General features: G+C 43.2%; 4 protein-coding genes, 1 long non-coding RNA gene and 2 pseudogenes across 7 annotated transcripts in view; 3 read left to right on the plus strand and 4 right to left on the minus strand.

Annotated features, from left to right (window-relative positions):
• Nucleotides 1–4057, plus strand: part of DUSP12 (dual specificity phosphatase 12) — a 6488-nt gene extending 2431 nt beyond the window's left edge. The window contains exons 3-6 of the mRNA XM_027613834.2: nt 1–47; nt 440–536; nt 1045–1231; nt 3655–4057. The exon at nt 1–47 is cut by the window's left edge and continues 72 nt beyond it. Coding sequence (XP_027469635.1) covers nt 1–47; nt 440–536; nt 1045–1231; nt 3655–3816 — 493 coding nt within the window. The 3' untranslated portion in view covers nt 3817–4057. The remainder of the gene's footprint in view (nt 48–439; nt 537–1044; nt 1232–3654) is intronic.
• A 7048-nt stretch (nt 4058–11105) lies between these two features.
• ATF6 (activating transcription factor 6) lies at nt 11106–215920 on the plus strand (the record flags this gene model as incomplete). Its single annotated transcript, XM_035722023.1, has 16 exons — nt 11106–11343; nt 24530–24606; nt 27639–27726; nt 29623–29729; nt 36866–36995; nt 37830–38033; nt 45058–45278; nt 61259–61444; nt 61692–61783; nt 83413–83544; nt 89212–89325; nt 90630–90729; nt 100883–100950; nt 105215–105330; nt 159889–159971; nt 212687–215920. Coding segments are annotated over 16 exons (2166 nt in total), but the record flags the coding sequence as incomplete, so codon positions are not given.
• On the minus strand, nt 52984–55239 carry LOC113932013 (annotated as a pseudogene).
• Nucleotides 55652–56103, minus strand: LOC113932294 (annotated as a pseudogene).
• LOC113932295 lies at nt 125256–131124 on the minus strand. Its single transcript, XR_003523028.2, has 3 exons — nt 130848–131124; nt 126906–127055; nt 125256–125747 (listed from the first exon to the last, which is right to left on the minus strand). It is a non-coding gene; the product is annotated as an uncharacterized LOC113932295 (long non-coding RNA).
• Nucleotides 131295–132645, plus strand: LOC113932293 (proteasome activator complex subunit 3-like). The gene has a single exon (XM_035722164.1). It carries the CDS (start codon nt 131385–131387, stop codon nt 132123–132125), a length of 741 nt encoding a protein of 246 aa, XP_035578057.1. The 5' UTR covers nt 131295–131384; the 3' UTR covers nt 132126–132645.
• A 17992-nt stretch (nt 215921–233912) lies between the features above and the next one.
• Nucleotides 233913–269598, minus strand: OLFML2B (olfactomedin like 2B). Of its 3 annotated transcripts, none has more exons than XM_027613500.2 (8): nt 269153–269598; nt 266267–266530; nt 264328–264435; nt 252922–253098; nt 247178–247403; nt 245017–245535; nt 235466–235642; nt 233913–234967 (listed from the first exon to the last, which is right to left on the minus strand). In XM_027613500.2, the coding sequence occupies exons 1-8, from the start codon at nt 269327–269329 to the stop codon at nt 234366–234368; spliced, it is 2250 nt and encodes a 749-aa protein (XP_027469301.2). In that variant the 5' UTR covers nt 269330–269598; the 3' UTR covers nt 233913–234365. The 3 variants fall into 3 exon arrangements, with proteins under 3 accessions (XP_027469301.2, XP_027469300.2, XP_027469299.2); XM_027613499.2 differs by having other exon boundaries at nt 247178–247406; XM_027613498.2 differs by having other exon boundaries at nt 247178–247409.
• Between the last annotated feature and the right edge of the window lie 18760 nt (nt 269599–288358).

A 288358-nucleotide genomic window follows, 5' to 3' on the forward strand; every position in this document is an offset into this window, starting at 1 on the left:
AATTTATAAGCAATATCGTTTACAAAAAGTTACAGAAAAGTATCCAGGTAAGTAATAATTGCTAGTACTTATTGGGCCCTTTTTAGATGCTCTTTACTCTGATGCTAAAGGCTTCAGGTGCTTTATCTCACTTTTCCACTAATCCCTTGAGACAGGTACAATTTTTTTTTTTTCCCCTCTGAACCGGTGCTTTAGCAAGAAATAACTTGTTCAAGGTCACATGGTTCGTAAGTGGTGGGCTGGGATTTGAACTCAGGCAGTCTGTGCTCAGAACCGCAGGGCTGCTTCACTATGCTGTCTGACCTCACCCTGATTTCTCAACACTGGAGATTTTTTTTCCCCTGAGGTTAGCACTTCTTGCCTCAATTTGACATTTGCTGAATTTTGTCTGAAAATGCAGAGTTGATTTCAACAGTTACATTTTAATTATCTCATGTAGAATTACAGAACTTACCTCAAGAACTCTTTGCTGTTGACCCAACCACCATTTCACAAGGACTGAAAGATGGCATTCTCTACAAGTGTAGAAAGTGCAGGTAAAATATTTTCTATCCTCTGGAGATTTTATCTTGTCTCAGTAGCCAAAATGTACTAAAAGTTTCATTTTCTTAAAATCTGTAGAAGAATTTGTTTAATTGAACAAAATAAAAATTTCAAATTCAAAGCTGCTTTTAAGAAGAATGTAAGTTCTTTTTTTTTAAGATTTTATTTATTTTTTGACGAGATAGAGCGCGAGAGAGGGAACACCAAGCAGGGGGAGTGGGAGAGGGAGAAGCAGGCTTCCCGCTGAGCAGGGAGCCTGATGTGGGGCTCGATCCCAGGACCCTGGGATAGTGACCTGAGCCGAAGGCAGACGCTAACGACTGAGCCACCATTTATGTAAGAATATAAATTCTTAAGAGTGAAAGTAAATCAGGTTACTTGTAGAGGTTATTGAAAATTAAAGTAGCATAATCCATTTTTATTTTGCTAAGAAACACTGCACATTTCGTCTTTTTTTTCATCCTTTTGGAAGTCATTAATGTTTTTGTTTGGGGGTTGCAGGCGATCTTTATTTCGAAGTTCGAGCATTTTGGATCATAATGAAGGAAGTGGTCCCATAGCCTTTGCCCACAAGAGAGTGACACCATCTTTCACACTCACCACAGGGAGTCCGGCTCAATGTACATCGTATTTCATTGAACCTGTACAGTGGATGGAATCTGCTTTGTTGGGCGTGATGGATGGACAGGTAAGAACACATTTTATTTTCTGCAGTTTCATTATGTCATCTATAGTTTGTTGTTTCTTGCCCTCTAGACCATATTTTAACTGGTGTTTCACTCTATCATAAGTACTTTCCTTATGAAGATTGTATCTTTCTAGGGCAGATAAGAGTCTATCAAATTAAGTAAGTAAGTAAAAATCCAGCCTATCTAAAGTAGTGAACCACTTTTGGTTGAGAGCTGTTGGTCTAAGTTAATTCCTTTTAAGGCTGTTTATATTTTTTCAAATAGACTAATGTAAGCCGATTAGAATATATTTAACAAATTCAAACTTGGTAACAAGTAGGGCAAATCAAGGATTTTAAAATTATATTTAAAGTTTCTTTCTCTTCTTCTCTTCCTTTTTCTCTTTTGGCTCTTCTCTCTTTTTTCCTGATATTTCGGTTCAGTATGTTTGCTAAGAGATTCATTTTCATTTTCCTATTCTTAAGAATGCAGCTCATGAGAGCATCCTGGGATGGCCACATTTCTCCTTTAGGTTTACTTAATATTAATTTAAAGATATTCTTAATCTAAGATACAGTTAGTCTTAATGATTGTAAAGGTTTTTATGGTTTGTATAATAAAAATTTTATGAAACTCACTATATTTCACTTGAAGAATACAATAATGTACAAAATAGGTAGAACGTATATAGTTATATGTGAGGAAACAGTTTATGTTAGCATCTTGCCTAAAAAGAGGTACTTTATATTCAAACCCATGTTTTCAGACAATTCTGCTTATTGAGATGTAAGTCACATACTATATAATTTACCCATTTAAAGTGTACAGTTCAGTGGTTTTTAGAATATTCACAGAATTTTTGCAACATCATTGTTTTCATCATTCCCAGAATAAACGCTATACCCGTTAGCAGTCACTTCCCGTTCTTGGTGGTATCATTTGCAGCAGTAGGGTTTTTAATTTTGAAATATACTTTATCTGTTTTTTTCTTTCTTGCTTGCTTTCTTTTGTGGCTTGTGCTTTTGGCTTGCTGCTCTTATTTAGCCTGGAAAACATATAAGATGAAGGCATTTTTATGGAAGATTCTATGTCACGTTTGTGCATACTTCTCTGTACACTTATTTGAATGTTCCTATAGACCTAAAAGTGGAATCCCTGTCCTGTGGAGGGATGTGTATGTCTTAAATGCTGCTAATATTCCACCCTGACAATAAAAATCCTTATACAAATTTGCTTTTCGCTAACATTGAATGCATGTATCCATTTCTCCATACCCTTGGCGTAATGGGTATTATAAAACGTAAAGTTTTGTCAATCGGGGACATGAAAAATGTTTTTCTTAAAATGTTTTAATTTGAATTTCCATTTCTACTGCTGAGGACCAATATTGTTATGTATTTATCAGCTATTTATAGCTTCTTTTTCTATAAATTTCCTTTACATCCTTGGTCCATTTTTCTATGGATTTTGCCTTTTTCTTATTGAATTATAGGATCTCTTTATATAGTCTAGATGTTAATGATTTTTCTAATGTATTGCAAATATCTTCTGTCTGTTGCTTATTTCAGCTTTGTGGTATATTTTGTCATATTAAAATTTAAGATACTTCTGTCATCAAATTTGGTTTCTGAGTTTTATGTCCAGAGTTTATATCATCTAAGATTAAAAATAAGACTCCCTGCCTCATGTCATGCACAGAATAACAGGCTAAACTTAAAAAATAATGCTCTGAACACATCAGAATACAATATAATAGGCATGTTCAGGTTTTTTTTTTTATTTATCTATTTTACTGGAGTATCAGTTTGTTTTTAAATAGCCATGAATCTGAGGCCTAGCCTACATGCTACCAATATCAGTACTGATCTGACATGAGGCTCCTAACATGCTTTCCTAGTCTTCGGCCTTGATGATCTTAGTTTGAGATATTAAGCTGCAGACTGATTTAAAAGGCAACACATAACCTTTCACATCCTGAAATCTTGCATCATATCTCAACCTTTACCTTCCCCCCCATACTGGGATTAATCTGGTCCTTCTCCAAACTCCCAGCATACAACGTGCTTCTTACACAATTATCATAGTCCACCATCTGTTATGGTAAATTGCCGTTGTATTTTATCTTGTTGATCCGATCATAAAACTCCTTGAAGGTAGGAGCCATGTCTTACCTGGTTTTTATTTTGTTTTGTTTTGTTTGTGTTTTTAGAGAGGGAGAGAAGGGGAGGGGCAGAGGGAAAGGGAGGAGAGATGCAGACTCCCCACTGCGTAAGGAACCCAAGGTGGGGCTCAATCTCATGACCCTGAGATCATGACCTGAGCCTGAATCAAGAGTCCAATGCTTAACTGAGTCTTACCTGTTTTTATATCCTATATTGCCGGTGATAATTATTTGTCTTGTATAAAAGTGAGTGAATGAAGTAACACAGTTCCTTTATTTCAGCTTCTTTGCCCCAAATGCAATGCCAAGTTGGGTTCTTTCAATTGGTATGGTGAACAGTGCTCATGTGGTCGATGGATAACACCTGCCTTTCAAATACATAAGAACAGAGTGGATGAAATGAAGATGCTGCCGGTTTTGGGATCACAAACAAGAAAAATATGAACTTGACATTTTTTGATAGCTTGGAAAGAAACTTGCTGATATGTGCTTCCCTCGCTTGTTGTCATTCATGGCAGATTGTCTAGTTTATAGGCCATCAGCATTTCATTTGATGTGACATGGAAACTTTGCTTTGTTATTTGTTAGTCTCTTACACCATTTAAGTAGAATACTTTATATGGAAATCAGAACTTTTAATCATGTAAATTGTACTTTATTTGATATTAAAATTTTCTGTAACCCATATTCTTTGTTTCATATATTTTCAAGAGTTCTGATTTTTGGAATGTTTAGTTATGTGATATTAAGGTCTGGATAGACAAAATTATTTATAAAAGTTGGAAATTATCATGTTTAAGTAGATTTTTTTATTTCTAGGTATGTAAAGCAGATTTGTTTGGACGTATTTTGAAACTTATTTCTCTTTAACGGACATTAGTAAATCTGCATATGTCTGGATTTTTCTTGGAAATGTAGAAGGAAAGGCTATTAGTAAAACTGACTAAAATAAGCTTTTCCTGTTACTCTTTAGGAATCCCAATTATGTAAATTTTTAGAAAAGTATGTTTAAGATACGTTTTGAAGTAATCTACTTAAAGAAATGTATTAATGTTAGGTGTGTTTCTAAAGATGAGAAAAATACATGTGGAATAACTACATATCAATTACTTTTTTAGCCTGATAGGTTAGAGTACTGGAAAAGGTACTGTGTCCAGATTAGCTTTTTAACATGATCTCTGGAAACTGGAGTTTATCTTACTCATTACTAATAATTAGAATTGGACCTAATTAGATATTTGACCATTTACATGAAATCAGAATTAGCTAATAAAGAGAAATACAGTCCATGTTCCTAAGACACTTTGCATATTTACAGGTATGTATATAAACACCAAAAGGGGAATAGTTTTAAATGGAAAAAGTGAAAATGAACCTCTTAAAAAATACCTAGTTTAATTTAATTAATTAATTTATTTTTACAGAGAGAGCGTGCGGGAGCCGAGCCAGCGGGGAGCTGCAATTTATTGGGGGAGGGGGGAGAGGGAGAGAGAATCCTAAGTAGGCTCCATGCCCAGCGCAGAGCCCAATGCCCAGATGGATCTTATGACCTTAAGATCATGACCTGAGATTAACCAACTGAGCCACCCAGGCGCCCCTACATAGTTTAATTTTTGAAATGTTGGGAGTGTTATAGGTGATTCTTGAGAACATCTTAACATAGGACCTTTGGTAACTTTCATAAAATAAGTTTTCCTATGAGAAAAAATTTCTCCATTTCTATCTAAGCTTTTGTAATATCTGTTCACTTTGCTTCATAATATACTCTAGAAAGCTTTTTGAAAACAATCAGGCTGAACCAAATGAACTGTGCCTTTTGTAGGTAAAAAGTTGAGTAGCGAGAGTTTTGTATGGCTATCACACTGTAGCATCTAGCGCAGAGAAAATTACATAGATTTTATCTGAATTTGCGATTGTCAATTCAGGAAATATTTACTGAGCACCTATTATGTGCACAATTCTAGGTGACACAGTGAACAAACTAGATAAAACCCCTCTCTTTTTTTTTTTTTAAGATTTTATTTATTCATGAGAGACAGGCAGATGCAGATGGAGAAGCAGGCTCCCTGAGGAGCAGGAAGGCCAGTGCAGGACTTGATCCCAGGACCCTGGGATCACAACCTGAGCCAAAGGCAGACGCTTAGTCGACTAAGCCACCCAGGTGCCCCAAAACCCGTCTTGCAATATTTATATTCTAGCTGAGAGAGAGACAAGATACTCTTTTTTAAGATTTTTTTTATTAGCACACACGAGCGGGGGGTGGGGGTGGGGGGGTGGCGGGGGGAGGGGCAGAGGGAGAGAGAGAAGAAGACTCCACTGAGCAGGGAGCCCCAGGTGGGCTCCATCCTAAGACTCTGGGATCACGACCTGAGCCAAAGGCAGATGCTTAACTAAGCCACCCAGGCGCCCTGACAAGATACCTTTTTTGAAAGATAATTGGTATTTGCCAGTGGAAAAAGAGTTTGGGGAGATTGACTTTTCTTTAGGTAAATTTTGAAATTTTGTGAAACATCCACTAAGCAAAAATTCCCAATTTAAAGTCCATTAATGTTTCTCGGTAAATAGTAAATAGAAATGATAAATAGAAAATCCATTATGCCTTTATTCTCAAGAAGAAACTAACAAGTGGAACCCTTTTTAATATTTAAGAACATCAACTTAGAACATGTAGTTTTACATATTTGTCCAAAATAGCGATATGAACTTTATTTCATAGGTGATGGTTCACATGCAGTTAAAATAGTACTGAGGTAGAAGTCAGACTGGGATCTGATCATTTTGGCTCCCCCTGTTTCTAGCTGCCCGGGTCTTTTGAAAGTTGAGGGTCAGGTTTCTCCTTCATGAAATGGGATTAATACATGTTCTACTGCTCTGCCCTACTAATAGGGTTGTTTTAAAGGTCATTTGCATAAGCCTTAATTCCTTGTATAAAAGGGAGATAATAACTATCCAATCCGGGTGGTTGTGGGGATTTTAGTGATACAATGCAGTGATAGAAACTAATACAGTGCCTAGCTAGTAGCATTCAACACTGTTCTTTAAAATAGCTGCAATTTATTGAGAATTTACCATGTGCTAGTCACTATGCTAAGCATTTAATGTGTATTATATAATTTAATACTCCCCAAAATCCTATGAGATAGATTCCCATTTTATAGGTGAAACTGAGGCTTAGATTAAGTCACCTCATCAACGTTATATTGCTAGCAAGTGGTTGAACCTAGATTAGAATCAAGATTTGGCGTATTCCAAAATCTGAGCTTTTAATTCTGTATTCTAGTGTTTGAGTTCACTGTTTAGGGTGATAGAGAAGATGTCATACTGAAAATGTTAGATTGTAAAACATAATAGCACTGATGAAATGCAATTTTTAACCAAGTTGTAAATTCACTGGTCAGGTACCCCACCAACACTTGCAGATTTCTGTGAGTGCAAATTGAGGCCCAGATACTATTTGTCTTAGTATTTGAAATTTATAAATCAAGCTACCAAACCATTAAATAAATTGTGTTATTCTCTTTTCTTGATAAACATACCCTCATAAAGACCTGGGAGACAAGGTTTGAGTTTAAAATTCTCTGACTTTATGGAGTTCTCTGACAAAACATGGCAATGCGGGGAGAGTTGGCCTCTGACCTACAGAGCAACCTACAGAGTTGGCCCCTTTCTTCACCCCTGGGTTTGTTCATATGCCTGGAGTACATGTATACATGAACTTCCCACCTTGCATTTCTAAGCTATTTGGGCATAAGAAGCATGTCTAGAAGAGGCATGTCTTCTGGTTGGGCATATCCCCTTGGCACCATGGATTCTCACCCTGTGGGAAGAGACACTGCCAGATGCCAGAGTAGAGTCCTCTGAAGTGTGGATCTAGGCAAGGGCCTCCTTTATGTCTAGGCAAAACTCTCCAATTTCATTTCTCTTCCGAGGGTTTAAGTTGAAAGCAATGAATAAATTAAAGAAGATTCATTAACATTCGACATTTATCATTTAAAAAAAAGCACCATAACTAGAATGGAAGGAGTGTGCATAAAAACTATAAGATGACCAGAGTGTGCATAAAAACTATAATAACCACAGCAAATTTCTTGATAAAAAATGAAATTTTCCTTGCATTAAAAAACTACAGGAAAAACCTTATCAATAGTAACTTTTTAAAACTTTCACATTAAAATTGGGAACAAGTTAAAAGGTGTATACTCGTGCATTTACCTTCAGTGTGGTACTAGAGGTCCTGGCTATTGCAATAAAATAAGAAGGGGAAAAGGTTTAAGACTTAGGAAAAAAACAGAATTCACAGATAAATCTCGACATCTATAAAAGTGGGGTATTTAGAAATTATGTGCCTCCTCGTACAATGCAAGGAAGTTCCTAAGAAGTATTCCTGCAAAAACAAATGAAACAAAAACCGTCTAATCAAGTTTACATTTAACTGGCAGTTTACAGGAACAAATCACCATGAAGACACAAATAGCAGAATCACAAAGTGGGAAATTCTACAGGACAAATGACAGATTCTTTAACAAACGGCATGGGGTGACAAGTGGAAGAGGGGACTGTCCCATGAACCAAATGCAACCCGATGATCCTGATTTGAGCAAACCAACTGTAGAAAGGCATTTTTGGGAGAAAATTGAATGTGGAATGGGTATTAGATGATATTAAGGAATTATTTTTGGTGGGTATCATAATGGTATTGTAGTTAAGTTTTTTTTAAAAATGGAAAAAAGCTTTGTCAGGATATATATTGAAGTATTTATAGGTGAAATAACATGATATCTGGAATTTGCTTTAAAACAAGGGATGGGGTGCCTAGGTGGCTCAGTTGGTTAAGTGTCTGACTCGACTTAGCTCAGGTCAAGATCTCAGAGTCATGGGATCCAACCCTGCATCAGGCTCCACCCACAGTGCAGAGTCGGCTGGAGATTCTCTCTCCCTCTGCCCCTCCCTCTGCTGATGTGCTCTCTCTCTCTCTCTCTCTCTCTCGATAAGTAAATAAATAAAATCTTAAAAAAAATTTTTTTTAAAAACACTCCAGGGGAAAAAAAACAAACCAAAACAAAAAATAAAATTGTTGTGGGTGAGAGGGTAGATAAAACAAGAATGGCAAATTGTTGAAGTTGGGTGATAAGACAAAAGGACTGATTAGCTTGTCTTTTGTGTTTGTTTGAAATTTTCCACATTAAAGGTTAATTTTAAAAAGGTTACAAAATGTTAGTGTTTGCATGCAAGTTTTTCTACGTAGAAAATCCTAGAGAATTCAGACAAAATATTATAGTCACATAATTCAGCAAGATTTTTGGATACAAGATTGCTGTATAAAAATCAATAGTGTTACTACACCCCAGCAATAACCAGATTGGGGGGGGGAGAATGTGAAAAGCAAAACTATAAAATATGGAAGGAAAATAAAAAAGAAAATATGACCTCAGGAGAGGGAAGGATTTCTTAAGCAAGTTACAAATAGCATAGATCATAAACAGAAGATTGGTAAATTTGACTACATTGAAATTAAAACCTAAAAGACAAAACCCCACAAACAAAAGACAATTGCAATTTGGGAGAAGGTATTTGCAACATATATATCTGTTAAATGAATAGAGTAGGCTAGCTAAAGATGTAGGTATCATTGAGAGAAAGAAAATGCAATAGCAAATTTTGTAAAAATAGGCAACTCACAGAAGAGTAAGTAAGGTTTAATAAACACGAAAAGATGCACCATCTCTTTAATTGTCAGGGAAATGTAAATTATGGTCATACCCTTCACAGGGGCAAAAAATGTGAAAGTGACCAAATCTAGTGTTGGTGAGAATGTGGAGCAAAGAACTCATCACTGCTAGCAAGGATGTAAAATGGTATAATTTGGCAAATTTAACATTCCTACTCTATGACCCAGTATATATCTTAAAGACATTCTTGCTTGTATGCACAGAGACTCATACAAGGCTATTAACAGTAAAAATTTTAAACAACCCAAATGTCCATTAGTAGGGAAATAAAAGAAGAAATTGTGAGATATATATGTAAATATATATATATATGTATTTTCAAGGAAATACCATGTAACAGTTAAAGCATGAGTAGATCCTCAAAAAGTAACGTTGAATAAGAGAACAAGTGATTTGGGGGCGCCTGGGTGGCTCAGTCGGTTAAGCGGCTGCCTTCGGCTCAGGTCATGATCACAGGGTTCTGGGATCGAGCCCCACATCGGTCTCCTTGCTCCGCGGGAAGCCTGCTTCTCCCTCTCCCACTCCCCCTGCTTGTGTTCCTGCTCTCGCTGTGTCTCTCTATCAAATAAATAAATAAAATCTTAAAAAAAAGAAAAAAGTGATTAAAAAAATAAAAGTGATTTGGAGAACGAGTATGACATGTTTATGTAAATTTAAAAACTCAACACTAGATGTATGTAATAGAAGTCTATGTGGAGGGATGGGAATGAAGCAGAGGGAAAAGCAGACTTCGGTATTATCTGTAATGTTTAATTTCTTATATTATGTAAAATCTGAAACAAAAATGGAAAATGTTAATATTTGTTAATCTTTGGTGATAGGTATGCAAATGGTTTTTCATTATCTGCACTTTGGGGATAAAAATAAAAATTTCAAAAATTAAAAAAATAAAAACTGGCAGGAGTTCAGTCATGATGATTTAAAAAAAAAGTATCTCGTGGATGCGGAATAAAAGACTCTTGCTGGTTTTATTTGAGTTTGTCAGTTTTGAATTTGCAGTTGAATAAGAATAGAGGTGATATATATTTCACTGTACATGAAAAGTGGTTAGTTATCTGATGACAAAAGGAATCATGTCGTTTTTTTTGTTTTCTTCTGGTTTTGGGTCCAGGGCTGGCTGTGTTGACTACTGTGGATTACGCAATCTGTAGTAACCCTCCCGCCACGAGGAGTTGGGTGGATTCTGGGAAGCATTTGTTTGGTTTAGTAACCATGGGAAAGATTCCACTTGGTCCTAAAGGGATACGTGTTCTTAGGGTACTTAACACCCTCGCCGCTGAAATGCCGTAAAAAGAAATTCTCTTAAGCAGCGGTCTTGAAACTGTTCTATCACACTCAGTTCAGATTTTCAGTTGGAGTTCGTGATGTGAATTTCTTCTAAACAAAACGGAATCTTAAGTTTTAGTAATAAAAAGATTGGGAATTTATTGTAGGTTGTATAGGGTAAACTCGCTGGGATTTCCACTACTAAGTGCTATGATTTAGAAACGCATTATCTAGGAGATACGTTTGAGCACGGGGAGTTCATTTTTTATATTTGCCTTGTTTAAATTTGTTTAAATAAAAGTAGGCTTTCTAGAAGTACGATTCACAGTACTGGTGTTCACCTCAGGTACGGTGCCTGCGAAGACGTGGGTCTAACGAACGTGGAACAATAGTTGAGTTTTTCTTTCACACACTTGTGTCTACGGAAGATTTTTACATTGATAGCAAGTGATTCTGAAAATTAAATCGAATTTACTTTATTGGTCTCTGATTTTGTTCTGAGATAGTTACGCTGTGCTATTAAGAAAGATATTCAAGGAACAAGCCAGTATGTTCAGAAAGGGCTTTTACTTTTCTTTTCTTTCCTTCCTCCCCTTTTTTTTAATATTATCAATACAGTTTACTTAGCCAAAGTAGTGTTTATTTATTTATTTTTCTTAAAGCAGCGGGACAGAATGCCGAAAAGTCCCACAGGGAAATAGTCACTCGCCGATTTATTTAAACGAGCTCAGTCTCTGACACTCCTCTTTTCTGATTTGCGCAAGTTCCCCGGGCGGTGGAAGCACTTTGTCTTCACTCGGCCACCGTCCGCAGGGCGGTGGGGAGTATTTTGTCCTCCTGCCGCCGCCGTCCGGGTTATTAGTCACCGAGTTCCAGGCCGCCGGAACGTGGGGCTTGCGGGAGCCGGCTGCCGTTGCCGGCACCATGGAGTCACCTCTTAGCCCGGGCTTCTCTCACCGAGCCGATGAGGATTGGGGTGAGTGGCAGCTGAGAACGTGCCGGTGCCGGCCGTGGGGTTCTTCTTCCTTCGCGCACTTGCGGAGACAGGTGTGGGCGAACTCTGCCCCGGGAGCCAGGGCCAGCCTGTCGCTTGCGTCCGCGGTCCTCCCTGGAAGAGTCTAGCCGAACCGGTCGGTTTCTGCCCTGGCAACAGCGAGCGTAAAATGTGGCGTGGCTGGAATTATTATCATTTTTCAGCGTTTCCGCTGGGAAGGTACTAGGTGATCATTGTGTGGGAGTGAAAAGGGCGTCGGTAAGAAGTAGAGGGGGGATGGCTGTGACCACCCAAAAGGCCGTAAGCTGTTTTCTCAGTGTGGGATGTGGGCGGTGATTGCCGTGGAGTGTGTCTGTCCGTGTTTGTGTCAGAGAATGAGAGTGTACACAGAGATCTTCATGTCGCAGCTGCCACTATTGATCTAGGCTGATGTCCATCTTGGCAGAGAACCGAAGCACCTGACCTTGGGCCCCTGACTACCTAGACCTAACTCTTAAAAACTGATGTAATCCTGACTGCCCTCCAGAAACACCTCTAATTTTTTTCTTTTCTTTTCTTTTTTTTTTTTTGCTTCGGATGTTTTTGTTTGGTTTTGTGGTCAGGAAGAGTGGAATGGAATGCAGTGGGAATCAGAGTGGGGAAATTTCGTTATCTAGGTGTTTAGAGGAACCTTTTATTCTTCTCTTTGTTCTGGGACTAATACTAATGCTGGTCTTGGGCTTCAGTGAGAATTTGGGATTGCATAGGTCGAGTGGGCCCTATAGTTGAGCCTACGCCATTCACCCACTTTGGAACGGGGGTGGGGGGAGGAACCCAGACTGATGCTCATCTTTCCCCCTTGGAGACTATCATTCTGAGTAGCAAAGTGCAATCTCAATTCCGTTTACTGAACGGAAATTCTCATTTGACTTTTCAAGGACAGAACTTCTCTAAAATTATGACATGGGAGATTTATTTCAGCCCTTGGTGGATTTCCTAACCGTTGCTGGAAAAACTGTAGACTGTCAATTTCAAGTTTGTTATCCTGAGCCAAATGTAGTGGTAATAGTAATTACCATTTACCTAGCACTTCATTTGTGTCAGGTGTCCTGCAAGCTTTTACATGCATTATCTTCTTAATCTTCCAACATCACAAGAAATTATTGTTAATTTACAGATGAGAAAACTGAGGCTGAGGGAGAGTGAATGTTCAATCTTCTAGCTAGTGAGTGGCATGAGGGGGATCAGAACCAGGTTTGTCTACCTCCAGAGCCTCTGCTCTTAGTCATTATTCTATAATGCTTTCCTTTTTTTAAAAAAGATTTTATTTATTTAGAGAGAGAGAAGGAGAGAGAGCATGAGAGGGGGGAGGGTCAGAGGGAGAAGCAGGCTCCCCACCGAACATGGAGCCTGATGCGGGACTCCATCCCAGGACTCCAGGATCATGACCTGAGCGGAAGGCTGTCGCTTAACCACCTGAGCCACCCAGGTGCCCCTATAATGCTTTCCTTAATTATTTCTGCAGATTGATTCTTCCCAAGATCCACCCCCTCCCAGTTATTAAAAAATCTACTTTAGAGTGTCAGGTAGTTACGGTTTTTTCTCAGCTAGTCGGCTGTTACATTTTCATGATATTTCTTAAACTGCAACTGTGGGGCACTTCCTCAAAGCATTATTTTGTCTTCTGATACTCAGGCTGCATTTTCCTGATTAATCTGATAAATTGAGACGTTGAGACGTAGTCCTGATGTTCTTTAACAGAGCATTAGGTTCTTTGTAGTTGTTTCACTGACCTAACTCCGGTATCCTGCCCCGCCCCTCCCTGAATGTGCCCATTTCCTATTGTTTTCCAGGCTTCTCTTTTCATACTGTTAACAATCAGTTTTGCTTTCTTCTCTTAGTTGCTCACTTTAATTCTGATTTGTTAGGTGTTCAGTAAGTAGGATAGATTTTGCAGGCGCTAAAGTGAAACACTACTTTTTTGCTACTGTTTTTCAGTAGAATATGGCTTCTTTTTCTGGGAGTTGCCATTTTGAGTATCCAAAGACTTCACTGATTTATTTGATTTTTTTTTTTTTTTTAATATTAGAAGGTGGCTAGTGATACTTAAAAATTCAGATTATGTAATTAGTACTTGTCACTCTAACAACATTGAATAATTAAATAAAGTGATTAGCTCAGAACAGCCTATGGTGGGATGTGCTTTTCCCCTTTATGGGTAATGAAATTTAGAGCTGTGGTCTACAGACATTTTCTGTGAAGGTCCAGATAGTAAGTATTTTAGGCTTTGTGGTCCTGTGGTCTCTGTTGCAACTACTCAACTCTGCTCTTATAGTGCAGAAGCAGCTATAGGCAATGTAAACTGAACATGTAAATGAGTATGGCTGTGTTCCCATACAACTTTGTTTATGGACACTGAAATCTGAATTTCACATAATTAATTTTATTTTGTTTTAAGATTTTTTAGTTATTTTTAAGTAATCTCTACACCCAACGTGGAGCTCGAACTCACAACCCTGAGGTCAAGAGTCGCATGCTCTGCTGACTGAGCCAGCCAGGAGCCCCCTGGATTTCACATAATTATTTTTAATATTTAATAGGCTTTCTTTTTAGTACAGTTTTAGATTTACAGAATAATTGAGCAGATAGTACATAGAGTTCTATTTACCCCCCCCCCCTTTCCATATTGGTAACATTTTGCATTAATGTAGTGAATTTGTTACAGTTGATGAGCCAGTATTGATCCAGTATGATTAACTAAAGTCCATAGTTTACATTAAGATTCCTCCGTGTTGTACATTTTGTGGGTTTTGACGAATATCTAATATCATGTACGTACAGTATCCGACAGAATAGTTTCATGTATCTAAAAAATCCCCTGTGCTCCACCTGGTCATCTCTCCCTCTCTCCTCCTGGGCTCTGAGCAACCACTGATCTTTTCACTATCTATCTAGTTTTGCCTTTTTCAGAATGTCATGTAGTTGGAATTGTTCAGTAGGTAGCTTTTTCCACTTAACAACATGAATTTAAGATCTGTCTATGATTTTTCATGGCTTGGTAGCTCTTTTTTTTTTTTTTTTTTTTTTAAGCACTGAATAATATTCCATTATATGGATGTACTGCAGTGTATTGGTCTCTCAGCCTGCCATAACAAAATACCATAGACTGGGTGGTTTAAACAACAGAAATTGACTTTCTGACAGTTTTGAAGGCTGGAAGTCTGAGATCAGGTGCCAGCATGGTCAAGTTCTGGTGAAGGCTCTCTTCCTGACTTGTGGATGGCTGCCTTTTCACTGTGTCTTCACAAGGCATAGGCAGGAGAGGGGAAAGGGAGAGGGAGAGGGAGAGGAGTGAAGGGAGAGAGAGGAGAGGAGAAGGGGGTGGGGAAGGGTATCTCTCTCCCTCTGCCTATAAGGCCACAGTCCTATCAGATTAGGGCCCCACTCTTAAATTGTCATTTAATCTTGATTACCTCCTAAAGACCACCCTGTTTCTGGCTACAGTCACACTGGGGGGTATGGCTTCAACATATAAATTTGGGGGGACATAATTCAGTCCATAGCACAGTTTCTTTATCCATTTACATATCAAAGGATATCTTGGTTGCCTTAAAATATTGGCAGTTGTATATAAAGCTGCTGTGTTCATGTGCAGCTTTTTGTATGGACATGTTTTCAGATCATTTGGGTAAATAGCAAGAAGCATAATTGCTGCATCATATGGTAAGAACATATTTAGTTTTGAAAGAAAGTTTCAAACTGTTTTCCAAAATGGCTGTACTGTTTTGCTTTCCCATTAGCAATGAATGAATGTTCTTTTTTGTTGCCCCATATCCTCACCAGCATTTGATGTTGCCAGTGTTTGGATTTTAGCCATTCTAATAAGTGTGTGTGGTAGCTTGTTGTTGTTGTTTTTTTTTTTTTCTTAAAGATTTTATTTATTTATTTGAGAGAGAGAGAATGAGAGATAGAAAGCACGAGAGGGAAGAGGGTCAGAGGGAGAAGCAGACTCCCTGCTGAGCAGGAAGCCCGATGTGGGACTCGATCCCGGGACTCCAGGATCATGACCTGAGCTGAAGGCAGTCGTTTAACCAACTGAGCCACCCAGGCGCCCGCTTGTTGTTGGTTTTTTGTTTTGTTATTTAGATTTGTTTATTTGGGAGAGAGAGCGTGCACGTGAGTGGGGGTGGGGTGGGGAGAGAGAGAGAGAATCTTCAGCCGACTCCCCACTGAGCCCAGAGCCTGTCATGGAACTCAATCTCATGACCTGGAGATCATGACTGAAATCAAGAGTCAGTTGCCCAACCGACTGAGCCACCCAGGCACCCCACCTTGTTGGGTTTTTTTGTTTGTTTGTTTTAAGATTTTATTTATTTGACAGAAAGAGCGCACAGGTAGGCAGAGTGGCAGGCAGAGGGAGAGGGAGAAGCAGGCTCCCCAGTGAGCAGAGAGCCCAATGGGAGGCTTGGTCCCAGGACCCTGGGATCATGACCTGAGCTGAAGGCAGATGCTTAACTGACTGAGCCACCCAGGTGCCCCCCTCATTGTTGTTTAATTTGCAGTTCCCTGATAACCTATGATGTGGAGCATGTGTTCATATGCTTATTTGTCACCTGCATGTCTTTCCGCTCCTTGTCTTCTTTCCCTCCCTTCCTCCCTGTCTTGACTTTGTACAGAAACAATCTTTTACCACATGTAAGGTATATGTACCAATATCAGAAGCTTCTGTCTGCTTCTGTGGTTTCTTTTTTTGTTTGTTTAAACACATTTCTTTCTTTTTTTTTTTTTTTAAAGATTTTATTTATTTATTTGACAGAGAGACACAACGAAAGAGGGAACACAAGCTGGGGGAGTGGGAGAGGGAGAAGCAGGCTTCCCGCCCAGCAGGGAGCCCGATGCGGGGCTCAGTCCCAGGACCCCGGGATCATGACCTGAGCCGAAGGCAGATGCTCAAGGACTGAGCCACCCAGGCGCCCCTGTGGTTTCTTTTGTATATCCTCAGTCTCTTCTGTGAATTGGCCTTCCAGCACTGACCGCAGCCTGACTCCCCCCCAGTGGCTGCTGCTTCCTCTGAAGGCTTGGTGAATGGCGGCCTTTTTGATTCTTGAATCCTTTTTGCCATTTGGGCCTCTAAAGATGGGATAGTCAACTTTCTTGTTTTTCACTGCTACGTTCAGCTCATTCTCCTTTCATCCTCCCTAAGAAACATCCAGTTTGAATTTCACATTGTCACAACATGCTGTGCTCTACCCATCCCTGTTACGTCTGTCACTTTTCTCCAACATTCGTTCCTTGGATGATTTCAGATACTCGGAAGTACTTTAAATACCCTGACCTCTCATTTCCTCGGCCTCCTCTCCTCCAGTGATCTGGCCTCTCACCCTGTCTCACCCATTTCCTCCCCTGATCATAAGCTGAAACGTTGTCGGTGCTGATCACAGTCTCCGTTTCAACAGCCCCACCTGGCCCACCACCTCCTGTCTTACCAGCTCACTCTCTTTTGAGTTCCATCAGTCCCTGTGGTCCTGCTGGGACCCTGCCATGTTTTCACTGCTCCCCATTTCCTCTGTGTGATCACTTCCCCCTTACCCAGTTCAGTTCCAGGGGCACTCATTATAACTTCCCTCGCTCACAGACTCAGCACCTTGTTTCTCTGTTTTGTAGTTCTCTCTTGGATGAACCACAAGCTTGGTTAAATCTAACTGATTTATGATAGTAACCTGAAACAGGCCTTTAGGTGTGGCCTGGCTGATCATATTTGCCTGGTCCTCTCATTCTCCCGCTTCGATGGTTGTTTTTATGAAGTTTCTTCTCTCTTTAAACCTCTGTCACCTCCTACCCCTTCCTTTGAATCAGAAGAGAACTTCCGCAATCTCCCATTCATCTACCCACCTACCAGCATATTTACCTTCTCTTGTTGGGAACAAATGGCTTCTCGCTGGAGCCACATGTGCTGTAGATCCCTCCTCTTTAGTCAAGAGTGTTGCTCGAGACTTCTTCCTTCTGTTCCCCGTATATCATTTCCCTCTATACTAGGTCTTCTCTACTAGTCAGTAAACATGTAGTTGTTGCTCCTATTCAGAGTAAAGAAAAAACCCTCCAAACCCTCTTTAGATGTTACTTCTCCTCTAGCTGCTACTGCGTTTCTCTTTATTTTACAGCAGAATTCTTAAGGAAAAAAATAAAAAGAAACCATGTTCACTGACTACAGTTTCTCCTTTCTTATTGTCTCACCACAGCCAGGCTCCACCACTCCACCAAAGCTGCTGTAAGGTCACCCCTGATTTCCATTTTGTTAAACCTGGTGGCCATTCCTCATCTTACTAAACTGACAAGAAGTAAATGAATAAATAAATGGTCAGGTCAAGGTCAGGTGGGAAAGCTTGCTGACCAAGTTAAAAATAATAGCTACTATAGTTTACTACTGTGAAGGCACATCTAAATATTAGTTATGTGAGATTGGTGAAGAGGATGTTGGAATAGGCAATAGATTTTAGAGATACTTTAGAGGTTACCAGCACCACCACTTTCTTATGGATGCTTTGGGGATATTTGGTAGATACACATTTATTAACCTACTTTCAGTTGTTTTTAAACCACAGAGAGGTTTTTGTTTAAAAACCGCAGAAAATTAAAAGATCACTATGGTGATACCCTTTTTTCCCTCGTCTAGATTTACCAACTGTTAACATTCTGCCACATTGAATATTACCCATACTTCCCTCCTCTTTCATCATCTGAAAGTAGGCTACAGATAATATGAAACTCCTAAACATTTCATCAGGTACCTCCTGAGAACAAGGAAATAGGTATTTTTTTTTAAAAGATTTTTATTTATTTATTGAGAGAGAGAGAGAATGGTAGAGAGCATGAGAGGGAGGAAGGTCAGAGGGAGAAGCAGACTCCCCACTGAGCAGGGAGCCTGATGCGGGACTCGATCCTGGGACTCCAGGATCATGACCTGAGTCTAACCAATTGAGCTTAACCAATTGAGCCACCCAGGCACCCAGAAATAGGTATTTTTACAAGCATGAATTCATACTAATACCTACAGGTCAAAGCCGGTAACACAGGGATCTTTCTCACCTTCTTACATTATATGCTTACATTTTTTTTTTCTTTCTGAGATACAGGTTTATTGGGAGAACTTATGTACAGGGAGTCCAGGGGCCCGACTGGACAAAGCATTCCCTGCTGGGTTACATTTTTTTTTTCTGTGAAAATTCTGATTCCCAATAATACCCTGTGTTTTTACAGTCTCACTTTAGCTGCTCTGTTGAAAATAGACTGAAGGACGGGCAAGGGCAGAAGCAGGGAGAATATTTGGAGGCTACTGTAGTGATCCGAGTGAATTGCAGTGGTGGCAGTGGAGGTAATGGGAGTGGTTGGATTATGGATATATACAAATACATCCAAATATACAAATGTATACACACATAGATTTTTATTTTATTTTTTTAGAGAGAGAGAGAGAGAGAGAGAGAGCGCGTGTGAGTGGAGAGGGGCAGAGGGAGGAGAGAGAATCTCCAGGAGACTCCCCACTGAGCAAAAAGTGGATAAACCTATGTTCAGTAATTAATGTTTCAGTATTTTATTTTATTTGGAAATGATCTAGGTAGTCAACAAATAACCATCATTTAACTTATTTTAGTAAACATTAAAATTTCAAGTTACCAGAAGGATTTTGGAGACTTTTTTTTTTTAAAGATTTTACTTAGTTATTTGAGAGAGAGTGAGAGCACGTGCATGAGTGCAAGGCTGGGGGAGGGAGAGGGACAAGCAGACTCCCCGCTGAGCAGGGAGCCTGATGCGGGGCTCGATGAGGGGCTCGACCTCACCACCCTGAGATCACAATCTGAGCTGAAATCAAGAGCTGGACATTTATTTATTTATTTATTTATTTTTAAAGATTTTATTTATTTGACAGAGAGAGAGCACAAGTAGGCAGAGCAGCAGGCAGAGGGAGAGGGAGAAGCAGGCTCCCCAGTGAGCAGAGAGCCCAGTGCAGGGTTCCGTTCCAGGGCCCTGGCATCATGACCTGAGCTGAAGGCAGACGCTTAACCACTGAGCCACCCAGGTGCCCCACACATATTTTTAATTTAGATATTTAAATTTTGAAATAGTTACAAAACTAAAGTAAGAATAGTTGCATGCCCTTCACACAGATTCCCTGTTAAATTTTTTTGCATTTACCTGATTTCTTTTTCATTAGAGAGAGAGAGAGAGATGTGTTGACCCATTATCTTTAAATACTACAGTATGTATCCCCTCCTTGCAAAGCAAGGATACTCCTGTATTACTACCATGTTCTCCTTCCAGTCAGGAAATAAACATTGACACGTTACCATCCGTCTCACAGCTGCCATTCACATTTTGCCATCTGTCTTTTTTTTTTTTTAAGATTTTATTTATTTATTTGACAGAGAGACAGCAAGAGAGAGAACACAAGCAGGGGGAGTGGGAGAGGGAGAAGCAGGCTTTCTGCCGAGCAGGGAGCCCGATGCGGGGCTCGATCCCAGGACCCTGGGATCATTAGCTGAGCCGAAGGCAGGTGCTTAATGACTGAGCCACCCAGGCACCCATCATCTGTCTTAATAATGGCTCTTTTTCTTTTCTCGACCAGAATCCTACCCCCAAACACACATCACTTTTACTTGTCAGGTCTCCTTAATGTCCTTCAGTCTGGAATGGTTTCTTGGTCTTTTTCTGTCTCTTGTGTCCTTGACAGTCTTAAAGAATACAGGTCTTTTAGTCTCCAAGATGACCCTAAATCTGGGTCTGTCCACGGTTTCCTCATGTCCAGAATCAGGCCATGCATCCGTGGCTGGAATGCCAGAGAAATCACACTGTGCTCTTCTCAGCGAATCACACTATGTTGATCTGTCCCAAGGTGAGGTTCATCTTGATCGCATGCTCCAGTTGGTATCTGTCAGGTTTCACCACTGTAAAATCACTATTTCCACTTTTGTATTTGATTGCTGTTTTGGGGGAGATAATCTGACATCACACCAATATCCTGTTCCTTGTTAAACCTCCACCCGCCAGCCCTAGCCTCCACTGATAGTTTCTGCCTATATCAACTACCACTCTAATGCCAAATGGTGATAATCTCTGCTGTCATTCTGTCTGCATTTGTCAATTGACATTGTACTGTAAGAAAGAGCTTTCTCTATGTATCTGTGTGTATGTGTGTGTTTATTTCATTATGGACCCACTGACTCCTGTTTGATTCAGTGGGTTAAAATCTGGTACTCCCATTTTATTCCGATGCCCAGATTTTTCCCCGTTTGACCAGTGGGAATCCATTCATATCAGCTCCTTTTTTTTCTTTTGACATATTCCACTCATTCTTGGAGAATTTCCTTATTTTCTGTCACAACAAGATTTTCCATTCTTATCTTGTGCTTTCCCTGCTTCAGCTCTGGAATCAGCCATTTCTCCAAAGAGCTCTTTAATGGACTTTCATTTAGTGAAGGATGGCAGTTAGTATCCAAGATTTGACCACACAGTATTTTCATTGCTACTGGTATATCACATTCTAGGACCTTTCAGCCCCCGGAACTAGGACATGTATGTGTGTGTATAGATACACACATGTATACAAACATCTATAACTCTTCTGTGTGCATACATTTTTTAGAAATGGGCTCATACCAATACTTCCAATGCCAGTCCAACATCTTAGGTTTCTCTTAGGCTCTTTCCTTTCCATGTTTGTGCATCCTTTCTTAGACAGTGAGAAACCTGGCTCCAAGTATTTTAGATATATTTGATTATTTGCTCAGTTGATTAAGGCATTTGTTCAGTGTCATCATTCTCATAAACATTCAGGCTGCCTCTTCCATTTGCCACTTTGTTCTCCCTCCTACTGCCCCATTTCCTTGGCAGCCTGGGCGTGCTGCCACCGACACTGGACAGCCCCCTCTCTCACACATCATCCCATTTCCTTGGATACCAGGCACATTGCTACAGATGATGACACAGAGCCCCATATCCTCATTGCCCTGCTTCCTCAGAAGCTGACATCTCAGTCATGGGAAACGTAAGGAAGAAAAGGAAAGATGGGAGGGGAAGGAAAGGTAAAAACCAGATTATGTGGATATATAGTTTGAAGACAGAACTGATGGGATTTGCTGGTAGTTTGAATATGGAGAGTGAAGAGAAGTAAACAATGACTCCAACCAGGGTTTTTGGCTTGAGTTACTGGGGGGGAATTGAATTGTGATTTACTGATATGAGGACAGAGCAATAGGGGTTTGCTGGGAAAGATCAGGAGCTCAGTTTGGGATGTGGTACGTCTGAGACCTCCAAGAAGGAGGTGTCTTAAGAGAGGTACTCAGTATGTACGTGCATCCTGAGGTACGGGCTGGAGATGTGTATTTGGGAATTCTTGGCATATAGATGCTATTAAAGCCAGGAACTCAGCTGAGATCACAAAGGGAGTAGAGTAGATAGAAAGTTTATGCTGATCCCAGGGACTGTTTCATGCCAGGAGATGAGGAGGAACCAGCAAGATAGGGTCAGCAGTGAGGTGGAAGGAAAACCAGGTGAGTGTGGTAATTTGGTAGCCAAGTGAAGCACATGTTTCAATTAATATGAAAGGATCAACTCCGTCCAGTGCTGCTGATAGGTCAAGTAAGACGAGCACCTTGAATCTACCATTGAATTTAGCAACGTAGAGGTCGTTGGTGACGTTAATAACTATTTGTGTGTGGGAGAGGAGCTTGGTGAAAACAGGCTCCAGAAAGAATGGGAGAGGAGAAATGAGAGGCAGCAAAAGAACTCTTTCAAGGGTTCCAGCCTCTGTGTGGGGCACGTAGCCAGTTATCTACTTAGTGTTTTTGGCTCTGCACCCGAGTTTTAGGTCATCCTTTTGTGAGAGTTGTATGAATAACCTTCCATTACTACTACACAAAATTTTTTGCTAAGTATTATTATTTTAAAGATTTTATTTATTTATTTGACGTGAGAGACACAGAGAGGGAACACAAGCAGGGGGGAGTGGGAGAGGGGGAAGCAGGCTTCCTGCAGAGCAGGGAGCCTGATGCAGGGCTCGATCCCGAGACCCTGGGATCATGACCTGAGCCGAAAGCACACACTTAGCAACTGAGCCACCCAGGCGCCCCTTTGCTAGGTATTATTTTGCTGTAGGTTGGTGAAATGATTCTGGTACTGGCTGAGTTATGATAGGTTGGTGGTGTAGCTCCTATATGTTACACGAAGAAATCAGCAGAGCAGTTTCAGTGGCATGATACTGGGGAGTACAAAAGCAAACTTAGATTTGGAAAAACTCTTTGAAGTTCTTGAGATTCTGAACATTTTAGAGAAAATGGACACTTCACAGGTTGTATGGTAATCAACTGCCTTTGGCCTTTTCAGCATCTTGACTTATCTCTACAGGAAGTTTCAGCCTCGTTTATTAAAGAGTATTTTCTGTGTCCATAAACTTCTTGGTTTATAATGAAATCCTTTTTTTTTTTTTTAAGATTTTGTTTATTTATTTGACAGAGAGAGACGTAGTGAGAGAGGGAACACAAGCAGGGGGAGTGGGAGAGGGGGAAGCAGGCTTCCTGCGGAGCAGGGAGCCTGATGCGGGGCTCAATCCCAGGACCCTGGGATCATGACCTGAGCTGAAGGCAGACGCTTAACGACTGAGCCACCCAGGCGCCCCTATAATGAAATCTTATCCAGAAACTGGAATTAGTTAGATTTGCTGAAATAAATTTAATGGTTTAGGTAAGTGAGTCCTTTATTGTTTAGATAGAAAGTTGGTTGTACCCTTAACTGAGGCTTGGATGGCAAACACGAGGTCCGTGGGCTGCCATATTCCTCTTCTATCATCACGGCTGATCAGCTATGGTACATTTCCCCTCCCCTCCCCTCCCCTCCCTTCCCTCCCTCCCTCCCTCCCTCCCTCCCTCCCTCCGTCGTTCCCTTCCTTCCTTCCTTCCTTTCTCTCTCTTCTTTCTTTTTTCTTTTTCCTTCCTTCCTTCCTTCCTTCCTCCCTTCCTCAGTTTCAGAGGTAGAATTTAGTGATTCATCAGTTGCATAAAACCTCCAGTGCTCATTACATCAGGTGCCTTCCTTAATGCACATCATCCAGTGATCCCTTCCCCTCACCCACGTCCCCTCCAGCAACCCTCAGTTTGCTTCCTAGAGTTCAGTGCCTCTTATGATTTGCCTCCCTCTCAATTTTCATCTTATTTTATTTTTCCTTCCCTTCCCCTATGTTCATTTGTTTTGTTTCTTAAATTCCACATAGGAGTGAAATCGTATGGTATTTGTCTTTCTCTGACTGACTTATTTTGCTTAGCATAATACTGTCTAGTTCCATTTATGTCGTTGCAACTGGCAAGATTTCATTCTTTTTGATGGCTGAGTAATATTCCATTGTATATGTACACCACGTCTTCTTTATCCATTCATTTGTTGTTGGACATCTGGCCCCTTTCCGTAGTTTGGCTGTCGTGGACATTGCTCCTATAAACATTGGGGTGCATGTGCCCCTTCTGATCACTATGTTTGTATCCTTTGGGTAAATACCTAGTAGTGCAATTGCTGGGTCATAGGGTAGCTCTAGAGTGGCTGCACCAGTTTGCATTCCCACCAACAGCATAAGAGGGTCCCCCCCTTTTTTAAAGATTTTATTTATTTGAGGGAGAGTGAGTCAGAGAGAGAGAGCATGGGGGGGGAGGGCCAAGGTGAGAAGCAGACTCCCCACTGAGCGGGGAGCCCGATGCGGGGCTTGATCCCAGGACTCCGGGATCATGACCTGAGCCAAAGGCAGATACTTAACCGACTGAGCCACCCAGGCGCCCCAGGGTTCCCCTTTCTAACCATGGTACATTTTCATGTTGAGCCCAGATGTAGCCTCAGAATTCCTGTTAGTAATGTTCCAGGAAGTCACTATCATTTAGTCCAATGTGACCTGATATAAAACTTGTTTGTTAATCCCTGGTGTAAGGATTTAGATCACAAGATAAAAATTATGTGGAAAACAATACATGAGTTAGAAATAGCTTTGAATTGGTTGTCATTCACACTGCTGGAGTTTATCAATAATAGTAAGGGCTAAGGAGAACCCCTAATAGAGCTGGCATAGGGGTACAGTGCTTATTCTTCTCGTGAAATACTGAATTGACAATTAATCTCTATTCTTTTTTTTAAATCTCTACCCTTTTGTGCCAAGATTCTACACTGTTTGCTGAACTTGGCTATTTCACAGACACTGATGATCTGCAATTGGATGCAGCAAAGGAAACTTATGTAAGTATTTACTAGGGGAGAATTACTGAATAATGTGATATTTAATCTTCTATTTATTGCAAGATGGTTTCAGGATAACAGGTTTAGGCTAGTGATTTCAGTTTAAATAATTTTTAGTATTAAGTGTGAAAGTTAGCAGCCATTTTTTACTCAGTAAATTTAGGATTGTAGAAACTGCACTGGTCTTGGTGGGAGAAGACTTGTATTCTAAGTTTACCTTTGACCAAGAGTTGGGTGACTTTGGAAAAGTCACTTAATTGCCTGCTTTTTGGCTTTTATAGATACTTTGCTGCATAAGGGAAATGATGATGTTAAAGGGTATATGTGAGTCATGGATCCAGTCAAGCAGAACTTACTAACTTCCTTTTTAAAAGTTATGTATCCTTAGTATAGAAAGCTCTGAAACTTAGACATGTCCTTACTTTTTGCCTGTGAATGGTTAGAAGTCTGTGTATAAGCTATTATTATAGCACTTTGAGGCCTCAAAAGTATCTTTGTCTTTTTTGTTTTAGTACATAGTACATTGGCCTATAGAACTCTTTTATTTTGTCTTACTCTTTAATGGATGAGGTGCTGTTTCACTTGGGGAGTAATTCAAGCGAACAGTGATTTTATATGTACATCAATCAGATTGGATATTTGTTACTTATTTTTTAAGCCTTTATTAACCTGCGTACAAAAATATGTAATGCTTGCTTAGTGAGTTTCTCAGACATTTCTCAAAGAAGAATTTGGCAGTTGTTTTCCTATCCATCAATAGAAGAGAGTAAGAATACATGATATACTTTTTTATTTTATTTTTATTTTTTTTTAAAGATTTTATTTATTTATTTGACAGAGACAGAGGCAGCGAGAGCAGTAACACAAGCCAGGGGGAGGGGGAGAGGGAGCAGGAGGCTCCCCACTGAGCAGGAAGCCCGATGTGGGGCTCGATCCCAGGACTCTGCGGTCATGACCTGAGCTGAAGGCAGACGCTTAACGACTGAGCCACCCAGGCACCCCATGATATACTTTTTAATCAGTACATGAAATTTTAATAGTTTTTGTTTACCTTATGAGATGTTTGAGAATGCGCTCTAGTGATTAAATTGGCTTTTTTTAAAGATTTTATTTATTAGAGAGAGAGAGAGCAAGAGAGAGCACGAGTGGGGAGGAGAGGGAGAAGCAGGCTCCCTGCTGAGCAGGGAGCCCAGTGTGGGGCTTGATCCTAGGACCCCGGGATCATGACCAGAGCCAAAGGCGGTCGCTTAACTGACTGAGCCACCCAGATGCCCCAGATGAGCTTTAAATATTGGGAGGTTGCCTAAGCAACTGACATTCATTTACAACCTCTGTGGCTTAAACTACCAAGTTACCATACTGTAGTTAGTTTGAAAGGTTCAGGGAAATATGATCCTCATTTTATAACTAACATTCTTATCTTACACAAGGCATTCAGTCTTTCAGTTCCTTAGTTTTTCTAGTATAAAGTTAAGGGATTGGACTAGATGGTGTCTGAGGGCCCTTGCTAGCTTTAAAATTGTGTCATTCTCTTCAACACGTTAGTAGTTTCCCATGAGAAGTCATAGAAGAGCCAGAATATAGAAGCACAGATATGTTCACTTTACATAAAACGGGCCTGTTAAGTTCCGTACAGATAAAATTCTTATGCTGTAAAAGGTCTTTGTCCGTTTTGGCTGAATACTGAGTAAGAAGCATCCTGGAGTAGGTCATGTCCACTGTTGTGCATGTTAAAAAGTATTGCTAGCACTCAAGCAGGCTTCATTGTTTAGTTTACTTAGGCTAGGAAAACTGAAGGATATTTTTGGTTGCTGAAGGTACAAGGCTGCTTAATTTCTTGATGTGTAGATTCAAGTAAGAGAAAAAAGCAAAGGGGGTTGACTTAAAAAGGGGTTCTTTCATGGTTTCAGTAGTATTTTTTTTTTCTCACGTGAATGTCCACACATTCTCTTTCTCTAACTTGCACCAATATTTACTTGGTTAAGGGCAGTGAGATCAAACTCTTTCCTTCTTTCCTTTTGTTCTCAATAAAAATAAACCACAAAAGAGACATTTTGAAATAATACTTTAGAAATTATTACCAAATGGTTGTTAATAATTAAGAGACCAATCTTTACTTTTGGCCTGAGGCTTATTTTCTCTACTGTTGCTGTTTTATTATCTGCCATATTAAGTTAATACTGACTGCCTTTGTGGTACTATGTGTATATTGTATACATCTGTTCTTGTCTCCATAACCCTGGACACTTAAGATAATAGGACTATCTTGATCTCAAACTCACGTGTGGCTGTACTTTGTTTATGTATATAGTATAAGATGACTATTCAGATGACCCAGAATATGCTTACATTTAAGTAAAAAAAATTGTCATCTAATTGAAGAAACTAAGAGTTCCTCTAAGAAGTGTGTTGACTTATGTTTGAGAAACTTAGTTTTATCTTCTAGTTTTAAAAAAAATTAGAAATTTTATTTTAGAAATTTGAAAACTTGTACAGTACTGTATAGTAGAAAAAGAAGAAAATTACCCATCCTTCTATGGATCTCCTCTTTCTTAGATAACCATTTTAATATTTGGTACAATAGTTTCAATTCTTGCATATCTTTTGGCTAAAATCTATATTCTTTCCATTGCTATATAGAGATGATGTTTTAAGTGGGCATTTGCTTTGACTTGTTTTCATTAATGGCAATGGGAAAATTTACTTCGCTGGATCTCCCTTATGACAAAAGACATGTTTTGTGACATGTAAAGGTGGATTCCCATAGAAAAGAATGACACTAACTGAATCCTTTAGATGTTGAATCCATTACCTCCCTAATTGTTCCTGCTGTGTTTCAGATAACTGAATTGGTTTATCTTTAGGCCATGCAAGATGTATTCTCAAGATGAACTGATTGACTTAGAAAATTATTTTAACTAAGTTGGGTAATAGCAATTATATTATTTATGGCAAATTATGTCTGATAGTTTGATTTCTAGATCTGTATGTTTTATTCTCCTAATATCCTTTTGCTGATTTGAAACCTACAGGAACACAATTTTGATAATCTTGATTTTGACTTGGATTTGATGCCTTGGGAAACAGGCATTTGGGACATCAACAACCAGCTCTGTACAGGTAATGATGTATTTCATTGGTAAAAATTTTAAACAGATCCATTTTATTTTGTAGTTTGGTAATCATCAAAATTAGGTGGGGTTATTGGGCTACTTTGATGGGTTAAAAAATTCCAGGGATAGATATTCTACTTTTGATGTGGTAGTGCACACATAAGTTTCTTGCCCAGGTGGATATAAAGAATTTTATAGTTATGTTTTAGTCACATAATGATAAAGAATTCATAACAGAAATCCTGATTTTGAGTTCTGTATATCTTTATAAGAGGTTAACCTGAGAACCAGGCAGAACTTAGGGAATCAAAGAAAGCGTGGGGTTATCAGAACTTAGGAAGTTGGTGTAGGGGTCCCTTGCATTTGATGTAGATATTTCTCTGGAGGGGGCACCACCTGGCTGATGCTAGTATCTTTAAGGGGCCCTGATGAAGTAGGTTTTGGATGTGCTGAGCGAAGTTGGGCCCTGGAACCAACTGTCACTTGTGGGATGAAGCTGATGGGAGGAAGAAACCCCTTTGTCCCCTGTCTTCACTTCAGCATCTTTCCAGTATCCCCCACTGATAGGACCTAAAAGGGAGCCAGCTGGGACATGTCTTAATAACGTGCATCACAGACTATATATAGGAGGTAGACTTAAGAACTGAAGACGGTGGTAAGTCACCAGCATACCCTCCCACCCAAATTGCAGTCCTCCCCACCCCTGCATGTCCCAGGCCCCTATTTTATGTATTTATGTGTCTTGCTTCATGCCTGTCTTCCCTCATAGAATATGGGCTACCCAAGGCCAGTGTTCTGGTTACTATTATCATGTAACAGACTACTCTAAAACTCAGTGGCTTAAAACAACAACCATTTTATTATGCTCCCAGAATCTGTGAGTCAGGAATTTGGGCAGGGTACACCAAAGAATGGCTTATCCCTGTTTTGTGATGTCCAGACCTCAACTGGGAAGATGGTAAGGCTGGAGGAGCTTGAAAGTTGGGGGCTAGCATTACCTTAAGATTTCTTCACTCACCTATCTCTTGCCCGGCCTGAGTGGCTTGATGGCTAGGACTGTCGGCTAGAGCACCAACACATGGCCTTTCTGTGTGGCTTGGCTTCCTTCCAGCTTGGTGGTCTCATGGTAGTCAGGCCTCAGAGGCTCAGGTGTGAGTGTTCCAGCGCACAGAGTGGAGACTACATTACCTCATGTAACCCAGCCTTGGAATTCCTGTAGCATTACTTCCATACTGTGTTGATTGAAGGAGTCTTAAGCCCACCTTGATTCAAACAGAGGGGAAATATGTGCTACTTCTTGATGGGGAAGGGTAAGATCATATTATAGATTATGAGGGATGGTGGATATTTTGCAGCTAATTTGGCAAAACGTTGCCTGGGCTGTAGTTGCTCAATAAATTTTTATAAATGAAGTTTAGCAAAAGATATGAACATTTTTGTGAGTTTTAATGGTATTGTAAAAAATGTTTTCCAAAATAATTATTTCTGATTTCTTACGTTTTTAAAAGTTATTTTTGGAGGGATCTATAATTTTTTGCATATGGTATAATATTAAAAAAGTACAAAAAGTCTATAGGGTAGAAAAATGTCTCCTTCAGCTGTTGGTCCTCAGCCAACACATTCTCCCCAGAGACAACCACAGTTACCAATTTGTTATGTTTATCCTTCCAGAGAATTAGCGCAGATGGGAGTAGATATATACATATACACATGTATAATTTATTGCACAAATGGTAGCATACTAGATATACTGTTTTCTGCATCTTGAATTTTCATTTGATGATGCATTTTGGTGACCTTAGCTTCAATATGATTGAATTTTAAGAGTAGATTTTACCCTCTTTCTTATTTTATTTTGAGATTATAGTGTCCAGTGGGAAAATTTTTACTCCATGTTTTTCAGTTAAAGATGTTAAGGCAGAACCTCAGCCACTTTCTCCAGCCTCCTCAAGTTGTTCAGTCTCCTCTCCTCAGTCAATGGACTCTTACTCTTCAACTCAGCATGTTCCTGTAAGTAGCCAGTCTTCTACCATGATTTTGGTCATAATGCTATCTGGGAAATATGCATATGGAGGATGCACTTATCATTTATGAAATGCTAATGTGAGCCCTACGATCTCATTTAATCCCGAGGAACCTGAGTTTCCAGGAAGGGCCTTGGGAGAGCTAGCAAGTTCTTCGTCTCTGGTTTTGCCCTCCTTCCCGTGTTCCTGCCTTCATGATTTCATTGTTTCAGTGGTTTCTTCGCACTTTACCAGTAACCAGTATTTTTTGTTTATTGGCTTACTGTCTTTTCTCCCTGCTGTCCTCTCTCCTGCCTGTCAGAATATACATTCTTTTTTTTTTTAATTTTTTATTATTAGAATATACATTCTTTGAGGACAGGGAAGACTCTAAGATGGCTTGATTTGTAACTCCTGGGCCATAGAACCTAGAATGGATTCCTTAATTCACGAAGGCTAAGTACTACCTTTGAATGGGCTAAAGTTTTTATAAAAATCTGCTAACTTCTTAAAAATGCTTCTATTCTCCATCCAGACAAAAGCTCTGAGCGTGGGAAAAGGAAATACTAAAGTATTGAGGTACTTTTTTGAATGGGGGAAGGGAAAATTTAAGGAGAAAAATTCAAATTAATATTTCAGTACATTATATCTGCTGTAAATTGAGATATCTTCATTCTGGCCGACTCAGCATCTAGTCAGCTCTGAAATCCGGACAGTTCAATTCAGTTAATGTCTCTATGATTCATCTTCTTTGCCCCTGCCAGGCCATCATCATCTCTCTGGGATTAAGTCAATAGGATTTTAACTGGCCTCTCTGCCTCCTGACTCCTCCAACTTTTCTTAGCAGAGGAATCTTCAAAGAGAAATCTTTCAGAATTATAAATTTGATCGTGTCAGTCTTTTGCTTAAACCTTATAATGACTTCCCAGGATGAAATTCAAGATGAAACTCAAACTCCCGGAGTACTAGGCCCTTCACGACCCGGCTCCTGCTTATCTTCCCGGCGCATTCTCCCTTGCTACCTTCACTTTCCCCTTCTAACCCTGTGGGATCCTACCTCAGAGCTCCCACACTCCGTACTCACTCAGCAACTATGCCAGGCTCTGGTCAAAGCCTGGTAGTGAATGAGAGCAGCGAGAGCTCTGCTTTCACACTTGTATATTTTTGTACATGCTCTTCTGCCTCGAATAGCCCTGTTTTTTTTCTTCCCTTGTAAAACTCCTATTCATCCTGTTTTAGTCCCAGTTCAAAAACAACTTCCTTTCTGAAGTTTTTCTCTGATTGCTACCATTGGAGGTTCTTTGTGGTCCCACAATTTCTCCAAATGATTTAATTAAAACATTTTTTTTAAATCCCCCTTTAAAAAATTAAAAAAAAATGTGTGTGTGTGTGTGTGTGTGTGTGTGTGTGTGTGTGTGTGAGAGAGAGAGAGAGCTGGGGAGGAGCAGAGGGAGATGCAGACTTCCTGCTGAGCGGGGAGCCTGACGTGAGAGAGAGAGAGAGGGAGAGAGCTGGGGAGGAGCAGAGGGAGATGCAGACTCCCCGCTGAGCAGGGAGCCTGATGTGGGACTCGATCCTAGGACCCTGGGATCACGACCTGAGCTGAAGGCAAGACACTTAACCGACTGAGCCACCCAAAAGTATATAACAAGGTATATTTACAGAAGCCTGATTTCTATCCTTCCCTTCCCATCCATCCTTACACGAAAGGTAGCATACTCTATACCTTGTTCAGCACTTCGCTTATTTAACTTAGTGGTATATCTTGGAGGTAAGTCCAGTTTCAGGATATAGGATCTTTCTCATTCCTTTTTATGGCTGCATGCTGTTCCGTGATAGATCCATTGTGTGGATATATCATGCTTTCTTCAGTGATTTGTGTTCTCAGTCCTTTCCAGTCTCAAATAATGCTGTAGTGAATAACATGTTACACAAGTCACGTCATATTTTTGCCAGGATGTCTTTGGGATGTAATCCTAGACATGAGATTGTGGAGATCAAGGTGAATACATTTGTAATGTTGTGGATTATAGCCAGGTTCCCCTCTGTAGGGTTGTGCAGTTGTGTGGTCTGATCAGCAGTGTGTGAGGGGCTGGTATTCACATTGTTGCTCCACACGTGCTTTGTTCTCTATTTGTTTTATTCTAAGTGTGGTTGAACATCTTTTCAAATATTTCATATGTATAAGGCCCTATTTGTGTTTCTTTTTAAATGAACTATCCATTCAAATTTTGGTTCACTTTTCTGTTGGATTATGTTGGTCTTTTTCTCCTCAAATTTTAGGTTGTTTTATTACATATTAGGATTATTAGCCCTCAGTTTGTGAAATAAGTTAAGTATTTTTTTCCCCAATTTGTCATTTGTCTTGATGCTTTGTGTCTGGTGGTTATTTTCTCCAGGCATACTTTTTTCCATAGCCAAATTACGGATCTTCTATTGCCTTTTTTTGGTCATTTAGAAGAGGGTTTTCACCACTCAGGTTATAGTATTTTTACTCTTGTTTATATCAACTTTTTGTTTGGAATAATCTCAGACTTAGAGAAATGTTACAAGGATATTTCAAATAACTTTTTTTTCCTGAACCATTGGAGAGTAAGTTGCCAACCTGATGTTTATCACCCCCAGATACTTCACTGTCTACTTTCTACAAGCAAGGATGTGCCCTCTGTAGCCACAATACAATCACTAAAATCAGGAAATAAACGTTGATACATTACCTTCATCTAGTCCTCAACTCCCACTTAGCTTAAGCCAGTTGTCTCAGAGATATCCCTTAGACTAGCAACAGAATCTAGTGTAGAATCCAGCATCGTATTTGGTTGGCTTGTCTTTTTCATTTCCTCCAGGTGAAATGATTTATTCTTCCTCAGCTTTCATGACCTTGTCACTGGTGGAGATTAAAGACTAGTTATTATGTAGAATGTTCCCTCAGTTGGGTTTGTCTGATGTTTCCTAGGGATTAGATTCAGGTTTTGTATCCATGGCAGGAATATCACCGAGGTGATGCCGTGTGTCTGTCTCATTTACTTTTGATGAGATGGCACACAATTTCAATTTGTCATTACTGATGAGGTTCACTTTGTTCACTTAGTTAAGGTAATGTCTGCCAGGCTTTTCCACTGTGAAGTTGTTTTGTCTTTGCTATAAATAAGTATTTTGTGAGGCAGTACTTTAAAATGATGTAAAAAAAAAGTCCAGTTTCTCAGCAAAGCTTAAGTTTATCTGTTTATTTCTTTATATCAGTATGGACTTATGGTTTCTTATTTTATTCAACAGGTTGTAATCCATTATTGTAATTATTCTGATTCTTATGTTGCCCTGGATTTGGCCAGTGCAACTCCCTTCACACAGACTTCTGTGTTCTTTTAATAAGTCTTCATTGGGCTTTTTGATAAATCAGGCTGACCCAGTTTTGATGCCCTTATCACCCGGTTCTGACTCCCAGTGCTGGAGTGTTCTCCCCATCCCCATGTGAACACTCTCCCTACCTAACTCAGTTTGGACTCTTACACTCTACCAGCTCGCCTCTCTGCATGGATGCTGGTCTTGCTCTGTCCCATCTAGTGGCTTTAGGGTCAAATTACTCAGCAAGGAATATTTTTGTTTGCTTGTTTGTTTATTCATTTGTTTCTTAGATAACCACAAGTGAGTGAACTCCTATGGTCTTTGTCTTTCTCAGTCCGACTGATTTCTCTTAGCCTAATGCCCTCTATGTCCATTCCTGAGCAAGAAATATTTTCTCAGTGACTGTTAATACATATTTTTATAAGGTTTTATTTTTATTTATTTTTAAAGATGTATTTATTAGCACACTCGAGGGGAAGGAGGGTGGGGCAAAGGGAGAGGGGGAGGGAGAGAATCTCAAGCAGACTCCCTTTTGAGCTTGGAGCCCAATGCTCCTGACCTGAGTCAAAATCAAGAGTTGGATGCTCAACTAACTGAGCCACCCAGGTGCCCCATGAGGTTTTATTTTTAATTTAGATCTCTGATCCGTTTGAAATTTTCCTGGTGTACGATGTGAGACCAAATCTAAATTTATCTTTTCTCAAATGACTATCAAAAGAATGGTTCCAGTACAAAAAGTTCATCTTGTTCTCAGTGACTTCAATTCTGTGTACTTAAAATAGTTTATGTAAATGATGTTACTGTGTTAGATCTCTTTGTATTTCTTTTAAAAATCAACACAGTGTTTTTAAGATCAATTCATATTGTTCGGTATTGCATCTAACTGCACAACACTTCACAGATATGTTCACTCTATTTTACCTCCATCACAGTGAGCATTGACAAAAACGACCTTTTATGGGTCCATGTGAGTATCCCTTCGGGATGTACACCCAGGAGTGGAATTGCTGAGAGGTAGAGTGCAGGTACTTCACTTGACAAGTGCTGCCATCTTGCTCTCTGGACACCTGTGGTAGTCTGCAGTCCCAGCAAAAGTGCTGGAGGATCCTTGTAGCTTCTCTTCACCGCTAATGCTCAGCGTTGCCTGGCTTTCTAATTTTTGCCAGATGGTATAAATTTTTTATTGTTTTGTTTTGTTTTAATTCGTATTTCTTTGATTACTGATTGTTTTCAACATTTCTTTACATGGCCTTTTGGATTTGGGTATTTTTTCTTTTATAAATTGTTTATTCCTGTCTTTTGCCAGTTTTTCTATTGAGTTGTCTTTTTCTTACTCACTTGCAAGAATTCCTTCTATATTTGAGATAGTAACTTCGTTGGGTTTAAACCTTACATATATCTTTTTACTTTCTATTATCTATTAGCTTTGCAGTCTTTATTGAGTAGGAATTTCTAATTTTGAATACTCAGATTCATCTTTTTTTCCGTTTGCCTCTTTGGTTTATTTTTTGAAGTTTTTTTTAAAGAAGTCTTTCTCTGCTTGTAGGCCACAAAGGTATTTTCCAATATTTTTTTCTATTAACTACATGGCTTACCTTTCACATTTAGGTTTCTTAATACCTTTATTTATTATTTTTTAAAGATTTTATTTATTTATTTGAGAGACAGACTGAGAGAGAGTGGGGTGAGGGGCAGAGGGAGAAGCAGACTCCCTGCTGAGTAGGGAGCCTGATGTGGGCCTCGATCCCAGGATGCCGGGATCATGACCTGAGCTGAAGGCAGAGGCTTGACTGACTGAGCCACCCTGGGGCCCCAAGATTTCTTAATACCTTTTTAAAAAAAATTTAATTTTTAATTTTTTTTTGAAGATTTTATTTATTTATTTGACACAGAGAACGAGAGCGAGCGAGAGAGAGAGCACAAGTCGGCAGAGAGGCAGGCAGAGGGAGAGGGAGAAGCAGGCTCCCCTCTGAACAGAGAGCCCAACATGGGACTCGATCCCAGGACCCTGGGATCATGACCCGAGTTGAAGGCAGATGCTTAACTGACTGAGCCACCCAGGCGCCCCTTCTTAATACTTTAGAGTCTACCTTACTGTGTCGTGTTAGTTAGGGATCTAGTTTTAATTTTCTCTAAGTGAGCCAGTTTCCCCAGTTGTATCACCTTTATAATCATTCTGTTAAAGAATATCTTATGTCTCTCTGTTTAGTCAAGTTACTTTTATGTAACTCAATTAAGTTTTGAAATTTTCTTTACATAGGTTCTGTACATTCCTTAGAAAATTAACTCCTAGGTATTTTATATCTGTTATAGCTCTTGTGGGTGAGATCTTTTTTATTATATTTTTAAGTGATTATTCATACAATATTTTCAGAGTGAAACGTTTTTTAATTGGTTTTTATATGTGTTCCAAGTAGATAGCATGTCATCTTACAAAGGTACTTCTTCTGTCTCTTCTATTTTAATATTTATTCCTTTTATTTCATTTTCTAGTATAATTATGTTTGCTAGAATTATAGAAAAAGCAGTTACGTTTCTTATCCTGACTTAAATGGTACTGCATTTAGTATTTCACCATTAAGTATGACATTGGCTATGCAATTATACATAGCTTTTTTTTTTTTTTAATGTTAAGAAAGTATCCCTCTAATCCTTGTTTTCTAGGACTTTTGTAAGGAGTACTTGCTGAATGTTAAGAAATACCTTTTAAGCATCTAAGGCCATGAAGAGAATCATATCCTCCTATGTTGTTACCTTGTACTCTCTGGTTTATTCCAAATATCATCTGAAATACTCTGTAAGGTTCACAGAGCGCAGCTTATGGCTATGTGCTGAGTAGGTGTTGAGGATGAATGAATGAAGCAGTTGCCATTGTTACCAGCATGACTGGGAGTGACCATATTCTCTCTAGGTCATTTTGATTTTTTTTTCTTATCTGATCCCCCCCCCCCAAAAAAAAAATTTGCCTTTGTGGGGCACCTGGGTGGCTCAGTCAGTTAAGCGTTTGCCTTCAGCTCAGGTCATGATCTCAGGGTCCTGGTATTGAGCTCTGCATCCACATCCAGCTTCCTACTCAGTGGGGAGTCTGCTTCTCACTCTCTCTGCCCCTCCCCTAGCTCATGCTCTCTCAAATAAATAAAATCTTTAATTTTCCTCTCAGAATAGAAGTGCTACTTTTATCCTATGTTAAGTTTCCTTATGGCAACAAAATGAGACAGATCCACTGAATGCTAAAAGACTTGGAAAATGTTATCTTTATACATCTCTGTATTAATAAGTCACCCATTAAATAAAAGAAAATAGCCTTGTTCCTTTCAGTGTTTGTCTTTCTTTCAAAACATTTGGGACAAAGGCAGCATTAATAAATGAAAAACAATAGTAAGAATTATTTGTTTTGAGTTTCTTGTAAGACTACTGAATAAGAGATTGGGGGAAAGGATATTGGCATTTTAACCATAGTCTTATACCAAATGTTTGTATGGCTAGGAACCAAGTAAATATCAAGTGTGCGGGAGGAAATGTAGGAACAGATCAGTGATTCCCATCTTTAATACAAGAGGATGATGTAAATGTCCTCTGCAATTTGAATTATTTTTCCTCTTGTATCGATGGATAATGTTACTTTCTTTATCCATAGTCTCTTAGTACTTAGTACCTAAAGTTTCTAATATATCATACCTTTGCCTTGAAGTTGTCCTAGAATGTTCGTTTATGTATGGATTTTGCCTCTCTAAGCCATTTTCTGTTCAAGAATTATATTCTTCTCCGTGAATTTGTTTGTATTTTATTTTGCTACAGGAGGAGTTGGATTTGTCGTCTGCTTCCCAGATGTCTCCCCTTTCCTTATATGGTGAAAGCTCTCATAGTCCCTCCTCAGCAGAGGCACTGAAAGAAGATAAGCCCATCATTGGTCCTAGGAGCAAAACTGGTATGACTCCCATCTCCTAACTTCTGTTCTTTCTAAGTTGGACTGAACTTAGGTTCCATTTTTAAAAAGAAAATGTTGGATTAAGTGCATGTTTATTAAGCTGGCTTTTTGTTTTTAAAATAGAGGACCTGTCTTCCTTGGTTGTCTTGTCTTTACAGGTGAAAAATGCGTCAAAGTAGATGTAGGCCTCATCGTCTTCAGGAGAGAATTCAAAGATTCAGTTAAAAATACTGAATGTGAGGGACATTTGGGTGTGACATTTATTACCTCTTAATCTTCAGGCCTTATTTAGTGATTTTTAGCTATTCTCCTTTACCAGTTCATATATCCCCTTCCCAAAGCTGCAGTGTGGTCATTCCAGTGAAAACCATCATTTTGACCATCAGTGTGGTCAGAAAGGAAGATCTCATTTGACTTCTAAAATAAGTCCTGGGGGTGTCGTGTACAGCGTTAGTAATACTGTGTTGTATATTTGAAAGTTGCTAGGAGAGTAGATCTTCTAAGTTTCATCACAAGGAAAAAAACTTGTAACTGTGTGTGGTAGCAGATGTTAACTAGACTTCTTGTGGTAATCCTTTTGTGATACAAATATCAAATCATGTTGTACCCCTGAAATCAATATAATGTTATATGTCAACTATACCTCAAAAAAGGGGGGTAGACCTCAGATTAAGGACTTTTTTTAGTCCATTAAGTATAGATAGCTATGCTTAAACTCCAGGTAAGGATAGTTACTCAGAGGTCAAGGTAATGTGTAGAAAAAGGTGTATAATAGAACCTATTTTCTAGGGATTGCTTTCACATTGATTTGTGGTTTGTTTGGATTTTCTCCAGAAAATGGACTGACTCCAAAGAAAAAAATTCAGATGAATTCAAAACCTTCAATTCAGCCCAAGCCATTATTACTTCCAGCAGCACCCAAGACTCAGACAAATTCTGGCGTTCCAGCGAAAACCATCATTATCCAGACACTACCCACACTTATGCCATTGGCAAAGCAGCAGCCAATTATCAGCATACATCCTGCACCCACTAAAGGTACCTGAGTGGCACTTGAGGCTGCGTATGTTTAATTGATGGGTACTAAGGCTTGCCTCATGTCATTTGTTTTAGCTCAGGTTATAATTTCTGAGCACATGCTGTGTGCCAGGAATTGTCCTTGGTTTTGAGGATGTTGCAGAGATGACTAACATGTGGTTCCTGTCCTAACAAGGTAGATGGCTATCCAGATTAATTATATCTGATACTTCTTTTTTCTTACAGTTTTAATTATGAAAACACCTGTCAGGCTTGTGGTTTTATATAACCACTTGTAATGAAGAAGAAAATCCAGGAAACTTTCTTGGTACCATTCTGTCCTGAGATTTTTGTGTCCATGAACTCTTGTGTTTTTTTTGTTTTTTGTTTTTTTTTTTCATGAACTCTTGTTTTTAAGGAGTGGTCAGTATGTAAATAACATCACGGGTCTAATAGGTGAGTTTCAGCAATAGGATCAGGCTCTTCCTCTCTGCAGAGGCAGCATGCTTTAGTAAACATGATCTTGAGTGAGGGCATTAGGAAGAGATCTCAACTCTTGTCTTCACATAGTTAAGAATGTGTGTGTTTCTATATTTTATCCACCAGGTGGCCTCATATACTTGATTCTGCACGAATTGTAGTATTGAAAGAACGTGTTTGAGGATTTGGTAGTGTGCAGATACAGGAATCATTTGCACATGAAGATGTCTTAGGCAGGTTATCTGTCATTCTCATACTGATGCGTGTACACAGGAGTAAAGGAAAACCTGTTTAACGTTCTTTCCCTGGATTTAGAAAGGACTAGGTCTCAATGGTCTATGGATTGTAAACAAATGTTTCTTTTATGGCTATGTTTCCAGCTCTAGATTGTTAATTCATTTCTTTGGATCAAGAAGATCAAGTTTTAATGAGAGCAAGGTCATAAATTTGATTTCTAGTTACTCTGTTAGTTTTGTTTTATTCCACGGTCACGGACAGTATGACATTGATAAAGAGAAGAGCTAGGTGGGAGACTGGACAATTCAGTGAAAATCCATCAAAGTCTACCAAAACCCTAGACCTGAAATACCTGCCCTTTCAGTACAGGGTCAGAACTGCTGCCTTTTTCATGTGAAAAATAGCAGTCCTGTAGAAGGGGTGTTCTTGTGGTCTGTGAATGGATGTTAAGTGTTCATGAACTTGAAATAAAATGTAAGATTTATTGTGTCTGTGGATTTTTCTAAGGTGAGTCTCCAAAACTTTCATCAGGATCTCAACGGGGTCTATGTCTTCCCAAAAGTTAAGAATTTAAACTTGTGAAGAACCTCATTTTGGTTCCCATAAGCTCTTAAAACACAAGTATAAAAAGCAAAAGCCAGACATTAATATGACTAGTGTGTGAAGCAAGGGGTATTCCTAAGAATTTGCTCTTAGCAGACCATGTTCAATTGATAGAAGACAAACCATTCTTTTCTGAGCAGTTTATCAGGTTCAGAAACCTGAATCATACATTATTCAGAATGTCAGTGCCTGCCCATTATCTGAATATAGTATTTATGTTTGCTAATATAAGGCACTTGTGTGTTTTTATAGTACAGTCCAGAGAGTTGGTGTTGTTGTAACATACAGATATAAGTGTATGTCTTCCATTTATTTGAAATAAAGAGGTAGAGGGGAAATATAGGAGAGGCATTTTATAATTAATGTGAGTATCAATAGTAAATATTTTATCATTAAAAAAGAAGTAATTTTTACAGGATTAAGTTCAAATTCTCTAATTTGGAAGTAAAGCCCACCGTGGTTTGGCTCCAGTTTAGTTTCTAACTTTACATTATAATCACTCCTTTTTATAATCCCAACTTCCTCTTCTAGCCCAACCAGTCTGACCACTGTCCCTTGAATTCTCTCCTTTTTCCTAGTTTCTTGGCTCAGACCATTCTGTCTGCCTGAAACAACTTCTGTAACTAAGTCCTATACATCCATTAAGACTGTTAGGAGGAGTGCAGGTGAGAGATGATGAAAGCCTGGTATGTCCGTGAAAATGGAGAGCCAGGATAGAGGGTGCAGAGGTTAAAGCATGCAGAATCTCGGGCTTGGTTATTGGATGGTTTGGAAAGGGGAGGAAGGATGGAGGGGGACGTATCCTACGTCTTGGGCTTGTTGAGTAGATGATAGTGCAAAATCATTGAAATGGAAGATAGAGATAACATAACTTACCCCAGGTCATTCTGCTCCTGAGAAGTAGAAGCAGAACTGGAGCCCAGGTGGTCTGGCTCAGAGTCTGTTTAATTAGTCATGATACTAGATTGCCTCTAAAGGAATGGGGAGATGTGCTCCTTGATCTCCAGAATTCTGTCTAATTGGGGAGTTAACATATTTACATAAACAAATAAGAGTGACTATGAGAACTAATGAATTAATAATATATGCAGTGCCCTTATGGAAGCTGTTATTATATAGAAATGGAAATTAATAATAATATATAAAAGCTAACATTAAAGTTCTTACTGTGTGGTAGACACTTGTGTTTAAGTGCATTATCTTACTTAATCGTTACATCGGCTCTGTGAAGATGGGTGCTATTACTGTCCTCGTTTTATAGATGAGAAAATTAAGACAGAAGAATCATTTACCCAAGTCACATAGCTATATTATTTTAGACAAAGTAGGCATTCAATAAATGTTTGATACATAGTTTGAAATCTTTGAAGAAAATTGAAAAGGAAAAATACCTGTCACAATCGGTGAGTCATACATAGAAGTATTTAGCATTGAATCTAGCCGTGTTCTGGTGGTTCCCTTAAGGGAGATTTGTATGTAATGTCAAGGAGGATTTTGAGCATGCTGAAATGGATAAACAGTCTTATGGTTGTCCTTTTTGACTGTCTTCACACTAGGGACAGTAGTTACTATGTTCAGCTACTAACTACTTAAGGCCCAAAACAGTCCTTTGCATTGCATTCTATGATCCAGGAGCATCTAGCAGGTCATTGTTTAGCAAGTCACCATGAGAGTTTTTCGTTTTCTTGAACATGTTGTAATAGAAGTTTCTCCCCATTCTGTCTTGAACCCAAGCATGCCTAGAATATTTAGAGGATCCTTGATTTGGATGCTAGGTAATTTGAGGATAGTTGGGCACCATAGGATGTTCATTATAGAAAACGGGAGGCAGCAGTGGCCTGGTAGGACTGGGAGCTGCATTGGGAACACAGACCCTCCCTCTGTGTTGCCCCCTCTCCTTTACTCCATGAGGCAGTTCTCTCAGCAGGGAAATGGTGATAACTAGGCAATGGACGGTACAGACTTGGGTTATTTTTCTAAATTAGTTTTAAGAAATACCACAAAGCCATTCGCATGTGTTAACTGCAGCTAGAAGTATGGTCCTTTCTTTGAAATGTTTAATTCTTTACATTTACCACCTCCTCTGCTCTTTGGAATAATCCCAAAGTTCACCAAACAGTGTTTCGTTCTGGGATCTTTTTATTATAATTTTTTTTTAAATCATACTTTTTTTTTAAAGATTATTTGACAGAGAGAGACACAGAGAGAGGGGGAACACAAGTGGAGGAGTGGGAGAGGGAGAAGCAGGCTTCCCGCAGAGCAGGGAGCCTGATGCGGGGCTTGATCCCAGGACCCCGGGATCATGACCTGAGCCGAAGACAGATGCTTAACGACTGAGCCACCCAGGCACCCCTTTATTGTAATTTTTAAACTGAGAAGATGTGGAGCACTGCTTCCAATAATGCTCTTCTCAAAGTATTGGTTTAACTCAATGGTTTCCACCCTACAGACGTGGACCCCAGGGTATGGGTGGCGGGAGTAGTAGCCTTTGGCATATTTTGCAAGGCATCTGCAAACCCGTATATCTGGCAGGTATTTTCTGTAGACTGAATAGTTTGTTTTATACTCCTGTTTTTCAAATTTTTGTGGCTATAGTTCGGATTAATAAACTATGAATTTATTTTAAATTGTTACTAAGTTTTGTTGTTGTTTAAAGTAGGCTTCATGCCTGGCATGGAGCCCAGCATGGGGCTTGAACTCATGACACTGAGATCAAGAGTCGGGTGCCCAACTGACTGAGCCACCTAGGTGCCCCTATTACTAAGTTCTAAATAGCCTTTTCTCATCATATATTTTATCAATCCTGCAACTGAAAGGACAGCCATGATCATCTTGGGTGACCATGATACTTTTTGATATCAAAGAAAAGTAATTCTATTCAGGGTGCGAGCACTTGGTTTAAGTTTTACATAATAAGGAGTATGTCTTCTCATAGTACTAGATTGTACTTTCTTTTTTTTTTTTTTAAGATTTTGTTTATTTGAGAGAGAGAGAGAGAGTGTGTGCGTGTGTGCACAAGCGAGCAGGGTGAGGAGCAGAGCATGGGAGAATCTCAAGCAGACTCCCTGCTGAGCTTGGTGCCCTACATGGGTCTCTCAGTCTCATGACCCTGAGATCATGACCTGAGCGAAAACCAAGAGTTGGATGCTTAATCAACTGAGCCATCCAGGCAGCCCCCCAGACTGTAATTTCTTTTTCTTTTTTTTTAAAGGATTTTATTCATTCATTTGAGACACAGAGATACAGAGAGAGAGAGAAGAGAAAGCATGAGCAGAGGGAGAGGGAGAAGCAGGCTCCCCGCTGAGCCAGGAGCCCGATGCGGGGCTCAGTCCCAGGACCCTGGGATCATGACCTGAGCCGAAGGCAGATGCTTAACCATCTGAGCCACCCAGGCGCCCCCAGACTGTAATTTCTTAATAAGTGTAATTAAAAAACCTGACACTTGGTCATGAGCTTATTTTATTTTATTTATATTTTTATTTGTATATTTGGCCTAAGCATATTTATATCTGGTTATGAGTCATTTCCTCATTTAAATGTTTTTATTTCATAAAAGAAGTTTTTCCAAGGGAAAAGGAGATAAAAATGTTTAGAGATCATTTTTGTCCGAGTAAATTGTACATATTACAAATCTGTGAAATTACTTTTAGATCTTTCTTGCTAATTTACTAGTTTATCTGGGATAAAATGCTATTAACTAAATTCTAGTTTTAGTGTGCTTTTTGAGGCCATCTGAAACATAAAGACTTTGATTTTAAGTGATTTTTTTTAAGTTAAGACAGGTGTTCTTAACAAACAGGTGTTCTGAAGTATTATTTAGATTTTTAGTTTTTCTTGATCCTTTGAAATACCAAGCTGAATTTTACATGGGTCATGTTTCACTGGCTGGAAGTATAATGCTTTTTTTTTTCCTTGAAGAAGAATTATAAATATTTATGTAATTTTAGTTGCTGGTTACTGTAGTGCCTTTCTTTTGCTGGATAGGCTCAAGCAGCTGTGGGTATTGGGGAGGCTTTCAGCACCTTATAAAATTGGCCAGATCTGAAAGGAAGCATTCAGCAGGCAAGTGAGATTTCTAATAGAGCAGAGTTATGAGTTACGGGAGTCTTCTTTAGGTTAATGATACTAAGTCTCCTCAGATTAGCATAATTTAAAAAATAATGTTAAATCTGAAGATTAAGAAAAGATTTGGAAGCCATTTTGTGTGTGTAGGGGGAGTTGGTATTATCTACAGACTATTTTAAGTTACAGATTTGTTTCCTGTGCTTGTTCACTGTGAACTCATCTCAAATGGTTTTAACATTTTTTTTAACAAGGATATTGTCAACAATTTTATAAAAATATGTATATTTTTATTTTTTATTTTATTTTTTTTAAAGATTTTATTTATTTATTCATGAGAGACAGAGAGAGAGAGAGAGAGGCAGAGGGAGAAGCAGGCTCCCAAGGAGCAGGGAACCCGATGTGGGACTCGATCCCAGGAATCTGGGATCATGACCTGAGCCGAAGGCAGACACTTAACCATCTGAGCCACCCAGGCGCCCAAAAAATATGTATATTTTTAATTGAAGTATAATTAACATACAGTGTTACTAGTCTCAGGCATACAATGTAATGACTGAACAATTCTGTACGTGACTCTGTGCTCATGACAATAAGTGCACTCTTCATCCCCTTTGTTTCACCCATCCCCCACCCACCTTCCTGACGGCAACCACCAGTTCTCTTTATTTAAGAGCCTGTTTTTTTTTTTTAAATGTTTGTTTCTGTCTTTTTTAGAGACAGTATGACCGGGCAGTGGGGCAGGGGCAGCAGAGGGAGAGGGAGAGAGAGACTCTCGAGCAGGCCCCATGCCCAGCTTGGAGCCTGACACAGCGCTCATTCTCACGGCCCTGAGATCATGACTCGAACTGAAATTGAGAGTCTGATGCTTAATTGACTGAGCCACCCAGGTGCCCCTAGAGTCAGTTTTTGTTGTTGTCTCTTTTCTCTCTTCGTTTGTTTTGTTTCTTAAATTCCACATATGAGTGAAATCATACGATATTTGTCTTTCTTTGACTTATTTCACTTAGCATAATGCTCTCTAGATCTATCCATGTTTTTGCAAATGGCAAGATCTCATTATTTTTTATGGCTGAGTAATACTCCATTGCATGTATACACCATATGTTCTTTATCCATTAATCAATTAATGGATACTTGGATTGCATCCATATCTTGGCTTTGGGAAATATTGCTGCAAGTTTTAACATTTTCGATATTTGTAGCCCCTGTCCTTGCACATATTGAGTTACTGAATCTCCGTTTATATATTTTTGGTGCTGTATTTCTAAATCCTATTAATTTAAAATACGTGGCTCTCAGTATTCAGTATAAAAGATTCATATTTATAATATGAAAAATACTTTTTAGCACTCATAAATTTCAGTGGTTAATAGAGAAATCTATGTATAACTTAGCAAGTTTGGATATAGTTGAGAAAAAAATGTGGAAATACATTGTTCATGATAACTTCATAAGGAACAAATTTAGTTGGTTTCATTAAAAACAAAACAACAAAAATCACTGTGCATGTGCGCTGCTGTTGATGTTTTACTTGGTGGTTTTAACTCCCCTCAGTGTCCCCCTCCTATTGTATCTGCAGAAGAGACCTAAATTTTAAACACCGTCCTTTGCCACAATGGTTGTGCACACTCTGACTCCTTTCCTTTTTCCTCCACTGCAGGTCCGACCGTCATGCTTTCTCAGCCTGCCGTTGTACAACTTCAGGCTCCTGGAGCTCTGCCCTCTTCTGCCCCAGTCCTTGCTGTCGCAGGGGGAGCCACACAACTACCTAATCACATGGTGAATGTGGTACCGGCCCCTGTGGCAAACAGCCCGGTGAATGGAAAACTTTCAGTGACTAAACCTGTCCTACAAAGTACCATGAGAAGCGTGGGCTCGGATGTAAGTGTTGAAACTTTGTGCTTTTTATCATACCTGATCTAAAAAAACAACCAAGCCAAAGCACACCATTTTGTTTTTGTTGCCTTGTTTTTGCTTTTTAAAGTTTGTTATATTGCCTTGGCAAATTATTATGTTAGAGTCGAAGTGAAAAGGTTTTAAAAAGTCTGAAGTTGTTTGATGAAAAGGGATGTATGCATACTTTCCTCTGTAACTCCTTCTTTCAAACCCTCTCCTCACATTCTTCAAGGCCCTCCCTCAACCCAGTCAGACAGTAGTATTTTCCAAGACTCTTTCATGTCTCTTGATTGAAATGTTTTTGGCAATTCCCAGATAAGAGTCTGTAGACTATTTTTTGGTCAGGGTTTATATTTACCTTCTCTCTTATTGACGGGTTTTCACCACTGCATAATGATGACTTGCTACTGTTAGGAGTTCTGTCTCTTAATGATTAGTTGGTATTTTCCCATCTTTGCAAATCCTCAGATTTTTCTAGCATGTCTTAGGGTTTTTTTGTTTTGTTTTGTTTTTAATAATTTATAAATCACAGAAAGTTTCCTAAGACCTGTCTTCCTTAAAGCCAATTATAGCATTTGCCAGCTAATTTTTGCTTTCTTTAAAAGTGATACAGAAATATCTCATGTTATGTATTAAGTAGTGATTGAATATTATGGGCCTAAAGTTTAGTGAAATTAAAGTCAAATAATCATTTTGACAGTAGATTCTCTTAAATTGTTACTGGGAAGCAAACCCGTGTGTGTTTTCTTTAAAATAAAAGTAGATATTATGGGTGGTTAATCTTGCTACTCTACCTTTTCTTTAGGTACTGCAAAATACTTTCAAAATTTTGTGAGTTATTAAGGTTATTGCAGTATTATCTGATGTACCATAATTTATTAACTAGCATGTTAGTAGCCCAGTAGTGAAATTGTTCCACCGTTGAATAAACACAACTAAGTAATTTCAGTCAGCAATATTTTAAAGACCCATAACAAAGGAATATTATCTGATGAAAGGAGAACTTTGAAGATCTACAGTAATTCTCATAGTTTATATAGGTTTTGAAAACAGTGTTTATCCAGACATAGAAGAAAATTAGAGCCGAACGAGAACAGACATGGATAGTACAGGATTACCCTTGACTGTTAATGTTCATTTATTTTGAGGACTAGAGAAGGTTAAGCGTAGCGCTTATGGCATAATAGGCACTGATACACAGTATGTGCTTCAGTTGAGGATGAAATGATACGATGCTGGAATTTGCTTAAAATACTCTGGGGCAGGGGGCGAGGAGCACAGGATGGAGGAAACAAGATCGACAAAGTGTTGATAATCATCAAAATTGTTGGTAATCTTTCTCTCCTTTTGGTGTGTGGGAAAATTTCCACAATAAGTAAGTAACAACAAAAGTGCAAAAATATCCTGTGCTATTTTCAATTAAAAAGTTATACAGCCAGGGCGCCTGGGTGGCTCAGTTGGTTAAGCGACTGCCTTCGGCTCAGGTCATGATCCTGGAGTCCCGGGATCGAGTCCCACATCGGGCTCCCTGCTCGGTGGGGAGTCTGCTTCTCCCTCTGACCCTTTCCCCTCTCATGTGCTCTCTCTCTATCTCATTCTCTCTCTCAAATAAATAAATAAAATCTTTAAAAAAAAAAAAAGTTATACAGCCAGTAAAAGAAAGGGTATGTGTTTCATAGGAGACTGAGACAGCTCAGAATGATGAGAGTATTTTTAAAATGATCCTTTAAAATTTCCTTTTAATTCTCCTTAAATTATGAATTGGAATGTTTCTTCTGTGATACTCCCAAACAGAACTAGCAATAGAAAATATTCAGGGTCGTCTTTTTTATGGGGTAGGGGCAGAGAGAGAGGGAGAGAGAGACTATCAAGCAGACTCCCCACCAAGCACAGAGCCCGATGCGGGGCTCAGTCCCACCATCCTGAGATCATGACCCAAGCCGAAATCAAGAGTCGGATGCTCGACTGAGCCACCCAGGTGCCCCTCAGAGTTGTCTTTATATCATGTTAGGACATTTAAAATATTTATTATGAAATATCTTAGACATGAAAAAAGGTAAAGACTAATTAGAACTTAAAAAAATACAGATCAACAGTATGTCACAGTTGTTAAATTATTCGCATAGTGTTAGTCTGTATTCTTGGCCTTCTAATATCCTATCGTGGGACAGTCCAGAGGCGTGTGGCAAGGATAGGGAAGATGTCTTGAAACTATGTCCTAGGTAGAGGAATGGTTTAAGGGTTGGAATGACTATAAACTGAAGAGAACACTGAACATAGGTCTGGGAGCTGATTCCAGGACACAAAGGTTGATGTGTGGAAAACAGAATGATTGTTCTGGGTTATTCCAGAGGACTCAGCTAGAATAGGTGCAGGTGGGGCACCTGGGTGGCTCAGTCGGTTAGGCGTCTGCCTTTGGCTCAGGTCATGATCCCAGGGTCCTGGGATCGAGCCCCACATCGGGCTCCCTGCTCAGCGGGGAGCCTGCTTCTCCCTCTGCCTCTGCCTGCCTGCCTGCCTACTTGTGCTCTCTCTCTCTCGCTCTCTCTCTCTCTCTCTCTCTGTCAAATAAATAAATAAAATCTTAAAAAAAAAAAAAAGAATAGGTGCAGGTACATTATAGAAAGGTTTCTTCTCGTCCTAAAGTTCTTTAAAAACAGGAGGAAGGGGATGCCTGGGTGGCTCAGTTGGTTAAGCGTCTGCCTTCAGCTCAGGTCATGATCCCACCCTGGGATCGAGTCCCGCATCGGGCTCCCTGCTCAGCGGGCAGCCTGCTTCTCCCTCTGCTTCCCACTCCCCCTGCTTGTGCTCTCTCTCTCTCTCTCTCTCTCTCTGACAAATAAATAAAATCTTAACAAACAAACAAACAAAAACCAAAAAGCAGGAGGAAGCCTTTTTTTCTTTTTTCTTCTAGGCTAATATCTGAATAATGAGCATCTTAATGTTGGCACTCATCATTGTATTCTGCCGACCCATTTTGTAATCTCTAAACATTTCAATTAATTATTTGTTGACCAGTTAGTCAGACATTCACTATAACTTCTTTGGTGTGAAAGACCATGTTTGTTCTGCTCTTGCATCCTTAAGAGTGCTCTGTAAATTTGGTGAATAATTTACTGATGAAGTCCCAGTCACCACTGAACTGGGAGATATGTGAGATGCAAAAGTATAGGACCAAGAGGTATTTTTTTTCTTTCAGCAATGTTTATTGGCTAGTGTTGTTACTGCTTTCCAGAATTTAGAGTTGACAGTATTATAGAAGAAAGATTTCACGTACTGTGTCTAGTGCAAGAGACCTAAAGGTGATTGGAATAAATTTTCTAGTCAAACTGCATTGAGGTTTTGTGCTTATTTTTCCTTGGCCAGCACATCAGGAAGTGAGCCAGGCCTTTTCAGTATGAGTTTTCTGGTAGAAATTTTGACTTAATGTTTATTTCAAGTAAAGAAACATCAGTCTGTCCTATCAGCTGGCCAAGACGCTCAGGAACCCAAAGTAAATTTGTTCCAGAAAGAGCTGCAGGAAACTTTGATCTGCTGGTATAGTCTCCTGCGTTAGTAACTTGGTTGACCCTAATAGTGCATGTGTTTGTTAGACTCAAGTCCTATTAAATTATGATAAATTTGAAGTAGTATAAATTTCTGATTCAAAATGGCCAAAAAGAGAGATTTTTCATTATGTGCTTTTTGTGCTTTTAAACCAAAAGCCTGTAATTCAGCGGAAGAAAGCGTATCAGTCTTTTGTGGCTTTATAATGCTGACATGGCTTCTTTTTTCCTACCTTTTTTGTTCTTTTAGAGTTTGGCTAGTTTCACCCTCTAGAGGCCTGCTACTGCCCTAAGTAGCGTTTTTTGCATACCATATTCTGCAAACTGCATTAAGTGCCACATTTTCTGTTCTGAAACAGTTTGCCTGGTTCAAATTATAATCTCACTCTTCCTGCCTTTTGCTGGTAAATCTGTTCTGTTTAACTCTTGGAAACCTCACCTAAGTTTTCAAGAAATATGGTTGGTTTTTGGCTCTGATCGTGATGGAAAAAATGAACATGGTCTCTCATTTCAGTGTAGAAATTCTCTTATGCAGTTTCTTAGTAAAAGGCAATGTTGGAACTGCAAAGTTGCCTTCATAGGAGAGGGTGCTGATCTTTCTTTAAAGGCCTATTGAATGTTGCCAGACATCAAACCAAGGACTTGAAAGCTGTAACTACTCCTCCGTACCCATTGTAATTCCATAAAGTTCATGAAACATTATGGCCCCAGTTTCAGGGCTGTGGAGTTAATATTGTTGTGGTTATTTTGTTTGGGATAAAAGACCAGGAAAAAAAAGTGGTGAAATTATATTCTGCGTCCTCCGCAGTGGACCAAGGTGGAGCAAAAACCCTTCATGGAAGTCAGTAGGTGGTGACAATGGAAAGAAAATGATCAGGAGCTAGGTCAGAATTAGAAATATCAAATGGGAGGCTGATCAAGGGTACAGGCTCTGCTGACAGGAGGCCTCAGGCCTTCCTCTCAGCCCATTCACCCCATTAAGCATCTTATAAACCCTTTATTCTTGCACTCTTTTTCATTCTTGACTTGGAGACCTTGATTCCTCCCAACCTGGTCCCTAGCCTTTGGGAGTCTGTCCTGGTCACTAAAGCCATCATGAGAAGCTGGGTGCCAGGGGATATCCCTTTCCATCTGCCTGCAGGTATTAGAAATAGTGTGAAGGGGATTCCTCTGGCATACCGAACTGCAACTTTGTTACTTCTCTTCTCTGGAGACAGCCTTATACAATTAGGTTCAAGATTTCAGGTATTGTTAGTACTGTGAGCATGGAGTGATGTGATCTGAGCCCAAACGGGGCCAGTGCACACAGTCTTCTTTTATGGCAGTGCAGGAAGGCTGAACTTTGGGAGTCTAGCACTTTTACAGCAAGCAGTGAGCAAGTTTCCTCATTGTCCAGAGGAAGACATTACCTCATCTCTCAAGGTTTTTTGCTGGAAACACAGCCCTGAGAAAGGGGCCTGGGTAAAGAGTGGTTAGGGCCTTGTATTTTTGGCACGACCAGGAAGACGTATAGTAGCAGGACTCCCAAGAGACCCCTAGAGAAGTATCTTTCAAGAAAAATATGCATCTAAAATAATTCGTTTACAGTGCAAAGCAATGCAGAGAAACTCTTAGAAAAATGGAGAGTGCCTGCATTCTATTTCAGGAAAAAAAAAAAAAAAGCGTTGTTTCTAATGACACTTAAGCTGCTTATTTTATCTGTAACACCCAACAATAGGTCCTCTGTTAGGTCCAAGTGTGAGCTGCATATCCATCCTTAAATAATGTGGCCAGCCTAGATCTAAGAAGATAAAGAATGAATAGATACTTTTTAGTGACTAAATTCTTTAACAACAAAGACATTGAGATCATGATATTTCTTTAGGCTTTAAAATAGAGGAATCCATCAGAACAAATTCAACAGGAAGGATTTGGAGACCTGAAAAGCTATCCAGATTTTAGTAAAATATTACTTCTGTGCTGATTACTTTTCTGGCTTTGCTGCTACCACGGACTCTGCAAATCAAAGAAAAATGTGCTTTGTTCAAATACTTGCAGTTTCTCTAAAAAAAAAAATTTATCTTGAATAAGGACTTTGGCAAGTAATGTCATTTGTGGTTACAGTAGCTTTGGAAAGGGAAGTGAACAGAAGGTGGTTTTATCCCCCCCCCGCCCCCGCCCCGGTTGTATTGTATTAGGTTAGATTTATGTCCCGACAACTGGAGCATTCTTTGTTCTGTTATTTTCAGTTTGGCATCTTGATAACGTTAATAAATAATTATTTTTAAAGGGATGCTGATTTCCCTTCCTGCCACCTGTCCCTGGATACAGTCCTTCCATGCCCCAAATACTTTATAGCCACTCGGTCCCCCTGCCCAGAAGTAGTCATTGTCACTCGTTTTTTGTGTATCTTTCCTGAGACCGTTCCTTAATATATTAGTATTTATAGTTTTACCCATTTACCTGTTCTACAGAAATGGTAACGAGCATGTCCATTCTGTCCTGCACCTTGCTTTTCTCCTTTGGTGTATCTTAGGGAACTCTCCATAGCAGTACATAAAAAATTTTCTTATTCCTTTAATAGCTGCATGGTAGTCTGTTTCATAAGGGTGTCATAATTACTTAAGATTTTTGCAGTTTTTTTCTTTGTAAGCATTCCTCCATCAAATAACTTGGTACTTATTTAATTTTGTTTATGTGCAAGTATATCTGTAGGAGAAATTCCTAGAACTGAAATGAGAGAGGCAGAAGGTGTAGGTAGTTTTTCGATATTGATAAATATTGTCAAATGGCCCGCCATTGGAGTAGTAGTTCTAATTCATCCTTCCACTTTGAGCGTGTGAGAGTGCCAGTCACGGGGCTTCTTGGAGGAGTCTGTGGACAGTGTCTCCACAAACAGTTCCCATTTTCCTCGCGTCACCCCTTTCCTTGCATAATTGTTTATAACACTGGGTATGTGCATTTGTCTGGAGAGAGAGTCTATAGCTTCTTATGTAATTTTTTTTTAATAGCTTGTTGAGATAAAATTCAGACCCCATAAAGTTCACTCTTATAAATGTAAAATTTAGTGGTTTTCAGTATATTCACAGAGTTGTGCTGCCATCACTGCTATCTAATTCCAGAATGTTCTCATCACCCTAAAAAGAAGCTCTGTACACATTAGCAGTCGTTCCTATTCTGATCTTCTCCCCATCCCCTGGCAGCCACTAATCTGCTTTCTGTTTTTTGGAATTGCCTATTCTGGACATCTCATGTTAATAGAATTATACACAGTGTGGCCTTTTGTGTATGACTTCTTTTACTTACCATAATGTTTTTCAAGGTCCATTCAAATCATAACATGTATCAGTACTTATTCCTTATTATTGCCAAATAATTTTCCATTGTTTGGCTAGGTGGTATTTTGGATTATCCATTTATCAGTTAATGGAGATTTGGGTGGTTTCCACTTTTTGGCTCTTATGAATAATACTGCTTTGAACATTCATGTATAAGTTTTTATAGTCTTTTTGAAACCCTTTTTAATATAGAGAGTTATTTACAAATCATTGAGAAAAATGCAAGTTAACCCAACATCAAATGGATAAAGTATGTGAACAGATAATTCACAGAAGAGAATGGCAAGTGTTTCAATGAAAGTATCAACGGCCATATAGGGGTATGCCCTCGGAAGGATTACTATTTTAAAATATGTGAAAGCATATTAATTATTAATAGAAGAGAGCTTTTGACTGTTTAAAGAATGATATTCAGGGATTAAAAGTGTTATGGTTAATATTTTCTGCTTCTGCAGCGATTAAATGTGACTTCCAGATTTTGTCTGTTTTTGTTTTTGTTTTTTAAGTCATTTTTAAAATTTCAAATCTGTGAAAATAGGAGCTGGAATGTGGGCAGACAATTTCAATATTGCTTTAGTTGCACAGTTGATCTGAGCAGCTGCGGGGCACGTTGGTGATGGAGTTAAGAATCACTCAATTTATTCATAGCTGCAGGGTATCTCTTTTTACTGACACTTACCTGTGTATGGTACATTATAGTTTACAGAGACCCTCACGTCGGTGAGTTGTGTAATCCTCACCTCAGTCATTTGACCTGCTCCAGTTGAGTTGGGATTCAGGCCCAGGCCTTGTCTTGGTCCAGTGCTTCTGTCACTACTCTGCGCTCCGTTAACGGGGCTTCACTTTCACGGCAGCCCTGGTGCAGTACACACATCAAATTGCCTACGTCTTGAAACTTGCTTCTCCCTTTTCTCTCCCTCTACAAATGTATTGTCTTAATTTTTAAAATTTTCAGCAGTTGGTTTTAAGTCTTGAGAGACAAAGTATAAGGGCCGAGCTTATACGAACAATTTGGTGATCTCAAGTAAAATTTACAGCAAAGTTAATCTCATCCGTATCTTGTGAATGCAATAGTCATTACTGGGATATGTGGCAAACCAGTATACTTGTTTAGCATCAGTACTAGAACCATTTTGGTTTTGGAGGGAATGAGACCTTCAGAGGATTAATGGAATGGGTCTCAAGTTTTTGCCCACGATCCACAGTAAGAAATGTTTTACATCTTTCTTAACACACACAGTCTAGTGAAACAGTAAGCTCTCACTACATAGAAAGTATTCTGTTTTCTTTTATTCTATCCTGTGCTTTTCTGTCAGTTTTTGTAAGGCTCTTGTGAGCCACTAAATTTATCATACTACTTGATATTTGGGTTATAATAGTTTCAAAAACACCATTCTGGTCTAACTCCCTGTATTACTATGTAAATAGGCCCCGGGAGAAGAAATGACTCTTCTAAGATCTTTCAGTTAATTCATTGCTATGCTGAAATAAGAATTAAGGACACCCAACTTCAGTGTTGTTTTGTCTTCTAATGACTTAAATTGTTTAAAAAAATTTTTTTAAGGATTTTATTTATTCATTTGAGACACAGAGATACAGAGAGAGAGAAAGAGAAAGCATGAGCAGGGAGAGAGGCAGAGGCAGAGGGAGAAGCAGGCTCCTTGCTGAGCCAGGAGCCCGATGTGGGGCTTGATCCCAGGACCCTGGGATCATGACCTGAGCCGAAGGCAGGTGCTTAACCATCTGAGCCTCACAGGTGCCCTTAAATTGTTTAATGACTTAAATTGTTATTACCTTTTTTTTAAAGTAGGCTCCACACCCATGTGATCAAGACCTGAGCCGAGATCCAGAGTCAGATGCTTAACTGACCCAGCCACCCAGGAATCCTTAAATTACTATTACTCTTAAGTAGCTACACCAGGTATTTCTAGGGGCATAGGAAGCAGAGGAATCATTAACTGAAGGCACAGGAAACTGCTCTGAGGGTCCTTTGATGATCCCTGTGCATAGGACTTTCTCCATTCTTTTTTTTTTTTAACTGTACCTTCTCACTTTTATTTTCCTTTTTTTAAAAAAAGGTTTTATTTATTCATTTATTTAGAGAAAGAGCATGCAAGCAGGGGGAGGGGCAGAGGGAGGGAGAAAGAATCCCAAGCAGACTCTGCGGTGAGCGGAGAGCCTGATGTGGGGTTCAACTCCATGATCCTGAGATACTGAGATCCTGACTTGAGCTCCACTCTTTCTGCAACCCATTCAAAATTTTTCTTCACCATCTGGAGCCCTTCAGGAGTTACTTCCTTGAGGTCACGATAGGACTGTTTATCTTTCTGTTGGCTTTGATCTCCTGATGACCAGAGTCTCCAGGAATCATTATCAATAAGATAGCAAGAACAATTTCTTTGGTGGTTACATCACCAAATTCAATCTTCGTATCAACTGGCGTACAGTGCTGGGGCAAGCAGGATTTCTCCAGTATTTCAGAAATAGCCTGTGTAGCATGACTCATGATATCCACTTCAGTCTGGCCTGTAACAAGTCCAGCAAAGCAAAATTTTGCAGCAATTAGCTGTTCCTCAGACCACTGTGGATGGTTATTGGCATCGTCCTTGAAAAACAGCTCCACTTTAGGTGGGTAAAACTTAATCCTTCTTTGACACCAGGATTCCTTTTGAGAAAAGAACCAGTTGCTATTCTTCTACAAACACATTCAGTTGGAATTATTTCGCACTTAGGTGTGATGAAAGCTGTCTCCCCACATTTTCTGGTGAAAGCAATTTTGATACCTGCTTCCTTTAACAACTGAAAAATACAACTGGTAGTTTTATTTGAGATTGCAGCTTTTCCTTCCAGGTGATTCTTTCTGGCTGCATTTCCTGCTGTTATCTGGTCCTTGGACTGCAGGAGAACTTTTCCTGGACTATCTGGCAATTCATAGACTTCATTTGTTTTACCCTCATAGAGTTTTTTACCAGTATTCAGTACCTCAGCTGTCACCATTATCCTGCGTGGGCTGGGGGCAGCGGCCGACTTTCTCCATTCTTCAGGAGGCTAATGCCCCCCACAGTGTGGCTTTCCTAAGAGCATCTGGTGGATACTCCTGCCTTTGCCTCTCTACGGGTTGTTTCTCTTCACTCAGAACATGAGGTTGGATAAGGCAGCCTGGACGTACCGTCTAGTAGGGATTTTGTCTATTCTTTTTTTGGGGGGGGAGAAAATCACTTTATTCTAATTAATTCACAAATGAGAACATCACAAAAGGTGATTTAAGGAGTCACACAAACATCTGCCCAACCCCAGATTCAAACCATCTCATGAACTTCTATACAGTAAGAACAACCTTTTTCATTCCAATTCTGAAGAAAGCCGTATTTAACGATGAAGGAGAAGCTTAACTGGTGGTTTTACACTTTATATATTCACCATCAATTATATTTTTATGCTAAATTAACTTGGTCATTGGAGATGATTTTCCATATCTTTAGTTTGAACTTCTTGATTAGGCTAATCCATTTGCAAATCTGCACTGTTTCAGCACCTCGCTGAAACCTTCACAAAGCTTCAGGTCACCCTGGTTCTGGGCACACTCCAGAAACTGTTTCATCTCCTAGTGGCATGGGCCAGGCTGCTGCTGTTGCTGGTGTGCTGGCTGCATTCCCTGAGGCTCCTGGTAAGTGATGTCAGGCCTTGAAGGCTCAGCATTGCCTCCTCCACAGAAGCCCCCAGTGATGGCATGACCTATTGTGTGCCGGACAGCAGAGCCCACAGCCACGCCATCTGGGCCATGAGACCTGGCTTCTGGGGCGCAGCAGCAGGTGAGCCGACAGCAGCTGGTGGAGCCGCTGCCGGAGGCTGAGCTGCTGGTGCTGGTCTAGGCGCCGCTCTCATCTGAGGTGCCCGGCTGGCTGGAGGGGCCGTCCGGGAGGTGCGGCTCCGGCTTCCACGTGCCATGGTTACTTGCAGAGCAGCTCGGCGTCTAGCGATTTTGTCTATTATTCTTTCTCACTCGGGAAATCACACTGCATGCCCAAAGGCATTCTTCATTTAAAAAAAAAAAAAAGATACTTTGCAGGGTGAAGATTATTTCCTTGACTCTGCCAGTTAAATGGCTCAGGTTGCCAGTAATGAAGCTTCTTTATTTAATTTTTGATGACTAGGAACTGGGTATAACAAACACACACCCACACAACTTAATAGAAAGAATAAAATAAAATTTTGGCTTTCTGTCATGAGATTTGAGAAGAGTATAGGTAGTATAAGTGGAGATTCACCCCCCTTCCTCTTTTAAAGATTTTATTTATTTATTTGACAGAGAGGGAACACAAGCAGGGGGAGTGGGAGAGGGAGAAGCAGGCTTCCCGCAGAGCAGGGAGCCCGATGCGGGGCTCCATCCCAGGACCCTGAGATCATGACCTGAGCCCAAGGCAGATGCTTAGTGACTAAGCCACCCAGGCGCCCTTCCCCTTTTCTGTTTTAAACAATTTTCTGAGAAAAAGGGAGTATTCTTTTTTTTTAATGATTTTCTTTAGTTTTAAGTAATCTCTATACCCAACATGGGGCTCAGACTCAAAACCCTGAGATCAAGAGTTGCTTGCTCCACTGACGGAGCCAGCCCAGTGCTCCCCAAAAAGGAGTATTCTTAAGATTTGTAGTAGAAATCAAACTAAAATACTTAATTTATTTGAATATTTGAAATAAGATTGCCACACATTAAATTTGCTAATGATTTTAACTGTACACATTTTTTAGAGTGTATTTGTAAATATATTTACTATGTTATGCAATAATATATGTTATGTAAATTAGAAATGTGTAAGAGAATTTACTTCTTTCGCGTTTAAATCCATTTCAAATAGACAAAGCTTCTTTTTGTGTGTAATGGAAAAATTGGTTCGATATGAAGAAGTTAATCAGTGACAGTTTGTATATTAGTTTATTTTATTTTATTTTTTTTTAAAGATTTTATTTATTTATTCATGAGAGACAGAGAGAGAGAGAGAGAGGCAGAGGGAGAAGCAGGCTCCCAAGGAGCGGGGAGCCTGATGCGGGACTCGATCCCAGGACCCTGGGATCATGACCTGAGCCGAAGGCAGACGCCTAACCATCTGAGCCACCCAGGCGCCCTGTATATTAGTTTAGAGATTCAGTGAAATAAGACTTAGAACTGAGAATGATGTGTAGTAAACCAGTGATTCATCCATAGGTATCAGTACTTGATCTGGCTTGAGTTCATGTGAGATGTTGGAATGTATTTCTTAGCATTAAAATATCCTATTTTAGTATCTTTGATTTATAGTCATACAGGACTTTGAAGCTCATTTCCTAGCAACATCACAGAATCAGGGATCTAAATAGTCTATTTTATTTATAAGAAGAACATAATACAGTGTTTATTGATTTATAACTTTTACAAAGTAAAAAACAAAATGCAAGCAGACTTGGAATTTTGACTCTTAAATTGGTTGAGCCTTCAAAAAGTAAAAAGTACTTACTCATTTGTGAAAGTTCTCTTTTTACACGAGTCTTTTTTACAGTCAAACAAATGTTTAATAATGCAACACCATATGACAGTATAGTGGCACTAAACGGAGAGAATATTTTACAGCTGTGAAGTTTTTCTTTTTTCTTTTTCCAAGGCACAATGCTTGAAGGGAGAGTTGTCTGAAGGCAGGGTGATCAGAAGCAGGGACTGACCAGCTGTTCACTCATTTTAGTCATGTTAAATCATCTGATATGCCCGTAAGAGAGAAATGTCAATTGATTAATGAGCCAGAGTATTGATTTTATGTTTTCAGACTGCTAGAGGAGATTAAGCTTCCAGATACAAGCGTTTCCATAAGCCTTCCTTTTGACCAAGTGCATAATGAAAGTAAACACAGAGTTCACTGAGGTTAGAGTTCCATGCTGGGATCCAGGACTTCGATTTGGTATTAAAAACAGTGTGGTGCTGTTGTGTACTGGGCTTGTGTGTGTTGGGCTTAGAGTCAACTAACCTGAGTTCTGGCTATGGCATTTCTCCCCTCTTAACAGTGGATCAACTGATGAGGCTTATTTTAAAGAATCTTGAAAACTATAATAATTTCAGCAAGAGGAGATTAAATCTAGAACATCAAAATAATTGAAATACTATGCTGCCATTCTCATTGCATGTCAAAGATGATCATAACACATTGCATGCAAAAATCAGTTTACAAAACAGTAATTACAGTCTAATTTTTTTTCTTGTAAAATATACCCCCCGACCAAAAAAACAAGCACCACAGGTGTGTGTGTGTGTAGTCTGAAAAATCATAATTTTTTTGTCTAGGAAATATAGAATAACTTAAATATTATATATTCAGATAGCCGAAGATAGTTTGCTGAACTGTAAAGCTGAAACTCTTGTGTTTGGTGATTGTGTGGGTTTCATTTATTTTTATTCTCTATCCTTTGTGTTTATTGGTAGTATTGAATATTTATTTTCAGAACTATAGTATCTTTTTCCATGGAAGAAATGGATGGCCACAGGTGGTTTTCATTTTTTTTGCATGAGGCATGTGCATTGACAGCCTTTGAAACTTAAATGCTTTGTAATATGCAGGTGCTTTTATTGTTTATAGAAATTCCTAATCCTTGTTTGAAATTTATTAAATGGTGTTCCATCTGTAAGCCTCCCTAAATTCCATAGATTAATTAGCCTTTAAAGTAAGGTTGCCTTTTATCTAACTTTAGTATAAACTCTTCCATCTGGGAACCTTCTCTTTCCTGTGCTTGTTCAGTGTTCTGTGTACTTCAGCACTCTGGTATTAAGTATTAATTATGGACATTGACGTTCTCAGGAACCATGAAGAACACTAAGAATAACAGTAGATTGAACAAAGTGGCATTGTCCAGAGAATAGTTTGACGTGGTAAATGATCCATCCATCATGGCTTTGCCACTACTGTGTGCGTGGCATTATTGAAAAGTGGGATAGTTACTCTATAGGGAAATTTTACAGATGATGGTTCTATAAGTTAGCATTCTTAAGACATTTCAGTTAAAGGAAAAAAGAGAAAAACACCCTCTATTGACATCTCATGTGGCTTTTTTCCTGGTAGGTTCTGACTGAAAATTTGTTGACAGTATTTACTGCAGAGAGATTGGCTTTGGCTCTTTTGAGGAAATGTAGTATGGGGTTAGAATTGTGTTGTTATTTTTAAAGAAATCAATATATTTTTTTAAAGATTTTATTTATTTTGAGAGAGAGAATGAGATAGAGCCTGAGGGGGGGAGGGTCAGAGGGAGAAGCAGACTCCCTGCTGAGCAGGTCAGATCATGACCTGAGCCGAAGGCAGTCGCTTAACCAACTGAGCCACCCAGGCGCCCCTAAAGAAATCAATATTAAATGATTTAATTCTATTTACTAGTCTCAGAATTATTGAATACCACAGAGTGGAATGTTTATTTTTTAAAAACATAAAAGGTCAGTAATAATTCAGTCATCTGTGTGCTTAAATTAATCAACTTAATATTATTTGGTGCTTTTTATGGACTTAATTTTGCTACCTCACCCTCTGCCTCAAATAAATTAGACTAATGCTATAACAAATAGGTTCCATGAGTTGTTTAGGAAACATGACAAAGATAATTTTACTCAGTTCAGTTTTGATTATGGTAGATAATTGAGGGTAGGAAACCAAAATGTAGTTATTACATGGTTTTCGCTTCCAAGGTATAACATCTAGGTTGAGAGAGAGAGTTAATAGTCATGAAACAGTTGAGACCATTAAGTGTTCAGGTGTATTTTCCAAATTAGAAGAGAGTAAGACATTCAGGGAAGATGGTTTAGCATAATCAGAATGTAGAAGGTCCTTAGAATTAAGTTAATGGAGGAGACAGCATTCTAAATTGGAGTAAATACCGTGACTAAAGGAATGACTTTAGGCACATGTGGAGATCTTGGAGTAGCCTTAAATGATAGGAATCTGGCTGTGGATTGAATAGTTGTCGGGTTAGGGCAGAAGGTATGGTTGTTTAGAGGGGTGGTCACATTATGGGAAGGCTTTGAAAGCAAAGGTGGCCAGCGAGGATGCATGAATAGCTTGTTTTTGCAGTAGAGTAGCAAGATAAACAATTTCTCCCAGGTGAGTTATTTTACAAATGGTAGGTAGGAAGAGATTGGAGACCAGTGAAAATTTTTATTTAGGAGATTATTGTAGTAGTCTGGGGATGAGTTAATGAGTGCCTACTTTGGGAGGGTGACGGCAGGAATAGATGGGAATAACTGAGGCACACTGGCACTGGAAGAAACTTGGTCATTAGCGTAACTTCAGTGCATATTGAGTGAGTGAACCAGAGGTTGAGAGAGGGGAATAAATATGGAGAATGAAGGAAAAAAATAAGTTACTAGTGACTTCTTCCTAGATATCTTGAGAGTGAGTTACCACTGATAGAAGACGGGTAGGATAAACAAATCTAGTAGAGGGACATGATGAGTTCAGTTTGTACATACGGAATTTGAAGTGGTGGTAACTTCGCAAGTGGAAGTGGCTTTATAAGTAGCTGGATATGTGGTTCTGGAAAATGGTCAATTCAGGGCCTGAGACCTAGAGTGAGGTGTATGGATATGTACATATATGGATATGTAAGGGCACTTTCTGAGAGAGTTTTTTTTTCCCCCTGAGGGAGTTTCTAAAGGGAAAATTGGAAGATCAATAAAGAAGCCTTAGAAAACACCAGAAAAAAATCATTCAAGGGGCGCCTAGGTGGCTCAGTCGTTAAGCGTCTGCCTTCGGCTCAGGTCATGATCCCAGGGTCCTGGGATCGAGCCCCACATCGGGCTCCTTGCTCGGCGGGAAGCCTGCTTCTCCCTCTCCCACTCTCCCTGCTTGTGTACCTTCTCTCGCTGTGTCTCTCTCTGTCAAATAAATAAACAGAACCTTTAAAAAAAAAAATCATTCAACATTTAGGTTTTAGAGGGCCATTTTTAATAATTTGATTTGTTTGCTTAATTTGAGTAATATTTTTTAAAACAACGAGTAACCTGTGTTTTAAACAGTTTAGTTTAAAAATGATGGTAAAAATCAGTATATTCTGTTCTGATTCTAAAATCAGAATATTTCTGATTTATTATAACTTTTCCTAGATTGCCGTGCTAAGGAGACAGCAACGTATGATAAAAAATCGAGAGTCTGCTTGTCAGTCCCGCAAGAAGAAGAAAGAATATATGCTTGGCTTAGAGGCCAGGTTAAAGGCTGCGCTTTCAGAGAATGAGAAGCTGAAGAAAGAGAATGGATCACTGAAGCGACAGCTGGATGAAGTCGTGTCAGAAGTGAGTGATGCACTGCAAGGGAGTGGCCCTCATGTTTCTCTTCTGCACCTTTCCTTTTCTCTCTCTGCTACAACAGGGAACCTAGAAGGCTCTGCTCTAGTCTTGTGAAAAGTACTGTTTCCTCATCTTTGAGTTTTTTTTTTTTTTAACTATTAAATTGGTGAAGAGGAGTGTGCTTATCTTAGATGCTGCTTTTTGTGAGATTGATACATAGTTTAACCGTATTTAACATGGTTATTTCTTTTAGAACCAGAGGCTTAAAGTTCCTAATCCGAAGCGAAGAGCTATCTGTGTGATGGTAGTGTTGGCATTTATAGTACTCAACTATGGACCCATGAGGTAAGCCGATAGCCATCTGTTTAGGTACTAATGCTAAAAATTTCAATTCCCATTCTTTTCAGCTCTAGTCGTAAGCTAGAGAAAAACAGATTTGTTTTGTTCTCTTCAGAGACAATAATTAGGTAAGAAGAGGGGAAAAAGAAAGATTGGTTCCTCTTTCTTGTTCTTCATCTAGGTCTGGCAGAAAATTCATGATGTTTAATGAAGAAAGCCTTCAGTTACCAAACAGATCAGTGGTGTGCCTTGAAATCAGACTGCCCAAGTTCAAATGCTAGCTCCTCCACTTGGTAACTTTGTTGTCTTAGGCAAGTTACTTAACCTCTGTGCTTCAGTTCCTTACCTTTAAAATGGTTAAGCCTTGGGGCACCTGGGTGGTTCAGTTGGTTGAGCGACTGCCTTCGGCCCGGGTCATGATCCTGGAGTCCCGGGATCGAGTCCCACATCGGGCTCCCTGTCTGCTTCTCCCTCTGCACCTCTTCCCTCTCATGCTCTCTATCTCTCATTCTCTCTCTCTCAAACAAATAAATAAAATCTTTAAAAAAAAATGGCTAAGCCTTTATAATAATACTGTTACCTACCTGCCTCAGTACTGTGATGCTTGAGCAGCTTCAGTGATTATAAGACACTAGGGTGGCTTCCTCCCTAGCTGGAAAGGAAGCAGCTAGAGCGGTAATTAGCAGTTTCTGACTTAGTAGGTTTGGAATGGGAATCAAGAATCTAAATATTTTATAGTGTTCTAGTTGATTTTGGTACAGGTTTCTAGCTAATCACGACTTGAGAAACACTGCTTTTAGGTTAGCGTCGTAGAATACTAGAGTCATAGGTTAGAGTCATAGAATACTAGAATTCAGAGGGACCCTAGAGACCTCTTTTTCAGACTCGCACTCACTGTGGCACATTTGATAAATGAATGAAATCAGCATCCTAGGTGCCGGGGAGTCAAAGAGTGATTAGACTGGGGCCATACCTTCAAAGATCTCCTGGTCTAGCTGAGAAGACAGACAAGTCAAAGGATGACTCGAGTGTAATGTGATGAATATAATAATAGCAATATGAACAAATTACTAAAAAAATATAAATGAGAGTAAGAATTCCTTGAGAAGGTTCATGTCATATTGATAGATGCTCAGAACATGTTTTGATGAATGGGAGTGGGTAAGGGAAATCCCCACAGAGGAAGCTGAATCTTGAAGTGTGATAGCAGTTTGTCAGTTGGAGAGTATGGAAAGAGATGCCAAGTAGAGGGACCACAATAGTTAAAAGGCACAATTAGGGAATGGCTTGATGTTTTCAGGAAAAAGTGAAAAATTCATGTAGATCTTATACATGTGGGAATGTGTATGAGGGAAATGGGGCTACAGGTATAAAGTGGGGGCCAGATACTGAAGAGCCTAGTATGCTACTGTACACAATGAGGCACCCCTGGGTTTTTTAGGCAGAGGGTAGCATAATCAGTTTTGATGTTAGGAAGGTGATTGAGGATGGTAGCGAGAATGGACCAGACTGAGCAGATGCTATTGGCAGAGACAGCACTGGGAGGTTGTTGGTGTATTTAAGGTGATATATGTGAGTCTGGACTTGGACTGTGGTGATGGAAAGGACAGGCTATCTCAGGGTGTACCTCTGACGTAGACTCTGGGGTTTGATGACTGATGCAGAGTGGGACATGAAGAAGAAAAGAGAGAAGCTAAAGATAATTCACATTTCTATCTTGAGGGACAGAACAGCGATGCTCTTATTTAAGGCAGGAGTTAGGAAGATGAATCATTTTATGATGGCGGATAATGGTTTTTATTAGTGTGGAAAGTTTGTGATACTGACTAGATATTGGGAATTACCATGATGGATAGATAGACAGACAGATGGGAGTGGAGCAGGTGAGATTATCCAAGGAGAACAAGTAGGGGAAGACGAGTAATGAGAATCTGGGGAAACCAGCATGACAGACTCAGGAAAAGAAACTCAAGAGTGAGTAGTGTTAGGGACAGAACCAGAAGAATGTGATTTTCTGAAGCCCAGAGTGAAAGAGTTTCAAAAAGAGGCTTGTGGGGGCAGAAACCTGAGGTGAGAACATTGAATTTGGCAACTAGCAGCTTGATGGTAATCTTGGAGCTGCTCTGTGTTCCACACTTTGTGGTTGACACTCTTAATCAGTGTTCATTTTGGAAGGTGATGTCCAGAGCCAGCACATTTCCTTAGATATTATCTTCTGACCTGTGTAGACTGTAGTGAAATCCTCACTTCCTAAGAGCTTATTTTTTCATGCAGCCTGAGATTGTGGTAGCTATTTCAAAGAGATGTATTATTAACTAAATCCCCATATCTTTTTCACATGTTTGATGGTCAAGCTAGGTCATTCCCATTTTATTTCTATACAGTTTCTAAAAAGTAAAATGTAGGTCTTGTATTCAACTTTCATTATCATTTGGTATTAGCACAACTCTCTAGAGCATTTGATATCCCATCGTGGAACCTCAGACACCCATGTACTTTTTACTAAAATGATTCAGTGGAAAGAGGTCATATTTCTGAGTTGACCTATTTTTGAAAGTTTATACTGTATTAGACATGTTACACAGAATATGTAGAAGAGATACCTGGAGCAAGCATTTAAATTATTAAAAAGAAGTTTTTTACTACCTGTTGGTATTTTACCCATATTCTTCATATTAAAATTATTTTTTCATTTAACTCTGATAATGGCAGTCTCAGAGGCTTTATGCAGCAGCGTTCGGTGGACAGTAAAGAAGATGGGGTTGTGCTGTAGGAAGTGAGGATGGGGTTAGGGATACACTTTGTTGTGGAAGCCCTCATAAGTCAATAGAGATTTGGGGGAAAAAAAGACAATTTTTAAATGGATTAATGATGTTTATAGCTACTGAGGGTAGAGGGGGTGTGTGGGAATGGATCTCATTTCTATGAGCTGATGTGTTGATTCATTTTGGAAGGAGGAGACTCTGGTCCTATTTTATCACAAAAGTTTTGTGTCCAAAAAATTAGATGGATAGTACAAACAGCAGAATGAAGAATGGGAGAAAGCTTAAATATTTGAAAGTCCAGAGGAACAGCCAGAGGAGATCTGTGTCTGTCTCTTTGTGAAGGCTTGAGGAACAGAAAGTGAAGAAGTAGTGGGAAGATTTCGGAAGTGTGCAGATTTTTAAAAACATGTTAAAAGGCTTAGATTGAAGAAAAGCAACAAAGAGCTGGAAGGAGTGAAGAAATATTGAAGTATCTTAACAGGTTGGAATATCTCCAGACACCAAGAAGGAAATAGAACAGAAACTGGCTATGGAGCTCATAAAAACCAGGAACTATTTCTTCTCGACAAAATTGGGCACGAATGGTGGAATACCAAAGCTGAGAGAGCAACAGGGTCTGAAAGACTGATACCTGCCCCCGAACCAAATGTTGGCGGGGGAGACGTACCATCACGCATGTTCTTCAGAAACATTCTTGATTGACCCCATCCTTTGCAGCCTCTTCACTGCAACACTGAAGATCTTCTCAGGGCTGGGAATCTGCCAGAGGAGCAGAAACTCCCCACTTGAACCTTACTAAGAACCTGGAATGTATTTATTGAATAACTTCCACACCCATGGCCGTGCATATCTCTAAACCTTAAGCAAGCATTATTGTGTTTTAATTGGTATAGAAAAAAACTGATTGTGAGTTCTAACTGAACTTTTCTCAAGTACCACAAAACTAAGTCTGGCCAGACAAGCAGACGTTTTAATGAGAGATTTCCAAAGCATTTTAAATTTAGGAAACTAAACTCTTTCAGAACAGATCACATTACCATAATAAAGTTGTCAGTGTTATTTCAGATATTCAGTGTAGAATTGAACTTGAATATGGCACAGAAATATTGGTATGGGTCCAAGTGAAAAACTATCTAACACACAAGTTTGCTGCCTATAGGTATGCCTTAAGAAACATTTCCTGAAGGCACTTGTGGTGATGAAATATAAATACATCTTACATCTAAGGTAGGAGTTTTGTGCAGCAACACTGACTAGTTTGAAGAGTTTTAGGTTACTGAATAGTCATCACACAGAAAAAGAAAATAAGCCGAACAGACTTAAAAGCATTAATTTTTCTGACCTTATTGATGTTACGTGGATGGTAAAGACAGCATCTAGCTTTTTCTGGCACAAGATTCAAAGAGCTGGCCCACTCTGGGTGGTCTATAAAAATAGTAACTGGGCAGCAGGGAATGGCTAAACTGGACAAATGTGAATTGGTAGGAAACCCTCTTCTTACTGTTCATTAGGGTTGATTCTATGATTATTAGTCCTATTTCATAAAGAACTGGAAATTTAACCAAGGTCTCTTTTTAAAATTATTGAAAACTCTGCCTTCTCTACTATACCATAAAGTAGTTTTTTTCTACCATTGTCCAAGAAACCTTAAGGACTTCTGTTTTTGGCAATATGGTGGGCTAGAGGTATGGAGAACCTCTTTGCAGTTCTATACACCAAAAAATGCTGGATTAAAAAACACATCAAAACTCTTTTATGTAATGGCTGAACTGAAGACAGAGTAAGGACTTCTTAGAAGCCAGAAATATAAAGATAACGTGAATCCATTATAAGCTAGCATTGGAAGTGATGCTATTTCCTGATCCGTTAGCCTAGAGTCTGGTGACAAGAACGCTCTGGGGTTCTGAACAAGGTAGGAAGTCACAACTGAGTCCCATCCCCCCTTCCCAAACCCAAATAAAGCTGGAACTTCCAAAGAATGACATTTTCAGTTGCTAAAAAGAGGGGGGAAAAGTAGGTTGTCAAACTACATAGGGAGAGTATTGATAAGTACCTGTCTTGGTATTGGCTTTGAGTAGGATGGACATAAAGAAAAAGTCTCCCTGAGAACTCATCATCACAAGCCTTAACTCATGTAGGTTTGAGCCTGAATTTATACTACTGTTGTGACTCCTCAAAAAACCAAACCAAAAATTTAGTTTAAGTGGCCCTCTGTTGGTACTGCTAGGCTCCTGGCAGAAACAAATGCAAACTCTTCTCAGAGGAAAGTGCTATAAACATCCATCCTGAAAAACCGCTGCAGATCAGTTCCAACTGAACATGAGCCAACATCATCTCCCCCAAAATCATTAATCACACTAAGAAACAAGCCACCATGAACAAGAGTTGGAAGGAAATAACAAACTACAGAATCATACTCTGAAGACTACAGATATTTGAATCAACAGATACTAAGGTGTAAAATATGTGAAATAGAAGAGGGCATTAAAGAATGACAGAGGAACAAAACACTATCAGAAATGAACCAGACATTTTGAAAATAATCTAGAAATGTGATAATAAGTTAAAATTAGAAGAACAATGCCCAGGTTAAAACAACAAAATAGGTGTATGTGAAGAAAGAAATCGTGAATAGGAAAATAGGGCTGAAGAAATACAGCGTGTAACAGAGACAAGATGGAAAACACAGATTTAAGAGAGGAGGTCACACTACCATCGCCGAGTAACCAAAGTAGTATTCGTCAGGAAACATTCTGACATCTTGTACCTCCTGATGAGATGCACTGAAAAGGACACAATATCACTTATGTGTTATTCTAGCCAAAAATGAATAACCTAAATTTTATAATGAAAAAAATACCAGATAAATCCGCACAGAGGGGACAATGTATAAAATAATTAGCCTGTGATCTTAAAAAGTGTCAGGGTATTCAGGAAGAAGGAAAATAACTTCAAGGGAAGGTTTGAGATGCAGAAATGAATGGCCAACAATGACAAAAATAATAGTTGTAGGTGAAGCTTTTTAAAAAAAAGTTGATGATCTAAAACATTAAGAATGTCTAGTTTGTAAGGTTAGAACAAATGAAGGTGGAAGTATTTTCTGTACAATAATACCTGATAAATTGGGAAGGGTGTGATGGAAGTGAAAATATTCAAAGTTCTTATTCTTGTTTAGGAAGTAGGTAAAAATATTAATTATTTAGACTTGTTAAGTTATATTAGCATTTTAAAGTTTTGGGTTAACTCCTAACAAAATATAATTGGAGTGTATCATTTCGAAATCTAGTGGAAGAAATATCACTGAGATGGACAGAACAACCCAAAAGAAGGCATGAAAAGAGGGAAAGAGACTATGAGAATATGAATGCACAAACTGTGATAGTAGAAATGAATCTAGAATATTATCCATAATCACAATATGTGGAAATGGACTGAACTCTGCATTTAGAAGGCAAAGATTGTCAGACTGGGGCCGGGGGGCGTGGGCGGGTAGTGGTGGTAGGGAGGCAGAATTCGACTTTATGCCTTTTACAGGAGAAACGCCTAAAAGTGTCAAGCTACAGAAAGTCAAAGTTGAAAAGTCAACGGATAGAAAAAGCAAGTAGTAGTGAAAAGAAAGCTGGAGTTTATTAATATCAGACACATATACTTTAAGGAGAAAGCATTATTAGACATAATTACTTACCTGTTGATTAAAAAGTTAGTTTACCAGGAAGATACATAATTCTAAATTAGTATAAAGCTAATAATAGAGTTTGGAAACAATCGTTAATAGAACTACAGGGGAAACTGGCATTTCACTGCCATAGTGGGATATGTGAGTGTGCCTCTCTTGATAGAGCACACTGGCAAAATCTGCAAGGATAGAGAAGATTGGAATGTTATCATTATGAAACCTGATCTCATGGCCATTTAGATAAACACTACATTTATCAACATGTTTTTCAACTGATCTGTGCTAGATCATAAAGGAAGTCTCAACAGATTTTAGACTAACATGTAGACTACATTCACTGTCAGTGTAATTAAACTAGAAATCAATAACAAAAAGATAAGACCTTCTATTCTACTAAAACTTAAAAAGCACAGTTCCAAATAACTCATAGATCAAAGAAGAAATCATAATGAAATTATTAATGATATTAAAAATACTATTTATCAGACCTCGTAGGAAGTATCATGTTACATGGAAAAAGCGAATTGCAGAAGAGTATAGTATGATTACATTTATATCAAGTTCAGACCAAAAGAACTGTACCATGTGTAATGTATGTACGTATGTGTGAAAGCTATAAAGGAAAGCAAGAGAACTGTTGTTATAAAATTCAAAAGTCACACATTGAGCAGGTTTAACTCACACGTAGGCCAGGCTAAGTATTTCTGCATGGTGCTCCCAAATCATCCTGTTTACATATCATAGAACTTGTCGCACCGGCCAGTTATTTGTTGGTCTGTCTGTCTTCACTGCTATAGCTCTTGTGTTGTTTTCTTTTTCTTTATTTTTGAGAAACTCTGCCGCAGTCCATTTTTTTATTATATCCTCAGCATCTAGCATAATATGTACAGTACATGGCAGACACACACACAAAAATGCTGCACTGAATTACCAAGAAGGATTTTGTCAGGCCGACAAGGAGAGATGGGCATTCCAGGCAGAGTTAGGGAGGATGGCTTTTTACCTGCAGTTAAGAAGCAGTCAGAGATGGCCAGTGCTCACTTGACTCTTAGATCATGCTTGACATAGTGGAGCTACTTAACAAATCTTTGTTGGATGTGGTTGAGCGACTGAACAGATTAACAAGGGACTGCCAGAATGGGAATAAGTGTAGACTATCTGATGGGGAGTGGAAAGCAGTAGGGCCGAGAGGGTAGGCTGTGGCCAGTCCCCTACAGGGCATCATGTTCCCTGCGGAGGAGAAGACCCCAAACAGTGACCATTGCACGGTATCATTCTAGTGAGTACCTAGTAACATGGTGTGTGTTGTGAGTGTCATACTGGGAAGAGGAGGAGGTAAGTGGAGATGGTGATTATAAGAAAGGTTTCACCCAGGAGAATGAAATTAAAGATTTTTAAGGAGAGGAGAGACAGAGGTTCCATGGGAGGTGTAGGTTGCACGACACTAATCAGGGTATGATACAGAGATGGAGAAGAAGTTATTCACCCCTGTCTACCCTTGTTGCCTTAAAAAAAACAACACATAAGGCAAAAAAAAAGTCCTCACTTCCTGGGCCTCTTATGACTGATTAAATTTTCCTATTTTTTTTCTAGTTTTATGTTTTTTAAGATACCTTAATTTTCATAACCTATTCTCTTTATCTCATTACTACTACTTTCTGCCTTATAGTTTCTTCTCATTTTTCATATACTTGGTCTTCTGGGGATGTTGGAATTGGATTGGACACAGTATAAGTGGTTATCAAGTTTAAATATTTATGAGGTGGAGGAAGAGATTTTCACTGTAGGGAGGGGGCTTAATTTTTAGAATTTCCTCTTCTTGGGTTCCTGATCTCTTTTTTTTTTTTTTTTAAAGATTTTATTTATTTATTTGAGAGAGAGGATGAGATAGAGCATGAGAGGGGAGAGGGGGGAGGGGAGAGGGTCAGAGGGAGAAGCAGACTCCCTGCTGAGCAGGGAGCCCGATGTGGGACTCGATCCTGGGACTCCAGGATCATGACCTGAGCTGAAGGCAGCCGCTTAACCAACTGAGCCACCCAGGCTCCATGGTTCCTGATTTCTTAAAGCAGTGTTCACATACTCGATGTTGGTCATACCAGAGGCATGGTTTTCATTGCTACTCTGTGCTGATGTGTTTCTGTTTTGTTGTTACTTTCAGTTTGTACGTTAAGACCATTTTGACATTAGGGAAGTTTAGCTCTCCCCCATACCTTCAGGATTGATGTAAATTTCAGACTTGTACAGATAGCAAGGAAATAGGGTATGGTGGAGGGAATGAGCAGTGTTCCTTTTAGACATGTGTAAAAATATTTCTTGGTGGAGGGAAGTGGAATTAATTTAAGAAAAGCGGGGGGAAATAAGGGAAGAAAAAGGGAACATAGATTAATCTTGATGGAAGAAAAGACTTTCCAAAAGGTTCTGTTGGCAACATAAAGTTTAACCAGCGATAAATTGTGTTAAAAATACTTCCGTCTTTATAAAACCGGATGGTTAAGAGCTAGTTGGAGAAACGTCGGTCTGAACCCTACTTGCAGCCTGTCGTTTATTGTTCCGAGTTTGGTGAACTGTTGAGTAATTAAAGGGACTACAGTTTTCACCGCAGAAGTTTGAGGTTTTGCAAATTCTCCTTGCCTCCTTAAAAGTTTGGATGAAAAAAAAATTTGGATGATTTTTTGTTACATTTTCTCATAGGGGTTCTCGACCATGGCTATACATTAATAATCACTAGGAAATCTTCAAAAGGGAGGAGCCCTTCCCAAAACTTGTGGAATCTGGTAGGATGGGTCTAATTCAGTTGTTTTTATTTTTTATTTTTTTAAAGATTTTATTTATTTGACAGAGACACAGTGAGAGAGGGAACACAAGCAGAGGGAGAGGGAGAAGCAGGCTTCCCGCCGAGCGGGGAGGCCGATGTGGGGCTCAATCTCAGGACCCTGGGATCATGACCTGAGCCGAAGGCAGATGCTGAACGACTGAGCCACCCAGGCGCCCCTGATTCAGTTGTTTTATTTTATTTTATTTTTTTTAAAGATTTTATTTATTCATAAGAGACAGAGAGAGAGAGAGAGAGAGAGGCAGAGGGAGAAGCAGGCTCCCAAGGAGCAGGGAGCCCGATGCGGGACCCGATCCCAGGACACTGGGATCATGACTTGAGCCGAAGGCAGACGCCCAACCATCCCAGCCACCCAGGCGCCCTGATTCAGTTGTTTTTAAACAAAATGTTTCCCCCCGGTGATTCTGAAGTATGTCTAGAGTTGAAAACTGTGTAGTGTTTCCTTCCTTCCTTCCTTCCTTCCTTCCTTCCTTCCTTCCTTCCTTCCTTCCTTCCTCCCTCCCTCCCTCCCTCCCTCCCTTCTTTCCTTCCTTCCTCCCTCCCTTCCTCCTCCCTTCCCCCTTTACCTTGGCCTCTGTGGAAATTGTAAGAGCACTTATCCATTGGATTAGAAGATAATGTATATACGAGAAGTTTTATTAAATCTGTAGACACCTCTATACTCAAAGGTTTGTCTTACATAATTGAGGAAATGTATGGACCTCTGTTTTGTACTAAAGAAGAGCCACAGCATAACCTTGTGAGGGGAACTTCTTCCTGGCACATAGGACTGCAGTTCATAGATTCCTTTGTTAGGTTTCCCCTTTCTATTTTAAAAGTCACTGTCATCATCCTCCTTTTCTGAAAATACAAAGCAGTATCTAAGGAGGTTTTGAGTATGCTAGGTCTTAAAAAAATAACAGGTGTTTGAAATTGACAGTGCTTTTTCCTTGTTTGGTCTGGGTTAGGTGCTGTCCCCTCACTAGAATGGAATCTTTATAGTTTGAGACATTAGACTTGGATGAAGAAGGGTAAATCATACTATTTAAGGGCCAGCTACTCTGTGGTTTGCTTATGAGACTGTGTTAAGGAAAAGCTGACCACAGAAAATATGGCATTGAATTTGAGTTGTCTGGAACTGGTTAGAAATAAAATGTCTTTATTCTAGCATTCTCTAAGTTTGTCAGCTTTTCATAATTTTTACAGGAAAAACTCTAGCTTCTTATCCTGAGATGAGCCTGTCCCCAAATCTGGCTCTAATTCCTGTTCAATTGCTGAGCACATTTTGCTGTATGAAATCATTATTGGCTGTAGGTTAAAAGTTACTGTATAACTTAAATGTCAGAATTCAAACCACCAAGTATACATGGTTTTGTTCAGCCAGATTTTAAAATGAAAGCTAATTCAAGTTCTTGGCTAAAAGTACTTTCCACATTTATCAAAGTGACACATAAACTGAAGAAATAGAATACATCTAAATAGCAGGTGTTACTGAATCTGGGCTTGCATAGAGGTAATAGAGCTAAGGGCAGTCCGTTCCCCAAATCGTCTCATTTATTCATGTTCTTCAAAAAAGTATCCGTGCAGAGTAATTGGTTCTCTTTTTCTTCCAGCCTCTGTAGATTTCATCCTTTGTTTAAAAAAATGGCTTAGAGTCTGTCAAGTGCAGAGCTGAGTTTTGAGGGCATGGAAAAATCTGTTGATATTCTTTAGTTTTGGACTTCAGGTGAGTTGTATATTGGGAGATTTATAGAGAGTACCAGTGGCCTTAGCATTCATTGCTTGGCTACCTTTTGTCCCAGACTTGAGTTGTTACAGTAAGGGGAAGGGCATTTGAAATCAGAAACCTACATCCTTTGCCAGTTGCCTTCTTTACCTTGAGTAAGTCACTATGTCACTTTCAAGATAAAAGGAGGTAATGTAACTTCTGCTGCTTTCTATCTTTTGAGATGGGGTCACTGAGAAACCAGGGCAGATGAGAAAACTGTCAAACTTTAAGTTGGGTACTTTGATGTTTTCTTCAGGCCCCAAATCTTAGTCAACCCGTATGGTGTGTCTGAAGCAGCTTTCTCAACCGCCATTTCCAGTACTTAGTATATTCAGGTGGAATCCTGCTATAGAAGTTGATCAAAATGGGGGGGCCTGGGTGGGTCAGTTGTTAAGCATCGGCCTTCGGCTCAGGTCATGATCCCAGGGTCCTGGGATTGAGTCCCACATAAGGCTCCCTGCTCCGCGGGAAGCTGCTTATCCCTCTCCCACTCCCCCTGCTTGTGTTTCCTCTCTCACTGTCTCTCTTCTCTGTCAAATGAAGAAATAAAATCTTAAAAAAAAAATTTGATCAAAACGTAAATGATAAAGGAATACACAACTTTACTTGTAGTAAGGGAAGGTCTAGCCTAGTATTAAGGTAGTGTAGGATAACTGAAACTTCTGATTTTAAGAAAGTGTATGTGTACTTATCATATATCATTTAAGCTTCTAGGCAGTTTGATATTAATGCCTTATTTTCTCCAGATCTGAGCTGTTTTGTCATTTCAGGAAGCATTTGAAACGTAAGTATTTTAAGGGCCATTATACAGATTGTTTTTTTTTGTTTGGTTGTTTTTAAAAAGATTTTATTTATTTGACAGAGAGAGACAGCAAGAGAGGAAACACAAGCAGGGGGAGTGGGAGAGGGAGAAGCAGGCTACCTGAGGAGCAGGGAGCCCGATGTGGGACTCAATCCCAGGACCCTTGGGATCGTGACCTGAGCTGAAGGCAGACGTTTAATGACTGAGCCACTCAGGTGCCCCTGTACAGATTGTTTTTAACTGAGTTACGGCCAATGTAGCATGCATAAACCATGAGTGTGTGGTGTACATTTAGACTTCATGTTGTCTGTGTGTTCTGAACAAAAACTGGCATTAATATATTCTGTCCACAGTCAATTTATCACAGTCCATGACCTCTGAGGAGCTAGAATTAGGGAATCACAGAGAGTCCATATGCCTTATATGGTTTTCTCTCTCAGCCCTTCTCGGTAAAGCAGCATTACTTGCTTTCATTTTTCCTTCCTATGTGGGTTTGTTGTTACTGTTGTGAATTTGAAAATGGGAGATAGATGGAAATAAGACTGTTGGAAGAAAAGAAGATGAATGAAAAAGAGAAGAGAATTAGTTCTAGAATAATCTAGGTTGGCTGTATGTTGATATCATCCGTGCTTGGTTGGTAAAGGTAGTGGTTTTTGTATTTGTTGTGTTAAACTATTTTTTATCAAATACCTTGTACCAAGCAAATGAGCCTAAGCAATTTTGTAAATTAATTCTCCCAGAACTATGAGGGAAGGTGTTACTATCTCTTGTTTTACAGATAAGGAGACTAAAATCACAGCTAATAATGTTGCAAAGCTAGGATTCAAAGTCTGCCTTTGGAGCCTTTGTCTTAATCACTAATAGAGCCACTCGGGCAGGGGAGAAAGAAGTAGTTGGTATTTATAGATAGAGGAGTTAGGACTCGATCCAGTAACTTTACCCATCCCTTGAAAGCTTAGGATTGGCTGTGAAAGGAAGAGAATATACTCATAAGTTGACTAGATTGATTTAAATATAACAGAGAAGTGATTGTACTCAAATTTACAGGCATCTTTTTGACATTTAGAATGATCAGAGGGTGCCTTTCTCAAGTGAGAAGATACCAAAGAGTTGTTTATGCACAAACTTTATATTAAACATTGAGTCACTGACTTCAGCAATTAAGTATAGTGTATTAGTTATCTGTTGCTGTGTAACAAATCACTCTAGAACTGAAAGGCTTAAGACAACTTTACTTTGCTAAGCTCTACGATTTGGGCAGGGCTCAGTAGAGACAGCTCTTTGCTCCCATGGAGTGTTAATTGGGGTGGCTTGGGTTTGTGGACCACTTTCAAGATGACTCACGCATCATGGTCAGGAAGTTGGTGCTGGCTTCAGCTGAGACTGCCAGGGCTATGGGCCAGGGTTCTCTGTTCTTCATTTAGGCCTCTCCACAAGCTGCTTGGTTTTCCTCTTAGTTTAGTGGTGGGGTTCCAAGAATGAGCATCACCTATTAGAAGAGTGCTTACTTTATAATTGTTCATTGAATGAGTGAAAGGATCTCATGCTGTTTTCTTGCTCATGTTGGCTCACTTGGCAAACTGCCACCGTAAAGTACATGTTTCTTCTCAGGGTCTGGTAATCCCTGGTTCTGAGAACTGCTATTTAGAAGGTTTTTAAAATCTTGATTTAAAGATTTATTTCTTTATTCAGTCACATTTCTGTTTCTAGTAAATTACCCCCAGTTACTACTAGCCTGCAAAAATCATTTGTAAACCGTTCAATAAACAGAAAAAACTTCTTTAAGATTTGGAGAACTCCCTTAGGGAACTTTTTGTCTTTAGCCTCGGTTGCAATGAAAATTAACATAATTTCCTGTTCCTGGATCTGGAGATGGTGTAATAATGAGTTCACCACCTGCCATTCTTGAGTTGTGAGTTAGTGTCCCTAAAATGAAGATCTAGATTTTTCTCTTGACAGGAGGCAGAATGCTACATACATTTCATCTGTTTGTTATTAAAAAAAAAAAAAAGGTGAGGGAATATCTTCTCTGAACTAGGCATTGTCCTAGAACAAAACAGAGGTCCCTGTGCTCCTTAACTTACATTCTAGTGAGGACAGACTGACAGTAAACATAGTAAGCAAATACAATGATAGAGTTGTAGTTTCTTTGAACAAAGGGGGTAAACTATAGTAGAGTGAATTGTTTTACAAGTCTGAGGGTGGTTGTTTTATTTAAATAATGATTTAAATAATGATCATTGTAAAGTAGACATTTGCACCAAGGCTTAAAGAGAGGGCCAGCCATATAGATATGTGGGGGAAGAGCATTCCTGGCAGAGGAAACAGCCATTGCAAGGGCCCTAGGGTGGAGGCATGCCTTGCACGTTCAAGGAAAAGCAAGGAGGTCAGGGTGACTGGACTGAAGTGAGCAAGGGGGAGACTAGTTGGTGATGAGGCCAGAGAGGTAAGATGGATGGGTTGAGTTTAGTGGGGCCTTGGTCATTTTAAGATTTGGGGCTTTTGCATGGTAGAAACGGGGAGCTGTCTGAAGGTCTGAACAGAGAAGTGACGACATAATCTGACCCAGATTTTAAAACAGTCACTCCAGTTGCTGTGCTGAGAAAGGGCAGAACCTGGTGAGCTGTGCCACCAATTGCTCGGTGTCATCCTTGGGACACATAGCACTTTTTGATTTATAAAAGTATGTTCACATCTGTCATTTCACTTGAATCTTTGGAAAACTGTGAAATATTTGTTATTTTTCCTCTTGTACACGTGAGGAATTGGAGGCTCAAGAGAAAGTCTCCTCAAGTGAGGAGTCTCAGAGCCACACCTTGCACCCAGATCTCTTGACTCCAAATTTTGTGCTCTTGCCACCATCCTGCATTAAAGCTGGAAGAACTCCATGCTCTTTTCAGCTTCAAGTGATTTCAGATTTTCATGGATGGTTCTCCGATCAACAGCAGCAGCATGTGGGTTTCTTTGGGAGATGAAAACCAGTAGGATTCTTACGTGCTGAGATGGCTTGAATTTAAAATTGATCTGCTTGTATGTACTGTAAGAAAGCAGGTTTGCAAAGGGTAGAATGGATTTGGAACTGTATTGTTTTTTGTTCAGCCACTTGGTATGAAAATTGGTTATCTGAGATCATTTCTTTTTTTTTTTTTTTTTAAAGATTTATTTATTTATTTATTTGAGAGAGAGAATGAGATAGAGAGAGAGAACATGAGAGGGGGAAGGGTCAGAGGGAGAAGCAGACTCCCTGCTGAGCAGGGAGCCCGATGCGGGACTCGATCCTGGGACTCCAGGATCATGGCCTGAGCCGAAGGCAGTCGCTTAACCGACTGAGCCACCCAGGCGCCCCTGAGATCATTTCTTAACAATTAAGTGGCTTCACAGATAATCTAAAACAGTTGTTGGCTTTTAGAATTTTTGTAAATGAAAAAGTAAGGTAACAATTATTATAGTACTTTTTCCAGACTTTTGGGGAAATTGAAATTATTTGTGTTTTTATCAGTCTGTGCTTTCAGGCCTGTTGGCCCGTGACATGAGCAAGGTTTACTGGTGTAATGATTATTTTGTGGCTTAAAACTCTTGTCACTCTTGTGGAATAACATGTTTCTGATCACAGAGAGGTGGGGACTTTCATTTCCTTAATATTTATTAGTTTATTTAAAAATACAGAATAGAACCTAATTTAAGCTAATCATGAAAAGAGTTTGATTAGACTGTTTTATTAATGTTGTGAACTATAAATAGTCATTGCCCTTACTACACTCACCCTTCCTGTGATTCTGAGCCATCTCTTTGTATTATTAGAAATCTAATTCTTCCAGACGAACCATGAGAGGCGATGGACTCTGAAAAACAAACTGAGGGTTCTGGGGGCGGTGGGGGGTGGGAGGATGGGTTAGCCTGGTGATGGGTATTAAAGAGGGCACGTTCTGCATGGAGCACTGGGTGTTATGCACAAACAGTGAATCATGGAACACTACATCAAAAATTAATGATGTAACATGGCGATTAACATAACAATAAAAATTAAAAAAAAGAAATCTAATTCTTCCAAAATTAACATAAATAGTCATGCCAAGAATCTAAAAGTTCACATCCACAATTTTCCCCTCCTCTTTCGTACATTTGGCTACTGTCAGATTCCTTGTTAATATTTGTGGTGTCACACTTGGACCTAAGACAGTCTTGAATTCTGGCAGTGAAATAAAGCTCTTTCATGTCTTTCAAATATTAATAAAAACAAGGGAAATATAATTCTGCCGTTACTCAAATGGTTAAAATTAGTTTCTGTAGATCATTTCATAGGGTTTAAGCATTTATAGTTTTTTTGAGCTGAGTTGGACAGTCGGTTTGTCTGTAATTTAGCTTAAGAGAAATTTCATTTTAAGACTTAAAAAAATCTGCAAGGAATGGAGGCCAAATGGACAACAACAACCAAAAACAAATAAGTGAAAAACTTTAACAGATTCTTTTCAAAATTTTTTTATTTATTACTTATTTGATAGAGACAGCGAGAGAGGGAACATAAGCAGGGGTAGTGGGAGAGGGAGAAGCAGACTTCCCACGATGGAGCAGGGAGCCCAATATGGGGCTTGATCCCAGGACCCTGGGATCATGACCTGAGCCGAAGGCAGACATTTAATGACTGAGCCACCCAGGCGCCCCTCTTTTCAAAATTTACTATATTTTTCAAAATACATTCTGGGCCAATGAGTAGATGATAAAGTTGAGGTAATAAAGGGTAGAAGTTACTAGAGTATCTAAGGCTAAGGTTAAATTGCCATTACACTGTGATAGTCATTACCTGTGTGGGCAGCAGTGAAAAATAGTGATCACTTAGGAGCCAAACCAGTCAACATCAAAAATGATTTCCGGCAAGTGCGGCTGCCGAGTGACTGTAGTGCATCTCAGCTACAGATGGAATAAACTAAACTGATGGTTGAACTCAGGGCATTTGCTTGGAACAGCCATAAATCGTGAATTGAAATGCCTGTCTTCATAGTCGTATTAACATCATCAAAAGAACAATGATCAGTAGAAAGGCTCTTTTAAAACTTCAAGTATTAATAATGCTGAACAGATTTACTTTATAAATCATGCATAAACCATACAGATGTCCACTTTTGATTATACCCTTCCACATACCTCCTGTCTGACCCCCCCGCCCCCCCCACCGTCCTTCCCCCCTAGGTTGTCCACTTCTGTTGGATTCACTGTGAAAAATGTGTAATTTTTAGGGAATGAGATAGGAAAGATGTGTAAAACAAGATTATTTAAAATGGTAGTTCTCAGACATTTGAGTGTGTCAGAGTCACCTAGATGGCTAGTTAAAACAGAGAGTTGTTGGGCATCATTCCTAGAGTTCCTGGGTGAGTACGAATGGGGTGGGGCCTGAGAATTTGCATTTCTAACCAGCTGTCACGTGATGCTAATGCTGCTGGTCCAAGTACCACACTTTGAGAATCACCGTTGAGAGGAAGGTGCTTTCTGAACAAGAGTGTTAATTGCTAGTTGACGGTGGAATTCAAGGAAACACAGTGAAGTTACTTGCTGAAACCATAGGAGCACTTTGGCTTGGCAGTTATCAAGGGAGCCTCCTTTTAAGAAGCTTATTTATACCCCTTAGCCAGGACGTAGGAAAGCAGGGGAACTGTTCTAGTAATCTGTTGTTTTTCAAGTCGTCGAGATAACGAGGAGATCATTGTAATACCAGTTTTTAAAAGAAGGAATGTAGATTCCCCCATTTGACCAGGGAATTTAACAATCATAGGGAAGATTCTGATACAGAAAGGGATATGATAGGGGCGGCTGGCTGGCTCAGTCAGTAGAGCATGTGACTCTTGATCTTGGGGTTGTAAGTTTGAGCCCCATGTTGGGTGTAGAGATTTTTTATAAAATGAAATCTTTAAAAATAATAAGAAAGGGATATGTTACTGAGAGCCAAAATTAAAACAGGAAAAAAACATGCTTGGTTTGTTTTTTGTTACTTGATTAAATTTCTAGGCTTAGTGATACTGTGGCAGGCAAGGCCATCCATAATCTAGCCTTGCATTATCGTTCTGGTCCCCTTTCTCTTCTCTCTCTGAAATGATCCCCTTCTCGCTATGTCCACCCACACACCCTCTCCTGCTTTACTTGGGATTCTCTGAGCAAAACATGCTCTCTTATACCTATGTGCTTTTTTTCATATACTATTCCATCTGTATGGAATGCCTTCCCTCACTCTTCTTTTTCCACCTGTTTATTTACTGCTTTTCATTTAAGATAACTTTGTGATCCTCTTAGTAGAGATCAGGTGCTTTAGCTGTATGCTTCCGCAGCATTCATCATTAACTTTATGATGACATTAATCACTCTATTATCTTTTATCTGTATCAACACCCCCCACACATATACTGTAATTTGATTTTTCCTTTTTTTAAATCTTTTTTTTAACATGCTTTTTATTTATTTATTTATTTATTTTTAAGAGGGAGAGGGAGTGAGAGAATCCCAAGCAGGCTCTACACCCAGCAATTTGGGGCTTGATCCCACAGCCCTGAGATCATGACCTGAGCCAAAATCAAGAGTCAGATGCTCAGTAAACTGAACCACCCAGGCACCCCTACCTTTTTTTAATCTTTGAGTCTTTAGCATTATATATGGTTCCAGGAACATAAGAGGTATTTTAATGCATGTTGAATAATCAGTCCTTCTGAAAAATGTCAACATAATGCAGTAATGGAGTTCCAGTCTTAGGTCCAAATCTCTGCTTCTTTAACTACTTAGAGCATGACCTTGGGCAAGTTGTTTAAACTCTTTGAGCCTCAACTTGTACTAAGTATTCATTCCCTAATACATGGTAGGTGCTCAAATGGCAGTTACTGTTTTACTATATTTGCATCTTAGACTATTTAACAGTCTTGCAATATCTATATGGTCAAGATGGGAAATTTTGGACTATGTGATATAATTAATTCAGAAGTGGTGAAACTTACATTTTTGTAAGGCTTTCTCTAGGGGCATGCTCCAAGGCTCGATTTCGTTGTCCTGAGCTTTTCAATATTTTAACAACAGCTCAGCTGAGGATGTTGATGGCATGGTGATCCTTACTTAGAAGGAGAATTTCTTTTGCTAATTAGGATCCTAGAAGTTCTTGACTGATTGGTAGACAAAGTGATATTTTTGAAGGAATTGATGTAAATTATTCAGCTGGGATCAAAACGTTCAATTATATAAATTCAAATTGGAAGTGGGAGAGGAATGGAAAAGAAGGTAATGGGTCAAAATCAGTGTGTGAGGGGAGTTGGGATTTTGATTAAACCAGGCCCAATATAAATAACGTGTGATGTAACTGCCAACAGAGCCTGTGTGATATTAGATTGCATCAGAGGGAGAGTAGTAGCTAGAACGTGGGAAGGAATTAATCTATTCCATCCTGGCTCGTCATACTGTCTGAGAAGTACTGTAGCCCATTCTGGACACCACTTCTGAGAGGCATATTGATAGGAGGGAGGCCAGATAGACTGAAGACTGAGACTGTGCTTCAAAGAAGAATGTGTGGAAAAAACCATAGCCTTGAGAAAGCAAGCCTGCGGGGCGGGGGTAGGAGGTGTATTAGATATCTTTGGACATTGGAAGGAGGCTTGCTTAGACTTCGTCTGAACAGCTGCAAAGCCCAGAACTAGAACCAAAGGGTGGAAGTCATAAAGAAGCACATTTCTAGTTAAAACAAGGGGAAACACTGTTCATAGGGTGGTGGAGCCCCTCTTAGTCATTGGAGGGGTTGAGGGAGTACTTGTACCAACGGGGATGTTATTACATGGGTGTGTCACTAATAGAGTGTAGGTGTTGAATTAACAGAGATTCTGTAAACCAAGGAGAAAGTTCTGAACTTTGTTTTGTTTACACTATACATTCCTAAGTAGAATGTTTAGCACCATACCTGAAAGATTTAGAAGTACAACCTTTTTCAGAGAAGTAAGTTGCAAAAAGAAAAAAATTCTGCAGTTATCATCACACTCTCTGTTTGTCTTCCCTACAAAGTTATTATCTACAGCTTTTCCCCTATTTTCTTAAATACGCACCAAGCTAAGTTTTCCTAAGTTTGGCTAGAGACTCCACTAGGCCTTTTCCCTTATTTGCAGCAGGGTTCGTGTTGTGTATGATCACTCAAACATTGTGTCTGAAAGATTGAGTGGTAACAGAATGTATCCTCAGTTGTAGCAAAATGAAATGTCCCACAAGGCTGGTGATTTGGTGGTACACCTTTGAAGCTTTACAGGATGTCTTAAGTGCTACAGCGTACTGTGTATGGACCACCAGACAGCAATGATTCTTGTGGGGGAAAGAACCGAGGAGAATGGGAAATAAACTAAGAGATTAGAAGATGATTCTAGAGAGATGTACCTGCTTCCTATTTTCCCTAACACTGCTTTCCCCAGATGTGGAGACAAACTGCCCTACTCTGAGGAACTCCTTTCCTCTTAGAACGATAGGGCTCTTAAATGTGACCTGCTTTCATTAGCCTCTCTTTCCTCTACCTCTTCATCCCTCTCAGTGGAATCCAGTATCCCTTTTGTGTTTCCCTAAGGCAATTCCCTTTGGGTTTAATTTCAAGATTAGAACTAGTGTAAATTGTGTGCGTGGCATTATAAAATAAAGCATACACACACAAAATACCTTATTGGTGAGCCAAATTTCTAAGCCCATGATTAGTGAGTTAAAAGTGTTAAATAACTATTGCAGTATTTGCTTTATATGTGTGTGTATATATATATTTGTTTGCCGCAAATACTTAGGCCCACCATGAGGACACACATCGATAAATGAAGGTATGGGGGAAGATGGGGAGAAAGAAGGAAATAGGAAACTTTTACATGTAAATAAAAAGAAGTATTTTTTAAAATAATTTTTTGTGGGGTGGCTGGGTGGCTCAGTCAGTTAAGCATCTGACTTGATTTCGGCTCAGGTCATGATTTCAGGGTCATGAGATGGGAGCCCCACATTGGGCTCTGTGCTCAGCGGGGAGTCTGCTTAAGATTTTCTCTCTCCCTCTGCCCCTCCCCCTGCTTGCATGCACGTGTATGTGCACACGCTCTCTCAAATAAATAGATAAATCTTTGAAAAAAAATTTTTTTTTATCTGTATTTGATCGCCTGCCTTCTGGGATTGTGAAAGGTTAATGCATTTGGCTGTCCATAAGGAGAAAAGTTCACTTTCATTTGAAGTGTTCCCTCATTGAAAACATCAGTTTGCAGCATCCAAGAGGACTTCTTATTTCAGTTATTATCTGAATTTAAAATTTGTTTATATGTATGTTGTATTTATTTCTACTTTATATACATACATAACATAGTAATTGTAGAGTTTTTAAAGCATATAGAATATTGATGTATTTTTTTTTTTTAAGATTTTATTTATTTATTTGAGAGAGAGCACGAGCAGGGGCAAGGGTCGGGGGAGAGGGAGAAGCAGACTCCTTGCTGAGCAGAGAGCCAGATGTGGGGCTTGCTTCCAGGACCCTGAGATCATGACCTGAGCCAAAGGCAGACGCTAAACCAACTGAGCCATCCAGAGGCTCCTGTCTAAGCAGTTTAAAAATGAGGTACTTTTAGACTTAACAAAAATTATCCTCAAAATTGTTTTTCATATGTACAGGATGCCAGGTGAGGGATTTGACCACAGCCAATGTGCTATTTTGTTTTCTGTCCCTAGTGTTCATGCCGTGTGCATGAACCTATGAAGGAATTTGGGTTTGCTTTAGAGCTAATGTAGTATGCATATGTGTGAGATATTTTTATTTCAATTATTGTTTCACTTTTTAAAATTTTCAGCATGTTGGAACAGGATTCCAGGAGAAAGAATCCTAGTGTGAACCCTGCAAATCAAAGGAGGCATCTTCTAGAATTTTCTGCTAAAGAGGTGGAAGATACATCAGATGGTATCATCCAGAAAAACAGCTACAGGTTAGAAGATGGCATGTCTCTGTCAAAATGATGTAATGAAACTGCCGTGGGGAATTATATAGTACAACTTTACATCTAAATTGTGAATGTGCAGTTTTAATTTGTAGAACAAACAAGTTTTGAGGCCCTTAGTAAATTTTGCTGTTAAGATCAGTTCTAAGAATAAATTTCCTTTTGAAACCTTTCCCAATTTTGGAATTCTTAGAGAGACGTGACCTTAAAATCTCAGTTTGTATGTACTGAGATACATATGGAGGCACATACAATATACATACATTATATTATACATAATGTTTTTAATATAGTTTTTTATCTGTCATATGGTTACATGTATATAGTGTATGTAATAGTATCATCTTTGGATGAGTCTGATCTGGTGGAGTGACATGGGGTGAACCTCTGTGCAGTCATTTGATCAGATCGTTTATACTTACTGTGATCTTTGTTGACCTCCCTCCCTTGTTATGGTTTATCATTCTCCTGGTAAATTTCTGTATAGCTTGCCCATAGTAAAAGACCTAAAATTTTTTGAAAGACAAGGTCTGTATTATGTAAACTAGAAGAAGGCTGTAGTGGACATTTTCAGAGCTGTGTACTTTTTGATAAACATTTCCCTGTGATAATTTGGAATTTTTATTAGAACCAAGTGGAGTGAGGTCCTTGACTAACAAAGCAAAGGGAGGTCACAGTGTGGTAACAATGTATTGCACAATATAGTGCTTGAGAATCATTAAAGATTTGTTTACTTGTAACTCTGTACGGTTCTACAGGCCAAGGGCCATTAGGGGAATCTTTTTTTTTTTTTTTTTTTTTTTTTTTTTACTGTGACAGCCATATCACTGAATGAAATTATTACCCTAGTCCTGTGGGCTTGTCTCCATTTAGCCTTCCTGGAAAAAATATGCTAGTATTCATTATTTTAGGAATCTACAGTGGGTAAAGTACTATGTTAAGTGTGGCGGAGGATCCAGAGAATTATATGGCAGTAAGTGTAATGTGTACAATGTGATGCATGCCATAATATTGGAAACTGTAATAATATATATGACATTTCTTGCTTTTTTTTTTTTTTACGTGCCAAAATTAGCCATACTTCTGAATACTGATCTTAGTGCTCACTTAATGGTGTCTTTGAATATTGCTAGAGTTAAATTGTATCTTTCATTTTACTACATCATTTGTCCAAGTTTGCCCTACATGTTCTGCATGTAATTTTGAGTTCTGTTGTCCACATGAGATCCATCAAACCTTACATTTTCATTTGAGAGTCTTTGGATTTATGAGAGTTGAGAATGTGCCTTTTGGGTACATATTGCTGGTTGTTAAAAAGTAGAACTAATTATTGATTATATACTTGAAATTACAGTTCAGATAACCTTTACAAGAATATTACTTATTTTGTACTAACCTCAGTAAATAGACGCCTTCACCCATTTGTCTGTGGGAGAGTAAGGTAACATGGAAAGCACAATGTTCTGACCATCGTAGTTCAACCTAGATGTTTGAATGACCTTCAGGCTGTAATTTATCAGCTTCCAAAGTAGTGTATGAAATGCAAATCGTTCCCCGTACCCCACCCCAGAGTCACCATTGCCTGTGGCTGTGTTAACTGGTATTGGTAAAACATGGAAAAGGATTATGGATTCTTGGCTGCATGTAAAATCTCTTGAAATATCTAAGATTATTATTGAGCAGCTTGAGAGATGCAAGTAGGTATCAGTCCATCAACTTGATGTTCTTGCTTTTATCATTATAAATACTGAATAAAAGATACCAAGTGTGCAGCATTTGAAAGCAGCAAATACAAATGTGTTTTGAACTGCATTTTAGTTTGTTTATTTATACACAGCCATGACACTTTGTTTATTTTTTAATGCAGCTTACCTTTTATTATGTTTTCATTTTTTAGGAGAACTATGAGAACTGGTTCAAATAAAAAAGAGTAGATTGTAATCCCATAATTTATAACAATTGCATTCTCTTAGCATTTAGTAATTAAATGCATATATGTTTTTCGGTTTTAGAAATGCGTAGTTTATAATAAGATGACTGTATAATTTGTCAACCAAACTGGGATACTTTTAAGAATGGAAGGTAGTGCTAAGTAATAATTACATCAGGACATCAGCATAAATCCAGGACTGTCTTGGATAAATGGGAAGAATGGTTCCCTTACATAGAAGGCATCAGCCAGAACCTGTCTTTATTCCAGGGATTCTCATTAACTCTACCTCCCTAGCACTGCCCTTTACTTTAGTTATTTATTTGCTGAAATGGTGTCTATTGATATGAAATAGTTTGCAAGCAGCTTAGGACTCCGACCATCTCAGGATTAGTGTGGATCTGATTGTCTCCAGATTGCATGTTGGCTTAGATTCTCCCTTTTCTTTTCCCTTCAGCTCCACCCGGTTCCTTTCCTGGTATTTCTCCTATCAGATTTTTTTTTCTTTTCCAAAGAATATTTTTGGCTGATAGAACAAAGCCAGTTAGCACAGATGTGCAGAAGTCATTATACTAGAGTTTATCATGTGGAAATAAAATTATAGATCAAAAATACATCTTCAGAAGTAATTTTAGATTCCTCTGATGGATAGTAGCATTTATATTTTTGTAAGTATGAAGGCCTGATTTTTTAAACTAAGGCACATGTGACAGATCCTTAGTTTTTGTTGTTTTTGTTTTTGTTTTTTTTAAGTGTAGCAAACAGCCTCCCCTTGTAGGCATTCAGATTTACCCAATACAAGGGGAGAGATTTTTTTTTCTTTTCTCTCAACACTTAATTTTAGGGTGATTTCTGTGCAGTTAACTACCTGTGCACCACCATCTCTGTGTTATTCCAAACGATTTAACTCTCAGAGGCAGAGGAGGAGACATGGAGAATGTTCTGGTGCAACCTGCAGGGAAGAATGATATGTATATCCTCAGCTGTTGCTTTTTTCCCATGGTGTGTGGCATACAGAGAAGTCTGTAACTTTTCTCTTAAAGTTGGTTTTTCAGTCTCCCAAAATTATTTTTGTCAAGGAGGCCAGTTATTTCAGTGTTGACAAATTCAGTGGAAACTTCTGTCTTTATCTTGATCTTTCCTCAGCATCTGGCTGTGTGGATCCCTCCTTCCTTGAAACATTCTCCTTTGTGTTGCTACATTTTTCAGTTTCTGTCTTTTTTCACGGGCCTCTGATTCAGTCATCTTTCTGGGCTCCTCCTTTATCCAAATCTCGTCGTCTGGAGCTGTGGACTTTTTAGTTTTCTTTTTGCTTGTGTGACTCATCCGTAATTTAGCACACAGTCCCTATCTCTATATCCTGACAACTCCCAGATTTACGTTTCCCACCCAGACTTCCCTTCTGAGTCTCCAGGCTGCTCTACCCCAGTAGTTTTCTTGATGTTTCTTTTTTTTTTTTAACATTTCAAACTTAACACATGCATGGCGGAACTCTCGTGCCTTTTTGCATTCATCCTCCAGCCTCTTCTCCACAGCAGTCTTCCTTGTCCTGTTGCTTAGCCAGAAACCCTGATTCCTCCCTTTCAACAAGTACCATCGATATTCTTCCTAAAAAGTATCTTGCACTGGTTCATGCTCTCCATCTTCACTGCCAGCACCTTAGTCCTGCTGTCTTCGTCTCTTGCCTGGATTATAGCTCTCTCCTGACTGGTCTCCCAGCTTCCCCTGTGGCCTCCATTGGATCCATTTTTGGTACAATGGCAAGGTGCAGGCATACACTGAAATATATCACTACTCTCCTTAAGTAATGCCTTATCATAATCTGGTCTCATCCTTTTTTTTTTTTTTTTTTAAAGATTTTATTTCTTCATTTGAGAGAGAGAGACAGAGAGGATGAGCAGGCAGAAGGGCAGAGGGGAAAGGGAGCGGGGAAGCAGACTCCCCACTGAGCAGGGAACTGACATGGGACTCCATTCCAGGACCCTGAGGTCATGACCTGAGCTGAAGTCAGACGTTTAACCAACTGAGCCACCCAGGCGCCCCCTGGTTTCTGTCTTTCTAACCTTGTCTTGTGCTTCCCTCACTTGCTCACAACTCTTCAGCTGGTGAGTGGTGGTCTTTAAGTTCCTGAAGACCACCGTCTCCCTACCTGCATCTGTCCAGAACACTCTTTCCCAAGTTTCTGTAGTACTGGCTTCTTCTCATCCTTTAGGCCTCGACTTAAATACCATCTCCTCACACCATTTTATCTAGAGACTGCCATTGGTTTTCTATTACTAGTTAGATTCTTTCTTTTTTTTTAAAAGATATATTTATTTATTTGAAAGAGAGAGAGAATGAGAGAGAGAGAGAGAGAGAAAGCACATGGGGGGGGAGGGTCAGAGGGATAAGCAGACTCCCTGCCGAGCAGGGAGCCCGATGCGGGACTCGATCCCGGGACTCCAGGATCATGACCTGAGCCGAAGGCAGTTGCTTAACCAACTGAGACACCCAGGCGCCCAGATTCTTTCTTAATTTGGATTTATTTTATGTGTGTGTTCTCATATTTCGTCCATCTTCCCCTGAAGATTTTTGAGGATAGAGACTTCGTTTTTCTTGCTCCCCATTGGATTCCCTAGCATTGTACCTGGCACGCAGTTGGTATTGGTTGAATGAATTAATGAAAATGTGAATTTAGTCATGTCTGATTTTGTGTTTACATTTTTTCTTCTTGGGGTTTTAGCTAAATATCTAGTTTTCTAAATCTAGAGCATTGAATATAAAGAAATTCAGGACAGATCTAAGATTTTTTAATGAGAAAGGTTAAAATAGCAGCCTGAAGAGACTAAATAGCAGTAATGCCACCAGCTCCACTTCTGATTTTCAGCCTAGGTTCTGCTCGCTCCATCACGCCATGGATATGAATTCAGTGTGACGGTTAGGAAAGTGTGTATTTTGAAGCTAATGGAGTAACTGGTTAATATTACTTTGGTGTTTTATTAGTGACTTGGATTCTTCCATGATTCTAAAATTTATATTCAACTTTTTTTTAATTTAAAAAAAAGTGATTCCATTTATTTTTTTTATTTTTTTTGAGTTCCCTGTACCTTTATTTTTTTAAATAATTTTTATTGTTATGTTAATCACCATACGTTACATCATTAGTTTTTGATGTAGTGTTCCATGATTCATATATTCGACTTTTCAACACTTTTCACTTCTCTCTCACCAAGTGTTTTATGCTTCTCCTTAACCCTGCCACACACAGTTTTAAGGAAACTTCAGTTTTGTTATCGCAGAATTGTGAATGACCACAAAACTCTAGTCTGTTCACATAATAATACTGTCTTTCCTATCAGTCAGTGGGTCCTTCCCCCAAAATCCTCCATTAACTGCGTCATCTCTGTTCCAGCAGCACTGTCTAGGCCTCAAGCTCACGGAAGACACGGACCACGTGTTAGCATCGTTTCCTTGGTTTTGGGCACATAGTAATTGCTCAATAAACGGTGGCTAGATAAATGTGAATTACCATGACAATCTGCAGAAAATTGGAAGGTGACATTTGTGCTACATGGTCTGTGTCTATACTTCCCTCTTTTTCTATTGCATTTGCTTCTCTCTTGCGATATATCCCTTTAACTATATTTTGATTTCCCTAAAAAGTTAATACTAGTAATGATTTTCTTGTAGCAAACTGCTAAGGAATTTAAGACAAAAGAAGACAGATTTGTGCATATATTTTTCAGATATGATCATTCTGTTTCAAATGACAAGGCCCTCATGGTGCTCAGTGAAGAACCATTACTCTATATTCCTCCACCTCCTTGTCAGCCCCTGATTAACACCACAGAATCTCTCAGGTGAGCGTTGTAGATTGTACAAATATCGGAGTGGGTTCTTGGGTTTAGCTTTGGAACCTAGAAAACTATTGTTCAGATTAGTTAAGTGACTGAGAGAAGCTCTGATTATTTGTCGGATGATCATAGGCATATCATTTGTTGTCCAGTTTCCCCACCAACCTGATGAAGATGGTGATGGGTCTATTTTGCATGATAGTATTGGGGTTGCATACTTAAATATGCCTTATTGGAAAACTACAGAATGAGACTAATATAAAAATTCAGGATGTTAGATTTGAGAAGTGGTAACATTCGTAGCAGAAGGTGCCCTTTTTCTTCAAGTTAGGAGATAACAATATGAAGAGAAGTGATTCTGGAGATATTTTCCCATTAGGGCACACCTTACCTTTCCTTATCTACTTTTCCCTTGGATATTTTCCTGTGATTTTGGATTCTATTCTTGAACTTCAAAAATTGCTTCAGTTTTTTAAAGTAGTAATCAACTCTGGTTAAGTAAGCATGGTCTGACATCTCACAACTGCCGTAAAAGTAAAGCACAATAAATGGAACCTACATTTGAACTAGTCCTTTTTTTCATTTGCAATGTTGGAAATTTTGGTTATAGTGCATTGTTTATTTCTTTCCTTTTTTTTTTTCCTGAGTAGTTGAGTTCATTCTTTTCCTTCTCCCAAAAGAGCATGATTTTCAGAGGCTTTAATGCATCCATTTGCCAGTAGGATCCTGTAATTTATTAAATGCTCTTCATTGTCTCCAGTGTTTGTGTGTATGTAGCCCAAGAGCAGAAACAGGAAGTACTCTTGTGAAAAAAACCTTTGCATTCAGTTTTTATATTTGGAAGGTATTTAGTTTATGGTTTTTTTTAATTTTTATTTATTTATTTATTTTTTAAAGATTTTATTTATTTGACAGAGATAGAGAGAGCACAAGCAGGCAGAAAGGCAGGCAGAGGGAGAGGGAGAAGCAGGCTCTCCGCTGAGCAGGGAGCCCGATGTGGCTCTCGATCCCAGGACCCTGGGATCATGACCTGAGCCGAAGGCAGCCGCTCAACCAACTGAGACACCCAGGTGCCCCCCCCCTTTTTTTTTAAATCTGAACTCATGATTGAGGAGGCTACTATATAAAAATGCATGTTGTATTAAAAATAACATTAGTATCTTAGCTTTTTCAAATCAAAAAGGAATATTGAATCATCAGGCACTAGGGATGCTATTTGGAACTTACAGAATGTGATTAAATTCATTTTTAACCAAAGGTGAGACATTTATTTCTCTGAAGTATGCTTAATTAACTAAGCTGTTTTATAGGTTAAATCATGAACTTCGAGGATGGGTTCACAGGCATGAAGTGGAAAGGACCAAGTCGAGAAGAATGACGAATAATCAGCAGAAAACCCGTATTCTTCAGGTTTGTTTCTGCTTGTCTTTGAACAATGGTTGACTTATTGGTTGGCCATCTTCCCTCAGATGGTTTGCTTTCGTCCATGAAAAACTTGGGACGCTTGAACTTCAGTCACTTCCCACTGCCTTTTCTGCTGCTCTGGTGCAGGCGTCGCTGCTGCTGAAGCCCTCGTCCCAGGTGTTAGAGCACCAGTAGTTCTTGCTTGGGCCTGGTGCTCCTTCCTGCTCTCTCCCCCAGCTTCACTTTCAAGCCAGGGGTTCCTGGGCATGGACATCTGTGTCAAATGATTTTTGCACAAATGGTGTGGTACATGGTACTGTTTATCTCCTCTGTTCTTAGAGCTTTTCAGAAAGAAGGTTTTGAAACATAGGACAGCTTGGGAATGGAGGCACATCTTTGTGGAGAGCATTTTTGAACTTAGACATGTGGGTCTGGCTATAGGTTAAGGACAACTCTAATTTAGAACCTATTTAGCTGGGCTTCCATTTTTTTTTTTTTTTTTTTTTTTTTTAGGATTTTATTTTTAAGTAATCTCTACACCCAGTGTGGGGCTCGAATTTAGAACCCTGAGATCAAAGAGTCACATGCTCTACCTACTGAGCCAACCTGGCGCCCCAGTTGGGCTTCCATTTTAATGTTTACCACAAAGCACCGTTTGTAGTCATTCCATCATCCATCAGATATTCATTATTACTTTTGAAGCACTTAGACTAGCAACTGGCATATTCTAAGCTCCCAACAAACATTACCTGTGGTAGTAATAATGAGTCAGGTATGGTTCTAAATCCTGGGAATATAGTAGTGAGTGCAATAAAATCCCTGCCTTCATGGAACTTACATTCTGGTGGGATAGATAAGCAATAAACAAGTAAAGTGAAAGACAAATACCATATGATCTCCCTTATATGTGGAATCAATTTAAAAAATACAACTAAAACAAAAACTGAACTCTTGATGCAGAGAACAGATACAGAGGCCGGGGGGTAGGGGGTTGTGTGAAATAGGCAGAGAGGGTCAAAAGGTACAAATTTCTAGTTATAAAATAAGTAGGTTATAAGGCTATAATACATAGCATGGTGACTATAGTTAATAATACTGTATTTGTATATTTGGAACTTAGTAAGAGTCTATCTTTAAAGTTCTCATCACAAAGGAAAAAATTAAATAAATAAATATTTAAATATACTCAAAACTAGAGATAAGTTCTCTAAAGAAAAAGTGGAGTTGGAGATTAGACGTTAAATTTAGAGATGAGTGGCTATTTTAGATTGAATAGCCATTCTAGAGAAGGCTTCTCTAAAGAGCACTTGAGTAAGGTATTGTCAAGGTAATTAATGCTAGGTGTTGTAAAAACTGGCTTCAAAATCTCAGTAGCTTAATGGAATAAAAATTTATTTCTCACCTACACAAGTCTGATATAGCTCTCTAGGATGGCTTTCCTTTACGCTGTGACTAAGGAATCCAGGTTCTTTCCACTTTGTGGCCCCAACAACTTGAAATTCTTTGCTTCTAGCTTTGGATGTTGGGGAAGAGAGAGCTTGGAAGATTGTGCAGAACGTTTTAGGGATCCAGCCTGAACTTTAGCCCATGTTCAGTTGACTAAAACTCTGTGACTTTTCATGGTCTCTCTTGCAGTATAGGTTAGGCAAATGTAGTCTTCCGTATGCTCGGGAAGAAAACAGTTTGGTGAGAACATGGCTTTTGTAATAGCAAAAAATGAAGGAGTGAACGGTGTAAAGATCCAAGGGAAAATCTGGAGAAAAAGGGGAGCAGCAAATACGAAGACTCAGGAGGAAACGTCTGCATAATTGAGAAACATCAAGAAGTTGTATAAGGCTGGACTGCAATGTCTAAGGGTAGAATAGTAGACGATGATATCAGGGAGGCAGCAGAGGCTAATTCGTATCCAGCCTCATAGGCTATGGTGGGAAGCATTGAGAGGTTTGAGCAGGGGAGTGACTTGATTTCCCCCCAAGATTTTCTCTTTCTTTTCAGCAAATTGACTGTAATGTGACTAGGCGTAGTTTTCTTTTTTTTTAAATTTAGATTCAGTTAATTAACATAAAGTGTTTTATTAGTTTCAGAGGTAGAGGTCAGTGATTCATCAGTTGTATGTAATACCCAGTGCTTGTTAACATCACGTGCCCTCCTTAATGTCCATCACTCAGTTACCCCATCTCCTTACCCCCCCTCCCCTCCAGCAACCCTCAGTTTGTTTCCTACGCTTTAAGAGTCTCTTACAGTCTGTCTCCTTCTCTCTGATTTCATCTTGTTTTATTTTTCTGTCTTCCCCATCCTCTGTTTTGTTTCTTAATTTCCACATATGAGTGAGATCATATGATAATTGTCTTTCTCTGATTGACCTGTTTCGCTTAGCATAAAACCTTCTGGTTCCATCCACGTCGTTGCAAATGGCAGATTCCGTTTTTGATGGCTGAATAGTAGTCCATTGTATATATACACCACATCTTTTTCTTATTTTTTTGATTTTATTTTACTATGTTATGTTAATCACCATACATTACATCATTAGTTTTTGATGTAGTGTTCCATGATTCATTATTTGCGTATAACACCCAGTGCTCCATTCAATACGTGCCCTCTTTAATATCCATCACCAGGCTAACCCATCTCCCCACCCTCCTCCCCTCTAGAACCCTCAGTTTGTTTCTCAGAGTCCATGGTCTCTCATGGTTCGTCTCCCCCTCCGATTCCCGCCCCCTTCATTTTTCCCTTCCTACTATCTTTTTTTTTTTTTTTTAACATATAATGTATTATTTGTTTGAGAGGTACAGGTCTGTGAATCATCAGTCTTGCACAATTCACAGCACTCACCATAGCACATACCCTCCCCAATGTTTGTCACCCAGCCATGCCATCCCTCCTACCCGCCACCACTCCAGCAACCCTCAGTTTGTTTCCTGAGATTAAGAATTCCTCATATCAGTGAGATCATATGATACATGTCTTTCTCTGATTGACTTATTTAACTTAGCATAATACCCTGTAGTTTCCATCCAGGTCGTTGCAAATAAAAGATCTCATTTCTTTTGATGGCTGCATAATATTCCATTGTATATATATACACCACATCTTCTTTATCCATTCATCTGTCAATGGGCATCTTGGCTCTTTCCACAGTTTGGCTATTGTGGACATTGCTGCTATAAACATCGGGGTGCATGGACCCCTTCGGATCCCTACATTTGTATCTTTGCGGTAAATACCCAGTAGTGCAATTGCTGGGTCATAGGACAGCTCTATTTTTAACTTTTTGAGGAACCTCCATACTGTTTTCCAGAGTGGTTGCACTAGCTTGCATTCCCACCAAGAGTGAAGGAGGGTTCCCCTTTCTCCGCATCCCCGCCAACATCTGTCCTTTCCTGACTTGTTAATTTTAGCCATTCTGACTGGTGTGAGGTGGTATCTCATTGAGGTTTTGATTTGCATTTCCCTGATGCCAAGCGTTGTTGAGCACTTTTTCACATGTCTGTTGGCCATTTGGATGTCTTCTTTGGAAAAATGTCTGTTCATGTCTTCTGCCCATTTCTTGCTTGGATCATTTGTTCTTTGGCTGTTGAGTTTAAGAAGTTCTTTATAGATTTTGGATACTAGCCTTTCATCTGATAGGTCATTTGCAAATATTTTCTCCCATTCTGTCGGTTGTCTTTCGGTTTTGTGGACTGTTTCCTTTGCTGTGCAGAAGCTTTTTATCTTGATGAAGTCCCAATAGTTCATTTTTGCCCTTGCTTCCCTTGCCTTTGGCGATGTTTCTAGGAAGAAGTTGCTGCGGCTGAGGTCGAAGAGGTTGCTGCCTGTATTCTCCTTTAGGATTTTGATGGACTCCTGTCTCACATTTAGGTCTTTCATCCATTTTGAGTCTATTTTTGTGTGTGGTATAAGGAAATGGTCCAGTTTCATTCTTCTGCATGTGGCTGTCCAATTTTCCCAACACTATTTGTTGAAGAGACTGTCTTTTTTCCATTGGACATTCTTTTCTGCTTTGTCAAAGATGAGTTGACCATAGAGTTGAGGGTCCATTTCTGGGCTCTCTATTCTGTTCCATTGATCTATGTGTCTGTTTTTGTGCCAGTACCATACTGTCTTGATGATGACAGCTTTGTAATAGAGCTGGAAGTCCGGAATTGTGATGCCGCCAGCTTTGCTTTTCTTTTTCAACATTCCTCTGGCCATTAGGTGTCTTTTCTGGTTCCATACAAATTTTAGGATTATTTGTTCCATTTCTTTGAAGAAAGTTGATGGTATTTTGATAGGGATTGCATTGAATGTGTAGATTGCTCTAGGTAGCATTGACATCTTCACAATATTTGTTCTTTCAATTCATGAGCATGGAACGTTTTTCCATTTCTTTGTGTCTTCCTCAATTTCTTTCATGAGTATTTTATAGTTTTCTGAGTACAGATCCTTTGCCTCTTTGGTTAGATTTATTCCTAGGTATCTTATGGTTTTGGGTGTGATTGTAAATGGGATCGACTCCTTGATTTGTCTCTCTTCTGTCTTGTTGTTGGTGTATAGGAATGCCACTGATTTCTGTGCATTGATTTTATATCCTGCCACTTTACTGAATTCCTGTATGAGTTCTAGCAGTTCTGGGGTGGAGTCTTTTGGGTTTTCCACATACAGTATCATATCATCTGCAAAGAGTAAGAGTTTGACTTCTTCTTTGCCGATTCGGATGCCTTTGATTTCTTTTTGTTGTCTGATTGCTGTGGCTAGGACTTCTAGTACTATGTTGAATAGCAGTGATGATAGTGGACATCCCTGCTGCATTCCTGACCTTAGGGGGAAAGCTCTCAGTTTTTCCCCATTGAGAATGATATTCACTGTGGGTTTTTCATAAATGGCTTTTATGATATTGAGTTATGTACCCTCCATTCCTACACTGTGAAGAGTTTTGATCAAGAAAGGATGCTGTACTTTGTCACATGCTTTTTCTGCATCTATTGAGAGGATCATATGGTTCTTGTTCTTTCTTTTATTAATGTATTGTATCACATTGATTGATTTGCGGGTGTTGAACCAGCCTTGCAGCCCAGGAATAAATCCCACTTGGTCGTGGTGAATGATCCTTTTAATGTACTGTTGGATCCTATTGGTGAGTATTTTGGCCAGAATATTTGCATCCATTTTCGTCAGGGATATTGGTCTGAAATTCTTTTTGTTGGGGTCTTTGATTTTGGGATCAAGGTAATGCTGACCTTACAGAATGAGTTTGGAAGTTTTCCTTCCATTTCTATTTTTTGAAACTGCTTCAGAAAAATAGGTATTAATTTTTCTTTAAATGTTTGGTAGAATTCCCCTGGGAAGCCATCTGGCCCTGGGCTCTTGTTTGTTGGGAGATTTTTGATGACTGCTTCAATTTCCTTAGTGGTTATGGGTCTGTTCAGGTTTTCTATTTCTTCCTGGTTCCGTTTTCGTAGTTGATACATCTCTAGGAATGCATCCATTTCGTCCAGATTATCTAATTTGCTGGCTTAGAGTTGCTCATAATATGTTCTTCTAATTGTTTGTATTTCTTTGGTGTTGGTTGTGATCTCTCCTCTTTCATTCATGATTTTATTTATTTGGGTCCTTTCTCTTTTCTTTTTGATAAGTCTGGCCAGGGATTTATCAATCTTATTATAATTCTTTCAAAGAACCAGCTCCTAGTTTCATTGATCTGTTCTACTGTTCTTTTGGTTTCTATTTCATTGATTTCTGCTCTGATCTTTATTATTTCTTTTCTCCTGCTGGGTGTAGGCTTTATTTGCTGTTCTTTCTCCAGCTCCTTTAGGCATAGGGTTAGGTTGTATATTTGAGACCTTTCTTTTTTCTTGAGAAAGGCTTGTATTGCTATAGACTTTCCTCTTAAGGACTGCCTTTGCTGCATCCCAGAGATTTTGAACAGTTGTGTTTGCATTTTCATTTGTGTCCATGAATTTTTTTTAATTCTTCTTTAATTTCCTGGTTGACCCATTCATTCCTTAGTAGGATGCTCTTTAGCCTCCATGTATTTGAGTTCTTTCTGACTTTCCTCTTGTGATTTAGTTGTAGTTTCAGAGCACTGTGGTCTGAAAATATGCAGGGAATGATCCCAGTCTTTTGGTACCGGTTGAGACCTGATTTTGACGTAGGATAGATCTATTCTGGAGAATGTTCCATGGGCACTAGAGAAGAATGTGCATTCTCTTGCTTTGGGATGGAATGTTCTGAATATATCTGTGAATATACCAGATCTTCTTTATCCATTCATCTGTCGATGGACATCTGGGCTTTTTCCATAGTTTGGCTGTTGTGGACATTGCTGCTATAAACATTGAATTTTTAAAGGATTTCTCTAACTGCTGCTGCACAGAGTAGACTGTGGAGGGAACATGAGTGGAAGAAGGGAAACCAGTTAAGAAGCCCTTTTGGTAGGCTAGGTGAGAGATCATTGCTGCCCTTACTAGTATGGTAGATGTGAAGGTGGGGGAAAGTATTTGAATGCCAAATATATCTTGAAAGTAGAGCTGTTGGAAATTACTGATGTAAAATTAGAAGGTATCAATGATAATTTCTGTGCCTTAGCTACTGGAGGAATGGTGATGCCATTTACTGAGACAGACTAGGGAAGGAGGAGTTGGAGGCACGAATCGAGAGATTTAAGTAGGAAAAAAAAGATTTAAATATCTCTTAAGTTCATTATGACTACAGTCAGGGAGAGAGTCAAGTGCACAGTCATCCACCTTTGGTATTTAGGGGAGAGGTCAAGACTGGAAGGTTAGTCTGGGATGATATCAGCTCGAGAGAAAGTAAAAAGGAAAGAGGTATGGAACTGAGCCCTGGGCCAGCTCTAACATTAGAGGACAAAAGAGGAGGAAGAATAAGCACTTGAGAAGGAAGAGGAGTGGTTGGCCCATAGGATAGGAAAAAATGTAGGATAATAGTGTCCCAAAACCCAAAGAAAGTTGTATAAGAAGGGGATGTGATTAACTGTTAACTAAAGCTAAGAGATAATGATTAAGATGAGGACTGAGAAATTTACCATTGCATTTGATTATGAGAACTTGTTAGTGACCTTGATGAATATTTCACTGGAATGGCATTGACAGAGCTTGACTGATGTGGATTCAGGAAGTACTAATAAATGAAGAAGTAGAGAAAATTATTTTAGGATGTTCCCCATTAATAGGAGCAGGGAAATGGAGTGGTTGTAAGAATTAAAGAGAAGGTTTTATTTTTAGATGGGATATATTTCACCAGGTTTGCATGTTTATATGCTAATGGAAACACCTTAGATATTTGATTATTTGGAAACTAATTGGAAGCAGTATGTGGTATGTTCAGAAGTACACTGAATGGGTATTGAGAAACATGGACTTCTAACTGTTATGGGGCTGTTTTCATCAATAAAATAATGAGGGTTAGTCTAGATGAGCTCAAGCTTTGAGATTCTATGAGTATCCAGTATGGGCCTCTCTGATACGTTTTGTTCATGTATTATGGCAGTTCTGTTGGTTATTAGTACCCCTGGAGGCTACAGGCAATTATTACCAATGTCACAGTTACCTCAAAAGCCCAAACACAGCTGCTTACTGGCATCGGAATGCAATGTCTAGTACTACAAACACTCCTGTCTGCCAAAGACTATACATCACTGCCACTGGGTGGAGGAAAAATGGATTCTGTCTCTCTTTGCCTTTCCGAACCTGGTGCAATCATATCTTATTGGCAGTACCTAAATTATATCAACCCTGATGGCCAAAAACTTTGGGTATATAGTTTTCAGGCTTCCATCCCTTGCCATACAGGGGGAAGAGCAAGAAAGGGGCAGGTAATTGCCAGTAAATAATTCCACAGAGGAGGTATAATGGACTTTATGAAGAATTAGATGAAAATTCTTGGCCTAAATGAGTTTTTTGCCTTATCTTTTGATAAGTTTCTTCATGTTATTTTTTCCCTTTCCATTCGGTAAATGAATATTTACTATGTAAGGGGTGTTTGGTGTTCTTTAATCTTGAAGGAATTTTAATGCAAAGAAGATAATCTTGTTTTAATTTCACAGCCTTTGGACATGAGGTGATCTGTAGTTTAAACTGAAGTATTATCTTTTTCTCTGCTATCTTGGGTGCATGTGTTTCTGTAATGAACTTAGGTAATGGTCAGACATGTGGGGCTCTTAGCTATTACAGAAAAAGAAATGAGAAGAATGAATCTGTATTTGTCAAGGATAAAAGAAGTTCTTGGTCAGAAGGAGAAGAATCATTCTGCTTATGCTATTGCCAATACCAAAACATACAACGAATTTGTGGATTCTGTTTCTTAGCATAGAGCATTGTAACTGCTCTGCTTAGTCTTCTTTCCTCATTTCAACCCTCTTTTTCCTCACAGCCACTCCTTTCAGCTGCTTAAGAGGATCCAATAGTCTAGTTAAAGATATTCAGTAAATTTGATGAATTGTCATTTCTTTGAAATTTCTGTGATCTCTTAGCATTATGTCGTTGATTTTTGTTCATCCCATTTCATAATTCTACCCTCCTTCTAGATTGCGAGTCTAGAAAAGGTAAAGGGGCACATTCATGAAAATACCTTTCAAAATGAAGGCAAAATCAAGACATTTTCAGATGGATAAAAACTGAGATAATTTTCCTCTGGAAGACCTGCACTCTAAGAAATGCTAAAAATTTTTTAGAGTAAGGGAAATGATAGTAGATACAACTCCAGATTAGCAGGAAGGAAGAGCACCAGAATGGGGAAATATCTGGTAAAAATAAATGGTCTTTTTATAAAAAGTATCTTTATTTTATATGTGTATGTGTATTTAAATGTCTTTAAAAGATTTTTTTTAATCAAAATGTGTAACAGTTTGTTGTGGGTTTATAACTTTATGTAGAAGTAAAATATAAGACAGTAAGAACACAAGAGGTAAATGGAATTATAAAGTTATATTGTTCAAATAATATTTAAAGGTAGACTGTGGTAACTTACAGATAATCTCTGTAACAAGCACTAAAAACTAGCACAAAGAAGTAAAGCTAAAAAAGCAATACAGGAAATAAAAGTGGAATACTGAAAAACAAGTATTTTAACCAAAAGAAGGCAGGAAAAGAATAAAGAAGAAATAGGATGAATAGAAAATACATACCAAGATAGTGGACTTAAACCCAGCTATACTAGTAATTACATTAATGGGCTAAATACATCAGTTAAAAGGGAGAGATTGTCAAACTAGATTTTTTTTTAAAGATTTTATTTATTTATTCATTTGACACAGAGAGAGAGCACAAGCAGGGGGAGCAGCGGAGGGAGAGGGAGAAGCAGACTCCCCGTTGAGCAGGGAGACCGATGGAGGACTCAATCCCAGGACCCTGAGATCAGGACCCGAGCCGAGGGCAGTCGCTTAACCGACTGAGCCACCCAGGCGCCCCTCAAACCAGATTTTTTAAAAGGGAAGACCCAACTATATGCTGTTTATAGGAAGTAACATTTGATTGATTGATTGATTGATTTGAGAGAGAGAGTGAGTGTGCACACAAGCAGGGGGAGGGGCAGAGGGAGAGCATCTCAGGCAGACTCCCTGCCAAGTGTAGAGCCCCAACACTGGGCTCCACCTCCCAACCCTGAGATCATGACCTGAGCCAAAATCAAGAGTCAGACACTCAACCGACTGAGCCACCCAGGTGCCCCCATTGGTGAGATCTCTTTAATGACGGCTTAGTCCATAGGTATATTTTGGCATGAAGATCTTTGTGTTCAATTCAGTAAATGATAGGATCTAGTTTCATTATGGACCTTTCACACTTCAGGAACTTTTTATTGGGAAAATAATTATTTTAGACAAATATAAGTTGTTATATGTTCAATAATATTTGTATGACTTGGTCATAAAACTTGTGGTAATTGGACTAAGCTTTTGGGCTGTATTTTTAAACTTTATGAGAAATGCCTTAATGTTTTAATCTCCTTGAGACACATCTCTCAGCCCAGAGTGTAACTAGAAGAGTTCTAATCTCTATGTTGGTGCTTAGTTATGTGAACCTAAAATGTCAGAATATTCATGAAAAAAAAAGTATACGAATACTTTAATGAGAGTTTAGTAAATGTAAGTGTAGAGTGAGTCACTATAGAAAGATCTTCATGTAATTTTGTTATATGGCATTAAATTTTTTTTTTCTTCCAGGGTGCTCTGGAACAGGGTTCCAATTCTCAGCTCATGGCTGTCCAATACACAGAAACCACTAGTATCAGGTAAGAAAGTGTGGAAGTTCTTGGCCACAGAATTTTAAATACCTAGTATTTTAGTAAAGTTGAAAAGCATATTTCCCTTTTACCTTAAACTTGTTCTCATCGGTGACTTTACTGTTAGTTCACATAACATACTGCTTCTGAGCAGTCAGTAAATCCAGATAATTTCAAAAGGTTAACTCTCAAACTCCTTAAATACAGATTTAGTTAGAATGCTGTTCAGTCATAATTTTGCTGTACTATTTATTTTTTTTTAAAGATTTTATTTATTTATTTGAGACAGAGAGAATGAGAGAGAGAGAGCACATGAGAGGGGGGAGGGTTAGAGGGAGAAGCAGACTCCCTCCTGAGCAGGGAGCCCGATGCGGGACTCGATCCGGGGACTCCAGGATCATGACCTGAGCTGAAGGCAGTTGCTTAACCAACTGAGCCACCCAGGCGCCCTTGCTGTACTATTTAAATACACATAACTCTCGTCCTTGATTTACATCTATTTCATGAGCCAAGGGGAAGAGAATGTTATTTGAATGTCTGCTCTGTGCCAGCTGTCCTGCTGAGGCTTTACATGCACTTTATTCTTTAAATCTGTATAATAACTTAATGTGTAGGTATCACAGTCCCTGTTTTACATAGAGAAAAACTGGGCAAGTCACTTACTTTTTCTAAGCCAGAGTCATAGAACCAGTAAGTGGCAGAATCACCATTCAGATCTATTTGACTTAAAATGCAGGGGCGCCTGGGTGGCTCAGTTGGTTACGCGACTGCCTTCGGCTCAGGTCATGATCCTGGAGTCCTGGGATCAAGTCCCACGTGGGGCTCCCTGCTCAGCAGGGAGTCTGCTTCTCCCTCTGACTCTCTTCCCTCTCATGCTCTCTCTCTCTCATTCTCTCTCTCTCAAATAAATAAAATCTTAAAAAAAAAAATGCATTTTTCACCACACTGATGCTACTTAAGATTTTGAAGGATTCCGGAAGGAGTGCTGTGCCTGAGGTTGAAATGTATGGACCAGACATACCTAACTAAAAGGAACGGTATCATGGGAGGCGATGTAGTGTCATGGTTTAAGATGCTAGCTTTTGAGTTGGCAGAGTACAGATCATTTCTTTTTTTTTTTTTTTAAGATTTTATTTATTTATTTGAGAGAGAGAGAATGAGAGATAGCACGAGAGGGAAGAGGGTCAGAGGGAGAAGCAGACTCCCTGCTGAGCAGGGAGCCCTATGTGGGACTCGATCCCGGCACTCCAGGATCATGACCTGAGCCAAAGGCAGTCGCTTAACCAACTGAGCCACCCAGGCGCCCAAGTACAGATCATTTCTGCCACTTACTTGCTCTGTGGATTCAAGCAGGTCACTTAAAGTTTCCTCATCTACAAAACTTTGGCTACACAGAGTTGATGATTAAATTGCATACTTTATTTAAAGCACTTTACATGGTACTTGGCATGTTCAAAAGCTGGTAATGATGATGTGATATACTGATGACAGTATCACTGAAGTGGAAGTAAAGAGGGGCGCCTGGGGGGCTCAGTTGTTAAGTGTCTGCCTTTGGCTCAGGTCATGATCCCAGGCTCCTGGGATCGAGCCCCGCATCGGGCTCCCTGCTCAGAGGGGAGTCTGCTTCTCCCTCTCCCTCTGCCCCTCCCCCTATACTCATGTTCTGTCTCTCGTTTTCTTTCTCTCAAATAAATAAATAAAATCTTAAAAAAAAAATAAAGTGGAAGTAAAGAGTCTCAGATTCTGTCTGTACCTCTACCATAGACTTAGAGTTCACAATTTATATAATATTAATTTCACATTTACTGAGCACCAGCTGTGGGTCAGACAGTGTACCAGGCACCGAGAATACATACCCAGTATAAGTTGAAAGCTATTCATTATCCTATTAACTGAGAATTACTATGAGCAGCATGTCAGCAATCATGAATGTTTAAAATCCTGAGATACTATATTATCTTGTAGAAATAGATAATTCAAATATATATAGTAACTAGTAATTCTCTAGTGATCAGACTATTTCATTCATTTACTATATGCATATTTAAAAATATTTTCCTTTTTTAAATGGAATTTTTTTTTTTTTTTGAGAGAGTGTGTGTGATTGGGGGGGTGGGGAGAGGGAGAGAGAGAATTTCAAGCAGGCTCCACGCTCAGCATGGAGCCCAACGTGGGGCTTGATCTCACAACCCTGAGATCATGACTTGAGCTGAAATCAAGAGTGGTACGCTTAACCGACTGAGCCACCCAGGTGCCCCGTGCCCCCCTTCTAAAGTAAGCTCCGCGTCCAGCGTGGAGCCCAGTGTGGGGCTTGAACTCACGACCCTGAGATCAAGACCTGAGCTGAGATCAAGAGCCGGACACTTCACCAACTAAGCCACCCAGGCACCCAAATATTCATTTTTTGATGCATCATTAATTAACAAGGCAACACTCTGCCTTCCTGTTTCAGCTCTCATACTGTAAACAAATTTCTTTTTGAGGTCTATTAAGTGCCATATTTTTCTGCTTTTTGTTAGTGATTTCACTGTTTAAAATGGCCCTGAAGCATAGTACAAAAGGACTACCTATTGTTCAAGAAGGCTGTGTTGTGGTATATGGGGAAAATATACATATTAGATAAGCTTCATTCAGGCATTAAGTTATAGTGCTGTTGACTGTGGGTTCAATGATAATGAATAAACTGTATATGTCAAAGGAGGTATCTTTAAAAGAAACATAAAACAAAGTTATATATTGATCAGTTGACAAAAATGGTGTAACTAGGGGCTTGTAGGAACCTAACCCTGTATTTCCCTTAGAATGTTTCAGTATTTACTAATTCAGTGTTCACACTGACTTTATAGAACATAACTACCATGAATAATAAGAATTGATTGTGTATTCAGGGGTGCCTGGGTGGCTCAGTTGGTTAAACATCCAACTCTTGATCTCAGCTTAGGCCTTGATCTCAGGGTCATGAGTTCAAGCCCCACATTGGCCTCCACCCTGGGCATGGAGCCTACTTAAAAAAAAAAGAAGAAGAATTGATTGTATATTCAAAATAATATGGTTAGAAATGACCTCACAGTGAGCAAGTGGAATTATTTCAAAGAAAATTCTTATGACTCATTTATAATTTTCCTTTTAGATCAGTCTTTTTTTCCTCTAAAAGTTTGATTGAAAACATAGAAGAACATAAAAGAAAGAAAACATAGGTTATCTTTTTGGAGAAAAATGAAACATTCTTTAACTCTCCTTTAACTTTTAGGTATTAGCTTATTGTGCTAAATAGTAAAAGACTGAAAATATTAAAAACTATATTAATATCATTTGAGTATATCTTTTGGGGATACGATGTGGTTGAGGTACTATAATTTTAGTTAAAATTTTATGAAGGCACTGACGTACTTTTTTATGTATTTTTTTAAATTTAAGATTTATTTATTTATTTGAGAGAACGAGAGAGAGAGCATGAACAGGGGGAAGGGGTAAAAGGAGAGGGAGAAACAGACTCCCTGCTGAGCAGGGAGCCCCAACATGGGACTTGATCCCAGGACTCTGGGATCATGACCTGAGCCGAAGGCAGACGCTTAACCAACTGAGCCACTCAGGCGCCCTGATACGGTACTTTTAATATCTATGGCCAACATTTGTTGAGTGACTCCTAGGAAATAGGAGACCCATGCTTGGTACTTCACATATATAACATCTCTGACCCCAGTAACAATCCTGCAGGTTTATATGGTTATCCTCATTTTATGGATGAGGAAATAGAGGTTGCTCAGAGGTTGAGTTCCCCAAGAATACCAACTTGAGGAGTGGAGGAGAAATTCAAAGCCAGGTCTGTTTATTTTCAAATCCTAAAGTCTTCCCACCTTTCACACAGCCTTATAGGCAAGCACGCCTCACAAATTTGATGGAGTAGTAAAAAAGAAGTTTCCCTCAGACTTAATTTCTGTCACCAAAATATTTAAAATCATACCAACCAGTGCAGCAATCTGTTTTCTGATACTTTTATTATTATTTTTACATGCTTTGCAGTGTACTTGAGTGGTACATTTTAGAGCTTTCCATTCAGAAAAGGGAGTTTTAGCTATTTAGGGAATTGGATCTTACAATTATCCTGACCTTGAGCTTTTCAAAATGTTATTATAAAAATTATTGCCAAATGCTGCTAATATTTTGTGGGAGAGAAATTCTTATAATTCAGACGTAGCCTTAGAATAGGGAGTATTTTTGAGAGGATATGAAATTTGCTAGTTTAAGAACACTTTGCCCTTTTCTTCTTCAGCAGGAACTCAGGGAGCGAGCTGCAAGTATATTACGCGTCACCCAGAAGTTATCAAGACTTCTTTGAGGCCATCCGCAGAAGGGGAGACACATTCTATGTTGTGTCATTTCGAAGGGTAAGTTCACTTTGAAAGAATAAAGAAAGTATTTTTGAGTACCCGCTATGTACAGGGCACTGGACTGACTACTGTGGCAGGGAAAGAGATGTGAGATAGGAGGCTGTGTAGATACGTTATGTGAGTGGAACCTGGAATACATGCTTGTTTCTGAGCTGTTGAGCATTGTGAAGATGAACATAGAATTGGTGTCAGGCAACGAGTTTATGTTAAGAAAATAGAAACAGCTTACTGATTTTGATTCTTTGTCATTCCTATATCTATAGTGTTTGTTTTTAACAAAAGAAGTAAAAACATGAAAATTTCTTTTTAGGCTTTGTGGTGTTAGTCCCGTCTGGTTATTGAGAAATAGACTTCCCAGGTGTGGGATTAAGGTGAATCATGGACTGATCAATATGTTAATGTGGAATGTTTGGATTTATGTTTCTAAGACTTCCTATTCTTCTTTCCTCTCTCCTTCATCAGACATTTACTCTAGTTGGTGAAGCATGTGTTAGTTTACGCAAAAGGAAGTGTTTGTATGAGTACTTTTGAACGTTACAGATGTTAGATTAGATGGAAACAAGATGCAGAGCTATTTGTATTCCATCTACTTTTCCTATAAAATGAAAATATATTTTTCATAGAGTTGCCATGTGAATATCTCTGTTAGAGTGCTGTGTATTAAACCAGGAACACATGAATGAGTTAGAATTCCTTGGAGGTTTGTATCTTAGGCTTTTCTTTTCTTCTCTTTTCTCTCCCTCTCTCTCTTTTTTTTTAAGAATGTAGAGGGGGCACTGTTAGAAATAAGCACATGCTTAATTGTAGAGTAAACAGTTCATTCTCTGAGTGTTGTCACCACTCACTATCTGAAATTCTCAGTTAACTCAGCTCTTTTCCTGACATATATATATCTAGTAGCTCAGAATATTAGGATCAGGGAACTTTGACAGTTGAAGATTAGAGAAATCAAACATGTCATATATTTTTAACTGTTAACCAAATACACTTGGAGATTTGGAATACTTTTGCAATGCCATCTCATGATTTCTGCCTTTTCACAAAATTCCTTGTGCTCAGCTTATTCTCTCAGACATAATTGGTATATTTACGTACTGTGCCAGCCTTGAAGTTCATTTCCAGCAGCAAGGGGGCAGCTGAGAACAGGGTTTCAGCAAGGCTCCAACTGTATTGGCTGCTGAGAACTAAGTATTTGCCTTAGTGTTGATACAGTCATGTTAAAAGTAGAAAGAAAAAAAAAACACACTTTAGAAATGAGATCTCATAGCACTATGAAGAGACATGATGGGTGTTAAAAAATGAATGTGTTCAAGTATATGTTTATGGAAGCTACCAGAGAAAAGTGTTTTTAACACTCAAATAGCTGAATACTTTTTCTCAGGTTCCAGATAATTTCTCTCTCATTTGACCAAAACAGTATATGTAATACATAGTAGAAGTATCAGTGGTCATGCCACGGGCTGAAGCTCTAGTTAGTAATGTTTTTCTAGGGAAGAGAACAATAATCCTAGCTTTAAAGGGATTATATATACAAAGGAAGATGAATGGTATTTTTATTTTAAATATATACATTGTATTTCTTGTGTTTGTAAAAAGCTCTTTCTCTTCAGTTTGCTGTAAAAAGTGCTGTTGGAAAATTACTGATTTCTCCCCACTGCCCCAACTTTTTGATGTTCTAGAAGAAACAGTCTTTCTTATGTTGTGGAAAACTGTTAGGACTGTCGGCACATTCTGCTTGGATTTTTTTATTTCCTAATTACTGATTTATCACATCTTGGTGTTTTATATCAAGGAAAAGTGAGGATGAACCTGAACTTCGTTAGGTAACAGTAGTTAGAGACAACATCCTGTTTCATTTTTTCTTGTTTTGTTTTAACAGCAGGGCTAAGGAAGTTAACTTTATCATGATGACTGTAAACTGTCATGGGACAGGAATTTGATTCTTAAATGCTGGATTGTTCTTTTTGTTCTTGATAAAATGAAAATGAAAGAAGTAATGACCTCATGCTTGGTTTTCGCTTCCATTTTTCAATATAAAATATTCTAACATTTTCATTAAAAAGATGAGGGGCATCATTTCTTGTGTAGAAGGATACAGGCTTTTTCTCCCACTTTGGTTCTTAATTTCATTGACTGAAATTACTATAATTGATACCATATGATTGCATTGGAATTTAAGAAATACAGAGGTTCTAAAGCCCCTAAGGTTCGGCTTAGTATAAACCAGACCTAACAGAGCCAGTAAGCAAGCTGTACTGTTTTATTTTATAAGTGGATATGTATTTAATAAAATTTTAATATCTAAAAATGTAGAAGTAGCCATTGACTGTTTAGTATACCATTATTTAATAAACTTTCTCTGTCCCAGACTTCTACCTCCTCACACCCCATGTTCCCGCACTCTTTAATCACATTACAGTTGAGCTGCTGAAATAATTTTCTCCAAGACTCACTCTTGGATAACTACTGACTTCCTGTTACAGGCCAGCAGGAAAGAATGCTTACGATCCCAGTAATCCTGTCAGAGGGTCAAACCTTTTCCTGTTCTTTTGACTTTGCTTTAAGTTTTTGCCTCCAACACAGCAACTCCCTCTACTCTCTTTATTTAGTTCCAGGTGTTCATAACTTACTTTCTTAGAGGTATTTTGCCTTTTTCTCCTTTCTTTGACTTGTTTTACTATGATTTGGAGCCTGGGTGGTGGAAAATAACATTTTCTCAAACTTCCAAGTCACTTTGAATGTGGTATAACTGATACATTAATAAGAAAAAATCCAATTAAGTTTAATGGTTTTTTTTTTTCTCAGTGCTTTCATATGATGGTCTGTTTAGGGAGGGAGGGAGTAAATTAAAGAATATAATAAAATGAATTCAAAAGCATGGGACAGAAACAAATGAGAAGGCTTTTGGAAGGTAGGACAAGAAAGTGCTTCCAAAGAGGGGAGGAAAGATGACATTGAGAAAAAGGCAGGAAAATGATATTTACTTTGTCTGTAATTCCACCAAACATTGAAATATTATTCTAGATGCCACGCTCTTGTCTTCTAATAACTAGAGAAAGGAATTTTTATCTTCCTGGGGGCAATTTCCCATTAAGAACAGGGGGTTCTCTTTGATTCATGTGGCTGTGAATGTCAGTTCACCATATCTTCATTCTTGTTTGAGATGTCTTTTTCCATTGAGATGGAAGCCTAGTTTTTGGAACATGATGTATTTCTTCTCTATTTTCTGTTTTCAGTATGTGTCCCTCAAATCAAAGTCAGACACTTAACATTGTCTTTTCATCTGTTTCAGATACATACATAATGTAACACACATAAGGAAAACCTGAGCTCTGGCTGTATGCCTGCCCCAGAGATGTTTCTCTCCCGCTCTTCCTGAGTACTTTATGCATTCAAGATATAATACCATGCTCTTTTTGAGTATTTTATGTATTCTTCGATAATAGTACCATATTTGGGTATTTTACCCCTTCTTGGTCTCTCATAAAAAACTTGTTAGTATCATATATATGGCATGGATTCTTAGGATAACCTTAAGTAATAGGGTCTTATTGTAAGATACATGGGAATTGAAGAAGCACAGGAAACTGGCTCAGCAGCCAAATAGTCCCTCTGTGCTTGTGCTTCCTAGACTGGAATGTATACTAGGCCTCATAGAGATTGCAGTAGTGGCTCATTGTCATTCCCGATCCCACAGCAGCTCCAGTGATTCTGTATTAGTCTTTTTCACACATCGCTCATTCAGACTTCCCAAATAGAGGATCTGATTGTGTGTATGTGTGTGTGTGCCGCGTGTGCGTGTGTATGTATGTATACATATATCATCTCTTATGTAGAATCTTACATAGCTAGCCTGGCTCATGATTCATGGTCCATTCATTTATGACCAGGGAAATAGGGTTGATTTCAAATGTATTCTCTTGCTTTGTAAGCCAGCAACTTTATGCAGAAGGAACAGCCTGGGGCCACTCCTCTGAAAAAATCATTATGATGGGACTTCAGAGCTTCATAAACTGTTTATTACACTCTACAACCTGACTTTTAAAAAAAAAAATTCCTATATTGGTCCCTAATTGTTTGATCTAAAAGGCTTATCTTTTTGTCTATATCCTAACCCTCTTAAAGGCAGGAAGTGTCATAGCTTTTTTATTACCACCCCTGACACTCAGCACAATGCCATCCACTCGGTGTTTATTAAACAGAACAATTTTAGGTAATGATTCAGTAAGAGAAATCACAGTGATGGAAGTTTGTTGCTTTTCATAATCATTTAAAGGGTATTTTTGCATCTGCTTTGCCTAAAGAACTGTGAATCTACTTTACCAATCCAAGGAATAACACAAGCAGTGCTGAATTTTAACAGAAAATTTAGAGATGACCTTTCTCCACTTATGGTTGTACTAGCCAGAGTGCTTTGTTCTTGTCTCTGTATCTAAGCTTTAGAGCTGAAGAAATCATCTGGCTGAAAGTTTGACTATGAAATGTTTAACAGTCACTAGGTAGACCTTTGAGGTGCTTACATCCTCATTTTTTAATGTTGGCAGAGACATTTTGGAGAATATGTTAGTCATCATTGCTTTCTTCTTTTGGAGAAGAGATGGTGTCTAGTATCTCTAGATTCCAGCATCAAGAGCCAGAAACTTGAAACCTTGGACAAAGTATAGAAAAAGCTCTAATTACTGCAGGAAGGTTGACTTGTGATGTTTTTGGTTCAAAATGTTTGCCAAAGATTGATTCCCATGGTAGGCCATAAAAAAGAATTTCACGGAATAACTATGATATTTTCTAAATGTAATGCCTGGATTAATACCTAATATATGTTTAGAAGAATGGCATGGGATTTTTTTGATGCATATTATTTATTTCTTGGAATTACTGTGTAGTGTATATATACAAAATCGTCAGAGGTAAGAGGAATTTCCTTAGTAATCAACGGATAGTAGTCACTTACAAATTCTACTTCAAAAGGATACAGCTCCTTTTGTTTTGGGACCTCACAACTGAAGCATACACATCAATCTTGGAGTTTGTCCATTTTCGTATCTCCACTTTCATTGTCTTTTAGCCAAACTCTTTCTCTAGATGGAAGAAAATGTGAATAAATGAGTTTGGAAAGATACTTGCATTAAAAAACGTCTTACCTCAGAAGAGAGACTTAAAAAAAAAAACCTTTTAGCAGGGCTTTTTTTTTCTTTTTTAAAGATTTTATTTATTTATTTGACAGAGAGAGAGAGAGCACAAGTAGGCAGAGCGGCAGGCAGAGGGAGAGGGAGAAGCAGGCTTCCCGCTGAGCAGGGAGCCCGATGTGGGGCTCGATCCCAGGACCCTGGGATCATGACCTGAGCCGAAGGCAGACGCTTAACCGACTGAGCCACCCAGGCGCCCCTTAGCAGGCCTTTTTCTAATGATTTTTAACTTACTATGAAATATATCTCACTCAGGCTTGAAACACATTATAAAAAATAGAGCAGAGTTGTCTGAGTATTGACTTAATGATTAAATCAGTAACATTCTCTTTCATTTCATTTATACATGAATGCTGACACCTTCAGTGTATACGGCCGTTGAGGGTTTACATATCTCTTTCCCATGCATAGTCTTGTTAGTTCCATACATAATTCAGTACTTCTAGTCCTGTTTGTTTTTTTTTTTAAGATCTTATTTATTCATTAGAGCAGGGATGAGGGAGAAGGAGAAGCAGACTCCCCACTGAGCAGGGAGCCCAATGTGGGATTCGATCCCAGGACCCCAGGATCATGACCCGAGCTGAAGGCAGACGCTTAACTGACTCAGCCACCCAGGTATCCCTCCTAGTCTTGTTTTACAGGTGAAAAAAACTGAAGCAAAGAAAGGTTAAGTGGCTTATCTAAGGACAAAAGAAGTGTAAGCAGTAGAGCTAGTGCAATAATTGAGGTGTTCTAATTTAATAGAGTGATTCTTTTCTTTATGTTCTAGTGCTGTATTTTAGATATATTGCAGAATATGTAAATAGCACAATTATTCTTTGCCAAATCTGCTGAGCAGTTTTGCTGGAGTTACTGAATAACAGTTCACATTTTTTGTTTATTACGTAATTATAGATGAAGTACTTTATTAGGTTATACTTTCATGATACTAGAGAAGAACCTGGGGCTCCTGGGTGGCTCAGTCTATTAAGCGTCTGCCTTCAGCTCAGGTCATGATCCCGGGGTCCTGGGATCTAGCCCCACATCGGGCTCCCTGCTCAGTGGGGAGCCTGCTTCTCCCTCTCCCACTCCCCCTGCTTGTGTTCCTGCTCTCACTGTCTCTCACTATCTCTCTCTGTCAAATAAATAAATAAATAAATCTTAAAAAAAAAAAAATACGAGAGAAGAACCTGATGGTCTGCAAGATTTCAATCAAGGAATAGAATATAAATAGACTTTGAAAGTTTCTGGTTTCTTTTTAAAACAATCTGGGGGGGGATCTTTGTGTGTAGTAGTCAAAATAGACACCCTTATAATGATTGGTACCCTAGAATGTCTCATAGAGAAGAGTGATTTTTGTGCATGTATAACTGCATTTTGTTACAGATTCTGTGTCTGGCTTGCCAGATCCTTGAGATCAGAAACTTTTGATCTCAAGCTCCTTGTTAAATATGAGTTACTGTTGTGTGGTTTTAGGGGATTTAGTCATTTGTTCCTTGGCTCTATAACAGATTGCTAGCTAACATAAACATTTCTATTATTTAGACTTTTCCATGCAAACTCTAAAGCAATTTGTTTTATGTTTGAAAAATGATAATTCAGTAGTTTCTGTAACTAGACTTGCATATAGAATAGCCCTGGACACAGAGAACTTCTAATTCACAAAAAATTTAAAGTCTTCAAAATTCTCAGGATGGTGGGCAGATCCATCTGAGTCAGGATGATTTTCCAGCTGTGCACTATTTGTGTGCTCTGTTTAGCCCCGTCTTTATTTTATAATGTGTTTTTCATGTGCCCTCTTTAATCTCCCTTTTCAGGTTGCATGCTTTTTCTGGGAAGGGGTAAAGTCTCTCTATTCTACTTTGTCTTTCAACAAGGTCTGCTGCAACACAGTCTACTGTGCCGAGCAAGTCCTAAGTAAATGTTGGCTGCTCACTCCACTGTTGATGTGTGCCCTTTAACCTTATTTTTTATATCCTACTGTTCAAAAAATTACTAGAGGTGGAGTTTACAGAAACAAAGGACGAAATTTTTCTCAATGAATGTTTAAAATTACTTTTGTAATTCAAATAACAATGAAAATTTTGAAAACACACAGTCTACTTTGATGTGGTTGGAGTCTTAACTATAGAATAAAGTTATTTCTGAAAGACTGAAGTTACCCTGAAGAAAGGTGGGATTTAGGAATTGATAGCTTACAGTTTTGATAGTTGCCTTCTCATCAAATTTCAGATTTTCTAATGAGGGAAAAAAGTATTTCCTGAAGGCACAACCTCATTCTAAGAATATTTTTTTACATCATGAATATATGAGGGGAAAATTGTTTTTTTAACAATTTATTGATGCAGACTTTAGAGACCTGCATTCCAGCCCTGATTCTGCCACTCACTATTTGCTGTGTGACTTTGGACCAATCATTTGTCTCTTCTGTCTTTTCTTTCCTTATCTTAAGAGTGATGGAGTAACTTTTCACTTTCCTTCCAGCTCTAGAAATCTACGGTATTCTTCGTGTGTGTGTGTGTGTGTGTGTGTGTGTGTGTGTGTTTGTGTGTGTGAGAGAGAGAGAGAGAGAGAGAGAGAGAGAGTGCGAGCAAGCACTGTCCTCTTAGAAATCTGTGGTATTGTGTTTGTTTTTGAAGTTACTAAAATAATTCAGTCTAGTGAAGTTAGTACAGTTAAAGGGTTTTGGAAAACAACTATCACAGAAAGTCAAGTTACAAGGTGCGCCCATAAATTAATGAGTTTGATTTTTTAATAGCTGGTGTTCTTGTAATTTATTTAATAATCACTCTCATAGTGCTTATAGTATGCCAATCTTTAATCCTCATAATATCCCTATATGAGGTAAGTACAATTATTATCCTCATGTTGCAGGTGGGGAACTTGAGGCACAGCAAGGTTTTTAAGTTGCTTCAGGTTCATTTTCCAAAGAGAACAAGATCAAAGAGAAAGCCCTGTGGAAACCCACCACACGCTGCATTAAGTAATAGTGAAGGAGGAACAACAGCTGTAGCAGGGAACAGAGGAAATGATTAGAAATAGAGAAGGAGAACCGGAGTAGGGTACTACAGATGAAGTAAAAAGAACTGACTTGTTTATTTTCTTTTAAAACGTGGAGGTTGAGGAAGAGAGTTCAAAAAGGAGGTGGTCAGCAGTACTGGACATTACCGAGCTCACTGAGAATGAGAAACGAGGAAAACTCATTGGTTCTGTATAAACATGGAAGCCATTGGCGATTTGAGATTACAGTTGTTGTAGAACAGATTCAGAACAGAATCCAGACTAGAGCCACTTAGGAGACAGTGTGAAGGAAATTATGTGGTGGGTTTGGTAAACTTGGCATTGAAGGGAAGGGGGGTTGGCTTGGATATAATTAAAGAGAGGGTAAGGGTGAGTGCGCGCGCGCGTGCGCTTTCAGGATAGAGCTATAGAGGTAAAATATAAAGCAACTGCAGACTACTGTGGTTAATTTATATATATTGAATATAAGAAGGAGCATATATTTTATTCTTGACAGCTGTTTTGAAAGAAAAGAAGCTAGTCACTGTTCCTCATTTGTATTAATGTTTTTCTGTTTAAAGCAGAGCATGGAGAAAGTTGAAGAACAATCCTTGTTTGTTTATTTGCAGTGGGACTACAGAAAAATAAGAGTATGGAATTAAAACCAGATTTTTTAAAAATAAGGTCATATTTAAAGTATTCCTTGAGACATCAGGTCTTCTAAATTTTTTTTTTTAAGATTTTATTTATTCATTTGAGACACAGAGTTACAGAGAGAGGGAGCATGACGGGGGGCGGGAGAGGCAGAAACAGACTCCCCGCTGAGCCAGGAGCCCGATGTGGGACTCGATCCCAGGACCCCGGGATCATGACCTGAGCCGAAGGCAGACACTTAACCATCTGAGCCACCCTGGCACCCCAAGTCTTCTAAATCTTAAAGAGGTGTTTTTTAATAATGGTGAAGAGTTGGGGCACCAGGGTGGCTTGGTTGGTTAAGCGTCTGCCTTTGGCTCAGGTCATGATCCCCGGGCCCTGGGATCGAGCCCCCACATCAGGCTCCCTGCCCAGTGGGGAGTCTCCTCTCTGCCCTTCTGCTCCTCTCCCTGCTCGTGTTCTCTCAAATAAATACAAGTTGATAGAACTGTTTCTAACTTAATTTATACATGGATGGTCTTGGATATTTTGCCTCATATAAAGTCAGAAAACTAGTAAAGTAGGCTGTTAAATCATTTTATGTCTAAACAAAATTTGGTTTAAGCTTTTTGATGATGTCACATATCTTAATTATGAAGGAAGCAGTTATGGTTAGGAAAAGTTGATGATTTATTATCTGACTCAGGATTAAGGTCTGAAACACTCGTGTCATTTCCTCCCCTCCCCCAAATGCGGTGATTTGTTCATTTTGGACTCAGATTTAACTTTGACACCATCAGCAAATCTGAACACTGACACTTAGTTGTTTTTTTCTGAAAATCCTAAGGCTAGTAGTAGTGTGATATTTATTTTAAGGCATTAATGCTAATCTATGAAGAGCCTATTACGAGTAGGCTTCGGAGGAGTTTTCCACCTCCTAGTATGGGAAACACTTTGGAAGCCAACAGTTTGGATGATTAGCTGAGACTAGGAGTGTAGAGTATGTCTAACTAAATAATTATGTGATTTTTTGCTTAATGTCCGTTTCCTTGCTCGGCCTTAAGCATCCTGAGGGCAAGAACTGTCTCCATCTTAGTCATCACTCTATCCCTGGTATCCACTGTAGTACCAGGCATATTGCAGATATTCAATAAACGTTGAATGAATGAACAAACCCAACAGACTGGATACCAAATCCACCCATTTGACACCATATTCTTTCTTTTTTTAAAGATTTTATTTATTTGAGAAAGAATGAGAGAGAGCACGAGAGGGAAGAGGGTCAGAGGGAGAAGCAGACTCCCCGCTGAGCAGGGAACCCGATGTGGGACTCGATCCCGGGACTCCAGGATCATGACCTGAGCCGAAGGCATTCGTTTAACCAACTGAGCCACCCAGGTGCCCTTGACACCATATTCTAAAATAGTTTATATCATCACCATAATGTGATAGAGAATTTATGATAGACCAGCGTCTTGACTCTTTTTATCAGGGCCATCTGTGTCTCATTGTAAATCTGAACACCAGACTTTGAAAATTAATGAATTCAAATGCAAAGGCTAGTTACCATTTTGCATGAGAGAAGCTATACACTTAGGATGATCTCCTGTGTATTTCAAAGTTGAAACACTGATGTCAGTAGTACATGGATAGAGAAGATTATTTTTCAGTTAGGATGCTAAACAGACTGTGGTGTCATTTTAATCTCCAAAATTTAATATGCTGCAGACTGAATAAGCTCCCTGTTTATGGAGGCCTATTTATAATGTACACCATGGTGTCCCTAGAAGGATGGGAAGATGTTAGCATTTTATTCCCTGCAGAGTGTTTATTTTGACTATGGAAGATATTCAAGAAAAGCTTGTCGACTTAAATTGTTAAATCTTCCATAGCCTGTATTTTGAATAATTTTAGAGTCATCTACATTTGATCACAATACACCTAGAAATAAATCTTGAAAATAAAACTAAAATATATCCTACAGAATAAACAGGCCTGTTACTCAGTTTACATTTTATAGCTATTTCTCTTCTGATTCCATTTGTTATTGAATAAGAATTCAATAACTTAATCTATTAAGAATGAGTCTGCTTTGGAGGGGGTTGTCAGATGTTTACTTTGAAGTCTCTTATAAAGAGACTGGTTGCCTTCTCCCTATAAAATGTGTTTTGAATTAGCAGCTTTTCAGTATCTATTCTGGTGGAGGTACAAGCGGTGTGAACTAAAGAGAATGATATATAGTCAAAAAACAATTGTCCCTTGACTTTGAAATGAAGAAAATCCAACTCAGAGCTATGTAGGTAGACATTTATTTGGTCAGATATTTATCCCCTCATTTTCTGTATGTTTGACCCTGACCTTTCAGTCTTCTATTTTGCCATCAGGCCTTAAGACCCAACTGAGTAATAAGAAAGTGGAGATCCTTAGATTGATGTAGGTCAATGTTTCTCAAACTTTTTGGTTTCATAACTCCTTTATAGTTTCCAAACACAAAGAAACGTTAGTGAGAAGAGTGGCATGGTCTTAATGTTATTATGGATCTCTTTAGTATATGGCTAAATAGAATCCAGCTGGATTCTTGTATCTGCTTCTGCATTAATCATTTCTTTTTGGTTGAAATCTGTAAAGAAAACCTGGCCTCACACAGATAATGTAGTTGGATAAGGAGGGAATCTTTTTAAAGCCTTTCAGATAATTGTGCATATTCTTTGATACAATACCATTCAACAAGACATAGTTTCTTAAAGGTTAGTTGCAGTGTAGAAGCCAAGTCTATGAACTTTTAGTACTCTGATACATTAAAATCCATTGATTTATTTTGCACTTTGGATCTTTTACTCGCGCATGATTTTGTAACATCGCACATTGGTCATTTGGAGAATATTGGCTGAGTTATGCAGATCTTTAAACGTTCACACATTTTCTTATTCATTATTTAAAAAATCACATTCTTTAAGACCACTACAGATCTTACCAGAAAAGTCTTTAAGTATCAGGAAGCTGTTAAGGTTATGGTAGCAGATGCAGGTTTTCTAAAATTGTAGTTTTTGCTTGAAGGTTCAAATTTTACCATTGTCAAAAATATTGTCAGTTGTTTTCCTTCAAGTGGCAGGTTCCCTTAATTCATTTTCAAGTAAATGTCTATCAATACCCAAATCTAAATAGCTACAGTTTGTCTGACATTCTTTCAAATAAACTTGGTGTTCCATTAAAAAGTAGGTGGTACAGCTCACAACTCAATTACACAAATTATTTTCCTCTAGACAACCATTATACTTTGTGATGCAGCAGCAGTGCTTTATGTGTATTTCCTGTTTTGTCACACAGAATATTAAAAAAATCTCAGGTCAAGATTTAATAAAGTTAATAATTTTTATTGGTTTTATCAAGGCTATCCTTCTGTTAAACTTTGTGTGCAGGTGTGAATGTATCTGAACAAGGGGTGATAAAGATAAATAATATAAGGAACTCTAATATAGTTGGGTCCCATCATGTTAAGGCACCAGAATTGCTTTTGCACCATCAATGTACATATCAGTGTACATATCAGTATAGTTGTTCCAAGATGAATGATGAGATTCAAAAAAGTTATTCAACCCTAAATATTTTAGTACTGCTTTTGTTTGTTGCCAGCCATTCCCATAAAAGATCTTTGTTGCTGATTACTTGGAGCTCCTGTCAAATGAATATAAACAAAACATCAAGTCTGTAGATTCTTTTATTGGTAAAACAAAAGCACAATTCTGTGGTGGAAATATTAACTTTGTCTTCATACTTGCAGCTAAATCTTTAATTTGATAAGTTACTGTATGATTGGAAGGTAGCAATGCCATGATTTTTTTACTGATTCATCAGCAGGCAGTGAGCAAGGTCAGCTCTCCAAGATTTTATTAGTTTCTCAGCTATTGTATGTGCATAGCCTAACATGTAAGATCTTTCAGTGGTCTTTTCATTTCTAGTATGAAAGGCTGTAACAAATTTTAATGTTTAAAGAATTCATCACATCTTTGTTTAAAATAATCAGCTCCTTTTTCTTTGAACTCTACATGATTAGTCTTAGAATGACACTGTAACTTAACTGACAAATAGTATTTGAAATGTTCTGTTGCATTAGAGACAATAAATAGTGTGCCAGATCATGCAAGAACTTGTGAGCTGTGGTAAGGAGTTTGGGTTTTATTCTGAGGGCCAATGAAGGGATGTAAGTAACTGAATGACATGAACGATAGAGTTTGTAGGGTGAGTTTAGTTGTTGTCTCAACAGTGGATTAGAGGGAGGAAGACATGACAGAAGCACAGAGACCAATTAGAAGACTTTGTCAGTGGTCCAGGCAGTATGATGGCAGTGGTGTGATGAACAGGTTCTAAATACATTTTGCAGATAGATTCAGTGGGTATTGGAGATGTATCAGATACATTCATATTTCTGGCTTGAGTGACTAAGTACATAGTGGTACCATTTACTGAGATGAAAGGTTTTGGGATAGAGCAGGGTAATATGTTTGGTATGAATACTAAGAGTTCTTTTTGGACATGTTTAAGTTTGTTTTTTTTTTTTTTAAAGATTTTATTTATTCATTTGAGAGAGAGAATGAGATAGAGAGAGAGCATGAGACAGGGGAGGGTCAGAGGGAGAAGCAGACTCTCCGCCGAGCAGGGAGCCCGATGCGGGACTCGATCCTGGGACTCCAGGATCATGACCTGAGCTGAAGGCAGTCGCTTAACCAACTGAGCCACCCAGGCGCCCAAGGACATGTTTAAGTTTGAAATGTCTTTGAGATATTTCAGGGGAATATGTCACATTGGCTCTGTGAATTTAGGACCTGGGGAGAGAAGTCTGAGCTAAGAAGGTGAATTTAGGAATTGACAGTTTAGAGCTTTTTAAGTCCATGACAGTGATGGAATCATCTAGGAAGAGAATGTAGAGGAGGAAGGGGACCCAGGACCAAATGAGAGATTCCATTAGAGAAGGTTAAACTTAATAAACAAAACTGAAGTAGAACAACCAGCAACGTAGAAGGAAAGCCAGGAAAGATGTTTTTAAGAGGGAAGGAGTGGTTGACTTGAATTCTGCTGAGAGGTCAGTTAAGATGAAGGTAAATATCCACTGGCTGTGTCAACATAAAAGTCATTGTCTTGTCCTTGACAAGAGCCCTTTAGTGATGAGATGGAAGCGAAAGTTAGATCAACGATGGGGGCATCTGCGTTGCTCAGTCAGTGAAGTGTCCGACTCTTGGTTTCAGGTCAGGTCATGATCTCACTGTCCTGGGATCAAGTCCCGCCTCAGCCGCCACACTCAGCGCAGAGTCCTGCTTGTTTCTCTCCCTCTGCTTCTCCACCTCCTCTCTCTCTCTCTCTCATAAATAAAGTCTTTAAAAAAGATTAACAATGGATTAAGCAGTAAGGAAATGAGGACAACATAACAATTTTAAAAATTTGCCTATAAAAGGGAACAGGGGGCGCCTGGGTGGCTCAGTTGTTAAGCGTCTGCCTTCGGTTCAGGTCATGATCCCAGGGTCCTGGGATCGAGCCCCGCATTGGGCTCCCTGCTCAGCTGGAAACCTGCTTCTCCCTCTCCCACTCCCCCTGCTTGTGTTCCCTCTCTCGCTGTCTCTGTCAAGTAGATAAATGCAATCTTAAAAAAAAAAATAAAACCATGAGATATAACTACACACCTATTAGAATGGCTAGAATTAAAAAGACTGGCCATATCAAGTGTTGACAAGGATGTGGAGGTAGGTACTTCAACACTCATACTTTTCCACTTGGAATGACAAGGCCGTCATTCCCAAAAGTTGTTTCTTCTTGCCACTTTGTAATTTCTCCCTACTCACTCTCTCCCCTCTCATTAGGCAATCACTGATCTTCTGTTACTATAAATTTGTTTACATTAAAAAAAGATTTGATATGAAGGAATCATACATATTATATTTCCTTAATGACTAATAATTTTAACCATCTTTTTCACATATCTTTGTTCAAATCTTTTGTCCATTTTTAATTGAGTTGTTTTCTTATAATTGGTTTGAAAGTTCTTTATATATTCTAGATACAAGTTCCTTATCAGATACGTGATTTGGATACATTTTCTCTCAGTCTGTTGCTTGACTTTTCAGTTTCTTATTAGTGTTTTTCAAAGAGCAGAAATTCTTAATTTTAATGAAGTCCAATTTATCAGCTCTTTCTTTTATGGATAGTTTTTGTTGTAAGAATTCTTTACATATCCCAGAGTCACAAAGATTTTCTCATGTTTTCTTCTAAAAGTTTTACAGTTTTAGGTTATATGTAGGTCTGTGATCCATTTTGAGTTTTAATTTTGTAAATGGTGCAGGGATGAATCAAAGTTCATTTTTTATATATGGAATCCAGTATTGTATGATACTCAGTGCTATGTTTTCATCCAATAGCTTTTGATGGAAGAACTAAAGCAAAGCCAAGTTTAAAAGGTTATACCAGGCTGTTAGTTTCCTTTGTGTTATCCTTAACTTGTTAGGTTGTACACTTTGCTGAACTTCTTAAAACAGTATCCTGCGATTGAACTTCTTCAACTTCAAATTTCCAGTCTTTATACTTAACCAATGAAATGTTATTTATACTCTTTGGAAACATAACATATACTGTAGATAATTATAGCAAAAGTGTAATGGGTAGCAGAAGATATTGCCAAACCAAGATTCTGGAGACCAGTTGAAATAAACACATGACATGTGCCCATACAGATCACAGTGGTAGGAAATACACAGAAGAGTAAGTGAAACAGGAACTAAAATTAAAGAAGTGTCTTAGAAGTGTCTGCTACTTTCTGTTTAATCTGCTAGCAGTTTTTTTTATTTAAAAAGAAAGATGCAGAATTAGACCCTAGAATTAGTCTTCTAAAAATATATGTATTCTGTGTGTATGAATATGTATATATACACATACCTACATATACACATATTTTAGGATTGGTTTAAAGAGTAAAAAAATAGCACAGGGTATAGATAGTTCATCCTGTAGCATTGTGCAGCCTTATTCAGAAGTAAGAAAAAAAAGCCTTTCCACTTAATCATGAGTCATTACTTTTTAGTTTAGTGGAGAAAGTCACTTTTGGGGGGCTTGATAGAGCATTTTCTGGTAGGCAGTCATGAGGCATGGACTCTGGAGTCAGGTGAATGTGGATTTCATCCAGCCTTGTTCTACTGCTTACAAACTCAAAGATTATAAGGGAATGCTTTTCAGAGCCTCAATGTCCTTATCTCTAATATAGTAATATTATAATTAACTTCTTTTAGGTTAATAAGTTTAAATGAAAAACTAAGTACCAGCACCGTACTTAACACATAGTAGGGTGTTCAGTATATGTCTGTTAGGGGCTTGACCTTTGAAGGTTATGGCTTATGGTTGGAAGAACCTATAAATGGATAGGCCAAGGGGAGATTGTTTTTCATTAGATGTAAGCACCGTCATCCATGATCCCTCCCAACCTCAGCTCCCCATAGAGATTCATTTTGATGCTATTATTTTCCTTAACTTCCATCAACAGACAGAAAAATTGGCACATTTGGAAAGTATGAAATCTGCAAGATTGTACAGTGGCTTTTACATTACTGTTATCTAGGTTTATGAAGGCTTGATTTAGATACCCTGTGTCCCTTTTGTGGGGAAAGGGAATCATAATTTGAAAGGAAGGGCTTTTCCAAACAGAATCTCCCTCATAGTATAACCTCTTATAATAGCCTTTTTAAAAAGTGATTTTAGTTATTTTATTTGAGAGAGAGAGCACGAGTGGGGGTAGGGGAGAACCTTATTTTTTTTTTTTAAAGATTTTATTTATTTGAGAGCGAGCGAGCCATGCATAAGCAGAGGGAGAGGGAGAAGCAGACTTCCCGCTGAGCAGGGAGCCCAACTCAGGGCTCAATCCCAGGACTCCGGGATCATGACCTGAGCTGAAGGCAGACGCTTAACTGACTGAGACACAGGTGCCCCAAGAGAGAGAATCTTAAGCAGCTCCACGCCCAGCACAGAGCCCAGTGCGGGGCTGCATCTCACGACCCTGAGTCAAAATCAAGAGTCACACTTAACCGCCTGAGCTACTGTGTTGATACTAATTCAGTGTTCATTTCATGTGATGTCTTCACAAACTAGATATGTAGATGACGTACAGAAAAACTGAGTAACAGTAGACACCAGCTTTTCTGTGCTCTCTCTTTTTTTTAATTTATTTGTCAGAGAGAGCACGAGCAGGGGGAGCGACAGAGAGGGAGAAGCGGGCTCCCTGATGTGGGGCTTGATCCCAGGACCCCGGGATCATGACCTGAGCAAAGGCAGACGCTTAACCAACAGAGCCACCCAAGTGCCCTGCTTTTTTTTTTTTTAAGAATTATTTTAGGGATTTTGTGTGTGCATGCGCATGTGTGCATGGGTAGGGAGCAGAGGGAGGAGAGGGAAACTCAAGGTGACTCTGAGCTGAGTGCAAGCCTGAGGCGGGGCTCGATCTCACAAGCCTGAGAGCATGACCGGAGCTGAAACCCAAGAGTTGGACGTTCAACCAACTGCGCCACCCAGATGCCCTTGCTCTTCTTTTTTTTAAGACTTTTTCATTAATATATTTTTTGTTAATTTCTTTTTATTTTTTTCCTGAAAGATTTGGTGTTGGTGGCACTGTTGTAGTTTAACTTGGGTCCCAAATTCCCTGAAATAGAAATCAGAAATAAAGGTTTAGAGGACGGAGGGAGGCAGGCCAAGGAGGAAACAGTCTGACCGGGACAGTGTGGTGGGCATTCCCTGGACAAGGGCATTCCTGGAGGGTGGGGGTTGGCAGACAGCTGACATCTGCCTCATGTGGGGGAGGGAAGAAAGATCCCCTGGGGACCCAACGGGGTGGGGGGCCCTCTTCCTAGGGCTTCCTGCCCCCTTCATCGCTTCCTTCCTGTGGGATCAGCCACACCTTCAACAGGGCTGTCAACCCACCTCTTCCCCTTGGTCTGACTCCCCACTCTGTCCTGCCTGGAAAGTACGTGAGAGATTGGCTTCCTTTGATCCCTCTTTCTGTTGTTTTTCCATTTCACAAGATTCTGAGGTGATTGGGGAAGGGATAGAACATATTCTCCTCTTTTAGTGTTTATTCAAACTGACTATATCACATTCATTTTGATGGATGTCATGACATCAGCTAATGGCTGGAAAGAAGCTATGTAGTCTTTAATCTGACCTTTCCATATTGATATCAGATAGGAGCCATATGAGTGGTATGTCATGAGTTCATCCAGAGGATATAAGAAACATTATTTTCCTTGTAGCATTCAGTCAGTCTTATTGTTTTCTTATAAGTATTAATAGTATATAAATACAATCATATATTAGATTTTTAAAACAATTATATCAGCATATGTTTAGTAATTATTAATAAATGTTACTGTACAAAGTTGTGGTTCTTTCTCATTTTTAGATGAAGCTTGTTAACCCTTACATTATTATATATAGTAGAAGTCCATTGATTATTAAAAAGATAAAAAAATTAATGATAAAATAATGAGTTCAGATTTATAAAAATAGCTCGTGTCTATTCTGATGAAACAACTTCACTTAAGGCTGAGGTTTTGGGGTCAGCTTTTTTGTTACAAAGTTTATCTTCCTTTATTTTTTAGTATAAATATCTAAGTATTTATAATACTGTATCATACAGAAAGAAATGGTCAACCTAATTTCTGTTCTTTTATGATTGCTGATTATTTGAAAGCTGTTATCCTCTTAGAATTATTTTACCAATTTTGTGTTCAGCTTACATTAGGAAGAAGACAGTGTTCTTAAGCAAAACGCTTATTAGAACTAAAACAACTCCAGACTCAGTTGTTTTTATTTGTGATAAATGCCATAAAGGAAAATCAGAGGCGCACTTGGGTAGCCTAGTCTGTTAAGCATCTGACGCTTGATTTCGGCTCAGGTCATGGTCTCAGGGTGATGAGATCAAGCCCTGCGTTGGGCTCTGCGCTCAGCAGGAAGTTTGCTTGAAATTCTCTCTCTCCCTCTGCCCTTGCTTGTGCATGTGCTCGCTCTCACCCTCTCTCAAATAAATTCTTTAAAAAGGGAAATCAGAGTAAGAGGGCAGAGAGTAATTTTAAATGAACATTGAGAAAGTACTTTTTTTTCCCAGGTTGAAGCATATAAAATCTTTGGCTTGTGTTTTTAAATTTAAAATTTTGGTTTTTGACCATTTCTGTTGGTGAAAATCATTTAGAGAAATTAAAACTCATTGTATATATTTTGTATACTAACCACAAAATTTAGCCTCAGCTAGTGAATTTAGCATTTATAAATGGAAGTGTCTATGGAGGAATAAAATCTTTAGTTAACTTAACCACTTACTTTACTTTTAGCAGTAAAGTCTACAGCTCATGAAATTTGTAATTCTGGAGTGGTTTCAGCTTGCTGCAGCCCCTGGGGAGCCTGTTGATCCAGCACCGAGTTACAGATTATTATTCAGCTGTAGAAGTTTTATGCTTAGGCATTTTCTTACATCTTCCTCTCTCAGTCAGTTGAAATCTTGTATTTTTGCCAAATAAAACAAATCCCATACTAATAGAAGCTATAAATAAACAGTAGGAGCATGAGTCAGAGCCAGCATCACCCTTATTCCTTGTGTGTACCTCTCGAGTACTCCCCAGTATGTTCACTTTGCACAAACACAGTACTGCACAACTACTGTTCTACAGAGCAACTCCGGTTATTTAAGTGAGGGCGATTTTGTAGAACTAAGCAATGCGGTGACTACCAGAATTCTGGCTGTTACCACAGTCAGAAGCAGAATGTCAAATTCTGCAATGGTGGGGAAAAGAAATCTGGTCCCTACTTTTCCTATATAAATCCCCGAAGAGTTCAGCCCAGAAGGCTGCTGTGAGACTCCACAAGGGATTTATGTGCTGTAGCACAGTTCAGCAAACTCTCCAGGGGAACAAAAAGAAAAAGGTAAGTTGCTCGAGAGTCCCATCTCTTCTGCTAGTCAGGTCCTGTCTGATAAATGTATCCTATTTTGCTTCATTAATTCATTTATTCATTCAGTAAATGTGCATTGAACACTTGCTATTACCAGACCCTCTGTTACCACAGACTGCATAAAAATGAAGAAGCCCAAATCCTTGCCTTCCCAAAGTTATTATAGTGGAGAAAAGTGACTTGCAAATCTAAAATTGCAGCACTGTGATAGGAACTATGAAAGAGATATATGCAGAATATTCTAAGATTACAAATAAATCTGCTATTTATGAAGCAATTACTGTCGTAGCTGTTATAGGTGAGTTGTTCATTTAATCCCCTCAGCAGCTCTATGAGGGAGATATTACTACACTACGTCACTTGTGCCAGGAACACTAACCCCACCTAGGAAGGAGAAGGTGGTACCAGAGCAGGTGTCTTCATAAACACTCCTTGAGTTGATTATAGAAGGATGAATGAGTAGGGTGGAGAGTGGGAGGAAGATGAAGCAATGCAGCATTTCACCTGGAAAGCAGTGAAGACGTGAACACAGAGGATGTGAGAGAGAACCTGTTGGGAAATGTAGACTAGGTTCTGGGAAATAAAAGATGACAGGATCCAGTCATGAAGGAACTTGTGGGCCATGCTTAAGGAATTTGGTCCTTACCTGTAGAAGATGGAAATATGGTCAGACATGCATTTCAGGGAGATAACTCTGATTGTTTGTACAGGGTATTAGAAGAGTGTATTTTCAAAGGAAATGATTTCTTTTAAAGGAAGAAATTTCCCAGCATTATTATTAGGCATTGTTTAAGCACATACAAACACTGAACTAAGTTTTCAGAACATCTTACACTTGTATATTTACATCTATAAAAAACCAAAATAATTATGGGCACCTGGGTGGTTCAGTCAGTTAAGTGTCTGCCTTCTACTCAGGTCATGATCTCAGGGTCCAGGGAATGAGCCCCGCGATGGGCTCCTTGCTAAGCAGGAAGTCTGCTTCTCCCCCTCCCTGTTCCTCTGCCCTCCCCCCTGCTAGCGCTCTCTCTCTCAAATAAATTAAAAAAAAAAAACACTTTAAAGAAACCAAAATAATTGTGTAACTTAAATATAAATAAAATTACAAAGATAAAATTAAAATCAACAACATGAATTTATGTAAAAAGGATAACGTTTTTGTGGAAGAGTCACTACTGACAAATGAAGGTGATGCTGACTCTCATGGTGCACATTCTTTCAGTGTTTCCTTAGACATTTCCTTACTGTTGAGTACTCTCTGATAACCTAATTCTCCCTCCAGATTTCTCTTTGACCCAATAAGAAAACCTTTGCCTTAACAGGTTTTTGGGAGGAGGGGTAAAAGAAATAACCATACCTAATATTACTGGCTCCCCTCTCTCTGATCAATTAAAGTAATGGTACTTGGTGGTATCATAATCATAAAAAATATAATTATGGGCCCCCAAATTGCATGGCAGTTATGACCCCAGAATATGCTTACATCAATGATTTTATCATCAAAGTGAATTCACAAAATACAGAGAACTGATGGACTGCAGTATGAGAAATGCAGAACTAGAGGATTCATTGTTCATCCAGAACAGGGATTTTGTAAACAAGGAAGCAATCAGTGGCGTTGGTTAGAAAGTCACTGGCCAAAGCATTTTAAAAAGTCAAGAATCTAGGACCCAGAGGTCAATAGATTTTTGCTAATCAGTGATCTTAGAGATCGCTGATAGTAGACATCATTGTTAACAAACTGTACCAATTATGGTCATTTGTAAGATAAAGTAATATGAAACTAGATGAAAACATGACTCACCAGAAGGGGTTCAGCTGAGAAATGTACTTTGCAGCCGCAGTGGCCAGTAAAGTTTGTGCTTGCTTCACCTGCGCTCTGTGATAGGGCCTCTAAATACTGATGATCTCAGATGCAAGCCAGTTTTTTTGTTGTTGTTGTTTACATTCAACTCTGTAATACAGTGACTCATCAGTGATATATAACAAGACCGTGAACAAGAAAATTATATCTTGGTTTGTCTGTATAGAACTCACAGTTCTCCATTTCAAAGGGTGAAGGGAGATGTTGAAATGTTGATGAGGAGACTCTCCTTCATTAATGGCTAACATTTACTGAGCAGTTACCATGTTCGAGGCACTGTGCTAAACTACATGGATTAACTAACTTCATCCTCAAAGCAACTTTTACAAGATCACTATGTTATATTGCCCATTTTATAGATGAAAACGAAGCTTGGGGAGGTTAAATAACTGAGCAGGGTCCCGTGGCTAGTAAGTAGCAAAGCCGGGGTTGGAATACAGTGGGGAAACGGCATGGCTTAGCCACATGCTCTAGCAGCATTTGTCTTCATGAAAGGCGTGCACAGGTCCCATCTGGAGACTGGTTCTGGAGACGCTGAACTGGCAGTGACCACTGACCAAAGGGCAGGGTAGCAGGTGCCCCTACCTTGTTTATTTCTGTGCCCTTACCTGCAGCAGTCTAGGAGGAAGAGTGGAGGAAGGGGACGTGAGATATTTGTCTACTCTAGAAAGTGACTCTGGCAGGGTTCGCAGTACTACATAGTAGAAACTAAGCCTTTTATGCTCACTGGGGGGGTAATCATAAGTTGTGAATGAAGCCCTTTGGCCTAGATAATTTAAGATCCATTGCAACCTGGTGATGAGGAATTCATAAACAGAAGGGGATAAATATTACCACTCATCAGAATCTTAATCTAGGTTTAGCCCCATTGATTATTTTTCTCCTAACTTATTGACAGAAATCAGTGGGGAAATAATATTTTTTTAAAAGATTTTTATTTATTTGAGAGAGAGAGAAAGCATGAGGGGAGGGGAGGGTCAGAGGGAGAAAGCCGACTCCCTGGCTGAGCAGGAAGCCCGATGGATGCGGGACTGGACTCGATCCTGGGACTCCAGGATCATGACCTGATGAAGGCAGTCACTTAACCAACTGAGCCACCCAGGCACCTGAAAATTAAGTATCTTGAAGGATTAAATTCCAGTCTGTATCCTCAGTTACATTTGTATCTAAGAGTTGACACAACAACAGTTGCTTAGAATAATTTTACAAATGGAACTCATACATAGGACCACAGAATCCTTTCTTCAGGGGCATAGTTTCAGAGTTGGAGGATATTTAAAGGATAAATCAATCCACAAATTTGTAGGTATTCCTAAAATTAAAGTGGTGTGTCATTATTGCCATCAGTATATGCTGAACCCTGCCAACTGTGAGAAGGGAGAAACCTGAACAAGACAACACTCTACACAGCTGTTGCCAGCCTTCCTCCACCTGTTAGCATTCAGTGTTAATTTCATGGGCCGAATCAAGGCATGCAAGTGCATTAAATAATTTAAAAAAACAACTGCTGATGCTGGTGGTCAGTGGGGAAAGAAAAATTAGGAGCTGTCATTTTCCTACAACTGCTGCTCTAATTAACAAGAACAAGAAACATATTATGAATAAATAAAATTCTTACACCGCACTAGAGAAAAGAGCAGCTGAGCCGCCCCAAAGGATTTTATATCCTATTCTCAATGAAAGAAAATAATTTCATATAAATGGCTGCATTAGTCTGTGTCGTAAGTAGAAAGTAAGTACCCATTAACTAGAAATATTCTCTTTGAAAATAGAGTAACAATTCGATAAACCATATATAACATTGAGGACGTTTTTCACATTAAAGAGAATTTCCATAGTAGCGCCCTTGTAATCTTCATAAAGTTATGAAGAAAATCAAGATATGGGAAAACCGTGGTCATGTTTCAAGATTTGATTTTCCTTTTCTGTTGATTACCCTATCTGAATTCCCATAACTTGAATGTAAATTTGCATGTATAAAAATGTATATATACCCAAGTCATCTCTTAGAAGTTTAATGTATAAATAGAAAATTTTTCTCTAACCAAAAAAAAAAATAATAATATCGAAATCTGTCTTTTCTCATCTCTCCACATCCAAAACTATCACCAGGTACTGTAATTACACTTCCTAAAACTCTCTAGAGTCTTCTCTCTAGCCCCATTGCCATCACTCTGAAAGAGGCATTCTTTACCACTTGGGTTAAATCAGCAGGCCCTCTTCCTTTATCTATCTCCCTCTTCATCATATCTACCTCCCCACTGAAGTCATCCATCTGTGTGGGTTCCCCCCGCCCCGCCTGAATCCCTTTGTTGGCTTTTATTAAATCCAACTTCAAGATGGCAAAGAGGGCCCTGCCTCCCTGAGCTGGTCTTTGCTTACTTTTCCTGCTTCAGTTGCTGCCACTTTCCCAGATACCCTAAGATCCAACTTACCAGTATTCCCCGGTAGCCCCCCCACATCCCCATAGAGCCACAATACATACGCACCTTTATCCAAACACCTATCTGGAAATATAATTCCCTCCACCACATCCTTCTTTGTCACATTCCAAGACGTGCAGTGATCTAAACACAAATTTCAGCCCCTAATTAGGGCTGAACACAGTTGACTTTTGACTTGAATACAACTTAAATTGCTAGTTTGTTAGTATAGGTATCTTACTATGATACATGTGTACTTGAAGCTTGGATGCCCTCCCCAGTTCCTGCCTCAGAACTAAAGAATTTATTTTCCAGCTGCTGGAAGTCCTGCAACAGCCCTCTTCAGGAATTGTCTTGTCCCCAAATCAGGACAACTGTGAAGGGGCTTTCCTGGTTTCCCCTGGGGTCTACTGAGGCTCTGAGATTGCATCAGTGCCTTAACTTCTCCCTCTGTTCTGTCTCTTCCTTTTCACAGGTCCTTTCTCAAGAACACTCCTTGATAAACCTGCTATAAGCAATCTCTGTCTGCTTGCTGGGGAGACCAACCTGTAACATGTTTGTCTTATTGACACTTTGTTTTTCGTTCTAGATCTTGTGAAATTATGGTTTGCTAAAATCTTACTAATTCAAGGTCATTTCGTCAGACATGTATGGAGCACCTGATCCATGCCAGGCCTTGTGCCACATGTGATGGCAACAAATTAAGACTTGACCTATGTCCTGAAGTTTACAGTCCAATTGAGGTGACAGTTACATTCAGAACTATACTATAGCATCTTTAGAATAATCCTTTTTTGAACTAAACTTCAGTAATTTAAGTATAAATCAAAGGCATGCACTGTGGTGTTGCAAAGAACAAAAGGAAAGTATCTCAGGGAAATGAAAATAAAGAATGGAGTGAAATTTTAGAAGGTTATAGAATTTGTCTTTATGATTCTGGAAGCCTTTAGGGGAAATGTAGTTTTTTTCATTTTTTTATTTTGAAATAAGTTCAAGCTTCAGAAGAGTTACAACTAATATTGAACTCCCATACACCTTTATGTAGATTCATCAATTTTTAACATTTCCCCACATGCTTTAACATTCTTTCTCTATACACCTATACATGCACACTATTTTTGCAAACCATCTGAGAATAGTTTAAATATATCATGTCACTTTATCCCTTAATACTGTAGTGTGTATTTAAAAAAAGGGTATTCACTTCTGTAACTACAATATAATTCTCAAATTCAGGATATTTGATACTTTTACAGTCCAGATTCAAATTGTTAATTATCCCAAAGAAGATGAGCTTTAAGAAGAATCCTAGACCTTAACATTTGTAACTCAAACTAAAAGTTGTATGAAGTAAGCCATAGAAGAGCTCCGAACTTTACTAACTTGATTAAAATACCATAGTGAAGGGGGAACCACTTCTGACTTTGTAAGGGGAAAAGCATGGCTTCGCTCAAGTTACCAGTAAAGGTGTGACTTCTGGCTCTCCAGAAGTGAGCCTTACTCTGGAGAGCTCATTCCTCGAGGTGCCTTTCAAAAGAGACTTGTGTGTCCGGAGTCCAGGGATCATGGATTTCCTTGAGCTCCTTTGTAAAGTACATCGACTTGTCGTTGCTTGGTCTTCACGGTGCTTAAGTTTAACGATGTCCTTTGGAGCCATCAATCCGGCACAGGTTCCGGCGGAGAGGCCCGGAGGTGGGTGGGGTAAACGGGCTGCTCCGGGGAACTGGATCCGCAGAGACTCCTCTCCCCAACCCCCCACCCCCACGTGACCCAGGAAGCGGGGCCACTCGGCTGGGGCGTCGCTGGGAGGGCATGGTCCGCGCGCGGCTCCCTTCCCCCCGCCCCCGCATGGGCCGCCGGGACTCCAGGACGTCATTTCCGGCGTGGCTGGGCGTGGTCTGTTGGGAGTTGTTGGCGGCGGAAGCTCAAGGCCACCCTGCGGCGGCGGGGGGAACCCGGGTGGTGTCCGCCCCAACGCTCGACGCCCCTGGACGTCATGGCTTCCCCGCTGAAGCTGGAACAGGACGTGCAGGGGAAAGTGGATTCATTTCGCGCCCGCATCGCGCAGGAGGCCGAGGCTCTGGTGTCCACCTTCTTCCCTCAGAAGCTGTCGGAGCTGGATAGTCGGGTCCAGGAGCTCCGACTGCAAGACCTGTCCAGAATCCGTTCGGTGCCCGCCCCGGAGCCCCCCGCCGTGCCCGACACCGCGGGGGACGGGCCCAACCGGGACCCGCCGCCTCTGCAGGCCCAGTCCACGGTCAAAGTGCCGGCACTGCCAGGGGGCGAGGGACGGCTGCTGCGGAGCAACCAGCATCTGGTGGAGCTGATTGAGTGGGTAAAACCCGAGATCGAGCTGCTGAGAGAGAAATGCAACACGGTGCGGATGTGGGTGCAGCTGCTCATCCCGAAGGTGGAGGACGGCAACAACTTCGGAGTGTCCATCCAGGAGGACACCGTGGACCAGCTGTGGACCGTGGAGAGCACCGCAGCCTCCTATCTGCGCCGCTTCTCCACCTACTACAACACCAGGGCCAAGCTGGTGTCCAAGATAGTGAAGTACCCCCAGGTGGAAGATTATCGCCGCACTGTAGCCGAGGTAGACGAAAACGAGTATCTGAGTGTGCGCCAGATCCTGCTGCATGTTCGGAACCAGTATGCCACCTTGCACGACGTAATCCTCAAAAACATCGAGAAGATCAAAACCCCTCGGAGCACCAACACTGACAACCTCTACTGAGGACCTTTCTCCACCCCTCTTTCCTTCAGGAGGTGGCTGAGCTGTTCAGGCAGCCAAAAGGGGTTATTAATGACTCTACAGGTGACAAAGCGACTGGAAATGTGCATTATGTTTAGTGACAATTTCATAAAGCTTTATTCTCACACTGAATACTTTTAGTGTAGTTGTTTGCCTTTTCTTTCACTGAGAGGATGGGGACAAACCATCTAGTAGAAGGTGGTAGGGTTGGCCAAGGAGAAGGACTGCTATTTTTTAAAAGCAGTTTTGTAGATGAATGTTGGCCAAGGTTTCTTTTTTATGGCATTGGTGACATTGAATGGTTTCAGGGGTTACTCGAAGAAAAACCTAAAGTTTAAAAGAAAGTTAAATAAAGCCTTTCCTAAGGTTCTGCTATACGTTACTTCGTTCAAACCTCAGAAATGCTCCTTTTACCACCATCATTTGTTTTTTTGCAAGGAAAGGGGTTTAAAGGGATGTGTTTAGGTCATTGTATGTCTCCAGTTTGGCAGATTGAAATAAAACTTGGTTTTAACATTTTATGATGTACTAAGTGTGCTTATCTGAACTGTAATCTTCACATGTATAGGATTTCTGTCTTCATTTGGACTTACACCCTTGATGTTTTCCAGCTCTGATGTGTAAGAAAAATGAGCATATAAAGAGTAACAGATCTTCATTGTTCTAAAGAAATGGACAGCCCTACCTCCCTTAGAATGAAGAGGAATCTGTGAAAACTGCTTCCTTGCACAACTTTCTACCATCTCCGCATCTTCCGGTTTCCTTTCACACACCTTAGAATTTTTTCTGTGTATTCATTTGTTCCTGCTAAATCCTTTAAGCTTTGTATCACGTTTACTTTTTTCCCCCCCTCAGTTGAATTTCATCTCCCTTCCCCTTTTGTCTCGAGATATTTCTTATGGTCTCTCATTCGAATTTCTGTCTCACATTATATGAATTACTATTTAAATCTAAAGACTCTAAAGTGTGACTTTGAGTTTTTTCCTCCTGCTTTTGCTGCCTGATTGAGAGGAAACCATTAACTTTTCAGTGATGATCTATACTGTTGACATTTTTCAAGTCCAGCATTTCCAGATTTCAGTTGCAGGTAAAGTGAATTATTGCACTCTGAGTCACCTCACGCATTAAAGGGAATTTCTTGCTTCTGATGTGATGAATCCTTTATCCATCATGGCTTTTGTTCAGAATTTTATATTTTCTGATAATAAATATACTTTAGTCAGCCTAAGTATGTCTATTCAGAACACCTTTTTTTAGTATTAATATTATTCGAGGATCTTCATCACTCAAACACCATGTGTGAAGTTATGTATTAAACATTGGGAAGAAGCACGAGTGGGACTTAGTTTTGGTACCTTTTTATATATAGGAATGAGATTATTTCTGTGCACAATGGATAGCTTCATCTCTTTCTCCCATTCAACTAACAATTTGTGCCCTGGATCCTCATAATATTTTTGAAACTATATGCATACATAAGTATGACCTTAATCTTTTAAAATATTTTGTAGTAATACTTTCATGTAATAAATTATTTCTAAAATGAGTTTTTGGTGGGAAAATTATGAGGGACTAGATTTATTTTTTGTGAGGGGTGAAAACGTATTTCCATTGAAATTTATTTTCTGCATAAGATCCTCTGAACCGAGGGTGACCATATAAGAGTCCAGTATCTATTTCAAAACTTATTTGTAATTCTACCTTTTTTTCTTTTTTTTAAATAGTATCTTTGTAAGGATATAGTTCTTGCTACAAATGCAGTTGCCTTCTGAACTTACCTATGGTTAAGGTCAATAACATGAATAATTTCTTCTCTTCTTTCCCTATTTAATGAGCGAAATCACTTCTGAAATGAGACTTTTTCTTCAGTAGTTTCTCTTCAAGTGTGTTTTGGTTGCCAAGGGTGAAAACCAGCGTGAACCTTTATGTACAGACTTCACTATACATGCTGTTGTAAAAACATTGCCTATTTATCAGCAAGAATTGTTTAAAATGTAAAGCAGAGATGTTTTCTTTTGTGGTTTTTTAGACAAGATATATTTCCGAGTTTGAACTGTACCACATTATTATGGTGGGTAGTTTTTTGTTTTTCTAGGTGGTAGGGATCCCCATTAGGTTTTCCTGAGGTTGGTGTCAGTATCTGTCTAGGAAGTATCTAATGATTCCTGGCATTTCTTTTGCTTTCATGTTCCTTACATGTTTCACCTGAAGGAGTGAAAAGGCATTTCTCCATGAGGAAAGTTGAGTTAGAGACATAAAATTCTTTTGCAGTCGCCTTTGATTTTTTAAAAAATATTTATAGTTTTATCTAGAAAATGCACCTTGGGCCTGTTCTTACAGAAATGGATATGAACATTTTCTATTCTACCTGTATAGATTAGAAAGATTTGTAAACTGGTTTAGTAGAAACTTTATTTTCAAAGTAAACTGAAAAAATGATATCAAGGTAAAACAAGTTTATTATCTTTCATTGGACTTCTGAAAAGACTGTCTTTCAAATCTGACTTTAAACATCCAGGAACAAGAACAACAAAAGATACGGCCCAATTGAAAAACCTGTTTGCATTTGACATTTCCCCCTCAAGAGTTCTCTTTATTTCCCTTGTAAGGTGTTTATTTCTGAATCACAAAAGTGCCAGGAACCCTACATCAGTTCACACAATTTGGCAGCATTTAATTGCAAAGTTTGTAATGGACAATGTAAGGGAAGTCCAAACTTGCTTAGTTTCAGGCATAGTTAATCTTCTAAGGTTTAAAATATCTGTTCATGCATGATATAACTATCACGTTTTGCTTGTTCCTTTTACTCTGAAGCTGTCAAACCTATGCCAGATTGAAACAAATTGTCTCTTTAACACCCAGGCACGCCTTTTACTAAAAAAGTATGCTTGTCCTTTGTAGTTAAGGGTGTTTGGTATTTGCATTTTTCGCCGTTTCTAACAGTATCAAACCAAATTAGAGCTGGAATGCTTTTATAAAGTCCCTTTGGCAAAAATTAGGTCCTTTGTGATTTTTCCCTTTCTTGCAAATAGTTGCAAAAGCTTTTAAAATAATAGACTTATTTAAGAGCTGGTGTAAAAACATAGTTTCTGATTTATATTATTTGCCTATTGTTAGTACTTACAGCTCCATCTTTTGTTCCTTTTTAAAAAAGACCGCTGAACTGAGAGAGAATGTTTTGATGTTTTATTCTTAAAAAAAAAAATAGTTTTAAAAACTTATTTAGGGATTAAGTAATTTTAGTTTTAAATGCCTTTTGTAATTTGTGAAGCTACTAACTCAAATTTGATTGGAAACTTGGAAATTGGTAGATCTGCTTTTAGAAATGAGTGAAAATACCTTTCTTAAATCATAAATGATGTAGAAGAGGCTTAATTTTAAAGTTTTAAAACTTTGGAGCTTAGAGGGTTTTTTTTTTCTTAATTACTGAATTGTTTATAAATTCCAGGGTTGTTAGAGGCAACAGTTTTTATAGTTTTTACGAAGTTTTCACGTGTCTATAGAATTCTTACCTAATGGCCTTAACCATTAATAGATAACTGTGTGATCAGTTTTAAAGTTTAAAAGCACTATCTTAACGCTCAGAAATTTAGAAAAATAAATGGAGGAATTACCCATAACCCTCTAGGTCAAAATCACTGAAATGTGTATGTGGGTTTCATTTATTTTAAAGAATATATAAGTGTTTTTTAAATCATTGCAAATTCATTATGCATATTTCTGTAGAGGATAAGCATCTTAACAATATTAGAATTTCATTTGACTGATACCCCAGATTCAGATAGCAATAGATAAACCCCCTTTCATTCTGTTTTTCAAGGATCCTATGGCACTGTCTCGTGTGAGAATATTTGTCTGAGTTGGGGAAAGTAGAGTGAAAACAGAGATCTGGTAGCCGGGAGGACATGTGTCTAGATGACTGGGAGCATGTCTAAGGTAGTTAGATGAGGATGTTACTCTGCTATTGGGTGGGGGCTCCATATGGCATTAGCAATATAGCTGTAATAATTTTATTATTTAGTGCTTATTCCCCCTCAAGAAAAGCATATTAATTACCTGTTTAAAATATGTACGAGAAAGCAATTACATTATTTTATACTGAATAGATGAGTTATTCCTGCTTGCTTGATTTGTTATGAGTAGGAGGGAATCCTACTTCCTTTGTCAACATTTAAACATTTCTGAAAGATCCTATTGTGCACTGACATCAAGGCATTTTTTAGAAATTACTGATCTTTTTGAAGAAAACAAAGGACTCAGTCAGTTAAGAAACAGGTGCTGGACCACCCTTGTTCTCTGCATTGGAACACTATACTGCTAACGCATGAGTATCTGCCTACCTTGACTGAAATTATCCATGGGAAACAATATACATTTAGAAGTTTCATGACTTAACCTTTTCGTCAACAATAATAGGTGCTTTATATTAGATGAGCGTACATTTGTCTGTTGTTTTCTTTATTGTGCTAAGTCGTCTTTTTTTTAAAGATTTTATTTATTTGAGAGAAAGCACATACCAGCAGGAGGAGGGGCAGAGGGGGAAGAAGGACAAGCAGACTCCGCGATGAGCACGGAGCCCAACACGGCTTGATCTCCCGACCCTGAAATGACCTGAGCCAAAATCAAGAGTCGGTCGCTGGTCAGTTGGTTGCTTAACGACCGAGCCACCCAGGTGCCCCCCTATTGTGCTAAGTCTTCAAGTTCCTAAAGGTCAATTCGAATTTTATCAATGAAGCTTAGTGAACCCCGTCACTCACATTTACAATGTCTCTCTAGTAAGCTAAATTTAATGAATTCTCTCACATGGAGAATGTCAAGCGTTATTTTTACTCATTCATGAAAAGCTAGCAGGCGCTGATGAACAGGAGGTGAACCTACAATCAGAATTAGGTTCCTTTTACAGTTTGGCCATTTGTTTTAGCTTTGTTATTTAAGCTCATTTTTACAAAGTTTTACAGCCTTATGTTGGAAATGATAACATTTGCTTCAAATACTGTTGCTTTCAAAGTGTAAAGCATTTTGAAATTGTTGAATATAGTTTTCGATTTAAATTTTTTGAGATTGAGAGGTGTGCTTTCGCCCCTGTTAATTTTACAGATGGAGAAATTCAGACCCAGAGAGTTACATAGTGTCACAGCCCATGTGACAAAGTCTAGAAGCCAAATCATCTTCCATTTCAGACTAGTGCTCTTTTCACTGCACTACACTATCTCCCTGTTATCAATAAATGAGATTATGTTAAAAGAGAGTTCTTCTAGAAACATACAAACTAGTAGAATTCCACAAATTACGTGTCCTTATGAAGTGGTGTATTATTCTGCAAAATTTAAGAGAAGTTGAAATGTTTCTAAACCTGTAATGTTTTTACTTAAGTAAAGATTGTGTAAGAAAAATTTTTTTAAATCTCTTAAGTTTATGTTAAATGTAATTTGGTTATAAAAATGATTTCTTACTAAACAAAACCCAGGAGTCTCAGTAGCTCCAATCCCATATCCATCTGAGGAGGAGTTATTCTATACCATCAGCAATGCCTTTTGTGTTAGAAGATGGTGCTATTAGAGCATTTGGGGACAGACCCAGGAGAAGTATGTTACAGGAGTTTGTTTTTTTCACTTTCTTAATGTGTGGATTTAAAATTTCCCACTGACCAACTCTGCCACCCTAATCTTTACCACGGAAGAATTGCTAAGTGGGAGTTGTTATGGTGTTAGGGCTGCTATTCCTAATAACCTACAGAATAAAGGGGGGGAAGCAGAAGAGCTATAGTGTTTTGTTGGGGAGGAAGCCCTGAAAGGGCCATTTCCCAAAAGAAGTTTATCCTTTAGCGCTGCACTGTGTTCCATACAGTAGATGCTAGTCTTCAGATGTAACCGGTCGTTGAGGTGTGCTGCACGTATAAAAGGCACACAAGAGTTTGAAGACAGTATAAAGAAAAAGTGACATATCTCAATTTTTATATCGATTACATGTTAAATGATAATATTCTGGCTGTTCTGGGTTAAATAAAGTAGATTATTAAAATTCCACACGTTTTTTTCTTTTTACTTTCTAATTATATCCTAGAAAGTTTTAAAGTTACCTATATGTATAAAGTTGGACAGCACTGCATGAGAGCTAAGATTTCTGAGGTAATTGGATGAGCCTTGAAGCTGAAACAGAACTTTCTACAGTGGTGCATTATGGGGACGTGGTATTTCATTAAGTCTGGACTTTTTGATTTCTAGTAAAATTTTTATTAGTTTGCTGTCCATTTCATAATGTACAGTTCAGTAAAAGCCATTCAGGGGAGAGGCTAAACTTTGTGAACCAAGGCCTCTGTGGACTCCAGCTTGATCTTGGAACTTAGAATGCCTGAAGGAGTAGATGGCTAGAATGCCCCATAAGCATGCCTTCTAAATAGCATGTCTGTTACCCAGACTTTTGGGGAAAGCCTAGAATACTAGTAGTCTGTATGGCTACTTCGGGGCAGCTTTGTATGCATTAGAAACCAAAGAGATGGTAAGTTTGGCATCCTATTATAAAAATTGAGACACAAACTGTTTTTGTGTGGATGAAAGAATAAGGAACGCCTGGTGCCTACAGATACCTGTAGGTGAAGTCAGGCTGTCCCGCGAGGAGCAGCGTTTGAACACTCAAATGCCCGTAATTCCATTGAATTCCCATCATGTTGTTTCTTTATAATGTCTGTATATATTCTCTCTCCATAAGTTCCTTGAGAATAATGAGGAGTTTTTTATTCACTCTTTTGGGGTTTTGCCTGTAGTAAATTTCTTAAGTATTTTGAATTAAATTGAACTAAACCAAAACTAGGTCAAACTACAGAAAATTTTCTCCCTTTTCTCCTAAGACATACAGTCAATAAGTGAGGCACTGTGCTACAATTGAACATGTATGTGGATGTCTACCCAGAAATATGTGACAACAGACTTAGGTGTGAGGACACCCTAAAAATCGCATTCAGAAGGAAACAAAGGCCAGTTTCTGGCTTCTAATCAGGCTTTTTCATGTCACAATAATATGACTGTTTTTAGTACTCCTGGCAGCTCTCCTTCGATACTCCCAGTAATTTCATTAAGCCTGTTCACCCGGCGACAGCTGCAAGTTATTCCAAACATCTGTGCCGAATCCCCACTGAAAACGACTCTCTCACCCCATTAACAACACCAATAATTCCTTATTACTTTTCTAGCCACGAGTTATGGAGAAATAAGTCTAGTATATCAAAGAGGGAAGAATCCTGAAAATTGTTTCTCAGAACTGATTCTCTATGCTCATGCATGTAATGCATTACCTTCCAGATTTCTGTACTTAAAAAGTTAGTTTCTTTAGGACTTGAAATTTAATATAGTTTGTTAAATAGTTAAGAAGGAATTCTTTTAGATTTTATTAAGTTTTATTTGCTAATAAATATAAAGACTTAAAACATTTTGCATAAAAATTATTTCAGAGGGGTGCCTGGGTGGCTCAGTCGGTTTAAGCGGCTGCCTTCAGCTCAGGTCATGATCCCAGGGTCCTGGGATCGAGCCCCGAATCAGGCTCCCTGCTCCCTCTCCCTCTGCCCCTCCTCCCACTCATTCTCTCAATCTCTCTCTCTTTCTCTCAAATAAGTAAATAAAATCTTTTAAAAAAATTTCATAAATTTTATACAGTTTAGAGTAAGTATAGTGAACTCAGCACACCACTACCTTATTCCTCTGCTTCTTTAATATTGGTGAATATTTTTCTTTGCTTTTTCCCCCTACACTTATGTTTTGGGACAAGCACACAATCATTGAGAACACATTACCTGTATATTTCATGACTTTCTCCGATACTTCTATCAGGCACCCATCCAGAACTGAAGAAATTGGACTATATGGTTGCTGTTCTGTGGAAGAGTAATACTCAACTCTCCTTATGAATAATTAACAGATGGCATGAAAAAAAAAACTCTTAGAAAGTCATTTTTATGAACCTCATGAGCTGAGGGTTAATACTTTCAATAGGAAGCCAGTAAGTCAGATGTAATTCTTTTGCATTTAAACTCTACATTATTGCATTTTATTTATTTCTAAAAGATTTTATTTATTTGAGAGAGAGAGTGAGAAAGAGAGCACGAGCAGGACGAGGGGAGAGGCAGAGGGGAAGGGGAGAAGCTGGCTCCGCACTGAGCAGGGAGCCCGATGTGGGGCTCGATCCCAGGACCCTGAGATCACGACCTGAGCCGAAGGCAGACGCTTAACCACGGAGCCACCCAGGCGTCCCCACATTATTGCATTTTATTATTAGAAGTCTAAAGATGATACAAGTAGTATAGTAGGAAGATGTAATATCTTCAGATTTTTATTTTTTTAATTTATTTACAATCACTTAATTAACATTATAGTGTATTACTTGTTTCAGAGGTAGAGTTCAGTGGTTCATTAGTTGTATATAAGACCAGTGCTCATTACTTCATGTGCCCACCTTAATGCCTCTCACCTATTTACCCCATTCCCCTCCAGCACCCCTCAGTTTGTTCCCTGTGGTTAGGAGTCTCTTATGGTTTGTCTCCCTCTCTGATTTCATCTTGTTTATTTTCCCTCTCTTCTCCTATGTTCCTCTGTTTTGTTTCTTAAATTCCACATAGGAGGAGTGAGATCATATGATAATTGTCTTTCTCTGATTCTTAGCATAACACCCTCTAGTTCCATCCACATCATTCCCAAATGGCAAGATTTCATTTTTTGATGGCTGAGTAGTATTCCATTCCACACACACACACACACACACACACACACACTTCTTTATCCATTTATCTGTCGACGGAATCTGGGCTCCTTCCATAGTTTGGCTGTTGTGGACATTGCTGCTATAAACACTGGAGTGCAGGTGCCCTTGCACATCACTACATTTGTATCTTTGGGGTAGATACCTAGTAGTGCAATTGCTAGTTTCCAGGGTTAGCTCTACTTTCAACTTTTTGAGGAAACTCCACACTATTTCCAGAGTGCCTGCACCAGCTTGCATTCCCCACCAACAGTGTAGGAGGGTTCCCCTTTCTCCACATCCTCACCAACATCTGTCATTTTATGACTTGTTAATTTTAGCCATTCTGACTGGTGTGAGGTGGTATCTGATTGTGGTTATTGATTTGTATTTCCCTGATGCTGAGTGATGTTGAGTATTTTTTCATGGGTCTGTTGGCCATTTGGATGTCTTCTTTGCAGAAATGTCTGTTCATGTCTGCCCATTTCTTGACTGGATTATTTGTTCTTTCGGTGTTGAGTTTGATAAGTTCTTTATAGAATTTTTGGATACTAGCCCTTTATCTGATATGTCATTTGCAAATATCTTTCTCCCATTCTGTCAGTTGTCTTTTGGTTTTGTCAGCTGTTTCCTTTGCTGTGCAAAAGCTTTTTATCCCTGATGATGTTTAAATTTTTAGAAAGATTATGAGTATTGGCAACAACAAATGAAGTCAGAATAGCTTGATTAAAGCAAGCAAACATAGGGACGCCTGGGTGGCGCAGTCGGTTAATTATCTGACTCTTGGTTTAGGCTCAGGTCATGATCTCAGGGTTGTGAGATCAAGCCCCATGTCAGGTCTGTGCTTAGCGCAGAATCTGCTTGAGATTCTCTCTCCCTCTGCTCATGCTCCTTCTCTCTTTCTCTCTCTCTCTAATATAAAATAAAATAAATCTTTGAAAAATAAAACAAGCAAATGTAGCTTATTAAAAGAATATCTCCTTAATTTTATAGTATATGCTAATTTTTTGTTTTCAAGTACACATATTGAGACATAAACCTAGAGATGACACGGAACATGCTCATTCTGTAATAATGTTTTGCAAAACAATCTTCAGCTCCCTAAGGAAATTTAAGCATTTGAAAATTGAAATTAAAAATGGCATTTGAAAATTGAGAATGAAACCTTGATAAAAGCAGAGGCTATGGGAATTATCCCAGTCAGAAAGAAATATTACTCATTCCTTTTAACTCTTCCATTCCTCCTTCAGAACCATTTAAGTTTACTCAAAACGATTTAATTTAAAAGTTCTGCCTAGAACTTAATTTTAAAATTCTGCCTTAGGGGCGCCTGGGTGGTGCGGTCGGTTAAGTGTCTGCCTTCAGCTTGGGTCCCTGATCCCAGTGGGATTGAGCCCCGCATCGGGCTCCCTGCTCCGCGAAGAGTCTAGTTTCTCCCCTGCTTGTGCTGTCTCTCTCTCTAATAAATAAATAAAATCTTAAAAAAGAAATTCCGCCTAGAAAATAAATTTGAAAATTTTAGTATTATTCACAGTAGTGCTGCGTTGGTCTCTTAAATTAACTTAAACATATGTTTATATAAGAGACAGATTGATGTTTCTTTTAATGAGTTAATGCCAGAATATCCTTCAATTATTTTATTTATTCTCTTTGAAACTTCACTAATTTCTAACCTAAATTTACTCTGAAATTTTTAGCTACACTGTGAGACTAATGGCTAATTTATTTTCTTAGATACAATCTTGATCTCTTCTCAGTAATTTCAAGAGGCACTGTGACCTTATTAAACCATAAAAATGTACTGATCCATTGACTAACATATCCTGAAGATTTATTGATCTTCTATTTTGTTCAAGCGTATATGAAACTATTTCTGCATATGTTTGGGATCACAGTATAATGCATTTACTAACTTATGTTGGGAATACTTGTGCTGTGTAATCTTAGTATTATTGACATGATGTTTAGTACAAAATTAGAGTAGACAGACCACTATGTCAACTACTCATACATTATTCTGTCATATGTATTTTAATTAAGTAAACTACACCCAACATGGGGCTTGAAATCACAACCCCAAAATCAAGAGTCGCATGCTCTTCTGACTGAGCCAGCCGGGTACCCCTATTCTGTCTTATATTAATTAAACAAACATTACCCTTACCTATTATAAAACAAGTTATCCTGTTTATCATGCATATATGAATTATATGTATGTATTTATGTAATTTTTAAAGCCAGTTAGTCTCGAAAGACTAAGACATATTCTTCGGTCTCAACCTTTGCCCACAGTATACTTAAGTATGTTTTTAGGCGAGCCATAATTGGGTTTATATTCATAGCCTGACAGTGCTAATATGGGTAGCCAGATAGCAGCTATTTTTTGTTTCTAGATTTGAACTTGCTCTTGCATCATTTTAAAACAGCTAAGTTACATGCTCACATGAAGTTTGGTGGTCTCAAACTACTGTACAGGAATTTTAACTTACTATTTTATATTGGTGAAATTTTATATTTTATATTCTGAGAGTTGTCAGATCATACTTTTGGTCATTCTTTGATTTTTCTGCCCATAGTAGAGTCATACATGTAATTCATCCCATTTAATGATACTCAATTCTCTTCAGGAAAAGGTGGATCCGGGGAGCTGTGGAAATAAGTAATAGATTCAGAGATTTATAGGACAGTTTCCACGACTCATGACGCAAAATGTGTAAGAATGATTACTGTGTATGGTAAGGCTGCCTATATCTATTTTGACTTTAACACTTTAGTATGTGCCTATGTTAGAATTGCTTATGCAGATGCATTTTTGGGGTCCTATCAATAATACTGAAACAATTCTCTGTGTTCATATGCAATTACTTCTATTTACCTTCATTTACAATCATCCCTAGTTCTTACTTTCATATTCCTGTCATTCATATAAGTTAGAGGCTATAAAGACTATCTGTGATGACGATTTTTCCCCCCAGTATATTTAGCATCTGATCTTATATGATTCAGAGTGATGTTAAAAGTAGCACCTGCTTCCTGATCACACACAAAAGGAAGACCAGCCGTACACAGGGAGAGAGCAGAAACTTTGTATTATAGATAAATATGACCTGATAGATAAAGTATGTTTGTGAAGTTGTTGTTGGATATTGATTTCCTTTCCTTTAGGGACATCCCAAAAACCCACCCACGTAGTGGACAGATTCCAGTACTCTTAGCAGTTGGATAAACTGCCTTTCATGAGTGAATTGTATTTTCCACTTTGAAGATTTCTGTCTTTTTCCTTGGTGATTTTAGAAACATTTATTTTTATTTGGTGATTGTTGGTATGTTGGGATAAAATTGTTGACAGAGCTGAGTCTAAATCCTAGCTGGGCCTTAGTTTTTTTTTAAATGAGGGCATAGACTCCCTGATCTCTAAGGGTTCTTCCTGCCCCATGACTCTGTGCTTTTGCTTAGTATAATTTCTGTCATATTTTGGTTGACTTTTGAATGTAATAGCAGAACTCCAAGAAAATCCCCTACATAAAACTTGACCAAACCTGAGATTTTAGGGATGGGAGAGAGATGATCATAAAGCCTTCAAAGATGAAACTGTAAACTGAGTTATATAAGGTGAATAGGTATTCTCAGCACAGAATAATAAAGAGCAAGGGCTTTCCAGACTCAGGGAACCTCACTGTAAAGTTAAGTATCCATGAAAGAATGTGGTGGGAAAGAAAAGGAATAATTTGAGTTTATCCAAATTTAGGGACTATTGTACAGGATAAGGTTGGAGAAGGAAGTTGGGCCCAGATTTCAGTTTTCTTAGCCATCGCCTCTTAGTTAAATACATATCTGTATTTATATGTTTTTTGAGTATCACAGATGTAGCAAGAGTTGGGAAATAGAAAAACTTCAGGGAAATTTTAGACTGCTTTGGGGATATTTATTTAACCTTTTAGCAGCAGTTTAGTATCTTAATAATTGTGAGCATGTTGAAACAGAGAGGGTTGGGGTTGGTCAGGTGACTCTCTTTACCTCCTTTTGTTATCTAGCATTCATTTCCTAGACACTTTCCTTTGGTGGGTTTTTTTTTTTTTTTAACAGTACCTATCTGTTTTCCTGATTAATAGGCCTTTATTTCCCTTCTTAGTTTATCACTACTCTTTGTAATTAGCCTAATACTCCAGTAGCCATTTTGTTTAGATTGTCATCCTATATGTCTTTTGAGCTCTGTGTTGGTGGGTGGATTTTCCATGATCTTCTGTGAAGTTAGAGCGCACAACCATTTGATAGGTGTAAAGAGTGTATCTGTAGCCACATTTCCTAATAAAAAGAAATTCTTGGAAGAGCAAAGATCTAAAACGTAAAGAAAGAAACCCCCCCTCCCCCCCCCCCCCAAAATGCCCCTCGGAGGAGTGTTCTCTTACTCTGCCTCAGGCCTCCCATCTTTTCAGAGTCTTTGTTAATGAGAACACTCTGGTGTGAGACCTGGCATCCAGGGGCAGGGCTGAACACATCTCATTTCCTCTGGCTCCACCATTAATTACTCATATCAGCACTTGTAGATCTCACAGTGGAGCATGAACTCCAACTTAGACTCTTTTTCTTTTGTTTAAGTTTTATTTTAGTTCCAGTGTAGTGAGCATACAGTGTGAGGATAGTTCCAGGCGGACGATACGGTGATTCAGCACTTCTGTAGGTCACTCGATGCTCGTCACAAGTGCGCTCCTTAATCTCCGCCACCCGTCGCACCCATCCTGCCCACCCACCTCCCCTCTGGTGACCAGTTTGTTCTCTGTGAGTCTGTTTCTTGATAGTATCTCTCATTTTTTCCCTTTGCTTGTTTTGTTTCTTAAATGCCACATAAGAGTGAAATCATATGGTATTTGTCTTTCTCTGACTGACTTATTTCGCTTAGCATTATTCTCTCTAGTTACATCCATGTTGTTGGCAAATAGAAAGATTTCATTCTTTTTTATGGCTGAATAAAATATACGCCACATCTTTATCCACTCATCAGTCAGCCGACGGACCCCTTGGGCTGCTTCCATATCTTGGGCTATTGTAGAGAGTGCTGCTACAAACGTAGGGGTGCATGTATCCCTTTGAATTAGTGTTCTTGTATTCTTTGGGTAAATGCCCAGTAGTGAGATTGCTGGATCATAAGGTAGTTCTGTTTTAAACTTTTTGAGGAACTTCCCTATTGTTTTCCACAGGGACTGCACCGGTTTGCATTCCTACCAACAGTGCACAAGTGTTTCTTTTTCTCTACATCCTCACCAACACCTGTTGTTTCTTGTGGTGTTGATTGTAGCCATTCTGACAGGTGTGAGGTAATATCTTATTGTAGTTTTTTTTTTTTTTTAAGATTTTATTTATTTATTTGACAGAGACACAGTGAGAGAGGGAACAGAAGCAGGCTTCCCGTGGAGCAGGGAGCCGGATGCGCGGCTCGATCCCAGGACCCTGGGATCATGACCTGAGCCACCCGGGTTGCCCCCTCATTGTAGTTTTGATTTGCATTTCCCTGATGATGAGTGATGTTGAGCATCTTTTCATGTGTCTGTTGGCCGTCTGGATGTCTTCTTTGGAGAAGTATCTGTTCATGTGTCCTGCCTAGTTTTTAATTGGATTATTCAGTTTTTGGGTGTTGGGTTTTATTAGGTTTTTTGTATATTTTGGATACTAACCCTTTATCAAACATGGCATTTGCAATATCTTCTCCATTCCGTATGTTGCCTTTTAGTTTACTGATTGTTTCCTTCACTGGGGCATTGTATTTTGATACAGTCTCAGTAGTTTCGCTTTTGTTTCCCTTGACTCAGGAGACATATCTAGAAAGAAGTTGCTTCAGCCCATGTCAAAGAAATTACTGCCTGTGTTCTCTTCTAGGATTTTTATGGTTTCAGGCCTCACTCACATTTAGGTCTTTAATCCGTTTTGAATTGATTTTTCGTGTATGATATAGGAAAGTGGTCCAGTTTCATTCATTTGCATGTAGCTGTCCAGTTTTCCCAAAACCATTTGTTGAAGAGACTGTCTTTTCCCCATTGGATATTCTTTCCTGCTTCGTCAAAGATTAACTGACCATACAATTAAAGGTTCATTTTTGGGGTTTCTTTTCTGTTCATTGATCTATGTGTCTCTTTTTGTGCCAGTACCATACTGTTCTGGTTACTACAGCTTTGTAATAAAACTTCAAGTCCAGAATCATGATGCCTCCAGCTTTGCTTTTCTTCTTCAGGATTGCTTTTGGCTGTTCAGGGTCTTTTGTGGTTCCATACAAATATTAGGATTCTTTGTTCTAGTTCTTTTTATTTTTTTAATCATCCTTTTTGAAAGATTTAATTTATTTGAGAGAGAGAGAGCACAAGCAGCAGGAGAGGGAGAGGGAAAAGCAGGCTCCTCACTGAGCAGGGAGGCCAATGTTGGCCTTGATCTCAGGACCCCAGGATTATGACCTGGCCCGAAAGCAGGTGCTTAAGGACAGAGCCACCCAGACACCCCTGTTGTAGTTCTGTGAAAAATGGTGTTGGTATTTTGATAGGGATTGCATTAAATGTGTAGACTGCATTGAGTAGTATAGACAATTTAAACAGTATTTGTTCTTCCGGTCCATGGGATGTCTTTCCATTTCTTTGTGTTCTCTTCAGTTTCTTTCATCAGGGTTTTATAGTTTTCGAGTACAGGTCTTTTCAGGCTCTTCGGTTAGGCTTATTTGCAGGTATCTTAATATTTTTGGTGTGGTTGTAAATGGGATTGTTTTCTTAATTTCTCTTTCTGCTGCTTTAGTGTCCGTGTACAGAGATGCAACAGATCTCTGTACCTTGATTTTGTAGCCTGTGACCTCACCGAGTTCATCAGTTGTGGCAGTTTTTGATGGAGCAGCTTAGAGTCTTGTCTCATTGTTCTGAGTGTTTCCAAAGGTAAGTGGTGGGCAGTATCTCAAAATGATGGCTTCTGTTTCTTTGGGGCATCTGTTTAATATCTGAACTCGGATGAAGAGAGTATGGTTTCCAATTAGTGTGATTTCCTCCAGCTGTGCTTCTCCTATTACGGTTTCTTTTTTTTTTTTTTTTTTCACGTTATTGTTTCTGATAAGCATATCCTCCAGTTGGGTGCTCTGAACTTTTTCTTTTTTTAAAGATTTTATTTATTTGAGAGAGAGAGAGAGAGAGAGAAGCAGCAGAGGCAGAGGGACAAGCAGACTCCGTGCTCATATTCCAGTGGGAGCAGCAAGTACAAAGGCCCTGAAGCAAGAACATGCTTGGTATATGTGAGGAGCAAGAAAGGAGGCTGTGGCGGCAGGAGCAGAATAAATAGGAGAACAAACCATGGAAGATGATGTTAGAGAAATTAAGTAGCTGGGTCGAAACATATACAGCCTTAAAAGCCATTGAGGTAATTTTAATTTTACTCTGAGATTGGAAGTCACTGGAACATTCCTATATACATTTCAACAAGATCATTGTGCTTGCTGTAATGAGACTAGACTTGGAGGAAGAAGAGCAGAAGCAGCCAGACCATTGAGGAGGCTGTTATAATCCTACAGACGGTAGTGATGGCTTGGACTGATGGTTCAATTCTGGATGTATTTGGAAAGCAGAATCAATAGGTTTCACTGAGAGACTGAATATGGGAGTATGAGAAGAATACTACAGGATCTTTGGCCAGAGTGTCTGAGAAGAATGACATTGCCACAGAGATGGGAAACACTGTGGGAGAAGCACAGTTGAGAGGTATTTCAAGAGCTCAGTTCTGGATATCTTAACTTTGAGAGATCCAAGTGAGTGTTTTAAGGTAGGCAGTTGGATATAGGAGTCAAGGCCAAGGAGTGAGATGGGCTACAAATATAAATTTGGGAGCCATCAGCATGCAGATAATATTTAAAACCCTGAGACTAAATGAGATTACCAAGGAGTGAATACAGGTATATTGAGAGGAGTTTAATATGGACTTACACTTGGGAATAAGAAAGGGGCATATTTAGTGTTGAAGGTAAGAAAAACGGAGGAGTCCATGATCATTCTAGGTTCTATTTGGACAGCTAAATACAAATTGATGAAGTTAATTAAAATCAGAAACCCAGGAGGAAGATAAATCATAATTTAAAAACCTATAGCATATTCCAGTGGAAATATTTAGTAAGCGTTTGTGAATATGGATCTTCAGTTAAGGTTTGAGAGATTTGAGCCTAACATAATTTCAAATTATGAAACTAGATGAAAATGCGAAGAGAAGAAAAAACATTTGCCCTCTGAGAGACGCCAATATTTTCTGTGTGATGTGGGTGGAAGAGAGGATAGCAAAAGAGAAAAAACTTGAGGGAAAATGAGAACCAAGAGTTGGAGGAGGAGCTGAGAGCATCAGCTGCTGTGGAGTAAATAGGGTGAGGACTGATAAAGCACTGGGCTTGACAATTAGAATAGAGTCTTCATAAGGACAGCTGCAGTTACAGTGGTGGCAACAGGGCCAGTTTTCATTACTTTAGGGATCAAATGGGAGATATGGGAATCCATTGACTTATGAACTCAGTCTACTTTATTTACCTAAAATAATACCGTGGGATTAATCTAATTAAAATTGATATTTTGGGAAATGTTAGTCGGACATTGACCAGCAATATCAAATATGTCAGAAATGGAATTCCAGTATTGTGCCGGTGATGGTTTCTTGGTTGTAAAACAACAGAAACTTACCATAACTTAAAGCAGAAACTGCTTACGTTACAGGAAAGGAATTTAATGGAAGGCCAATTTTAGTTCACAAGACTCCATGCGAATACTGGAGAACTCAGCCCAGAACAGGGATGGGAACCAAAGAAGGCCACACAGCCAAGAACACAGTCATTGTCTCAGCTCAAGAAGTTGGGTTAGGACAGTTGGGTTAGGACACGGGCCTCCCCCACGGCCACTAGCCCTGCTGCCGGGTGGCCTGCTCCCATTGCTGCTGTGAATCTAAATCTGAGGTCTTTATTCGCTGTTTCACTGTTGCCTAAGACTTTGAATTTTAGGGGAGTATCTGATTGGCCAGCTTAGGTCACATGTCTGTGTCCTGGTTGCCGGAGAGCTGGAGAGAAATTATGTCTGTCCCCTTCAGGCTTCTGCAGTTAGACAATTTCCCCTCACAAAAACCCCCAAGTAGACAAATATTCAAATGCTGGATAGCCAAAACCAACAGCCAGTACTATAAAAACTTAAGTACTAAATCTTAAAAGGTTTAGGGAAACTAATTTGAAAGTCACATAACCAAAATGGAAATGATTTTGTAAACTCAGGAATGTACTCCATGGCTTACTTTATTGATACTAAATATCAAGAGTATCAAATTAAAAACTTGGCTTTGATCTTTCCTGCTTTGTGCCTTTATAGTAGCTAGGCCCTGAAATGTCCTCCTCTCTCCCCATATCTCCTCTGGACCCCTGTAACATTGGGGTTTATGATGGTAGCCTGCTCACACCTCAAGAGGCAAGCGGAAGCAACATTACCGTACCTTGTGGTGGGAGCACATTTCTGGGAGTGAGATTGGGTCTCAGTTAGACCTAGAGGGATGACAGAAGTAGCTGTGACCCTGTGGGGAGGGAGTACGGTGGGAAAACACAGGCAGAAGAGCAGACTGGGTTGAGGGGTGGGGGGCTGTGTTTTGGGCCCCAACAGACGCTGAGCGACAGGGCCAGGCTGAGGGTTGGGAGGGGTGGGGAGACATGACAGTGGAGCAAAGCAGAGAAAGGCATGTGTTGGCCACTTAGTGGCTGCCCACATTCTTCACAAATTAGGCCCTTGAGAACTCTTTTTTTGTTGGATTTTTGTTTTGTTTCACTGGGATTTGTTTTTGTTTTGGTACTAGGATTTTAATTTTATTTTTAAAGGAGCTTCTCTGCCAGAAGACCATTATGAAGGTCTCGACAGAGGAAAAAGACCCCGTGTAATTTAAATAGAACTGGACTTTTTTGCTTACCTCCCCCTTTTTTTAGGGTTAACTCTTTTTTTAAATTAAATGCAGTTAAATGAACATACAGTGTATTACTAGTTTCAGAGGTAGAGTTTCAGTGATTCTCAGTTGCATATACATGCAGTGCTCATTATATCAAGTGCCCTCCTTACTGCCCATCACCCAGTTACCCCATCCCCCTCCCCCCCCCTCCCCTCCAGCAACCCTCAGCTTGCCCTTTTTAAGAATCAGCTTGCCCTGATTTTGACATGGTGACAGATCTCTAAGAAATACAAATTGGGGTGCCTGGGTGGCTCGGTTGGTTAAGTGTCCGACTCTTGATATCAACTCATGTCTTGATCTCAGGATCATGAATTCAAGCCCCACGTTGGGTTCCACGCCGGGTGTTGAGCCCACTTTTAAAAAAATAAAAGAAATACAAATCCAAAACCTCATAAACCGTGGATAAATAATGTAAGACCTTTAGTGACGTCTCTTGACGACATTGCACAGGGAATAGTAAATAAAAACAGCAGCAGTACCCTCTTGCCCCACCCCCCACCCCTGCAGAGTCGCTGCCTCACCTCTGTCATCCTGCAAAGGCCACACCTCAGGCCAGCCCTCTGTCCACCTCCTTTCCACTCCTCCAACCTCCAGACCCTTCTTCCCTGTTAATAACTCATACCTTTTGTAAAAAAAACCAGTTTAGCTTCTTCCAACTCTCCTCTCCACCGGTAGCCTCACCCCTACCACGCATGCAATCCAGCAGCACTTAAAAAAAAACCCTTAGAAAAAGCAGAGATAGAGTAGAAGCATTGAATACTTGTGCTTCAGTTATTTCCCCCTCTCTTTTATGTTAAAGAAAATTAAATGTGAGGGTATCTTGTTCTCTTGGCTGAATTTATAGAGAATATCTCTGACAGTTGGCAGAGTAGTTTGTGAAAAGGAATAGTGAGCGATCGTGGCAGAGAAGAGGCCAGAGCAGAGAAGAGTACAAAGAGCTTTCGTTTCTAGGCTCAGAGTTTGGATGGGGAGTGAGCGCCTGTCATTGACAGGTGGTAAACAGTGGCTCTCAGCCACCAGGTGGGACGGAAGAAATGTGGTCAGCAGCGTCCGTGTCCCTGGTTGTGCGACCTGTTACGTTTTCTCAAGGACTTCTCTGACCTCAAACTTTTTGGTCCCTTTTTTTTTTTTTTTTTAATTATTGAATGCTTCAAATAGTGCTTTTACTTGCCAGTCACTCACTGATTCCAAGTGCTTTAAAGTATTATCTTGTTTAATCTTTATAAGCAATCTATGCACTATGTATTATTACTGTCCTTGTTTACTGATGAGAAAACCAGGGGCATAGGGAGATCAGGGAACTTGCTCTAGATCCTACAGCTGAAATGGGGGTGGCAGAGGCAGAATTCAAACCCAGGCAGTCTAGCTCCGGAGCCCGGGCTTCTTGTCTCTTCTACTCCTTGCTGCCAGTGCTTGTGAAAGCTGCACCCTCACGCTGTCTGCATCAGATTGCCATGGATCCCTGCCAAATTTTGGCCTGCCTCAGACTTACCTTCTCAGAATGTTTTTTAGGGGGTGAGAACCTGGGTGTTTACATCATGAAGTCCTGTAGATGATTCTGATATGGACCCTTTGTTAAGAACTTCTGTTTCAGAAGGACCTACTACTGTCAGTGATGTTCACTTCTGATCTTGGTTTCCTTTGGCCATAAGATTAAATAGTTTCTGAAGGGTACCTAATTATTACAGAACTTAAAATTAATACTGTGATCCCTTAGTGTGCCTTTTGAGCCATCACTACCTGAAATTCAGTTGAAATCCTTTCTTAAACAATACTTGAGCAAACAGTGAAAACAGAATTTTCCTTCCTTCCCCACAAGTGCATTATACATCAAAACATTCACTTTAAAACTGAATGGAAGCTGAGAACTTGCTGTTCTATTTATGAGAATGCAGAGAACATACTAGGTTCTGGAAAGTATACATTTCGTGATATGAAGAGAGAACTCTTCTGAACTCTTTGGAACAAGTCTATACGATAGCATACCTCCATCCTTTATGAGGATTGTAGCTGGCAAGAAAGCTAAAGCTCAGCTCCCAGTGCGGACCAGGTGTCCAGTTTTGGGCTATCTTGCTAACCCAAGATCTCAAGACAAATTTGTCCCGCTAAAGTAGAAAAATCAGATTATTGCAGATTATCATTAAATTTATAGAGCTTTAAAAGAACTTTAAGGGAGTTGTTTTTCCCACTTGGTTGTTTGCCCTTGTCAAGTCCAGTCTTTCCTAAAATGTACTTTCGGGATATTTTATAGTCCTTCCAGTTTGTTTGTGTGAAACCAAGATCAAAATTACTTTGGAGAGAAGGTCGAGATCTTTAGTGGAGACTGGAGGAATATCCAACACAGAATCATGCAGGAAAGATAACTGAGGAATATAAAGGAAGTAGGTTGCTTCTTCTCCTCTCCCTCCAAAAAGTTGTAGCATCATTGATATGAAGGAGTCCTCTAGAATAGAGCTCCATGCATTCCCTTCGCCCTCTGCTGTGGTAGTCTCTCACACACAGACACACACACACACACACACACACACACACACACACACACACACACACACACACACACACACACACACACAGCATTTGAGACTGTTAAACAAGTTTATACCATTTTTGTAGTTTCTGCCTAGAAGTTCAAAAAGTTAATTTTTGTCTCAACCCGGCATTTTCCCTATTTTTTAACAATAAAAAGGAAAATAATTTTCTTAGCTATCTGTATTTAACAACTTCTTTGAAGTGCTTCCTAATAATCTCTTTTCTCAGAAAACCCGTTGGCTCAGTTTGCTGTAGACTCACCGTCTCCCTCCACACTCTGCACGCTTACTTTGGTAGCCCATCTGTAGGATGCAATTCAGTCCTCAGGAAATTCACTTCCTACCAGTAGTCCTGAGTAAAGTGAATTTTCTAAAACGAAACATCTTGTAAACATTATGTCTGACAAACTCCTATGGTTAAACTCTTCATGCATTTAGTGTTTGATCTTTTTCCTTAAGACATTTTTTTGGATTGCCACACTGTTGGCACTCAGCAAATGAGGATTGAGAATGAGTTTCAGGGGTCCTAATTTATTTCCCTAAATCACACACTGTCCAGCTTTTGAAAAACTCTGTATTAGAACTGACAAAGTTTGGAACTTGATTAGCTTGAGTTATTGAATGGAGTAATATGAAAGACAGGCTCAAAGACTTGCTGGCTGATCCCTGTTCAAAGCATATAACCAGCATTTTGTCGAAGAGCTTTCTCTAGGGAAAACAGTCCTGACCTGGTTTAGAAACACTTTCCCTGCAAACTCTCATTAAGAGAGAAGAATGAGGGGCGCCTGGGTGGCTCAGTGGTTAAGCGTCTGCCTTCGGTTCAGGTCATGATCCCCGGGTCCTGGGACTGAGCCCCGCACTGGGCTCCCTGCTCTGAGGGAAGCCTGCTTCTCCCTCTCCCACTCCCCCTGCTTGTGTTCCCTCTCTCGCTGTGTCTCTCTCTCTGTCAAATAAATAAAATCTTTAAAAAGAGAGAGAGAAGAATGATTTGGAAGCTACTGTCATATCCTTGGGAAAGTATTTATAAGAAAGCATGTTGACCAGGAAACCCTAAATTAATTCTACTTTTAAAATAGAGAAGCAGGGGGTGCCTGGATGGTTTGGTAGGTTAAGGGGCTGACTCAGGTCATGATCTCCGGGTCCTGGGATTAGTCTGCTGGCTCCCCTCTCAGCAGGGAGTCTGCCCCTCCTCCCGCTTACGTGTGTGCTCTCTTTCTCTCAAACAAATAAAATCTTAAAAAGAGAGAGAGAGATGCAGATCAGGGGACCTGGCTGGCTCAGTCAGTAGAGCATGCAACTCTTGATTTAGGGGTTGTGAGTTCGAGCCCCATGTTGGGTGTAAAGTTTAATTTAAAAAAAATATTTTTTAAAAAGAGAGGAATATATAATAACTATTAGGTTGAACTTTATGAAATTACTGATATTTGACCCACCAAAAAATGACAGTTTCATATGGTCCAACTTTATACATTTTTGCGCGCATAAAAGGGGAGGTCACAGCCCGTTGGGGGGGTTTGGAGACTCTCACAGAGTTTCATATGAGAACCATATCTTAAAGCAAAATGAGTTTGTACTTACTAGGATTTCAAGCTAATCTTTCCTCTGGTGACCTTGGCAGCATTTATCAGGTTTGAGCGTAGTGTCAGAATTTTCCTCTTGTGAAATGTTGTAAACCTTGGCTCTCTCTTGGGCCATCTGTTGTGCACTAATAGTTTTGATTTATTCTTCCTCTGGTTGACATGCATGTTAATGGTGCTGATGCAAGCTTTACATTTCCTTTTATTGGTCTGTAGTCTTATTGCGTACGTTAGTGGCACAAATACTGCATTCATATTAGCTATTTATATTAACTTTCTAGTTTGGGGGTGAGTAATGTACTTAGCTTATGTTTTTACTATAATGGGAAGCCCTACATCATAGACATTTTAATATGATTACATTCTACTTAGTTTTACTACCTCTAATTTTTTTTCTTTACATTTTTTTCTTTTAGGATATGTCACTGTGTGTATCTGTGTATTTTAATGGTTTCAAATTTCTTAATTATCTTTGCTTTTCAGTTGCTTTCGTGTTGGACACATTTGATCAGCAATTAATACGGCTCTTAGCAAACAACATAAATTCAGAATGTTTGACTTTGATAAAGAGCTCTGGAAGGCCTGATTCTCATTGCTGCTTTGGCTCTCCTGTTTCCAAGCTTTGCTATGCTCTTCATTTAGTTCGGGAGCTTGCCAGAGACTTGGTGAGATAAATGAGGTAAAGTGATAGAAAACGAGAGCTCCCCAGGATAGGAACATGGATTAGAAGAAAATTAATGCAAAGCTATTTTTGAAATGAGGATAGATGCTTTTTATTTTTGATCTGGTTTTAACGGTTTTATATTGAAAAACCAAGCCCATCTCTGGAATCCAGTGGATATAGACCAAGTATAGGAAATGTTAAGAAGTCATTGTTGTTAGTATGGGCCTGACATGCAAAATTTGACAAATAGAGGCCCATGTTGATCCAAATAAAAGCTGCTCATTGTCAGAGTGCAGCCTGTTGTAGACAGTTTCCCTCATTCCCCAGGAAACATCATTAGATATTAAATACATTCCTTTCTATCAAAGATATGGGGCCCCAAGCTTAGGTCAGAGTTTCCTAATACAAGAGAAACTGTCTTACCTAGTATAATAGGGACTACTGGAAAATCTATGAATTAACAAAATTGGTTAAAGCAGGAGGAGATCATCAAAATAATATGTATATTTTAAATTTATTTCTTTTAATTATATAAATGTAGACTTGCTTGCCAAGTTTTGATGTAGGGCCAACATCTTTTCTTTGAGTCAGATCTGGAAGAATTCCATGTTGCCTTTCAATACAAACTACACTCACAATGCATCAACCATAATTTCCAGTATCAGTTACTCTTACTCTAAATTAGATTAAGAATTTAAAGATACTTTTTTAAGCAATCTGAATGCAGACTGGTATGATTTTTTTTTTCTCAGTCTTTTATGGTTGTCTTGGAATGAGTGAATTTTTTAAACTATTCACTTTTATTAAATCTCCTTTTCACACTTTATCAATTTCCCTAATATTTTTTTAAAGATTTATTTATTTGAGAGAGCATGAGCAGGAGGGCAGAAAGAGGGAGAGAGAATCTCAAGCGGACTCTGCACTGAGCTTGGAGCCCATCGTGGGGCTCAGTCTCAACGAGCCTGAGATACCTGAGCCAAAACCAAGGGTTGGATGCTTAGCCAACCGTGCCACCCAGGCGCCCCCAATTACCCTAACAAATACAATTAGCAAAAGTACTTTTGGGAAAAGAAAAACAAAACTAGTCATGAATGTTCACTTGTGCTGTGGGTATCAGTAAGTTTTTTTTTTTTTTTTTTTTGGGTATCAGTAAGTTTTAGAAGGGAGTGGGAAGGGTCATTTAATCTCAGCGGTTAGTTTAAGTTGGAGGTCAGTTTCCACTCTACAAGGATATATAGAATTAACATGAGACAACACCTAGTAGGACCTTAATTTTATTGTGAATTACCATTTCAACCTTCAGCTGAGCAAAATGTGGTCCTGTTCTTTTGACAGGTTAGTCTCCAATGCTTTAGCCCTCTTAAAAAGAGGAGAAACATAATTTTGGATGCTGCATTATGCACTAATATTTTGGTTCTCTTCTAACAAAGTGCTTGGAAAAGAATTAGGAGAACTGTATGAAAATGGCAGATTTTCTCATGCACGATATTGTGTAACACTGGGGAAAACTGTTTTATTCGCACAGTGAAATGTTTTGGTGTTTTCCCACCAGTGTTTCTCTGACTTCTTCTGGGAATAAAAATAACAATGTGTTGATGATAGTGTCTGTCCACAAAGTTTCCTCCCTGAAGATATCCCATGGTATCTCAGTCCTATAGAGGCTTTTCAGGAGTGCATTTGGAGATATCCTAAAATTGCTGACATAGATTTCAGCAACAGTGCCAAAATATAGCTTTGTTTCTGAAAACATCACTAATAGAATTTAATATGCTAAAAAGGAGTGAGATGAACACAGTTGGGGAGAAAAAGGTGATTCAGAATTTACTGTTACAGCAAGAAGCATTTAGTTTGAAGTAAATGTTAAATGAATCAACTACACTCTCCCAGATGTTTGTGTGAATAAATTATTTTTTTAATATAAGCACTGTTAGAATTTGTAGTATACCAGCTTTGATTCCCTGCAGTTCTGTGGTAAACAAGCACTTTAAAGATTTTTTTATTTATGTGAGAGAGAGAGCAAGCGAGCACGAGCAGCAGGGAGGGGTAGAGGGAGAAGTAGACTCCACACTAAGTGGGGAGCCCGATTCGGGGCTCAGTACCAGGAACCTGGGATCATGACCTGAGCCGAAGGCAGACACTTAACCTACTGAACCACCCAGGCACCCCAAACATGCACTTTAAATTCTAGATCTCCTCTCTGCCCCCCACCTTTCACAGTTTGCAAACTAATAATTAGAGGTAAGGCTGGTTAACTGTAATAATTTTTATGCATTCAAGATGTGAGTCTTCTTTTTCATAAATAATAATGTGTTTTTTGGCTTTCTCCTGCAAAAGTAACTGTTTGAAATTTAATGAAGAAGGAAAGTAGAAGACATTATGTGCAGAAAATCATGCTTGAAAACAATGTTTAGTATGGCATCTAGATCTTAGCGGGAAACTCAGATTTAAGTCTGAGGCTGACCTTAACCCATGACCAGTGGAATCCTTAAGTGTGTGTATTTTTATAGTAGCTTTAATTTGGGGCTTGCAAGTTTGTTGGTTTGTTTTCTCATTCAATTTTGGGGACCCTGAAGCAGTATTTTAATTATAGGAATTAAGCTATTTATAATTTTCACTGGCATGAAGATCAGCAAATTTTGTTTTTTCCTTGGCTATATTATGTTATTTTACTGAGAAATGTGTGATCTTTGTGTCTAACAATGCACTTAAAAAAAAAAAAAGCTCCCATGCTGCAATGCTGGAATTCTAACAGAAACAACTTCACTCATCTTTCCCCTAACTTTAAAAATAAAAAAAATCTGTTCTCACAGAAATGCTGCCTTGAGTTAAACAAAGGACAAGCAGGTTACTGGAAATGTTTTCTATACAGTTCTGTTGATGTATATTCATTCAATTTGTTTATTGCATTCTAGATTTTTCTTCACTTTGCTGATAATTGCATTTCATAATCACATTGACCTTTGAACTAAGTGTGCAGTGAATTTTTATTACCTTCAGCTGTGTTAAATCCTACTTGTAATGAGTCCTTCCCTATAGCAAGTTTGCTGAATGAGTGATGAAGTGAGGGGGGTTAATATCAGGTTCAGTTCTATCTCAATTTAACCATGCTCCCTTAAGGTGGAAACACTAATGTATGTTTTTTTTCTCTTCTTTCTTTTTCTTCTTTCTTTTCTTTCTTTCTTTCTTTCTTTCTTATCTTCTTTCTTCTTTTCTTTCTTTCTTTTCTTTCTTTCTTTCTTCTTTCTTTCTTTCTTTCTTTTCTTCTTTTTCTTTCTTTTCTTCTTTCTCTCTCTTTTTCTTTCTTTCGTGACAATTCCTATGTTTTTGCTAGGAAAAAGGAGTTATTGATGTTTAACAGCAGTAGTTCATAACAAAGTTATAAGTCGTATAATCCGCTTTGGAATACCTGCAGTTCATACATACCTTTTCCAAAACACACATACTCCCCTTTTTTTGAAGCCAGACTCTTGGCTCATCTTACTTTTAGTATTTGTGTGGTTTGGAAACCAGAAACCTCAGATGCCATGGGTCATTTATAGATTATCCAATGTTGGCATTATTACATTTGGAACTTTATAATTGTGCTAGACGTGCATTATAATTTTTTTTAATTCTTCCATTGAAGTATATGCTTTTTAAGGGCAAGAAACTATACATCTTCTTTAGTATATACTTATTGCTTACCAAAAGAAATCTAATGCTGTGGTGCTTCAAAGGAAGAGGAGGCTAAGCAGACAAAGTTCCAGGCCTCTGGCCTTACTACAAACTGCAAACAGAATGTCTACTTTTATATACCAGCAATTTGGGAATCAGAATTGGGAGGAGGGCAGAAATGTTTCCTCCTCTTAAAAAAAAAAAGTGAAAATGACTGTATTGGATAGATAATTTCAGTATCTTGTGATATTATCTAGGTCTAGCCTCCTCATTTTTACAGGATTGGAAACAGACCCAGATCATACAGCTCTTAGCGGCCGATCTAGAATTACAGTCCTTCTGTTCGACTCCTTGGCACAGTACCCTTTAAAGTACACCACAACATGTATGTTATCAGACCTAGGAGTATTCCAAGAATACAACATAGCACCTGGTAATGATAGACACTCAGTAAATCATAAGATGATTTGTAGTTAATTACCTCTAAGCCAAGTTAAAATAAAAAATGTCATTTTTGTTTATGATCCCAATGAAATGTTGGCCTCTTAGAAACCCTGACTGGGGCCTATTATAAAACTAAGCCAGGTTATAACAGGTTGTTGGCTTGTTATTCTTAGATCACCACCTGCTGCTACCGGCCACGACCCACAACAAGACCTCAAGACCAAAGATGTCAATAGTATTACCAGCAATAAACATAAATGTAAGTTGAAATTGGGTTTATGAACGATGTAAGTTTGCTTTGTTTAATAGTATTCTCTGGATTAACCAAAAGCCATTTAAAATGTTTGGTTGGTCAGATATATATCCATGCATTAATTTGAAACATTTTCCCACTTTTTTCACAAAGATTATTTTTAAATTCCTATACTCTCTTTAAAGATAACTTTAAAAAATTAAAAGATTTACTTTAAAGTTACTTTTAAAATTACTGTATATTTAAGAGAAAAAATTGATTCTCTTACAAAATCGGAAGGTTAGCATCTTGACTGCTCTACAGACTTACTATAGCCTTTCTGGTTATACATACAGTGTAAGAATTCCCTGCCTGGGTTCTGAGGGTGAATTTGTAAGCTGGGTTTTTGGGAACTCAAAGCAGTTACCTGTATTATGTAAATGGTGACATGATTCCCAGACCAAAACATCACAAGCCTATTTAGTCCATAATACTGATGAATTTGGTATTGATAGTGTTACTATTCCATTCTGTTCTCCTACTAGTGCTGGGTTATTAAATAAATTACAAATAATGCTGTAATACTTGAGACCATCTAAAGATGTTAAGGCATCTTGCTTATAATCTAGAAAGAAAAATAAGCCCAGAAATCACTGTACTCCAAAGAGAAGGTCCCATAAGGAATATACAAAGTACTAAAGAAATTTAGTAGAGATTACTTGCAGCTGGGTTCTTCATGGAAAAGAGGAATCTCTTACTCCCAATGCCAGCTGTGTGTTGTAAATGAATACAGTGTATATTGTTGACTGATTGCTTTCTCTGACACATCATATTAGGCTCTAATGACACTAGGAGGATTGGCTATCCTTCCCGAATTCATTTATCTGGTATAATGGAACTACTAGTACCCTTTTATCTAGTAGTAAGAACCTCAGTAGTTTATGAATAGACCAAAAAGTGAAGTGCCTTTTGAAGTAACCTGCAGTTGAACCAGTCCACATTCTGATTGATGATCATAGTTAAACAACCAAATATAATTGTTAAAAACAAAAACCAGGGATTCTAGATAAATCCCAGTAAAAATTTAGTCTTAGAGAAAAAGTATTAGATGTTCACTGTACATTTTAAGACCATAGAGGACTATAGAATTTCATTGAGCTGTGTGCAGACAGCTTATTAGAAATGCTTTAGAGGTCATAGGGGCACATGTGTGGCTCAGTCAGTTGAGCGGCTGGCTCTTGGTTTTGGCCTCAGGTCATGATCTCCTGAGATCATGGGGTTGAGCTCCACATTGGCCTCCATGCTCAGTGCAGAGTCTGCTTGAGATTCTCTCCCTTTGCCCCCCTCACTGTTCAAGTTCTCTCTCTTAAAATTAAAATATATGAATAAAATCTTAAGGGACAAAAAAAAGAAATGCTTAGGAGGTCATGATCTCAGGATTGTAAGATTGAGCCCCGCCTAGCGTGGGAGCCTGCTTAAGATTCTCTCTCTCCATCTCCCTTTGCCCGCCTCCACCCTCCCTCTCTTAAAAAAAGAAAAAAAGAAATGCTTAGGGAGGCAGCTTGTTTTATTTTATTTTTTAAGATGTATTTATTTTAGAGAGAGAGTGTGTGTGTGCATACATGTGCAGGGGGTGGGGCAGGGGGGAGAGAGAGAGAGAGATCTCAAGCAGGACCTCCCCACTGAGCGCAGAGCCCTATGTGGGGCTCAGTCTCATGACCCTGAGATCATGACCTGAGCCGAAATAAAAGAATCAGACACTCAACCGACTGAGCCACCCAGGCACCCTGAGGCAGCTTTATAGGTAGAAAATAAAACATTTGTTTTGCTAAAGCGTAAAAGAATTATGACATTTTCTTAGTCTTACAAAGACATTTAGAACAAATAAAAAAAAAAAAAGCAAAAACTGTAACATTGAGAAGAACTTATCTTTCTTCAGTAAAGGCATACCTCCAAAGCTTTCACGGAGCGGTCCCTACTACTACTTCAAGAAGGACAGTATATTCCAAAGTGTACTGTGTTACACTCCAAAGAATATGTTTAGGAAATGTCATTTATTCTTATTTCATAGGGATTGGGTTTCTCTGCTTGAACCATAGTAGATTTAAGTTCTGGTCAGCTTATGCTCAGAAAGGCTATTATCTAAGCTTCAACAAGACAGAATTCACTTAATTTTGTTCTGATATTGAATTTCTTATGCAAGAGAATGCCTGGTTTTATTTTATGACAGTGAGTTTTCCATGTTTACTAAGCCAAAAACAATATGATGCTGTTTGACTCTGTTGATCTTGGCCAGGGGACTAATTTTTGAAAATGAGCCTTTCATGGATTTGAAAAATACAATCATTAGAAGATCATTTCCTTTTTAATCTGGTTTTGATTTCTTTATAAATAAATTTAGTTTTTTCCTTTTTAGGGTATAGTAAACTATTCGAAAAGTTAAGATTCAAATTCAAGAAATACTGGTTGAATATCTACCACGTGCCAAGTGTTGTGCTGTATCCTCAGTCTCTTTCTGAACAGTCCCTCCACCTTCTTGCTCTGAGGGTTAGAATCTGATTTTGCCTCCTCACCTTATATGCCTCTGAGCCTACAGGTGGCGTGGGGTATATCCTTGCTCCCCACTGCAACTTCCAAATGATCTCGCCATCTTTCCCCTCCAGCTCCCCCCAACATCTTAAAGTGTATAATGTAGGGGCTTTACTCCCCTTACTCTGGCTTGTCGCTGTCTTCTGTCCCATCTTCACTGATGACTCTCCACCGCTGCTTTTTCTACCTCTCTGTGTAACTTCAGCATTCAGAGAGAGGATTCGTCCAGCACCCTGGCCTCTCTTGATCCCATTGTCTTTTTTTCCTTTTTTAAGATTATTTATTTGAGAGAGAGAGGGAGAAACGGACGCCCTGCTGAGTGGGGAGCCAGACTCGGGGCTCCATCTCAGAACCCTGAGGTCATGACTGAGCCAAAATAAAGAGTTGGACACTCAAGCGACTGAGCCATCCCGGCACCCCAATCCTGTTGTCTTTTATTCTGTACCCCCTCAGCCTCCCATCCACATGGTCATACGCTGGATCTCCTCATCAATAATGGCACTGCCGCTTGAAATACCCTCTCCACGCAGCCCACTCCTGCTTATTTCTTACTGTGAACCCACACCCAACTACCCTCTGACCTCACAATCTGCAGACCTCCGACCCCACCACTTTTTCGTATGGATCACGTTCGTAATGTTCATGTATTCCTCCTTATCTAGCCGAGATTCCACCCCCCACACTTTCACGGCTCTCTGGCATCCCCCTTACTTACTCCCTGGCTGCTTTTTCTCCTGGGTGTCACTTGTCTGTAAAAGTCCCCCTCCCTAGCTAAACCCAGCTGTCCTCTTTAGGCCTACTCTCAGCCCTGAAAACGGCCAGAAGAGGGCGCCTGGGTGGCTCAGTTGGTTGAGCGACTGCCTTCGGCCCAGGTCATGATCCTGGAGTCCCGGGATGGAGTCCCACATCGGGCTCCCTGCTCGGCGGGGGGTCTGCTTCTCCCTCGGACCCTCTTCCCTCTCGTGCTCTCTCTCTCTCATTCTCTCTCTCTCTCAAATAATAAATAAAATCTTAAAAAAAAAAAGAAAACGGCCAGAAGATACCATCTAGTCAGGACAAGTAGATTGCAAATTTACGACGACTAATTCCAGAGGGCATTCAGTACTGCCAGTCACGGCTCGTAATTTCACTTGCCTTCTGTCTGAAGCAAGAACTTCTCACCCTCTCTTCTCAAATCGCCAACACCCCCTCCGCCGATGAACTCCCCACATGCCACGCTGAGAAAACAGAGGACTGCTGGCAGAGCCGCGTCATCTCCCCTGCCGGAGGCGCAGCTGCTGCTGCGGCGCACAGACCCGGCCCGCCCTGCCGGGCGGGGAGGAGCTCTCTTCCGTTGGGTTCCAAAAGCTCAGTTGCTCTTTATTAGATACGTGTCACTGGGCAAGTTATTTAGTTTTTCTGTACCTCAGCTTCCTCATCTGTAAAAGGAGGTATTAGTAATACCTGTATCTTAGAGTTGATGTGAGAATTAAATGAGTAAGAATGCTTTCAAAGTGCCCTGGCCATTTCCAGCGTGGACACTCGTGCCCGTTGTCACCATCATCTTCCCACGTCACCTAAGGTGTTCTCCTTTCTTTTGGACCACTGTGTCCCAGCCCCTCTCACGGTTTCAGAGACTTTGCTTCTCCACTGATACCCCTTCTGTCCTGCGCCATCAGCCTCTTCTCTACCGGTTCAACATACACAAACGTCTCCATACGACCTTTGGTGTGGGGAGACTGTTTATGCCGGTCCTGTTTCTCCCGCTGTCCTTCAGGGAAACGCTCTTGAAGAGAGTGCCTTGTACTCGCTGCCTCATCTGCTTATCTCCTGGTCTCTCCTCCACACTCATATGTTCTTTCTTCTGAACCTTTTGAGCCTAGATTGCAGACATTCTTATTTTACCCCCCAAACACCTGAATATGCATCTCCAAGAAAGGGGTATTTCCTACATAAGCCACAAGAAAATGACCACGCTTAAAAAAAAAAAAAAAGCTTAGCGTTGATACTATGCAGTTTAATATATAGCCCATATTCACATTTCCAGTTTGCCCCTAAAATGCTCTTTATAGCTTTTTGTGGGGAGGGATGCAGAATCGAGTCAAAGACCATACGTTACACCCACTTGGCACACCTCTTTAGTATCCTTTCATCTTAGAACTCTTGCCTTCTGTAAAAAATTGTCTTTCCTGACATACACACTTTTTAGAAACCAGAGTCGCTGAGGTATAACATATATACAGTAAAAATCAACAATTTTCTGTGTACCGTTTAATGAGTTTTGACAAATGTATACAGTTGTGAACCTACCCATCAGTCATGATACAGATGTTTTCATTACTTCAGAAAGTCTTCTCGTACCCCTTTGCAGCCATTCCCCTGAAGTATATTTTTGACATACCCTTCTTTTGAAACACTTCATCTTGTAGGCTTTCCTGATACCGTGGCTTGTCTCATTTTCCGCCTTTGTCTCCTTGTCGCTCAGCTTAGCCAGCTTGTCCTCCTCTGTGAGGACCGGAAACTGGTTTCCTATGTTATGTTTGCTGCTTACAGCCCAGCTCCTAGAGCAGTGTCTGGTGTAGGAAAATTGCAAGATGAGGCGCTCTGGTAGACATTAAAGCCCAACAGAGTTAATTTGTACTGATTGTACAACCACTGAATAACACAGCCAGGATTTCAGAAAGTGTATAAGGTATGTTCTAATTAATTGTTATATTGTTATTTCAGTATTAAAGACAGATGTATGAATATCAAAAATATTTGGGGTTCCAGAATTTAAGATAGATTTTTATACCACTCTGTTCCTTATGGTGTAAGTCTGTGCACATTCGTTTGAGAGCAGAATACAATGCAATTCCTGTGTTTTGAATTTGATGGACTCAGGTTTGTTGAATGGCTGAATAAGTGAGGTAAATGTTATTTGGTCAGTACTTTGTGGTCACTTGAAAGATTTTACTGTTTTAATTCTTCATATGACTAAAAACCATTGGCAAGTACAGTTTCGTCTAATCTTTCCAAATACAAATTAATTTGTTTACTAGTTACCTCTCTACCATATTGGTTGAGATTTGGAATTCATTGTAAAGAGTGAATTGAAACTATTAACCTCCTTTTCAACAATTGTTCTACAAAAGAAAGCACATGCAAAAAAATTGAAGTATAGAACTCATGTTCCAGAGATGGATTTCTTTGGCTTATTGGGTACATGAATTTGACAGGCAATACTATATCACTTACCAACATTTGGGCACCTGTTTCTTGCAAGGGCAGAGATGTTGTGAGGATATCTCTAACATAAAAGTTTTTCATCCTGAGCAGGGTAAGAATTTAAGAAAGTTGAATAAAATATATTTTCTGCCATTTCTGAGTTCAAAAGTTACTTGTACCTTGGAAAGGAACATGAGTTCTGGGTTTGATCCCTCTCTCTGACTTTAGTGGTGCCTGTAGGATTTTGGAGAGGGTGGTGGAAGACAAAGTCAAATTTTTATTGAGCAGTTGGTTTCTGTAGTTCCCTGGATAGGGATATTTGGGAAGAGGAATTTGATTTTCCAATTTGGGCAAAGTAAATTAGATTCCCAAGTCAATATCTGATCTTAAATTATAACACATAATGACTCTACTTTGTGGTTTTGAGCTATGGAAAAAGTCTATACAAGAAATAGCCAAAGGGGCGCCTGGGTGGCTCAGACGGTTAAGCGTCTGCCTTCGGCTCAGGTTGTGATCCCAGGGTCCTGGGATCGAGGCCCGCATGGGGCTCCCTGTTGAGGGGGGAGCCTGCTGCTTCCCCTGCTTGTACACTCTCTCTCTCTGTCAAAAATAAATAAAATTAAAAAAAAAAAAGAAATTGCTAAAGAGAGCAGGATAAGGGTGTGAAATTCATGCCATTTAGAAAATGCTAGTTACATCATTCTATCTTTTCTATGCCGATGTAACTTTTGTAATTTCTTTCATTTTGCATTCTCTTTGATACTTGATATCCTTTGTCTCATGTGACAGTTGAAAACAGGTTAGTGAAGCTGTAAGAAAGTCTGTCTTTGAAGAAGTCTTCACACTGAATTGAAATAAAATGAAATGCTAGGTATGCTTAAAAAAAGCTTTTAAAAAATGATTGCAGATGGTTGGCAGAGCAGTGGATGATAAATTAGAGGCTATTGCTATTTATAAAAAAGGGATTCTGGAAGTTTTCCTTGTACTATAAGTCAACATTTCCTGCTTTTAAATTATTTCCACTTATGTTGTGGTAAAACTGCTCATTTCCTTTCTTTCTTCATAAGTAATTCAACAAAAGAGACCATAGGAGAGATCTTATTTTTAATGGTAGCTACTTTGTAGACGTCTTTCACAGGGAATGAACACAGCCACTAGCAGATGCGCAATCTGACCAACACTTTGATTTGGTTCTACTGTTCCCCTTCTCTCTGTGAATCATGTACCTAAGTTAGTGTGGTACCTGAGTAGTAAAGAGAAAACTATTCTAATTCTACCCTGTCCTTGGTAAGGGTTCAAGTAGATGAACAAATGACTAGAAGGCTACACTGTATTTATATTTAATCTCAGGGTAATTTCCATGTAAAAATCTAGAAGAACTTATTAGCAGTGAAACATCCTTTTAGTTGAAGAGGATGTAATAGAAGGGCAGGAAGCAAACCAACTCACCAAATGTGTTGGTTTTAATAATAAGAGAATGTTGATACAACTGCTTTTGATGATCACCAGTTTCATAAAACTGTGATCCCAAAGAAAATGTATTTGGAAACTGTCCTGTTTTAGACATGTTCTGCACAAGCAGGCTGGTTGTCTGTAAGAGAATTGTGCCTAAAAGTTGTGCCTTTTAGTCTTATAAATTCTCTTTTTCTTAAAGGCCTGCAGGTTATCTACTTTCTTAAAAATATATTTACAACCTTGCATTTCTTCCATTTCGGTGTTCTGTAATTGAGTCTAGACAGTTGAGTGAGTTGAGTCCTCTCTTCCAACCGTGTTTTAAATATTTTAAAACATATAGTCAAATATTTGACTTTTGACTCACTACGAAAGCAGTAGTACAGTTTCCACACTGAGAATTTCTACTGACAAAAGGAGAAAAATGACACTAGTCACAAAAAAGAAAGATTTTTTTCTTTCAATATATATCCACAGATCTATAAATTAGGTCTAGCTGGCAGGTATAATGGGAAGTGTTAACACTGACCATACTAGCTGTGATAAACAGTATCTTCATAAAGACCTGAGTCTTCATGTTGATCCCCTGTGTTGAACTGGCAGTTTCCTCGTGAGAAGACAGTCACCCGTGGGAGGCAGAATATGACATTACCTTTACAATGTGGGTAACATTTGGCTCAATTCCTTAGATCCCTTTTTAGCTTACCTTCTCTAGTGATGTTAAATCACGAGCCGGGCCTAGACCAATAGTGATGATTTAGATCAGTTCTAAACCGGAAACAACATACTGATTAATTTTTTAAGAGAAATCAAGTTCTGGGTAGTTATAAATCATAATGCCTCTGGCATCGGATCAAAAATTTGAAGACTATGATAGATACTAGGATCTTGGTACCTTGGGAGGTAAAACTTGAACTGGACTGTAAAGGAAACTTAGAGGAGGATGAGGAGGAGGAGATTTTTTAATGTAAGGACTGCATTTAGCTGCAAGTAACAGAAAACCTTAACTAAACATTGTCTTAAATAAATTGGATTCATTTTTTCTTATATATAATCACCATACATTACGTACAGTTTTTGATGTAATGTTCCATGATTTATTGTTTGTGTATAACACCCAGTGCTCCACGCAGAACGTGCCCTCTTTAATACCATCACCAGGCTAACCCATCCCCCCACCCCCCTCCCCTCTGGAACCCTCGGTTTGTTTTTCAGAGTCCATCGTCTCTCATGGTTCATCTCCCCCTTCGATTTCTCCCCCTTCATTCTTCCCCTCCTGCTATCTTCTTCTTCTTCTTCTTTTTTTTTTTTTTAACATATATTGTATTATTTGTTTCAGAGGTACAGATCTGTGATTCAACAGTCTTGCACAATTCACAGCGCTCACCATAGCACATACCCTCCCCAATGTCTATCACCCAGCCACCCCATCCCTCCCACCCCCCACCACTACAGCAACCCTCAGTTGTTTGTTTCCTGAGATTAAGAATTCCTCATCTCAGTGAGGTCATATGATACATGTCTTTCTCTGATTGACTTATTTCGCTCAACATAACACCCTCCAGTTCCATCCACGTCGTTGCAAATGGCAAGATCTCATTCCTTTTGATGGCTGCATAATAGTCCAATGTATATATATACCACATATTCTTTATCCATTCATCTGTCGATGGACATCTTGGCTCTTTCCACAGTTTGGCTGTTGGTGGACACTGCTGCTATAAACATCGGGGTGCACGGACCCCTTCGGATCCCTAAATTTGTATCTTTGGGGTAAATACCCAGTAGTGCAATTGCGGGCTTGTATGGTAGCTCTATTTTCAACTTTTTGAGGAACCTCCATACTGTTTTCCAGAGGGGCTGCACCAGCTTGCATTCCCACCAACAGTGTAGGAGGGTTCCCCTTTCTCCGCATCCCCGCCAACATCTGTCGTTTCCTGACTTGTTAATTCTAGCCATTCTGACTGGTGTGAGGTGGTATCTCATTGAGGTTTTGATTTGGATTACCTTGATGCCGAGTCATGTTGAGCACTTTTTCATGTGTCTGTTGGCCATTTGGATGTCTTCTTTGGAAAAACGTCTGTTCATGTCTTCTGCCCATTTCTTGATTGGATCATTTGTTCTTTGGCTGCTGAATTTAAGAAGTTCTTTATAGATTTTGGATACTAGTCTTTTATCTGATATGTCATTTGCAAATATCTTCTCCCATTCTGTCAGTTGTCTTTTGGTTTGTTGACTGTTTCTTTTGCTGTGCAAAAGCTTTTTATCTTCATGAAGTCCCAATAGTTCATTTTTGCCCTTGCTTCCCTTGCCTTTGGCGATGTTTCTAGGAAGAAGTTGCTGCGGCTGAGGTCGAAGAGGTTGCTGCCTGTGTTCTCCTTTAGGATTTTGATGGACTCCTGTCTCAACATTTAGGTCTTTCATCCATTTGGAGTCTATTTTTGTGTGTGGTGTAAGGAAATGGTCCAGTTTCATTCTTCTGCATGTGGCTGTCCAATTTTCCCAACACCATTTGTTGAAGAGACTTTTTTCCATTGGACATTCTTTCCTGCTTTGTCAAAGATGAGTTGACCATAAAGCTGAGGGTCCATTTCTGGGCTCTCTATTCTGTTCCATTGATCTATGTGTCTGTTTTTGTGCCAGTACCATACTGTCTTGATGATGACAGCTTTGTAATAGAGCTGGAAGTCCGGAATTGTGATGCCGCCAGCTTTGCTTTTCTTTTTCAACATTCCTCTGGCTATTCGGGGGTCTTTTCTGGTTCCATACAAATTTTAGGATTATTTGTTCCATTTCTTTGAAAACAGTGGATGGTATTTTGATGGGGATTGCATTGAATGTGTAGATTGCTCTAGGTAGCACTGACATCTTCACAATATTTGTTCTTCCAATCCATGAGCATGGAACGTTTTTCCATTTCTTTGTGTCTTCCTCAGTTTCTTTCATGAGTATTTTACAGTTTTCTGAGTACAGATCCTTTGCCTCTTTGGTTAGATTTATTCCTAGGTATCTTATGGTTTTGGGTGCGATTGTAAATGGATTCGACTCCTTAATTTCTCTTTCTTCTGTCTTATTGTTGGTGTATAGGAATGCCACTGATTTCTGTGCATTGATTTTATATCCTGCCACTTTACTGAATTCCTGTATGAGTTCTAGCAGTTTGGGCGTGGAGTGCTTTTACTAGGCACACTGTGATCTGAAAAAAAAATACAGATTTGGCTCAGTACGGAAGGAGTGGGTACTGGGTGGGCAGATGAGCAGCAGCTGCGTGCTGTGGCGGTCCGTCATGCGCTGAGCTGGGACTGAGTAAAGTGTCTGGGAGGAGACAGTGAGGAGGGCACTCGAGTGGAAGAGGATGAGAAGTCGTGTTTGCTGCAGGGGATGCAGCTATGTGATGTCGGTCATTAACGAGTTCGGGCAGTGCCTTTAAGCTCTCCGGCATAAAAATTACACTCCGAAAGTTCTGTTAAGAGACCGTTAAGCCAGCTGAGGTCCGTCACTGAACAAAAGTTAGGGAAGATGAGCTAGGATGCATTGCACCAAGTAGGGGTGAGGTTGTGAAAGGCCTGGAATGGAGAGAAAGGAAAAGTGTCCAGAGAAATCTCAAACGGAAAATCTATTGCGCCTGGCAACTGAAGGAGGGAGCAGAAGCTGATTGCACGATGGTAAAGTAGCTGTTTCTTGCCACCCTCGTTTCCTCTGGGCGAAGTTGTCAGCGTAACCATTCTTAGCGCCTCCCAAACTGTTCGGTTAGCCCCACTTGGTGTGGCCTCTTCTGAACCCACTCCTGCAAAGTAAGTCTGAGGATAGGATTTTGAAATGGAAGAGACGAGATTAATGGTGGATCTGCCTTTCTGTACCTGAAGACTTACCACTTTGTTGAGAGTGATACTGCTTTGAGGATTTATTGGCAGTTGCACAGGTCCATTTTTTTCATGAGTAGTTTGTCTTTTTTAGTATTTGATTTACTAATAAACTGTTGAATCTGTGGGAACTTTCATGAGCCTCCAGAGGTTTACCTCGGATCAGGCTGCACTGCATCTTCCAGGATATTAGTACTTTCTTGCCCCAAAGGAGCCAGTTGCCGAGTCCGCTGCACCGAAAAGACCTTCCAGGTCCCGTCAGCTCTCAGTGAGATCACTTTCACTCTTTCTCCCTTGTGGCAAAAATCTGTTTCTACTCAAAACAGATGGTTTAGCTTTCGACTAATAAAAACTAGAGATCAGAATCTATTTAAGCCAACAGAGTTGGTTTGAGGTTCCTACTAACTGTTCAAAATCTGAATTATTTCTTTATTTTACACATATTAAGCTCCTCAGAATGGATTTATCTTTGTACTGGAAAATCAGGGACTTTGTAGTGAGTCGGAAGATTGAACCATTTCACGTAATCTCGAGTTTCTGTTTCTCTGAAGAACTACTTAACAAGCACAGGCTCAACTCCTCTGTTTTCTCTTCTGTGATGATACCAGCTGGAAACAGTAGGAATCCTAACTTTCTGTGGAGTGCTACATAGTTCTTTCAGGACTTGCTGGTGATTTTTTTGTTATTTAAGACACAGCTGAGAACGGGTGATAGGGCAGCGTCATCTCAGGGACATCCGTGTCAAAGATGCTATAATTCTTGGAGACTGCTCCTCTTCTTGGGCTTTCACAAGTAAAGGTGAAAGAGTCCTCAGAAATCTGTATTTTTCTGAATCTAGAATGTTGCAATTGAAAATATGGATACAGATTGTTAGAGCTTTTGCTTTGGGAATCTTGAGTACATCAGGCAAGAAATGCCTTTGAACTTAACCAAATATCCATAGTTTCTTCCATATTTATTACAGATTTTACAGAAACAATTGCATGCCTTAAACATAAGATTTAGATTAATAATGAGACAAATGTGAACTGTAAAATAGTTTGTTGCTAGGAGTGGGGTTGTTAGGAAGACCATATGGTTAGCCTCTGTGAGGATATCCAAAGCCCATGTCTTTGTTTTCGTTCTACTTACTATACAGGACAGAACCTTGTGGGAAATGTGATTCACTTGGTATAACTACAGTATAGATTAGGACAGAGAAAGACTCACTAATATTCATGTTGTCCAGCCATAAAATATCACGGGGTCAGAGGCTTTGGTACAGCCATCCACGCTAACTCCCTGCTAGTGTCAGAGTTTCCTTCTGCCACATTTCACTCAGTGGCCAACAACTTTATTTATTTTTTTTTAAGATTTTATTTATTTATTTGAGAGAAAGCGAGAATGAGCAATGGGGAGGGGCAAAGGGAGAGAGAGAGAGAGAAGCAGACTCCCTACTGACCAGGGAGCCCGACGTCGGGCTCGATCCCAGGACCTGGAGATCATGATGTGAGCCAAAGGCAGATGTTTAACCAACTGAGCCTCCCAGGTGCCCTGGCCCACCACTTTAGCTACTGTCCCCTCCGAGGATGAAGGCTGAGGGGTTTAATAGGGGCTTAAATAGCTCTGGCAATTTGCAAATTGTTCCTTTTTTGTCTCTTCCTCATTCTACCTATAAACCCACAGGATTATATATGAATATAATCTTTCTTCCACACGACAGACCTCTAGCTACTTGTATTCTGTATATATCCTCTGAGCCTTCATACACCACGGCCTTCCAGTATTCAGAAGCTGTTCTTCTTGTGGCCTCCATTCTGTGGTCACTCTCTTCTGGATGGGTTCTGGTTTTTCCACCTCTTATGGAGGGCTATGAATATGGAGCATAATGGAGTATCTCCAGATTTTATGCAGTGTATTTTGAATGATGACATCAAAGTGTTTTTTCCAGTTACAACCTACAGTGTGCCTTTTGTCAATTCCAGTCCATGGTTCCTTTCACATATATCATTACCAAACCATGTCTCTTCCATTTTGCTTCCTGATTTTGATTTTTGGACTGTTTTTATCCTGATTTAACATTTTCTTAATAAAGTCTTTCTTAAATCCCTTACTCAGACGTTCAGGGAAAGCTTTCCTAAGCCCATAGAATAGGTTAGGTGCCCCTCTGCCCCCCTCCACTGCCCAGAATACTCTGAACTCCCTTATTTTTGTAACATTCATATCATTTATAATCGGTAGCTTATTGTCTCACCTGCTAAACTGTAGGCTCTTTAAGGGTAGAGACCCTGTTTGTTTACTATCTGTTGTTATTCCTAGTGCCTTAGGAAAAAATAAGTGCCTGACACACAGTAGGTGCTCAACAAAATGTGTTGGATTGAATTAAATGTATAAAGCCTCTCTGCAAGCTAGGCACTCTCATTTGTATCCAGGAGAAAAAGGTAATCAATTAAATCCACACACACAGAGTGATCTTTGAACTGAATCCTGAAGGATTCATGTGATTGGCCAAGTGTGTGAACATTCTGGGCAGAGGGAACAGTATAATAGGGATATCAGAACAAGAAAACTAGTTAGCCTGCTTGGGGGATTAAAAGTTCCTTGAGGTGCAGAGGAAGCCAGCAGAGGCCAGTTCACGAAGGCCTGTAGGACATGATGCGGAGTTGTGATTCTACCCTGTGAGTAGTGGGGAGCTACTAAAAGATTTTGGGCAGAGAGGCACAAGTAGAATCATGTTTCAGATATTTCCCTGATGGCAAGGATGGATTAGAGGGGGCGATGCTTTTTACACAGACAAAGTTATAATCATCTAGTCGAGAAACAGCAGTTTGAATGAACATTGATTACTTCAGTTTCTGGCGCACAGGGATGTGGGAGCTTAGCGGGGTGGGTCCGGCCCCAAGTCTCTTGTGAGGTTGTAATCAGGCTGTGGGTGGAGCTGAGGATTTGACCGGGGCCGAAGGATCTGTTCCTAGGCTCACGCACTGTTGGCAGCAGGCTTCAGCTCCTCACCTGAGGGCCCCTTCCTGGCGCTTCCCCCAGATCAACCGATCCATGAGGGCAAGAAGGTGAGCAAGTGAGAGAACTCACCAGACAGAAGCCAGGCTTTCACACCTAATTGCCGAAGTGACATGCCGTCACCTCCCCCGCATGCTGTAAACTGCACAGACCGCACCTGGGATGTTGTAGGGGGCACTCCACGAGGGTGTGAGTACCCGGGGGTGCGGGTCGGGGGGCATCTTAGAGGCTGCTTGCCATGCTGCCTGTCACAGTGTACCAAGAGCACGTCTAAAAGTCGGGACACTGTGGTGGTTTATGGAGACAGAAGGACGGACTACTTCACAGAGAAACTGTCCTATTAATCGTTTCTCCCAGCTTCTTACTGCCTAGAGCATTTGCTTGACTGAAAAGTAAGATCACTAAGACCCCATTATAAGTGTTAAATAATGGCTAGTTTGTAATCATTGCTCCATTTTCTGAGCTTTGATAACCCAGTTCCCTGTTTGTTTTATAGGGTAATGCAGTCGTGGCTCAGGTTCGCAAGTATCTGTCACATGGCACCCTGCTAAGTCATGTGCGGCTTTCAGAGGGACTCTGGGATGTGATTTATGTCTTCAGAGAGCTACTCTTACTGGGAAACAGGACATTCGAGATCAGAGAGAATCTCAGAGCTGGAAGAGAACTTAGGGACAGTCTAACACAGCCTTATGTTACGTATGGATAAGAAAACAGGTTGGGGGAGGCGGACTGCTGATGGAGCTGTGACCTGAAGCCAGATCTTTACGTCCCCAGGCAGAGCGCTTGAGTTAAATGTGAAAGGTGATGTTTTTTGGTTTGGTTTGGTTTGGTTTGGTTTGGTTTTTAGAGAGGAGCGGGGGAGGAGGAGAGGGAGAGGGAAAGAGAATCTTAAGCAGGCTCCACAACCAGCTCGACGTGGGGCTCGATCTCATGACCCTGAGCCAAAGTCAAGAGTCAGACACTTAACCGACTGAGCCACCTGAAAGGTAATGTTTTTTATACCAAGAACATTCTTTGGAAACATAAAACCATTTTTTATATTTGAAGCAGAATGGCGTAGTATTTGATGTGGGGAAAGGTGAGGTGTATCTTAGAAGACATTTCTGTGTTTTTTGAGAAGACCCCCTCACTCCATCACTGATTACTGTATGACTTTTGCACTAAATTATAATACATTTGAGAACACAAAATAATTAGCAGTGCCACATACCTTACAGTTTTCTGAAGCAGGGACCACCCTAATTGACAGATACTTATATAATTTTCCCATTTTAAAGTGATAAATATCCAGGGTTAAATAATGTAAAAAATTATGGTACAAAATGAGTAAAAACAGTATGTAAATACGAGCTATACTGTCAGAATGAGAGAGTAGAAATATAGAAAATTAGGCATTTACAAGATTCACTCAGTGTATATCACAGTTTAAAATATTTTGGAGGTTTGTTTTTTTTTTCCCCCCAAACAAAACGCTTTTTAATCACCCATTGCTTATATTCCTAAATAGTTTTAAGTTGCAAATTCAGGTTTAGTTCCTCTTTTTGTGAGCACCTGCCATGTATATGAAGCATATTTTGGGGTTCTTTAACATAGATAATTGCAGGCAGTCGTCACCAAGTCTCCGTGACATAACTGTATCCGTTTCACAGCTGAAGTGGTGAGGGGATTGAGGGAGCTGTGACTGAACTGTCTGAGGAGTCCTTCACGGCCCGCTCTCTGGGGCCCCAGCACTAGCTCCTAACGTGTCTTCAGCCCTTCCCTGAAGCACATTTGTGACGAAGTCAAGACAGTAGAATTAAATACCAGTTTATGTTGCCATAATTTCAGAGTAAAAGCTACTGCATTTATGTTCTGGTCATCTCTCAGTATTTTAATATTAAGCACATATTTTGGATGCTGGTCGACAAAAAGATGCCATATTTATATTCTTATAAGATAGACATACTCACCCACTAGTTCCCTGGACTTTCCATGATAAACCAAAAAGATTTTTTTCCTATCTTAAAATACGAAGAAACGAACTGGGAGCCTATAAGCTCCAGCTTCCTTGACATCATAAATTTACCTCATTAAAGCACTGTTTTATAAATTCATTCCGTCCACATATAGCAAGCATTGATTTCAGAGTTTGGTTGCTTTTTCCGTGGTACTTAAACGTAGCTTTTTTTTTTTTTTTCTTTCACATTTCCCAGTAAATAAATGTTACTCATTTCCCTAAACTAGCCTGTCCCAGACCAATAGATGAGTTCCACTTTCAAAATAAAACATATCACTTAGTAGGAAAATTAAACAGTCTGTCTTCTCACTAATGAATTTACTATCAGCGTTTGTATAGACATGGCCATGTGTTTTCCCAGGAAAACCAGCCTGCAGTCAGACAAAGATAGCTGGTAAGTTCCATTAGAAGGACTAGGCTATGAACATGAAAGATCTCCTGCCCCCTCTGCTGAGTTCAGTTCAATTCATCGTGCTGTTCTCACACATTCTAGCAAACACACTGCCCCGTTAGTGCTGTCTTCCCTCTCTTATTCCACAGAGCCTCATAGAGCATGTACTTAGTAAGTACTGCCTTTGTAAACAGCCAATTCGATTCCATCTTTATTAAGAACCTACTAAATGTTAGATAATCGTTTTATGAGCTGAGATACTATTTAATATGAAAATTATAGGTAGACCCCTGCCTTAGGTAAGCTCATAATATAATAGAGCTTTTTATTTTTTTTAACTTTTAGCCGCTTTTATCAATCAGTGTCAAATAACAGGGTATTTTATCAATTTATCAATTTACTGTCAAATAACAGGGTATCTAAGCGGAATTTGGTAAGTTAAGCAGAATTTCTAGGAGAGCCAGAGAGTGAGACTTGGAGATTTGTTAGGCAAAAACAAAGCCCCGCGTTACCCCCACAGAGCATGCACCATTGATGACACTGATTCCAAACTCTGCTTCGGGACCTGCCCCGTGGCTGGCTCTCGACACTAGACGCTTCTCCCACCGGGACCTCCGCCCTCTCCAGAGGGGTTTTTATAGCCGAGGCTGCTTTGTAGTCTGGAGCCTGGTGCATCGAATTGGCAGTGTTCACACCCTAGTTACCGGGAAGTCTGGAAACTGTACTAGAAAAACCTATACCTCCCTTCTCCTGTGTTTTTCTCCTTTACTACTCACTTAGAACACTTCTGGTCACCAAATGTGTTTGGAGTCGGGGATTCCCCCATACCAAGCAGTTCTCCATTACAGGATCTGATTGTCCTAAAATTTAACTCAGTTCTGACACCGTCTACTTGGAGATAGCATCAGATCTCTGAGCTGATGGGCTCTCTTCCCCGAGATTGCTCCCACCCCACTTCAGATGCCGAGCACAAGTAGCAGGTCCCCCAAGTTACCCACAACTTCTGTCCGAATTGGCTATAAATCAAGGGTTCTCCTGACCCCGTCCTCAGGTTTGATTTATTTGCTAGAACAGCCCACAGAACTCAGGGCACTTACTTACACTGACCAGTCTATTAAAGGATATGATAAAAGATATAGATGAACAGCAAGGTGAAGAGATACATAGGGCGAGATCTGGGAGGGTCCCAAGTGCAGGAACTTTTGTCCCTGTTGGAGTTGGGGTATGTCATCCTCCAGGTGTGTGTGTGTATGTAACAACCAAGTTCTGAGGTTCCCCCCATACTAGTGGGATTTTTGTGGAGGCTTCATCATGTAGGGCATAGGCATGATGGATCATTAACTCCATTTCAGCTCGTCCCCCTGCTCCAGAGAACGGGGAGTGGGGCCGAAAATTCCAAGCTTCTGATCAGGCCTTGGTCTTTCTGGTGGCCAGCTCCCATCCAGGAGCCCACCCAGACTCATCTCATTAGAACAAAAGACACTCCTGTCACCCAGGAAATTCCAAGGTTTCAGGAACTCTGCCAGGAACCAGGGGCAGAGACCAATATATAGTTCCTATTTTCTCACAGGTACTAAAACTTATATAGTGGGAGGTCAGCTCTGCCTCATAAAATAGGAGATTCTCTGAACATAGGAAGATAGTCAGATGCTTATTAGTGGCCAGAACCTTCTATCAACAGCATTTTGAATAATCAGAGAAGGTTAAACATAGGGGTTGAGAAGAAGGAAACAATAATCAAAGGAGAAATACCATGAATTTGGCTTTAATGTTACTAAAAGAAGTATTTTTTAAACAACCTATTTTCCTAAACCATCTTAAAAACTCAGTTAATGGAAGGCTAGGTGATAGCTGATACTGTTAGTTCATAAGGTCCTAAAGAATATCTCTACTTGAGGCTCATTAGCTCTCTGCAAATACGGGAACCGTCACCTTTTCAGAAAGGGTGAGCCTCAGCATAGCACAGGAAGACAGCCCACACTTAGAGTCAAAGCCCTGAGCTCTTGCCCTGCTCAGCCCTTAGCCGGATGCATGACCCATAAGCAAGTGGGTCAGTTTGAGTGCCCTCATCTGTGAACTGATGAGATGGTTGAGGCAGGTGATCTTGAGTTTCCTGTGGGCTCTAAAATTCTGTAACTTCTAAGGCTGATGACGATTATTTTTACTTAAATTGTTTGTATGTTTTAAAGGGCCAATAAATCATGAGTTTATTTTTTGATGATGAATTTCCATGAACTCAAAGAATTAAATCTCCACCTTCCACTTAGTTTTGTTGTTGTTTTTTAAACAATGGTATTTTCCCACACATTACTGTTTAGGCATTCAAGTTGCAACAGGGGAAATGCTCACTGAATTTGTCATCATTATTTTTGGCTTCTATTTTTACAAGAGCCTTGTTCGTTTCCTAGTTTCAATAATCTGTTTCTTGGGGCGCCTGGGTGGCGCAGTCAGTTGAGCTTCCAATTCTTGATTTCAGCTCGGGTCATGATTTCAGGGTCATGAGATCAAGCCCCAAGTCGGGCTCTGCGCTGGGTGTGGAGTCTGCTTAGGAGTCTCTCCCTCTCTGCCTCGGCCATTCCCCTTGTCCTCTGTCTCTCGCCCTCTCTTTAAAAAAAAAAAAAATTCTCAAATAGATATTAAGCCGTAGCATGTCTGATTTCACATTTGAGGATTAAATTATATTTATATTAATGAATAGAATGTTACCATGTTTCTTTCAAAAATAGTTTTCTCTCATTATGAAACACAAGATTCTTCATAATTATTGTAAAGTAGAAAATTTTGGCAACTTTCTGTATCCACTGAGCAGCTAATGTCCTGTTTTGATTCAGCTGACTTAGTGATGAAGTGGCCACACTGTGCATATGTAATGAAGAAGGTGAATCAAGTGAATAAATGCCGAACGGTTGGCCTCAGGAGCTACACGCTTCACATGCCCACCAGTTGGGCACAAGGGTTCCATTTACTCAACATTCTCGACAATACTTTTTTTTTTCCTTTTCCTTTGAGTACATCCACCCTGCAGGTCAGTTACGGTTTTGATTTGCATTTTACCAGTGGCTAATAACATTGAGGGTCTTACCGTGTGTGTTTATTGGCCACTTGCATATCCTCTTTGGAGAACTGTCCCATCAGATCATTTGCCCGTTTTTCGGTTTGGTTATTTTGTCTTTTTATTACTGGGTGGTAAGAGTTCTTTTTAATTCTAGATACCAGTCACTTATCAGATACATGATTTGCAAATTTTTTTTACTCATTCTGTGGGTTTGTCTTCTTTCTTGAGCAATCCTTATTCTTAACTCTGGTTAAATTTTCGTTTCCTGAACTTTCTGTTGAACTTTCTAAGTGTCTCAAGCTGTGAAGTAACCTGAAATTCTTTGAAAGCAGGATTATAATTTAAGACTGTGACAGAAAATAATAATTATCACAGGAATCAATATTGTTTGGTTTGTTCCCATGAGCCAAGCATTGTGCTGAGTGCGTTACAGCCCTGAAACGTACGGATTCTTACTATTCTTCTTTTATGTATGAAGAAACAGAGGCCTGAAGAGGTTGAGTTGCACCAAATCAGAAAGCACTAATAAGTTGGAATGCCAGTACATGTTGTTTTCTTAACCAATATTCATATTTTATTTTGTATCTTTATATTCCCCTATCATGTTTTTTAAAACAATATTATTTTACACCTTCATTTTTCATTCACTCACAATCCCTAGATTTCTCTCAGGCCTATTGGAAACTAGTCGTTCACTTCTGCTCTTAGAGTTCTACTTCTTTGGAACCGGGTTTCTTAGTTTCTGACCACATCTTTTCATTAATATAACCTTTCGATTTTTTTTTACTGTCCCCTCCAAATTGGCCTTTTCAAACTAACTCTAGTATTAGTCAATGTTTAAAAAATATTATTAAGGTCAACTTGCTGTTACAAAGTAATTAGATGTATATTTCAGGCATTTGAAATGTCTTTCGGATTAGCCACTGTCAGCAGTTTAACTGGTCTACTTCTCCCTTAAAATGTATTAGTAGCTCAATGCACTAGTTATATATTGCTGTGTAACAAATTACCCAAGACCTTAGTGGCTTAAAACCACCGTTATTATTTCACAGCTCCTGTGCATCAGAGCCCGGGTAGCTTAGCTGGGTACCTCTGCCTCCAAGTCTCTTGTGAGGCCGCAGTGAAGCCGCCAGCTGGGGCTGCTGTCTCACTCTGAAAGCTCACATCATCGCTGTTAGGACTCCGCTCCTTAGGAGCTGTTGGACTGCAAGCTGCACTCTCTCACTAGCTGTTGGCAGGAGGCCTCCCGCAGTTCCTTGCCATATAAGCCTCTCCATAGAGCAGCTCACAACGTGGCATCTGGCTCCCCTCAGAATGAGCAGACAAGAGAGTGCCCCAGTTGGAAGCCACCGTCTCTTTTATGTAACCTAACCGCAGACTTGGTCTCCCACCAACTTTTACCGCATTTTAGTCATTAGAAGCAAATCATTAAATACAGCCCACACTCAATAGGATGGTACCAAGGGTATGAATACTGGATGCAGGGTCCACTGAGGGTGATGTTAGAGGCTGCCTCGTATAGTCCATGAATCTTGTTCAATCATGAAGTATACAAAAGTTGTGTATGCTTAGAATACTGCCATATGTGAGTCCATCATACCAACAAGTGATAATTTTATTTTCAGAAAATATATAAGAAGTTCTCTCCATCCTAAAATATATGTGTATATATATATATATATGATTTATAAGCATCTTAATTGTAAGTACTTCCTGTTAATTCACTTTATTGAGACAGCGTTAAAGTCCTGAGACACAATTAGAAGAGACATTTTTATGTGTAACTTCATTTTTTCCCCTTGACTTAGAAAGATGGACATTATGCAGTTTCGGTAATGGGAGACTTTGGCCAATGTATGTAAAGATGATTTCAATTTGAGCATGTTCAGCATGCCAAAGAGTATTTTTCTTCCTCTTAAATCCTGTAAACTTCAGCCCTAATTTGACAAAATAAGTTGTTCTGAATGGACTTTAATAATTCATTTGTTCAACAAGGTTTATTGAGTTACTCTTGTAACTCATTACGAGTTGCCCCTGTAATTAAAGTCCGCACTCCTCATGTTGGCTTCCATAGCTCTGTTGATCTCTGTCCATCTCTCCACTTCATTTCCTGGATGACCACCACTGCACGTGCCTTGCTAACTCCACTCCAGCCCACCCAGTTTATCTTATTCTTCCTCAGCCTGACTGCTCATTCATGCCTCAGGCCTTTCCATCTTTCTGGAAACCTGGATCATCACAAGGCTCACTGCTTCGCTTCTTTTACTTCTCTGCTCCAGCATCACGGCCATAAAGAGGCATCCATTCCCCACTTTTCAGAATGTAGTAAGGACCATCGAAGGCCAAGGACATGATAAAAATGAGGTTTGAGAAAGATTAATCTGCTGGCAGTGCACAAACTGACTTGCATGTAGATGAAGGTTGGATTGAACATGGATGAGCAGAAAGCAGTTAGGAACTTTCACACTCATTCAGATGTGAAGTGATGATGGTCTGACATGGAAGAAAGGTTAGGCCTATGTATTCTTAAGGAGAACACACACTACAGGTGATGGCAGGTAATCCGCCAAAACCACATTGCTTTTTCTTGACCATTTAATAATAGACCTCATTTTTTAAAGGATCCTGTTCATCTCTTTGCGTACAGTTTTGTCCATTTTATTGCCTCAACCTCAGAGACTTGTTCGTGAGAAATGCGGCCCTCATGAATACAAGTGTCATGTTGAAGAAGGACAGCAGGATCGCCATGGTTACTCTGTGATCATCTCTGTTTAGCACAGGGAGGACATAGTTCTCTGAGCTTAAATGGAAAACATTTATTCTTGCTGTTTACCAGTTATAAGGAATGTATGCGGTCAGTCTTACCTGAACTGGCAGTCCAGTTATCTTTGAGTTTTCAGTGAGATTCAAACTGCTCTTTCTGCTTCTACACATGGATTTTTTTTGGAATTCATGTCAAGCATTCATGGCGACCAAGGATGATTTTGGCTGGCCCCCCTGCCTGTCTCTATCTATAGCCTGCCAAAAGCCCACGTACTCTTTTAGACCATTGTTATTGCAGTCATTCAGGTTCTTGTGTTTTCTGGAATATGTATAAAGTTTCTTTGCACATACTTGTTTGTCGCCCATCTGTGCTGAGGTTTTAGAGACCACAGAGATGTTATTGTGGCTAAGTAGGTCCTTTAACAGAGCTACTTCACTACCCAACCCCTGATAAAGTTGGATAAAAATAGAACGTGCCAAAGAAGTAGCAGGAAATTCTTTATCGTGGATCAAACCCGCTGATGGCCGGGGCTCTGCTAGAAGGAGTGAGTTCTATAGAGTGACACACATGGATGGGTGTGCTGTTGCCCCCAAGACTCCTTCAGTCCACAGACATTTCCTCGTGGTGTTGGCAGAGCTTCTACTTGGTGCACCACATACTTTCCCAGAGGCCTTTTAAAGGAAATGTACGGCCAACACCCTCTGTGTAAAGCCCCATAACTCTCAGGAGTGTGGGTTCAACTGGAAGTTTTTTCCAAAGGAGTTATGATTTGGTGGTTTTTCTTCTTCTAAGCTCCCTTCTAATTGTTTTTTCCCCTTGTTCTTAAGTCAGTGATTAATTTTTTTTTCTGTATTTTTCACATCTTGTGGAAAGAACAAACATGTTTCCATGGTACCTAGCATGTTCTGAAATTGCATTGTTTTCCAGGCAATAAGCTCATTCTACCACTGAGAGCATTAGACCCGTAATCCTGAGGTAACCCATGTTTTTCTGGGGGGCAGGGGAAGAGTCATGACAAGCTTCCACCTTCCCTGCCTGTTCCTGGGCCAGCACCCATTGTGCTAACCACTCCCAGGAAGTTTCCTCCCAGAAATAACATGACTTCTCTCCTTACCCTCCTTCCACTTGACCCTCTAGTATAGACAGAGTCTGACTTTACAGAGAAATCTGATGATGCACTGCACTCAGTTGGGAGGCTTGTCCTTAGCTCTGTGATGTGTTCACTGTCCCGCTGTGGTTTCTCCACAGCACTGTCCCTATGTGAAGTTCTGTTTTTGCTTTCATTTCTCCACTGTACACAAGTACCATGAGGGCAGATTTTTTTTGTTGATTGACCTCTAGCCCCTAAGATGGTGCCTGAGATGTGTCAGGTGCTTAATATTTGCCGGACGTTCGACCGCCTCTTCATATTTCACCGTGGCGTGTAAATACCAGCTGGGCTGCTCTAACAGAGAGACCCAGCCGCCTGGAGCCGACGAAGGAGGCATTGGGGCCTCACGGAATGACTGCGTATGTGGAAGAGAGATGGGCAGACTCTCTTTTGCCCTCTGCCATCTAAATGTTGGACGCGAGCAATCCAGGTTGTGGACACTCAAAAATCCCTCTCCCTCTCCAGCGCCAATTCCCGCTTTCTGTCTCACATTTTGTACTTCAGCAACGCCTTGCACAGAACGCTGCCTCATGACTTCATGTATTTACTGATGCTTGTCCCTCTCTAGAATTTCTCCCCCCTCAGACCAGGCTGAAGAAGCCTTCGGAGTTGAGCTTAAGTGTCACCTCCTTAAGAAAGCCTTCCTTGTCATCTCCTCACCCCCCAGGCCAGGGAAGGCCCCCTTCTCTTTGTTCTCACCACACCATCTACACACCCATGTCTCGCGTACGCAGCGTGTTTTATCTGTTTACATAGCTGCCTCCCCTCCTGCATGGCAGACGCCTTGATCAGGGGCCAGGCTTACTCATCTCTGTTCTCCAGCACCCAGCACAGTGCCCAACACGTAACAGCTGCTAAGTAAATACTTATGTAATTGGATCATATTGATCCAATGAACAAACTCCCACTGGGAGAACATCTGCCCTGCCTTATTTATCTGAGAAAAGCCCTTGTTTATGATAGTCTGTTAATTGAGAGCTGCTGTGCAATACATATTAAGTTGGATATTTTAGTCCCTGCTTAGAAAATAAAGGTTAAATTGAGCATATTCATAGCTCTGTTAAGATTACATAGTGGCTGTTAGTGCAAAAACATAGGTAGTGACTACACTGTATAGTTGTTTGGGGTTTGTGATGCCCAGCTGCAGTCCAGGGTAGCTTTCTGTGTTTGGTGGTATTTTGACGAGATGAGCTAATAGTGTAAAAGTAACAAGTCACTGTTGCTCTGTGGAAGAGGTTGTGTGGCAGGCCTTCTCTGCTTTAAAGTCTTTCTTTAAAAAAAAAAAATCCCAAGGAAGGTAGATGCTTTTAAGAAAGTTTATGGCCTGGGCACCTGGGTGGCTCAGTAGTTAAGCGTCTGCCTTCAGCTCAGGTCATGATCCCTGGGTCCTGGGATCGAGCCCCACATCAGGCTCCCTGCTCAGCAGGAAGCCTGCTTCTCCCTCTCCCACTCCCCCTGCTTGTGTTCCCTCTCTCGCTATGTCTCTGTCTGTCAAATAAATAAATAAAAATGTTAAAAAAAAAAAAGTTTATGGCCTGCATTTTCTAAGGCATAAACCAACCCCAGTTTTCAGCCTTCAGCCTGGCTCTCACAGGGATTAGTGGTGACCTATATACGCTATGTGGTGGTTCCAGTTTATTCAGGGAAGGCCCCAAGATTTTCAGTGAAGAAGCCCAGAAAGAAGAGATGCCACGGGTTCTGGTAAGAAGCACTAAGTTTATAAGAGGCTGATTGGGATAACTTACCCTGGAAATGAAAGAGAAATAGGAAACCTGCCAGATTTTCTAGTGCTTTTTTAGCACTAGCAAAGGACTTAAAGAAGGTCTTCGTAGCCGCCAAGTCTTCCTTTTTGGAGCCATTTCTGCTGGGTGATAGAGAACTGCTGCCCCAGAATCTGTTTGCCTTGCCTTGCCTTGCCTTTCCATGTGCTAAATCATAGAACTCAAAAGACTGGATAATTTTCTCAAGATGAACAGATAAATCCCACATTGTTTCCAGTGCACCAACTTCCTCTGGATTCTTTCACTGTCTCCTTAACGTAAGTCTTAGTCACACTTGTATTAACAGTAGAAGCAGCCTGCAGTACATCCTTCCGTGCAGAGGTGTCCCAAGCATTAACTCCTTAACCCTCACGCCACCCCCAGGAGAATGGCAGTCACTGTCCCCTCCATCCATGGGAGAGATAGAGAAGGCAAGACCATGAAGCAGTGCAGGGTCAAGGCTAGACCCCAGGAGCGCTGATTCCCAGGCTCTTCTGTGCTCTGCACCTTCTGGTTCTTGCCACCCTGAGAGGTGTATGTTGCATGCTGCGTCAGGTGCTTGACATCAGTTTAGCTCTCACAGGCACCCTACAGGTTAGGCAGGATTACTTCTGTGACTGCTGAAGTTACAGAAGCTCACTTGCTCGCTACCGGTCAGAAGAGCTGGCCTCCAGACCCCTGTCTGTGATTCCAGAGCCTGGCATCTCTCTATGTGCCAGAGCGACGCCACATGGTAACAGTGAGTTACATTTGCTGTCCCTCCACGGCCTGGAAGTCCTCCACAAGCATCAGCACATTTCATCCTTAAGAACTTTGGAAAGATGAGTGGTTATCATACCCTTTGCAATAAACAAGCAAGACTCTACTAGTCAAAACGCTCTCATTAAAACTGTCGATTCATGACACTCTTGCTCAGACCCTCTTTTAACGTCCTTTTAACGAGAGTAAAGCCTCAAATCTTGTGTGACCTGTAAGGAGTCTGGTCCCTTGCTTCCCTCTCTGGCTTTGTCTCTGCTTCCCCCCCCCCCCCCCCGCCACGTTCTCTCGGCCCCATCACACTGGTCTCCTTGCTGTTCCTCAGATACTCAGGGCCTGCACACTGGCTGTTCTCTTGGTCTCGGGGGCCCTTTCCACACACCCCTGCAGGACTAACTCCCTCAGTTCTGTCAGGTCTTGACAGAAAAGGTACCTTTTCACCAAAAATCATCTTTCTGGTCAGTTGTTCCCAGACCACTCTTTCCAGAATTCCAGTCTAGGCCCCAGCATCTCCTGTGCCCCTTCCATTCTTTACTTTGTTTTTGGTCTTCCTCATTTTCAAGCATTCTTTGTATTTCTCTTGTTTGTCGTCTGCCTCCCCCTGCCCACTAAAATGGAAATGCTGTGAAGAAATGGCTTTGGTCGGTTTTATTCACTTTTAGACGACAGAACAAGCTTGTCACGTTCTAGGCATTTAGTAAATATTTGATGAATGAAAGCAAATTAAGAGACTGAACGATCAGAGAGGTTAAATGATATTCTTCTTTTTCTTTTTTTCGAGCTAAAATTTTTCCCCATAGAACGATATGACCCAGAGGTGTCAGAGCTTAAACTGACACCAGTCTTCCGACCCACAGTCCATGCCTTTTCAGTTTGGAGCCTAGTGAGGCCAAAATAAAAAAAAAAAAGTGATAAGCCCTGTTACAAATCAAACCCAGTTAATGATGAGCACTTTTTAGGTTATGTGCACTTTTTTAAACAATTATGCAGTTACTCCAGCACTGTTACTAAGGCTAGGATTTAGACCGGCCTTCTTTGGCCTGTGGCCTGTCTCCAAGCAGCGGGAATGTGGAGTCACAGAACATCACATAAACATAGGTGTCTCTGGGCCTTCGGTTTCTGAGCCTCTAAAACGAGGAGCTATATCATCTCGGTGTCCCATGCAGCTCTAACTTATCTTGAAGCCGTCACAAAACGGACGAGATGCCATTTTCATTGTACTTTGCTCAGCTCTGGGCATACAGGGCGTGCAGAGTTTGTTCCAGAGATGAACTGTGTGTGCACATTCCTGCAACTCCTCTTTTCTCGGAGATTATCCACACATGTGCGTTTGGTTTCCTTATGTTTGTGCAAAATGTAGGCTTTCTGTCTCAGCGTGTTGCATCGTGGGATCATCTTGTGCATCCTCTGTTGCAGGAAGACCGTGCGCACTGCGTCCTCAGAGTTACCCGAGGGGCACACAAACTAGAAGACCAGGCCACCCACGCGAGGCCAGGGAACTAAATTAGGAACAGTGACCCGTGGGTCGGGAAGGACCCACCATTCTGAATTAAGGACATGTGCACAGGCTGTCAGACCTAAAAAGAAGTTCGATAAGTCAGGCCGGGGGCCCATGTACAACAGTTTGGGCAGAGAGAGTTCAGTGCGGCGGTTAGCATTGTACCTCAGCCTTGTTCACTTCCCTGGTAGAAATTCCCTCCACAGAGAGCAGAATACACTTATGTGGGGGCGCCTGGCCGTCCAGTCGGAGGAGCGTGCAACTGTTGATCTTGGGGTCGTGAGTGACGTTGCGCTGGGAGAGATTATAATCCTCCTTCACAGCACAACTACACATAGGACCCTGCTAACAAACTCCCCCTTTGTTAACGTCTGTTATGCACAGGTACACGGTTATGTTGTCTTAAAATTTTTTCATAGCCCGTTTTCTGAATTGCTGTTGGTGTTTCTCATCCCTTCCCCCCCCCCACCCCCGCCAGCTTGGTTGTGAACTACTTGAAGGTAGACACTGTTAGGAGATCATTTGGTGCAGAATACATGCTCGTTCTCGGAATGGTCACAGGGAATTGGGAACTTGGTGGGACATCTGGGCTGCAAGCAGCCCCTGCCCTGATGTCCACTGAGCCCTCGGCCTCTTGCTTTTATGAGCACACTTCCTGTGTCTCCCCCCCCACATGTTGACAGAAGATGCTACAGGGAGCCTGCCTCCACGACCTGCAGCCTTTACCAGGCAGGAGTAAATGTGAGGAGGAGCCTGGGGAAGAACCTCATTTCATGTTAACGCTTCTGTGAGAAAACCGTGGATCCTTTACAGAGATGATGTTTTTGCTGTATCAGTGACACCTATTAGGAATTGTTCCATTTTGTGAGCATGAGAAATTCTCTGGAGTTCAAAAAATCAAAATGACATCCTTGATAAAAAATCTCTTTATGATTTGAGTATCCTAGTTAAAACTAGGAATCTCTGGGAATTTGCCCTCGAAGCTATTCTCAGAGCATGCGTTGCCTACATTCCACAAGGGCCTTGGGGAACGGAGCACGCTTAGGTTTTAGTTTCCAGCGTCTTTGTCATCTTCACAGCTGAGTGGAGCCCTGGAATGTGACATTTATTCAGTTATGCCCATTTTTCATTATTTGTCATTTTCAGTGTGGCAGGTCTTCTGTTAAAAAGCAAACACCTTTGATTTTTTGAGTTCAGTTTGTAAACCAAATGAGAGCAAGAAACTTCTCTGCACTGGACTTCACCCCTGGGTTTTATCCTTCACTCTCTTCCTACTTGTTCCTCAGCAAGTCGGATGACATTTATTGATCAGAGCATTTTATGGTTAGTTCACCTTTAAATTTTCCAAAACATCTGGCTTCTTGCCTACAGAGCCACAGCAACAGAATTTATTCCGGAGCTTTGTAAACATGGGTGCCGCTATTTTCCAAAAGAACAGAAGCAGGAGGGAGAGAGAAAATGGCTTCCCTGCCAAAAAGAAAAGTTACTTTGTATAACAGTGTAACCACAACAAGCAGTGGCTTGTCTGTGTCCCACTTCATAATAATTCAAAATCATGATAAATTCTTGGAAAAGGTACATTTGTTCTAAGATTCCTAAGTGGTGCTACTTGTAGATGGACATATGTGGTAGTGTGTCAGCATTCACTGAACAGAAAAATCACTCGATGTGTAGAGTCATATATTCCAAATTACTTTGTGTTATGGAGATCAAAAATATTCCACAGTCGCTAAGCCATTTCTTTTGAGTATCTGAAGAAGGGTAACAGCCAGTGCATTCCTAATTTGTTTGGTTTGGGACATCAGTTCACAGCAGAGGAGAGCCCTAATTGTTCTTGGTGGTGACCTTATTGGCCATTCAGTCACGCGTCCTCCAGTACGTCTCTAGATAATGTAGAGATCCTTCCTCGCTTCTTTGTTAGACAACTTTTCTAGACTGGTTCCCAAAACTAGCAAAAAGGAAACTCCTTCCTTCCATTTTTTTCCAGACTCTGTTCTGATTACTTCATCTGCAAGAGTGGAGTGAACACTGAAAATGTCCAAGTGAGCGTCAGTGATTTACAGGAAGGTCTGAATAAGGCAATTACCAGTTGCTTTTCTGTGATTGTATTTCCTATCAGTGGTATCTGCATTCGTCTCTTCACTGAGATTTTTTAAAATCCTACTTGTTATCAAAGACCCCTGTGTTTAAGAGATAAAATTTTTTTTTAATTTTCAAAGAAGTAAAATCTTAAATGACTCAACACCCAGATTTAGCTAAGAACGAGATTGAATGAGCAGTCTCAGATTCTCAGCATATATTTGGCCTTACCTGTTGATCACAAAACTTGCCTGCAAGCCAGGGCTGCATGTTGCAAAGCTTAAACAAAGCAGTAAAAGTATTTATAAATCTGGACACCTTTATGAAGACCCGTTTCCTTGGTTTCACTAATGTAAGCCTTCAGTACTACCACTTGTAAGTAACTGAGGGAAGTAAACACATGAGTGTTCTCAAATGCCCAGGCTTTTCTGAACCTTATGTGATTGAAAAGCAGCCAAGTTCAATGCAGACTGAGAACTTCTGACATTTCAGTGGAGAAAATAACACCCAGAATGGCAGTGATGTTCTGGACACTGACCTGTGAGCTTGACCTCCACCCCTCCTACCTCTACTCCCTGCCCTTTTTTTTTTTTTTTTAAGATTTTATTTATTTATTTAGACAGAGACAGCGAGAGAGGGAACACAAGCAGGGGGAGTGGGGAGAAGCCGGCTTCCTGTGGCGCAGGGAGCCCAGTGTGGGGCTTGATCCCAGGACCCTGGGATCATGACCTGAGTCAAAGGTAGACGCTTAACTGACTGAGCCACCCAGGGGCCCCTGCCCACCCCCCCCGTTTTTTTTGAGGGGGAAGGAATCCTCTACTTAATTCAAATCTGTAGGACAAGATTCCATTTGATAAATAAAAAGTATGCTAGGCTTTTTAATAGGCTGGGAGTCATTTGGTAATATCAGGCTTCATTATCCTTTAAGGTTCCTTTATGCTCTTAAAATTCATATTCAGTGATTCCCTTTAGAACCTGAATCTGACCAACACAATGGGCAGAGAACTATTGTACAGAATAATACTGCAGAGAAAGGTATTTTAATGCTCCGTGAAGAACGTGTAATTCCCATACATTGATTTTAAGTGCAATTTAAGGGCTACAGTGTTTTAGAGGAGAAGTGCTTTCTGACCCAGTAGCAGTAACGGCAGAGGTTCAGCCCTTAATCTGCCTGTAGGGTGGTGGTTCCAGGTACCAGGTCTAGTTCCCTTGGCTTTCAGAATGAATTTTAACCCCAGCCCAGTCTTCTAATGGATCCCATACCTGAAGTTCACCTGTTTTCAGTTTTGGGGGCAGTAATTGAAATTATGTAATCAGATGTAAATTTGGTAGTTCAGGAACTCAATTTGAAGAAATGAGTAATATTTTGTTAATCATATCCTTTTTAATGACCTTTCAGGAGAGTTGTCTGAGATCAGTGAAACAGAACTCTTTTATGATCTCATGAAGCAGCCACTCAAATTTGTGGGCAGCATTCTCAGGAAAGAGTAGGCATGTCCAGAGAAAAGCAAATCTAATACCATTAGTCCCAAACATTATGAGATGAGGCAGATTTCCTGAAATTAGCCTAGGAGACTATCAAAAGCCTTAGAAGAGCTGAACTTGGGAAAAAGTAGGAACTTGACCTGACCATATATATAGCTTAGACCTCTGTGGCATAGGCCACAAAATTTCCCGAGGGATAAATTTCATCTGGTCACCTTTAAAAGAGTCATCGTTACTGTATCTCAACTGTATTTCAGGAATAATAATAATAAAAAGTCATTGTTGGTGAGGAATTCAGTATATAAACTAGAAGTTGAAGAGAAGTGACTGGCTGTGCTTCAGAGACAGGGTCTTAACAGGACTATTTTTGTATCTGAGGATGTTAGAAATTCTTTGCTGCTAGCACCCTTCCTGGAACCATTCTAGGATGGCACTTTCTCAGGTTGGAGCCAAGAATGATGGAACTTTCAGAAAGCAAACTATTATCTGACGACATAACTAGCAAGTATGAGAGGACAGCCTTCTTAACGCTAAGGTCATATTCTGTATTTTTCATTGTCTGCTGGGTGCCAGGCATGATACCAGCTCTGAGTATGAGTGGTGGTGAATGAAACAGACAGCCTTCCTGACTTTATGGAATCGATGATCTAGTAGGGAAGACATACATCATCAAACAAGTAAACAAGCCAGTGTTTAATTACAAGCATGACAAGTGCTTTGAAGGAAAAGGACTGACATGGTTTGGGAATGCTACTTAAGTTTTGGTAGTAAGAAAAGGACTTTCTGGGGAAATTCACTTGTTTGATATTTTACCAATATATTTTTTTTATTGAAAGATAACTGACATACGATATCCTATTAATTTCAGGTGTACATCATAGTGATTTGATATTTTTATACATTACAAAATGACCTGCACAGTTACTATAGTATTATTGGCTATATTCCTTATGGTGTACATTACATCTGAACTTATTTAATATAACTGCAAGTTTGTACCTCTTAATCCCTTCACCTGTTTTGCCTGACCACCCCCCCATCCCTCTCCCTTCTGTTAACCAACAGTTAGAAACATATCACATTTTTTTATATTAAGTTGTATAAGTTCTTTATATATTTTGGATATTAACCCCTTATCAGGTATATGACTTGAAAATATTTTCTCCCATTAATAGGTTTCCTTCTTGTTTTGCCAATGGTTTTTTTCACTGTGCAAAAGCTTTTTTTTAGTTTGATGTAATCCCATCTGTTTATTTTAGCTTTTATTGCCCTTGTCTGAGAAGACTGGTCCAAAAAAATATTCCTAAGACCATGTCAGAGAGCTTACTGGCTATGGTTTCTTCTAGGAGTTTTAAAGTTCGAGACCTTACATTCAAGTCTTTAACCCATGTTTAATTTATTTTTGTATATGGTGTAAGATAGAAGTCCAGTTTTATTCTTTTGCATGTACCTATCCAGTTTTTCCCATACTATTTATTGAAGAGACTGTCTTTTCCCCCATTGCATATCCTTGGCCTCTTTATCATAGATTGACCATGTATGCATGGATTTATTTCCGGGCTCTCTATTGATCTATGTGTCTGTTTTGTACCAGGACCGTACTGTTTTGATTGCTATAGCTTTGTAGTATACTTTGAAATCAGGCAGCATGGTACATCCAGCTTTGTTATTTCTCAAGATTGCTTTGACTATTTGGAGTCTTTCATGGTTTTATACAAATCTTCTGGATTCTTTGTTGTGATTCTCTGAAAAATGCCATTGGTATTTTAATGGAGATTGCATTGACTCTAGGTTGCTTTACTTAGTATGGACATTTTAACTATTAATTCTTCCAATCCATGAGAACAGTGTATCTTTCCATTTATTTATTTGTGTTGTCTTCAGTTTCTTTAGTCAGTGTTGTATGGTTTTCAGAGTACAGGGCTTTACCTCCTTGGTTAAATTTTTTCCTCAGTATTTTATTCTTCTTGATGTAAATGGAATTGTTTTCTTAATTTCTTTCTGATAGTTTGTTATTAGTATTTAGAAATGTAACAAACTTCTGTATGTTAATTTTGTATCTGTATCTGTGCTGAATCCATTAATTCTAATATTTTTTTGGTAGAGTCTTTAGGGTTTTCTATATGTAGCATTGTCATCTGCAAATAGTGACGGTTCTGCTTTCTTTCCAATTTGGATGACTTTTATTTCTTTTTCTTGCCTAATTGCTGTGGCTAGGACTTCTAATACTATGTTGAATAAAAGTGGTGAGAGTGGGCATCCCTGTCATGTTCCTGATCTTAGAGGAAAAGCTTTAGCTTTTCGCCACTGAGAGTATGATGTTAGCTGTGGGTTTATTGTATATGACTTTTATTATATTAAGGTATACTCTACCTACTTTGTTGAAAGTGTTTATCATAAATGGATATTGAATTTTGTCAAATGCTTTTTCTGCATCTATTGAGATACAGTTTTTATCTTTCATTTTGTTAATGTGTATCATGCTGATTGATTTGTGGATGTTGCATCATCCTTGCATCCCTGGAATAAATCCCACTTGACTGTGGTATATAATCATTTTAATGTACTAATGGGTTCAGTTTGATAATATTTTGTTGAGAATTTTTGTATCAGTGTTCATCAGGGATTTTGGCCTGTAATACTCCTTTTTTATGTTGCCTTTGTCTGGTTTTGGTATCAAGGTAATGCTGGCCTTGTAAAATGAATTTTTTTTTTTTTATTATGTTGTTAGCCACCATATAGTACTTTGGAAGGAGCTGAGATGCCCTTCAACAGATGAATGTGTAAAATGAGTTTAGAAGTGTTTCTTCCTCCTCAATATTTTAGAATAATTTGAAAAGGATGGTACTAGCTCTTTAAATGTTTGGTAGACTTCACCTGTGAAGCTGTCTTATCCTGGATTTTGTTTTGGGGGAGTTTTTAAGTTGTTGATTCAATTTCGTTACTTGTAATTGTTCTAGTCAGATCTTCTAATTCTTCATGATTCAGTCTTAGAAGGTTTTGTGCTAGGAATTATTTTTTCTAGATTTTCCAATTTGTTGGTGTATATTTGTTCATAGTAGTTTCTTATGATTCTCTGTATTTCTGTGGTATCAGTTGTAACTTCTTTCATTTCTGATTTTATTTGGGCTTTTTTTCTTGATGAGTTTGCTAGAGGTTTATCAATTTTGTGGGTTTTTTAAAAAACAGCTTACTTTCATTGTTATTTTTTTTAATCTCTACTTCCTTTATTTCCTTTCTAATCTTTATTATTTCCTTCCTTCTAACTTTGGGCTTTGTTCTTTTTCTAGTTCCTTTAGGTGTGAAGTTAGATTGTTTATTTGGAATTTTTCTTGTGTCTTGAGGTAGGTCTATGAACTTCCCTCTTAGAACTGCTATTGCTGCTTCTCATAGATTTTGGAAAGTTTTGTTTCTATTGTAATTTGTCTCAAGGTGTTTCCAAATTTTTTTCTCTTTGATTTCTTCATTAACCCATTGGATGTTTAGTAGCATATTTAGTCTCCACTTATTTGTACTTTTTCCAGTTTTCTTATTATAATTGATTTCTAGTTTTATACTATTGTGGTCACAAAAGATGCTTGATAGGATTTCAGTCTTCTTGAATTTATTGAGACTTGTTTTGTGGCCTAACATGTGATCTGTCCTGGAGAATGTTCCATGTGCACTTGAAAATATGTTTTCTTAAAAAAAAAAGAAAAGAAAAGAAAATGTGTATTCCTAAGTTTTTGAATGAAATGTTCTATATATTATTTTTAAAGATTATTATTGAGAGAGAGAGAGAGAGCAGAAGGAGGGGCAGAGGGAGAGAATCTCAAGCAGACTCCATGCTGTGCTGGGATCCTGAGGTGGGGCTCGGTCTCACTACCCAGAGATCATGACCTGAGCCAAAATCAAGAGTCAGATGCTTAACTGACTAAGACACCCAGGTGCACCTCCATATATATATATCCATTAAGTCCATCTGGTCTAATATGTCACTTAAGGCCAATGTTTTTTTATTGATTTTCTGTCTGGATGATCTGTTGACGTAAGTGGAGTATTAAAGTCCCCTAGTAGGGGTGCCTGGGTGGCTCAATCAGTTGACTGTCCAACTCTGGATTTCGGTTCAGGTTTTGATCTTGGGGTGGTGAGATTGGGAGCCCCACATTGGGCTCCATGCTCAGCATGGAGTCTGCTTATCCCTCTCCCTCTGCTTTTGCCCCTCCCCCTGCTCACACATGCTCACTCACAAATAAATAAATTCTTAAAAAAATAATTAAAAAAATAAAGTCACCTACTACTATTGTATTACTGTCAATTTTTCCTTTTAGGTTAATATTTGCTTTATATATTTTGGTGCTCTTGTGTTGGGTGCATAAATACTTACAAATGTTATATCCTTCTTGGATGGACTCCTTTATCATTTTATAATACCCTCTTTGTCTTTTGTTAGAATCTTGTTTTTTTAAAGATTTTATTTATTTGACAGAGACAGCGAGAGAGGGAACAAGCTGGGGGAGTGGGAGAGGGAGAAGCAGGCTTCCCTCTGAGCAAGGAGCCCGATGCGGGGCTCGATCCCTGGACGCTGGGAACATGACCTGAGCTGAAGGCAGACGCTTAACAACTGAGCCACCCAGGCACCCCTAGAATCTTTGTTTTAAAGTCTCTTTCATCTGATATGAGTATTGCTACTCCAGCTTTTTTTTTTTTTTTTCCTATTAACGTATCTTTTTCTATCCCTTCACTGTCTGTGTGTGTCCTTAGATCTGAAGTGAGTCTCTTGCAGGCAGCATATACATGGGTCTTGGTTTTTTGGTTGTTTGTTTGTTTGTTTGTTTTTTAATCCGTTCAATCACCTTTTGTCTTTAGATTGGAGCATTTAGTCAATTTTCATTTAGGGTAATTATTAATAAGTACTTACTATTGCCATTTTGTTGTTTTCGTAGTTTTTCTCTGTTCCTTTCTTTTTCTCTTGGTCTTTCCCCTTCTGGCTTGTTTTCTTTAGTGTTATATTTGGGTTCCTTTCTTTTTTTGTGTATATTGTAGATTTTTGGTCTCTGTTTCCCATAGGGTTCATATATGTCAACCTATACATATATAGCAGTCTGTTTTAAGCTGATAGTCACTTAAGTTGGAACTCGTTGAAAAAGCACTACATTTTTACTCCCCTCCACACACATTTTATGTTTTTGATGTCATATTTTACATGTTTTTATTTTGTGTATACCTTACCCACTTATTGTAGTTACAGTTGATTTTACTATTTTTGTCTTCTAGCCTTCGTGCTAGCTTTTTAAGTGGCTGATCCACTGCCTTTACTATATATTTGCTTTGACAAGTGAGATATTTTTCTTTCATATATTTTCTTATTTCTTGTTTTGGCCTTTTCTGCTTAAAGAAGACCGTTTACCATTTCTTGTAAAGCTGGTTTAGTGGTGATGAACTCCTTTAGTTTTTGCTTGTCTGGGAAATTATCTCTCCTTCAATTCTAACTGATAACCTCGCTGGTTAGAGTATTCTTGGTTATAAGTTTTTTCTTTTCAGCTCCTTAAATATATCCTGCCACTCCCTCTGGCCTGTAGAGTTTCTGCTGAAAAATCAGCCGGTAGTTATGGGGTTTTCCTTGTATCTGTTTTTCTCTTGCTGCCTTTAAGATTTCCTCTTTAACTCTTGCCACTTTATTATACCACGTCTTAGTGTGGCTCTGTGGTTCATCTTGTTCTGGACACTCTCTGCTGCCTGGACCTGGCTGTATGTTTCCTTCCCGTAGGGGAGTTTTCAGCCATTATTTCCTTAGTCCCTGGCTCTCTCTTCCTGTGGGACCCCTATGAGAGGAGTGTTCATGTGCTTGATGTTGTCCTAGAGGTCCTTTAAACTGTTCTTAAGTTTTTTGTTGTTACTCTGGTTGGGTGATTTCCACTATTCTGTCTTCCAGATCACTGATGCATTCTTCCATCTCATCTAATCTGCTATTGATTCCCTCTCCTGTATTTCATTTTAGTTATTGTGTTCTTCAGCTATGATTGGTTTTGTCTTATATTTTCTAACTTTTTGTTAAAGTTCTCCGTTCCTCCATTCTTCTTCCAAGTTTGGTGAACATCTTTACGACCGTTACTTTGAACTCTTTGTCAGGTAAGTTACTTACTCCCTGTTTTTATTAGGTTTTTTTTTTCCTGGCGTCTTATCTTGTCCTTTCAGTTGGAACATATTCCTTTGTCTCCTCATTTTGCTTGACTTTGTGTTTGTTTCTGTGCATAAGACAGATCAGCTGTCTCTCCTAGTCTTGAAGGAGTGGCCTTATATGGGAGTGTCCCATGTGTAGTATGCCTAGCAGCTTTGGCAGACCAGCTAAAGCTGGAGCAGGTGTGGGCTAGGGTGTCCTGGAACACTCCATGCTGGGCTCACCTTGGTGGGATGACCAGATCTTTAGTGGGGGCATGAGCCAAGGAGTCCCAGAGTGCTCTGTGCTGAGGCCAACCTGGTAGGACAGCTGGAGCTGGCATGAGCTCAGGCCTGGGGGGAGGGTGGCCTGCTGGGCCTGCTGGGTTAGGGTCACCTTGGTGGATGGCTGGAGCTGAGGTGGGCATGGGCTGGGTGGGGGGTCTCAGGGTGCTCCATTTTGGGGCCCTGCTTGGCAGAGCAGCTAGGTCAGGTAAGACCAGATGTCCTGGGGGTGCCATGCTGGGGTCACCTTGGGGGGATGGACAACTGGAGCTGGTGTGGTCCCAGGGCGTACTAGGGTGACCCTAGCAGGTTGGCTAGAGTGCCTGACCCTGTTCCCACCTGAGCTATTATGATTTGATGGGCGGGGGGGAGCAGACATAAAAAATTGCACCGGTTGGCTCCTCCAGCCTCAGAGAGGGTTCAGCAGCTTCCTACCCTTTGGGCAGATACTGTAGGGTTAGTAAGTGGATTTCTTTCACTTATAGTCTAGTTGCCCTTTAAACTGCTCTTGTTTCATTGTACCCCAAGGTGGCCAAGTCTGCGTGAGGGCCCTTCAGCGGTATCCCTTCCTGCTATAGGTTGCCATGCCAGGGGTGAGGTTCCCATCATTACCATGTCTCCCACTCCTGCCATTCTCTGGGTGCTCCCTCTGTTGTTTCCTGTGCAGAAGTCGTTCAGTCGGCTCTCAGTGCTTCCTTAGGAGGAATTGCTCTATATGTAGATGTAGATGCAATGTGTCCATGGGAGGAGGTTGAGTTCAGGGTCTTCCTATGCTGCCGTCTTGGACTGCCAATATTTTAAATGTTTTAAATATTTTAAATTCTGCTTTTGCAACGGTCCAGTAAGCTATGTAAGGGAAGAAACCCCATTTTCTTCTGTAATTCCTCACAGTTTAAAGCACTCAGTAAATGTTGACTGGCAGTTTTGTGACCTGTCATGTGTCCATTTTCCTTTAGAAAATTCTCCCTAGGTTTAATTGGGTACAGAAACTGGGATCTAATGTTTATAAGAGTCTGTAACAGTGCCTGGCCTGTAATCAGTGCTCAAATACTGGGGAAGGAAGGTAGGTTGGTTGGTTACAAATTGAGTTTGGTTCTCAGAGGTACTCTCAGTAATCTGATGAAGCCACAAACCCCACCTTTTCTCTTCATGCTCATCCTTCTTAACACACATGTTCCCATCATTCTTTCCCCAACAGTGATACCATTTGGTCCCAGGATGCCATCTGTTTTTTGTCTGCAAACAGCTCCCCAAATTGCAGTTCTAACCCTGTTTCCTCCTGCCTGTCAGTCCTCACCCCTATTTCCTACCACTTGCTGCTCTTCTCCACTAAGTGTCTAAAATCTCTGATGTGCACACGACTCTCCCCGTGATGGCTGCATGGCTCACCCCTCACCTCCTGAGGTCTTTACTCCGAGATCACCCTCTAGGAGAGGCACCCTGGGCACCGTGTCTAAAACTGCGTGCCCCTCCCCACCCACCCACACTCCCCAACCACCTTCCATGCTTTGCTCTCCTCCATAGCCTGATTTCACATTCTGTGTGCTTATTTTCTGTCTCTACCTTCTCTCTCATTTTATAAGAATTAAGCTGTACAAGGACAGGAATTTCTTTTCCTGTTTTGTTCACTACTCGAGATCCTTAGTACCTGGCACATGGTAGAAATTCAATAAATATTTGTTGAATCCATGATACATAATGTTCAGGCACTATCTATTATAATGCTGGTATTAGAAGAGGTAGTGAAAAAGTCAGGTGCTGGCACTGATGCATATGCCATCGGTGGGTGCAACAGCTAGAAATGCAGACGGATACTAGCGTGTCCTGGTGCTGCCCCAGACACCAAGGGTGTTTTTACCACAGGTGATGTGATTTTCTGAAATGAACAATTCTTGAGTTCAGAAAGAAACAATATTCCCAGCATAGTGGAATAGTTACAATAATGTATTCTGAAGCCACATTGACTAGGAAAACCTATGTAAAAGTAATTTAAATGTAAAACGGTGAGGTTCTATCTTGATTAATATAGTAGTGATCAGGGTTTTTGTTTTGTTTTTACCTACGTGAGTATGAGATGCGGTACCATGCCTGGGCTTTGCAGATTGTCCAGCATCCTGGCCCCTGCCCAATAAATTCTGGTAGTTTCCTTCATCATCACCACTCCACATGCCGTGTAAGGGTTAATGGTTTTTGTATGTAGGATTCTAGGCCCACACCTTTCTTGTGAAATTACTATAGATCCAATAATTAGATAAGCTCTTTTTCATCTGATTCCCAGTTGCTCGGTGTCCATAACACCTGAATAATAATTAACAAATTCTGGTGTGTCTTACAGTGAAACATATGATATTCCTCCCTCCCTGCTGGTCTCCCTGCCTTTGGACACTCCCAACCCAAAATCTGCCCCCTGTCAGAGACACTCTGCTTTTAATTTTTTCTGGCAAAGGGCAGACATGGTGGTTGCAAGGAACTCTGTGCTTGCGTGTGTTCCTTACGTCTCCAGAAAGACTCTTCAAGTCAGAAGCACAACTGTGTCCCCATCTGCAGTGGGACTGTTAGTGCTGTAACCAGCTGAGGAGGGAGAGTTCGACTTGTACCACTCGCTCCCTGCCCCACATTCAGAAATGCTAGACATTGCTTAAAGGAGCCAAAGCTCTTTTTGTAAGTACTTTGACATTGTGCAATAAAGTAGACCATTTATATATTGGTTATAAAGAAAAAAAAATCAATGGTGGAGCTCCTGTGGAAGGTTTCTTAGAAGTGGGACTTGAAATGGGCCTTAAAGGATTAATGGAATTTGACTGGATGGAGAATTTGGGTGAAGAAGAGCAGAAGGGGCTACTTTTCTCAGTAGAGGAAAAAATACCCACGGAGATCCAATGCATGGTGTGTTGGGATGGTCAAAACTGGACTCAAGCTGAGAACTGGAGAGAAGATTGACAGGTGTAGTGGAGTCGGCTTAGGGACATTCTGGAAAGCCTCCATCTGCTCTGACACTCACTGCACCACTTCATTGTAGTCCCACCTTCCTTTCCCTTCCACTACTAGGTCTCCCCTTTCGGGCTGCTTTCCTTATTTTTCCTTTTGTTTGTCTTGGTTGAAGGTTTCTCTTGTGATCTGTGAATTGGTGGATTTTAATCTCCTTTCCGTGCCTCCCCCTGCACACACACACATACCCCCACGGAATTCAGGCACAGACACCAACAGCCTTTCACCACCTGTCCCCAGCCTAGCTGATGCAGAGCCAACTACCTCTTGTTAGGATTAGCATCTGATTCCCAGGAGAAATCAGTTTTATCCTATATGCTTCTCTGCAAAGCATTGAAGTCTTGTGACTTTTTCAGATCACACTCTGTCAGTTTTTGGATCTTTAATTCTGTTTATGGTCAAGGTTCGGGCGTGTGTGTTAGCCACCTCCCAGCTCAGAGCCTCTTGGCAGGCCATTTGTGGTTATTGTGCATTTACAGGCTGTTCAAAATTCCACACTGCCCAGAGTTTTTCCACCTCCTGTGTCCAGGCACATTTTCTGCTTCCTCAGCCCTACCCAAGCGTTCAGAATCACACCTTCATGTTCATATTCGAAGCCCTTCGTTTCTTTTCCTTTTTATATGCCTGATTCATTTAAAGTATCCATTTTTTACACCTTTTTCCTGACTCCAGTGTTTCATCTCACCCTGCGTATACTTCAGGAGGCCCAGAACAGAAGATTCCTTGTGTCACTCGTGTAGTACCCACGTGTTTGCTGATAGAGGAGGGAGAGCGAGCTTTAACATTTCACTCCATGCTGTTCCTTTTGGGTCAGCTTTCCCCAAACAGTCAAGGTCTTTCTTCATTAAGTACACAAAAACAGCTTAGCAGTCCTGTCACATAACTCGGCTCTCACAACCTCCTAGTGGGATGTTTGCCCCGCTCTCCCGTCAGAAAGCCCCTGCGCCTTGACGCGCTTTTGACGAGGGCGCTGCACATCCACAGTGGAGACGTGGCCTGCGGTTGCAGGTGAGCAGTCCGCCTTCCGTGTCCTCCTCCAGAGGCTCGTCGTCACCTGCCTCCTGGAGCCACCAGAGTCTTCCGGTTCTCATCTCTCCAGTAGAACTTGCTCTGTTCCTCTTCATTCACACTGAGGCACAAATGATGGGCAGTAGTTAAAAATGCTGTCCTTTCCAGGGGTGGTCAGTTATTAACCACACTCAAAACCTTACAGTTAAAGGGTCACAGGAGCTCCGCCTGCCCTTTTGAGGGGAGTTTCAGAGCCTCTGTGCTGATCTGGAAGTGTACCGTGAACAGATGCCTCACAGCCCAGGGGAGGGATCATGAGTTATCATCAGCTGTTTACCAGTCTGTCCTCCTTTAATTAAAATAATGCAAATCTCATCAGTAGTGGTGAGGTGGTCTCACTGACTGTCCAAGGGGGTCGGTACTGAAACACCCCAAGAACTCTTCAGTGAGGTCCCACAAGGTGGACGGAAGATCATCGCTCTAGCCCCCTGATCTGTTCTTCAGAGGTTTGGGTAACTTGGGGCTCCCCACAGGACGTCACTTGACACCCAAAGTACGCAGCTTGTCACGCAGAAGGGGCTTCCTGAATCCAGCTGAAGGCATTCACATCCCCTCTGGTGGTTTTTTTTCTGATAATGCTGCTTGTTTCCTTGCTGCGGAAGTTACTGCTTTCAGAAGGGAGTGAAGAACACAACCCATTTTTTTAAAATTTTTATTGTTATGTTAATCACCATACATTACATCATTAGTTTTTGATGTAGTGTTCATGATTCATTGTTTGTGCATAACACCCAGTGCTCCACGCAGAATGTGCCGTCTTTAATACCCATCACCAGGCTAACCCATCCCCCCAGAACACAACCCATTTTTATGGCCATCTAGATGATACCTTGTCTGAGGCATCTGGGTGGCTCAGTTGGTTAAGCGTCTGCCTTTGGCTCAGGTCATGATCCCAGGGTCCTGGGATCAATCGAGACAACCCCACCACCCCCGTTGAGCCAGGGAGTCTGCTTCTCCCTCGCCCTCTGACCCTCTCCCTGTGCATGTGCATGCGCTGTCTGTCTCTCTCAGGCACGTGGGCTGTAATGACTTTTGCAGGTGGTTTGGGCTCTATGAGGGCACCTAGTCTTGATCTTAAATTGTCATCTGGATTCCAAGTTAATCCAGAAAAGCAGTAAAAATTAATAATGTGTGTTGCATGTCTCTAATACAGGTGTTTTCCATTATCTGCTCATATATGCCCCTGTGTGCGTGTGTGTGCATTCCTGCACTCACACACACACAACCTTTTTTCATTTTTCTGAAACAGGGAGTGACTCTAGTTCCAAAAGCAAATGATTGGTGTGACACCTAGAAAGCTGAGCCCGGCACATGTTCTAAGTGAAATGTCTCCAAATCCATTAGGTTGTCTCTCTTACAGAGGGCTGCAGCGGCCTGTGTACTTGGAAAAGAAAACACTTTGATAGGAAACACTGGCTAACTTACAGGCATTCAGATGTAATTCTCTAAAGATAAGCAAATGACTTCCACAAGGTGGTAATGTAGGAAGATCCGGACACCGCCCGCCCCCCCTCCCCTGCCCCACCAAGCCTACAGCTGCATAAGGAGCATTTCCCTCTGAAAACTAGATGAACTGCTTTTCCACAACAAAGGGTAGAAAGACCACATCCAGATGGGTGAGAGGTAGACACACAGTCTTACCAAAACCCCATTCCCCAGCACAGTGACAGACAATAGGGAAGGATCTCACCAGCCTGGTGCTTCTCCCAGAGGACCAACAGGTTGGTGCCCCACATCAGGTACCCCAACCCCTGGGATCTGCACTGGAGAAAAAGCCCCCAGAACATCTGGCTTAAAAAATGAGTGGGGCTGATGTCCAGGAGACCCAAAGTGCTGCAGAAGCGGAGATGCCCCTTTTCTTTTTTTTAATTTTTTATTGTTATGTTAATCACCATATATTACATAATTTGTTTTGGTGTAGTGTTCCATGATTCATTGTTTGTTCATAACACCCAGTGCTCCATGCAGAATGTGCCCTCTTTAATACCCATCACCAGGCTAACCCATCCCCCTACCCTCCTCCCCTCTAGAACCCTCAGTTTGTTTTTCAGAGTCCATCATCTCTCCTGGTTCGTCTCCCCCTCTGACTTACTCCCCTTCATTCTTCCTCTCCTGCTATCTTCTTCTTTTTCTTTTTTCTTAAAATATGTTGTGTTATTTGTTTCAGATCTGTGATTCAACAGTCTTACACAATTCACAGCGCTCACCATAGCACATACCCTCCCCAATGTCTATCACCCAGCCACCCCATCCCTCCCACCCCCGACCATTCCAGCAACCCTCAGTTTGTTCCTGAGATTAAGAATTCCTCATATCAGTGAGGTCATATGATACATGTTTTTCTCTGATTGACTTATTTCACTCAGCATAACACCCTCCAGTTCCATCCACGTCGTTGCAAATGGCAAGAGGAGATGCCCCTTTTAAAGTACTCACTTACAGTCTCACTCATCCCAAGGCCCAGGGGAAAAACAGCCATTTGAAAAATGCTTAGACTAGCTGAGAAGGAAATTCACGGGTGGCTCAGTCGGTGAGGTGTCTGCCTTTGGCTCAGGTCATGATCCCAGGGTTTTGGGACACGGGCTCCCTGCTCAGCAGGGAGCCTGCTTCTCCCTCTCCCACTCTTCCTGCTTGTTTGTGTTCCCTCTCTTGCTGTCTCTGTCAAATAAATAAAATCTTTAAAAAAAAAAAAAAAAGCTGGAGGGGCAGGGGACAGCTGAAACTGTCCTTGGACGAGAGGCACTGGTGATGCCAGTTTTGTGCTGCACCCCCCCCCCCCCCAGTACACAGGTAGGTGAGCTTGGACTCAGCATTATCCCCCTGCCTTGCCGAAGCCAGGGAGTGCGGGCAGCTGCAGCACTCCCCCTCTCCCTGGCCAGGGCAGGTGAGCACCAAGCCAGCTGTGGTCGCAGCATTTTCCCCCTCCCAGCCTCAAGCTGGTGCACTTGCAAAGGCAAGGCCCTCTCCTGCTAGAGTCCTTAGTCCACAGGCATGCTCACTTTCCTGCTGCCTTTCTGAAGCCGGCGAGTATGTCCTGCCCCCTACACTCTCCCCCTGCCTAGTTCAAGCCAGCAGGTACACATAGTCTACACAGGGGATGCCCCCTTGATCACCTGGCCCTAGTGGCCAAGGGGGCTGGTATTCCTGAGCTCCATGGGAAGTTACAGTTGGGAATACAGTTCTTGGCAGGCCACCACCCCTAGAGCACTACACAGACAGCAGACTGAAACACACAACCTGTCTTCCTGGGGAAAACACAACCTCAGTGTTCCTGGGGAAAAGATCTGATATCCTGGAGCTTCAGCCTGAGGGACAGGCTTCAGGTTTCCCACACATCTGAAGGTTAATGAGGTGCTCCTAGGGAGTGTAAGCCAGGGAGATACCACCTTGTACATCCCCTTGGCCTCACTACAGCTCTGTAAGACCTCCCAGAAAGGAGCTTATACATTCATCTGGACCCGTTATTACAGCTGTTGCCCCAGCAATACCTCCAGACTCTTGGTCTGGAGACCATCAGGGATTACAATTGTAACCCCACAGGACTGTATCTACTTGAATATTTTAAAAGCTGTTGGCCTGAGGGATTTTGCTCTCAATTGCCTGAAACCAGGTGCTAAATGAGATTCCAACCCCTAGAACACTGACAGGTCTTGGCACACTCCCAACAACAGGTACATCTCTAGAATTAATCAGGTGGTTTAGACGATCAGAAAGGTTCAAGAGAAAATCAAGAGCTAGGGCAAGGTTGAATGAGATGGTTTATCACGTACACAGGCCACTCCTTCAAGACTGAGAGAGGTAGCTACTTCACCTAATACATAGAAACACAGAGAATTAAGTAAAATGAGGGAACAAAGAAATATGTTCCAGATGAAAGAAAAAGACAAAACCTCAGGAAAAAAGACTTTAATGATTCAGAGATAAGTAATCTATTGATAAAGAATTTAAAATAATGGTCAATGAAGATGATTACCAAACTCAGAGGAAGAATGGATGAACACAGAACTTCAACAAAGAGAAAGAAAATATAAGAAAGTACCAAACAAATCCACAGACCTGAAGAACAAAATAACTAAAAAATACACTACAGGGGTTCAGCAGCAGGGTGGGCAAAACATTAAAAGGATCAGTGAGCTGGAAGACAAAACAAGGGAACTCACCCAGACAGAGCAGCCAAAAGAAAAAAGAATTTTTAAAAATGAAAGTAACTTTAAGGGACCAAAAGGACATCAAGTAGAATTACATTCACTTTATAGGGTTTCCAGAAGAAGAAAGAGGGGCAGAAAACACTCTCTGTGGAGGGAAACAGACATCCAGATCCAGGAATCCCAGAGAATTCCAAAAAAGATGAACCCAAAGAGATCCACACCAAGACACATTATAAAATTAAAATGTCAAAAGTTAAAGATAGACCCTTAAAAGCAGCAAGGGAAAAATAAATTGTCATGTACAAGGGGAACTCCATAAGGCTATCAGATTTTTCAGTGGAACTTTGCAGACAAGAAGTGAGTGGCATGACATTCAAAGTGCTGAAAGGAAAGAACTTCCAACCCAAGGATACTCTACCCAGCAAGGTTATTGTTCAGAATTGAAGGAGAGCTTAAAGAGCTAAAGCAGTTCATCTCTACTAAACCAGCCTTTCAAGAAATGTTAAAGGGACTTCTTTACACTGAAAAGAAGTGGCAGTAATTCATAACAAGAAAACCTATGAAAGTAAAAATCTCACCAGAAAAGCTAAATCTATAGTAAAAATAGTGGATTCATTCACTTACAAAGCTAGGATGAAGCTAAAACACAAAAGTAATAAAATCAACTAAAATTACAATAGTTAAGGAATACATAAAAAGATGTAAAATGTGACATCCGAGACAGAATGTGGGGAAGAGGGGTTAAAAATGTAGAGTTTTGGCAAGTGTTCAAATTTAAGTTGCCATCAACTTAAAGTAGACTGTTACATACATAGGATAATGTATGTGAGCCTCATGGTAACCACAAAACAAAAACTTATAGTAAATACACAAAAGAAAATGAGAAAGGAATCTAAGCATATAATACTAAAGAAAGTCATCAAACCACAGAGAAGTAAGAAAAAGAAAGAAACAGAGAAACTACAAAAACAGCCAGAAAACAGTTGACAGGGGCGCCTGGGTGGCTCAGTTGTTAAGCGTCTGCCTTTGGCTCAGGTCATGATCCCAGGATCCTGGGACCAAGCCCCGCATCGGGCTCCCTGCTCCGTGGGAAGCCTGCTTCTCCCTCTCCCACTCCCCCAACTTGTGTTCCCTCTCTCACTGTGTGTCTCTCTCTCTGTCAAATAAATAAAATCTTTAAAAAAAAGAAAGAAAAAGAAAGAAAACAGTTCACAAAATGGCAATAAGTACATTCCTATCGATATAGTCACTTTAAATGTAAACAGACTATAAATTCTCCAGTCAAAAGACATAGAGTGGCTAAAGAATAGTAAAAGGCAAAGAAGGGAAATACATAATGGTAAAGGGGTGAATCTAGCAAGGAGACATAACATTTATAAATATATATGCACCCAATGTAGGTGGACCAAAATATATAAAGTGTTAACCAACCGAAAGAGAGAAATTGACAGCAATACTTACATTGATGGATAGATCATCTAGACAGAAAATCAGTAAAGAGACATCAGCCTTAAGTGACACATCAGTAAGTTCAGAAGGTTGAAATCCTTTCAGGCATCTTTTCTGACCACAATAGTATGATATTAGAAATCAATTACAAGAAGAAAACTAGAAAAACTACAAATATGTGGAGATTAAACACATTATTGGGTCATAGAAGTCAAAGGTGAAATTAAAAAAAATACCTAGAAATAAATGAAAACAAACGTAAAATCTGTGAGATGGGCAAAAGAGGGAAGTTCATAACAATACAGGCTTATTTCAAGAAACATCTCAAATTTATACCTAAAGAAACTAGAAAAAGAACAAACAAAGCACAAAGTTAGTAGAAGGAAAGAAAGAAAGGTCAGAGTAGAAATAAATGAAGTAGAGACTAAAAAGATAATGGGAAAGATGAGTGAAACTAAGAGCTAGTTCTTTGAAAAGATAAGTCTAGCTAAAGGTTTGTCTATTTTGTTTACCAAGAAAAGAGAGGGCTCAAATAAGTAATAGCAGAAATGAAAGTTAAATTGATTCCACAGAAATACAAAGGAACATAAGAAAATACTATGAACAATTATATGCAAACAAATTGGACAATCTAGAAGAAATGGATAAATATATAGAAACACAATTTTCCAAGACTGAACTACAAAGAAATAGAAAATCTGAGTAGAGCAATTATGAAAATCGAATCAGTAATCAAAAACCTCCAAACAAACAAAAGGCTAGGGCCAGATGGCTTCACTAGTGAATTCTACCAAACATTTAAAGATTTAATATCCATCTTTCTCAAACTCTTCCAAAAAATTGAAGAGGAAGGAATGCTTTCAAACTCATTTTACATGGCCAGCATTACCCAGATACCCAAACCAAAGACACCACAAGAAAAGAAAATTGTAAGACAATATCCCTGATGACCATAGATGTAAAAATCCTCAACAAAATATTAGCAAACCAAATTCAACAGTACATTAAAATGATCATACACTACAATCAAGTGGGATTCATTGCAGGGATGCAAGGATGGTTCAACAATCACAAATTAATGAACATGATACACCACATTAACAAAAGGAATGATAAAAATTATATGATCATCTCAAGAGATGCAGTGAAAGCTTGGACAAAATCAAACATCCACTTATAAAAACTCTAAACAAAGTAGGTATAGAAAAGCATACCTCACTGGGTGTTATATGTAAGTGATGAATCACTAAATTCTCATGAAACCAGTATTACACTATATGTTAACTAACTAGAATTTAAATAAAAATTTGAAAAGAAAGGGGCGCCTGGGTGGCTCAGTCGGTTGAGTGTCCGACTCTTGATTTTGGCTTGGGTCATGATCTCGGGGGGTTGTGGAATGGAGCACCTGGTCAGGCTCTGCACTCAGCATGGAGTCTGCTTGGGATTCTCTCTCTCTCCCTCTCCCATTACCCCTCCCCCTGCACTCACGAGCTCTCTCTCTCAAATATTTTTTGGGGAAAAAAAAAAAGCACACCTCCACATAATAAAGGCCATATATCACAAACCCACAGCTAACATCATGCTCAATGGTAAAGAGCCGAAATTTTTCCTCTAAGACCAGGAACAGGACAAGGATGCCCACTCTCACCACTTTTATTAAACATAGTATTGAAAGTTCTAGCCACAGCAATTAGGCAAGAAATAAAAGGCATACAAATTGGAAGGAAAGAAGTAGAACTATCACTATTTGCAAATGACATAATACTACAAAATAGAAAACACTGAAGACCACACAAAAAAAGGATAGTATTGATGAATTCAGTGAAGTTGTAGGATATAAGATCAATATACAAAAATCTGTTGTTTCTATACATGAATAATGAACTGTCAGAGAAATCAAGAAAATAATCCCAATTAGTTACATCAATAAGAATAAAACACCTTGGAATAAATTTAACCAAGGAGGTGAAAGACCTGTGTACTGAAAACTCTAAGCCATTAATGAAAGAAATTGAAGAAGATATAGATAAGCAGAAAGATATGTCATGCTCATGGATTGGAAGAATTCATATTGTTAAATATCCATACTAACCAAGGCATCCTACAGATTTACTACCATTCCTATCAAAATACCAATAGCATTTTTCACAGAACTAGAACAAGTGATTTTACAATTTATGTGGAACTACAGAAGACCCTGGATACTCAAAGCAATGTTGAGAAAGACCAAAGCCAGAGGTATCATGCTCCCTGATTTTAAACTAGAACACAAAGCTATAGTAATCAAAACAGTATCGCACTAGCACAAAAACACAAAGATCAGTGGAACAGAATTGAGAGTCCAGATATAAACCTTCACATATATGGTTCATTAATTTTTGACAAATGAAGCAAGAATACCCAAGGGAGAAGAGACAGTAAATGGTGTTGGGAAACCTAGATCCGCTACACACAGAAGAATGAAACTAGACCATTATTTTATACCATATAGAAAAATTAACTCAAAGTGCATTAAAGACTTGAGGACCTGAAACCATAAAACTCCTAGAAGAAAACATAGGTGGTAAAGTCCTTGACATCCACCTCAGTGATGTTTTCTTGGATCTGACTCCAAAGACAACAGGGAAAAAGCAAAAATAAGCAAATTGGACTACATCAAACTAAAAAGCTCTGCACAGTAAAGGAAACTATCAACAAAATGAAAAGGCAACCTACCCAATGGAGGAAGATACTTGCAAATCATATATGTGGTTGTGTTCATATCCAAAACATATAAAGAACTCTTAAACTCAATAACAGAAAAATCCAATTAAAAAATGGGCAGAGCAGTAAAACAAACATCAAGTAGAGCATTTATTCATTATCTTAGTAGCAATGAAATTGCAGTTCAGATGTTAAAATTTGACTGAAGATGTTATAACCAAGTCATGTAAAAAAAATGGTAGAGGATCTAAATAGACATTTTTCCAAAGACATCCAGATGGCCAACAGGCACATGAAAAGATACTCAACATCACTGATCACGAGAGAAATGAAAAAAACCACAATGAGACACCACCTCACACCTGTCAGAATGGCTGTTATAAAAATGACAAGAAACAACAGGTGTTGGCGAGGATGTGGAGGAAAAGAAACCCTCGTATATGGTAATGTAAATTGGTGCAGCCACTGTGGAAGAGGGTATAGAAGTTCCTCGAAAAACTAAAAATAGAAGTGCCCTATGATCCAGCAGTTCCACTACTGGTTATCTATCTAAAGAAACTGAAAACACTAATTTGAAAAGATATATGCACCCCTGTGTGCACTGCAGCATTATTTACAGTAGCCAAGATATGGAAACAACCTTCTTGTCCATTGATGGATGAATGGATAAAGATGTGGCGTGCACGTGTGTGTGTGTGTGTGTGTGTTTGTATACAGTGGAATAGTATTCAGCCATAAAAAAGAAAGAAAGCTTGCCTTTTGCAACAACATGGATGGACCTAATGGATGTTATGCTCAGTTAAATAAGCAGACACAAAGACATATACCACGGGATTCCACTTATATGTGGATTCTTAAAAAATCAAATCAAACCAAACCCAGACTTGTAGAGAACAGATTGCCCGTTGCCAGAGGCGGAAGTGGGTTGGAGTAGGGAACAAAATGGTAAAGAGATCAAGAAGTACAAACTTGTAGTTATAAGTCTTGTGGATTTAATATACAGCATGGGGAATATAGTCAATAATATTATATTTGTATGGTGACATGATAATTAGACCTACTGTGGTAATCATTTTGCAATGTATATAAATGTGGAATCATCAAGGTGTACACCCAAAACTAAAATAATATTTTATATCAGTTATACCTTGGTTTTTTTTAAAAAGCTAAGCAAATGACTTAATTTTCATTGCATGTCTGTAGGACTCATAAAATTGAAGTGTCCGTAGCAATGGTCTTAAAGAATAGTAGGGTTAGTTACTGCACAGGGGCAACCAGCTGTTCTTCATCTCTAATAAGGCTGGGAAAGAAGGAAATTAGCTTCAACTGTAATAGAAGAGATTTACAAGACTTGTAATGAGAAATTAATCATCAACCGAGAGTATTTTAAAAATAAGAGCAGATAGCCAGTGAGTAGAAGTAGAGGAATGGTGTCTTCCATCGGTTTTGACATAGACTATAACATCTGCTCAAGGAACTTAAACTTGATAGCTTAATAGATCCAATAGTTTTCAGCGTTTGGGAAATCATAGACCCCTTTGAGAATCTGATGGGGCTCCTCTCCAGAAAAATGAACACACAAATAAAACTTTGCATGCAATTTCAGGGAACTTACAGACTCCCTGAAGTCTATGCATTAGACTCTAATTTAAGACCCACTGGATTAGAGGATTTCCGTTAAGTACTAAACTGTGACACACTCCATGGCTTAATTTTCCCAAACATAACGATGGAATCTGAAGATCAGATGTCAAACTTTGGATTTTCTTCCTCTAGATTTATCATACTTGGCATGTACAGTGTTGAAGTAAAAACAAAAAAATAGAATTCTACTTTTAAATTCAATTCTTGGTCCTAGAGAAGCCAGATGTTTAATTTTAAAAGTCATTGGTTGGCTGTATATCATCTTCATAAACAAACAGTAAGACTAGGACTTCGCCCGGTCCCCACTCCCAGCTCCGCATTCATGGGGGACATGCAGACAGAGATGCCGGCATTATTCCACATTCACACACCTCCAACTGCACTGCTATGAATGGCTGGCTAGGCTTGGAGAGACTGTCTACCTACAATTCTCTTTAGTCTTATGCCCCAGTTTCATTGACTACAAGTTGGAAAATGACTACCCAGAATACAAATCAGGCAATAATTTGCCCTCTCCCTAAAATAAAGCACGTTCACCCTCTTAGGAAGTAAGAGCATGTGTGCATTAAACTTGGGATGAGTTCCTCCAGACTAGGTAAGTGAGTGCAACCCTGTGTGGTTTTCCCGTTCCCTCTGCAACTAGCCTCTAGTTTACCTGCAGGTCCTATAGCACTGCCTCTAGTCCCAAATTAGAAACGTCCTTGTCTCTTATACCCGGAATCAAGAACTCTGGAATCCCACACTTCCCGCTGGGCAAGAACATCATTGTCACATCTGCACCTTGTTGTTGGTCTTCACTGTCCTTTATGCTGCTAAGCCAAGCCTTAAATTCGTAGCTGGGACTGTCTTATTGAAATAAACACTGCTGATGAATGGGAGGCAAGGGGTCTCAGCTAGGGTGTCCTGGGACCATGCACACCATAGGTTGGTTCTTCTGACAATTAGTCCTTCCCATTGTTGAAGGGGAGAGGCACTTAAGTATCCTCCCCTCTACCCACTGCAGCAATCTTCACATGATATCTGTGGACAGATACTCTGGGGTGAACTCTGCCACTGCTCCAAGACCTTACTGGGCCGATAAAGGTTGTTTCGGGAGCTGGAATTGAGGAGGACAGGCCATCCCGGCACCTAGCCCAGCTGTAGCTCAGCTTAGTGACTGATGGAGCCCCCCTCTTCCCTAGAAAGCCTGTTGGCAGTTCACACCCATAAAGCTTATTTAGGTCTCTCTGGGATTGAAGCTTATGGTAGAATTGCACATGCTGGTGAATATTTATTCCTTGTGTGTCTCCCTCCCCACAGAGAACGTGATCAATGGGCAGGATTACGAAGTGATGATGCAGATTGACTGTCAGGTGATGGACACCCGGATCCTCCACATCAAGAGCTCGTCAGTTCCCCCTTATCTCCGAGATCAGCAGAGGAATCAAACCAACACCTTCTTTGGCTCCCCGCCAGCAGCCCCGGAGGCAGCCCACGTTGTCCGCACCATCCCGGAGTCATTACAATAGACTCTGAGGCTGTGCCAGAAAACACGGTGGGACCCTGCCCCCGCTGCACTGGAGAGCTGGGGAGAGACCTGTTCCTGTCTGCCTTCTTGGTGGCAGGCCGAGAGCTGCCTCACAGTAGGGTTCCAGGGGTAGCAAGAAAAGTTGTTTTTCACGTCTGCCTTTCTACTGGGAAAGCACTGATACGCAGACACAAGGGCAGTGGCCTTTCTCCGACGGCAGATGTTGCCTGCATCCTCCTTGCTGCCTGGTGTCGAATTTTTTCTGTACCTTCCTAAATTGCTTTTCCTCCTGTATTTCTTTTGTTTAAATAGTCCTCTTTAAAATAAGATCTTCTTCCCTTCTCTGCCATTTCACTTATTGATAAAGAGATTTTTATTTATAGCTGTACAGCACACTGATGTTTCCAGTAATCAGAGTTTTTATTAATTTAATGCAAATCCATTCTGGATATTGTGCTTATTGGAAACAGATTTCAAAACCAGAACAGCCAAAAACGTCCCCCAAAAGAGTCAAGACAATTGAGGGCTTTAGGTAAAAGGGGGAAATCCCAATTGGGTAAAGTTGGTCTTCGCCTGGGAATTGTGGCTCCCACCTGAGCCGGTGTGTGCGTAACCGCGTGGGGCACTGGCACAGGGCACTGGGGTGGAGAGACTGTCAGGGAAGAGCAGGGTCCACGTGGGCCAAGGAAGGAGGAGCCAGCTCTGTTAACACACGTTTAAAACACTGCAGGTTTTGATGTGACTGGAGTTTGATGAAAGCCACAGCAGCCTTTTTTTCTGAGGCCACTGAGTGTTAGTGTATGTGCTTATATGTTCTCTGTACTTGTCTGGTGCAGGTCCGTAAGGACCCCGGGACAAATCCTTCAGCCTTACTGTGAATCCCCACCCACGACACACCTTCTACTAGTATGACGATAACTGAATTCGGCTAAGGAACACGCAGGGTGATGTTAAGCAAACTAGTTTTTTTTTCTCATGAGAATTGGCAGGTATTTATTCCTTAAGACTCTGCAGACAGGCCAGCTTGGATTCCTGTTCAGGGAGTGCATCCCACAATCCTGCAATAATTTTCAGTTTCTCCAGTGAATAGACAGTGAAGGAATTAACTTTTTTGTCCTCCCATGGTAAAAAAAAAAAAAAAGAAAGAAAGAAAGAAAAAGAAAAAATAGCCCTACTGTGTTCCCTCATATCTTACTGTACTTTGACTACTTTCTTCTCCTCTCTGGTGTTCTGCCTTCAGTTTCTAAAGTGAGTCTTCCTGTTCTCCTATGAAACCTTGCACTTTCTTGCTAGAACTCGTTCTGCAGACATGGCTTCTTACCCTAATCCACTTGCCTGGGTCGGCGTTCTTCCCTTCCAGTCCCCGCTCCGGCCTCCCATTGCTCTGAGTTGGAGGAGGAAAGACTATGGGTGCAAGTCCTGTGGGGTGTCCCGCGGCCGGCCCCCTCCTGCCCGCAAGGGTCAGCCTGGCTTCTAAATAATTCTGAAGAATCACTCAGGCTTCCACCTCTGGACAGCGGCGCCTCCGTGCCCAAGCTCCGATGGATGCGCTCCGAGGAGATCTGTGTAACTTCGTGCGGCCAACGGGGCGCTCTGCTGCCCGGGTCCCCAGGAATCTGGGGTTTGGTGGCGTTAACAAGCCTGCAACAGCCCCCACTGCGGCTGCTGTCCAGGGCGACGTCCACACGGGAATCACCTTCCCCGGGGCTGCTCCGCTTCTAATGGGCGCCAGGCCCATGCGGACAAGACCTGCACGTGGCAGGACAGCCTTCTCTCGGGAGTGTCTCCTCCCATCGTGCACACCAGCCAAGCACGTAGCCATGGCCCTGGCCAGGGGGCAAGGGGACATGGTCATTCCCAAGCTGCTAGTCTGCCCGAGCTGTCACCGCTGTCACCGTGGCCACGGGCATGGCCTTACAGACGGTGCTTCCTGTCCCGTGTGCGGACTCTGACCCACAGGCCAACTGCCCGCTTCTCGCCCTGTGCTCAGCCTTCACCCTCCACCCCAGCTTCCCTGACCGGTCCAACCAACGGTGGCAGTCACGTCGCGTCAGCCCACCTGGATGCCTCTCCTGCAGGTGGGGATGCAGGTGCCGACGGCAAGGAGTCCAGACCGCACATGGCAGCCTGGGAGCCGCGCCCGCTCTCCCCCTGGTTTCACGTCTCAGGAAGGGAGGGAATGACAACTACAAGGCAGTAATCTCCTTTTGTAATTACTGTCAAAGCTCTTACTAATTCCTGGGCCCCACAGCAGTTCTGCCGTAACATCTGTGCTCGCCCGGGTTAAGCATGTTGGGAAAGAGAAAGTGGCTATGCCTGATGAATAAATTAAGCTGCTGTTTGGGTTTAGTTTTAGGTTGAAATCACCTTTTGGGGATTGCAGCCAGGAACGATGGGGGCTCTGCATCTAAATTTATTAAGTTTATATTAGGTGGGATTTTGCAAGCTTGTGGGATAATTAGATCAACTAGAGGACGCAAGTCCACCCATGGGGTAGGGAACTCTCTTCCCTTTGTCCCCCCGCTCCTCCTCCCCCAGGAAGTGGCGGCGGGCCTGGGCTGGGACCGATTCTCCCGTCTGCTTGCAAGCCCCACGTGTGGAGGCTTCGTGGCAGCGGATGGTTCCTCGTACTAATTACTGAGTCAGGCATCCGGGCTCCCCCACCACAGGGTTAGCTCCCCCAGCAGAACATCAGCCTGGTAGTGTAAACGGCCTCTTTCCAAAGTTGGGATTTGTAAAGGGATCATCTTGAATCAAAAGTTTGCCATGCTTGTCATTTAGAAGCTTTCCATTACATTACTGGGTGAGGTTTATCTTTTCACAAGTAAAAAAACAAAAACGAAAAAACTAACTATAAAATCTCAGAGCATCTTCGAACTTTTTTCTAAATGACTACAGGCTCCAGCACCAAGCTGACACGTCTTTGCCTTTTCTTGTGAGCAAGAAGTAGACACGGAGGTATTTGAAAGCAGCAATGTTATGAGTCATTCTTGAGTGTTCTGAATAAACATTACTTAGAAACAGACAAGCAACTTGGGATTCAAACTGATTTTTCTATCCTTTTTAAAGAGACACTGTCCTGACAAATCTTCCAGGCCTGACTCTCCGCCCGCTCCCACGTCCACCCCGGGCATGAGCCCCCATCAGCAGTGACCCTGATGAGATGCCGTGGCTGCAGCCTTTGGGGTGATGGAAACCGTACCCCTCTCCAGCTCCTTGAAACGTTTGCACTACTTTCTGGCTCTTGCCCTCTCACTCAGCTCAGATTGTGAAACTTGGCAGAAAAATAGCACAGGGAAAAACCCGTATTTGACTTTCAAACACTGAAAAGTTTCCAAGTGACTTCTATTCTCAGCTACCTAGGAGAAGTCGCCCCTTTTTACCGACGAGCCAGTCAGACCCCACGTCCCCTGCAGCCTGACCTCATGGACGCTTCCCACCCAGCGAAGCCTGGTCCACTGCACCCCCATGGGCAGCAGAGTCCAAGGAACTGAAGTTCGAATGAAGCCTTTCATCCCATTGGCTGTTTCAGGCACATTAACCTCCCAAGATTGCTTACTGCTAGAACTGACAGATGCTTATCACCACCTCTGGACCCCACATTTTTACCAGAATGTTATTTTTGTGCCGCCTGAGTCATTCTAATGTGAGAAATTAGGATCTTTGCTGCTAATATGAGCACTAATTATATTCATACCTTAAAAACAAGAATAAAGCCTAAAGAAAGGAAATGTGAGAAATTTTCATTCCTACCCTTAGTCACATTTGGGAGGGGACAACTTCTGTGTCCCCCACCCCTAGGGGTTGTGGTCGATTTTTAATTTTCTAGGAAGGCAATACTGGACTACCCAAACAGATGTTGCTCGAGCCCCGATGGAACTATGCACGTAAAAGCCGTTTTCTCCTACCTGAAAATAGAAATCAGAGTGTAGCCTGTTAACTTATATTTTTAGTGACTAAGCTTAAAACAGAGTTTATTTTAGATAAGTCTAGAGCTTTGAGCAGATTGTTCTAATAGTTGTGTTATCTGTCAGGTTATGAAAAGAATGACAAAAAGCATCTTGATCAGGAAATTTGGTCCTGTGCATGAATCATGTCATGGCTAGCCACTGCCAAATAGTGGTCCCGGTCTCGACATAATGGTTTTCTGACTAAGCATTAGAGGTATATATAGCACATTAAGAGAATTATATTAGTTTGGGGAACTGAGAAGTAAATAAATTGTAGTTTATCATTTGCCAAGGTCAGCAGACAGCACCGTTGGTGACCACTAGTTAAACCAGGAGGCTTCATCTTGCGCCCCCCCCGGGGGGGGGGTAACCCCAGAGAGAGACCACTAGGTTGACTTTCACAGTCATTGTCTATCAGACCATTCAACTCAACACTCAGCCCTAATTGCCAGGTCAGTCATCCGGTTAAGAGGGGGAAAGAGAACTGTAGATGAAAACTACCAGGTACTGCTGGCCTTAAGACACCAATTCCCTGTTTCTCATCCTGTTGGCAAGTGTGGTTGGGCCGAGACCCATCGTGCTTCATCCATGCAGCCATCCGAGCCAGAGGAGAGAGTGTTCACCAAGACTTTGACCAGGATTTTCCTTCTGAGGTTGCCTCCACGCTAAATTAAGAGCAGGTTAAAGATGAGGAGCGACGAGGTACCAGTCCCTCCTGCAGTATGGCGTTGGTTTACGATGCATAAAGAAACCATGACAACAGACTTACATGGTTTTAAGCAAGTCTTCACAATGCAATACTTGTTCTTTGTCTAAGATTCAAATAAAGAATTTTTAAGCTTGCCTTATTTTGTTCTGTACATAGAGAGAAAAAACCCAAAATGAATCTTCAATGTGAAGAGATTAGTAATGAAAAGGGAAACCTAAAATGGCTTGTGGCCTGTTACTGTTTAGATGAAAACAATAGAACTCTTTTCCACTCTTCCCCGCCCCCCCAGCCTGGTTAACTAAAATTTCCTTTATTGTGTCCAAATATTTCAACTATAATCTTATCAAGGAGAAAAATTTGTCTAAGAACTCCGACTTCATCCTTCTACATCAGGAACCTGGGTTACTCAGTCACACCACAGGCATCTTCCCAGCCTGGAATGACCAATGTCACCGTGCACGCAGCTTGTCCTGCAGGCTGACAGCAGAGTCCATCGAGGGGTGAGTAAGGCAGGCGCTCACCGAGCATGCAGCGGATGCCTCAGACACCACTCTAGGCTCACTAGTCCCACTCTCCTACTTCAGTCCTCCCGGCAGCCCGGTCCTACCACGGTCACGTGACTAGGAAGCGGAATAACCAGTATCTGGACCCAGGCAATTTCGCTCCAGCAACTGGATTCTTGGCCACCATATTGTTCCACTGCCAGAGACCGATCCGTGCAAGCCCTGCCCTGAAAGAGCTCACAGTTGGCCTGTGGAGCCAGATACAGAAATACACAAAATTAATAACATCAGAGTTCAGAGGCAAAACTACATGTGTTTCCAAAGACACTGTAACTGACCTCTTTGGAAAGTGAGACCCCAATTCCCCTCGTCTGCCGAGAACGTTAGCTGACACTGGACGATGGGCTGAGCAGCAGAAAAGAGAAAGTGCGATTGAGCCGCAGGCTTGGTCTCTGGGTGCTGGAGCTGTCAAATGTAAACCCTCTTTATCACCCCAAACCTTCAGTTAAAAAAAGCCTGCTGCACACACAGCTTTGTGTCAGTGTTGTTCAGGGAAGGAAGAAAAGGGAGGATGCTTGCTGTGGAATTGGTGAGAAGAGCTCGCAGACAGTAAAGCAGGATGATTTAAAACCAGAGAGCCCGTGAAGCCACAGAGGTGAACAGGGAAATCCTCCTTCCCCTGCCCCCGAGTCCTATGGGATTGCCTTCTGGGACCTCCCTCTGTGTGCGGGGGACGGCGCAAGCCAATTTGCGGATCTCAAAGGAGAACCACGGCTGACAGTTGCATTGAACCACACACAGTGCCACGAATGGAGGGCTCTTCTCACCCATACTCTGCATCTAATTGTTCCTCTCGTTAGACCACTTCTGTTCTGTTTACCCTATTGGATCTATAGCCTGCTTCACTCCCATCACACCCATTTGGTGTGATCTGTACACAAACGTGGGCAGAGAATCCATCCCTCCGTTCACTTCCTAACAGCTGATGCGTGTTTCCACACGCGTGCCAGACTGGGCTAAGCATTTATGAGCATTAGCTTGTTAGGCTTTATGGTAGCCTTATCACATATGTATGTACTATTATTCACGTGTTCCAGATAAAGAAATTGGCACAAAAGATGAAGGAACTTGCCCAAGATCTTACAACTAGCACATACCAGAGCTGGGATTGGAAATGAAGTCTCTCTTGATTTTCAAACCACATTCCTTCCACTATGCCACGTTGCCACTCATCCTTTAAAGCCACAAAGGAAGCAACCGGAGACAAAGTAGAGAGGAAGAAACCAAGCCACATATCACAGGCAACCAGGGGGTGGAGGTGTGTTCAGGACAGAGGGACGGTAGCTAAGACACAAGACCCGACAGTGCCCATGGGTTTTCTGCAAACTCCTTCCCTCCGAAGCCACATGCCCAGTGCTGGCTGCATGTGGAGCCCACAGGGGGCTGTGTCCTGCTGCTTCTGGACCTCAGTCCTTGTGGTCTGCATCCTGGATGAGTGACCCGGTGGGGTGAAGACGCGCTAGGTGGCTCAATAATTGAAGGCCCCAGGCGCAGCTGACCTCATCCCGCTCACGTCCAAGAGCCCAAGTGTGACATTCAGCCCTGTCCCCGGCTGCATCCACTGCCTACTCTTTCCATCACAGTTCTGTCTACAAAATTTTCACTGCTGAATTAACTTCTAGTACGTATGCTGACTATAAGATGGGAAAAGATGCTTCTGTAAGAGATTGCTGATGTCTAGATCCAAAACTAAAATGTTTTCGTCCAGAAGGAAAGGAGAGATCTTCAAAAGAGATGGAACACGGCCATATTAAGAAGTGGGACACCTGGTTAGAATATTTGCAGCACTGAATCTCCTGAAAACTGTGCTCATTCAGATGGGGGGGGCGCCTTGTGGTGCTAACCCAAAAACCCACACAACTATACATTATTTCCTGATGTTGACAGTATAGCCCTACATGGGTGAGCATCAGCTAGTTACAAAGGAAGAATGGGGAACCCCCAAAGCCAGCCCTGATGCTCATTTCTTCTGTGTCCTGCTTGACTCAAAGCCTCCGGGGTTAGCCACATTGCCTGAGCACCCAGTGGAACTTGCATTCTTGGGCTGCATTTTGGCACAGACTGTGGGCTAGAGGTTGTGGCCCCAGAATTTAAAACTTTGCCACAGATTCTAAGTGTTGGCCCAGGCTCAGACACGTACCACCAATCTGTGGGAAATGGAATGGATGAACCAGACAACATCCTTGTCCTCAGAGACATATGAATGACGTCTCTTCCCTGGGTCCATGGGGTCACCCCTCTATTCCCACAGTAAAGTAAATTTCCAGAAGAGGGTAAGATTTCTGGATAGCCTGAAAAATAAGTTTATTTAGACACAAGCTGCTCTCAGGAGAGCTTTGGGATGGAAGATTCATTGGCCGGTGTCTTTGTCACAGCCACAGAGCCCACCCACTCCCTTGGCTGCTGGTCCTAGGACACAAAAGAATGCATTTCACCACATTGCCTCTGGTTTCCTGGCAGTGCTGGACTTCTCCTCTGCTAAGTGACTTGTTCACATCAGACCCACACATCGCCCCCTCCAGCCTGGCAGCCTGGAGGAAGGCAGAGTTGCGGCAACCCCCACACCACTAGCCCTGCCGTTTCCATCAAATCCTCAGCAGGAGGGGAACTGGAAATTCATCTTAATTTGAACAGTATGAGCAGGAAAAGATGCTGCAACATTTAACCTCTTGTTAAATGGCTCTACGGGTCACCACTCAGGTGAGCACAACTAGAAGCACATTCCAGTGAGCAGCACATTTGGGGCTGATTCTGTCTCCCCAAGATTTATAACCTGGTACAAGTCAACAGGGCATGAACAGTCCAAGGAGGGAAAAATCTACTCTTAGACAGATGGAGGGTGGGGGCTCCCATAGCTGCTTCTTGCCCTTCTCCTTGCCAAGCTCACCCCTGCAATGGCTTGTGTGTACCCGCCACCCCTGCATGACAGTGAGCTCCAGAGGCCAGGAAGGCTGTCCGCGCCCAAGCCAAGCTGTGTCCCCAGTAGAGTCACAGAGTGCTTGGAACATGGCACTTTGGGGCATTTTAGGCTAAATCGGTATTTTTTTGTTGAGTTGAAGTATTGAGCATTTAGAAAGACACAGAAAGACTCTGTCTTTCCTGGAGTGTATGTGACAGGCTGGCATTTGTCACCTGTGTTGGCACCACACACTAGCGACATCGTCCTACAAGCAAGCATTCACGGAGCCCGCGCAGAGCAGGACACCTGCTGACCAGTGCTGAGGGGGGACTACCAGGGACTCTCGAGAGCCTGCCTGCCTTCAGCAGAGAAGGCAACGTGAGCCGCCCTCTCCCCTTTCTTACTCCCTCCGACTTCCGACTGTGGCAAGCTGGAAGCGACCCTGGGAAGAGGCTGCAGACTGTGGGTCTGTGAGGATGGCCTCCATTCTGCAGCACTTGGGAACTTGCTAGGAAGGCAACCTCTCTGGCCCTGGCCCAGACCTACTGAGTCAGACTCTGAGGCTGGGCCCAGCAATCTGTGTTTTCACAAGCCCTCCAGAGGGTTCAGATAGGAGTTTTTGAACCACCCATGGAGGCTAGAGGAGGGAGGGTAGCAGGCTTCCACCGGAGCCCAACCTTCCCAGGCTGCCATCATGGGGGCTTTAAGGAAACACCAGGAAAGAATTTCCTGTTGTCACTCCCTTTTTGAAAGTCCACAGGGGTCGCATCTTGGAGCCTCCCCAGCCTCCCACTCACGGTTGTATCCCCTGGCCTCCCGCTACCGTGGGTGGCCTCGCTGTCAGCTGCAGGCGGGAACCGGACCCCTTATCACCAGTGTGCACTCGGTCGGCCCACAAGCCCAGGGCTCGGGCTGTGTCCAGTCAGGAGAGACTGAGCTGGCGGCCTGCCTCCCTGCAGATCCGAGGCCCTCCTGGGGACCCAGCTCCTGGGGGGCCCCCTCCACCTGGACCCAGCACCCTCTGCTAAGGAAGGGAGAGGGCTCCTGGGCCACTCTCAGCCCTCCCCGGAGCAGGACTTCGCCACGAGCCTGGGAGAGCCCCCAGAGAGAATGCCCCCCTCGTCCCCCTCCATCACGGCTCGGAAGGTCTGTCTGTGCCCCACACTCCACGGGGCTGGCTGTGGCTCTGACCCCCTTTGGCTCAGCACTCTGTTCCTGGGCCCACACTTTGCACAGTGCAATCACCTGGGGGATCTTTAGAAACTGCTGCCACCTGGCCCCCACCCTCAGACGCTCTGACTTCATGGGTACAGGGTGTGACCCAGCCCGGTGGTGGCCGGGGCGGGGCGGGGGGGGGGGAGGTGGCGCTAGCATTTTCCCAGGGGATTCTCACGTGCAGCAAAGTTTGGGAACCAACGAGCAATGTCTTTGGAGGCCAACACCTTGCTCACGTTCTAACGCTTACAGGCCTAGAGCTGGGGGCCAGAGCAGGTTCCAGGGACAAGAATTAAGTGTGTCTGGATGATCAGAGGCCAGACTCAGCAAATAGCTGGTCAAGAAAGGAGGCGCAGGAGGGAGGGCAGGGAGGGAGGGGTGGCGGCTGGCGAACATTGGATTCACTGGTGGAGATGATGTCAGACATTCCTCTGTGATGTTAGAACTGGGGAACCGCGTGAACAGACCGGGGCTGTGAAAATGGAACTTGCTGTGAAATGGCATATTCTTGGAAGGAGAGAGAGTGGGGAGGGAAAGGGCCAGGCCAGAGAGGGCACCAGAGGCCAGCTGGTTCCCTGGCTTATTTTGCAAAGAGAGACGGTCTGGGTTGGCCTGAGGAGTGGGTGCGGGAGGACCACAGCTGACCCAGGGGAACCTGAAGCCACAGAAGAAAGAGGAGCCAGGAGGGAGCGAAGGAATCACACGGACGCTGGGGTTGACCCAAACCCACCCAGCTCCAGCCACACAGAAGGTTCTGTGCAAAGGCTGAGTGGACAGCTTCTCTCCACAGCAGAACCTCGGGAAGAGATGGGACACGGCCGATGGCATGCTCCCCCCGCCTGCCTCCTCCCACTCCCGGCTCGGCAGGCCTCATAGGAAGCTGGACCCTTCCCCAGGGAGTCTCCCGTGCCAGACGGCACGGACTGCCCCAGAGGCAGGGGAGCGAGTCCCAGGCACAGGCCTCTGGCTCCTGTGTTGGGGCACAGCTCCCCTCTCCGGGGCCTGGCACCAGCCCCTCATTCTGAGATCTCACTCTGATGGCTTCCCTCCGGGGGAGCCACCCAAATATGAAGTCACAGAGAGAAAAAAACCTTGCGGACAAAACGAAGAAAAATTACACAGGCTCTTAAATTTGTGGGTGAAAGTCTTTCCAGCTACTTTGTGCACAATCAGGAGACTTCTTGAGCCCAGGTGTGACCGTAACCCATGTGTGTGACGAGCCATCTGCAGAGGAAATGCACCGGCCGGGCCACATGACGTGGCCCCTACGAACCGCCCGAGAGGTGGGCAGGCAGGTCCCGTGTCCGCTAGCGAGCCAGGCAGGGGGCACGGGCATGAAGTCCCCACCGCCCCACGGCGGGGGGGTCCACACTCTCCCCCACGGTGCTGCCTTCCTGAGGGTGTCAAGAGAGATGCTGTCGAAGCTCCAGGAACCGTCTGGGCTTGCTGGAAACTGACCTCACCATCAAGTGCTTCTAGATGCCGACGGGGGCACCTGGGTGGCTCAGTTGGTTAAGTGTTGGCCTTCGGCTCAGGTCACAATCCCGGGGTCCCAGGATCAAGCCCCACATCGGGCTCCCTACTCAGTGGGGAGTCTGCTTCTCCCTCTGCCCTTCACCCAGCTTGTGCTCTCGCTCGCTCTCTCAAATAAATATTAAAAAAAAAAGATGCCCACTGGTCCCCACTAGCCAGTTCTCCTCCTCCCTGGGTGCCAGCCCCGCTTGCCGGCTCGCTTGGAGGTGCCCTGGGATCCCACAGTCACCTCTGAGCCCCTCAGAGCTTCCAGTTGGCGGTTTCCTGTGGGAGCGCGGCCAGGGCCTCTGCTCTCCACTTTCTGGAAGACTTCCCTCTCCCCGCTCTGCCTCCCATCCACCCTGACCACCAGCCTGGCCACAGAGGAGCAAGAAGCGGACTGGCTTCGGGCGGGGGGTGTGGGGGGGGGCAGGAAGCCGGGGAGGAGCCCACCCCTGGCCCTGTGTTTCAGGGGAGAGGAGAGAAGGGGAGCCTCCTGGGGCCCCGGGGTCAGGAGCCCAGCCCCTGCAGAGCCGCCGTGGGTAGGACAGTCTTGCAGGAATGTCATGACCCCAACGGTGCCCCTGTGAAGGCTGTCTTTTCTAGAAATGCAACACGGAGGGCAATGGCCCCTCCATAACAGAAGACCTGTTGTGAGACAAAGAAGTCAGAATGGGGCGAAGGTCTTTAGGGAGGGGAAAATTCCACTGCTGACAGAGCAGAGCGGGCTGGAAGGGTCAGGGTGACCGAAGGGCAACTGCAGCCTGAGCTCAGGTCAAAGGTCCTTCTGTGTGACCAGAAGGGGGCTCTCTGGTGGGAGCCTACGCGTCAGCACGTCCGTCCACCCCTGTGAGCCAGGCCCCGGCCCAGCCCCGACAGGGACAAAGAGCCGTCCTCCAGCAGCAGCCAGGCTTGGGAGGGGGGGAACCACACATAGGCCTGAGCCATGTGGGGTGCGCTAGGACACAGGGGAAGAGGGAGGGGAGGATGGGCGCTGCCCCGGGTGCACCAGGGAGGCCTTCCTGAGGGAGGTGGCTTTGGGGTAAGGCCTTCATGGGGGGGGGAAATTCCCACAGGTAGTGACTGGGGAGGGTCACCCATCAGGGCCTTGCAGGGGGAGGGAACAGCCTGAGCGGAAGCAGGGAAGGTGAGCTCCAGCCTGTGTAGCCTCTTGTGTGGGAGGCCTGTGCCCAGGGGGAGAAAACCCGGCTGGTAGATAACTTTCTGCATCTTGGAGCACCACGTGATGCTGAGAGTGGTTTTGAATAACTCCAAATTGTTCCTTGAACTTGGATGGCCCTATCTCAGGAAAGTCATACTCTGAGGAGTTTCCTAGAAAGAAAGACAGACGGGTCAACCTGCCAAAAGTGAGTGCATGTTTCACCGGAAGAGTGTTGCCGTTCTCCAACAACTGGACACGCCACATGGTCCTCGGAGTCACTGGGCCCAGTGGCCCAAGGATTCCTTCCACAGCACTTTCGAAAAGAGCCCTTCTGGACTCTGAAGGTCTTGAGCAGCCTCTCAGGGGCTCTTTGGCAAAGTTAACCTTGACTGAGCCCTACCCCGAGACCTTCTTCCCAGCCATGGCTAGCGGACAAGGGGTGAACGTGCTCAACCCCATGCTCAGGATGAACAGATGAGCTGAGAGCTTGAACAAGACGGTGCTGACAGGGAACAATGAGTCCTCAAGCTCAGGGGCCTCACTGAGGCTGCTGCCATGTGGGGCCACGGGCAAGATGAGTGAGCAGAGGGAAGCAGGAGTTCGGGCCCCTCAGGGAGGAGAGGATGGACACTTCCCAAATTCTCTGTCACAGTCCTGAGAAGATTGTGGTACCTCCCCGAATATCTGCGGGACACCTGCTGTGTCCTTACCACCAGCTGCCCTCCATCTGAGCCAGCCTGGGGGGTGCCCAGAGAGCGCCTAAAACCCAGAGATCCCTGGTGAGAACACCTTCCCCCCCGGGTCTCCGGGCTCAGGCAGGACAAGCCAGCTTCTCGTGGCGGGTGGAGCCGGGGTTCTTCTGAGGGCAGCAGGCGGACTTCCCGACTTTCTCTCCAGCCCTGGCTTTGCCTCTCCAACCCCGAAGTGAGGCTGCTATGTGACTCTGGGGAGTTCACCGGAGTTTTCCAGCCCATTCCTGGCACCTGCTGCTGTTGGCTGCACTTTAACGCCCCCAGGCAATGCCAAATTTTCCTTGGTGCTCAGAGAGAGCTCAGCTGAGGTCACATGGAAAATAACCCCAGAACAGAGCCCCGCTCCGAGCTGTTTCAGCTGACTTCCCTTTGTTCTCTGTCTCTGTCTCTCTCTCTCTCTCTCTCTCTCTCTCTCACACACACACACACACACACACACACACACACACAGAGGAAACTGGCCTGCGCCCCCACAGGTCACACTGCACACCCCTAAACATGGAGTACCGCGCAGTAAACGTCTGAGACAACTTGTTTGCATCTAAGGACCCTGGGAACGCTTTAAAAGTAGAGAACTCCGGGGACACCGTGCCACGAGGTCTCTGTAACCACTGGCTTCCAGACTACAAGCCCTTCCAGGGGGAAAGCTCTCAGGACAGATGAACCTTGCTTTACACCATAACACATTCCTGAAGAGTCACAGATAATCTACTCGTTTCTACTCTGCCTTATTCCAGGAAAACAAAACACAAAAGCACGGCAAACGTGAAGATGGCAAATTAGAAAAAGGAACTTTAAAAATATAAAATACAAAAAGATGCTCAACATCACTTGGCAGCAGGGAAATGCAAACCAAAACACCGATGAGATACCACCTCACACCTGCCAGAACGGCTAAAATCAACAACACAAGAATCAACAGATGTGGGCGGGGATGCGGAGAAAGGGGAGCCCTCCTACACTGTTGGTGGGAATGCAAGCTGGTGCAACCACTCTGGAAAACAGCATGGAGGTTCCTCAAACAGTTGAAAACAGAGCTGCCCTACGACCCAGCAATGGCACTAGTGGGTGTTTACCCAAAGAATACAAAATTACTAATTCAGAGGGATACAGGCACCCTGATGTTTATAGCAGCATTATCTACAGTAGCCAAATTATGGAAACAGCCCGTGTCCATCGACTGACAAATGGATAAAGATGTGGTGTATATATACAATGGAATATTACTCAGACATCAAAAAGAATGAAATCTTGTCATTTGCAACGACATGGATGGAGCTAAAGAGGATAATGCTAAGTGAAATAGATCAGTCAGAGAAACGCCATATGATTTCATATGTGGAATTCAAGGAACAAAACAAAGGAACAGATCTCGCCTAGAGAGAACAAGCTGATGGTGGGGGAAAGGGACAAAGGGCATTAAGGGCATACTTATCACGATGAGCGCTGGGCGATGTATGGAAGTGTTGAGTCACCATGTTGTGCACCTGAAACTAACATAACGCTGTATGCTAACTCTACTGGAATTACAATTAAAAATTTAATGAAAAAAATATAAAACAGAACCAGGAAAGAAGCAAAGTCGGCATGGACACCGTAAAACTCAAGCTCGCAATGGGTAAGACACAATGTTCCGTAAACTCCCTAGCAGCTGCACGAACAGAGAAATTTGACTGGTTACCCAAAGCATCATGTATACACTGAGCTTTGGGAAATTGAATCACATTTCAAATACATTAGTGGCATTGCTATTAAAGAAAACCTTTGTAGCAGACTTCTAGTTTGGTTTTTTTGTTTTTGTTTTTTGTCTGCTCAGCAGCCCTTTTTCTCAGGAAGTGGTCCTTCCTCGCTTGGTGTGATCAGGATGGGCTATCACTCACAGAACCCCAGGCTCGTTAGGGAGGCAGGCTTTGGAGCCAAGCTTACACATTCGACCCTCTCCTGGAAATCTGCATCCTGAGTGGAAACACCTGGGGGCTGCAGGTGGTTAAAGCGGAGTCTGCTCTGAGGGTACCCTCAGAAGACAACTCACGATGACGTCCGGCTGTCTGGAGCCCCAGGCCTGACCTAGTTCTGTCCTTGCCATGTCTTGATTTTCCAGGTTCTCCTCGAGTCTACGAACTTCCCAGAGTCTTTCCAACAAAATCTTTTTAGCCTAAGCTAACAAAAGTCTATTTCTGTTGCTAACAACCAAGAACTCCTAAAATATGGAGGCTAATAAATTCATGTGGCATAGGAGAACGCTCTGAAAAAGCAAATACTGGAGTTGTCTTCTTGGAAAGTCACAATCCAAGATGTTTTATTTGCCACGGATGGCGCTCAGGGCTATGGCTGCTCTGGCTGGGGAACTGGACAAGACTGCCCTTGGGCTGGACCTTGAAGACAGTCTGAGTGTGGAGAAGAGGGTGAGGGTGGGGAAGGCTTTCTAGGAGGACAGAACCTCCAGGTGTTACAGGAAGTGGGAGGGAGTGGGAGTTTTCAGCCACAGCCCCAGGAGAGACTACACCTCACATTCCCAAGGAGGGGCCAGACCTCGTGCTGTATTCACCAGGGAGATGTCCGGAACTGGGTAGAGAATTTTAAACTCTTCACCCACATTAAAAGTGCAAGTAAAAATTGAGTTGGATTTTGTTTAAAGAGGATGTTTGAATAGGATTCCTTTGGAGAGAGATTTTCAGAGCGAGCCCTCCTCTTCCCCTGGGGTCGGGGCATGCCTGCTGGTCACCTCAAGGCTAAATGGGGAGAGCTTTAAATGGACCCAGTGGGACACTTACCCCATGCTCCCTGTAGTTTGGGGCTCACAGGAGATGAGTGACTGACTCCCACTGGGAGACCAAAGAAGAGAAGGTAGGCTGGGTTCTACTTTTCAGCAAAGATTACATACTGGGGACCAACCACTTCCAGGCTAGGTCGGGATAAACATGTGGGCATTGTCTATGGGCCAGACATGGGGTCTAATTTTAGGTCCGATCCAAGTGGACAGTTCAGAGGAACAGAGAATTCAGCAGGATGCTGCTGGAGGTCTCACTAAATTCCTAGAGGCAGGGGAAGGGGTGGGCCACCAGGCAGCATGGAGAGCTTTAGTTCGTGTAAGAGCAAAAAACGTTGCTAATGAGGACAGCTCTGGAGGTCCTCCTGGTCAACCCGACAGTTTCAGGGACATCATCAAAGCTAGGTCCATCTGTCAGCAGTGGGCTCTACAGCTTGGTGGAGGGGACCCAGGAGGCAGGTGGAACCAGGTACAGGTGTTTGCGAAATGCTGTCCTAGGCTGGAGAAGGTCGAAAGCAATAGCTGGGCGAGTATGGAAAATCCCGAGCACCAACCGCACAGCATCACCACGAAGCCTTTTTGCCAAAAACACTGAACCTGGATCTCATCAAACCTTTACCTCTAACTTCCAGTTTCAAGGAAAAACAGGGGAGAGAGGAGCAAAAGAAATGGTAGTTGAAGGAAGCAATCAGATAAAGCCTCTTGCGTGTGATATTCTGCCAAAAAACCAACGTAGCTTCTTCAGCAAATCAACGACATGAAAGAAGAGGGGCAGAGCAGGATGGAACTATTATAGACTAAGAGACATGGGGTAGTCAATAGTCATGTACCAATGTTGGTTTCTTAGTTTAGACAAATACGTGATTATATAAGATGTTAATGTTAGTGCGTAAAAGTGTGCAGGAATTCTCTGTACTAAATTTGCAACTTTTCTGTAAATCTAAAAGTATCCCAAAATGAAAGCTTGTGGCTTAAGGACCCAAATGGACAAGACACCTTTGAGACAACTGGGGAACTCGAGGGTGGGTGTCACTGATCTTAAGGAATCGCTAATCCTGTTACGTTGAAGTTATGTAGAAATAGGTCCTTCTCTTAAGAGATGCTTACTTAACTGGGTTAAATGTCAAGATGTCCTTAATCTAAAATATCTCAGCAAATTTCTTGAAAAGGCAATGAAACAAATATAATTCAATATTGAGGATTATTATATCTTGGTGATAGGGGTTTAGTATAATTTCCTAATTTCTTATGATTCCAAGTTTGCACAATAAAAACTGAGTGCCTATGATTTAACTTACGCTTTAGATGTTAGTTCATTCAGCCTCCAAACGTCCGTATAAGACAGATCCATTACTGAGGGCTCGAAGTTCAGTGTTTTGTGCAAGATCGCACAGCCAAAACAGGGCAGACCTGGGGTGTGTGCACGAGCACCCACCGCCTCCCATTATGCCTTGTGCAGAAGGATAGTATCTCAGCGGGGAGTAAAAAAGAAAGGGGTGCTCCAGCTATATCCCAGGGGACCAGGCGACCATCAAGGGAAGTCCAAAAGAGGAGCTGGCCAGAGGAGTCAAGATAAGGACTTCGGCTTTGGATGGCAATAACAGCCGGTATTGCTCACGTTTCCTTGCATTGCCTTACTTGAATCTCCCGTGAATCTACTCCTCTTGCAGGCAGAGTGTGCTCCTTTTTTAAGATTTATTTTATTTTTCAGAGAGAGAGAGACAGAGCACGGTGGGGAGGGGCAGAGGGAGAGAGAGAGAATCTCAAGCAGACTCCACACCGCACAGAGCCCGCTGCGGGGCTCGATCTCACGACCCTGAAATCACGACCTGGGCTGAAACCAAGAGTCGGACGCTTAACCTACTGAGCCACCCAGGTGCCCCAGAGCGTGCTCCTTTTTACAGATGACAGCCAGGTGCAGAGAGGCTGATCCAAGGTCCCACGAATGCCAAGTGGGGAAGCCAGGACTCGTTCCAGGCCCTGGAGATAGTTTCCTCCAGCAGACACCTGGCCTCCCTGGGTGGTAGTGGGTGGGAAGAAGGCGCACACGCATCACCCAGTTGTGCTAAGGTGCTCGTTGGTGTAAGAGGTGGTGGCAGCGTAGAGCGCCCGCCCGCAGTGCTGGGCGGATTACAGGTGCTTCTGCCAGCCTCCCTGAGTGCCCGGGGGGCCTGGGCTGGCTCAGGCAGGCAGGGCCACCTCAGTTCCTGCCCCCTGCGGTCAGCCTCTGGAGGTCTGCAGGCTGAGCCCCTCGCTGTCTTCTACTTCGGCCCAAATGTGCCCTCATCACATAGACTTTCTCCGAGCTGCCTACACAAAAGGCCACTCCCTCTCTTTCTCCCATTTTTCTCTACACCCTTTCCGTGCTTGATATTATTGCCGCCCATCACATTATACATAAATGCATTTCTTTCCCTCTCCTGCTCTAGAATCTAAGCCCCATGAGGTCAGGACTTATCCCTGGTCACTCAGTATCCCCAGGGGAGACTCCACGAATATTTGTTCAATGAATAAATATATACATGAATAAATTAATGTAAAAAGAAGAATGGTAGTCGTTTTTTCTCTACTTCTGAAAATTATGCTGCTGGGAAATACTATAGTAGGGGAAAAAGTACACTTGACCCTTGAACAATGCGGGTTTGAACTGAGCAGGTCCACTTGGCGTGTACTGTTTTTCGGATAGATACAGTGCAGTTAATGTATTTTCCTTACTATTTTCTTACTTTTCTCTAGCATACTTCATAAGAAAATAGTATATAACACATATAACATACCAAATATGTGTGAAGTGTTTATGTGATCAGTAAGGTTTCCGGTCAACGGAAGGCTATTAATAGCTAAGTTTTGGGGGGAGTCAAAAGTTATACGTGGATTCTCAGGCGCCTGGGTGGCTCAGTCCGTTAGGCGTCTGCCTTTGGTTCAGGTCGTGATCTCAGGGCCCTGCGACTGAGCCCCACATGGAGTCGGGCTCCCTGCTCCGCGGGAAGTCAGGTTCCCCTCTCACTCTGCCACACACACCCCCCCCCCCACCCCCCCAGCCCCGCTTGTGCTCTCTCGCTTGCTTTCTCGGTCTTTCAAATGAACAACAAAAAAAAGTGATACGTGGATTCTCAGCTGCACAGGGGGTGGCGCCCCTGAGCCCCGCGTTGTTCAAGGGCCAACTGTAGGTCAGACAAGCCTGAAAGTGGGAAGATCCCCGCTGTTTACAGGTAAGGGGAAGCCCCAGGAAGGCTCGAACTTACCTGGCAGTTGCTCTGCCTCTGCAACCATCTGAGAAGCTCCTTCTCGGATTCTTCCGTGTTTTCACAGCTGAATCCCCTGATGGGGAAGCGGCCCGGAGGCGGCCTGCCTGTGCTCAGGGACGCCTCGGCTTGCCACCTGGCTTCAGGCCTCCGGTCACTCTCCTCGCCCGCCCGCCCCCCCTTCCTCCTCTTCCTCCTTCCGGCCCTTGGGAGCCACGTGGGGAGCCGCTCCTCACGTGGCCGTGGCCCAAGGGGGCAGTTCCCTCACACACCAGCTGCAGCTGGCGGCCCCTCACTGGAGGGAGGGCAGGTGAGGGCGCCCTACAGAGGGGCCAGGAGAGGGCTCTGAAAACCAACGGCGGGAGAACGGACACCCAGGTGCGTGGCCAGGTGAGTTTCCAGGTGGGAGCCTGATCCCAGAGTCAGCGAGGGGGTGAGGAGCTGCCCTTCCTACAGCTGAGCGCCTGCGTCCGGGGCCCGCAGCTCCTGACACGGCCCGTCGGGGCGGCTGCTCCCTCGGCTTCGGCGGAAGGACCGCCTGGCCCCTGTCTTGAGGCTTCTCAGGCCGGCTCCCGGCTTTCCAGGGCAGACGGCCTGTGTCCTGGGATCCTTGCAAGCGGGGCCTCTCAGAGCTAGTCATCTTGCATCACAGCTGGGCCCTGACTGCGTGCTCCGGGCCCATCCCCGACGGCCGCCCTGTCCCGGGAGCCTGAAGTCTGAAGCCTTTCTGGATGCTGCAGGGCAGGCAGAGTCCCGAGGAGTAAACAGTTTGGGAGGCCCTGGCACAGGCGGTAGGGGGCAGACAGCTGGCCCTGGCCTCCGGGCCCCCCAGCAGCGAGGTCGCCAGGTGGTGGGACAAGTCCTGGTCCGGGAGGCTGGCAACTGTAAACGTATCACTTTCCACAGACAGAGGGAGATCCGTGAACATCTCCGGAAGACCTAAGTTCCCACCAGCGACTCCCCCGGGGGCTCACCCCGGTCCCTCAGGGCAGCCCTACCTGGGGGGGCTTGAGTCTCGGCTCTGGTTTCCCACCCAGGGCCTGACAAGAACAGTCGTTCCCTCCTCCGGCCGAGTGCGGCCTCTGGACACGGGCATCGTCCGCCATCTTTCTGAACACTGGACACAACCCCCTCTCTCCCACCAACCCTCCAGCTGCCCCAAAACCTGATGGGCACTTGCACTTACTGGGGAAAATTTGACCCAAACAGCCCCAGGGCGGAGTGAAGTCCTTTGAATATTTGTGATCTGAGACGGTGTAAGTGGGGGACACGGAGAGCTGGGTGGCGCTGGAAGCTCTCAGCACAGGGATGGACGCGTGGTGTGTGCGTGTGTGGAGGCGGCTCCTGAGCTCTGTGCAGAAGGACTCGCCCGGCAGCTGCTCCTTAAACACTGCGGGGGGGGGGGACGGTGGGGGGACAGCGCGGTGACATGATGCGCCGGCCTTCCCACTTCATCCTGGGGGCCGGCCCTCCTCCCAGCAACTCAGGAGTCCCTTGTTGAGCTTTTCCCGATTTTCTGTGTCCTGTTCTGTGTTCTGTGGTCAGGAAAGGGCAGGCCCGTGGGCTCAGCCGGGCTTGGGGAGGGGCGCAGGCCTCCCCCCACGCTGCACACACCTCCCTGGCCCCTCTCCTGGAGGGGAAGGTGGGCAGGGAAGTTCATGACGAGGATGAGGAGGGAAAGACGGACTGACTGACCGCGAGCTGCTTCAGCAATGCAGAGACTGGGTCACCCTCACTCAGCCTCCTTTTCTGCTTTGTTTTTAAAGATTTTATTTATTTGAGAGAGAGAGCACCAGAGAATGAGAGCACGAGTAGGGAAGAGGGGCAGAGGGAGAAGCAGACTCCCCGCTGAGCACGGAGCCTCCAAGGACCCGGGAATCATGACCTGAGCCGAAGGCAGATGTCTAACCGACTGAGCCACCCCGGTGCCCCAAGCCTCCTGCTTTTAATAGTGTCCACCACACCCCATGTAAGGACTAAGGAATGAACAGCTTCCCACCTCTTAGGCAAAATGACCAAAAAAAAGCAGAACAGAGCAAGGAAGCTGGTGTGCGGGGGGAAGAGGAGTGCTTCGTGCCTGGAAATGGAAGCACACGCAGAGTCGGGGGGGGGTGTGCAGGGCCCCCCAGACAGCCCCCTCAGCAGGGGAGGGGGCTCCGCGCCGACTGAGGCTCCTCGGGGGACAGGATCGGCCGTGCCCGGCACAACCGTGCTAAACAAAAACACATTCCAGGCTGGGCTGGTTTTACGTTTTTTCTTTATTAAAAAAAAAAAGCATTTTTCTGGGTTTTTAAAACTTCTCCAATACATAAAAATTTTCCCGCCCCTTAACACTTCTTTCTTGCCTCCTTCACTCCCGCTCCTGGTGCCTCCAAGACCCAGATGGAGAACCCTTTTCGACAGCTAAGATCTGGGAGCTGGAGGGGTTGAGGGTTTGAAGGAAGGTGGTTCCTGGTCAAAAGGAGAAGTCCATTTGCACAAAAATATAAACCGTAGAGGATGAGACCAGCACATACGTGTATGGATTGATCTACAATCCACTTAAAAAAAATAGACCCAAACTGTCATTTTACAGTTGCAATATTATACAAAATAATATATATTTTTTAAACAACACATACGCATCCACACACGCACGCACGCACACAAGGTGCCAGGAGCCCCTCTGCACTTCCGCACGTGGGGCCAGGGTGTCAGTAGGCGAAGATGACGTGGTAGGTGACCTGGTGACCATTGTCCCAGGCGTAGAGCAAGCGGTCCTTGGGGTTGTAGTCTATCTGGGTGGTGTAGGAGTACTCGTTCTCGAACAGTAGCCGGGGGACGATCTGCGTGTTGGTGTGGGTGTCGAAGGCGTAGGAGATGTTGGCGTTGCGCTGGTTGTAGCTGTCCACGGCGTACAGCACCCCGCAGATGACGAAGCAGTTGCCGTAGAAGTTGCGCCGCAGCCCCGTGCGCCACGTGGTCTCCTTCTGCGTGCTCAGGTCCACGGCATTGAGCTTGCTCAGCACGATCACCTCCTGGCTGAAGCCCTCGTCGTCCAGGGCCGGGTAGATGAGCCACAGGCCGTTCTCGTCCACAGCGAAGTCCACGTCCGAGTGGCCCTGCCACCGCCAGGGCGTGGCCTCCTCGTAGGCCACGTCGTGGAGCATGGCCCAGGCGGCCACGAAGCGCTGCTTCAGGTCGTACTTGATGATGTTGCGGGTGAAGGCGCGGTTATAGTAGAAGGCGCCGTTGTACACCACGTGGCCCGTGCCAATCCAGCTGTACGGGAGCTTGTAGGAGTTGCTCCAGCGACCTGCGCGCGAGGGCGGGGCTTCAGGACGGGGGGCGGGGCAGCCGCGGGGTCGCGGGGAGGGGGGGGGTGCCGGATCAGCCGGCGGCCCCGAGTCCGCAGACCTGGGGCTGCGTCTCAGCTCCGCCACTTTCTAGTTTTGTGCAGCAAATGGCTTCACGCTGGTGAGCCTCCGCACGCTCAACCCTCACCCCGAGGAACAGGTCCCATTCCCAGGCGCTCCTCGCCCCCCAGGGGCCCGGCTCTAGGAAGGGGGTTAGCTCACTGCTACCCCTCCCCCACCCCCAACGCGGACCCCAGGAGCGGAGCGCACAGAATGTGGGGCATGCGGAAGAGGGACCTCCGCGACCAGGAAGGTCCTTTCACCACCGGAAGACCGAGTCCCCATTCTGGTCCGCGGGCACCTCCCAGAGTGATCTGGCCGTGATGGGAACAGGGGGCGCGGGGACGGGAGGAATACCCCCCACCCCCCCACCCCCCGAGCGGGCCCACGGCGCGTACCTTGTTTGAAGTTCTCCAGGTTCCGGAACTCTACCAGGGTGTTGCCGTAGTAATAGTTGGTGACGTAGATCCGCTCATCCTTGGCCAGGGGGTCCTTCATCCAGGCCCCCTCGTTCCGCCCATAGGTGTTCTGGGTGGTCGGCCCCGTGATGGTGGACAGGGTGTCTTTGCACCTTCCTGACGGAGGAGAGGGGTTGGCGGGGTTGGGATGAAGGAAGACCTGAAGCCCCTGAAATCTGTGCCCCCCCCCCCCTCCGGTCTGTGGCCTCTGGGGGGCTTCCGACCTGAGCCTGGACACCTCAGCATCATCCGCTCACATCCCCCCCCAATCAGTCCTACATTCCACTCCTACAAAGCCACCTGCTGCCACCGTCCTCTGATTTCTCAATCCTACAAACTCATCCCCCTCAAGGATTTAATCTCCAGTGTTCTCTTCTGACACCACATCCTCCTCTGAAAGACCATCCTGCTGCGACTGGATTCCATCTGTCCCCACAGTCCTGTGAATGAGCCTCTCACAGGATGTCCCCTTTCCTCTCAAGAATGCCCGTGCCTCCCCCTCTGCCCTCCATGACCGCCCCTACCCAAGCACAGAAGGAGCGGGGCTGGGGCTTTCCTCCTTGTTCTCAGTCCTCAAGATACAGCATCTGGACAAATACACAGCAGCAGGGGACGCATGAGCAGAGCTGAGGACTTTCTGCCACACGTGACCCAGGGACACGGAGCTCCACCAGCGGCTGAGCTGCCCCAAGAGGTTTGGCCCAGGGTATTTGGGGCCACGCCAGTGTAGACTGAACACTGGATGTTCGTGCCCCTGAGGCCCACCGGCTGGGTCCTAGAGAGCTGTCCTCAGCCTCTGCCCCTATGCTACTGTAGGCAAGATGCCAGGGTCCCCTTCTGGGGACCTGGAGGAAAGGGGAACAAGCTCCACGTAAGCAGCTTGTTCTGGCTTGCAGGAGCCCCTTCTAAGCCAAGTCTGCCTCAGGAGCAGGGGGTGACCGAGTGCCCAGGAGCTATACTCCTCAGGGGCTCTTTGGGGTGACCTAGTGCCCAGGAGGAGCCCTCAAAGGCCACCAGCACTCTGCTGAGTTCTAGACCAAGTAGAAAGCCTAGAATGCTTAATATGTAGTGTTTTTATTGAGCACGGCCCTCAGAGATACTGAAATTGTGTGTGACCACTGAGGACATGCGTTCTTTCTATCCCCGTGCTGGTGGGTTACGGAGGAGATGGGAAGGTGCCCCCGCCCTCACCCTGCCCCCAGCAGTGTGCTCTCACCAGCAGATCACCCCTCCACCTGCCATCAAACTGGCAGACAGATGGGTGACAGTGACAAGTGTTCACCTGAACAAAACACACAGGCCTCCAGTTTGGATTGAGGGCTCTCTCAATTCCAGGCCACCCTCATTTCTGAACTGTTCCAGTCCGTTCCCTCCACTCTGCTTCCCCATTCGTGGTCTGAGGAAGAAGCTCAAGCTGGCAGGACAGGGCAGGCACCGTGCCCTTGGCTTTGTGCCTGGGGCAGCAGGCGGCTGGAGGTGGGGTGCACACTATTTCCCAGGCAGGCCCCACAGCGGGATGCAATTGGCAGGGTTCAGGCAGCTCTGTGTGGGGTTCATTAGGTCCTGATCTGACGGAGTGGGGAGGGAGGGATTCAGTCTCCGCAAGACAAACAACAGAACCAAGCCGCCAAATCCTCATTCCCCCACAACTGAGCTCATCTGTTCAAGACAATAAAAGAGAAGGCTCTAGCTGAGCCCAGGCAGCAGTGGTCTGGTGGAAAATCGCTCATTCCCTGGCGCTGAGCAGGGCTTCGTGCTTCCTCTGCACTGAGGTAAGCCCTAGTGGGCCGTCCCCAGGGAGGAGCATTTCTATGTGCTGCCTTCTCCTGGCAAGGCCCAGCGAGAACATGGACTCCCTGTCTCAGAGGCAGGGCAGACCCTCACCCACGCCCCAGAGCCCCACAGATGGGGGGGTGAGGGGTTTCTGTCAGGGGGCTGTCATGGCTACGCCACCTCCCGGACCAGACTCAGAAACTGCCGATGAGCTCCCAGAAGCCAGGACTCATCTGAGTTTTGAAGTACTGGGATGCCCTGGGCAGCCCCTAAATCCCTACACGGTTCTGTCTCAGCCCTGAGGCTCTGCAGCAGCAGGGTCCTGGGCGGGGGGGCTACAGAATCTGTCCCAGGTTTGGAGTCAGAGGCCTCGCCTTGGTCTTGGCCCTGCTACCAACTCCGAAGTCTGTACTGCCTCCAAAATGTCAGAGCTTTAGTTTCTTCTGCGGGAAAACAGGCATGCTATATGCCCCACCTACTTCACGAAAAGGCTTGGAGAATCCACTCTGAGGACGGCATGGCAGGCTGAGTCATGGCCCCAAAGATACCCATGTCCTAACCCCTGGGACCTGTGAGTGTGACCTAAGATGGCAAAAGGGACGGTGCTGATGTGATTTGAGTCTGAGATCTGGAAATGGGGGGATATCCTGGATTATCCGGTGAGTCCTCCATGCACTAGCAAGTATCTTTCTACCAGGGAGGCAGAGGGAGATGTGACAAGAGGAAGCAGGAGGGATGTGGCCGCAAGCCAAGGAATACCAGCAGCCGCCCAAAGCCAGGAAAGGCAGAATGAGGATTCTCCCTTGGAGCCTCGGGAGGAACTGGCCCTCTGACACCTTGATTTTAGCCCCTCTAAGACTCATTTCAGACGTCTCACCTCTAGACCCATCAGAGAATCCGTTTGTTACTTAAGCCACAAAGTTTGTGGTAATTTGTTACAGGAGGCCTAGGACGCTGGGACAGATGGAGTCAGCCCTGGAGTCAGGTGTCCTTGTTTCTCGGGTTGGGGGGCGGGGGGCAGTCCCCACTGGCGGGCACCCAAGACCCCGGGGCACATCTCTACAGGCCCTCAGACAGAGGGACGCAGGCCTGCACGCAGGCAGGAATGGCGGGCAGACACGTGTGGTTTCAGAGCCCTTGAAGACACGTTCAAGGTCAGTTACCATGAGGCCCGGACCCATCACCACAGTCTGATGATCGGGGACGTTCAGACACGCCTGCCCTTGGCAGCAGACGTCAGCCTTGGAGAGAAGACACCGCGTGGTAACGCTCTTCGAGGGGGAGAGGGTGGGGGGCAGTTCACAGAAGCCACAGAGGAGACAGCGCTACCTGTGACTCACCCTCGAAGGGTCCCCACACTCAGTGACGGTGACCGAGTACGAAGCACTTTCTAGGCATCAGCCCCTTTCATCACTGGTATTCCCGGGAGCCAGGGGCTCTCTACACAGGGTGCCAGGGTCTGAAAAGAAGCCCGGGGCCCTCTGCTGTCTCCTCCCGCCCCCACACCCACAGCTCGCTGTCGCCTCGCTCTCCCTGCCCTTCCCCTCCACCTCTGTGGCTCAGTTCAGACCTCACCGCCTCTTTCTGGGGTCACTCCAGCTGGCCCCTCTGGCTCATCTCCGCACCCCTCCGCCTATCCCGCCGCGCAGACAGAGCTGTGCTCTGCGTAAACCCTTCCTCGCCATCGCCAGCCACTGTGGGGCGCCCGGGCGTCCCGGTCCCGTCCACTCGCGCTCTGGCCATCCCCCCATTCAGAGTTCTCAAACTCAGATGGCTCGGGGGCCACGCAGGGACTGAACCGGGCGGAGCGGGGCGTGCGGGACAACAGGCAGCCACAGAGGCTGCGGAGGGAGGGTCGGGAGAGCGGCTGCCCTGAAGGCGAACTCCAGACTCAAACCACCTGGGATGAATGCAGCCCTGGGGCTGCCAGGCCAACCTCCCTGGCCCGCCCCTCGCTACCGGTCTTCCCGGGCGTCTGTACCTCGTTCGGAAGGGGGAGCCCTGGGTGTGACGCCCCGCTGTCCCCATCCTGACATTCTTCATCATTCTGCCTGTGACCTTGTGTTCTTAGAAGCGAAGTCTAGACAGTGGAGCGTGTGAGCGTGTGCGCGCGTGTGCACAGGACTGTGCACCCTGTGTGTGTCTGCCTTCCTGTCACCCATTTGCACGCATTTGCTACGCCTGATGAACAGAGCTCCGGGCAGACTCACTGCACGTGGGAGTTCAGCCAGACTCGGGGGGAGTTGCCCCCACAACTGAGTAAGGGGGGGCCTGGCAGCCCCAGTGCCGCACCTGCCATCGGGCCAGAGCCGGCTCTGAGCGTAGAAGACGGTGGTGCTTTAAGAAACACGAAAACCCAAGTAAATATCCCTGTATTATTTCTTACTTGTGTTACTTGCTTGTATTAACCAACAACTTAGGCTAAAAATGACAAAGAAGACAGGAAGACTGGGTGACTCACAGTCTTTCTTTTCAGTCTTTCCTTACTCAGTGGGCTGGAGGGAGGGAGTGTTGCTAACATGTGCACATATCAAGAAGTAAAACAAAACGGCTGAGTTGGCTTCGTGCAGCATTTCCACTGTTCCGCTAAGAACAAAACACTTATGTATGAAGGAGCTGTGACACAGGAATTGTGTCGTTTTGGTGACTTCCACATCGGAATCAAGTGACCTTATATTTGCATTTAAAACTGACATTCACCATGTAAAGATGAATGGTAAAACTCACGCTAATACTTTGAATTTTTAATATTTCTTCACTAGCAAAGAAAAAAAATGGACTGACGAGAGAGAGAGAGAGAGAGAGAGCACAGAAGAAAGGGAAAAGCTTTCTATTCATGACCTTTAACATCACGGCCCCCAGGTGCTCACTGGGGCCGGGGCTCCACAGGCCCCCAGCCGCCCCGAGCTTGCTGCTCCCACAGCCCTGCTCCTCCTCACTGTGGCACCACTTCCGTTCTTGGCCTGGCTAGCTCTTCCTCATCCTTCAAGACAGCCAGGTCAGCACCTCTTTCCAGAACAGAGTCCCTCAGACCCCAAGCGCCCGATGCAGCCCATCCCCACAGCTGGAAGGATGTTCTCGGGCCTGAAACACAAGCGAGGTCGCTGCCCCGCCTGCCTTCGAGGCGCCAACAGCTCGGGCACGGGCACCGACCTGCCTGAGACCCGCCGGCAGCCCTGACTGAGGACAGCTGCTGCCTCAAACCCTCTCTACCACGTTCAGAGTTAAGGCCGTGCTCCCCTTCGTCATCAGGCCCCTGGCTCCCTAGCCCAGAACCCTGTCCCCCAGCCTGTGCCCCCGCGCGGGGCTCCCTGCACTGCCCCCCACCCCGTGCTCGGCCTGCGCCGGCGCCCTCTCCCCTGGGGGTGCGCATGCTGGCGACCACGCCGGGAGATGGGGGCCCACCGTCAGAACCCACGTTGGCCCCAGCTGGACCAAGAGTGTCCCGTCTGCCAGGCTCATCCTCGCACCACGCCCGTCACCTGTCGCCCTCCACAAGTAGTCCCTTGGGAAGTGAGCCTTCTCACTCCCTTTCAAGGCGGCACAGTGGTGCTCAAGGAACCTTTTCCTGGCACAGGGGAAGACTTTATTCCTCACCTACCTATAAGCAAGGTCTCCACTTCCCGTTCTTGTTTCCAGGGCCAGAGCCCCTGGTTAGGACTGAAGTTCCCTGTGGCTGCAGGGGGCTGGTGAGGGGGCTGGGGACCGAGCAGCTGGAGCAGAGTGCCCGTGGAGTGGGGCTCGGGGACCGGTCTTGTCTGCGTCTGGTGTCTGGGCTGGCTGAGGCCTGGCCCCCAGGGCTCCTGCCCTCCTGCCCCTCCAGCACCACCTTTCTCAGGCAGCCCAGGCCAGCCCCCTGACACGTGGCAGGCAGGCCTGGCCACCTCCCCTCCCCTCCCCTCCCCCACCCACAGCTGGAGGGCCAGCGAACCTCAGGGACTGTTAAGGTCTCAGGCTAGTCCGGAAGCCTGGTCTTCCCAGATCAGGTTTCCTATAGGATTCAACAGGAGACAGGCTCTCACTGGTACTGTCATCATCCTGACAGTCCTCTTCCCTGCCCCTCCCCTCTCCCTCCCCACCCCCAAACCAGCCCCGTGGAAAAACTCGCATCAGGAGCTGCAGCCCTTGAAGTCTGGGGCTCTGCGGAGCCGCGGAGCCTGGCCCACGTAGCACAGCCTTTCCTTCCTCTGCGGGAACTGAGCAGCCCTCCCCAGGCCCCGGGATGGCGGCTGACCCCTCCCCAGGCCCCGGGATGGCGGCTGACCCCTCCCCAGGCCCCGGGATGGTGGCCGACCCCTCCCTTGGGAGAGCCAGCTGCCATCACTGACGGCATTTTTCCTTTCCTGGTCCTACAGTGACTACCCTTCAGCCAAATGCTTGTTTCCATAACCAAAAGTTAATTCTAATTTACTTGTTTTTGGAGTTTTTCTGAAAGGTTTACAGTTCTCCTGAGGATCATGGTTAGGCATTTCAGGACATCACAAAGTCAGATTTGGAAAGTGTGGAATAGGGTGTTCCTCTTAAAAACAGCCCCACTTAAGACCACATCTCAAATAGCCAGGCTCGTTAAACAGCAAACACCCTTCATGGGCAGCAAATGCATGGCCTGTGTCGGTTTCAGCCAAATGGCTTTTATTTACCTGCAACTAGGACACCAAGCGCAACCTGGTCTCACTCACCAGGCACAGATAATCAGGGGTCTGCAGAGAAGGATCCAGAAAGGAAATCCCACCCACACGCACAGCAGCCCCAGGGAGGCAGCTGACAGCGATAAGCAATTAAAAATGATTCCCCAAGGGCGCCTGGGTGGTGCAGTTGGTAGAGCATCCGACTCTTGGTTTCAGTTCAGGTCATGATCTCAGGGTCGTGAGATTAAGCCCTGAGCTGGGCTCTGTGCTCAGCAGGGCAGGGGGGCATCTGCTTGAGACCCTATCTCCCTCTCCCTCTGCCCCTCCTGCTCATGCTCACGTGTGTTCTCTCTCAAATAAATAAATCTTAAAAAAAAAAACCAAGAGATTCCCAGAGCACCTGGGTGGCTCAGATGGCTAAGCATCTCCCTTCGGCTTAGGTCATGATCCTGGAGTCCTGGGATCAAGTCCCACATCCATCGAGGTCCCTGCTCAGTGGGGAGTCTGCCTCTCCCTTTGCCCCTCCCCTCTGCTCATGTGCTCGCATGCGCACATGCCCTCTCTAACTCTCTCTCTGAAAAATAAATCAATAAATCTTAAAAAAAAAAAAAAAGATTCCCCAAAACAAGCCAGTCAAGAGTCCACGCGGCCCGGTCCCCTCTCTGAGCCACCCTGTCTTTTCACCCCTGTGTGTTTGAAGAAAACCCTGCATCCACATTCACGTCCCTGTGTTCTCTCGGCGGAGGACCCCAGAAGCAAAACCCTACAGGCCAGTCTGGAAGCAGAATCTTACACCCTGCACGCGCTGCTGTCATTCTGGTGAAACAGAATACTGAACAGCAAGAGGAAACGTTCTCCCCCCTCTGGCTCCCACCAGGTGACTGGCCGCCAAGACATGAGGTGTCTCCCTCTGGGATCAGCAACTCAGGCAGGCTCCTGGAGGAGGCGGGCTCCTGAGAGCCCCAGAAAGGTGCCTGTTGGCAGTTACGCTGCTGGCAGGCCCCAGGGGAGGCAGGCACAGCCGAGAACTCCACTCCTGGCAAGGAAGTCACCCCGGGAGGAGGCTCCGAGGCTGATCGACACCACCACCGAGTCACCGAGGGCACACAGGTGTGCAGGCCTACCTGTCTCCACTGTCCATGTCCGAGCCACCCGTGGAGGGGCGCAGCTACGTTTCTGGGGGAGCTGTCCCCCTCACGGGTGAAGCGGTGGCAGAGTGGGGGGTACGGTGCAGGGCTCAGGGCCTGTGGTCCCAGGAGCACGGTCGAGGCTGCCCAGAGCCAGTGAGGAAGTGGGAACCTCAGGCTCAGGCCCCAGGGCATTCTGCGAAAATTGAGCAGGACCTACAGCTTCAGAATTCACTGTCCCTGCAGAGAAACTGCTTTCTATGCCATGGTCAGCTTGCTTCCACCATGGAAGGGAAAGAAAATGAAAAAAACCATCCTCTCCTGCTCCCACCCAACCTCTGTGGCCCACGCACTGCCTTCTTCGGGAGGTTCATGAGATTTTGCCCTGGGGACTATTTTTACTGGTTACTTCCCTGCTCCCGCTGTCATTATTCTGGGATTTTCCCCCAGTAAGAATCCCTTGCTGTACCATGGCCTGATAAACCCACTGCAAGAAACCGCAGGATTTCGTGGAAGAAACAGTCTTTTAGCAAATATCTAATTTCATCGGAGACCCAAAGAAGGGCAGGGATCCGGCCAAGGTCACACAGCTGTTAGCGGCTGAGCCCAGGCTGTAACTCAGGTGTCTGCTCAGGGCAGGAGCTCCTTCCACCACCTTGTCTGACAGTAGCCAGCATCTTGTTCTGAGGAGGGAATGGGGACAAGGTGGCCAAGGGAGCGGGAAATGGGAAGAAGGAAAAGGTACAGGGCAAACCATGTCCTCTGTCAAAGCACGTACTTTTCTCAACAAGCACTTTGATGGACTATTAGTCAACAGTGTTATTTTTCAACTGGTCTCGGCGGTGCCTCAGTGGAAGTTTGGTTGCATTCTCTTTGGGAGAGACACCTGTAGCCACCTTCCATTTCCTTCTCTAGCTGTCTTTCCCCAGTGCATGTTCCATCCACAGTTCTCAGAGTCAACGTGTGGTTCTGGAGCTCCCAGAACAGGGCACAGAACAGGGCTGCCCTCTTCACGCTTCTGGAACATGCTTTGCTCTTTTAGACCTAAGTCAGAAAGCTTCCCTTCTCTGTTTAGAAAACTCCTGTTCATCCTTCAAAACCCAGCTCAAACGACACCTCCTTAGAACGGCCTCCCCAGCCTTCTTAGCATCCAGGCCACGCTGGGGCTCCCTCTCTTGCTCCACTCCTCTGCTGCTCTGGCATATATCACGTGAGGCCACGGTGGCTCCCAGACCCGCCAAGGCTGCTACTCGCAGGATCGGGCCCTGGGGCCCACTGTACCAGTAATTCTCCTCCCTCTTCTCTATTATTCCAGGACCACCTCTCACCCTGACCCCACGAGTAAGAGTCCCTTGGTCTTTCATGGCCTGGTAAACCTACTGCAGGAAACTTAGTCATTGCCAAATACCCAATCCCCATCACAAAGCCTAGGACACAGAAAGCACTCAACCAATGTTTACAAAACTGACCAGTGAGGTAGGGCCCTGTCTCCACTGACTTATATGTACTTAGAAAGGAGCTTCCCATTAGTGTCACTGGCACGCTTCAAATACATAAACCCTAGATGTTGGGGCGCCTGGGTGGCTCAGTCAGTCAAGCATCCGACTCTTGATTTTGGCTCAGGTCATGATCTCAGGGTCATAAGATCGAACGTCGTGTCAGGCTTCGTGCTCAGCAAGGAGTCTGCTTGAGATTCTCTCTCTCCCCCTCTGTCCCTCCCCCTCCCCTCACACATATGTGTGGGGCTGAGAGCACATGCTCTCTCTCTCTCTCTCTCTCTCTCTCTCTCTCAAAACACCCCTAGATGTTATTAACACTGATCGCTGGCCAAAGGCATAACTCCACTTGCTTTTCCTTCCAGAGAAGTCTGACCACCTGACTCCTCTCTGCTTTCGATCTAAACCCAGGCTGAGCCTGTTACCAGAGCTGAGCAGGACATGGAGTCCAGGCAGAAGGGACTCACCTATGACATTCCGGATGTCGTCCTCCTCTTCTGGGCTCAGGGTGGGGCTGGCAGGGGCTGTGCTCTGCCCCGTGGTAGCATCTCTCCCCAGCAAGTCTGTCCGGACCGTGGTGGGAGGCACCAGGCCCGTGTGCAGAGCCTCCGTAAATGCGTCCCCAGAGGTGCCTGGCGGGGAAGCGGAGGCCGGAGGTTGCTGGGTGGCTGTGTGGGCCACGGTGGTGGCTGGGACCTGAGTGGAAGGTTCCAGGCTCGCCTCCGTCTCCGTCGTGGGACCTGGAAACACCGAGGAGGTCTGGAGTGGTGCTGAGAACTGTTCCACTGAGGCAGACAGGATGGGGTCCGGCGTGCTGGGATCGGAGGGCGCGGCCAGAGCTGAGGTCTGAGTGTCACTCATCCCAGCGGTGCCCTGACGGGTGACCACTGGCCTCCGGGTGGCACTGCTCAGCAGGTCGTTGTGTCTCAGAAGCTGATCTTCAATCAGCAAATCCACTCCATTGTCACCACTGAAAAACTCGTCTTCTAGGAAACAAACACAAGGTTGTCTGTGACTCAAGGACAGCTCGTGGTACTTGGCAGATTAAGAAGAGGGTTCCTGGGGTGCCTAGGGGGCTCAGGCGGTGAAGCGTCCTGCCTCCGGCTCAGGTCATGATCTCAGGGTCCTGGGATCCAGTCCCACGTGAGGCTCCCTGCTCTGTGGAGGAGGCTGCTTCTCCCTCTCCTCCCCACTCGTGCTCTCCCTCACTATCTCTCTCTCAAATAAATAAAATCTTTAGAAAAAAAATACTAAGAGGGTTCCTTTCCTCAACGTGACACGGTGGTTCAGAGATGGGGCGCGGCTGGGATTTCAGAAGAGGAAGGTGAGAAGTCGCAGAGATGGGAGGGCACTGCCTCTCCTGGAGGGTCTCTGAATAGATTGCCTCTGAGCTCCACCCAGGCTCGGGGACACCAGGAAGACACACACCCACGGCCACAGAGCCTGGGGGAAGCCAGTCACCCCGTCCGTTCATCCAGCACATGTTTATGGCGCACGCTCAACAACCGCGGGCAAAACAAACATCTTGCCCTCGTGAAGCTTCTGTCTAGGGGCGCAGACACTAAATGATAAGTAGACAGCACGCTTGATGGTGCCGGGGGGAAAAGTCGAGTAGGGTGAGGCGTGTCCCGAGAGCTGGCAGGCGGAGGGGGAGGGCTTGCAGTGATGGATCAGGTGGTGAGGAGGGAGATGAGAGAGACCTGAAGGAGGGGAGGGAGCTGGCCAAGCAGCCATCCGGGGAAGAGAATTCCGGGGCGAAGAGCAGCAGTGCAAAGGCCCTGAGGCCAGAACGTGCCTGTGAAAGCCGAGGGGCAGCAGGGCAGCCAGTGTGGACGAGGCGGGGCCGGGGGGGCGGGGGGCGGGGAGAGTAACCGGTGATGGCAGGGAGGGCACAGAAGCCAGACCACGTGAGCTTTGGGCGCCGGGTTCGGACTTCAGTTCTTCTAAGTGAAGTGGGGGAGGGGCCAGGGTTTTGAGCAGAGAAGGAATATGAGGAAGCAAACTCTCTTAGGACACAAAGAGGTCTAACCACAAATGAAATACAGACTAAATTGCGTTTCATCTGTTTCTCAAAACCACCATTAAGGAACTGAATCTGCAAGCCACGGGCAGGGCAGAAATGTGTGCAGTACGTACCAGTGACAAACGACTAGTTCCAGAATTAAAAAAAAAAAAATCCCACAAATCAATAATTTAAAAAGACAACAAACAAGGTTAAAAGTGGGCAAACTGATTATGCCAACAGCTAGGAGAGCACAAACTGGGACGGGGGGGGGGGAAGCCCAGGTCCCCTGGAGGCAGGGAAACCAGGTGGGGCTCTGAGCACATCAGCCGCCCCCCCCGGCAAGCCTCAGTGTCCCCAAAACAGGACTGGAGGGCACCAAAGTCCCTTACAGCTGTGCTCTGTGATCTTCCGTAAGCCCAGAGACCTCAAGTGACCGGCCCGAGGTGGCTCAGCGAATCATAAGGAAATGCAGCAGGAACTCTGGATCACCTGTCACTGCGGGCGATTCCCCCCATGACCCCGCTGGCTCTGCGGGGCCACAGCAGTCATTAGACTGCAGAGGGGTCCAAATGGTGACCCCCTCCCCACCCTGCCTCCACGGTGGCCTGCTGACCCCAACTCACGCTGCTCTTCGATGTCATTCTCCTCCTCGGGGTCCTTGGCTTTGTAGTAGGTGATGCCCCGGATGACAGTGGGCTTGGAGGCTGGCCGGCCCCGCAAGTGCACCTGCCTCTGCAGGGGCCGCTGGGGCCTCACCACCTCGGGCGCAGCCAGGGGCCGTGTCTGCAGGAGCTCGATGGAGTTGATCTGCTGGGACACGGTTTCTTCCTGCAGAAACCGCTCCTCATACTGCTCCTCAGAGGGGACACAAGGGAAAGCCAGGTCACTGGTCAGACAGGCAGCGGTCAGGAGGAGGCCATGCTGCAAGCCAGGGCACTGTTCTGGGTGATTTACTTATGCCCACTAATGGAATCGCCCCACGAGTCCTCTGAGGCAGGAGCTCTTTATCATTCCCATTTACACCTTAGGAAACCGAGGCACAGAGAGGTTATGCACATTGCCCCAGGTCCCAGAGCAGGTAAGTGGCAGAGGTAGGATATGGACCCTGGCAGCCTGGCTCCAGCACGTGTCTCTAACCTCCACGCTGCGCTTCCCAGAGAGTGCAGTTCTCCTCTCAGCTCTGCCTGAGGGCTGCTGCCTGATTTCCATCTGGTATCAGGTGTTTCCAGTGAGGTCCCTGCGTGGGCGACAGTGCCCGGGCTGGGACATGAGGCCTGAGGCCGAAGATGCGCACCTCAGGAGGAAGCTTTTACTTCCACGATCAGAAGGAACGGCCCCACACTCGCCCTGATGCATCCAGAAGAAAGTCCAAGGTCCCTGGCCTGGCATTTACACCCCTCTTAAAAACGGACCTTGACCCAGCTCAGCATTCTTCTCTCTGGTTCCGCCCCCAGCCCCAACCCTTGGTATTTCAGTCACTTGGCTGACTCCTCACCCTCTTGGCTCTCCTGAGCTGCGGGGTCTTTGCTGGGACTGTTTTCTCTGTCGGGAAGTCCACGCCCTCCCCGCTCCCAGAGCTACTTACCATAATCTACCCATTTCTCAAGGCCTGGCTACCATCTCAGGTCCTCAAGAAAATACTCCCAGACCTTCTCATCCATAATTAGTCTTTCTTTCCCAATCCTCACTTTGCATGTTGTGGCAGAGACTTCTGACTGACTGACGCAAATCCTAGCTCCTGTTCCTTTCTAATGGGAAACTGGCTTTGTGGGAGTGGCTGCAGGACAAAGTTCTGGCCAGTGGGGTAGAAGTAGAAGTTGGTGGAAAGAGCTTTTGGAAAAGTTCCTTAAAAGGGAGGCTGAGTCAGCTGGAAGGCATCTTTTGCACTCTTCCTAACTGGTCTGGCCCGAAATGTGGACCAGGTGGGCTGCAGCTGAGCAGCCATCTTGCGACCACAAGGCGATTCTGAGGATGGACATCGCTAACAGCTCCGTGCAGTTAATCACGCCCGCCGAGGCCGGCCTGCCTTCGGGTTCCTTCCACACGAAAGAACAGCAGCCCCTCTACTGTTTGGGGCTTCTCCTCAACGCTGAACACAACTTCCAATGGACGCAAGTCTATACCTCTGTCACAGCACCTCTCCCGGCCTGCCTTCTACGGGCATTATTTAAGGATTCTGTCTCTGTAGACTGTAAGGAACTGGAAGACTAGCAACCACCTCTTGCTCATCTTTGATTCCTTCACACTTGTTACATTGAATTTTTTTAAAGTAATCTCTATGCCCAAAGTGGGGTTCAAACTCACAATCCTGAAATCGGGAGTCACATGTTCTGCTGACTGAGCCAGCCAGGCGCCCCTGTTACACTGAGTTTGTCAATCATAACAAATCCCAAGGAATGGGCTACATTTATGCCTGGCACTGGGGTTTTGTCAAATGATGCTTTACAGTACGCTGCCGTGACCTGAGCATCTTGATGGCACCAGGACAACACCACTGGGAGTGTTCGGGTCAAACAGAAGGAGCCACCCAGTCCTCCTTGGAGCTGCTGCGCAGCCCAGGTTCGGCCCTCCTGTGTCCACAGTGTGGCAGGGTCTCTGGTCCATCAGGTCATGGACCTGCCCCCAATCCAGGATCACAGTCACCCACCATGGAAAACAACAGACTCTGGGCACAGGTCCCGTGAGCTGTGTTCAAAGCAGGGCCGCCACAGAAGGGTCCAGCTCCCGGGGTGGTGGCTCCGTCAGGGAAGTGTGAAGGGACCTAAGAGCAGGCCCAGCCCTGCTCGCAGGAGGACTCCCGGGGCCGAATAATGAAGAGGCAGCTTCCTATTGCCACCTAAGCCGCAGAAGCCCCCTTCTCACCACGAGGAGGTGGATAAGCTCCCCTAAACCCCGTGACTCCCGGTGAAACCCACCCAGAGAGCAGAACCCACTTGGAAACAACACCTCTGTCCCCAGATGATGCCCCATGTCCTGAGAGGCAGAGCCGGACCTTCAGGGTCACAGAATATGAGCCGGCCAAAGCCCAGCCATAATGGCCAACTTTCTCACTCTGCCCCAGAAGAAGTGAATCAGGCTTTCGTTTTGACCTTACAAATCTGGCCTGGAGAAAACCCAGAGTCATTCCCGACCACGTCCCCACGCCCGTACTAGCTTTCCTGTGACAGAAGAGCTGACCCAGGTGACAGAGCAGATGCGGCAGTTCCTCTGTCTGTGGAGACCGGCTCCTGCAAGCCTGAGGCACACTTCTGCCAGTCTCCCCTGGGGGGGGGGCGGCGGAGAGGCACCCAAGGAGGTGCAGGCATGCGCCCTGGGAGCCCCCACACCTGCCACCAGCCCCTCCTCGATTCCCATTTCCTGCTGGGGAGGTGATCCCGACGAGAGATGCAGGGATCCATGGCCTGCAGAGATGGAGTTTAGGGAGCACCCACTCTGACCAGACACAACCCTTCCTGGTATTTTTGGCCCTTACAACAACGGGGCAAGGTAGACAGCACAATCCACACTTTACAAGCAAGGAAAGAGGGGCTCAGGGTCATACAGCGAACGGGCTGCAGGTCAGTGGGTGAAGGGCGGAGGGGGGCACTTATGAAACAGGTCCAGGGCCACTGTCTTCAGAGCCTGCCCCCTTCCTGCCATGAAGCCACACTGCCCACAGCAGTGACCACGGGGACTAATTTGTCTGCCATCCCAAAACTCATCTACATCCCCAGGTCCACAGGGCCCTGGTCTGGCCGGTGCCCAGCAGACGTGGGGGATCCCTCATTTCCCACTGGGGAAGGAGGCTGGGAGGCTGACGAGGGCCCCAGCGCTTGACTCAGACGCTGTGGGCCGACTAATTGCTGGACCCTGGTCTCCCCGTGCATTGCAAAAGCAGGTTGTCATTTCTTCATGGTAAACCCCAGGAACCGTCTTTAATTCCAGGCTCTCCGGGACAGGCGGGAACTGCAGTTCCTTCTCCCAGCCAAGGAGATGGAGCAAGACCATGGCAGCCTCTGCCAGAGAACATATAATTTCCTTGGATTCACTGGCGACAGACTGAGCTGGGCGGCAGCTGCCCCCACCACGCCTACGCCTTGCTTTCCCCTCTCTGCTACTCCGAGAGCCTGCTGAATGACTTCAGCTCCTGGCGTCCCTAAGTCCCAGCTGCCACCCTGCCCTCCCCGCTCCCGACCCAGCCCCCCCGAGCCCCTTGCCAACCCTCCAGGCAAGGACCTTCTTGGAGAGCAGCCTCCAACAAATTGCCACTCACCACTCCGAGAAACCCCAGTATCATCTAAGAACCCTGAAAATAACCACCAAACCTAGCCCCCACTTGCCTCCTTTCTAGCGGGGGGTTTGCCAAACACACAGAAAGACGAAGAAGGGGAGGAAGATCCTAGCCTTGGGCCTCCTTCCCAGCTTCCCCTTTCCCGCCCCTCCCTGGCCCTGGCCCTGGCCCTACCCCCCGCCACCCTGGTTTGGGTGGATTGTGCTAACTTCAGCAGTGTGATGAATGGGGATTTCAGGAGGGGAAAGGGCTTTGCTGAGCAAAGAGAAAAGGAGTTTGGTGTGTTTGATTTGGTTTACTGTTTGCCCTCGGGAAATATGAGCTGGGTTGCTGAACACACCACATAATGTATCATCAAGACAACAGCCGCATTCTCCAGCTCAGCCGACCGGGAAGCTGGAAGCCAGAGAGGACAGGCAATGCCGGACTCCGCTGGGCACTGGGCCAGCAGGACATACCAGATGGGCTGAGATAGGAGCCGCTGGGCCCCAGGTGGGGGGAGAGGGTGCCTCCAAGGTCCCTCCCAGCCCGAATGTCCTCGGCTTTTTGGTTTATAAACTCGGATCTGTTCAAGGATGACCCACCAAGCAGACTAAACACAAGCTTAGTAGCTAGCCTGTTGGGAGACAACTAAAAATGAGAATAAAAATAATCGTTGAAGAAATATAACATCCAAAAAAGCATCAAAGTAGTCATCGTGGGCAAAGCCAGAAAATTATTGGCCTTCCTTATCCTTATTTTCTGGTTTGGAACTGGTTTTATTTTGAGTTACACATTGGGCAGGGTGCAAGCCCCATAGTGTCTTTGGGGCTTCTTGCCCCCAAAGTCCTAATCTGTCGGCCGTCCTACTTTGGGAACACATGTGCCTAACCCACAGCTGCGGCCCGCTTGGCACCACGTTGATGAGTTTCCATGAGTTCCAAGCGCAGGCTGACTTCCTCTCTTGCCCCAGTTCCTACTGACCCAGGCAAAAAAGTCCTATGTAGCAATGCTTAGCCCTTCTCCGTGCCCCGGTGCCCGGCAACAGCTCAGCAGCTCTGACTGTCCCAGAGCCTGCTCCCCCGCACCCCGCCTGCTGCCCCAGGCTGGTCCATCTGGAATCTAGGCTCTGCCCACCACCACCGACCCTCGGCCCGGTTAAAGCAAGCAAGGCTTCTCTTAACTGCTCTTGTCCCCTGGTTGCCAAGGACCCTTTTATGACACTTGGTCCAGATCCAGTGAGACTCACTACATCTCACATTCTTCAAGTCCTGCCACCAAATTTACCTGTTTCCTCTTCCACTCTTCGGGGTTAGCTCCCACATGGATACTATTTCTTGGGCATCAGCTTAGGACACAACCACCACATTAGATGGCAGTACTCGGAGCCACAGTAATACACATCAGCTAACTTAGTAACTGGGGCGAAAAGAAGCCGGCTTCGGGTGGGGGCATCTTGGACAAGCAGGTCCTGTGGGATCGCTCCAGACACCGTCAGACAGCGTCCCATTTCTCGCACGGGGGACCTCGTGCCGGGACGCCACCAGGTGGGAGGAAACAGAGGTTTGAGACCCCCTGCCACCGCTTCCTGCTGAGTAAGGCGTCCCACGAGCGTTCCTGGATGTGTCCCATCCGGAAAGTGTGGATCCTGATCCCCGCCCCGCCTGCCTGCCGGAGCCGTGAGGAAAACCACCCGGGACAGTGACGGAAGGCCGAGCGCACCACAAGTCCTGTATAAACAGGAAGGCCCCCCAACTTACTGTTTCTAAACTGGGGCGCTTTTGAGACTGAAAGAAGGTTCTGCCAATAATGATGCCAGGACGGCAGGAGGGAACCACGAGGGTCCCAGACAAGGCAGCCTGCACACTGCTCCTTACTCATCACTCAGGGGCGCTCACAGAGGCGAGGTGGGGCCTGGGGCTCCAGAGTCCTGGCCTCACCACTTCCTCGCTGAGCCCCTCTGGGCTTCACCATTAGGTACCACAGACTCAGTCCCCTGCCCCAACACATCTGCAGAAGGGCCATCTAGAAGAAATGAGACCATGGCCGTGTGCTTCCCGGGACTGTGCCCAACCCCCGCCCCCCCCCCCCCCGGCTGCCTCGGAGCCAGGGCCGTACCTCTGGGTGGGCGTAGGCTGCGGCCGCGTCCCTCTGCAGAGCCGAGCGCACGTCGGGCATGCCATCTAGGATGCTGCCGGAGCAGTTCTCTCTCCCTCGCTTGCTCATCTCCGTTCGAATTTCTTCCACGTCTTCTTTGATTTGCTCGTTTTCCTTGGTGAGGTTTTTAGAAACTTCCTGAGAAGAGAAAAAAGTGTCACACGAAGATCCACGAAAGTGCTCTGACGCTGAGCAGGAGGCAGCTGGTCCCTCTCTTGGGCTCAGAGCTCGACGCATAGAAACGGGCCAAAAATCGGCCAAGGAGTGACTGGGGTCCTAGAGAGCGCCCAGCCCTACGCTGAGGGCCAGGCCCCGGGCAGTCCTTCCAGGACAGCGTGGCTCCAGCATGCCCCGCTGCTGGAGATACCCCCAAACCCCATGGCTTTCCTAAACCTGACACTGCCGTGTCTCTGGGTCACCAGGACACCCGGCTTCTTCTCTCTCATTGGTACACAGTGCATGCACCCTTATCCAGTGATAATGAATATGACAAAAAATTCCACTCACTTGGACCCCATACTGTGAACCAGGAGCTCGATTAATGAAAGAAGGGTTTTTTTAAAGCAATTTTAGAAGAGGTGGCCAAAGACATCTACTTAGTCTGCTTTTCTACTGAACACAAACTATTCCCCCAGCACATTAAAAGCATCGTTTACATAGAAAACCCATGGGCGGGTTTCACACTTTCCTATTTACTCATAAAAAGCTTCCCGAAATGAGCCCCGCTTGGCAAAGTACCTGTGTTCCAGATCTGGTTCATACTGGAAGGGACCAAAGGTATATTTCAGTCAACCAACACTGGTGAGCACCTCCTGTGTGTCTAAGGTACAGTGTGGTACAAAAAAGGCTCATGATACCCCTGGGGTTCTTGCCCTGGGGTGCTGGGGAGATGCCAGCTATAACTGGGAAAAAAGGCCCACATAGCAGGAGGAAGATGACCAAGCACACTGGATTCTGCAAGTGGCAAGTGTGAACTTACGGATTTCAGAGGAGGGAGGGGCCAGGGGAGAGGCAGCGTCCTAGAGGAGTTGACGCTGCGCGGGATCTGAACCGGGGACAGTTATGGGCAGGCTCAGAGGTGCCTTTTCACCCCAGGTTACTTTGAGAGAAGTTTACTGCACTGAGATCCAACATTGTCCAACTCTGGCCAGCATTCTAAGGTTTCCATAAGCGTCTGAGTTTTTGTTGTATTTTTTATTGATTTATTTTTTTAAAAGATCATTTATTTATTCGAGAGAGAAAGGACGTGAGCAGGGGAGGGCAGACGGAGAGGGAGAAGCAGGCTTCCCACTGAGCAGGACCCTGAGATCATGACCAGAGCCAAGGGCAGACGCTTGACCAACTGAGCCACCCAGGCGCCCTGCATCTGAGTTTTTAGATGGGATTTTCTCCTTGAGCCCTGTTTATGGGGTGGGGGGGTGGGCAGAGGAAGCAAACATGTAAAACAGAGGATGCATTTGCTTTCCGTATTTAACAGACAGATACGGGGAGTGTAAACACTCAGACCCCTGCTACCTGGCAAGATAATGCTAAGTCCCAGAGGAAAGCCACGGTGGCTCAGACAGGGGTGTCTAAGCACCCAGGCAGACAGTAACCCCCAGACTGCGGCTCCAGTAGCTCCTAGAGGGGCTGTCCCGAAGAATCCACTAGGTGCTTGTTAAAACTAACCAGACCCCAGAGCCACTGGCCGTACGGTTCTTCTGACATTTCCTTTCATGGCCGATTTTGAGCCCTGGAAGGGCTTGCTGTGTTCTATGGGGCTCAGGCCTAGCTGGCCTCTCTAAATTGCACAGAGTTAACTGTGAGAGATAAAGCCCCCCAAAAGAAGTCTTCTTTCCGGAATAGCCAGAAAGAGCAGCCTTACTCGGTGAACAGTCACTCCTGACAGGTGTTACCAGGGGCAGTCAAGGGCAAGGGTTAAGAGCACAGATTCTGGACGAAACAGGCTGGCTCACGCGTCAATGTTACTGCTACTTCCTTGATCTTGGGCTAATCAAAGTCTCCGTGCTTCAGTTTCCCCAGGGGTAAAATGGGGTAATACTAGGACTTCCCGATGAATTCCTAGGAATAAATAAATTAATACATGTGGAAGTGCATGTGACACACAAAGCGGTTGTTATCTTTCATAGGATGTTACAGTTGGGGTTTCTAGGCCCCTGGAGGGTCCCAGAACTCAAGCATGTCTCAGATGGGGAAACCGAGGCCCAGAGGAATGATGTGATTTGCCCAGATGATAAAAACAAAAGTGGCAGAGCTGAGCCCAGCACCCAGACTCCTGGCCCTTATCTCTGAGGTTCACTCGTGGGACCACTAAGACCCTTGGGGGAGGGTCCTGGTCCTCAGCCAGCTCTGGAGCAGCGGGGAGCGCCCATCAGAGGGGCCCGTGAATATTGCAGTGTGGTCTCAGGGTCTCTGAGAGAATATGCACGTGCATATGCAGAGAAATCTGGATAGGGTGGACTCCTGTAAGTCCTTGTTATGCAAAGTGTGGTGACAGATGGGGGGGGCACCCTCAGGAACTGTTAGGAATGCAGTCTGCCCCCACAAGACCTGCTGAATCAGAATCTGCATTTTAACAAGACCCCCAGGCAATTTGCAGACACATTCAAGTTTGAGAAGTGCTACCTTAAAGGTAGGAAGCTTGGGGTACACCTGCTGGAAGAGAGGGGCCCAAATGCTTGGAAGACGATGACTTACAGGAGCCAGATTTTTCGGGGGCCAACAGGAAAGGTGCCAGGTGCCTTCGTGGGATTCACACACTTCTTTTTTGTTTTTAAAGATTTTATTTTTAAGCCATCTCTACACCCAACGTGGGGCTCTAACTCTCAACCCTGAGATCAAGAGTCGCCCGCTCCAGCCAGGTGGAGCCAGCCAGGTGCCCCAGGATTCACGCATTTCTGTACATCCCCAAGCCCCTACTGAAGGCAGGGTCCAGGCATCTCCCCCGTTAACACTCAACGTCCTGAGACATCCAACACAGCCCAGCAGGCTCAGGGGTTCCCTGTGTTACTTCTTCATTAATGCATTCGTGTGCTCAGTGTTGGGCCCTAAGGGGTCAAGTGTAAGCCACACCGAGGAGGATCCTGCTCTGATTAAGACCACCCTCCATGAGGGGATGAAAGCAATAACCAAGAAAGCACCAACCAACGAAAATCAAAGTCAGGGCGGGTGACAGTTGTCGCTCCTGAGGCGTCACCAAGGTCAATGACACAGTCTCTAAGGTGGGGGCCGCCATGTGGCCCTAGGACTCCCCTCTGGGTGAGCCCAATGGCTGGGCCTGCAGAGCCTTACTACGAAACAAGATCCTGAACACCCTGCTAGAGTCAGCACTGGCCTGTGCACCCGCTGCGAGGCCGACGGCAGCCCCACCGACTCAGCTTCTGCTCCCGAGATCTTGGGGTTTCGAGGTCCCTGGAGGGCCCTTCTTCTCCCTGATTTATAAATCCCCAATACCCTTTCTGATTTGAGCGAGGAGCCGTTACTTGGGGTTTCCACAGAGGAGGGTCTGATACAGTCTGGCCTGGAGAACCCAGAGGAGCACTATCGTTTCTTCCCCTCACGGGAAGGGCAAAGGCGGCCAGCCGCCTGAATAAACACCCAGCAGGTGGTGGCATCACCCCACTGGCCTGCCAGGCTGAGCCAGTGGCAACCCCCAGGGCAGCGGCTGCACCCCTCGGCCACCCCCGGACTCAGCCACCTCCACCCCGGGGGTGCTGGCCTTGTGGGGCTCCCCACCGCCCCCTGAGATTCCTGCCTCCCTCACACCAAGACTTCTCAGGAAGCACGGGGGACGCGGGGGACTCTTGAATCTGCCCTGGCCGAACCGTGAACCCCGTGACCTCAGGCGTCAGGCTCTTCCCCTCGGGACAGCTGCAGCCGTGACGGTGATGGTGTGCGCAGCTTGGCCCATGGGCAGTGCTGGCCACGTGGTGAAGGAGGCAGGGACGGGGCCTACCTGGCCCCTGCCAAGGGTGCCGGTGTGATGAAGAGGAGGGCGGGAGGAAGAAGGAAGAGCCGGTAGACAGGGGACTGGCCCAGGAGGCCAGACACAGCCAGCCACGGCATTTAAAGATCCGAGCAGAGCCGGGGCCTGAGCAGTGTTCGCAGCGCACGTGCCACGTTGGGCACGGGGCCCGGGAGGATTCCCACCGGGAGCAAGCCCACACTGCCGAAGGGGACATGCGTCTCGCACTGATATAGCCAGAGGCACACACACCGGAGGGGAGGAAGTGTGCCAACCAGGCGGGGTCCCTGGGCACAGGGGACTGGGTGTTGGTGGAGCGGGGGCCGGCACGCGGGTGCTCAGGGCCATGGAGGGCGTGCAGACCGGTGGAATGGGAGTGGGGGCAGGGGTTGGGGGGAAGCTGTTCCACGGGTACAGAATGTGTCCTGACCTTGTCCAGCTGTTGGACAAGTGCGTGGCTGCCTGGGTGAGGCGGCGACAGCGTAAGCCAAAAGCGTTGGGACTTGAGGGGGAGCGACCATGGTGCAGAGCTCTGGAAGGCTTCTGTGCTCTTGTTCCCCCCAGAACCAGGGACGGGGGGCGTGGTGAGGAAGGGGCTGGCTCCGGGCACCAGTGCACCCCATCAGCACCACCACGAGGCAAGTGAAGGGACCCCTCCAGGCCCCAGCTGGAGGAAGAAGGAATAAGGATGCCCACCTCACCAGGCTCGGCCTGGAGAAGGAACGAGGGGCTGCACGTGCAGAGCCCGGCACAAAGCGGGACTTGATGCCCCCAGGCAGAGCAGGAGCACGGCTGGCCCTTGCCATCTCAGAGCAGATATGCAGGCGGGAAAGAGGAAGTGAGCTAAGGGTTGGCGGGTTGGGCAGGAAAGAAGGTGAGAACCGCCCCCTCCGCTCTCCGCCCCCCCCCCCCCAGAGGCTGCTGGGTTGTAAAAAGACGCACTGGACCCTGGTAGGAGGTGACAAAGCCAGACTGCAGCTGGGCCACGCGTGGGCCCCAAGTCCTGTAGCAAGCATGTGTCCCCACATCTGAGGAGGCCACCTGACCCCTATCGCTCGCTGGCTGGATGTGCCCAGGGCCCAGTGCAGATGCCAAGCCTGAGGACGGAGGGAAGAGCCTTCCTTGAGGGATGAAGTGAGTGTGGGGGTAACCGGATCCTGGGGTCTCCGAGCTCCCAGCAGCTCGCCTGCCCTTCCCCCTCTGAGCCCTCCAGGACACAGCTAGGACCAGGCGGCCTGAGATGGCCACCCCAGCTGACAGCTGTCTCCAGCCCCTGGTGAGAGTGCTGGAGGGGGAGAGCAGCTAGAAACAGCTGGTGCCCCAGCTGAGCGGACAGGCTGGACTTGGCACAATCCCAGACCACAGCTGACGGAGCTGGGCAGGCAGGCCTGGGTACAGGGGCCACCAGCTGCCCCTTCAATCACACCCCCAACCAAACAGCTGCTGAGCATCTAGTCCGCCTCGGGTGTGGGGCCAAGACGCTGAAACAAAGATGACTCAGGCTCAGGTCGCCCTCAAGAAGTCCGAGCCTGGAAGGACAGTCAGACAGGTAAAAAACAAGAAGTCCCAGGCCTCTGATGGTGAATTTCTGGGTCAGGGGTCACCTCACCCCTCCATACAGCCCTGCACCTCTTCACATCCTGACAGTTACAAGCTGTTCCTTGGGCAGCAGATGGAGGGCTGCCTCTCACACATTCAGTCTGCTTAGCCAAAAAGAAAACCTTTCACTCCACAGTGACAAATTGGATTTGAAGTATATACAACCCCAGGAGAGGGAAGATACTCACTTGAACTCACATTCAGATGTAACTGAATTAAATCACAGTAAAGCTGAAATATCTTAGAAATATTATCTCCAAGCCTTTCCCTTTCCAAGGTGACAGCACCGTGGTCAGACAGGGTGGGCGAGACTTTTCCCCAAGGCTGCGCTTGAGTAGGAGAGGCATGAAATGACTGACCGCAAAAGCAGATTTGCTCAGGAAGGAGAGTGAACACTTGGGGTGTCTTGATGGGCATGGAGGGCGGGCAGAGAGGGGAGGCCTGGAAGGAGATCCTTCCTTCCCCTAACTCACAGCCAGGCCTGCACAGACGCAAATGACATTTTCCTATTAGTTGGTGAAAAGATATATCCCCCCAGAGTCAGGAATGCTCCTTTGATCTTGCCTTTCAGACCAGAAATACAAAGGCCACCAAATCGTTAGGTTTGAAGGAGAAGCCTCAGCGATGTCTGTGCCAGCACATTTTGGGGAGCAGGCCAGTTCTGAGCCTGGTAAACACATCACAGATACGAAATCTTACTTGGACACAACCCTATCAGGGGACACACAAGTTTCCATGCTGACCACCTGTGCTCATGGACAAGTTTTGCAAAGCCCAGCAGATAAGGTTGAGAAAAAGAGAAGAGTCACACACATCAGAAGGGGCTGGGCTTCAGCAACAGAAACCATACTTTGGGGAGCCTGCAGACAGGCACCCATATTAAGAGCGTGGGATATGCACGCACACGTATACAAAGGCACGTGTGTATACAGCCTCTCCCAACGGTCAGCCTTAGTCCACCACATTAGAGGTTCTTGGCCTGGGGGCGCCTGGGTGGCTCCATTGGTTGGGCGTCTGCCTTCAGCTCAGGTCATAATCCAGGGGTCCTGGGATCGAGCCCCACATGGGGCTCCCTGCTCAGCAGGAAGTCTACTTCTCCCTCTTCCTCTGCGTGCCACTGCCCCCTGCTTGTGCTCTCTCTCTGTCAAATAAATAAGTAAATTCTTTAAAAAAAAAAAAAAAAGTTTTTGGCCTGCTGACCACTTTGGGATGTCACTTCTACTGGGACCAGTTCTATAGAAATGCCCATGGGGTTTCAGGCCTCGACCAGGCGAATAGAAAAGATGTTTTGGGGGTTAGGTTTCTGGAATACAGTGACATGACCCTACTCTGCTACACTCTCCAAGCTGACAAAACCTAGAAAGTCTGACAATACCAAGTGTTGATGAGGATGTGTGTGGCACTTCCATTCCCCGCTGGAGGGCACGTAAACTCGTACCAGCACTTGGGAAAACAGCTCTGCAAGCTCCCCTACGACGGAAGGCAAGCCTAACTCACGTCCGAGTAGCCCTGCTCCTACTTAAATACCACAGAGAAGTGCCTGCAGGCCTGGGCCTGGGCCTGGGCCAGGGAGCACACACAGGGCTGTGCACGTACAGGGAAGCTCCCAGGGCTGTTATGAATTACAAAACTAAAAACATGCCCCATATCCCTCCTCGGTAGAACAGATGGATAAATTGTGCTATATTCACACAAGAGAATACTGCGCAGCGATAAAAATAAATGAACCACAGGATACAAAACAACATAGGTAACTATTAAAAACAAAATTGAAGAGGGGCACCTGGGTGGCTCGGTGGGGTGAGCATCTGCCTTCGGCTCAGGTCATGATCTCGAGGTCCTGGGATCGAGCCCCACGTTAGGCTCCCTGCTCCGCAGGAAGTCTGCTTCTCCCTCTCCCTCTGCCCTTACCCCCTCTCATGCTCTCTCTCTCTCTCTCAAATAATTAAATCTTTAGAAAGAAAAACAAAATTGAGGGGCACCTGGCTGGCTGAGTCAGTGGAGCATGCAACTCTTCATCTCAGTGTTGTGAGTTCAAGTCCCACAGTGGGTGGCGAGATTACTTAAAAAAAAATAAAAGCTTAAAAAAAAAAAAAACAAAAAAAACAAAAAAACAAAACTGAAAAAAGCCCAACACACATACACAGGTACACACATATTCTGTAGGACTCTATATACTTAGAGTTCAAAAATAGACAAAACTATTATATTCAGGGATACATCCTTAGATAATGAGAATGTTTTTAAAAAACAAACAAGATGATTAACATAAAAGTCAGGGTAGAGGTTCCTTGGGGGGCGGTGAGGAGAGGGCACATGGGGGTCCTGAGGTTTCCTGAGCTGGGTGGTGGTCTGCTTCGTAATAATTAAGCTGTACATTTGTTGCTTATGTACTTTTCTACGCATGTGTTATTTTCCCTAAATTAAAACAAAAGCTTAACCAAAATCACCACACTAAGCAGAGCTCTGAGAGCTGATTTTACCAGAAGGTGAGACTCTAACAGTTTAGATTCTGTTTCTCGCTCCTTCCTTCCTCTTTCATCTACAAATGGAGTTTCCATTTCTACAGGGTGTGGGTGTTCGCACGTGTGCCCGCTTCTGTTGCCAAGCACTGATCCTATTCTGGGCAAAATGCCTCACCAATCTGACCCCTTTGTCTGGTCTGACCTCCAAAGCACTCCCCTTGGGATTCCGGAATATCCAAAGACCAAGAGCAGAATTTCACTTCCAATCCTCCTGCACAGCCCGGCTGGAGGACTGTTTTTTCCATTTACCCAACATTGGGCCTTTTCAGTGCCTGCAGACTGCAGACCGAGTCAGCCAGCCTGAGCCAGCAGACAGAGGCTGAATGTCACACTGGGAGACAATGCTCTGCTCTACGGGCCCGGGTCCCCAACCCATCTGTGCCATCGGCCACACCACTGCGCCCTGTAGCCTTGGACAGCGTGCTTGGGGGAACCTCTCACTCCACTTTAATCTTATTTAACAGGACTTATGGGATACAGCCACGGCTCTGCCTAGAAATTCCCTTGGAAGAGCTGTTGTTTGAAGCTCTGCTTAGGAAAAACTGATGCTTCCGGGGCAGACAGCAATGACTCAAAGCAACTTACAGGGTTGATTAGAAAGAGCCTTGGCCCAGGAACCAGAAGGCCTGAGCTCCTGCCTACATTTCCCTAGAACCTACTGCAGGTCTCATGTCCTGTCCAGCTCACGGGAACAGAAGTGCTCAATGTCTACGGGGTGGTTTAAAACCAAAAACTGCTATGTAAGCAGAGGGCATGGTTATTATTAATATACAGGGCCAGTTTTCGCTACTCAACATACCATAGTTTTGAAAAAGAGATCACTCTCATCAATAGAACTTAGATGGGCTTTGGCAAAAACCCAGTGACTGCGTGCCTACCCAGAGGACACCATCCTGCTGGGACAGCACCACCGCACCAAATTCGCCCACTAAATGCATGCCTATCCTCTGCCAGCAGGAAGGGCCCGCTGCCTGACAAGGCTGGAAACAGACTACACCCCTTGAGCAGAGCCCTCGGAGGCTGAGCACCTGACCTTGGCCTCATGAGCACTGTGCTCTACCCCCAGAGCTATCTTTCCTGGTCTGTGTTCTTGAGACAGAATGAAAACCAAGTGGCCGCCAAGGTCAGGTGAAAGCAGCAGAGGTGGCTATCAGCCCTGTTCCTATTCAAACGCAAACCCTTTTTTAAAGGGGGCATCGCACATCTGCGCGGCTCTGGGGGCCAAGGGAAAAAGAACTTTCCAATTTCCAAGGTCGACTTGGATACTGGTTTAATTCCTTTTGAACCCACCTGAAAGAATCGGAAAGTAGTTTTAAATGGGAGAACGAATCCCAAGCCTGGATGAAGTCCGTTGGTGGTAGGATGGTGTTGACCATTCCCAACCTCTTCACAGCCGTCCGTGTTGGAGAAAGAGAGCGAAGATTAGGCCTAATCCTCTTGCGAAGCCCCCTCAGGAAGAATGGGCCGACGTGGTTCTGTTGGCCACCTCAAACTAGAGGTCTAGAGAGCTCAGGTTCCAGGGCCTTGACCCTTCTCACCAGCCCTGGTAATTGAAGTGATTGTGACTGTGGACCCACCCCTCCTCCCCCAGGAGCTGAGGGCCGTGTTCAGAAAACACTCATCACACCCCTGGGGGAGCCAGGCCTAGGGACGGACGGACAAGGAAGCGGCGCTCACTTTCTGGGAACATTTTCTGGAGCGTAAGGAGGGTGCTGACACCAATCTCTGCAACGGCAATGTCTCGTCCTCCGTGTCCCAGCTCCCCCAGCAAAGCAACAGGGAGACGCTACCCCCTCCCACTCCTTGGTCACAACAAGAGTGCCTTGTTTATTTAATGATTTCAAAGCATTTGTAAAGTGATTAGCCCACTTCTATCTCCTCGGCAATCATACTAAGTAGACAGGGTACCTCGCCCACTTTGCAGATGGAGAAGCTGGGGGACAGTTGCTCAGCAACAGCAAACAGAGAGCGGGTCACTCTGTCCTGACTCCTCGTCCAGTGAGGGCTCTTTCTGCCACACTAAAGGGCCTTACCTTTGCCCCATCCTACAGCTTCTAACCGCCCACGAGGGAAGCCCTGCTCCTCCAGGAGAGACCCCCGATATTTTCATGAGGGATATTCGTAGAGCTAATCATTCTGCTATTAAACCCACCATTTACAGTCACAGTCTAAGAAGTAAATAGACCTAATTTTTTGAGTCACTGTTTCAAGTATCAGCTCAAGAACTGGGTGCCAGTCAATGACACACACCCGTACGCTCCCTACCAGTGAGGCTGAGTGGTCATCGTTCCCTTCAGGGTGACCAAGTGACTTATCTCTGTTTTAAAGGATGACAGCAACAAAATGGTGTCAACATTATTATCGTGTGCAACGACTCCTATCTCGCACCACCACCCCACACACCACCCCCTTGAAAATCACGGTGCCAGTCGAGTGGCTCCCAGGAGCCCTGTCAGAACCGTGTGATGTCTGTCTGGGAAAATTACACTCCTGGTCCCTCCTTCCAGGGGGTGAGGAACTGGAAGGCTTCCCAGTGGGGAATGTTATTTATTAGTAATCATTTTTATGTCTTCTTTCTCTAAAGTGGATTTAAGATTGATCACCACACAAACACACATACACATACAGAGACGGACGGCAGAACAGTTAAAATAACGAAACAGAACAAAACCAGAAGAAAAAATTGACAACCCTATTCCCCGAAGGGAGATGCCACCACCTTAAAATCAGAAGTAAGATGCTTATTGTACTTTTATATTTCATTTAGCTCTGAGTTCCGTGGAAGCCAAGGTAAAAATAGAAATACGTTGGTTATATGGTTCTCGTCTATGAAAGAAAGAAGGTATATATTTACATTTATATTTCACTGATTCTCTTTGTCATCGAAAATTTGGCATGATTTCGGATGAGTGTTTTACGTATATTTTGTCTTTCCAAAGAACAAAACAGGTTAAGTCTAGTCAGGTTACATGCTTTCTGGAAATATTGTGGGAAGTTTGATACATTTTTGGACCTGATCAAGAGAAAGATACAGAGGGGTGCCTGGGTGGCTCAGTCAGTTAAGCATCCAACTCTTGGTTTCAGCTCAGGTCATGATCTAAGGGTCCTGGGATCGAGCCCTGCATCCGGCTCTGGGCTCAGCGCGGAGTGTGCTTAAGGATTCTGTCTCTCCCTCTCCCTCTGCCCCTCCCCCCACTCACACGGGCGCTCTCTCTCTGAAATAAATAAATAAAACCTAAAAAAAAAAAGAAGGATACAGAAACCCAGAATCTTCCTTACCTCCTCCAGTTTATCCAACCGCCCCACCAGTTTGGTAGTGACAGAATGCAGCTTCAGGAGATCCAGGCCATAGAAAGCTCCTTCCAGCATGTCTATGATGGTGGAAAGCTAGGAAACAGGAGTAGGGGGTTAGTCAAGGGCTGGGGTGCGACAGACCCAGGATGAGACGTTTCCTGTCAGACCCCCATGCCGGAGGCTCAACAGGGAGGTGGCCTTAAAAATTGGCATTTGTTGCGGGGGGGGGGGGGGCACATAAGCCAGCACAATGGTGGGAGGTAGTCTGCCCACCAGAATAGTCAGATGAGAAATGGAAGAATCCTGTAAGAACAAGTAAAACTGTTCTTCACCAAAATCATCAAACTGTTCAGAACTTTTATTCATCAGTTGAAAGTAGTGCCTCATCTTTGTTTCCCCAAGATTTCTAGCACAGCACCTGGCCCACAGCAGGTGATCTATACCTACGCCAACGACGTGGCTTAGGAACTTCGATGCCTTGAGGATGTGCTTCTGAAACACTCACCTTCACTGTCTACTGAAGGCCTGGAACATACCAACGGCCTTCCCTCAGCACTACAAGTTAAACTGACCCCGGGGTAAAGGAGGCCCAGCGACCCATCTCTGAGGTGACAGAAGCTGTCATGGGGCCCCAGCCTTTCTGCCAGTTGCCTGGGAAGACGGTGGCCCCACCGAGTGCAGCACAGGGGCCGACAAGAGATGCTTGACCTGAGCCTCCCTGCCGAGGACCAGTCCCCGAAGAGTCTGCTGGCCACACTAATCCCGCGGCCTTGCTACTGGATGAGGAAGTCCATGTATGAGCTACTCATGTTTCAGAGACCCCCTGTCACCCCACCAGAGGAAGGCACTGGACCGTGGGTGAGACCCACAGGACGGCATCTGGTTAGCATGCACTGTGAAGATTTTCTGACTCCCAATAGAAGGTTGTTCCAGAAGCCCCCCAGAACCCAGACAATCCCATTAACGGGGCGGCCCCGAAACTAGTTCCGCGGCAGGGCTGCAGCTCTGTGAGGCGGGCTGAATCCTGGGACAGGATGTTAAAGCGTTTTACTGCGGAACCCCACTCAACGACCACCAGCTACGGGGTGTGGCAGGCGCCAGGCCCCGCGGCGGCGGCACTTTGTGTGGTCACCCATGAGCGAGACCAGTGGCTCCTGACCCCGACTGTCTGTCAGGCGTTGTGCTAAGCGCTCCCTAGCCGCCACCTCAGCTCCCCCACAGGTAGATGCTATACTCCCCACTTTCTATGCAAGGAGCCTGAGGTCAGGCAAGCTAGTTAGGTGCCTTGAGTCGGATCAGACAACAAGCGGCAGCAGATCTGAACCCAAGCTGGTCTGACTGCAAGACCAGGCCCAGGCCACTACCCCACGCTGCTGAGATCGGACGAAGCCCTCGGCCAAGCCAGGCAGTGGCCTCGGGCAGGCCTGAGCTTCCCCACCCTGTGGGACCGGGATCTCAGTTCGATACCGACCTACAACAGGCCCCGGGCCTCTGCTGCCCTGGGTCACCCCAGCCCTTGTGCTGAGGACTGCCAGGCTCGCTCCTGTGTCTCTTGTCTCTGGGGTGTGTGCTGGGCTGGCAGTAAATCGTGGCAATAACTCTTGCAGAGAAGAACACTGAGTTCTTTTGGCCCCTGGGCCCAGCAGCTGCTCCCAGGCCCAGCCTCCCTGGCTCCACAGGGAGAGAGGCAGGCACGCTCTGCTCTCAGCATCCCTTTCAGACAGGGGGACTGCAAATGACCAGCTTGCCACACGATCAGCCACGGACATGTGCTCAACACGCTAGGGGCCGGGGCCTCACCTTTACAGGCTAAGCCGGGTCCCAGTTACCCAAAGGCCTTACAATCCCTGCAACAGCTCTGCTGGACCCCCAGGGCCCTAAGGCACCCCCCCAACTTGTGGCATCACCCCACCCCAGGTCCTACCTTCAAGTCCCGGCTGTCCGCCGCCCGCAGCTTCTGGAGCCTGAAGTCTCCCTCACAGGGATTGAGGGCCGACGGGGGCGCCACACATGCACACTTGCAGGACGAGCCGGAGGTGATGGTTTCCACGGTGTAGAAGTCCTCCTTCCTGGAGGTGCCCTCATTGACCCTCTGGCAGGCATCTCGGCCCAGGGGTCTCACCACACACTTGCACTGACAGTCAGAGCCCTCAGACACAGCCTTGACCTTGTCATAGTCTCCCAGCAACTAGACACAGAGACAGAGAGAGACGGGGTTGGGGGTGCAAACACAGGTATCGGCCCGGCTCCTAGAAAGGCTCTCCCTTCACCATGTCAGATGTCCTGCACTAGCCAGAGACCTCAGACCACTCTGAACAGCGGGGAGAAGAGGTCATCGGAACACAGTTTGCTGACTCTGAAATTTCCTTGAAGGTGCTCAGGAGTTTGGTTCTCTTCATTTGTCTTGGAAAGCTGTGTGTTTCTCAGGGGGCCTGAGGCTTTCATCATTTCAAGGGAAAAACAAATGAACCCTTGCCTTCGCAAGGACCCAGGTTGAGATTTGAAAAGCAAAGGACAAGGGCTGAGGAGAGGATGGCAAAACTGAGATGCCAGTTTGAAGGCTGCCTGCTTCTAGCCTCATCCCCTCACGGACCACTCATGGGGTGCCCACTCGGGACGGTGCTAGGGGCTAAGGGAGGGAAGCAGACGGGCCAGAGAGCCCACTCGCAGGAGCGCACGGTACAGTACCCATACAGATCACAGCCATGCCAAGCAGACAGTGCCGAGTACCCCGACGTGATCTAGCGCAGCGGGGCTCAAAGTGGCCAGAGTGGCTCCACCCAAGAAGACTTCCTGGAGGACGCAGTCGTTGATCTGACCCTCGAAGGATGCTTTCTTTACTTTTTAAGATTTTATTTTATTTATCTGTCAGAGACAGAGAGAGACTGAGCACAAGCAGGGGGAGCTGCAGGCAGAGGGAGAAGCAGGCTCCCCGCGGAGCAGGGAGCCCGATGCAGAACTTGATCCCAGGACCCTGGGATCATGACCTGAGCTGAAGGCAGACGCTTCACCGACTGAGCCACCCAGGCTCATCCCCAAAGGATGGTTTCGATTTGGAAAAAGGGAACTGGGAGAAAAGAGACAGACCCAGAGCTCAGTCAAGTTTCCTCAGCCTCAGGATTCCTTGGCTCCTAGAACGGCTTCTGAACCCAAACCCTAGGCCAAAGCCAGGAGAGCACACTGGCAGTACTTGGTGCTTCTACAGCGCTAAACATTTCCTTCTGAGCTCTTCCCCGGGCCAGCCTCCCCAGGTGGGAAAGCACGCAGTGACAGGCTTCCTGGAGCCACGGTGCTGGGCACTGGCTGGGGGAAAAGGCTCCTCCCCAGCTCCCCAGCCACACACCCTGCAGCCCCAGGGCCACAGGGCTCTTCCTTTCTAGGCATGGAGAAGGGTTCCCTTCCTTTGACTAATGACCCTGGCAGGCAGGCACAGGACATTCCCCGAGTGGGAATGTTCCTGGGATGCCGTCCGGGGGGAAGAAGGCTAGTAATGTTTTTCTTGCAAAGGTTGGGTTTCTTCTAACACTAATATTTGCTTTAGAGCTGTTGTCAACTACAGAATGGATCAGTGGACGCAGGAGTTACAGCACAAGGTGACCGAAGCGGCTGGTCTTTATGGGCTGACAGACAGTAAATCATGGCTGTCTGCTCGCTGAAACTCTGCCTAGATTCCTGCAAAGCTCGCAATGGGACCCTGGGTGGACTCCTTCCTTTCCGAGACTTGGGTTTCAGGAACACTTTCGTGCATGGCCCTCCAGAAACCCACTGTGAAGGATTTTTATGTCCTTTCGATTTAGGAGAGAGTGCGAGGTTTTAGGGCTATGCGGCATCTATCAGTGTAACTTCCAAAGGAAAAGGGTGAGGAGACTAGTGTTTGATAAACGCCACAGTGAAACTGATTGTTCTTCCTCCAGGAGGGAGACAGGACCCAGTCCAAGGACTTAGTGAGATGCGGGCAGCACTGACAGGCACCCTCCCTCAGCCAGCCCTCATCCTTAGGCTGATGGCAACACCCACCACACATCATCAGGCCGGCTCCGGAGCGCATGCATGGAACACTCCAGAGAGCTGTCCCTTGTAGGCACCTGGGCTGCAGCAGTCAGCCGCCCTGGCCCTACCCACTCGGAGCACTCCCACCGTTCCAAGCCTTACTGTTCCACGGATCCTTTGCTAATAGAACGGGAACGAGGGTGTTTGAGGTTGAGTCAAGCAGAGTCCTTTGTAAAGGGACACTTCACAAAGCCCATCACCATCAGCTGTCCCTCATTCCCCCCCCCCCCCCACCATCCGCCAGAGGTGAGCGGATCTGCATTTGCACCCTGCCTCCCCAGTACACGGGGGTCTTGTCCCGGTCCCCCTGGGCGGGGCCCCCTGGCAGGCATCGCACCTGCTGCTGTTCTGTCTTCACCCCGCTCCTCCCTGGTGTGCGTCTCACTCTGGACCATCAAGTGCCACCCCCGGGGAAGGCATCAGCCTCCTGTCCCACACGCCCGCCTGTTGTCACGTTCCAGTTCCCACGAACAGCCACACAGGCAAGAGACCACCAGGCTTTCACAATCCTGGGACTAGAGGTTTGGGTGATGATTTTTTTTTTTTTTTTAAACCCCTCTTTTCAGGGAGCTGTGTGGAGTCTTGCCTGCCTTCTCTCCTTTCTCCTGATTCGGTAACCTTGAAAGACCCCCTGACGCCGGGAGGAGGATCCGGTCCCTTCGCTGAAGAAACGCCTGGGGCGCAGCGGCCGCCGAGGCTCCAGCGAGGGCCACGTCCCGCTCCCGCCCGGGGCCGGGGGTGGCCGGGGCCCGCAGCCTACCTGCGACAACACGTTCTCCTGGTTGTCCGCCTCGTTCTGCAGCGTCTCGTCCTCCGTGGGCGCCACCGTCGGCGCGTCTGGGGGCTCGCTCCTCCCGGCGGGGGGCACGCTGGGCCCCCACTGGGCCCCGGCCACAACCAGAGCGCCGCAGACGACCAGCAGCAGCGGCTTGGCCATGAGGGACGCGGGCAGAGGGGCTGCGCCCGGGGCAGAGCTGCGGGCTGGGGCTGCGGGCTGGCACTGAGGCGCGAGGGCGGCGCGGCCCGGGAGTGGCCGCTCAGAGCGCCTGCTGACGCTGGGCGCGGCTGAGCGCGGCGGGAGGGTGCGCCCCCGAGCCCCGGTTCATGTCCTCCCCGGCGCGATCCGCCGCGACTGTGCGGCCCCGGCCGAGAGCTGGGCGCAGGGTTGGGGGGGAGGCGGCGGCACCGGGAGCGAGCGCGGCGTCGGCGCGAGGGCTCAGGTGGCAGGCGGGGGGCCCGGCGCGCGGGGCGCTGGGGGGCGGGGGCGGGGCGGTGCTGAGGGAGGGAGGGAGGGAGGGAGGGAGGGAGCGAGGAAGAGGGAGGGGAGGGGAGGGGAGGGGGCAGGGGCGGGGCCTCCATTGTGCGGGCGGCCGGAGTGCGGCTCAGAGGCGCTCGGCCCGGCCCGCCCCGCCCGGCCCCGCTCACCACCCGCTTCGGCCCCCGCGCGGCTTCCTCGAAGATTGGGGTCCCTGTGCCGTTCTGGCCAGGAGCCGCGCGCCCCCTGAGCTGGAGGCAGGCACCGGGCGCTCGCTCTGGGCCCGAGCCCCTCTCCTCGGCGTGCTTCTTTTATTGCACCCGGGGGAGAAGGAGCTTTGCTCTCGGCGCCTCTGTTCCCGGACTCGGCTCGCGGGCGAGAGCTCTGGCAGCTTTGAACTTAGCGCCACTGGTAGCTTGCCGGCCGGCCGCAGCTGCACAACCTGGCAATACCTCCACCCAGAGGATGGCTGTTGAACTGTGGCTGTGAATCTCCGACGCTCTGCCTGTCCCCGTGGGCGAAGCTACTGCCCGAGAATCCAGTGACTGTCCCAGGAACCAGCTCTTACTATCTTCCTGCTTTGGGACGGGTCTCAGAGTCTCTGTCGCTAGAGAATCCCCAAGAGGGCGTCCACTTTGAACGGTGTGCGATAGTGTTACAGGGTCCCTTAATTAGTGTCCTTTTTATGAACCTACTGAAAAGATTAATAGTGTGTGAATCCAAGGAAAGACACTGTGCCTTCCGGGACAACTGTCACCCAGAAAATATTGAGCAGAGCCAGACCCCTTCAAAGATGGGAAAGGTGTTATTATGAATCTGGGGAGATACGAACATCTTGCCTCTCACACTAAGAGATGAGCGTTGTAATAATCAGTGATAAACTAGGCAGACTTCAGCTCATGTAAATGATGATCGTGGACACGCGTATAATGATAGTCTTTATTAATATGCTTTATTTTTTTTTAATCCAGTTCTTGAACAAAAATCCAAGGTTCTGGATGTCTGGGCTTGTGGAAATGTCTCTCACACAAACACACATGTACACACGCAAAGTACTCTATGGGAGTTATCAGATCGTTTCTGAAACTAGATGGGAGTAAACATCTATAAAATACCGTTTTTAAATTCAATTAAAATAAGTGTCGAATGTTGGCTAAGTGCAAGACAACAAGCTAGGTTGCTCGGTATTTAATGGGAAGATCAGCATATCCGAGTTTTCCAGGAGTGGGTGGGAGTGAGGAGCTAAGCAGAACCAGGGCTCAAATTTTAAGTCGGGGTGAGAGCATTTCCCAAGGGCATTAGAGGAGGTAGAGGTCCCTTCTCGCGGGAAGATCAGGACTTCATGGGATGACGGAAAGGCTTCAACAGAGCAGATGGTAGGTCAAGAGGAGGTAGGCAATAACGAGACGCCACTGTGGGCAGAGACAGCAGCCTGAGAGTGGATGTTCACGTCGCAGACCTGTGCACACTTCTCAGGGAAGCCTTTCCTGACTCCGGCACCAGGGCGAGTCCCCTGCAGTACGCTCTCATGGTACCTTGAACCCTTTCCTCACGGAATTACGGGAATTCCATCTTTCTTCTCCTTTCTGGGTGGCTTCAGCAAAGCCTGTCTTCTCCACTGGAATGTAACCTCTGTCCGCAAGGACAGGGCTTTTGTCTGGTTCTGTTAACCGTTACATTTCCAGAGGTTAACCAGTGCCTGGAACCAAGGAGACGCTCCGGCAAACTGCTGGGTGAGTGGGAGCCACAGGTAATCCCGCTGGAGATACCCCAATTACTTCCATAAAGACCGTCTTTGTATCCAGTAGTGTGTGTCTGACTGCAAGGAAGAGAAACTCAACAATGGCTTAATCAAATATGAATTTATTTTTCTCTCACTCTAAGAAGACTGGAAGTTGGCCATTTTAAATTTAGTTCAGCAGCTCAGTGATGTCATCAAGGACCCAAGCTCTTTGCATTTTCCCATCTATTATTCTTAGGGTATTGTCTTTTTTATTTCATCATAAGTGGTTGAAGCCAGTCCTAGCTTACCCGTTTGCCATTCTCTTCTACCAGACCTTCCAAGTCCCCAGTCTCTCTAGCAGCTAGGGGCAGCCACGTGATTCAGTTCTGGCCAAGAGAATAAAATAAATCTGCAGAGTCTGGAAAAGATATTTTGCCTCCTGATAAAGGAAACAAATAAGAGAGAGGAGCTTTCTGGTGCCCCCATTTCCTGTGTTTGATTGTGGTTATGGTGCCTGGAGCAGTGGCAGCCCTCTCATGACCGTGAGGCCTTTCTCCTATTGAACTGACATAGATCTCCAGGGTGCATGGGTGGCTCAGTCAGTTAAGCATCTGCCTTCGGCCCAGGTCATGGTCCCAGGATCGAGCCCCAAGTTGGGCTCCCTGCTCAGCCAGTAACCTGCTTCTCCCTCTGCCTCTGCCCCTCCCCTGCTTGTGCTCTCTCTCTCTAATTGAATGAAATCTTTAAAAAAAAAAAAAGAAAAGAAAAAATAGAAAGAAATAGGTCTCCTTTTAAAGCTTTGTTTTAAAGTTCAGTCCTATGGTTCTACACAGAATGTGTCTAAGACCTTTCCAGAATGAGAGTTTTTCTTTCACTTGAAGATAGAAATCAAGTACCTTCTAAATCTCCTCTTTCTCGAGCTAACTACACCCACTGTCACCTTCTATCTCCATTTTATTCACCTGTTTCTCAGACTACATGGTCTTTCAGACCGACCATTATTCTGGTTATTTTTTCTCTGGAGAGGCTCTAGTTTTGAGTAGATGTTAGGGCATATTGAAACCATTTTTTCTCTTCTTCCAACCACTGTTATTTTATTAATGTAGCCCAAGACTGACTTTGCTTTTTTGGCAGTTACATTGCACCAATGATTCACATTAATTTATTTTTTTAATGTAGTTTTTTCCTTTTTTTTAACATGAATTTTATACTGGTTTCCTCCATCCTGTGCTTTCCAGCTATGTTTTTTCTACTTTTTTTTTTTAAATCCAAGTACAGGCCTTTACATTTTTTCCCCCACTGATTATTATGATGCTTTTGGCCCATCTTTTCATCCTGTTGAAGTATTGCTGCTTTTGCCCTTGTCCAAGTTTTCCAAATTAAATAAGCATGGTTTCTGTCTTAATTCAAATCATTAATTTTAATAAGTCATATTCATTCGAATAGGGCCAGATTCTAGAGTGCTAGGCCCAGAATGGGAAAAGTATTTCCTTATTGCTATTAATTCTTTTGGTGTGTGCTTGTTCAAGTAGTCAGAGGTGTTGGCGTCTAGCCTTCATGTCTTCAGCATGTCTATAGGCATTTCTTGAGAGACTTCTATCACCTACCTTTCAGAAACCAAGATACACTGCCGGTGGCATCCTCCCACCTGCTGGTCTGATCGCCTGATTTGAAGATCCTACAGAGAGCTCGGTTTGGCTTTAGAACATCCAAGCTGATGTACTATAAATTCCTTGCATCCTTTGCTCAGCACCTAGATTCTACTTCACTTGATCCTTAGCATATTATTGCAAAATAGGTATTGCTCTCCCCATTTAACAGATGAAATCACTGAGGCATTGAGACAATGAGATGTATGATGGCTACTCTGTACAGAGTGTTTACCCTGCACCAGGCACGATTTGATGTTCATAATACCCCTTAGGCAGGTAGTGTCACCCCCTTCTGCAAATGAGAAAGCAGGCTCAAAAATGGGCATGCTTCTCGTGCAAATGTTCAGAGAACAGGGTCTTAGAAAGCCCCGAACATGCCACTTCAGCCACCTGAGACCCAGGGCCTTTACCAGCCAGCAGGTTGCCGGGCGCTGGGGATCCCTCAGCTGCTGCATCCACCAGGCCTCCCCAGCCAAGTTCACTTCTGGCAAGAGCATCTGTTTTCCAGTTTATCTGGGAGGCTCTTGGCTTTGCTCTGAAATGTCTGCCTGTAGAAAACCAAGGCTTCGTTTGCCAGGTGGGGCTGGGATGGCTATAAATGACCTACCACCTTAGTGGGTAATTTAGCAAATGCACCTGCCCCACAGCAGCAGCATCAAAGAGCAGGGCAAAATCCCATGAGCAACATCATTCTGCCATCCCCCTTCCCTGGCTCACTGCAGTGTGGGAGCCCTGCCAGGGAACTGCCATAAAATGCTGGAAAGAGATGATGGAAAGCCCGGCTGAAAATGAGGTCTTTTTCCCCTGTTCACCCTGCTTTGCTGCTTTCTTGGCTTCTGATTTGGTCTTTGATCTTCGCCGGTTTCTCTCTTCTTTAATTCCGTTTAACTCATTATGGCACACGTGTTATGAGTCAGGTGCTCTGTGTCCCGCGGACACACGAAGACGAAGAAGACAAGACCTCTGCCTTTGGGGGCTCCTAGTCTAAAGATTCTAAATGTGCAATCCTGAGGAAGCAAACAAAGGAGCTTTTTTCCCCCCTCAAGATATGTTAGTAAAGAAAAATGGTTTTCTTCACGGTGGGAGAGTTGGGAGCATGTCTTGTAGGCAGTGAGGAGTCACGAGAGGTTTCGGGCCGGGAGGAGAGTGCCGTAGTCAGCTGTGGAGATGAGATGTGAAGAGTAAAGGCAGAGAGGACGGCAGTAGGCACTGGTCTCTGTTTGCAGACCACCTGGCCTCCCAGGGCGGCTCGGCCTGACCCCGCGTCCTGTGCTGGATGGGTCACTGCTCTGACTCAGAGGGGAGTACCCCTGCCTTCTGTGACCTGTGGTGACCCAGGGAGAGGGATGGGTGACATGGGCCCTTTGCCTCCCCATGGGATTTCCCAGCGCTGTTCCATGGCCCAACTCCGGGGGGTACCACTCCCACCAGAGTCCCTGTGAATGGAACCCCGCCCCCGAGGATCATGCAGGCACACCCCCAAGCAGGACAAGTCAGGAACACTGCAGACAGCCAGCCCCTGGCTTCCTACCCACCATGATCCCCCTGCCTTCTCTCACTGCCCTGTCCTCCCCCTCTCTCCTCCTCCCTCCCTCTCCTCCCTGGTTCTGAGTCCTCCCGGCTCACAAACAGAGCGGTTCTGACACAGATTATGTGCCGGGTGCCTTCTCTGAGCATTCACACGCCCCCCCTGCCTCTCACAGATGCCTAATGTCACTGAGATAGTTCTGCTTCGGGGCGCCTGAGGGCTCAGGCGGTTAACTGTCCGACTCATGATCTCAGCTTAGGTCTGGATCTCAGGGTTGTGAGTTCAAGCCCTGCGTTGGTCTCCACACTGGGTATGGAGCCTACTTAATAATAATAATAATAATAATAATAATAATAATAATTCAGCTTCAGTGGGGAGCCTTTACAGGCAAATATTCCCCAGAGAGGTAACTCATTGCTTTAAGTCTATAATAGGAAATAAATAACTGGCAACAGATTTTGCTAGGGAAGTAACAGGGAAGACACCGGGAAGTTAAAAAGACTTGTTATGGGACAACCCTGGAGAGGGGGACATGGAGAAAGGGAAGGCCTGGTCCATGCCTTACCACCTGTTATACTAGAAATGAGGTCTAAGACAAGATGAAATCAGAGAGGGAGACAAACCATAAGAGGCTCTTAATCATAAGAAACAAATTGAGGGGGGCGCCTGGGTGGCTCAGTCGGTTAAGCAGCTGCCTTCAAATCAGGTCATGATCCTGGGGTCCTGGGATCGAGCCCCACGTCCGGCTCCCTGCTCAGCAGGGGAGCCTGCTTCTCCTTCTCCTTCTGCCTGCCACTCTGCCTACTTGTGCTCTCTATCTGTCGAATAAATAAATAAAATCTTTAAAAAAAAAAAAGAAACAAGTTGAGGGTTGCTGGAGGGGGGTGGAGGGCTGGGGTAACTGGGGGATGGGCATTAAGGGGAGCACATGATGTAATGAGCACTGGGTGTTATATAAAACTGTTGAATTACTGAACTCTACCTCTGAAACTAGTAATACACTAGATGTTAATTAATTGAATTTAAATAAATTAAAAAAAAAAAGAAATGAGGTTTAAGGACTCAAATTTGTTCCTGATCATTAGGAACGAATAGAAGCTGGTTCAACAGAGACCCGGAGAGGAGTATGCCAACTTGGGGAATGCAAGCAGAGCGGGGGCACGGGGGTCACGGGGAAGGAAGAGGAGAAGTATGAGACGGGGGACTAGAGGTGAGACCACAAGAGGCCGCTACGCTCTGCTGGGAGTCTGGGTCCGAAGTCGAAGGCTGTGGGGAGACAGGGAGACACCAGGGCTGTCGAAAGCAAGGGAGCGGAATACTTGCCCTCGAGTTCCAGTGGGTGGTCAGAGCCACCGCAGTGTTGAGAATGGACTGGAGGGTCTGACTGAAGTAGGGAAGCCCACTGGGGGGCTGATGTGGAAATACAGTGTGGGGTGGGAAGGCTCTGGTCCAGGTAGCGAAGCAGAGAGAAGGGGCGGGTGCGAGAACAGTGGGGCTTGGAGACTCTCTGGGTATGGGGGTGACCGAAGGAGGGGATATTAGTAAGAATCTTTAGTTGTAAGTAACACAGCAAAGGAAAGGGGTGGGGAAGGAGACTGATTACAAGGATCTAAGGGTATCTCACAGAACCCAAGGCTTCGGTGTCACTAGGGTCCATACAATAGACAGAAGGTGCCGAGGCCCCAGGTACTTGAAGAAAGTAAGGCTTTCTCCTTCTCGGGGCCAACTCCAAATGCCCAGGGAAGGGGATCCCCTCCAACATAGATCAGGTGCCCAATCCTGAACTAGTCACAGAAGGTGAGTGTGGAGGGGGGCAGGTCACTTTGTAGAAACTTACTTAACATAAATCCATCATCTTATAGAAAAGCAAAAATATCTCCTTATAAGAGACAATCCAAATTATCCTGCATAAAAGAAAGAGAGAGAGAGAGAGAGAAAATCCAAATTAGTATCTAGGAATATCATAGGCAACTCTTCTGTGTGTCCACATCCCTGGGAGATGGATATCTTTTCCAGCTTGGCATGAAACTAGTCCAGATGTGACTTCCCACCATCCGGGGCAACAGGTCAAATGGTAGCCTGTAGCTCTGAGCTTGTTGTAGATACTTCATGTGGTCGGATAGCCGCTGAAAATGTTCAATCCATACATGTTCTCTACCGGATGCTCTTTTCCCTTCACTGGGGTGCATGGACAGCGTTTAATTCTCATCAGGCAGCCTGGAGCCATAGGGAGCCTGGGCTTTGGGGTCAGACAGATGGGCTATGAAATCTGGCCTTTTCATACTTACTAGTGACCTAGGGCAAGTCACTTCCCATCTGTGAGCCTTGGTCTCCTCATTCTAACATGGGGATCATATAAATACCATCCTTTGCTAATTATGTGCTCAGCAATGTTCCTTTCTCTACCTTTACAGGAATGAACTCACCCCCAATTCCAAAGCTAAAAATAATGAGGAATATAAAGATCACAGTTGGCTTATTAAAGGTCTTCATTTTAGCATCAAGAGGAAACCCAGACACGGATCCAAAGGTGAAGATTTACTTGGGAGCAGGAAAGGTGATTCTAGCCTGAGCTTTGTAGGGGCTTCAGAGGCACAGGTCTGGGTTAATACTAATTCTGCCACCTATCTGGTGGGTGATCCTGGGCAAGTTTTTCTCTTCGAAACCTTACTTTTCTAATATCACTAGGTTGTTGTGGAGATCAGAGATACATAGAAAGGGGCGCCTGGGTGGCTCTGTCGTTAAGCGTCTGCCTTACGCTCAGGTCATGATCCCAGGGTCCTGGGATCGAGCCCCGCATCGGGCTCCCTGCTCGGTGGGAAGCCTGCTTCTCCCTCTCCCGCTCCCCCTGCTTGTGTTCCCTCTTTGGCTGTCTCTGTCTCTGTCAAATAAACAAAATCTTAAAAAAAAAAAAAAAAAAAAAAAAAGGCCTGACCCATTGCTTGCCATGCTCACAAATAGGAGCAAATTAAATGTTGAATGACTGTTAACATGGTCATCATGTATTAAATGTTGGAATATTATTATTCCCGATTCTGATTCACCATGGGAATTTAGTAGAAACTCTGTGCCTCAATTTCCTTATCTGAGAAAGAAAACTATCATTTTTAAATCTCTGTTCCTTCTACCTGGCGATAGTGATTTAGGTAAGCAATTTTTCCCTTTTGGGGGGGTTTGCTTTGTTCCAGGGACTAACGTTTGAACAGGTAACTTTTCTAAAGCTTGAGCAACTCCTGCGGTGTCCTCAGACGCGGGGCTCTGGAGGCGGCTGCCAGCCCCCTTGCTGTTTTTGGCAGGACAGCCCAGGCTCAGCTGGAGGCTGCAGCTGCCCTCGAATAGGGCCGGGGGTGAGGGTGCAGACGGGTCAGGGAGGGCTTCTCGAGAAGGACTGACAGCGGAGCCCGGAGCTAGGCAGTGAGCAGAGCGAGGCTGCCACAGGCATCCCTGGCCTGATGCGGAGTCCCCGGGAAAACCCAAGAGACCCCTCCCTCCAGACAGGAGGAAACCCAGCTCTGTGCTCTGAGAGCCAACCGTCCCATCCAAGGAGAGAGACTCCTAAAATAGTAGCAACTCGACTGGGACAGAGCAGCATCGCCGCAGAGTTCCAACTCCCGTGACTTTCTCCCACTTCCTCTAAATAATTACTTTTTTCCATTTGAAAACCCAATTTGGGGCGCCTGGGTGGCTTAGTCGGTTACGCATATGACTCAATTTCGGCTCAGGCCATGATCTCAGGGTCATGGGGTCGAGCCCCACGTTAGGCTCCATGCTGAGTGTGGAGCCTGCTTGAGATTCTCTCTCTCCTTCTCCCTCTGCCCCCACCACCCTCTCCCATCTCTTAAAAGAAGAAGAAGGAGGAGGAGGAGGAGGAGCAGAAAGAAAACCCAATTCAAGCTTGTTCCAACTAAGCCCGGAGCGCCCCACCCCTCCTCCATCCGTCGTCCCTGACCGTCCTTCGTCCATTGATAGCACCCAGCTTTCCTCCCATTCTTCTTCTTCAATGTTTTTTTAAGATTTGTTTATTTATTTGCCAGAGAGAGAGAGAGAGAGCACAAGCAGGGGGAGTGGGAGAGGGAGAAGTAGACCCCCCGCGGAGCAGGGAGCCCGATGCGGGGCTCGATCCCCAGACCCCGGCATCATGACCTGAGCCGAAGGCCGGCACACAACCGACTGAGCCGCCCAGGCGCCCCACCTCCCATTCCTCTTGCAAAGGAGAAAGCCACTCAGAGCCGTTATCTGGGTGGTAAGTGTGGCTCCTGAACAACCATGCACTGTTCATGTTTTTCATTCCTTCACAGGAGATTTTTTTCAGCGTCTGAGCTTCACTTCCTTCTGACCTAGAGTTGTGTGTCCAGCGACAGGCTGCCTTTGCATAACTCCAGGGGGACCATACTGTGTAAATGTGTGTCCCCCTGGGGTTCAGGATGGTTTGAGCACCGACTATAGCCGGGTGCAAAAATCTCCTGTTGTCCTCACAACCATCCTGCACTGTAGGTGGTGTTAACCCTGGGCTGCAGGTGAGGAATTGGAGACAGGGAGATTGCCTGACCTGCCCAAGGACAAAAGTGCACCACTAGTAAGTAGCAAGGTACCTTTGATCTCATGTCTGTCTGACTCCAAGCTCGCGCTGTTCATCATAACCAACACACATCCTCCAACATTCAGCCTTTAAAACTCAACTTCAGCTTCTCACCCACAGGCAACCTCTCCTTCTGGAATTCCATACATAAGGCTCTCTGACCACGTGCAGGCCAAGTGGCACATCTATGGAAAAGCAATTGGCTTCGGCCGTGAGAAGTCCCATCGGGAGACGTGGCACCCAATCCCAACGCTGCCGCTCCTGAGGTGGGTGTGAACGCCAGAGGTCAATGACCTCTCTAGGGAATCCTGGGCCTCAGTTTTGCCCATCTGCCAAGAGAAGTGGTTGGACTGAGTGGTTTCCAGGGTGGTCTCTTGCAGCCCAAACATTCTGGATTCCTCGGACCAAGCAGCTTGATTTATTGATCCTTCTCTAGTGTGTTCTGAAACGCAGCTGGCTTGAATGTCACCGCCCAGAGAAAATTGTCATTTTGTGTGTCTCTGCAAGGCTGTGCGTCACTCTAGAAAGTGTTCAATATTTAGGAGGTGAACACGGTAGACATTTAGTGCATTGCATGGCACATTCCTCAACACCTGTGCATCCAGGGTTTCCTCAAATTATAACATGGTGGTTGCATAACCATCACATGCACCCTGAAGGTAGGTGGGAGAGGGGGATGAGCCTCAGGGCCACCGCAGGGCTCGCTGGCTGTATCTGGGCAGCAGCGGGTCACTCCCTGTGAGCATGCATCCTGGCCCCGGGCAGCAGGTCCTGGCTCTAGATCTCCCACCATCTCACTCTGGGATGGGGACAAGCCAAGCAGGGAGGGGCGGTGTTCGCAGCAACACCACTTCTCGGGTGATTTAGATGTACTGTCACAAATTCTCAAGGCATTGCTGGGAGGCTGGTGTGGTTCTCTCTATTGTAGAGATGAGAACACAGAAACTCAGACAGTGGAAGTGACTAGAGCAAGGTCACAGAGTCTAGATTGGAACTTGGGGCTTATTGATTCAAAGCCAGGACTCTGAAACACCAAACCGCATTCAGGCTTTCTTAGGAAAGTCAAAAGGAAGGGTCTAAATAAAAAAGTGAATTAATTTAAGATCTATTTAAAGAAAAGGGTTAAGTCAGTCTAGGTGATATGGCAAAAACCATGAAGGTGGGGACCTTCACGAATGTCTGAGGTTTGGGGAGCCCTGAATCAGATAATATGCTCCCATGTTCACCGGTTCCATGCGGACAGAGCAGGACCATGGCCTTCCTGAGCATCTGGCACTGTGTCTCCAACTCTTGGGCATTTGAAGCCCTTTGAATGGGGAAAAGAAACAAATTTTTTATACAGAAGCCTTATCTCCCATGCATCCAAGACTTTGCTGTTAGGTATCTGTCAACATACCCCTTGAGAGAAGGGCCTAAGTCATAGGTTGCAAGGTGATTGGCCAAAGATGTGTTTAGTTAGGCCTGCACAGTGATTGCTTGTTAATTTCTGAATTTGAATGTCGTTAGGGAGGGCACATAATCTAGTTTGCACAGACCTCACCTCTCCACCTGATATCATCCTTGGTAACTCCAAGGCATATGAGCCTGTGACCCCAGGTTTAAGGCCTTACCTTCCCCAATATCAAAATCCTCAGTGGTGGGTTTCAGGGTATAGAGCCCCCAGGAGCCACCAGCAGCTCGGTTGTCTGTAGCACCGTGTGAGTCTCTGATGCTTGCTGGGTTCTATACCAGCCCTGCAGGAGACAAAGTCAGTTCATGTTTTTCATTCCTTCACAGGAGATTTTTTTCAGTGTCTGAAAAGGAGCCCAGGCCAGGGGGTGGCTACAGAAGGTCACAGCTTTTTATGGTCCTCTAGTAGCTCAGTGGCAGCTTTGTGATGTTCAGCCTGGGAGTAGAGTGACACCTGCTGTCTGGTGTTCCTCTTCAAACCTAGCAATTTCCAGTCTCCATCCCCAAACCAGCTCCTCCTCCCCGGGCTCCCCTGGGACCAGGCTGCAAACATCATGGCCATCGGTCACTGACAAGGTCATGGGTCCTCAACAATGCTTTCTTCTCTCTCTGCTCCCACAACCCATCTGTTGCCAAGGTCTATCAGTTTGACTTGGGCTAATTTTATGTATCTTGCCCCTTCTTCTCACTGCCTCTTTGGGGCTCATAAGTTCATCTGTTTTCTTAGATGGGAGACCCTCTGATGGCATGGATGATGTTATACTTGGTTGTTTTCCCTCAACAGGGACCTAGTACATTCTGTGTATTTTGGTTGCTCATTAAATGCTTGCTAATTTGTTGGTCAACTCTTTCTCTTAAAACGAGGCTATTTCCCCCCTTTATTTTCCCTTCTTTATTATTCTTTCCCCTCTTTCAATCTGTCTGTGACCCAGAATGTTTCTTTTTGCATTTTCTATTTTTTCCTCCCCACTTAAACTCTCAGGTGACTAAGGGTGGCCGTGAGTATTGCGTTTCAGGTCTAGGCTCTCTTGAGGCTAAGAGACTGTGCTATTCTAGAATATACGAAGATCATGTAACAAATGGAGATAGTAGTATCCCCTGAACATTCTCTGGGATATGTCACTGGACTTCTTATAGACATAGGGTAATCTTGACTAGAGTGAGTCCAAAGTGGATGAAAGAAAAATCTTTAATTACTACAGACAGAAAGGGTATTTAATTTAATAATGTTCCACAGGGGCCCATAGCAGCCATATTCCTCCTCAGTTCATTTTTTTCTAGGATTCTCTTTCTTTAGATGTTGTCCCCAAAATGCCACAGCCAGAGGACTAGGCTCACAGAATTCAGCAGTAAAAAAGGAATATACAAAGACATGAACTCCCCAGGTGGTAGACTGAAGATGTCCCTCCCCCTTTACATCTTCATCCCTGGAAACTGTAAGTGTTATCTTATTTGGAAAAGCGCTTTTGAGATGTTTTCAAGGATCTTGGGATAAGGAGATTATCCTGGATTATCCAAGTGGGCCCCGAACGCCATCTCAAATGTCCTTGTGGGAGAGAGGCAGAGGAAGAATTGATACACACAGAGGAGAAAAAGAGGTGAAGAAGAAGCAGAGAGAGATTTAAAGTTGCCGACTTTGAAAATCGGAGCAAGGCAAGGAATACCAGCATCCACTAAAAGTTGAAAGAGACAGGGAACAGATTCTCCCCTCAAGCCTCTGGAGGGAGTGCAGCCTTCTCAACACCTTGATGCGGGTCCAGTGAAACTGATTTCGGACATCTGGTCTCCAGAGCTGTGAGAGACTAAATTCCTGTTGTGCTGAGCCACAAAGTTTGGGGTGATTTGTTACAGAAGCCACAGGAAAGTAATACACCACACCAGTAAGAAGACAGACCATTCCATGATGACAGGTAACCACTGGGGGGCATTTGGCAGAAACCACTGGAAGAAAGAAAAATATCATTACTGTTTTGGTGGTTAACGACCCTGACATTCAAAGTAGAAATGAACAACTTTAGACAGAGGCTAAACGATTAGTTGTGCTTCTGGCAGGAAAGGCGCTAATAAAGAGGTGTCCAGCCCAGACTCACATAGATTAAGAACAGCATGGGACACTCAGAAGAGGATCAGCCAAGCTAGACAGTGCTGCTAAAAAAGGGAAATCAAGGGGCGCCCGGGTGGCTCAGTCGGTTAAGTGTCCGACTCTCGATTTCAGCTCAGGTCGTGATCTCAGGATTCTGAGATCAAGCCCCCTGTTAGGCTCAGCGCTGAGCTTAGACTGCTGAAGATTCTCTCTCTCTCCTTCTCTCTCTGCCCCTCCCACTGCTTGTGCTCGCTCTCTCGATCTCTCTCTCTCAAAAATAAACAAACAAACAAACAAACAAACAAATAAAAATAAACAAATAAGGGAAATTGAGATTGTTCCAGAATAGACCCAAGCTTCTTAGGCATGCTTGGCTAACGATTTTTCCACTTTCCTTATAAGGAAAATGTTGAAGTTAATATATAAAAAGGCAAATATTAAGCGATTGTTATTTTCTGCCTAACTAATTATAACAAATTGTTCTTCACTCTCATTTGCTGAGGTGAGTTCAGTTACTTGGAATTAGTCTTCGTGCTGGTTTCGTAATCTCCTAAGGTAAAGCCCTCCTCCCAATATTGTTATGGCTAATGCTGGTCCCAGTGGTACCTGAGGATAGCGATTTAGGTCTGTCGCTGAGGTGGTTGTGCTCTGGTTGGACAGCCCAGAGGAACAGTTACCTCTTCCAGAATACTGGCTTCACAACACTCTCGTTTCAGGGTGGGCGGGCAATCCAGTCAGTAAAGCAAGAAGAGTGGGAGGCTGATGGTTTCCATCAAAGCAGAACTAAGGGAAGCTCCTTTCTCTAAAAGGAAAACATGAAATCCAAAATGTAGGAATCTGCCCCACTTAAGTGGCAACAGGAGGATGGTTACCTCTCCTGGCAGGAACGGGGTAATGGACAGCAGACTTGCACTCCCAATGTAGAGAACCCCCAAAATTGGACGAAGTGTAAGAAGCAACTGCTGAGGTCATGGCGCACCAGGCATCATGGAACTGTGATCCCTGAGAGAAAGGAAGCAAGCAAGGTGAGTCCTACAATTATTAACACAGTTTCCTGCCTGGAGGCACTTTCTAGAACGTGGTGCAGAGGTGGGAAACCCAAGAAGATCCTCGCAGTCTCACTGAGCTGAGGAGACAGAGTTCAGGCAGGTGAAGGCGGTGCGGATATGCAAAGCAGAGTACCAGAGAGAAGGGAGATAAAAAGGGAATGATTCAGAAATCTTCGTAAGGTTTCCTCTTGAAACTGTGGCTGAACACTGAGCTGTACGTGCGTAGAATAAAACTCCACGGAGCCTATGCAAATAAAAATCTGAGAGAAGGAGCAGTGACTGGAAAGATACCATGAGCAATTCTCAGAGCTCCCATAGGATGGGCAGATGTTCAATTTCTCACCATTCAGAGTGGAGGACCTCTTCCAATACCCATGCATTCAGTAGAGATCCCAAGATTGTTATGCTTTTGTTTTAGGGCTACATGGGACCAGAGTAAAGGCAGTGGCATGTTGGAGCTGGCTCATATCGTTTGTGAGAGCCAATCATGCACATCTCTTCCCAATTACACCTTCAGGGACATCGTATGGGTGGTTGGACATCCGCCATTATGGAATATTTACACGAAGGAAATCAGCATACATGACATACACTACAAATCAGGCTTTTATTTTCCCCTAGAGCATTGGTAAACAGTTACCAGCATACCTGTGGTATCATAGAAAAATACTTGGTCTTTGTCCCTGGTTCCTAGCCCAGAGCTCCTAAAACCATTGGAATTTCCTGAGTGATAAGGGTAATAGAGCGCCTTTTGTTCTAATGAGGTGCCTATTGACAGGCCCCTAGACAGCTTCAGGATGAGGGCTGGTTGCCAGAAAGATCAAGCCTTGATTGGAAGCTTAAGACTTTTAGTCCCACTGCCCAACCTCTGAGGAAGGGAGATGGACTGGAGATTATTAAGTAAGTCACCCATGACCAGTGATTTAATCAGCTATGCCTACATAATGAAACTTCCACAAAAACCCCTAAACAATGGGGTTTCAAGAGCTTTGGGGTTGGTGAACATATCAATGTGCTGGGAGGGTGGTGTGCCTCCCTCCCCCACTGGGCCCCTGTACCTCTCCCTCTACATATCTACCATTTGGCTGTTCCTGACTTATATCTTTATAATAAACCGGTAATAGTGAGTAGGTTGCTTTCCCGAGTTTTGTGTCTATTCTAGCAAATTATGGAATCTGAAGGGCGGAGGATGTGGGAACCTCTGACTTTGGAGCCAAGTTGAACAGAAGGGTGGGTAACCTCAGGACCCAATACTTAATACTGGCATCAGGAGCAAGGACATTCTGGGGGGACTAAGCCCTGAAACCTGTGGAGTCTGACACCATCTCCAGCTAGTTAGTGACAGAATTGAATTGCATTGTAGGACATCAAATTGATGTCAGAATTGGTTGGTGTCAGAGGAAAAAAACCTCTCAGTACCACTGAGTAAAACCTATTCAAAGTCTGCCCTAAAAAAGCTTAAAAACAATTCTCAAAAGACTCAAGGTAGTCTGAAAATAACTGCACCTGAACACAAAATTAAGCTTTCTTAAAAAAAAAGCGTGGGTCACCTGGCTGGCTCAGGTGGAAGAGCGTGCCACTCTTGATCTCGGGATCATGAGTTTCAAGCCCACATTGGGTGTAGAGATTACTTAAAAATAAATCTTTAAAAAAATATATGTTCAGGGGCGCCAGGGGGGCTCAGTTGGTTAAGCGTCTGCCTTTGGCTCAGGTCATGATCCCAGAGTCCTGGGATCAAGCCCCACATTGGGCTCCCTGCTGCTTCTCCTTCTCCCTCTGCAGTTCCCCCTGCTCGTCCTCTCTCTGTCAAATAAATAAATAAAATCTTTTAAAAAATACACATATATATGTTTAAGATTTAATGGAAAAATACATAGATTATCCCAAACAACAAACAAACAAATGAAGCAAGCCTTAAGAAGGTTTAATATGGGGGCGGAGCAAGATGGCGGAGGAGTAGGAGACCTGGATTTCGTCTGGTCTCAGGAATTCAGCTGCATAGGGATCAAACCATTCTGAACACCTACGAACTCAACAGGAGATCGAAGATAAGAAGAGTAACAACACTCTGAACAGAAAAGCGACCACTTTCTGGAAGGTAGGACGTGCGGAGAAGTGAATCCAAGGCGATATTCGGGAGGATAGACAGCGGGGGAAGGGGCCTCCCTCGGCCGCTTCTGGCAAGTGCTAGAGCTGCGGAGCACAAAATCGGACCTTTTAGAAGTCGGCTCCGCTGAGGGACGTCACTCCAGTGGCTAAGCGGGGGGTGGAACCCTCGCGGGACAGTGTGGTCTCAGGACCCTCGGGGTCACAGAAAGACCGGGGGTGCCTGAGTGCGGCAGAGCTCCCAGGTATCGGAGCGGGGAAGCCAGCTGCAAAGACGGAGCCGAGGCGCGGGCTCTCAGCTCGGGGTTGCCACAGACTGTGATCCGCGGCCCAGTCGGGCCACTGCTCCTCCAGCAGGGACCCAACAAGCGTCAGATCCGGGGAGACTCCCCTTCCTCCCCCGGGAGGAGCGGCGCGGGAGCGCACCGCAGGGATCTGCTGGGTTTGGAGACTCCACACGGGGTCGGGTGCCAGAGATAGAAATGCTCGGTCACAGGCCGGGTGAGCACGGAGTGCGGCCGGAGACCAGGGACACGGGAGGGACTGCTTTTCTCTGGGGGCGCACTGAGGAGCGGGGCCCCGAGTTCTCAGCTCCTCCCGGCGGAGATTGGGGGGCCGCCATTTTCACCCTGGTCCTCCAAAGCTGTACCAGAGCTTGCGAAGAACAAAAGCTCCTGAGAGCAAACCAGAGCAGCTTGCTTAGCCGGGACTCACAAGGGCGGGGCAATTCCGCCTCCGGCAAAGACATTTGGGAACCACGGCAACAGGCCCCTCCCCCAGAAGATCCGCAGAACAGCCAGCAAGCCAAGACCAAGTTTACCGATCAAGGAGAACGGGAGAACTCCAGCGCTACGGGAATACTGCACATAGAATTCATGGCTTTTTTACCATAATTCATTAGTTTTTCAAAGCTAATTTTTTTAACTGTTTTTTTTTTGAATTTTTCTTTTTCCCTTTTTCGAACAACATCTTATCAATCCCTTTTTTAAAAAAAAACATTTTTTATTTTTCATTTTTAGAGTCATATTTTTATCCCTTCATAGTAGTTACCCTTATTTTTGGCATATATATATAAGTTGTTCTCTCTTTAAAATTTTGAGATACAATTTCTTCTAACAGATCAAAATATACCCTAAATCACTAGTGTATGGCTTTGTTCTAGTCTCCTGCCTGATCACATTCTCTCCCCTTTTTTTTTCTTTTTTCTTTTTCTTTTTAAATCTTCTTTCTTTTTAAAAACAATTTCTTATCTTATCAAGTCCTTTTATAAAATCTTTTATAATTTTCATTTTTACAGTCATCTGCCATCCCTTCATTGTATCAACCCTTATTTTGTACATATATAAGTCTTTCTTCCTTTAAAATTTTAGCGGGCACTTTCTTCTAACAGACCAAAATATGCCCAAAAGCTAGTGTGTGGCACTGATCTATGTACTAGCCTGATCATATTTGATCATATTCTGGTTTTTTTTGTTTTGTTCTGTTTTCGTTTGTTTTTATCTTTTACTTTTTCCTTTTTTTCTTCTCTTCTTTCTTTCCCTTTCTTGTCCCCTGGTTTCAGGTCTTTTCTGATTTGTATAGAGTATATTTGCTGGAGACGTTGTTAACCTGTTAGGATTCTGTTCTCTCATTCATCTGTTCCCCTCTGGACAAAATGACAAGACGAAAAAAGTCACCTCAGCAAAAAGAACAAGAGGTAGTACCGTCTGCCAGGGACCTACTCAATACTGACATTAGTACAATGTCGGACCTAGAGTTCAGAATCATGACTTTAAAGATACTAGCTGGGCTTGAAAAAAGTGTGGAAGTTATTAGAGAAACGCTTTCTGGAGAAATAAAAGAACTAAAATCTAACCAAGTCGAAATCAAAAAGGCTATTAATGAGGTGCAATCAAAAATGGGAGCACTAACTGATAGGATAAATGAGGCAGAAGAAAGAATCAGCGATATAGAAGACCAAATGATGGAAAATAAAGAGGCTGAGAAAAAGAGAGATAAACAACTACAGGATCACGAGGGCAGAATTCGAGAGATAAGCGATACGATAAGACAAAACAACATTAGAATAATTGGGATCCCAGAAGAAGAAGAAAGAGAGAGAGGGCAGAAGGTATATTGGAGCAAATGATAGCAGAGAACTTCCCTAATGTGGGGAAGGAAAGAGGCATCAAAATCCAGGAGGCACAGAGAACCCCTCTCAAAATCAATAAAAATAGGTCAACACCCCGACATCTAATAGTAAAACTTACGAGTCTCAGAGACAAAGAGAAAATCCTGAAAGCAGCTCGGGAGAAGAGATATGTAACCTACAATGGTAGAAACATTAGATTGGCAACAGACCTATCCACAGAGACCTGGCAAGCCAGAAAGGACTGGCATGATATCTTCAGAGCACTAAACGAGAAAAATATGCAGCCAAGAATGCTATATCCAATATAGCATTGGATGCTATATCCAAGAATGCTATATCCAATATATCCAATATAGCCTAGCATGACAGCTAGGCTGTCATTGAAAATAGAAGGAGAGATAAAAAGCTTCC

This window comes from Zalophus californianus, chromosome 10, assembly GCF_009762305.2.
Source record: "Zalophus californianus isolate mZalCal1 chromosome 10, mZalCal1.pri.v2, whole genome shotgun sequence".
Taxonomy (NCBI): Eukaryota; Metazoa; Chordata; class Mammalia; order Carnivora; family Otariidae; genus Zalophus; species Zalophus californianus.

What these genes read in the sequence shown, in the direction of transcription:
- OLFML2B (XM_027613498.2), bottom strand. Translation starts at nt 269,329, where the DNA reads ATGGCCAAGCCGCTGCTGCTGGTCGTCTGCGGCGCTCTGGTTGTGGCC. An exon ending in GGTTGGATAAACTGGAGGAG is followed by an intron (nt 253,099 to 264,327) that starts GTAAGGAAGATT and finishes TTCTCTTCTCAG; the next exon opens with GAAGTTTCTAAAAACCTCAC. An exon ending in CAGCCTACGCCCACCCAGAG is followed by an intron (nt 247,410 to 252,921) that starts GTACGGCCCTGG and finishes GTCCCCTCTGAG; the next exon opens with GAGCAGTATGAGGAGCGGTT.
- LOC113932293 (XM_035722164.1), top strand. Translation starts at nt 131,385, where the DNA reads ATGGCTTCCCCGCTGAAGCTGGAACAGGACGTGCAGGGGAAAGTGGAT.